This window comes from Pseudorca crassidens, chromosome 1 (genome assembly GCF_039906515.1).
Source record: "Pseudorca crassidens isolate mPseCra1 chromosome 1, mPseCra1.hap1, whole genome shotgun sequence".
In the NCBI taxonomy this organism is placed as follows: domain Eukaryota; kingdom Metazoa; phylum Chordata; class Mammalia; order Artiodactyla; family Delphinidae; genus Pseudorca; species Pseudorca crassidens.
This window is the reverse complement of record NC_090296.1, coordinates 161,876,104-162,164,461: the sequence shown is the minus strand read 5'-3', so window position 1 is coordinate 162,164,461 and position 288,358 is coordinate 161,876,104. Positions and strand designations below refer to the sequence as shown.

Sequence of the window (288,358 nt, the reverse complement as noted above, 5' to 3'; positions counted from 1 at the left end):
AGAAGTGTATGGTGTTTCCTGAAATATCTAAAAAACAAAGCAACAGAGCCTAGGGCACTTCCACTTATGGTCCTATAGCTTAGGGAAATTAAAATCAAAAAGACACAGCCACCCCAAAGTTTGGGCCGGCTCTGTTTACAAGAACCTCGTTTACGGTACAAGTTCAATATCACAGAAAGCGAAAAATGGATAAAGAAGTTGTGGTACTTACATACAATGCAATATCACTCAGCAATGAAATCTATGCCATCAGGCCCATAGTAGCATAATGAGTGGATTCAGGTATGATGATTCTAAGTGAAATAAGTCACACAGAAAAAGAAACATCATAAGATATCACTACTACACGGAATGTAAACTTGGCTACACAGGAACTGAATTACAAAACAGAACAGGGTCTCAAATGTAGAAAACCAACTTATGCTTGCTTAAGGGGAAAGGTGAGTTGGGGTGCTGCATAAAACCAGAGATTGAAATTAGCACAGATACCGTTCCATAAGCCAAATATGTAATAGACAAGAGCTACTCCTTGATCAACGAAGTGGACTCAACACCCCATATTAAACGCCTAAGAATATACCTGACTAGTAAGAATCTTAAAACCTATGGATTTATATGTCTCCGAAAGAGAATCAAGCATGTGTACAGCGGCGTATACGCAGCAGTGATAGGATTGGTGAGGTTCGGTGAACAAATGCAGACCCTTTGAAGTCATATTGCATGGTACCCATTCCATGGGTCTCAACTCTCCAGGTTTAAGGGATTCTTCCTTCAGCTAAAACATGCATGTGGAACCCAGAGTATGATCCACCGTGTGATCGGGAAACGTGTTCAAATGTGTCTCAGTTTTCCTCCCCTGGTCCTCGGGTGCAACATTCCAGACGCTTTCCTAACACTCTCCCCACTTGGAGAGTCAGTGCCTTTAACCTCCTTTTTGGGCCAATTTGCAATTTCTGCGGAAAATGAACAGGAATAGGGAGAACCAATGAGAGACTAGCTGGAGGTGTCTGGACGGGCAAATTTAACTCTCATTTCCCACCAGGAAGAGGAATTAACCAAAGGCTCAGCGTGCCATGCCGGTACAACACTAGGGCCTGAAGCAATGGTGCGGTGTTGCGGCCAGCTCACAAGAAAGCGAGTTGAAGATAGGAGCTCAGGAACACTGTAATTCACAAACCTGCAGAGTTATAAATGACAGCTATCGTCCAAAAATATATTGAAGTAAGGCTGCCAAGAGGACTTGAAAGCGGGGCAGAATTGCAGGAAACCGATTTCAGGAGGTAGACTGGAATTGCATGAAAAGTATAGGAAAAGAGGCAGAACGTCCACAATGATGCACTTGGCCAAAAAGGGCGTATGGGTTTTTTCCTAAATATGTTCAGGAAAAAACGTATACGCCCTTTTTGGCCAACCAAGCAAGTTTGCAAAGGAAATCTGCACTACAATGAAGTCTCACTGCCCCCCGGTCAAAAGAGACATCTGAAAAAAGTATAAAATCCAGAAAGGCAGGACAGGCCATGGAGAACTGGAAGCCTTGTTATGCTGATGTGTGGGATGTAAATTGCCAACAGCCACTCTGGAGAAGTGTATGGTGTTTCCTGAAACATCTAAAAAACAAAGAAACAGAGCCTATGGCTCTTCCACTTATGGTCTTATAGCTTTGGGAAATTAAAATCAAAAAGACACAGCCACCCCAAAGTTTGGGACGGCTCTGTTTACAAGAACCTCGTTTACGATACAAGTTCAATATCACAGAAAGTGAAAAATGGATAAAGAAGTTGTGGTCCTTACATACAATGCAATATCACTCAGCAATGAAATCTATGTCATCAAGCCCATGGCATCATAATGAGTAGATTCAGGTCCGATGATTCTAAGTGAAATAAGTCACACAGAAAAAGAAACATCATAAGTTATCACTACTAAACGTAATGTAAACTTGGCTACACAGGAACTGAATTACAAAACGGAACAGGGTCTCAAATGTAGAAAACCAACTTATGCTTGCTTAAGGGGAAAGGTGAGTTGGGGTGCTGCATAAAACCAGAGATTGAATTTAGCACAGATACCATTCCATAAGCCAAATATGTAATAGACAAGAGCTACTCCTTGCTCAACGAGGTGGACTCAACACCCGATATTAAACGCCTAAGAATATACCTGACTAGTAAGAATCTTAAAACCTATGGATTTATATGTCTCCAAAAGAGAATCAAGAGTGTGTACAGTGGCATAAACGCAGCAGTGATAGGATTGGTGAGGTTCGGTGAGCAAATGCAGACCCTTTGAAGTCATATTGCATGGTACCCATTCCATGGGTCTCAACTCTCCAGGTTTAAGGGATTCTTCCTTCAGCTAAAACATGCATGTGGAACCCAGAGTATGATCCACCGTGTGATCAGGAAAAGTGTTTAAATGTGTCTCAGGTTTCATCCCCTGGTACTCGGGTGCAACATTCCAGACGCTTTACTAACACTCTCCCCACTTGGAGAGTCAGTGCCTTTAACCTCCTGTTTGGCCCAGTTTGCAATTTCTGCGGAAAATTAACAGGAATAGGGAGAACAAATGAGAGACTATCTGGAGGTGTCTGGACGGGCAAATTTAACTCTCATTTCCCACCAGGAAGAGGAATTAACCAAAGGCTCAGCGTGCCATGCCGGAACCACACTAGGGCCTGAAGCAATCCTGTGGTGTTGCGGCCAGCTCACAAGAAAGCGAGTTGAAGAAAGGAGCTCAGGGGCACTGTAATTCACAAACCTGCAGAGTTATAAATGACAGCTATCGTCCAAAAATATATTGAAGTAAGGCTGCCAAGAAGACTTGAAAGCGGGGCAGAATTGCAGGAAACCGATTTCAGGAGGTAGACTGGAATTGCATGTAAAGCATAGGAAAAGAGGCAGAACGTCCACAATGATGCACTTGGCCAAAAAGGGCGTATGCGTTTTTTCCTGAATATATTCAGGAAAAAACGCATACGCCCTTTTTGGCCAACCAAGCAAGCTTGCAAAGGAAATCTGCACTACAATGAAGTCTCACTGCCCCCCGGTCAAAAGGGCCATCTGAAAAAAGTATAAAATCCAGAAAGGCAGGACAGGCCATGGAGAACTGGGAGCCTTGTTATGCTGATGGGCGGGATGTAAATTGCCAACAGCCACTCTGGAGAAGTGTATGGTGTTTCCTGAAACATCTAAAAAACAAAGCAACAGAGCCTAGGGCACTTCCACTTATGGTCCTATAGCTTAGGGAAATTAAAATCAAAAAGACACAGCCACCCCAAAGTTTGGGACGGCTCTGTTTACAAGAACCTCGTTTACGGTACAAGTTCAATATCACAGAAAGTGAAAAATGGATAAAGATGTTGTGCTACTTACGTGCAATGCAATATCACTCAGCAATGAAATCTATGTCATCAGGAACATAGTACCATAATGAGTGGATTCAGGTACGATGATTCTAAGTGAAATAAGTCACACAGAAAAAGAAACATCATAAGATATCACTGCTAAATGGAATTTAAACTTGGCTACACAGGAACTGAATTACAAAACAGAACAGGGTCTCAAATGTAGAAAACCAACTTATGCTTGCTTAAGGGGAAAGGTGAGTTGGGGTGCTGCATAAAACCAGAGATAGAAATTAGCACAGATACCGTTCCATAAGCCAAATATGTAATAGACAAGAGCTACTCCTTGCTCAACGAAGTGGACTCTACACCCCATATTAAACGCCTAAGAATATACCTGACTAGTAAGAATCTTAAAACCTATGGATTTATATGTCTCCGAAAGAGAATCAATCGTGTGTACAGCGGCGTAAACAGAGCAGTGATAGGATTGGTGAGGTTCGGTGAACAAATGCAGACCCTTTGAAGTCATATTGCATGGTACCAATTCTATGGGTCTCAACTCTCCAGGTTTAAGGAATTCTTCCTTCAGCTAAAACATGCATGTGGAACCCACAGTATGATCCACCATGTGATCAGGAAATGTGTTCAAATGTATCAGTTTTCGTCCCCTGGTACTCGGGTGCAACATTCCAGACGCTTTACTAACACCCTCCCCACTTGGAGAGTCAGTGCCTTTAACCTCCTGTTTGGCCCAGTTTGCAATTTCTGCGGAAAATGAACAGGAATAGGGAGAACCAATGAGAGACTAGCTGGAGGTGTCTGGACGGGCAAATTTAACTCTCATTTCCCACCAGGAAGAGGAATTAACCAAAGGCTCAGCGTGCCATGCCGGAACCACACTAGGGCCTGAAGCAATCCTGCAGTGTTGCGGCCAGCTCACAAGAAAGCGAGTTGAAGAAAGGAGCTCAGGGGCACTGTAATTCACAAACCTGCAGAGTTAAAATGACAGCTATCGTCCAAAAATATATTGAAGTAAGGTTGCCAAGAGGACTTGAAAGCGGGGCAGAATTGCAGGAAACCGATTTCAGGAGGTAGACTGGAATTGCATGTAAAGCATAGGAAAAGAGGCAGAACGTCCACAATGATGCACTTGGCCAAAAAGGGCGTATGCGTTTTTTCCTGAGTATACTCAGGAAAAAACGCATACGCTCTTTTTGGCCAACCAAGCAAGCTTGCAAAGGAAATCTGCACTACAATGAAGTCTCACTGCCCCCCGGTCAAAAGGGCCATCTGAAAAAAGTGTAAAATCCAGAAAGGCAGGACAGGCCATGGAGAACTGGGAGCCTTGTTATGCTGATGGGCGGGATGTAAATTGCCAACAGCCACTCTGGAGAAGTGTATGGTGTTTCCTGAAACATCTAAAAAACAAAGCAACAGAGCCTAGGGCACTTCCACTTATGGTCCTATAGCTTAGGGAAATTAAATTCAAAAAGACACAGCCACCCCAAAGTTTGGGACGGCTCTGTTTACAAGAACCTCATTTATGGTACAAGTTCAATATCACAGAAAGCGAAAAATGGATAAAGAAGTTGTGGTATTTACATACAATGCAATATCACTCAGCAATGAAATCTATGTCATCAGTCCCATAGCAGCATAATGAGTAGATTCAGGTACGATGATTATAAGTGAAATAAGTCACACAGAAAAAGAAACATCATAAGATATCACTACTACACGGAATGTAAACTTGGCTACACAGGAACTGAATTACAAAACCGAACAGGGTCTCCCATGTAGAAAACCAACTTATGCTTGCTTAAGGGGAAAGGTGAGTTGGGGTGCTGCATAAAACCAGAGATTGAAATTAGCACAGATACCGTTCCATAAGCCAAATATGTAATAGACAAGAGATACTCCTTGCTCAACCAAGTGGAATCAACACCCCATATTAAACGCCTAAGAATATTCCTGCCTAGTAAAAATCTTAAAACCTATGGATTTCTATGTCTCCAAAAGAGAATCAAGCGTGTGTACAGCGGCATAAACGCAGCAGTGATAGGATTGGTGAGGTTCGGTGAGCAAATGCCGACCCTTTGAAGTCATATTGCATGGTACCCATTCCATGGGTCTCAACTCTCCAGGTTTAAGGGATTCTTCCTTCAGGTAAAACATGCATGTGGAACCCAGAGTATGATCCACCATGTGATCGGGAAACGTGTTCAAATGTGTCTCAGGTTTCGTCCCCTGGTACTCGGGTGCAACATTCCAGACGCTTTACTAACACTCTCCCCACTTGGAGAGTCAGTGCCTTTAACCTCCTTTTTGGGCCAGTTTGCAATTTCTGCGGAAAATGAACAGGAATAGGGAGAACCAATGAGAGACTAGCTGGAGGTGTCTGGACGGGCAAATTTAACTCTCATTTCCCACCAGGAAGAGGAATTAATCAAAGTCTCAGCGTGCCATGCCGGAACCACACTAGGGCCTGAAGCAAGGCTGCGGTGTTGTGGCCAGCCCACAAGAAAGCGATTTGAAGAAAGGAGCTCAGGGGAACTGTAATTCACAAACCTGCAGAGTTATAAATGACAGCTATCGTCCAAAAATATATTGAAGTAAGGCTGCCAAGAGGAATTGAAAGCGGGGCAGAATTGCAGGAAACCGATTTCAGGAGGTAGACTGGAATTGCATGTAAAGCATAGGAAAAGAGGCAGAACGTCCACAATGATGCACTTGGCCAAAAAGGGCGTATGCGTTTTTTCCTGAATATATTCAGGAAAAAACGCATACGCCCTTTTTGGCCAACCAAGCAAGCTTGCAAAGGAAATCTGCACTACAATGAAGTCTCACTGCCCCCCGGTCAAAAGGGCCATCTGAAAAAAGTGTAAAATCCAGAAAGGCAGGACAGGCCATGGAGAACTGGGAACCTTGTTATGCTGATGTGCGGGATGTAAATTGCCAACAGCCACTCTGGAGAAGTGTATGGTGTTTCCTGAAACATCTAAAAAGCAAAGCAACAGAGCCTAGGGCACTTCCACTTATGGTCTTATAGCTTAGGGAATTTAAAATCAAAAAGACACAGCCACCCCAAAGTTTGGGATGGCTCTGTTTACAAGAACCTCGTTTACGGTATAAGTTCAATATCACAGAAAGTGAAAAATGGATAAAGAAGTTGTGGTACTTACGTACAATGCAATATCACTCAGCAATGAAATCTATGTCATCAGGCCCATAGCAGCATAATGAGTGGATTCAGGTACGATGATTCTAAGTGAAATAAGTCACACAGAAAAAGAAACATCATAAGATATCACTACTACACGGAATGTAAACTTGGCTACACAGGAACTGAATTACAAAACAGAACAGGGTCTCAAATGTAGAAAACCAACTTATGCTTGCTTAAGGGGAAAGGTGAGTTGGGGTGCTGCATAAAACCAGAGATTGAAATTAGCACAGATATCGTTCCATAAGCCAAATATGTAATAGACAAGAGCTACTCCTTGCTCAACGAAGTGGACTCTACACCCCATATTAAACGCCTAAGAATATACCTGACTAGTAAGAATCTTAAAACCTATGGATTTATATGTCTGCGAAAGAGAATCAAGCGTGTGTACAGTGGCAAAAACGCAGCAGTGATAGGATTGGTGAGGTTTGGTGAGCAAATGCAGAACCTTTGAATTCATATTGCATGGTACCCATTCCATGGGTCTCAACTCTCCAGGTTTAAGGGATTCTTCCTTCAGCTAAAACATGCATGTGGAACCCAGAGTATGATCCACCGTGTGATCGGGAAACGTGTTCAAATGTGTCTCAGGTTTCGTCCACTGGTACTCGGGTGCAACATTCCAGACTCTTTACTAACATTCTCCTCACTTGGAGAGTCAGTGCCTTTAACCTCCTTTTTGGGCCAGTTTGCAATTTCTGCGGAAAATGAACAGGAATAGGGAGAACCAATGAGAGACTAGCTGGAGGTGTCTGGACGGGCAAATTTAACTCTCATTTCCCACCAGGAAGAGGAATTAAACAAATTCTCAGCGTGCCATGCCGGAACAACACTAGGGCCTGAAGCAAGGCTGCGGTGTTGTGGCCACCCCACAAGAAAGCGAGTTGAAGAAAGGAGCTCAGGGGCACTGTAATTCACAAACCTGCAGGGTTATAAATGACAGCTATCGTCCAAATATATATTGAAGTAAGGCTGCCAAGAGGAATTGAAAGTGGGGCAGAATTGCAGGAAACCGATTTCAGGAGGTAGACTGGAATTGCATGTAAAGCATAGGAAAAGAGGCAGAACGTCCACAATGATGCACTTGGCCAAAAAGGGCGTATGCGTTTTTTCCTGAATATATTCAGGAAAAAACGCATACGCACTTTTTGGCCAACCAAGCAAGCTTGCAAAGGAAATCTGCACTACAATGAAGTCTCACTGCCCCCCGGTCAAAAGGGCCATCTGAAAAAAGTGTAAAATCCAGAAAGGCAGGACAGGCCATGGAGACGTGGGAGCCTTGTTATGCTGATGGGCGGGATATAAATTGCCAACAGCCACTCTGGAGAAGTGTATGGTGTTTCCTGAAACATCTAAAAAACAAAGCAACAGAGCCTAGGGCACTTCCACTTATGGTCCTATAGCTTAGGGAAATTAAAATCAAAAAGACACAGCCACCCCAATGTTTGGGACGGCTCTGATTACAAGAACCTCATTTACAGTACAAATTCAATATCACAGAAAGTGAAAAATGGATAAAGAAGTTGTGGTACTTACGTACAATGCAATATCACTCAGCAATGAAATCTATGTCATCAGGCCCGTAGCAGCATAATGAGTGGATTCAGGTACGATGATTCTAAGTGAAATAAGTCACACAGAAAAAGAAACATCATAAGCTGTCACTACTAGACGGAATGTAAACTTGGCTACACAGGAACAGAATTACAAAACAGAACAGGGTCTCAAATGTAGAAAACCAACTTATGCTTGCTTAAGGGGAAAGGTGAGTTGGGGTGCTGCATAAAACCAGAGATTGAAATTAGCACAGATACCGTTCCATAAGCAAAATATGTAATAGACAAGAGCTACTCCTTGCTCAACGAAGTGGACTCTACACCCCATATTAAACGCCTAAAAATATACCTGACGAGTAAGTATCTCAAAACCTATGGATTTATATGTCTCCGAAAGAGAATCAAGCGTGTGTACAGCGGCATAAACGCAGCAGTGATAGGATTGGTGAGGTTCGGTGAGCAAATGCAGACCCTTTGAAGTCATATTGCATGGTACCCATTCCATGGGTCTCAACTCTCCAGGTTTAAGGGATTCTTCCTTCAGCTAAAACATGCATGTGGAACCCAGAGTATGATCCACCGTGTGATTGGGAAACGTGTTCAAATGTGTCAGTTTTCGTCCCCTGGTACTCGGGTGCAACATTCCAGATGCTTTACTAACACTCTCCCCACTTGGAGAGTCAGTGCCTTTAACCTCCTGTTTGGCCCAGTTTGCTATTTCTGCGGAAAATGAACAGGAATAGGGAGAACCAATGAGAGACTAGCTGGAGGTGTCTGGACAGGTAAATTTAACTCTCATTTCCCACCAGGAAGAGGAATTAACCAAAGGCTCAGCGTGCCACGCCAGAACCACACTAGGGCCTGAAGCAATGCTGCGGTGTTGCGGCCAGCTCACAAGAAAGCGAGTTGAAGAAAGGAGCTCAGGGGCACTGTAATTCACAAACCTGCAGGGTTATAAATGACAGCTATCGTCCAAAAATTTATTGAAGTAAGGCTGCCAAGAGCATTCGAACGCGGGGCAGAATTGCAGGAATCCGATTTCAGGAGGTAGACTGGAATTGCATGTAAAGCATTGGAAAAGAGACAGAACGTCCACAATGATGCACTTGGCCAAAAAGTGCGTATGCGTTTTTTCCTGAATATATTCAGGAAAAAACGTATACGCCCTCTTTGGCCAACCAAGCAAGCTTGCAAAGGAAATCTGCACTACAATGAAGTCTCACTGCCCCTCAGTCAAAAGGGACATCTGAAAAAAGTGTAAAATCGAGAAAGGCAGGACAGGCCATGGAGAACTGGGAGCCTTGGTATGCTGATGGGCGGGATGTAAATTGCCAACAGCCACTCTGGAGAAGTGTATGGTGTTTCCTGAAACATCTAAAAAACAAAGCAACAGAGCCTAGGGCACTTCCACTTATGGTCCTATAGCTTAGGGAAATTAAAATCAAAAAGACACAGCCACCCCAAAATTTGGGACGGCTCTGTTTACAAGAACCTCATTTACGGTACAAGTTCAATATCACAGAAAGCGAAAAATGGATAAAGAAGTTGTGGTACTTACGTACAATGCAATATCACTCAGCAATGATATCTATGTCATCAGGCCCGTAACAGCATAATGAGTGGATTCACGTACGATGATTCTAAGTGAAATAAGTCACACAGAAAAAGAAACATCATAAGATATCACTAATACACGGAATGTAAACTTGGCTACACAGGAACTGAATTACAAAACAGAACAGGGTCTCAAATGTAGAAAACCAACTTATGCTTGCTTAAGGGGAAAGGTGAGTTGGGGTGCTGCATAAAACCAGAGATTGAAATTAGCACAGATACCGTTCCATAAGCCAAATATGTAATAGACAAGAGCTACTCCTTGCTCAACGAACTGGTCTCTACACCACGTATTAAACGCCTAAGTATATAGCTGACTAGTAAGTATCTCAAAACCTATGGATTTCTATGTCTCCGAAAGAGAATCAAGCGTGTGTACAGCGGCATAAATGCAGCAGTGATAGGATTGGTGAGGTTCGGTGAGCAAATGCAGACCCTTTGAAGTCATATTGCATGGTACCCATTCCATGGGTCTCAACTCTCCAGGTTTAAGGGATTCTTCCTTCAGCTAAGACATGCATGTGGAACCCTGAGTATGATCTACCGTGTGATCGGGAAACGTGTTCAATTGTGTCAGTTTTCGTACCCTGGTACTCGGGTGCAGCATTCCAGACGCTTTACAAACACTCTCCCCACTTGGAGAGTCAGTGCCTTTAAGCTCCTGTTTGGCCCAGTTTGCAATTTCTGCGGAAAATGAACAGGAATAGGGAGAACCAATGAGAGACTAGCTGGAGGTGTCTGGACGGGCAAATTTAACTCTCATTTCCCACCAGGAAGAGGAATTAACCAAAGGCTCAGCGTGCCATGCCGGAACAACATTAGGGTCTGAAGCAATCCTGCGGTGTTGCAGCCAGCTCACAAGAAAGCGAGTTGAAGAAAGGAGCTCAGGGGCACTGTAATTCACAAACCGGCAGAGTTATAAAACACAGCTACCGTCCAAAAATATATTGAAGTAAGGCTGCCAAGAGGACTTGAAAGCGGGGCAGAATTGCAGGAAACCGATTTCAGGAGGTAGACTGGAATTGCATGTAAAGCATAGGAAAAGAGGCAGAACGTCCACAATGATGGACTTGGCCAAAAAGGGCGTATGCGTTTTTTCCTGAATATATTCAGGAAAAAACGCATACGCCCTTTTTGGCCAACCAAGCAAGCTTGCAAAGGAAATCTGCACTACAATGAAGTCTCACTGCCCCCCGGTCAAAAGGGCCATCTGAAAAAAGTGTAAAATCCAGAAAGGCAGGACAGGCCATGGAGAACTGGGAGCCTTGTTATGCTGATGGGCGGGATGTAAATTGCCAACAGCCACTCTGGAGAAGTGTATGGTGTTTCCTGAAACATCTAAAAAACAAAGCAACAGAGCCTAGGGCACTTCCACTTATGGTCCTATAGCTTAGGGAAATTAAAATCAAAAAGACACAGCCACCCCAAAGTTTGGGACGGCTCTGTTTACAAGAACCTCGTTTACGGTACAAGTTCAATATCACAGAAAGCGAAAAATGGATAAAGAAGTTGTGGTACTTACGTACAATGCAATATCACTCAGCAATGATATCTATGTCATCAGGCCCGTAACAGCATAATGAGTGGATTCAGGTACGATGATTCTAAGTGAAATAAGTCACACAGAAAAAGAAACATCATAAGATATCACTACAACACGGAATGTAAACTTGGCTACACAGGAACTGAATTACAAAACAGAACAGGGTCTCAAATGTAGAAAACCAACTTATGATTGCTTAAGGGGAAAGGTGAGTTGGGGTGCTGCATAAAACCAGAGATTGAAATTAGCACAGATACCGTTCCATAAGCCAAATATGTAATAGACAAGAGCTACTCCTTGCTCAACGAAGAGGACACAACACCCCATATTAAACGTCTAACTATATACCTGACTAGTAAGAATCTTAAAACCTATGGATTTATATGTCTCCGAAAGAGAATCAAGCATGCGTACAGCAGCATAAGGGCAGCAGTGATAGGATTGGTGAGGTTCAGTGAGCAAATGCAGACCCTTTGAAGTCATATTGCATGGTACCCATTCCATGGGTCTCAACTCTCCAGGTTTAAGGGATTCTTCCTTCAGCTAAAACATGCATGTGGAACCCAGAGTATGATCCACCGTGTGATCGGGAAACGTGTTCTAATGTGTCTCAGGTTTCGTCCCCTGGTACTCGGGTGCAACATTCCAGACGCTTTACTAACACTCTCCGCACTTGGAGAGTCAGTGCCTTTAACCTCCTGTTTGGCCCAGTTTGCAAATTCTGTGGAAAATGAACAGGAATAGGGAGAACCAATGAGAGACTAGCTGTAGGTGTCTGGACGTGCAAATTTAACTCTCATTTCCCACCAGGAAGAGGAATTAACCAAAGTCTCAGCGTGCCATGCCGGAACCACACTAGGGCCTGAAGCAATGCTGCGGTGTTGCGGCCAGCTCACAAGAAAGCGAGTTGAAGAAAGGAGCTCAGGGGCACTGTAATTCACATACCTGCAGATTTAAAATGACAGCTATCGTCCAAAAATATATTGAAGTAAGTCTGCCAAGAGGACTTGAAAGCGGGGCAGAATTGCAGGAAACCGATTTCAGGAGGTAGACTGGAATTGCATGTAAAGCATAGGAAAAGAGGCAGAACGTCCACAATGATGCACTTGGCGAAAAAGTGCGTATGCGTTTTTTCCTGAATATATTCAGGAAAAAACGCATACGCCCTTTTTGGCCAACCAAGCAAGCTTGCAAAAGAAATCTGCACTACAATGAAGTCTCACTGCCCCCCGTTCAAAAGGGCCATCTGAAAAAAGTGTAAAATCCAGAAAGGCAGGACAGGCCATGGAGAACTGGGAGCCTTGTTATGATGATGGGCGGGATGTAAATTGCCAAGAGCCACTCTGGAGAAGTGTATGGTGTTTCCTGAAACATCTAAAAAACAAAGCAACAGAGCCTAGGGCACTTCCACTTATGGTCCTATAGCTTAGGGAAATTAAAATCAAAAAGACACAGCCACCCCAAAGTTTGGGACGGCTCTGTTTACAAGAACCTCGTTTACGGTACAAGTTCAGTATAACAGAAAGTGAAAAATGGATAAAGAAGTTGTGGTACTTACGTACAATGCAATATCACTCAGCAATGAAATCTATGTCATCAGGCCCATAGCAGCATGATGAGTGGATTCAGGTACGATGATTCTAAGTGAAATAAGTCACACAGAAAAAGAAACATCATAAGATATCACTACTACACGGAATGTAAACTTGGCTACACAGGAACTGAATTACAAAACCGAACAGGGTCTCAAATGTAGAAAACCAACTTACGCTTGCTTAAGGGGAAAGGTGAGTTGGGGTGCTGCATAAAACCAGAGATTGAAATTAGCACAGATACCGTTCCATAAGCCAAATATGTAATAGACAAGAGCTACTCCTTGCTCAACGAAGTGGACTCAACACCCCATATTAAACGCCTAAGAATATACCTGACTAGTAAGAATCTTAAAACCTATGGATTCATATGTCTCCGAAAGAGAATCAAGCGTGTGTACAGCGGCATAAACGCAGCAGTGATAGGATTGGTGAGGTTCGGTGAGCAAATGCAGACCCTTTGAAGTCATATTTCATGGTACCCATTCCATGGGTCTCAACTCTCCAGGTTTAAGGGATTCTTCCTTCAGCTAAAACATGCATGTGGAACCCAGAGTATGATCCACCGTGTGATCGGGAAACGTGTTCAAATGTGTCTCAGTTTTCGTCCCCTGGTACTCGGGTGCAACATTCCAGACGCTTTACTAACACTCTCCCCACTTGGAGAGTCAGTGCCTTTAACCTCCTGTTTGGCCCAGTTTGCAATTTCTGCGGAAAATGAACAGGAATAGGGAGAACCAATGAGAGACTAGCTGGAGGTGTCTGGACGGGCAAATTTAACTCTCATTTCCCACCAGGAAGAGGAATTAACCAAAGGCTCAGCGTACCACGCCAGAACCACACTAGGGCCTGAAGCAATGCTGCGGTGTTGCGGCCAGCTCACAAGAAAGCGAGTTGAAGAAAGGAGCTCAGGGGCACTGTAATTCACAACCCTGCAGGGTTATCAATGACAGCTATCGTCCAAAAATTTATTGAAGTAAGGCTGCCAAGAGGACTTGAAAGCGGGGCAGAATTGCAGGAAACCGATTTCAGGAGGTAGACTGGAATTGCATGTAAAGCATAGGAAAAGAGGCAGAACGTCCACAATGATGCACTTGGCCAAAAAGGGCGTATGCGTTTTTTCCTGAATATATTCAGGAAAAAACGCATACGCCCTTTTTGGCCAACCAAGCAAGCTTGCAAAGGAAATCTGCACTACAATGAAGTCTCACTGCCCCCCGGTCAAAAGGGCCATCGGAAAAAAGTGTAAAATCCAGAAAGGCAGGACAGGCCATGGAGAACTGGGAACCTTGTTATGCTGATGTGCGGGATGTAAATTGCCAACAGCCACTCTGGAGAAGTGTATGGTGTTTCCTGAAACATCTAAGAAGCAAAGCAATAGAGCCTAGGGCACTTCCACTTACGGTCCTATAGCTTAGGGAAATTAAAATAAAAAAGACACAGCCACCCCAAAGATTGGGACGGCTCTGTTTACAAGAACCTTGTTTACGGTACAAGTTCAATATCACAGAAAGTGAAAAATGGATAAAGAAGTTGTGGTACTTACGTACAATGCAATATCACTCAGCAATGAAATCTATGTCATCAGGCCCGTAGCAGCAATAATGAGTGGATTCAGGTACGATGATTCTAAGTGAAATAAGTCACACAGAAAAAGAAACATCATAAGCTATCACTACTACACGGAATGTAAACTTGGCTACACAGGAACAGAATTACAAAACAGAACAGGGTCTCAAATGTAGAAAACCAACTTATGCTTGCTTAAGGGGAAAGGTGAGTTGGGGTGCTGCATAAAACCAGAGATTGAAATTAGCACAGATACCGTTCCATAAGCCAAATATGTAATAGACAAAGCTACTCCTTGCTCAATGAAGTGGACTCTACACACCATATTAAACGCCTAACAATATAGCTGACTAGTAATTATCTCAAAACCTATGGATTTATTTGTCTCCGAAAGAGAATCAAGCGTGTGTACAGCGGCATAAACGTAGCAGTGATAGGATTGGTGAGGTTCGGTGAGCAAATGCAGACCCTTTGAAGTCATATTGCATGGTACCCATTCCATGGGTCTCAACTCTCCAGGTTTAAGGGATTCTTCCTTCAGCTAAAACATGCATGTGGAACCCAGAGTATGATCCACCGTGTGATCGGGAAACGTGTTCAAATGTGTCAGTTTTCGTCCCCTGGTACTCGGGTGCAACATTCCAGACGCTTTATTAACACTCTCCCCACTTGGAGAGTCAGTGCCTTTAAACTCCTGTTTGGCCCAGTTTGCAATTTCTTCAAAAAATAAACAGGAATAGGGAGAACCAATGAGAGAGTACATGGAGGTGTCTGGACGTGCAAATTTAACTCTCATTTCCCACCAGGAAGAGGAATTAACCAAAGTCTCAGCGTGCCATGCCGGAACCACACTAGGGCCTGAAGCAATGCTGCGGTGTTGCGGCCAGCTCACAAGAAAGCGAGTTGAAGAAAGGAGCTCAGGGGCACTGTAATTCACAAACCTGCAGAGTTAAAATGACAGCTATCGTCCAATAATATATTGAAGTAAGTCTGCCAAGAGAACTTGAAAGCGGGCCAGAATTGCAGGAAACCGATTTCAGGAGGTAGACTGGAATTGCATAAAGCATAGGAAAAGAGGCAGAACGTCCACAATGATGCACTTGGCCAAAAAGGGCGTATGCGTTTTTTCCTGAATATATTCAGGAAAAAACGCATACGCCCTTTTTGGCCAACCAAGCAAGCTTGCAAAGGAAATCTGCACTACAATGAAGTCTCACTGCCCCAGTTCAAAAGGGCCATCTGAAAAAAGTGTAAAATCCAGAAAGGCAGGACATGCCATGGAGAACTGGGAGCATTTTTATGCTGATGGGCGGGATGTAAATTGCCAAGAGCCACTCTGGAGAAGTGTATGGTGTTTCCTGAAACATCTAAAAAACAAAGCAACAGAGCCTAGGGCACTTCCACTTATGGTCCTATAGCTTAGGGAAATTAAAATCAAAAAGACACAGCCACCCCAAAGTTTGGGACGGCTCTGTTTACAAGAACCTCGTTTACGGTACAAGTTCAATATCACAGAAAGCGAAAAATGGATAAAGAAGTTGTGGTACTTACATACAATGCAATATCACTCAGCAATGAAATCTATGCCATCAGGCCCATAGCAGCATAATGAGTGGATTCAGGTACGATGATTCTAAGTGAAATAAGTCACACAGAAAAAGAAACATCATAAGATATCACTACTACACGGAATGTAAACTTGGCTACACAGGAACTGAATTACAAAACAGAACAGGGTCTCAAATGTAGAAAACCAACTTATGCTTGCTTAAGGGGAAAGGTGAGTTGGGGTGCTGCATAAAACCAGAGATTGAAATTAGCACAGATACCGTTCCATAAGCCAAATATGTAATAGACAAGAGCTACTCCTTGCTCAACCAAGTGGAATCAACACCCCATATTAAACGCCTAAGAATATACCTGACTAGTAAGAATCTTAAAACCTATGGATTTCTATGTCTCCGAAAGAGAATCAAGCGTGTGTACAGCGGCATAAACGCAGCAGTGATAGGATTGGTGAGGTTCGGTGAGCAAATGCAGACCCTTTGAAGTCATATTGCATGGTACCCATTCCATGGGTCTCAACTCTCCAGGTTTAAGGGATTCTTCCTTCAGCTAAAACATGCATGTGGAACCCACAGTATGATCCACCGTGTGATCGAGAAACGTGTTCAAATGTGTCTCAGTTTTCGTCCCCTGGTACTCGGGTGCAACATTCCAGACGCTTTACTAACACTCTCCCCACTTGGAGAGTCAGTGCCTTTAACCTCCTGTTTGGCCCAGTTTGCAATTTCTGTGGAAAATGAACAGGAATAGGGAGAACCAATGAGAGACTAGCTGGAGGTGTCTGGACGTGCAAATTTAACTCTCATTTCCCACCAGGAAGAGGAATTAACCAAAGTCTCAGCGTGCCATGCCGGAACCACACTAGGGCCTGAAGCAATGCTGCGGTGTTGCGGCCAGCTCACAAGAAAGCGAGTTGAAGAAAGGAGCTCAGGGGCACTGTAATTCACAAACCTGCAGAGTTAAAATGACAGCTATCGTCCAAAAATATATTGAAGTAAGTCTGCCAAGAGAACTTGAAAGCGGGGCAGAATTGCAGGAAACCGATTTCAGGAGGTAGACTGGAATTGCATAAAGCATAGGAAAAGAGGCAGAACGTCCACAATGATGCACTTGGCCAAAAAGGGCGTATGCGTTTTTTCCTGAATATATTCAGGAAAAAACGCATACGCCCTTTTTGGCCAACCAAGCAAGCTTGCAAAGGAAATCTGCACTACAATGAAGTCTCACTGCCCCCAGTTCAAAAGGGCCATCTGAAAAAAGTGTAAAATCCATAAAGGCAGGACATGCCATGGAGAACTGGGAGCATTTTTATGCTGATGGGCGGGATGTAAATTGCCAAGAGCCACTCTGGAGAAGTGTATGGTGTTTCCTGAAACATCTAAAAAACAAAGCAACAGAGCCTAGGGCACTTCCACTTATGGTCCTATAGCTTAGGGAAATTAAAATCAAAAAGACACAGCCACCCCAAAGTTTGGGACGGCTCTGTTTACAAGAACCTCGTTTACGGTACAAGTTCAATATCACAGAAAGCGAAAAATGGATAAAGAAGTTGTGGTACTTACGTACAATGCAATATCACTCAGCAATGAAATCTATGCCATCAGGCCCATAGCAGCATAATGAGTGGATTCAGGTACGATGATTCTAAGTGAAATAAGTCACACAGAAAAAGTAACATCATAAGATATCACTACTACACGGAATGTAAACTTGGCTACACAGGAACTGAATTACAAAACAGAACAGGGTCTCAAATGTAGAAAACCAACTTATGCTTGCTTAAGGGGAAAGGTGAGTTGGGGTGCTGCATAAAACCAGAGATTGAAATTAGCACAGATACCGTTCCATAAGCCAAATATGTAATAGACAAGAGCTACTCCTTGCTCAACCAAGTGGAATCAACACCCCATATTAAACGCCTAAGAATATACCTGACTAGTAAGAATCTTAAAACCTATGGATTTCTATGTCTCCGAAAGAGAATCAAGCGTGTGTACAGCGGCATAAACGCAGCAGTGATAGGATTGGTGAGGTTCGGTGAGCAAATGCAGACCCTTTGAAGTCATATTGCATGGTACCCATTCCATGGGTCTCAACTCTCCAGGTTTAAGGGATTCTTCCTTCAGCTAAAACATGCATGTGGAACCCAGAGTATGATCCACCGTGTGATCGGGAAACGTGTTCAAATGTGTCTCAGTTTTCGTCCCCTGGTACTCGGGTGCAACATTCCAGACGCTTTACTAACACTCTCCCAACTTGGAGAGTCAGTGCCTTTAACCTCCTGTTTGGCCCAGTTTGCAATTTCTGCGGAAAATGAACAGGAATAGGGAGAACCAATGAGAGACTAGCTGGAGGTGTCTGGACGGGCAAATTTAACTCTCATTTCCCACCAGGAAGAGGAATTAACCAAAGGCTCAGCGTGCCATGCCGGAACCACACTAGGGCCTGAAGCAAGGGTGCGGTGTTGCGGCCAGCTCACAAGAAAGCGAGTTGAAGAAAGTAGCTCAGGGGCACTGTAATTCACAAACCTGCAGAGTTATAAATGACAGCTATCGTCCAAAAGTATATTGAAGTAAGGCTGCCAAGAGGACTTGAAAGTGGGGCAGAATTGCAGGAAACCGATTTCAGGAGGTAGACTGGAATTGCATGTAAAGCATAGGAAAAGAGGCAGAACGTCCACAATGATGCACTTGGCCAAAAAGTGCGTATGCGTTTTTTCCTGAATATATTCAGGAAAAAACGCATACGCACTTTTTGGACAACCAAGCAAGCTTGCAAAGGAAATCTGCACTACAATGAAGTCTCACTGTCCCCCGGTCAAAATGGCCATCTGAAAAAAGTGTAAAATCCAGAAAGGCAGGACAGGCCATGGAGACGTGGGAGCATTGTTATGCTGATGGGCGGGATGTAAATTGCCAACAGCCACTCTGCAGAAGTGTATGGTGTTTCCTGAAACATCTAAAAAACAAAGCAACAGAGCCTAGGGCACTTCCACGTATGGTCCTATAGCTTAGGGAAATTAAAATCAAAAAGACACAGCCACCCCAACGTTTGGGACGGCTCTATTTACAAGAACCTCATTTACGGTACAAGTTCAATATCACAGAAAGTGAAAAATGGATAAAGAAGTTGTGGTACTTACGTACAATGCAATATCACTCAGCAATGAAATCTATGTCATCAGGCCCATAGCAGCATAATGAGTGGATTCAGGTACGATGATTCTAAGTGAAATAAGTCACACAGAAAAAGAAACATCATAAGATATCGTTAATACACGGAATGTAAACTTGGCTACACAGGAACTGAATTACAAAACAGAACAGGGTCTCAAATGTAGAAAACCAACTTATGCTTGCTTAAGGGGAAAGGTGAGTTGGGGTGCTGCATAAAACCAGAGATTGAAATGAGCACAGATACCATTCCATAAGCCAAATATGTAATAGACAAGAGCTACTCTTTGCTCAACGAAGAGGACTCAACACCCCATATTAAACGTCTAAGAATATACCTGACTAGTAAGAATCTTAAAACCTATGGATTCATATGTCTCCGAAAGAGAATCAAGCGTGTGTACAGCGGCATAAAAGCAGCAGTGATAGGATTGGTGAGGTTCGATGAGCAAATGCAGACCCTTTGAAGTTATATTGCATGGTACCCATTCCATGGGTCTCAACTCTCCAGGTTTAAGGGATTCTTCCTTCAGCTAAAACATGCATGCGGAACCCAGAGTATGATCCACCGTGTGATCGGGAAACGTGTTCAAATATGTCTCAGGTTTCGTTCCTTGATACTCGGGTGCAACATTCCAGACGCTTCACTAACACTCTCCCCACTTGGAGAGTCAGTGCCTTTAACCTCCTGTTTGGCCCAGTTTGCAATTTCTGCGGAAAATGAACAGGAATAGGGAGAACCAATGAGAGACTAGCTGGAGGTGTCTGGACGGGCAAATTTAACTCTCATTTCCCACCAGGAAGAGGAATTAACCAAAGGCTCAGCGTGCCATGCCGAAACCACACTAGGGCCTGAAGCAATGCTGCGGTGTTGCGGCCAGCTCACAAGAAAGCGAGTTGAAGAAAGGAGCTCAGAGGCACTGTAATTCACAAACCTGCAGAGTTATAAATGACAGCTATCGTCCAAAAATATATTGAAGTAAGGCTGCCAAGAGGACTTGAAAGCGGGGCAGAATTGCAGGAATCCGATTTCAGGAGGTAGACTGGAATTGCATGTAAAGCATAGGAAAAGAGGCAGAACGTCCACAATGATGCACTTGGCCAAAAAGGGCGTATGCGTTTTTTCCTGAATATATTCAGGAAAAAACGCATACGCCCTTTTTGGCCAACCAAGCAAGCTTGCAAAGGAAATCTGCACTACAATGAAGTCTCACTGCCCCCCGGTCAAAAGGGCCATCTGAAAAAAGTGTAAAATCCAGAAAAGCAGGACAGGCCATGGAGACTTGGGAGCCTTGTTATGCTGATGGGTGGGATGTAAATTGCCAACAGCCACTCTGGAGAAGTGTATGGTGTTTCCTGAAACATCTAAAAAACAAAGCAACAGAGCCTAGGGCACTTCCACTTATGGTCCTATAGCTTAGGGAAATTAAAATCAAAAAGACACAGTCACCCCAAAGATTGGGACGGCTCTGTTTACAAGAACCTCGTTTACGGTACAAGTTCAATATCACAGAAAGCGAAAAATGGATAAAGAAGTTGTGGTACTTACGTACAATGCAATATCACTCAGCAATGAAATCTATGTCATCAGGCCCGTAGCACCATAATGAGTGGTTCAGGTACGATGTTTCTAAGTGAGATAAGTCACACAGAAAAAGAAACATCATAAGATATCACTAATACACAGAATGTAAACTTGGCTACACAGGAACTGAATTACAAAACAGAACAAGGTCTCAAATGTAGAAAACCAACTTATGCTTGCTTAAGGGGAAAGGTGAGTTGGGGTGCTGCATAAAACCAGAGATTGAAATTAGCACAAATACCGTTCCATAAGCCAAATATGTAATAGACAAGAGCTACTCCTTGCTCAACGAAGAGGACTCAACACCCCATATTAAACGTCTAAGAATATACCTGAGTAGTAAGAATCTTAAAACCTATGGATTTATATGTCTCCGAAAGAGAATCAAGCGTGTGTACAGTGGCATAAGCGCAGCAGTGATAGGATTGGTGAGGTTCGGTGAGCCAATGCAGAACCTTTGAAGTCATATTGCATGGTACCCATTCCATGGGTCTCAACTCTCCAGGTTTAAGGGATTCTTCCTTCAGCTAAAACATGCATGTGGAACCCAGAGTATGATCCACCATGTGATCGGGAAACGTGTTCAAATGTGTCTCAGGTTTCGTCCCTTGGTACTCGGGTGCAACATTCCAGACGCTTTACTAACACTCTCCCCACTTGGAGAGTCAGTTCCTTTAACCTCCTGTTTGGCCCAGTTTGCAATTTTTGCGGAAGATGAACAGGAATAGGGAGAACCAATGAGAGACTAGCTGGAGGTGTCTGGACGTGCAAATTTAACTCTCATTTCCCACCACGAAGAGGAATTAACCAAAGGCTCAGCGTGCCATTCCGGAACCACACTAGGGCCTGAAGCAATGGTGCGGTGTTGCGGCCAGCTCACAAGAAAGCGAGTTGAAGAAAGGAGCTCGGGGCACTGTAATTCACAAACCTGCAGAGTTATAAATGACAGCTATCTTCCAATAATATATTGAAGTAAGTCTGCCAAGAGGACTTGAATGTGGGGCAGAATTGCAGGAAACCGATTTCAGGAGGTAGACTGGAATTGCATGTAAAGCATAGGAAAAGAAGCAGAACGTCCACAATGATGCACTTGTCCAAAAAGTGCGTATGCGTTTTTTGCTGAATATATTCAGGAGAAAACGCATACGCACTTTTTGGCCAACCAAGCAAGCTTGCAAAAGAAATCTGCACTACAATGAAGTCTCACTGACCCCCGGTCAATAGGGCCATCTGAAAGAATTATAAAATCCAGAAAGGCAGGAAAGGCCATGGAGAACTGGGAGCCTTGTTATGCTGATGGACGGGATGTAAATTGCCAACAGCCACTCTGGAGAAGTGTATGGTGTTTCCTGAAACATCTAAAAAACAAACCAACACAGCCTAGGGTAATTCCACTTATGTTCCTATAGCTTAGGGAAATTAAAATCAAAAAGACACAGCCACCCCAAAGTTTGGGACGGCTCTGTTTACAAGAACCTCATTTACGGTACAAGTTCAATATCACAGAAAGTGAAGAATGGATAAAGAAGTTGTGGTACTTACGTACAATGCAATATCACTCAGCAATGAAATCTATGTCATCAGGCCCATAGCAGCATAATGAGTGGATTCAGGTACGATGATTCTATGTGAAATAAGTCAAACAGAAAAAGAAACATGATAAGTTATCACTACTACACGGAATGTAAACTTGGCTACACAGGAAGAGAATTACAAAACAGAACAGGTTCTCAAATGTAGAAAACCAACTTATGCTTGCTTAAGGGGAAAGTTGAGTTGGGGTGCTGCTTAAAACCAGAGATTGAAATTAGCACAGATACCGTTCCATAAGCCAAATATGTAATAGACAAGAGCTACTCCTTGCTCAACGAAGTGGACTCAACACGCCATATTAAACGCCTAAGAATATACCTGACTAGTAAGAATCTTAAAACCTATGGATTTATATGTCTCCGAAAGAGAATCAAGCATGTGTACAGCGGCATAAACACAGCAGTGATAGGATTGGTGAGGTTCGGTGAGCAAATGCAGACCCTTTGAAGTCATATTGCATGGTACCCATTCCATGGGTCTCAACTCTCCAGGTTTAAGGGATTCTTCCTTCAGCTAAAACATGCATGTGGAACCCAGAGTATTATCCACCGTGTGATCGGGAATCGTGTTCAAATGTGTCAGTTTTCGTCCCCTGGTACTCGGGTGCAACATTCCAGACGCTTTACTAACACTCTCCCCACTTGGAGAGTCAGTGCCTTTAACCTCCTGTTTGGCCCAGTTTGCAATTTCCGCGGAAAATGAACAGGAATAGGGAGAACCAATGAGAGACTAGCTGGAGGTGTCTGGACGTGCAAATTTAACTCTCATTTCCCACCAGGAAGAGGAATTAACCAAAGGCTCAGCGTGCCATTCCGGAACCACACTAGGGCCTGAAGCAATGCTGCGGTGTTGCGGCCAGCTCACAAGAAAGCGAGTTGAAGAAAGGAGCTCAGGGGCACTGTAATTCACAAACCTGCAGAGTTATAAATGACAGCTATCGTCCAATAATATATTGAAGTAAGTCTGCCTAGAGGACTTGAATGTGGGGCAGAATTGCAGGAAACCGATTTCAGGAGGTAGACTGGAATTGCATGTAAAGCATAGGAAAAGAGGCAGAACGTCCACAATGATGCACTTGGCCAAAAAGGGCGTATGCGTTTTTTCCTGAGTATATTCAGGAAAAAACGCATACGCCCTTTTTGGCCAACCAAGCAAGCTTGCAAAGGAAATCTGCACTACAATGAAGTCTGACTTCGCCCCGGTCAAAAGGGCCATCTGAAAAAAGTGTAAAATCCAGAAAGGCAGGACAGGCCATGGAGAACTGGGAGCCTTGTTATGCTGATGGGCGGGATGTAAATTGCCAACAGCCACTCTGGAGAAGTGTATGGTGTTTCCTGAGACATCTAAAAAACAAAGCAACAGAGCCTAGGGCACTTCCACTTATGGTCCTATAGCTTAGGGAAATTAAAATCAAAAAGACACAGCCACCCCAAAGTTTGGGACGGCACTGTTTACAAGAACCTCGTTTACGGTACAAGTTCAATATCACAGAAAGCGAAATATGGATAAAGATGTTGTGGTACTTACATACAATGCAATATCACTCAGCAATGAAATCTATGTCATCAGGCCCATAGCAGCATAATGAGTGGATTCAGGTACGATGATTCTAAGTGAAATAAGTCACACAGAAAAAGAAACATCATAAGTTATCACTACTGCACGGAATGTAAACTTGGCTACACAGGAACTGAATTACAAAACAGAACAGGGTCTCAAATGTAGAAAACCAACTTATGCTTGCTTAAGGGGAAAGGTGAGTTGGGGTGCTGCATAAAACCAGAGATTGAAATTAGCACAGATACCATTTCATAAGCCAAATATGTAATAGACAAGAGCTGCTCGTTGCTCAACGAAGTGGACTCTACACCCCATATTAAACGCCTAAGAATATAGCTGACTAGTAAGTATCTTAAAACCTATGGATTTCTATGTCTCCGAAAGAGAATCAAGCGTGTGTACAGCAGCATAAATGCAGCAGTGATAGGATTGGTGAGGTTCGGTGAACAAATGCAGACCCTTTGAAGTCATATTGCATGGTACCCATCCATGGGTCTCAACTCTCCAGGTTTAAGGGATTCTTCCTTCAGCTAAAACATGCATGTGGAACCCAGAGTATGATTAACCGTGTGATCGGGAAACGTGTTCAAATGTGTCTCAGTTTTCGTCCCCTGGTACTCGGGTGCAACATTCCAGATGCTTTACTAACACTCTCCCCACTTGGAGAGTCAGTGCCTTTAACCTCCTGTTTGGCCCAGTTTGCAATTTCTGCGGAAAATGAACAGGAATAGGGAGAATCAATGAGAGACTAGCTGGAGGTGTCTGGACGGGCAAATTTAACTCTCATTTCCCACCAGGATGAGGAATTAAACAAAGGCTCAGCGTGCCATGCCGGAACCACACTAGGGCCTGAAGCAATGCTGCTGTGTTGCGGCCAGATCACAAGAAAGCGAGTTGAAGAAAGGAGCTCAGGGGCACTGTAATTCACAAACCTGCAGAGTTATAAATGACAGCTATCGTCCAAAAATATATTGAAGTAAGGCTGCCAAGAGGACTTGAAAGTGGGGCAGAACTGCAGGAAACCGATTTCAGGAGGTAGACTGGAATTGCATGTAAAGCATAGGAAAAGAGGCAGAACGTCCACAATGATGCACTTGGCCAAAAAGGGCGTATACGTTTTTTCCTGAATATATTCAGGAAAAAACGCATACGCCCTTTTTGGCCAACCAAGCAAGTTTGCAAAGGAAATCTGCACTACAATGAAGTCTGACTTCGCCCCGGTCAAAAGGGCCATCTGAAAAAAGTGTAAAATCCAGAAAGGCAGGACAGGCCATGGAGAACTGGGAGCCTTGTTATGCTGATGGGCGGGATGTAAATTGCCAACAGCCACTCTGGAGAAGTGTATGGTGTTTCCTGAGACATCTAAAAAACAAAGCAACAGAGCCTAGGGCACTTCCACTTATGGTCCTATAGCTTAGGGAAATTAAAATCAAAAAGACACAGCCACCCCAAAGTTTGGGACGGCACTGTTTACAAGAACCTCGTTTACGGTACAAGTTCAATATCACAGAAAGCGAAATATGGATAAAGATGTTGTGGTACTTACATACAATGCAATATCACTCAGCAATGAAATCTATGTCATCAGGCCCATAGCAGCATAATGAGTGGATTCAGGTACGATGATTCTATGTGAAATAAGTCAAACAGGAAAAGAAACATGATAAGTTATCACTACTACACGGAATGTAAACTTGGCTACACAGGAAGAGAATTACAAAACAGAACAGGGTCTCAAATGTAGAAAACCAACTTATGCTTGCTTAAGGGGAAAGTTGAGTTGGGGTGCTGCTTAAAACCAGAGATTGAAATTAGCACAGATACCGTTCCATAAGCCAAATATGTAATAGACAAGAGCTACTCCTTGCTCAACGAAGTGGACTCAACACGCCATATTAAACGCCTAAGAATATACCTGACTAGTAAGAATCTTAAAACCTATGGATTTATATGTCTCCGAAAGAGAATCAAGCATGTGTACAGCGGCATAAACACAGCAGTGATAGGATTGGTGAGGTTCGGTGAGCAAATGCAGACCCTTTGAAGTCATATTGCATGGTACCCATTCCATGGGTCTCAACTCTCCAGGTTTAAGGGATTCTTCCTTCAGCTAAAACATGCATGTGGAACCCAGAGTATTATCCACCGTGTGATCGGGAATCGTGTTCAAATGTGTCAGTTTTCGTCCCCTGGTACTCGGGTGCAACATTCCAGACGCTTTACTAACACTCTCCCCACTTGGAGAGTCAGTGCCTTTAACCTCCTGTTTGGCCCAGTTTGCAATTTCCGCGGAAAATGAACAGGAATAGGGAGAACCAATGAGAGACTAGCTGGAGGTGTCTGGACGTGCAAATTTAACTCTCATTTCCCACCAGGAAGAGGAATTAACCAAAGGCTCAGCGTGCCATTCCGGAACCACACTAGGGCCTGAAGCAATGCTGCGGTGTTGCGGCCAGCTCACAAGAAAGCGAGTTGAAGAAAGGAGCTCAGGGGCACTGTAATTCACAAACCTGCAGAGTTATAAATGACAGCTATCGTCCAATAATATATTGAAGTAAGTCTGCCTAGAGGACTTGAATGTGGGGCAGAATTGCAGGAAACCGATTTCAGGAGGTAGACTGGAATTGCATGTAAAGCATAGGAAAAGAGGCAGAACGTCCACAATGATGCACTTGGCCAAAAAGGGCGTATGCGTTTTTTCCTGAGTATATTCAGGAAAAAACGCATACGCCCTTTTTGGCCAACCAAGCAAGCTTGCAAAGGAAATCTGCACTACAATGAAGTCTGACTTCGCCCCGGTCAAAAGGGCCATCTGAAAAAAGTGTAAAATCCAGAAAGGCAGGACAGGCCATGGAGAACTGGGAGCCTTGTTATGCTGATGGGCGGGATGTAAATTGCCAACAGCCACTCTGGAGAAGTGTATGGTGTTTCCTGAGACATCTAAAAAACAAAGCAACAGAGCCTAGGGCACTTCCACTTATGGTCCTATAGCTTAGGGAAATTAAAATCAAAAAGACACAGCCACCCCAAAGTTTGGGACGGCACTGTTTACAAGAACCTCGTTTACGGTACAAGTTCAATATCACAGAAAGCGAAATATGGATAAAGATGTTGTGGTACTTACATACAATGCAATATCACTCAGCAATGAAATCTATGTCATCAGGCCCATAGCAGCATAATGAGTGGATTAAGGTACGATGATGCTAAGTGAAATAAGTCACACAGAAAAAGAAACATCATAAGTTATCACTACTGCACGGAATGTAAACTTGGCTACACAGGAACTGAATTACAAAACAGAACAGGGTCTCAAATGTAGAAAACCAACTTATGCTTGCTTAAGGGGAAAGGTGAGTTGGGGTGCTGCATAAAACCAGAGATTGAAATTAGCACAGATACCGTTTCATAAGCCAAATATGTAATAGACAAGAGCTGCTCGTTGCTCAACGAAGTGGACTCTACACCCCATATTAAACGCCTAAGAATATAGCTGACTAGTAAGTATCTTAAAACCTATGGATTTCTATGTCTCCGAAAGAGAATCAAGCGTGTGTACAGCAGCATAAATGCAGCAGTGATAGGATTGGTGAGGTTCGGTGAACAAATGCAGACCCTTTGAAGTCATATTGCATGGTACCCATTCCATGGGTCTCAACTCTCCAGGTTTAAGGGATTCTTCCTTCAGCTAAAACATGCATGTGGAACCCAGAATATGATTAACCGTGTGATCGGGAAACGTGTTCAAATGTGTCTCAGTTTTCGTCCCCTGGTACTCGGGTGCAACATTCCAGATGCTTTACTAACACTCTCCCCACTTGGAGAGTCAGTGCCTTTAACCTCCTGTTTGGCCCAGTTTGCAATTTCTGCGGAAAATGAACAGGAATAGGGAGAATCAATGAGAGACTAGCTGGAGGTGTCTGGACGGGCAAATTTAACTCTCATTTCCCACCAGGATGAGGAATTAAACAAAGGCTCAGCGTGCCATGCCGGAACCACACTAGGGCCTGAAGCAATGCTGCTGTGTTGCGGCCAGATCACAAGAAAGCGAGTTGAAGAAAGGAGCTCAGGGGCACTGTAATTCACAAACCTGCAGAGTTATAAATGACAGCTATCGTCCAAAAATATATTGAAGTAAGGCTGCCAAGAGGACTTGAAAGTGGGGCAGAATTGCAGGAAACCGATGTCAGGAGGTAGACTGGAATTGCATGTAAAGCATAGGAAAAGAGGCAGAACGTCCACAATGATGCACTTGGCCAAAAAGGGCGTATACGTTTTTTCCTGAATATATTCAGGAAAAAACGCATACGCCCTTTTTGGCCAACCAAGCAAGTTTGCAAAGGAAATCTGCACTACAATGAAGTCTCACTGCCCACCAGTCAAAAGGGCCATCTGAAAAAAGTGTAAAATCCAGAAAGGCAGGACAGGCCATGGAGAACTGGGAGCCTTGTTATGCTGATGGGCGGGATGTAAATTGCCAACAGCCACTCTGGAGAAGTGTATGGTGTTTCCTGAAACATCTAAAAAACAAAGCAACAGACCCTAGGGCACTTCCTCTTATGGTCCTATAGCTTAGGGAAATTAAAATCAAAAAGACACAGCCACCGCAAAGTTTGGGATGGCTCTGTTTACAAGAACCTCGTTTACGGTACAAGTTCAATATCACAGAAAGTGAAAAATGGATAAAGAAGTTGTGGTACTTACGTACAATGCAATATCACTCAGCAATGAAATCTATGTCATCAGGCCCATAGTAGCATAATGAGTGGATTAAGGTACGATGATGCTAAGTGAAATAAGTCACACAGAAAAAGAAACATCATAAGTTATCACTACTACACGGAATGTAAACTTGGCTACACAGGAACTGAATTACAAAACAGAACAGGGTCTCAAATGTAGAAAACCAACTTATGCTTGCTTAAGGGGAAAGGTGAGTTGGGGTGCTGCATAAAACCAGAGATTGAAATTAGCACAGATACCGTTCCATAAGCCAAATATGTAATAGACAAGAGCTACTCCTTGCTCAACGAAGTGGACTCTACACGCCATATTAAACGCCTAAGAATATAGCTGACTAGTAAGTATCTTAAAACCTATGGATTTCTATGTCTCCGAAAGAGAATCAAGCGTGTGTACAGCAGCAGTGATAGGATTGTTGAGGTTCGTTGAACAAATGCAGACCCTTTGAAGTCATATTGCATGGTACCCATTCCATGGGTCTCAACTCTCCAGGTTTAAGGGATTCTTCCTTCAGCTAAAACATGCATGTGGAACCCAGAGTATGATTAACCGTGTGATCGGGAAACGTGTTCAAATGTGTCTCAGTTTTCGTCCCCTGGTACTCGGGTGCAACATTCCAGATGCTTTACTAACACTCTCCCCACTTGGAGAGTCAGTGCCTTTAACCTCCTGTTTGGCCCAGTTTGCAATTTCTGCGGAAAATGAACAGGAATAGGGAGAACCAATGAGAGACTAGCTGGAGGTGTCTGGACGGGCAAATTTAACTCTCATTTCCCACCAGGATGAGGAATTAAACAAAGTCTCAGCGTACCATGCCGGAACCACACTAGGGCCTGAAGCAATGCTGCTGTGTTGCGGCCAGCTCACAAGAAAGCGAGTTGAAGAAAGGAGCTCAGGGGCACTGTAATTCACAAACCTGCAGAGTTATAAATGACAGCTATCGTCCAAAAATATATTGAAGTAAGGCTGCCAAGAGGACTTGAAAGTGGGGCAGAATTGCAGGAAACCGATTTCAGGAGGTAGACTGGAATTGCATGTAAAGCATAGGAAAGAGGCAGAACGTCCACAATGATGCACTTGGCCAAAAAGGGCGTATGCGTTTTTTCCTGAGTATATTCAGGAAAAAACGCATACGCCCTTTTTGGCCAACCAAGCAAGCTTGCAAAGGAAATCTGCACTACAATGAAGTCTCACTGCCCCCCGGTCAAAAGGGCCATCTGAAAAACGTATAAAATCCAGAAAGTCAGGACAGACCATGGAGAAATGGGAGCCTTTTCATGCTGGTGGGCGGGATGTAAATTGCCAACAGCCACTCTGGAGAAGTGTATGGTGTTTCCTGAAACATCTAAACAACAAAGCAACAGAGCCTAGGGCACTTCCACTTATGGTCCTATAGCTTAGGGAAATTAAAATCAAAATGACACAGCCACCCCAAAGTTTGGGACGGCTCTGTTTACAAGAACCTCGTTTACGGTACAAGTTCAATATCACAGAAAGTGAAAAACAGATAAAGAAGTTGTGGTACTTACGTACAATGCAATATCACTCAGCAATGAAATCTATGTCATCAGGCCCATAGCAGCATAATGAGTGGATTCAGGTATGATGATCCTAAGTGAAATAAATCACACAGAAAAAGAAACATCATAAGTTATCACTACTACACGGAATGTAAACTTGGCTACACAGGAACTGAATTACAAAACAGAACAGGGTCTCAAATGTAGAAAACCAACTTATGCTTGCTTAAGGGGAAAGGTGAGTTGGGGTGCTGCATAAAACCAGAGATTGAAATTAGCACAGATACCGTTTCATAAGCCAAATATGTAATAGACAAGAGCTACTCCTTGCTCAACGAAGTGGACTCTACACCCCATATTAAACGCCTAAGAATATAGCTGACTAGTAAGTATCTTAAAACCTATGGATTTCTATGTCTCTGAAAGAGAATCAAGCGTGTGTACAGCAGCATAAATACAGCAGTGATAGGATTGTTGAGGTTCGGTGAACAAATGCAGACCCTTTGAAGTCATATTGCATGGTACCCATTCCATGGGTCTCAACTCTCCAGGTTTAAGGGATTCTTCCTTCAGCTAAAACATGCAAGTGGAACCCAGAGTATGATTAACCGTGTGATCGGGAAACGTGTTCAAATGTGTCTCAGTTTTCGTCCTCTGGTACTCGGGTGCAACATTCCAGATGCTTTACTAACACTCTCCCCACTTGGAGAGTCAGTGCCTTTAACCTCCTGTTTGGCCCAGTTTGCAATTTCTGCGGAAAATGAACAGGAATAGGGAGAAACAATGAGAGACTAGCTGGAGGTGTCTGGACGGGCAAATTTAACTCTCATTTCCCACCAGGAAGAGGAATTAACCAAAGGCTCAGCGTGCCATGCCGGTACCACACTAGGGCCTGAAGCAATGCTGCGGTGTTGCGGCCAGCTCACAAGAAAGCGAGTTGAAGAAAGGAGCTCAGGGGCACTGTAATTCACAAACCTGCAGAGTTATAAATGACAGCTATCGTCCAAAAATATATTGAAGTAAGGCTGCCAAGAGGACTTGAAGGCGGGGCAGAATTGCAGGAAACCGATTTCAGGAGGTAGACTGGAATTGCATGTAAAGCATAGGAAAAGAGGCAGAACGTCCACAATGATGCACTTGGCCAAAAAGGGCGTATGCGTTTTTTCCTGAATATATTCAGGAAAAAACGCATACGCCCTTTTTGGCCAACCAAGCAAGCTTGCAAAGGAAATCTGCACTACAATGAAGTCTCACTGCCCCCCGGTCAAAAGGGCCATCTGAAAAAAGTGTAAAATCCAGAAAGGCAGGACAGGCCATGGAGAACTGGGAGCCTTGTTATGCTGATGGGCAGGATGTAAATTGCCCACAGCCACTCTGGAGAAGTGTATGGTGTTTCCTGAAACATCTAAAAAACAAAGCAACAGAGCCTAGGGCACTTCCACTTATGCTCCTATAGCTTAGGGAAATTAAAATCAAAAAGACACAGCCACCCCAAAGATTGGGACGGCTCTGTTTACAAGAACCTCGTTTACGGTACAAGTTCAATATCACAGAAAGTGAAGAATGGATAAAGAAGTTGTGGTACTTACGTACAATGCAATATCACTCAGCAATGAAATCTATGTCATCAGGCCCATAGCAGCATAATGAGTGGATTCAGGTACGATGATTCTATGTGAAATAAGTCAAACAGAAAAAGAAACATGATAAGTTATCACTACTACACGTAATGTAAACTTGGCTACACAGGAAGAGAATTACAAAACAGAACAGGGTCTCAAATGTAGAAAACCAACTTATGCTTGCTTAAGGGGAAAGTTGAGTTGGGGTGCTACATAAAACCAGAGATTGAAATTAGCACAGATACCGTTCCATAAGCCAAATATGTAATAGACAAGAGCTACTCCTTGCTCAACCAAGTGGACTATACACCCCATATTAAACGCCTAAGAATATACCTGCCTAGTAAGAATCCTAAAACCTATGGATTTCTATGTCTCCGAAAGAGAATCAAGCGTCTGTACAGCAGCATAAGCACAGCAGTGATAGGATTGGTGAGGTTCGGTGAGCAAATGCAGACCCTTTAAAGTCATATTGCATGGTACCCATTCCATGGGTCTCAACTCTCCAGGTTTAAGGGATTCTTCCTTCAGCTAAAACATGCATGTGGAACCCAGAAGATGATCCACCGTGTGATCGGGATACGTGTTGAAATGTGTCTCAGGTTTCATCCCCTGGTACTCGGGTGCAACATTCCAGACGCTTTACTAACACTCTTCCCACTTGGAGAGTCAGTGCCTTTAACCTCCTGCTTGGCCCAGTTTGCAATTTCTGTGGAAAATGAACAGGAATAGGGAGAACCAATGAGAGACTAGCTGGAGGTGTCTGGACGGGCAAATTTAACTCTCATTTCCCACCAGGAAGAGGAATTAACCAAAGGCTCAGCGTGCCATGCCGGAACCACACTAGGGCCTGAAGCAATGCTGCGGTGTTGCAGCCAGCTCACAAGAAAGTGAGTTGAAGAAAGGAGCTCAGGGGCACTGTAATTCACAAACCTGCAGAGTTATAAATGACAGCTATCGTCCAAAAATATATTGAAGTAAGGCTGCCAAGAGGACTTGAAAGCGGGGCAGAATTGCAGGAAACCGATTTCAGGAGGTAGACTGGAATTGCATGTAAAGCATAGGAAAAGAGGCAGAACGTCCACAATGATGCACTTGGCCAAAAAGGGCGTATGCGTTTTTTCCTGAATATATTCAGGAAAAAACGCATACGCCCTTTTTGGCCAACCAAGCAAGCTTGCAAAGGAAATCTGCACTACAATGAAGTCTCACTGCCCCCCGGTCAAAAGGGCCATCTGAAAAAAGTGTAAAATCCAGAAAGGCAGGACAGGCCATGGAGAACTGGGAGCCTTGTTATGCTGATGGGCAGGATGTAAATTGCCCACAGCCACTCTGGAGAAGTGTATGGTGTTTCCTGAAACATCTAAAAAACAAAGCAACAGAGCCTAGGGCACTTCCACTTATGGTCCTATAGCTTAGGGAAATTAAAATCAAAAAGACACAGCCACCCCAAAGTTTGGGACGGCTCTGTTTACAAGAACCTCGTTTACAGTACAAATTCAATATCACAGAAAGTGAAAAATGGATAAAGAAGTTGTGCTACTTACGTACAATGCAATATCACTCAGCAATGAAATCTATGTCATCAGGCCCATAGCAGCATAATGAGTGGATTCAGGTACGATGATTCTATGTGAAATAAGTCAAACAGAAAAAGAAACATGATAAGTTATCACTACTACACGGAATGTAAACTTGGCTACACAGGAAGAGAATTACAAAACAGAACAGGTTCTCAAATGTAGAAAACCAACTTATGCTTGCTTAAGGGGAAAGTTGAGTTGGGGTGCTGCTTAAAACCAGAGATTGAAATTACCACAGATACCGTTCCATAAGCCAAATATGTAATAGACAAGAGCTACTCCTTGCTCAACGAAGTGGACTCAACGCCCCATATTAAACGCCTAAGAATATACCTGACTAGTAAGAATCTTAAAACCTATGGATTTCTATGTCTCCAAAAGAGAATCAAACGTGTGTACAGCGGCATAAACGCAGCAGTGATAGGATTGGTGAAGTTCAGTGAGCAAATGCAGACCCTTTGAAGTTATATTGCATGGTACCCATTCCATGGGTCTCAACTCTCCAGGTTTAAGGGATTCTTCCTTCAGCTAAAACATGCATGTGGAACCCAGAGTATGATCCACCGTGTGATAGGGAAACGTGTTCATATGTGTCTCAGTTTTCGAACCCTGGAACTCGGGTGCAACATTCCAGACGCTTTACTAACACTCTCCCCACTTGGAGAGTCAGTGCCTTTAACCTCCTGTTTGGCCCAGTTTGCAATTTTTGTGGAAAATGAACAGGAATAGGGAGAACCAATGAGAGACTAGCTGGAGGTGTCTGGACGGGCAAATTTAACTCTCATTTCACACCAGGAAAAGGAATTAACCAAAGGCTCAGCGTGCCATGCCGGAACCACACTAGTGCCTGAAACAAGGCTGTGGTGTTGCGGCCAGCTCACAAGAAAGCGAGTTGAAGAAAGGATCTCAGGGGCACTGCAATTCACAAACCTGCAGAGTTATAAATGACAGCTATCGTCCAAAAATATATTGAAGTAAGGCTGCCAAGAGGACTTGAAAGCGGGGCAGAATTGCAGGAAACCGGTTTCAGGAGGTAGACTGGAATTGCATGTAAAGCATAGGAAAAGAAGCAGAACGTCCACAATGATGCACTTGTCCAAAAAGTGCGTATGCGTTTTTTGCTGAATATATTCAGGAGAAAACGCATACGCACTTTTTGGCCAACCAAGCAAGCTTGCAAAAGAAATCTGCACTACAATGAAGTCTCACTGACCCCCGGTCAATAGGGCCATCTGAAAGAATTATAAAATCCAGAAAGGCAGGAAAGGCCATGGAGAACTGGGAGCCTTGTTATGCTGATGGACGGGATGTAAATTGCCAACAGCCACTCTGGAGAAGTGTATGGTGTTTCCTGAAACATCTAAAAAACAAACCAACACAGCCTAGGGTAATTCCACTTATGCTCCTATAGCTTAGGGAAATTAAAATCAAAAAGACACAGCCACCCCAAAGTTTGGGACGGCTCTGTTTACAAGAACCTCATTTACGGTACAAGTTCAATATCACAGAAAGTGAAGAATGGATAAAGAAGTTGTGGTACTTACGTACAATGCAATATCACTCAGCAATGAAATCTATGTCATCAGGCCCATAGCAGCATAATGAGTGGATTCAGGTACGATGATTCTATGTGAAATAAGTCAAACAGAAAAAGAAACATAATAAGTTATCACTACTACACGTAATGTAAACTTGGCTACACAGGAAGAGAATTACAAAGCAGAACAGGTTCTCAAATGTAGAAAACCAACTTATGCTTGCTTAAGGGGAAAGTTGAGTTGGGGTGCTGCTTAAAACCAGAGATTGAAATTAGCACAGATACCGTTCCATAAGCCAAATATGTAATAGACAAGAGCTACTCCTTGCTCAACGAAGTGGACTCAACACGCCATATTAAACGCCTAAGAATATACCTGACTAGTAAGAATCTTAAAACCTATGGATTGATATGTCTCCGAAAGAGAATCAAGCATGTGTACAGCGGCATAAACACAGCAGTGATAGGATTGGTGAGGTTCGGTGAGCAAATGCAGACCCTTTGAAGTCATATTGCATGGTACCCATTCCATGGGTCTCAACTCTCCAGGTTTAAGGGATTCTTCCTTCAGCTAAAACATGCATGTGGAACCCAGAGTATTATCCACCGTGTGATCGGGAATCGTGTTCAAATGTGTCAGTTTTCGTCCCCTGGTACTCGGGTGCAACATTCCAGACACTTTACTAACACTCTCCCCACTTGGAGAGTCAGTGCCTTTAACCTCCTGTTTGGCCCAGTTTGCAATTTCCGCGGAAAATGAACAGGAATAGGGAGAACCAATGAGAGACTAGCTGGAGGTGTCTGGACGTGCAAATTTAACTCTCATTTCCCACCAGGAAGAGGAATTAACCAAAGGCTCAGCGTGCCATTCCGGAACCACACTAGGGCCTGAAGCAATGCTGCGGTGTTGCGGCCAGCTCACAAGAAAGCGAGTTGAAGAAAGGAGCTCAGGGACACTGTAATTCACAAACCTGCAGAGTTATAAATGACAGCTATCGTCCAATAATATATTGAAGTAAGTCTGCCTAGAGGACTTGAATGTGGGGCAGAATTGCAGGAAACCGATTTCAGGAGGTAGACTGGAATTGCATGTAAAGCATAGGAAAAGAGGCAGAACGTCCACAATGATGCACTTGGCCAAAAAGGGCGTATGCGTTTTTTCCTGAGTATATTCAGGAAAAAACGCATACGCCCTTTTTGGCCAACCAAGCAAGCTTGCAAAGGAAATCTGCACTACAATGAAGTCTGACTTCGCCCCGGTCAAAAGGGCCATCTGAAAAAAGTGTAAAATCCAGAAAGGCAGGACAGGCCATGGAGAACTGGGAGCCTTGTTATGCTGATGGGCGGGATGTAAATTGCCAACAGCCACTCTGGAGAAGTGTATGGTGTTTCCTGAAACATCTAAAAAACAAAGCAACAGAGCCTAGGGCACTTCCACTTATGGTCCTATAGCTTAGGGAAATTAAAATCAAAAAGACACAGCCACCCCAAAGTTTGGGACGGCACTGTTTACAAGAACCTCGTTTACGGTACAAGTTCAATATCACAGAAAGCGAAATATGGATAAAGATGTTGTGGTACTTACATACAATGCAATATCACTCAGCAATGAAATCTATGTCATCAGGCCCATAGCAGCATAATGAGTGGATTAAGGTACGATGTTGCTAAGTGAAATAAGTCACACAGAAAAAGAAACATCATAAGTTATCACTACTGCACGGAATGTAAACTTGGCTACACAGGAACTGAATTACAAAACAGAACAGGGTCTCAAATGTAGAAAACCAACTTATGCTTGCTTAAGGGGAAAGGTGAGTTGGGGTGCTGCATAAAACCAGAGATTGAAATTAGCACAGATACCATTTCATAAGCCAAATATGTAATAGACAAGAGCTGCTCGTTGCTCAACGAAGTGGACTCTACACCCCATATTAAACGCCTAAGAATATAGCTGACTAGTAAGTATCTTAAAACCTATGGATTTCTATGTCTCCGAAAGAGAATCAAGCGTGTGTACAGCAGCATAAATGCAGCAGTGATAGGATTGGTGAGGTTCGGTGAACAAATGCAGACCCTTTGAAGTCATATTGCATGGTACCCATTCCATGGGTCTCAACTCTCCAGGTTTAAGGGATTCTTCCTTCAGCTAAAACATGCATGTGGAACCCAGAGTATGATTAACCGTGTGATCGGGAAACGTGTTCAAATGTGTCTCAGTTTTCGTCCCCTGGTACTCGGGTGCAACATTCCAGATGCTTTACTAACACTCTCCCCACTTGGAGAGTCAGTGCCTTTAACCTCCTGTTTGGCCCAGTTTGCAATTTCTGCGGAAAATGAACAGGAATAGGGAGAATCAATGAGAGACTAGCTGGAGGTGTCTGGACGGGCAAATTTAACTCTCATTTCCCACCAGGATGAGGAATTAAACAAAGGCTCAGCGTGCCATGCCGGAACCACACTAGGGCCTGAAGCAATGCTGCTGTGTTGCAGCCAGATCACAAGAAAGCGAGTTGAAGAAAGGAGCTCAGGGGCACTCTAATTCACTACCTGCAGAGTTATAAATGACAGCTATCGTCCAAAAATATATTGAAGTAAGGCTGCCAAGAGGACTTGAAAGTGGGGCAGAATTCCAGGAAACCGATTTCAGGAGGTAGACTGGAATTGCATATAAAGCATAGGAAAAGAGGCAGAACGTCCACAATGATGCACTTGGCCAAAAAGGGCGTATACGTTTTTTCCTGAATATATTCAGGAAAAAACGCATACGCCCTTTTTGGCCAACCAAGCAAGTTTGCAAAGGAAATCTGCACTACAATGAAGTCTCACTGCCCACCAGTCAAAAGGGCCATCTGAAAAAAGTGTAAAATCCAGAAAGGCAGGACAGGCCATGGAGAACTGGGAGCCTTGTTATGCTGATGGGCGGGATGTAAATTGCCAACAGCCACTCTGGAGAAGTGTATGGTGTTTCCTGAAACATCTAAAAAACAAAGCAACAGACCCTAGGGCACTTCCTCTTATGGTCCTATAGCTTAGGGAAATTAAAATCAAAAAGACACAGCCACCGCAAAGTTTGGGATGGCTCTGTTTACAAGAACCTCATTTACGGTACAAGTTCAATATCACAGAAAGTGAAAAATGGATAAAGAAGTTGTGGTACTTACGTACAATGCAATATCACTCAGCAATGAAATCTATGTCATCAGGCCCATAGTAGCATAATGAGTGGATTAAGGTACGATGATGCTAAGTGAAATAAGTCACACAGAAAAAGAAACATCATAAGTTATCACTACTACACGGAATGTAAACTTGGCTACACAGGAACTGAATTACAAAACAGAACAGGGTCTCAAATGTAGAAAACCAACTTATGCTTGCTTAAGGGGAAAGGTGAGTTGGGGTGCTGCATAAAACCAGAGATTGAAATTAGCACAGATACCGTTCCATAAGCCAAATATGTAATAGACAAGAGCTACTCCTTGCTCAACCAAGTGGACTCTACACCCCATATTAAACGCCTAAGAATATAGCTGACTAGTAAGTATCTTAAAACCTATGGATTTCTATGTCTCCGAAAGAGAATCAAGCGTGTGTACAGCAGCATAAATGCAGCAGTGATAGGATTGTTGAGGTTCGTTGAACAAATGCAGACCCTTTGAAGTCATATTGCATGGTACCCATTCCATGGGTCTCAACTCTCCAGGTTTAAGGGATTCTTCCTTCAGCTAAAACATGCATGTGGAACCCAGAGTATGATTAACCGTGTGATCGGGAAACGTGTTCAAATGTGTCTCAGTTTTCGTCCCCTGGTACTCGGGTGCAACATTCCAGATGCTTTACTAACACTCTCCCCACTTGGAGAGTCAGTGCCTTTAACCTCCTGTTTGGCCCAGTTTGCAATTTCTGCGGAAAATGAACAGGAATAGGGAGAACCAATGAGAGACTAGCTGGAGGTGTCTGGACGGGCAAATTTAACTCTCATTTCCCACCAGGATGAGGAATTAAACAAAGTCTCAGCGTACCATGCCGGAACCACACTAGGGCCTGAAGCAATGCTGCTGTGTTGCGGCCAGCTCACAAGAAAGCGAGTTGAAGAAAGGAGCTCAGGGGCACTGTAATTCACAAACCTGCAAAGTTATAAATGACAGCTATCGTCCAAAAATATATTGAAGTAAGGCTGCCAAGAGGACTTGAAAGTGGGGCAGAATTGCAGGAAACCGATTTCAGGAGGTAGACTGGAATTGCATGTAAAGCATAGGAAAGAGGCAGAACGTCCACAATGATGCACTTGGCCAAAAAGGGCGTATGCGTTTATTCCTGAGTATATTCAGGAAAAAACGCATACGCCCTTTTTGGCCAACCAAGCAAGCTTGCAAAGGAAATCTGCACTACAATGAAGTCTCACTGCCCCCCGGTCAAAAGGGCCATCTGAAAAACGTATAAAATCCAGAAAGGCAGGACAGACCATGGAGAACTGGGAGCCTTTTCATGCTGGTGGGCGGGATGTAAATTGCCAACAGCCACTCTGGAGAAGTGTATGGTGTTTCCTGAAACATCTAAACAACAAAGCAACAGAGCCTAGGGCACTTCCACTTATGGTCCTATAGCTTAGGGAAATTAAAATCAAAAAGACACAGCCACCCCAAAGTTTGGGACGGCTCTGTTTACAAGAACCTCGTTTACGGTACAAGTTCAATATCACAGAAAGTGAAAAACAGATAAAGAAGTTGTGGTACTTACGTACAATGCAATATCACTCAGCAATGAAATCTATGTCATCAGGCCCATAGCAGCATAATGAGTGGATTCAGGTACGATGATTCTAAGTGAAATAAATCACACAGAAAAAGAAACATCATAAGTTATCACTACTACACGGAATGTAAACTTGGCTACACAGGAACTGAATTACAAAACAGAACAGGGTCTCAAATGTAGAAAACCAACTTATGCTTGCTTAAGGGGAAAGGTGAGTTGGGGTGCTGTATAAAACCAGAGATTGAAATTAGCACAGATACCGTTCCATAAGCCAAATATGTAATAGACAAGAGCTACTCCTTGCTCAACGAAGTGGACTCAACGCCCCATATTAAACGCCTAAGAATATACCTGACTAGTAAGAATCTTAAAACCTATGGATTTCTATGTCTCCGAAAGAGAATCAAACGTGTGTACAGCGGCATAAACGCAGCAGTGATAGGATTGGTGAGGTTCGGTGAACAAATGCAGACCCTTTGAAGTCATATTGCATGGTACCCATTCCATGGGTCTCAACTCTCCAGGTTTAAGGGATTCTTCCTTCAGCTAAAACATGCATGTGGAACCCAGAGTATGATCCACCGTGTGATAGGGAAACGTGTTCATATGTGTCTCAGTTTTCGAACCCTGGAACTCGGGTGCAACATTCCAGACGCTTTACTAACACTCTCCCCACTTGGAGAGTCAGTGCCTTTAACCTCCTGTTTGGCCCAGTTTGCAATTTTTGCGAAAAATGAACAGGAATAGGGAGAACCAATGAGAGACTAGCTGGAGGTGTCTGGACGGGCAAATTTAACTCTCATTTCACACCAGGAAAAGGAATTAACCAAAGGCTCAGCGTGCCATGCCGGAACCACACTAGTGCCTGAAACAAGGCTGCGGTGTTGCGGCCAGCTCACAAGAAAGCGAGTTGAAGAAAGGATCTCAGGGGCACTGCAATTCACAAACCTGCAGAGTTATAAATGACAGCTATCGTCCAAAAATATATTGAAGTAAGGCTGCCAAGAGGGCTTGAAAGCGGGGCAGAATTGCAGGAAACCGGTTTCAGGAGGTAGACTGGAATTGCATGTAAAGCATAGGAAAAGAAGCAGAACGTCCACAATGATGCACTTGGCCAAAAAGTGCATATGCGTTTTTTCCTGAATATATTCAGGAGAAAACGCATACGCACTTTTTGGCCAACCAAGCAAGCTTGCAAAAGAAATCTGCACTACAATGAAGTCTCACTGACCCCCGGTCAATAGGGCCATCTGAAAAAATTATAAAATCCAGAAAGGCAGGAAAGGCCATGGAGAACTGGGAGCCTTGTTATGCTGATGGACGGGATGTAAATTGCCAACAGCCACTCTGGAGAAGTGTATGGTGTTTCCTGAAACATCTAAAAAACAAAGCAACAGAGCCTAGGGCACTTCCACTTATGCTCCTATAGCTTAGGGAAATTAAAATCAAAAAGACACAGCCACCCCAAAGTTTGGGACGGCTCTGTTTACAAGAACCTCGTTTACTGTCCAAGTTCAATATCACAGAAAGTGAAGAATGGATAAAGAAGTTGTGGTACTTACGTACAATGCAATATCACTCAGCAATGAAATCTATGTCATCAGGCCCATAGCAGCATATTGAGTGGATTCAGGTATGATGATTCTATGTGAAATAAGTCAAACAGAAAAAGAAACATGATAAGTTATCACTACTACACGTAATGTAAACTTGGCTACACAGGAAGAGAATTACAAAACAGAACAGGTTCTCAAATGTAGAAAACCAACTAATGCTTGCTTAAGGGGAAAGTTGAGTTGGGGTGCTGCTTAAAACCAGAGATTGAAATTAGCACAGATACCGTTCCTTAAGCCAAATATGTAATAGACAAGAGATACTCCTTGCTCAACGAAGTGGACTCAACACGCCATATTAAACGCCTAAGAATATACCTGACTTGTAAGAATCTTAAAACCTATGGATTTATATGTCTCCGAAAGAGAATCAAGCATGTGTACAGCGGCATAAACGCAGCAGTGATAGGATTGGTGAGGTTCGGTGAGCAAATGCAGACCCTTTGAAGTCATATTGCATGGTACCCATTCCATGGGTCTCAACTCTCCAGGTTTAAGGGATTCTTCCTTCAGCTAAAACATGCATGTGGAACCCAGAGTATTATCCACCGTGTGATCGGGAATCGTGTTCAAATGTGTCAGTTTTCGTCCCCTGGTACTCGGGTGCAACATTCCAGACGCTTTACTAACACTCTCCCCACTAGGAGAGTCAGTGCCTTTAACCTCCTGTTTGGCCCAGTTTGCAATTTCTGCGGAAAATGAACAGGAATAGGGAGAAACAATGAGAGACTAGCTGGAGGTGTCTGGACGTGCAAATTTAACTCTCATTTCCCACCAGGAAGAGGAATTAACCAAAGGCTCAGCGTGCCATTCCGGAACCACACTAGGGCCTGAAGCAATGCTGCGGTGTTGCGGCCAGCTCACAAGAAAGCGAGTTGAAGAAAGGAGCTCAGGGGCACTGTAATTCACAAACCTGCAGAGTTATAAATGACAGCTATCGTCCAATAATATATTGAAGTAAGTCTGCCAAGAGGACTTGAATGTGGGGCAGAATTGCAGGAAACCGATTTCAGGAGGTAGACTGGAATTGCATGTAAAGCATAGGAAAAGAGGCAGAACGTCCACAATGATGCACTTGGCCAAAAAGGGCGTATGCGTTTTTTCCTGAATATATTCAGGAAAAAACGCATACGCCCTTTTTGGCCAACCAAGCAAGCTTGCAAAGGAAATCTGCACTACAATGAAGTCTGACTTCGCCCCGGTCAAAAGGGCCATCTGAAAAAAGTGTAAAATCCAGAAAGGCAGGACAGGCCATGGAGAACTGGGAGCCTTGTTATGCTGATGGGCGGGATGTAAATTGCCAACAGCCACTCTGGAGAAGTGTATGGTGTTTCCTGAAACATCTAAAAAACAAAGCAACAGAGCCTAGGGCACTTCCACTTATGGTCCTATAGATTAGGGAAATTAAAATCAAAAAGACACAGCCACCCCAAAGTTTGGGACGGCACTGTTTACAAGAACCTCGTTTACGGTACAAGTTCAATATCACAGAAAGCGAAATATGGATAAAGATGTTGTGGTACTTACATACAATGCAATATCACTCAGCAATGAAATCTATGTCATCAGGCCCATAGCAGCATAATGAGTGGATTAAGGTACGATGATGCTAAGTGAAATAAGTCACACAGAAAAAGAAACATCATAAGTTATCACTACTACACGGAATGTAAACTTGGTTACACAGGAACTGAATTACAAAACAGAACAGGGTCTCAAATGTAGAAAACCAACTTATGCTTGCTTAAGGGGAAAGGTGAGTTGGGGTGCTGCATAAAACCAGAGATTGAAATTAGCACAGATACCGTTTCATAAGCCAAATATGTAATAGACAAGAGCTACTCCTTGCTCAACGAAGTGAACTCTACACCCCATATTAAACGCCTAAGAATATAGCTGACTAGTAAGTATCTTAAAACCTATGGATTTCTATGTCTCCGAAAGAGAATCAAGCGTGTGTACAGCAGCATAAATGCAGCAGTGATAGGATTGTTGAGGTTCGTTGAACAAATGCAGACCCTTTGAAGTGATATTGCATGCTAGCCATTCCATGGGTCTCAACTCTCCAGGTTTAAGGGATTCTTCCTTCAGCTAAAACATGCAAGTGGAACCCAGAGTATGATTAACCGTGTGATCGGGAAACGTGTTCAAATGTGTCTCAGTTTTCGTCCTCTGGTACTCGGGTGCAACATTCCAGATGCTTTACTAACACTCTCCCCACTTGGAGAGTCAGTGCCTTTAACCTCCTGTTTGGCCCAGTTTGCAATTTCTGCGGAAAATGAACAGGAATAGGGAGAAACAATGAGAGACTAGCTGGAGGTGTCTGGACGGGCAAATTTAACTCTCATTTCCCACCAGGAAGAGGAATTAACCAAAGGCTCAGCGTGCCATGCCGGAACCACACTAGGGCCTGAAGCAATCCTGCGGTGTTGCGGCCAGCTCACAAGAAAGCGAGTTGAAGAAAGGAGCTCAGGGGCACTGTAATTCACAAACCTGCAGAGTTATAAATGACAGCTATCGTCCAAAAATATATTGAAGTAAGGCTGCCAAGAGGACTTGAAAGCGGGGCAGAATTGCAGGAAACCGATTTCAGGAGGTAGACTGGAATTGCATGTAAAGCATAGGAAAAGAGGCAGAACGTCCACAATGATGCACTTGGCCAAAAAGGGCGTATGCGTTTTTTCCTGAATATATTCAGGAAAAAACGCATACGCACTTTTTGGCCAACCAAACAAGCTTGCAAAGGAAATCTGCACTACAATGAAGTCTCACTGCCCCCCGGTCAAAAGGGCCATCTGAAAAAAGTGTAAAATCCAGAAAGGCAGGACAGGCCATGGAGAACTGGGAGCCTTGTTATGCTGATGGGCAGGATGTAAATTGCCCACAGCCACTCTGGAGAAGTGTATGGTGTTTCCTGAAACATCTAAAAAACAAAGCAACAGAGCCTAGGGCACTTCCACTTATGGTCCTATAGCTTAGGGAAATTAAAATCAAAAAGACACAGCCACCCCAAAGTTTGGGACGGCACTGTTTACAAGAACCTCGTTTACGGTACAAGTTCAATATCACAGAAAGCGAAATATGGATAAAGATGTTGTGGTACTTACATACAATGCAATATCACTCAGCAATGAAATCTATGTCATCAGGCCCATAGCAGCATAATGAGTGGATTCAGGTACGATGATTCTAAGTGAAATAAGTCACACAGAAAAAGAAACATCATAAGTTATCACTACTACACGGAATGTAAACGTAGCTACCCAGGAACTGAATTACAAAACAGAACAGGGTCTCAAATGTAGAAAACCAACTTATGCTTGCTTAAGGGGAAAGGTGAGTTGGGGTGCTGCATAAAACCAGAGATTGAAATTAGCACAGATACCGTTCCATAAGCCAAATATGTAATAGACAAGAGCTACTCCTTGCTCAACCAAGTGGACTATACACCCCATATTAAACGCCTAAGAATATACCTGCCTAGTAAGAATCCTAAAACCTATGGATTTCTATGTCTCCGAAAGAGAATCAAGCGTCTGTACAGCAGCATAAGCACAGCAGTGATAGGATTGGTGAGGTTCGGTGAGCAAATGCAGACCCTTTGAAGTCATATTGCATGGTACCCATTCCATGGGTCTCAACTCTCCAGGTTTAAGGGATTCTTCCTTCAGCTAAAACATGCATGTGGAACCCAGAAGATGATCCACCGTGTGATCGGGAAACGTGTTGAAATGTGTCTCAGGTTTCATCCCCTGGTACTAGGGTGCAACATTCCAGACGCTTTACTAACACTCTCCCCACTTGGAGAGTCAGTGCCTTTAACCTCCTGCTTGGCCCAGTTTGCAATTTCTGTTGAAAATGAACAGGAATAGGGAGAACCAATGAGAGACTAGCTGGAGGTGTCTGGACGGGCAAATTTAACTCTCATTTCCCACCAGGAAGAGGAATTAACCAAAGGCTCAGCGTGCCATGCCGGAACCACACTAGGGCCTGAAGCAATGCTGCGGTGTTGCAGCCAGCTCACAAGAAAGTGAGTTGAAGAAAGGAGCTCAGGGGCACTGTAATTCACAAACCTGCAGAGTTATAAATGACAGCTATCGTCCAAAAATCTATTGAAGTAAGGCTGCCAAGAGGACTTGAAAGCGGGGCAGAATTGCAGGAAACCGATTTCAGGAGGTAGACTGGAATTGCATGTAAAGCATAGGAAAAGAGGCAGAACGTCCACAATGATGCACTTGGCCAAAAAGGGCGTATGCGTTTTTTCTGGAATATATTCAGGAGAAAACGCATACGCCCTTTTTGGCCAACCAAGCAAGCTTGCAAAAGAAATCTGCACTACAATGACGTCTCACTGACCCCCGGTCAGTAGGGCCATCTGAAAAAATTATAAAATCCAGAAAGGCAGGAAAGGCCATGGAGAACTGGGAGCCTTGTTATGCTGATGGACGGGATGTAAGTTGCCAACAGCCACTCTGGAGAAGTGTATGGTGTTTCCTGAAACATCTAAAAAACAAACCAACAGAGCCTAGGGCACTTCCACTTATGGTCCTATAGCTTAGGGAAATTAAAATCAAAAAGACACAGCCACCCCAAAGTTTGGGACGGCTCTGTTTACAAGAACCTCATTTACTGTACAAGTTCAATATCACAGAAAGTGAAGAATGGATAAAGAAGTTGTGGTACTTACGTACAATGCAATATCACTCAGCAATGAAATCTATGTCATCAGGCCCATAGCAGCATGATGAGTGGATTCAGGTACGATGATTCTATGTGAAATAAGTCACACAGAAAAAGAAACATCATAAGTTATCACTACTACACGGAATGTAAACTTGGCTACACAGGAACAGAATTACAAAACAGAACAGGGTCTCAAATGTAGAAAACCAACTTATGCTTGCTTAAGGGGAAAGGTGAGTTGGGGTGCTGCATAAAACCAGAGATTGAAATTAGCACAGGTACCGTTCCATAAGCCAAATATGTAATAGACAAGAGCTACTCCTTGCTCAACGAAGTGGACTCAACGCCCCATATTAAACGCCTAATTATATACCTGACTAGTAAGAATCTTAAAACCTATGGATTTCTATGTCTCCGAAAGAGAATCAAGCGTGTGTACAGCGGCATAAACGCAGCAGTGATAGGATTGGTGAGGTTCAGTGAGCAAATTCAGACCCTTTGAAGTTATATTGCATGGTACCCATTCCATGGGTCTCAACTCTCCAGGTTTAAGGGATTCTTCCTTCAGCTAAAACATGCATGTGGAACCCAGAGTATGATCCACCATGTGATCGGGAAACGTGTTCAAATGTGTCAGTTTTCGTCCCCTGGTACTCGGGTGCAACATTCCAGACGCTTTACTAACACTCTCCCCACTTGGAGAGTCATTGCCTTTAACCTCCTGTTTGGCCCAGTTTGCAATTTCTGCGGAAAATGAACAGGAATAGGGAGAACCAATGAGAGACTAGCTGGAGGTGTCTGGACGGGCAAATTTAACTCTCATTTCCCACCAGGAAGAGGAATTAACCAAAGGATCAGAGTGTCATGCCGGAACCACACTAGGGCCTGATGCAGTCCTGTGGTGTTGCGGCCACCTCACAAGAAAGCGAGTTGAAGAAAGGAGCTCAGGGGCACTGTAATTCACAAACATGCAGAGTTAAAAATGACAGCTATCGTCCAAAAATATATTGAAGTAAGGCTGCCAAGAGGATTTGAAAGCGGGGCAGAATTGCAGGAAACCGATTTCAGGACGTAGACTGGAATTGCATGTAAAGCATAAGAAAAGAGACAGAACGTCCACAATGATGCACTTGGCCAAAAAGGGCGTATGCATTTTTTCCTGAATATATTCAGGAAAAAATGCATACGCACTTTTTGGCCAACCAAGCAAGCTTGCAAAGGAAATCTGCACTACAATGAAGTCTCACTGCCCCCCGGTCAAAAGGGCCATCTGAAAAAAGTATAAAATCCAAAAAGGCAGAACAGGCCATGGAGAACTGGGAGCCTTGTTATGCTGATGGGCGGGATGTAAATTGCCAACAGCCACTCTGGAGAAGTGTGTGGTGTTTCCTGAAACATCTAAAAAACAAAGCAACAGAGCCTAGGGCACTTCCACTTATTGTCCTATAGCTTAGGGAAATTAAAATCAAAAGGACACAGCCACCCCAAAGATTGGGACGGCTCTGTTTACAAGAACCTCGTTTACGGTACAAGTTCAATATCACAGAAAGCGAAAAATGGATAAAGTAGTTGTGGTAGTTACAAACAATGCAATATCACTCAGCAATGAAATCTATGTCATCAAGCCCATAGCAGCATAATGAGTGGATTCAAGTACGATGATTCTAAGTGAGATAAGTCACACAGAAAAAGAAACATCATAAGATATCACTAATACATGGAATGTAAACTTGGCTACACAGGAACTGAATTACAAAACAGAACAGGGTCTCAAATGTAGAAAACCAACTTATGCTTGCTTAAGGGGAAAGGTGAGTTGGGGTGCTGCATAAAACCAGAGATTGAAATTAGCGCAGATACCATTCCATAAGCCAAATATGTAATAGACAAGAGCTACTCTTTGCTCAACGAAGAGGACTCAACACCCCATATTAAACGTCTAAGAATATACCTGACTAGTAAGAATCTTAAAACCTATGGATTCATATGTCTCCGAAAGAGAATCAAGCGTGTGTACAGCGGCATAAAAGCAGCAGTGATAGGATTGGTGAGGTTCGATGAGCAAATGCAGACCCTTTGAAGTTATATTGCATGGTACCCATTCCATGGGTCTCAACTCTCCAGGTTTAAGGGATTCTTCCTTCAGCTAAAACATGCATGTGGAACCCAGAGTATGATCCACCGTTTGATCGGGAAACGTGTTCAAATGTGTCTCAGTTTTTGTCCCCTGTTACTTGGGTGCAACATACCAGACGCTTTACTAAAACTCTCCCCACTTGGAGAGTCAGTGCCTTTAACCTCCTGTTTGGCCCAGTTTGCAATTTCTGTGGAAAATGAACAGGAATAGGGAGAACCAATGAGAGACTAGCTGGAGGTGTCTGGACGGGCAAATTTAACTCTCATTTCCCACCAGGAAGAGGAATTAACCAAAGGCTCAGCGTGCCATGCCAGAACCACACTAGGGCCTGAAGCAATCCTGCGGTGTTGCGGCCAGCTCACAAGAAAGCGAGTTGAAGAAAGGAGCTCAGGGGCACTGTAATTCACAAACCTGCAGAGTTATAAATGACAGCTATCGTCCAAAAATATATTGAAGTAAGGCTGCCAAGAGGACTCGAAAGCGGGGCAGAATGGCAGGAATCCGATTTCAGGAGGTAGACTGGAATTGCATGTAAAGCATAGGAAAAGAGACAGAACGTCCACAATGATGCACTTGGCCAAAAAGGGCGTATGCGTTTTTTCCTGAATATATTCAGGAAAAAACGCATACGCCCTTTTTGGCCAACCAAGCAAGCTTGCAAAGGAAATCTGCACTACAATGAAGTCTCACTGCCCCCCAGTCAAAAGGGCCATCTGAAAAAAGTGTAAAATCCAGAAAGGCAGGACAGGCCATGGAGAACTGGGAGCCTTGTTATGCTGATGGGCGGGATGTAAATTGCCAACAGCCACTCTGGAGAAGTGTATGGTGTTTCCTGAAACATCTAAAAAACAAAGCAACAGAGCCTAGGGCACTTCCACTTATGGTCCTATAGCTTAGGGAAATTAAAATCAAAAAGACACAGCCACCCCAAAGTTTGGGACGGCTCTGTTTACAAGAACCTCGTTTACGGTACAAGTTCAATATCACAGAAAGCGAAAAATGGATAAAGAAGTTGTGGAACTTACATAGAATGCAATATCACTCAGCAATGAAATCTATGTCATCAGGCCCGTAGCAGCATAATGAGTGGATGCAGGTACAATGATTCTAAGTGAGATAAGTCACACAGAAAAAGAAACATCATAAGATATCTCTAATACACGGAATGTAAACTTGGCTACACAGGAACTGAATTACAAAACAGAACAGTGTCTCAAATGTAGAAAACCAACTTATGCTTGCTTAAGGGGAAAGGTGAGTTGGGGTGCTGCATAAAACCAGAGATTGAAATTAGCACAGATACCGTTCCATAAGCCAAATATGTAATAGACAAGAGCTACTCCTTGCTCAACGAAGAGGACTCAACACCCCATATTAAACGTCTAAGAATATACCTGACTAGTAAGAATCTTAAAACCTATGGATTTATATGTCTCCGAAAGAGAATCAAGCGTGTGTACAGTGGCATAAGCGCAGCAGTGATAGGATTGGTGAGGTTCGGTGAGCCAATGCAGACCCTTTGAAGTCATATTGCATGGTACCCATTCCATGGGTCTCAACTCTCCAGGTTTAAGGGATTCTTCCTTCAGCTAAAACATGCATGCGGAACCCAGAGTATGATCCACCGTGTGATCGGGAAACGTGTTCAAATATGTCTCAGGTTTTGTTCCTTGATACTAGGGTGCAACATTCCAGACGCTTCACTAACACTCTCCCCACTTGGAGAGTCAGTGCCTTTAACCTCCTGTTTGGCCCAGTTTGCAATTTCTGCGGAAAATGAACAGGAATAGGGAGAACCAATGAGAGACTAGCTGGAGGTGTCTGGACGGGCAAATTTAACTCTCATTTCCCACCAGGAAGGGGAATTAACCAAAGGCTCAGCGTGCCATGCCGGAACCACACTAGGGCCCGAAGCAATGCTGCGGTGTTGCGGCCAGCTCACAAGAAAGCGAGTTGAAGAAAGGAGCTCAGAGGCACTGTAATTCACAAACCTGCAGAGTTATAAATGACAGCTATCGTCCAAAAATATATTGAAGTAAGGCTGCCAAGAGGACTTGAAAGCGGGGCAGAATTGCAGGAAACCGATTTCAGGAGGTAGACTGGAATTGCATGTAAAGCATAGGAAAAGAGGCAGAACGTCCACAATGATGCACTTGGCCAAAAAGGGCGTATGCGTTTTTTCCTGAATATATTCAGGAAAAAACGCATACGCACTTTTTGGCCAACCAAGCAAGCTTGCAAAGGAAATCTGCACTACAATGAAGTCTCACTGCCCCCCGGTCAAAAGGGCCATCTGAAAAAAGTGTAAAATCCAGAAAGGCAGGACAGGCCATGGAGAACTGGGAGCCTTGTTATGCTGATGGGCGGGATGTAAATTGCCAACAGCCACTCTGGAGAAGTGTATGGTGTTTCCTGAAACATCTAAAAAACAAAGCAACAGAGCCTAGGGCACTTCCACTTATGGTCCTATAGCTTAGGGAAATTAAAATCAAAAAGACACAGCCACCCCAAATTTTGGGACGGCTCTGTTTACAAGAACCTCGTTTACGGTACAAGTTCAATATCACAGAAAGCAAAAAATGGATAAAGAAGTTGTGATACTTACGTACAATGCAATATCACTCAGCAATGAAATCTATGTCATCAGGCCCGTAGCACCATAATGAGTGGTTCAGGTACGATGATTCTAAGTGAGATAAGTCACACAGAAAAAGAAACATCATAAGATATCACTAATACACGGAATGTAAACTTGGCTACACAGGAACTGAATTACAAAACAGAACAAGGTCTCAAATGTAGAAAACCAACTTATGCTTGCTTAAGGGGAAAGGTGAGTTGGGGTGCTGCATAAAACCAGAGATTGAAATTAGCACAAATACCGTTCCATAAGCCAAATATGTAATAGACAAGAGCTACTCCTTGCTCAACGAAGAGGACTCAACACCCCATATTAAACGTCTAAGAATATACCTGAGTAGTAAGAATCTTAAAACCTATGGATTTCTATGTCTCCGAAAGAGAATCAAGCGTGTGTACAGTGGCATAAATGCAGCAGTGATAGGATTGGTGAGGTTCGGTGAACAAATGCAGACCGTTTGAAGTCATATTGCATGGTACCCATTCCATGGGTCTCAACTCTCCAGGTTTAAGGGATTCTTCCTTCAGCTAAAACATGCATGTGGACCCCAGAGTATGATCCACCGTGTGATCGGGAAACGTGTTCAAATGCGTTTCAGTTTACGTCCCCTGGTACTCGGGTGCAACATTCCAGACGCTTTACTAACACTCTCCCCACTTGGAGAGTCAGTGCCTTTAACCTCCTGTTTGGCCCAGTTTGCCATTTCTGCGGAAAATGAACAGGAATAGGGAGAACCAATGAGAGACTAGATGGAAGTGCCTGTACGGGCAAATTTAACTCTCATTTCTCACCAGGAAGAGGAATTAACCAAAGGCTCAGCGTGCCATGCCGGAACCACACTAGGGCCTGAAACGATGCTGCGGTGTTGCGGCCAGCTCACAAGAAAGCGAGTTGAAGAAAGGAGCTCAGGGGCACTGTAATTCACAAACCTGCAGAGTTATAAATGACAGCTATCGTCCAAAAATATATTGAAGTAAGGCTGCCAAGAGGACTTGAAAGCGGGGCAGAATTGCAGGAAACCGATTTCAGGAGGTAGACTGGAATTGCATGTAAAGCATAGGAAAAGAGGCAGAACGTCCACAATGATGCACTTGGACAAAAATGGCGTATGAGTTTTTTCCTGACTATATTCAGGAAAAAACGCATACGCCCTTTTTGGCCAACCAAGCAAGCTTGCAAAGGAAATCTGCACTACAATGAAGTCTCACTGCCTCCCAGTCAAAAGGGCCACCTGAAAAAAGTATAAAATCCAGAAAGGCAGGACAGGCCATGGAGAACTGGGAGCCTTGTTATGCTGATGGGCGGGATGTAAATTGCCAACAGCCACTCTGGAGAAGTGTATGGTGTTTCCTGAAACATCTACAAAACAAAGCAACAGAGACTAGGGCACTTCCACTTATGGTTGTATAGTTTAGGGAAATTAAAATCTAAAAGACACAGCCACCCCAAAGTTTGGGACGGCTCTGTTTACAAGAACCTCGTTTACGGTACAAGTTCAATATCACAGAAAGCGAAAAATGGATAAAGAATTTGTGGTACTTACGTACAATGCAATATCACTCAGCAATGAAATCTATGTCATTAGGCCCGTAGCAGCATAATGAGTGGATTCAGGTACGATGATTCTAAGTGAAATAAGTCACACAGAAAAAGAAACATCATAAGATATGACTACTACACGGAATGTAAACTTGGCTACACAGGAACTGAATTACAAAACAGAACAGGGTCTCAAATGTAGAAAACCAACTTATGCTTGCTTAAGGGGAAAGGTGAGTTGGGGTGCTGCATAAAACCAGAGATTGAAATTAGCACAGATACCATTCCATAAGCCAAATATGTAATAGACAAGAGCTACTACTTGCTCAACGAAGTGGACTCTACACCCCATATTAAACGCTTAAGAATATACCTGACTAGTAAGAATCTTAAAACCTATGGATTTATATGTCTCCAAAAGAGAATCAAGCGTGTGTACAGCGGCATAAACGCAGCAGTGATAGGATTGGTGAGGTTTGGTGAGCAAATGCAGACCCTTTGAGGTCATATTGCATGGTACCCATTCCATGGGTCTCAACTCTCCAGGTTTAAGGGATTCTTCCTTCAGCTAAAGCATGCATGTGGAACCCAGAGTATGATCCACCGTGTGATCGGGAAACGTGTTCAAATGTTTCTCAGTTTTCGTCCCCTGGTACTCGGGTGCAACATTCCAGTCGCTTTACTAACACTCTCCCCACTTGGAGAGTCAGTGCCTTTAACCTCCTGTTTGGCCCAGTTTGCCATTTCTGTGGAAAATGAACAGGAATAGGGAGAACCAATGAGAGACTAGCTGGAGGTGTCTGGACGGGCAAATTTAACTCTCATTTCCCACCAGGAAGAGGAATTAACCAAAGTCTCAGCGTGCCATGCCGGAACCACACTAGGGCCTGAAGCAATGCTGCGGTGTTGCGGCCAGCTCACAAGAAAGCGAGTTGAAGAAAGGAGCTCAGGGGCACTGTAATTCACAAACCTGCAGAGTTATAAATGACAGCTATCGTCCAAAAATATATTGAAGTAAGGCTGCCAAGAGGACTTGAAAGCGGGGCAGAATTGCAGGAAACCGATTTCAGGAGGTAGACTGGAATTGCATGTAAAGCATAGGAAAAGAGGCAGAACGTCCACAATGATGCACTTGGTCAAAAAGGGCGTATGCGTTTTTTCCTGAATATATTCAGGAAAAAACGCATACGCCCTTTTTGGCAAACCAAGCAAGCTTGCAAAGGAAATCTGCACTACAATGAAGTCTCACTGCCCCCCGGTCAAAAGGGCCATCTGAAAAATGTGTAAAATCCAGAAAGGCAGGACAGGCCATGGAGAACTGGGAGCCTTGTTATGCTGATGGGCGGGATGTAAATTGCCAACAGCCACTCTGGAGAAGTGTATGGTGTTTCCTGAAACATCTGAAAAACAAAGCAACAGAGCCTAGGGCACTTCTACTTATGGTCCTATAGCTTAGGGAAATAAAAATCAAAAAGACACAGCCACCCCAAAATTTGGGACGGCTCTGTTTACAAGAACCTCGTTTACGGTACAAGTTCAATATCACAGAAAGCGAAAAATGGATAAAGAAATTGTGGTACTTACGTACAATGCAATATCACTCAGCAATGAAATCTATGTCATCAGGCCCACAGCAGCATAATGAGTGGATTCAGGTACGATGATTCTAAGTGAAATAAGTCACACAGAAAAAGAAACATCATAAGATATCACTACTACACGGAATGTAAACTTGGCTACCCAGGAACTGAAATACAAAACAGAACAGGGTCTCAAATGTAGAAAACCAACTTATGCTTGCTCAAGGGGAAAGGTGAGTTGGGGTGTTGCATAAAACCAGAGATTGAAATTAGCACAGATACCGTTCCATAAGCCAAATATGTAATAGACAAGAGCTACTCCTTGCTCAACCAAGTGGAATCAACACCCCATATTAAACGCCTAAGAATATAGCTGACTAGTAAGAATCTTAAAACCTGTGGATTTATATGTCTCCGAAAGAGAATCAAGCGTGTGTACAGTGGCATAAGCGCAGCAGTGATAGGATTGGTGAGGTTCGGTGAACAAATGCAGACCCTTTGTAGTCATATTGCATGGTACCCATTCCATGGGTCTCAACTCTCCAGGTTTAAGGGATTCTTCCTTCAGCTAAAACAAAAATGTGGAACCCACAATATGTTCCACCGTGTGATGGGGAATCGTGTTCAAATGTGTCTCAGTTTTCGTCCCCTGGTACTCGGGTGCAACATTCCAGACGCTTTACTAACACTCTCCCCACTTGGAGAGTCAGTGCCTTTAACCTCCTGTTTGGCCCAGTTTGCCATTTCTGTGGAAAATGAACAGGAATAGGGAGAACCAATGAGAGACTAGCTGGAGGTGTCTGGACGGGCAAATTTAACTCTCATTTCCCACCAGGAAGAGGAATTAACCAAAGTCTCAGCGTGCCATGCCGGAACCACACTAGGGCCTGAAGCAATGCTGCGGTGTTGCGGCCAGCTCACAAGAAAGCGAGTTGAAGAAAGGAGCTCAGGGGCACTGTAATTCACAAACCTGCAGAGTTATAAATGACAGCTATCGTCCAAAAATATATTGAAGTAAGGCTGCCAAGAGGACTTGAAAGCGGGGCAGAATTGCAGGAAACCGATTTCAGGAGGTAGACTGGAATTGCATGTAAAGCATAGGAAAAGAGGCAGAACGTCCACAATGATGCACTTGGACAAAAAGGTCGTATGCGTTTTTTCCGGAATATATCCAGGAAAAAACGCATACGCCCTTTTTGGCCAACCAAGCAAGCTTGCAAAGGAAATCTGCACTACAATGAAGTCTCACTGCCCCGCGGTCAAAAGGGCCATCTGAAAAATGTGTAAAATCCAGAAAGGCAGGACAGGCCATGGAGAACTGGGAGCCTTGTTATGCTGATGGGCAGGATGTAAATTGCCCACAGCCACTCTGGAGATGTGTATGGTGTTTCCTGAAACATCTAAAAAACAAAGCAACAGAGCCTAGGGCACTTCCACTTATGGTCCTATAGCTTAGGGAAATTAAAATCAAAAAGACACAGCCACCCCAAAGTTTGGGACGGCTCTGTTTACAAGAACCTCGTTTACGGTACAAGTTCAATAACACAGAAAGTGAAAAATGGATAAAGAAATTGTGGTACTTACGTACAATGCAATATCACTCAGCAATGAAATCTATGTCATCAGGCCCACAGCAGCATAATGAGTGGATTCAGGTACGATGATTCTAAGTGAAATAAGTCACACAGAAAAAGAAACATCATAAGATATCACTACTACAAGGAATGTAAACTTGCCTACACAGAAACTGAATTACAAAACAGAACAGGGTCTCAAATGTAGAAAACCAACTTATGCTTGCTTAAGGGGAAAGGTGAGTTGGGGTGCTGCATAAAACCAGAGATTTAAATTAGCACAGATACCGTTCCATAAGCCAAATATGTAATAGACAAGAGCTACTCCTTGCTCAACGAAGTGGACTCTACATCTCATATTAAACGCCTAAGAATACACCTGACTAGTAAGAATCTTAAATCCTATGGATTTATATGTCTCCAAAAGAGAATCAAGCGTGTGTACAGCGGCATAAACGCAGCAGTGATAGGATTGGTGAGGTTCGGTGAGCAAATGCAGACCCTTTGAAGTCATATTGCATGGTACCCATTCCATGGGTCTCAACTCTCCAGGTTTAAGGGATTCTTCCTTCAGCTAAAGCATGCATGTGGAACCCAGAGTATGATCCACCGTGTGATCGGGAAACGTGTTCAAATGTTTCTCAGTTTTCGTCCCCTGGTACTCGGGTGCAACATTCCAGTCGCTTTATTAACACTCTCCCCACTTGGAGAGTCAGTGCCTTTAACCTCCTGTTTGGCCCAGTTTGCCATTTCTGTGGAAAATGAACAGGAATAGGGAGAACCAATGAGAGACTAGCTGGAGGTGTCTGTACTGGCAAATTTAACTCTCATTTCCCACCAGGAAGAGGAATTAACCAAAGTCTCAGCGTGCCATGCCGGAACCACACTAGGGCCTGAAGCAATGCTGCGGTGTTGCGGCCAGCTCACAAGAAAGCGAGTTGAAGAAAGGAGCTCAGGGGCACTGTAATTCACAAACCTGCAGAGTTATAAATGACAGCTATCGTCCAAAAATATATTGAAGTAAGGCTGCCAAGAGGACTTGAAAGCGGGGCAGAATTGCAGGAAACCGATTTCAGGAGGTAGACTGGAATTGCATGTAAAGCATAGGAAAAGAGGCAGAACGTCCACAATGATGCACTTGGTCAAAAAGGGCGTATGCGTTTTTTCCTGAATATATTCAGGAAAAAACGCATACGCCCTTTTTGGCAAACCAAGCAAGCTTGCAAAGGAAATCTGCACTACAATGAAGTCTCACTGCCCCCCGGTCAAAAGGGCCATCTGAAAAATGTGTAAAATCCAGAAAGGCAGGACAGGCCATGGAGAACTGGGAGCCTTGTTATGCTGATGGGCGGGATGTAAATTGCCAACAGCCACTCTGGAGAAGTGTATGGTGTTTCCTGAAACATCTGAAAAACAAAGCAACAGAGCCTAGGGCACTTCTACTTATGGTCCTATAGCTTAGGGAAATAAAAATCAAAAAGACACAGCCACCCCAAAATTTGGGACGGCTCTGTTTACAAGAACCTCGTTTACGGTACAAGTTCAATATCACAGAAAGCGAAAAATGGATAAAGAAATTGTGGTACTTACGTACAATGCAATATCACTCAGCAATGAAATCTATGTCATCAGGCCCACAGCAGCATAATGAGTGGATTCAGGTACGATGATTCTAAGTGAAATAAGTCACACAGAAAAAGAAACATCATAAGATATCACTACTACACGGAATGTAAACTTGGCTACCCAGGAACTGAAATACAAAACAGAACAGGGTCTCAAATGTAGAAAACCAACTTATGCTTGCTCAAGGGGAAAGGTGAGTTGGGGTGTTGCATAAAACCAGAGATTGAAATTAGCACAGATACCGTTCCATAAGCCAAATATGTAATAGACAAGAGCTACTCCTTGCTCAACCAAGTGGAATCAACACTCCATATTAAACGCCTAAGAATATAGCTGACTAGTAAGAATCTTAAAACCTGTGGATTTATATGTCTCCGAAAGAGAATCAAGCGTGTGTACAGTGGCATAAGCGCAGCAGTGATAGGATTGGTGAGGTTCGGTGAACAAATGCAGACCCTTTGTAGTCATATTGCATGGTACCCATTCCATGGGTCTCAACTCTCCAGGTTTAAGGGATTCTTCCTTCAGCTAAAACAAAAATGTGGAACCCACAATATGTTCCACCGTGTGATGGGGAATCGTGTTCAAATGTGTCTCAGTTTTCGTCCCCTGGTACTCGGGTGCAACATTCCAGACGCTTTACTAACACTCTCCCCACTTGGAGAGTCAGTGCCTTTAACCTCCTGTTTGGCCCAGTTTGCCATTTCTGTGGAAAATGAACAGGAATAGGGAGAACCAATGAGAGACTAGCTGGAGGTGTCTGGACGGGCAAATTTAACTCTCATTTCCCACCAGGAAGAGGAATTAACCAAAGTCTCAGCGTGCCATGCCGGAACCACACTAGGGCCTGAAGCAATGCTGCGGTGTTGCGGCCAGCTCACAAGAAAGCGAGTTGAAGAAAGGAGCTCAGGGGCACTGTAATTCACAAACCTGCAGAGTTATAAATGACAGCTATCGTCCAAAAATATATTGAAGTAAGGCTGCCAAGAGGACTTGAAAGCGGGGCAGAATTGCAGGAAACCGATTTCAGGAGGTAGACTGGAATTGCATGTAAAGCATAGGAAAAGAGGCAGAACGTCCACAATGATGCACTTGGACAAAAAGGTCGTATGCGTTTTTTCCGGAATATATCCAGGAAAAAACGCATACGCCCTTTTTGGCCAACCAGGCAAGCTTGCAAAGGAAATCTGCACTACAATGAAGTCTCACTGCCCCGCGGTCAAAAGGGCCATCTGAAAAATGTGTAAAATCCAGAAAGGCAGGACAGGCCATGGAGAACTGGGAGCCTTGTTATGCTGATGGGCAGGATGTAAATTGCCCACAGCCACTCTGGAGATGTGTATGGTGTTTCCTGAAACATCTAAAAAACAAAGCAACAGAGCCTAGGGCACTTCCACTTATGGTCCTATAGCTTAGGGAAATTAAAATCAAAAAGACACAGCCACCCCAAAGTTTGGGACGGCTCTGTTTACAAGAACCTCGTTTACGGTACAAGTTCAATAACACAGAAAGTGAAAAATGGATAAAGAAATTGTGGTACTTACGTACAATGCAATATCACTCAGCAATGAAATCTATGTCATCAGGCCCACAGCAGCATAATGAGTGGATTCAGGTACGATGATTCTAAGTGAAATAAGTCACACAGAAAAAGAAACATCATAAGATATCACTACTACAAGGAATGTAAACTTGCCTACACAGAAACTGAATTACAAAACAGAACAGGGTCTCAAATGTAGAAAACCAACTTATGCTTGCTTAAGGGGAAAGGTGAGTTGGGGTGCTGCATAAAACCAGAGATTGAAATTAGCACAGATACCGTTCCATAAGCCAAATATGTAATAGACAAGAGCTACTCCTTGCTCAACGAAGTGGACTCTACATCTCATATTAAACGCCTAAGAATACACCTGACTAGTAAGAATCTTAAATCCTATGGATTTATATGTCTCCAAAAGAGAATCAAGCGTGTGTACAGCGGCATAAACGCAGCAGTGATAGGATTGGTGAGGTTCGGTGAGCAAATGCAGACCCTTTGAAGTCATATTGCATGGTACCCATTCCATGGGTCTCAACTCTCCAGGTTTAAGGGATTCTTCCTTCAGCTAAAACAAAAATGTGGAACCCACAATATGTTCCACCGTGTGATGGGGAATCGTGTTCAAATGTGTCTCAGTTTTCGTCCCCTGGTACTCGGGTGCAACATTCCAGAGGCTTTACTAACACTCTCCCCACTTGGAGAGTCAGTGCCTTTAACCTCCTGTTTGGCCCAGTTTGCAATTTCTGTGGAAAATGAACAGGAATAGGGAGAACCAATGAGAGACTAGCTGGAGGTGTCTGGACGGGCAAATTTAACTCTCATTTCCCACCAGGAAGAGGAATTAACCAAAGTCTCAGCGTGCCATGCCGGAACCACACTAGGGCCTGAAGCAATGCTGCGGTGTTGCGGCCAGCTCACAAGAAAGCGAGTTGAAGAAAGGAGCTCAGGGGCACTGTAATTCACAAACCTGCAGAGTTATAAATGACAGCTATCGTCCAATAATATATTGAAGTAAGGCTGCCAAGAGGACTTGAAAGCGGGGCAGAATGGCAGGAAACCGATTTCAGGAGGTAGACTGGAATTGCATGTAAAGCATAGGAAAAGAGGCAGAACGTCCACAATGATGCACTTGGACAAAAAGGTCGTATGCGTTTTTTCCGGAATATATCCAGGAAAAAACGCATACGCCCTTTTTGGCCAACCAAGCAAGCTTGCAAAGGAAATCTGCACTACAATGAAGTCTCACTGCCCCGCGGTCAAAAGGGCCATCTGAAAAAAGTGTAAAATCCAGAAAGGCAGGACAGGCCATGGAGAACTGGGAGCCTTGTTATGCTGATGGGCAGGATGTAAATTGCCCACAGCCACTCTGGAGATGTGTATGGTGTTTCCTGAAACATCTAAAAAACAAAGCAACAGAGCCTAGGGCACTTCCACTTATGGTCCTATAGCTTAGGGAAATTAAAATCAAAAAGACACAGCCACCCCAAAGTTTGGTACGGCTCTGTTTACAAGAACCTCATTTACGGTACAAGTTCAATATCACAGAAAGTGTAAAATGGATAAAGAAGTTGTGGTACTTACGTACAATGCAATATCACTCAGCAATGAAATCTATGTCATCAGGCCCACAGCAGCATAATGAGTGGATTCAGGTACGATGATTCTAAGTGAAATAAGTCACACAGAAAGAGAAACATCATAAGATATCACTACTACACGGAATGTAAACTTGGCTACACAGGAACTGAATTACAAAACAGAACAGGGTCTCAAATGTAGAAAACCAACTTATGCTTGCTTAAGGGGAAAGGTGAGTTGGGGTTCTGCATGAAACCAGAGATTGAAATTAGCACAGATACCGTTCCATAAGCCAAATATGTAATAGACAAGAGCTACTCCTTGCTCAACGAAGTGGACTCAACACGCCATATTAAACGCCTAAGAATATACCTGACTAGTAAGAATTTTAAAACCTATGGATTTCTATGTCTCCGAAAGAGAATCAAGCATGTGTACAGCGGCATAAACGCAGCAGTGATAGGATTGGTGAGGTTCGGTGAGCAAATGCAGACCCTTTGAAGTCATATTGCATGGTACCCATTCCATGGGCCTCAACTCTCCAGGTTTAAGGGATTCTTCCTTCAGCTAAAACATGCATGTGGAACCCAGAGTATGATCCACCGTGTGATCGGGCAACGTGTTCAAATGTGTCAGTTTTCGTCCCCTGGTACTCGGGTGCAACATTCCGGACGCTTTACTAACACTCTCCCCACTTGGAGAGTCAGTGCATTTAACCTCCTGTTTGGCCCAGTTTGCAATTTCTGCGGAAAATGAACAGGAATAGTGAGAACCAATGAGAGACTAGATGGAGGTGTCTGGACGGGCAAATTTAACTCTCATTTCCCACCAGGAAGAGGAATTAACCAAAGGCTCAGCGTGCCATGCCGGAACCACACTAGGGCCTGAAACGATGCAGCGGTGTTGCGGCCAGCTCACAAGAAAGCGAGTTGAAGAAAGGAGCTCAGGGGCACTGTAATTCACAAACCTGCAGAGTTATAAATGACAGCTATCGTCCAAAAATATATTGAAGTAAGGCTGCCAAGAGGACTTGAAAGTGGGGCAGAATTCCAGGAAACCGATTTCAGGAGGTAGACTGGAATTGCATGTAAAGCATAGGAAAAGAGGCAGAACGTCCACAATGATGCACTTGGCCAAAAAGGGCGTATACGTTTTTTCCTGAATATATTCAGGAAAAAACGCATACGCCCTTTTTGGCCAACCAAGCAAGCTTGCAAAGGAAATCTGCACTACAATGAAGTCTCACTGCCCCCCAGTCAAAAGGGCCATCTGAGAAAAGTGTAAAATCCAGAAAGGCAGGACAGGCCATGGAGAACTGGGAGCCTTGTTATGCTGTTGGGCGAGATGTAAATTGCCAACAGCCACTCTGGAGAAGTGTATGGTGTTTCCTGAAACATCTAAAAAACAAAGCAACAGAGCCTAGGGCACTTCCACTTATGGTCCTATAGCTTAGGGAAATTAAAATCAAAAAGACACAGCCACCCCAAAGTTTGGGACGGCTCTGTTTACAAGAACCTCGTTTACAGTACAAGTTCAATATCACTGAAAGTGTAAAATGGATAAAGAAGTTGTGGTAGTTACATACAATGCAATATCACTCAGCAATGAAATCTATGTCATCAGGCCCATAGCAGCATAATGAGTGGATTCAGGTACGATGATTCTAAGTGAAATAAGTCACACAGAAAAAGAAACATCGTAAGATATCACTACTACACGGAATGTAAACTTGGCTACACAGGAACTGAATTACAAAACAGAAGAGGGTCTCAAATGTAGAAAACCAACTTATGCTTGCTTAAGGGGAAAGGTGAGTTGGGGTGCTGCATAAAGCCAGAGATTGAAATTAGCACAGATACCGTTCCATAAGCCAAATATGTAATAGACAAGAGCTGCTCGTTGCTCAACGAAGTGGACTCTACACCCCATATTAAACGCCTAAGAATATACCTGACTAGTAAGAATCTTAAAACCTATGGATTTCTATGTCTCCAAAAGAGAATCAAGCGTGTGTACAGCGGCATAAACGCAGCAGTGATAGGATTGGTGAGGTTCGGTGAACAAATACAGACCCTTTGAGGTCATATTGCATGGTACCCATTCCATGGGTCTCAACTCTCCAGGTTTAAGGGATTCTTCCTTCAGCTAAAACATGCATGTGGAACCCAGAGTATGATCCACCGTGTGATCAGGAAACGTGTTCAAATGGGTCAGTTTTCATCCCCTGGTACTCGGGTGCAACATTCCAGTCGCTTTACTAACACTCTCGCCACTTGGGGAGTCAGTGCCTTTAACCTCCTGTTTGGCCCAGTTTGCAATTTCTGCGGAAAATGAACAGGAATAGGGAGAACCAATGAGAGACTAGCTGGAGGTGTCTGGACGGGCAAATTTAACTCTCATTTCCCACCAGGAAGAGGAATTAACCAAAGGCTCAGCGTGCCATGCCGGAACCACACTAGGGCCTGAAGCAATGCTGCGGTGTTGCGGCCAGCTCACAAGAAAGCGAGTTGAAGAAAGGAGCTCAGGGGCACTGTAATTCACAAACCTGCAGAGTTATAAATGACAATTATCGTCCAAAAATATATTGAAGTAAGGCTGCCAAGAGGACTTGAAAGCGGGGCAGAATTGCAGGAAACCGGTTTCAGGAGGTAGACTGGATTTGCATGTAAAGCATAGGAAAAGAGGCAGAACGTCCACAATGATGCACTTGGCCAAAAAGGGCGTATGTATTTTTTCCTGAATATATTCAGGAGAAAACGCATACGCCCTTTTTGGCCAACCAAGCAAGTTTGCAAAGGAAATCTGCACTACAATGAAGTCTCACTGCCCACAAGTCAAAAGGGCCATCTGAAAAAAGTGTAAAATCCAGAAAGGCAGGACAGGCCATGGAGAACTGGGAGCCTTGTTATGCTGATGGGTGGGATGTAAATTGCCAACAGCCACTCTGGAGAAGTGTATGGTGTTTCCTGAAACATCTAAAAAACAAAGCAACAGACCCTAGGGCACTTCCACTTATGGTCCTATAGCTTAGGGAAATTAAAATCAAAAAGACACAGCCACCCCAAAGTTTGGGACGGCACTGTTTACAAGAACCTCGTTTACGGTACAAGTTCAATATCACAGAAAGCGAAATATGGATAAAGATGTTGTGGTACTTACATACAATGCAATATCACTCAGCAATGAAATCTATGTCATCAGGCCCATAGCAGCATAATGAGTGGATTGAGGTACGATGATGCTAAGTGAAATAAGTCACACAGAAAAAGAAACATCATAAGTTATCACTACTACACGGAATGTAAACTTGGCTACACAGGAACTGAATTACAAAACAGAACAGGGTCTCAAATGTAGAAAACCAACTTATGCTTGCTTAAGGGGAAAGGTGAGTTGGGGTGCTGCATAAAACCAGAGATTGAAATTAGCACAGATACCGTTCCATAAGCCAAATATGTAATAGACAAGAGCTACTCCTTGCTCAACGAAGTGGACTCTACACCCCATATTAAACGCCTAAGAATATAGCTGACTAGTAAGTATCTTAAAACCTATGGATTTCTATGTCTCCGAAAGAGAATCAAGCGTGTGTACAGCAGCATAAATGCAGCAGTGATAGGATTGTTGAGGTTCGGTGAACAAATGCAGACCCTTTGAAGTCATATTGCATGGTACCCATTCCATGGGTCTCAACTCTCCAGGTTTAAGGGATTCTTCCTTCAGCTAAAACATGCATGTGGAACCCAGAGTATGATTAACCGTGTGATCGGGAAACGTGTTCAAATGTGTCTCAGTTTTCGTCCCCTGGTACTCGGGTGCAACATTCCAGATGCTTTACTAACACTCTCCCCACTTGGAGAGTCAGTGCCTTTAACCTCCTGTTTGGCCCAGTTTGCAATTTCTGCGGAAAATGAACAGGAATAGGGAGAACCAATGAGAGACTAGCTGGAGGTGTCTGGACGGGCAAATTTAACTCTCATTTCCCACCAGGATGAGGAATTAAACAAAGGCTCAGCGTGCCATGCCGGAACCACACTAGGGCCTGAAGCAATGCTGCTGTGTTGCGGCCAGCTCACAAGAAAGCGAGTTGAAGAAAGGAGCTCAGGGGCACTGTAATTCACAAACCTGCAGAGTTATAAATGACAGCTATCGTCCAAAAATATATTGAAGTAAGGCTGCCAAGAGGACTTGAAAGTGGGGCAGAATTCCAGGAAACCGATTTCAGGAGGTAGACTGGAATTGCATGTAAAGCATAGGAAAGAGGCAGAACGTCCACAATGATGCACTTGGCGAAAAAGGGCGTATGCGTTTTTTCCTGAGTATATTCAGGAAAAAACGCATACGCCCTTTTTGGCCAACCAAGCAAGCTTGCAAAGGAAATCTGCACTACAATGAAGTCTCACTGCCCCCCGGTCAAAAGGGCCATCTGAAAAACGTATAAAATCCAGAAAGGCAGGACACACCATGGAGAACTGGGAGCCTTTTCATGCTGGTGGGCGGGATGTAAATTGCCAACAGCCACTCTGGAGAAGTGTATGGTGTTTCCTGAAACATCTAAACAACAAAGCAACAGAGCCTAGGGCACTTCCACTTATGGTCCTATAGCTTAGGGAAATTAAAATCAAAAAGACACAGCCACCCCAAAGTTTGGGACGGCTCTGTTTACAAGAACCTCGTTTACGGTACAAGTTCAATATCACAGAAAGTGAAAAACAGATAAAGAAGTTGTGGTACTTACGTACAATGCAATATCACTCAGCAATGAAATCTATGTCATCAGGCCCATAGCAGCATAATGAGTGGATTCAGGTACGATGATTCTAAGTGAAATAAATCACACAGAAAAAGAAACATCATAAGTTATCACTACTACACGGAATGTAAACTTGGCTACACAGAAACTGAATTACAAAACAGAAGAGGGACTCAAATGTAGAAAACCAACTTATGCTTGCTTAAGGGGAAAGGTGAGTTGGGGTGCTGCATAAAACCAGAGATTGAAATTAGCACAGATACCGTTCCATAAGCCAAATATGTAATAGACAAGAGCTACTCCTTGCTCAACGAAGTGGACTCAACGCCCCATATTAAACGCCTAAGAATATACCTGACTAGTAAGAATCTTAAAACCTATGGATTTCTATGTCTCCGAAAGAGAATCAAACGTGTGTACAGCGGCATAAACGCAGCAGTGATAGGATTGGTGAGGTTCAGTGAGCAAATGCAGACCCTTTGAAGTCATATTGCATGGTACCCATTCCATGGGTCTCAACTCTCCAGGTTTAAGGGATTCTTCCTTCAGCTAAAACATGCATGTGGAACCCAGAGTATGATCCACCGTGTGATAGGGAAACGTGTTCATATGTGTCTCAGTTTTCGAACCCTGGAACTCGGGTGCAACATTCCAGATGCTTTACTAACACTCTCCCCACTTGGAGAGTCAGTGCCTTTAAACTCCTGTTTGGCCCAGTTTGCAATTTTTGCGGAAAATGAACAGGAATAGGGAGAACCAATGAGAGACTAGCTGGAGGTGTCTGGACGGGCAAATTTAACTCTCATTTCACACCAGGAAAAGGAATTAACCAAAGGCTCAGCGTGCCATGCCGGAACCACACTAGTGCCTGAAACAAGGCTGTGGTGTTGCGGCCAGCTCACAAGAAAGCGAGTTGAAGAAAGGATCTCAGGGGCACTGCAATTCACAAACCTGCAGAGTTATAAATGACAGCTATCGTCCAAAAATATATTGAAGTAAGGCTGCCAAGAAGACTTGAAAGCGGGGCAGAATTGCAGGAAACCGGTTTCAGGAGGTAGACTGGAATTGCATGTAAAGCATAGGAAAAGAAGCAGAACGTCCACAATGATGCACTTGGCCAAAAAGTGCGTATGCGTTTTTTCCTGAATATATTCAGGAGAAAACGCATACGCACTTTTTGGCCAACCAAGCAAGCTTGCAAAAGAAATCTGCACTACAATGAAGTCTCACTGACCCCCGGTCAATAGGGCCATCTGAAAGAATTATAAAATCCAGAAAGGCAGGAAAGGCCATGGAGAACTGGGAGCCTTGTTATGCTGATGGACGGGATGTAAATTGCCAACAGCCACTCTGGAGAAGTGTATGGTGTTTCCTGAAACATCTAAAAAACAAACCAACACAGCCTAGGGTAATTCCACTTATGCTCCTATAGCTTAGGGAAATTAAAATCAAAAAGACACAGCCACCCCAAAGTTTGGGACGGCTCTGTTTACAAGAACCTCATTTACGGTACAAGTTCAATATCACAGAAAGTGAAGAATGGATAAAGAAGTTGTGGTACTTACGTACAATGCAATATCACTCAGCAATGAAATCTATGTCATCAGGCCCATAGCAGCATAATGAGTGGATTCAGGTACGATGATTCTATGTGAAATAAGTCAAACAGAAAAAGAAACATGATAAGTTATCACTACTACACGGAATGTAAACTTGGCTACACAGGAAGAGAATTACAAAACAGAACAGGTTCTCAAATGTAGAAAACCAACTTATGCTTGCTTAAGGGGAAAGTTGAGTTGGGGTGCTGCTTAAAACCAGAGATTGAAATTAGCACAGATACCGTTCCATAAGCCAAATATGTAATAGACAAGAGCTACTCCTTGCTCAACGAAGTGGACTCAACACGCCATATTAAACGCCTAAGAATATACCTGACTAGTAAGAATCTTAAAACCTATGGATTTATATGTCTCCGAAAGAGAATCAAGCATGTGTACAGCGGCATAAACACAGCAGTGATAGGATTGGTGAGGTTCGGTGAGCAAATGCAGACCCTTTGAAGTCATATTGCATGGTACCCATTCCATGGGTCTCAACTCTCCAGGTTTAAGGGATTCTTCCTTCAGCTAAAACATGCATGTGGAACCCAGAGTATTATCCACCGTGTGATCGGGAATCATGTTCAAATGTGTCAGTTTTCGTCCCCTGGTACTCGGGTGCAACATTCCAGACGCTTTACTAACACTCTCCCCACTTGGAGAGTCAGTGCCTTTAACCTCCTGTTTGGCCCAGTTTTCAATTTCTGCGGAAAATGAACAGGAATAGGGAGAACCAATGAGAGACTAGCTGGAGGTGTCAGGACGTGCAAATTTAACTCTCATTTCCCACCAGGAAGAGGAATTAACCAAAGGCTCAGCGTGCCATTCCGGAACCACACTAGGGCCTGAAGCAATGCTGCGGTGTTGCGGCCAGCTCACAAGAAAGCGAGTTGAAGAAAGGAGCTCAGGGGCACTGTAATTCACAAACCTGCAGAGTTATAAATGACAGCTATCGTCCAATAATATATTGAAGTAAGTCTGCCAAGAGGACTTGAATGTGGGGCAGAATTGCAGGAAACCGATTTCAGGAGGTAGACTGGAATTGCATGTAAAGCATAGGAAAAGAGGCAGAACGTCCACAATGATGCACTTGGCCAAAAAGGGCGTATGCGTTTTTTCCTGAATATATTCAGGAAAAAACGCATACGCCCTTTTTGGCCAACCAAGCAAGCTTGCAAAGGAAATCTGCACTACAATGAAGTCTGACTTCGCTCCCGTCAAAAGGGCCATCTGAAAAAAGTGTAAAATCCAGAAAGGCAGGACAGGCCATGGAGAACTGGGAGCCTTGTTATGCTGATGGGTGGGATGTAAATTGCCAACAGCCACTCTGGAGAAGTGTATGGTGTTTCCTGAAACATCTAAACAACAAAGCAACAGAGCCTAGGGCACTTCCACTTATGGTCCTATAGCTTAGGGAAATTAAAATCAAAAAGACACAGCCACCCCAAAGTTTGGGACGGCACTGTTTACAAGAACCTCGTTTACGGTACAAGTTCAATATCACAGAAAGCGAAATATGGATAAAGATGTTGTGGTACTTACATACAATGCAATATCACTCAGCAATGAAATCTATGTCATCAGGCCCATAGCAGCATAATGAGTGGATTGAGGTACGATGATGCTAAGTGAAATAAGTCACACAGAAAAAGAAACATCATAAGTTATCACTACTACACGGAATGTAAACTTGGCTACACAGGAACTGAATTACAAAACAGAACAGGGTCTCAAATGTAGAAAACCAACTTATACTTGCTTAAGGGGAAAGGTGAGTTGGGGTGCTGCATAAAACCAGAGATTGAAATTAGCACAGATACCGTTCCATAAGCCAAATATGTAATAGACAAGAGCTACTCCTTGCTCAACGAAGTGGACTCTACACCCCATATTAAACGCCTAAGAATATAGCTGACTAGTAAGTATCTTAAAACCTATGGATTTCTATGTCTCCGAAAGAGAATCAAGCGTGTGTACAGCAGCATAAATGCAGCAGTGATAGGATTGTTGAGGTTCGGTGAACAAATGCAGACCCTTTGAAGTCATATTGCATGGTACCCATTCCATGGGTCTCAACTCTCCAGGTTTAAGGGATTCTTCCTTCAGCTAAAACATGCATGTGGAACCCAGAGTATGATTAACCGTGTGATCGGGAAACGTGTTCAAATGTGTCTCAGTTTTCGTCCCCTGGTACTCGGGTGCAACATTCCAGATGCTTTACTAACACTCTCCCCACTTGGAGAGTCAGTGCCTTTAACCTCCTGTTTGGCCCAGTTTGCAATTTCTGCGGAAAATGAACAGGAATAGGGAGAACCAATGAGAGACTAGCTGGAGGTGTCTGGACGGGCAAATTTAACTCTCATTTCCCACCAGGATGAGGAATTAAACAAAGGCTCAGCGGGCCATGCCGGAACCACACTAGGGCCTGAAGCAATGCTGCTGTGTTGCGGCCAGCTCACAAGAAAGCGAGTTGAAGAAAGGAGCTCAGGGGCACTGTAATTCACAAACCTGCAGAGTTATAAATGACAGCTATCGTCCAAAAATATATTGAAGTAAGGCTGCCAAGAGGACTTGAAAGCGGGGCAGAATTGCAGGAAACCGGTTTCAGGAGGTAGACTGGAATTGCATGTAAAGCATAGGAAAAGAAGCAGAACGTCCACAATGATGCACTTGGCCAAAAAGTGCGTATGCGTTTTTTCCTCAATATATTCAGGAGAAAACGCATACGCACTTTTTGGCCAACCAAGCAAGCTTGCAAAGGAAATCTGCACTACAATGAAGTCTCACTGCCCCCCGGTCAAAAGGGCCATCTGAAAAACGTATAAACTCCAGAAAGGCAGGACAGACTATGGAGAACTGGGAGCCTTTTCATGCTGGTGGGCGGGATGTAAATTGCCAACAGCCACTCTGGAGAAGTGTATGGTGTTTCCTGAAACATCTAAACAACAAAGCAACAGAGCCTAGGGCACTTCCACTTATGGTCCTATAGCTTAGGGAAATTAAAATCAAAAAGACACAGCCACCCCAAAGTTTGGGCCGGCTCTGTTTACAAGAATCTCGTTTACGGTACAAGTTCAATATCACAGAAAGTGAAAAACAGATAAAGAAGTTGTGGTACTTACGTACAATGCAATATCACTCAGCAATGAAATCTATGTCATCAGGCCCATAGCAGCATAATGAGTGGATTCAGGTACGATGATTCTAAGTGAAATAAATCAGACAGAAAAAGAAACATCATAAGTTATCACTACTACACGGAATGTAAACTTGGCTATACAGGAACTGAATTACAAAACAGAAGAGGGTCTCAAATGTAGAAAACCAACTTATGCTTGCTTAAGAGGAAAGGTGAGTTGGGGTGCTCATAAAACCAGAGATTGAAATTAGCACAGATACCGTTCCATAAGCCAAATATGTAATAGACAAGAGCTACTCCTTGCTCAACGAAGTGGACTCAACGCCCCATATTAAACGCCTAAGAATATACCTGATTAGGAAGAATCTTAAAACCTATGGATTTCTATGTCTCCGAAAGAGAATCAAACGTGTGTACAGCGGCATAAACGCAGCAGTGATAGGATTGGTGAGGTTCAGTGAGCAAATGCAGACCCTTTAAAGTCATATTGCATGGTACCCATTCCATGGGTCTCAACTGTCCAGGTTTAAGGGATTCTTCCTTCAGCTAAAACATGCATGTGGAACCCAGAGTATGATCCACCGTGTGATAGGGAAACGTGTTCATATGTGTCTCAGTTTTCGAACCCTGGAACTCGGGTGCAACATTCCAGACGCTTTACTAACACTCTCCCCACTTGGAGAGTCAGTGCCTTTAACCTCCTGTTTGGCCCAGTTTGCAATTTTTGCGGAAAATAAACAGGAATATGGAGAACCAATGAGAGACTAGCTGGAGGTGTCTGGACGGGCAAATTTAACTCTCATTTCACACCAGGAAGAGGAATTAACCAAAGGCTCAGCGTGCCATGCCGGAACCACACTAGTGCCTGAAACAAGGCTGCGGTGTTGCGGCCAGCTCACAAGAAAGCGAGTTGAAGAAAGGATCTCAGGGGCACTGCAATTCACATACCTGCAGAGTTATAAATGACAGCTATCGTCCAAAAATATATTGAAGTAAGGCTGCCAAGAGGACTTGAAAGCGGGGCAGAATTGCAGGAAACCGGTTTCAGGAGGTAGACTGGAATTGCATGTAAAGCATAGGAAAAGAAGCAGAACGTCCACAATGATGCACTTGGCCAAAAAGTGCGTATGCGTTTTCTCCTGAATATATTCAGGAGAAAACGCATACGCCCTTTTTGGCCAACCAAGCAAGCTTGCAAAAGAAATCTGCACTACAATGAAGTCTCACTGACCCCCGGTCAATAGGGCCATCTGAAAGAATTATAAAATCCAGAAAGGCAGGAAAGGCCATGGAGAACTGGGAGCCTTGTTATGCTGATGGACGGGATGTAAATTGCCAACAGCCACTCTGGAGAAGTGTATGGTGTTTCCTGAAACATCTAAAAAACAAACCAACACAGCCTAGGGTAATTCCACTTATGCTCCTATAGATTAGGGAAATTAAAATCAAAAAGACACAGCCACCCCAAAGTTTGGGACGGCTCTGTTTACAAGAACCTCATTTACAGTACAAGTTCAATATCACAGAAAGTGAAGAATGGATAAAGAAGTTGTGGTACTTACGTACAATGCAATATCACTCAGCAATGAAATCTATGTCATCAGGCCCATAGCAGCATAATGAGTGGATTCAGGTACGATGATTCTATGTGAAATAAGTCAAACAGAAAAAGTAACATGATAAGTTATCACTATTACACGGAATGTAAACTTGGCTACACAGGAAGAGAATTACAAAACAGAACAGGTTCTCAAATGTAGAAAACCAACTTATGCTTGCTTAAGGGGAAAGTTGAGTTGGGGTGCTGCTTAAAACCAGAGATTGAAATTAGCACAGATACCGTTCCATAAGCCAAATATGTAATAGACAAGAGCTACTCCTTGCTCAACGAAGTGGACTCAACACCCCATATTAAACGCCTAAGAATATACCTGACTAGTAAGAATCTTAAAACCTATGGATTTATATGTCTCCGAAAGAGAATCAAGCATGTGTACAGCGGCATAAACACAGCAGTGATAGGATTGGTGAGGTTCGGTGAGCAAATGCAGACCCTTTGAAGTCATATTGCATGGTACCCATTCCATGGGTCTCAACTCTCCAGGTTTAAGGGATTCTTCCTTCAGCTAAAACATGCATGTGGAACCCAGAGTATTATCCACCGTGTGATCGGGAATCATGTTCAAATGTGTCAGTTTTCGTCCCCTGGTACTCGGGTGCAACATTCCAGACGCTTTACTAACACTCTCCCCACTTGGAGAGTCAGTGCCTTTAACCTCCTGTTTGGCCCAGTTTTCAATTTCTGCGGAAAATGAACAGGAATAGGGAGAACCAATGAGAGACTAGCTGGAGGTGTCAGGACGTGCAAATTTAACTCTCATTTCCCACCAGGAAGAGGAATTAACCAAAGGCTCAGCGTGCCATTCCGGAACCACACTAGGGCCTGAAGCAATGCTGCGGTGTTGCGGCCAGCTCACAAGAAAGCGAGTTGAAGAAAGGAGCTCAGGGGCACTGTAATTCACAAACCTGCAGAGTTATAAATGACAGCTATCGTCCAATAATATATTGAAGTAAGTCTGCCAAGAGGACTTGAATGTGGGGCAGAATTGCAGGAAACCGATTTCAGGAGGTAGACTGGAATTGCATGTAAAGCATAGGAAAAGAGGCAGAACGTCCACAATGATGCACTTGGCCAAAAAGGGCGTATGCGTTTTTTCCTGAATATATTCAGGAAAAAACGCATACGCCCTTTTTGGCCAACCAAGCAAGCTTGCAAAGGAAATCTGCACTACAATGAAGTCTGACTTCGCTCCGGTCAAAAGGGCCATCTGAAAAAAGTGTAAAATCCAGAAAGGCAGGACAGGCCATGGAGAACTGGGAGCCTTGTTATGCTGATGGGTGGGATGTAAATTGCCAACAGCCACTCTGGAGAAGTTTATGGTGTTTCCTGAAACATCTAAACAACAAAGCAACAGAGCCTAGGGCACTTCCACTTATGGTCCTATAGCTTAGGGAAATTAAAATCAAAAAGACACAGCCACCCCAAAGTTTGGGACGGCACTGTTTACAAGAACCTCGTTTACGGTACAAGTTCAATATCACAGAAAGCGAAATATGGATAAAGATGTTGTGGTACTTACATACAATGCAATATCACTCAGCAATGGAATCTATGTCATCAGGCCCATAGCAGCATAATGAGTGGATTGAGGTACGATGATGCTAAGTGAAATAAGTCACACAGAAAAAGAAACATCATAAGTTATCACTACTACACGGAATGTAAACTTGGCTACACAGGAACTGAATTACAAAACAGAACAGGGTCTCAAATGTAGAAAACCAACTTATGCTTGCTTAAGGGGAAAGGTGAGTTGGGGTGCTGCATAAAACCAGAGATTGAAATTAGCACAGATACCGTTCCATAAGCCAAATATGTAATAGACAAGAGCTACTCCTTGCTCAACGAAGTGGACTCTAAACCCCATATTAAACGCCTAAGAATATAGCTGACTAGTAAGTATCTTAAAACCTATGGATTTATATGTCTCCGAAAGAGAATCAAACGTGTGTACAGCGGCATAAACGCAGCAGTGATAGGATTTTTGAGGTTCGGTGAACAAATGCAGACCCTTTGAAGTCATATTGCATGGTACCCATTCCATGGGTCTCAACTCTCCAGGTTTAAGGGATTCTTCCTTCAGCTAAAACATGCATGTGGAACCCAGAGTATGATCCACCATGTGATTTTGAAACGTGTTTAAATGTGTCTCAGATTTCGTCCCCTGGTACTCGGGTGCAACATTCCAGACGCTTTACTAACACTCTCCCCACTTGGAGAGTCAGTGCCTTTAACTTCCTGTTTGGCCCAGTTTGCAATTTCGGCGGAAAATGTACAGGAATAGGGAGAACCAATGAGAGACTAGCTGGAGGTGTCTGGACGGGCAAATTTAACTCTCATTTCCCACCAGGATGAGGAATTAACGAAAGGCTCAGCGTGCCATGCCGGAACCACACTAGGGCCTGAAGCAATGCTGCGGTGTTGCGGCCAGCTCACAAGAAAGCGAGTTGAAGAAAGGAGCTCAGGGGCACTGTAATTCACAAACCTGCAGAGGTATAAATGACAGCTATTGTCCAAAAATATATTGAGGTAAGGCTGCCAAGAGGACTTGAAAGTGGGGCAGAATTGCAGGAAACCGATTTCAGGAGGTAGACTGGAATTGCATGTAAAGTATAGGAAAGAGGCAGAACGTCCACAATGATGCACTTGGCCAAAAAGGGCGTATGCGTTTTTTCCTGAGTATATTCAGGAAAAAACGCATACGCCCTTTTTGGCCAACCAAGCAAGCTTGCAAAGGAAATCTGCACTACAATGAAGTCTCACTGCCCCCCGGTCAAAAGGGCCATCTGAAAAAAGTATAAAATCCAGAAAGGCAGGACAGACCATGGAGAACTGGGAGCCTTTTCATGCTGATGGGCGGGATGTAAATTGCCAACAGCCACTCTGGAGAAGTGTATGGTGTTTCCTGAAACATCTAAAAAACAAAGCAACAGAGCCTAGGGCACTTCCACTTATGGTCCTATAGCTTAGGGAAATTAAAATCAAAAAGACACAGCCACCCCAAAGTTTGGGACGGCACTGTTTACAAGAACCTCGTTTACGGTACAAGTTCAATATCACAGAAAGCGAAATATGGATAAAGATGTTGTGGTACTTACATACAATGCAATATCACTCAGCAATGGAATCTATGTCATCAGGCCCATAGCAGCATAATGAGTGGATTGAGGTACGATGATGCTAAGTGAAATAAGTCACACAGAAAAAGAAACATCCTAAGTTATCACTACTACACGGAATGTAAACTTGGCTACACAGGAACTGAATTACAAAACAGAACAGGGTCTCAAATGTAGAAAACCAACTTATGCTTGCTTAAGGGGAAAGGTGAGTTGGGGTGCTGCATAAAACCAGAGATTGAAATTAGCACAGATACCGTTCCATAAGCCAAATATGTAATAGACAAGAGCTACTCCTTGCTCAACGAAGTGGACTCTAAACCCCATATTAAACGCCTAAGAATATAGCTGACTAGTAAGTATCTTAAAACCTATGGATTTATATGTCTCCGAAAGAGAATCAAACGTGTGTACAGCGGCATAAACGCAGCAGTGATAGGATTTTTGAGGTTCGGTGAACAAATGCAGACCCTTTGAAGTCATATTGCATGGTACCCATTCCATGGGTCTCAACTCTCCAGGTTTAAGGGATTCTTCCTTCAGCTAAAACATGCATGTGGAACCCAGAGTATGATCCACCATGTGATTTTGAAACGTGTTTAAATGTGTCTCAGATTTCGTCCCCTGGTACTCGGGTGCAACATTCCAGACGCTTTACTAACACTCTCCCCACTTGGAGAGTCAGTGCCTTTAACTTCCTGTTTGGCCCAGTTTGCAATTTCGGCGGAAAATGTACAGGAATAGGGAGAACCAATGAGAGACTAGCTGGAGGTGTCTGGACGGGCAAATTTAACTCTCATTTCCCACCAGGATGAGGAATTAACGAAAGGCTCAGCGTGCCATGCCGGAACCACACTAGGGCCTGAAGCAATGCTGCGGTGTTGCGGCCAGCTCACAAGAAAGCGAGTTGAAGAAAGGAGCTCAGGGGCACTGTAATTCACAAACCTGCAGAGGTATAAATGACAGCTATTGTCCAAAAATATATTGAGGTAAGGCTGCCAAGAGGACTTGAAAGTGGGGCAGAATTGCAGGAAACCGATTTCAGGAGGTAGACTGGAATTGCATGTAAAGTATAGGAAAGAGGCAGAACGTCCACAATGATGCACTTGGCCAAAAAGGGCGTATGCGTTTTTTCCTGAGTATATTCAGGAAAAAACGCATACGCCCTTTTTGGCCAACCAAGCAAGCTTGCAAAGGAAATCTGCACTACAATGAAGTCTCACTGCCCCCCGGTCAAAAGGGCCATCTGAAAAAAGTATAAAATCCAGAAAGGCAGGACAGACCATGGAGAACTGGGAGCCTTTTCATGCTGATGGGCGGGATGTAAATTGCCAACAGCCACTCTGGAGAAGTGTATGGTGTTTCCTGAAACATCTAAAAAACAAAGCAACAGAGCCTAGGGCACTTCCACTTATGGTCCTATAGCTTAGGGAAATTAAAATCAAAAAGACACAGCCACCCCAAAGTTTGGGACGGCACTGTTTACAAGAACCTCGTTTACGGTACAAGTTCAATATCACAGAAAGCGAAATATGGATAAAGATGTTGTGGTACTTACATACAATGCAATATCACTCAGCAATGGAATCTATGTCATCAGGCCCATAGCAGCATAATGAGTGGATTGAGGTACGATGATGCTAAGTGAAATAAGTCACACAGAAAAAGAAACATCCTAAGTTATCACTACTACACGGAATGTAAACTTGGCTACACAGGAACTGAATTACAAAACAGAACAGGGTCTCAAATGTAGAAAACCAACTTATGCTTGCTTAAGGGGAAAGGTGAGTTGGGGTGCTGCATAAAACCAGAGATTGAAATTAGCACAGATACCGTTCCATAAGCCAAATATGTAATAGACAAGAGCTACTCCTTGCTCAACGAAGTGGACTCTACACCCCATATTAAACGCCTAAGAATATAGCTGACTAGTAAGTATCTTAAAACCTATGGATTTCTATGTCTCCGAAAGAGAATCAAGCGTGTGTACAGCAGCATAAATGCAGCAGTGATAGGATTGTTGAGGTTCGGTGAACAAATGCAGACCCTTTGAAGTCATATTGCATGGTACCCATTCCATGGGTCTCAACTCTCCAGGTTTAAGGGATTCTTCCTTCAGCTAAAACATGCATGTGGAACCCAGAGTATGATCAACCGTGTGATCGGGAAACGTGTTCAAATGTGTCTCAGTTTTCGTCCCCTGGTACTCGGGTGCAACATTCCAGATGCTTTACTAACACTCTCCCCACTTGGAGAGTCAGTGCCTTTAACCTCCTGTTTGGCCCAGTTTGCAATTTCTGCGGAAAATGAACAGGAATAGGGAGAACCAATGAGAGACTAGCTGGAGGTGTCTGGACGGGCAAATTTAACTCTCATTTCCCACCAGGATGAGGAATTAAACAAAGGCTCAGCGTGCCATGCCGGAACCACACTAGTGCCTGAAACAAGGCTGCGGTGTTGCGGCCAGCTCACAAGAAAGCGAGTTGAAGAAAGGATCTCAGGGGCACTGCAATTCACATACCTGCAGAGTTATAAATGACAGCTATCGTCCAAAAATATATTGAAGTAAGGCTGCCAAGAGGACTTGAAAGCGGGGCAGAATTGCAGGAAACCGGTTTCAGGAGGTAGACTGGAATTGCATGTAAAGCATAGGAAAAGAAGCAGAACGTCCACAATGATGCACTTGGCCAAAAAGTGCGTATGCGTTTTTTCCTGAATATATTCAGGAGAAAACGCATACGCCCTTTTTGGCCAACCAAGCAAGCTTGCAAAAGAAATCTGCACTACAATGAAGTCTCACTGACCCCCGGTCAATAGGGCCATCTGAAAGAATTATAAAATCCAGAAAGGCAGGAAAGGCCATGGAGAACTGGGAGCCTTGTTATGCTGATGGACGGGATGTAAATTGCCAACAGCCACTCTGGAGAAGTGTATGGTGTTTCCTGAAACATCTAAAAAACAAACCAACACAGCCTAGGGTAATTCCACTTATGCTCCTATAGATTAGGGAAATTAAAATCAAAAAGACACAGCCACCCCAAAGTTTGGGACGGCTCTGTTTACAAGAACCTTATTTACGGTACAAGTTCAATATCACAGAAAGTGAAGAATGGATAAAGAAGTTGTGGTACTTACGTACAATGCAATATCACTCAGCAATGAAATCTATGTCATCAGGCCCATAGCAGCATAATGAGTGGATTCAGGTACGATGATTCTATGTGAAATAAGTCAAACAGAAAAAGTAACATGATAAGTTATCACTACTACACGGAATGTAAACTTGGCTACACAGGAACAGAATTACAAAACAGAACAGGTTCTCAAATGTAGAAAACCAACTTATGCTTGCTTAAGGGGAAAGTTGAGTTGGGGTGCTGCTTAAAACCAGAGATTGAAATTAGCACAGATACCGTTCCATAAGCCAAATATGTAATAGACAAGAGCTACTCCTTGCTCAACGAAGTGGACTCAACACGCCATATTAAACGCCTAAGAATATACCTGACTAGTAAGAATCTTAAAACCTATGGATTTATATGTCTCCGAAAGAGAATCAAGCATGTGTACAGCGGCATAAACGCAGCAGTGATAGGATTGGTGAGGTTCGGTGAGCAAATGCAGACCCTTTGAAGTCATATTGCATGGTACCCATTCCATGGGTCTCAACTCTCCAGGTTTAAGGGATTCTTCCTTCAGCTAAAACATGCATGTGGAACCCAGAGTATTATCCACCGTGTGATCGGGAATCGTGTTCAAATGTGTCAGTTTTCGTCCCCTGGTACTCGGGTGCAACATTCCAGACGCTTTACTAACACTCTCCCCACTTGGAGAGTCAGTGCCTTTAACCTCCTGTTTGGCCCAGTTTGCAATTTCCGCGGAAAATGAACAGGAATAAGGAGAACCAATGAGAGACTAGCTGGAGGTGTCTGGACGTGCAAATTTAACTCTCATTTCCCACCAGGAAGAGGAATTAACCAAAGGCTCAGTGTGCCATGCCGGAACCACACTAGGGCCTGAAGCAATGCTGCGGTGTTGCGGCCAGCTCACAAGAAAGTGAGTTGAAGAAAGGAGCTCAGGGGCACTGTAATTCACAAACCTGCAGAGTTATAAATGACAGCTATCATCCAATAATATATTGAAGTAAGTCTGCCAAGAGGACTTGAATGTGGGGCAGAATTGCAGGAAACCGATTTCAGGAGGTAGACTGGAATTGCATGTAAAGCATAGGAAAAGAGGCAGAACGTCCACAATGATGCACTTGGCCAAAAAGGGTGTATGCGTTTTTTCTGGAATATATCCAGAAAAAAACGCATACGCCCTTTTTGGCCAACCAAGCAAGCTTGCAAAGGAAATCTGCACTACAATGAAGGCTCACTGCCCCCCGGTCAAAAGGGCCATCTGAAAAAAGTGTAAAATCCAGAAAGGCAGGACAGGCCATGGAGAACTGGGAGCCTTGTTATGCTGATGGGCAGGATGTAAATTGCCCACAGCCACTCTGGAGAAGTGTATGGTGTTTCCTGAAACATCTAAAAAACAAAGCAACAGAGCCTAGGGCACTTCCACTTATGGTCCTATAGCTTAGGGAAATTAAATTCAAAAAGACACAGCCACCCCAAAGTTTGGGACGGCTCTGTTTACAAGAACCTCGTTTACAGTACAAATTCAATATCACAGAAAGTGAAAAATGGATAAAGAAGTTGTGGTACTTACGTACAATGCAATATCACTCAGCAATGAAATCTCTGTCATCAGGCCCATAGCAGCATAATGAGTGGATTCAGGTACGATGATTCTAAGTGAAATAAATCACACAGAAAAAGAAACATCATAAGTTATCACTACTACACGGAATGTAAACTGGGCTACACAGGAACTGAATTACAAAACAGAAGAGGGTCTCAAATGTAGAAAACCAACTTATGCTTGCTTAAGAGGAAAGGTGAGTTGGGGTGCAGCATAAAACCAGAGATTGAAATTAGCACAGATACCGTTCCATAAGCCAAATATGTAATAGACAAGAGCTACTCCTTGCTCAACGAAGTGGACTCTACACCACATATTAAACGCCTAAGAATATACCTGACTAGTAAGAATCTTAAAACCTATGGATTTCTATGTCTCCGAAAGAGAATCAAACGTGTGTACAGTGGCATAAACGCAGCAGTGATAGGATTGGTGAGATTCAGTGAGCAAATCCAGACCCTTTGAAGTCATATTGCATGGTACACATTCCATGGGTCTCAACTCTCCAGGTTTAAGGGATTCTTCCTTCAGCTAAAACATGCATGTGGAACCCAGAGTATTATCCACCGTGTGATCAGGAATCGTGTTCAAATGTGTCAGTTTTCGTCCCCTGGTACTCGGGTGCAACATTCCAGATGCTTTACTAACACTCTCCCCACTTGGAGAGTCAGTGCCTTTAACCTCCTGTTTGGCCCAGTTTGCAATTTCTGCGGAAAATGAACAGGAATAGGGAGAACCAATGAGAGACTAGATGGAGGTGTCTGGACGGGCAAATTTAACTCTCATTTCCCACCAGGAAGAGGAATTAACCAAAGGCTCAGCATGCCATGCCGGAACCACACTAGGGCCTGAAGCAATCCTGCGGTGTTGCGACCAGCTCACAAGAAAGCGAGTTGAAGAAAGGATCTCAGGGGCACTGTAATTCACAAACCTGCAGAGTTATAAATGACAGCTATCGTCCAAAAATATATTGAAGTAAGGCTGCCAAGAGGACTTGAAAGCGGGGCAGAATTGCAGGAAACCGGTTTCAGGAGGTAGACTGGAATTGCATGTAAAGCATAGGAAAAGAGGCAGAACGTCCACAATGATGCACTTGGCCAAAAAGTGCGTATGCGTTTTATCCTGAATATATTCAGGAGAAAACGCATACGCCCTTTTTGGCCAACCAAGCAAGCTTGCAAAAGAAATCTGCACTACAATGACGTCTCACTGACCCCCGGTCAATAGGGCCATCTGAAAAAATTATAAAATCCAGAAAGGCAGGAAAGGCCATGGAGAACTGGGAGCCTTGTTATGCTGATGGACGGGATGTAAATTGCCAACAGCCACTCTGGAGAAGTGTATGGTGTTTCCTGAAACATCTAAAAAACAAACCAACAGAGCCCAGGGCACTTCCACTTATGGTCCTATAGCTTAGGGAAATTAAAATCAAAAAGACACAGCCACCCCAAAGTTTGGGACGGCTCTGTTTACAAGAACCTCGTTTACGGTACAAGTTCAATATCACAGAAAGTGAAGAATGGATAAAGAAGTTGTGGTACTTACGTACAATGCAATATCACTCAGCAATGAAATCTATGTCATCAGGCCCATAGCAGCATGATGAGTGGATTCAGGTACGATGATTCTATGTGAAATAAGTCACACAGAAAAAGAAACATCATAAGTTATCACTACTACACGGAATGTAAACTTGGCTACACAGGAACAGAATTACAAAACAGAACAGGGTCTCAAATGTAGAAAACCAACTTATGCTTGCTTAAGGGGAAAGGTGAGTTGGGATGCTGCATAAAACCAGAGATTGAAATTAGCACAGATACCGTTCCATAAGCCAAATATGTAATAGACAAGAGCTACTCCTTGCTCAACGAAGTGGACTCTAAACCCCATATTAAACGCCTAAGAATATAGCTGACTAGTAAGTATCTTAAAACCTATGGATTTATATGTCTCCGAAAGAGAATCAAGCGTGTGTACAGCGGCATAAACGCAGCAGTGATAGGATTTTTGAGGTTCGGTGAACAAATGCAGACCCTTTGAAGTCATATTGCATGGTACCCATTCCATGGGTCTCAACTCTCCAGGTTTAAGGGATTCTTCCTTCAGCTAAAACATGCATGTGGAACCCAGAGTATGATCCACCATGTGATTTTGAAACGTGTTTAAATGTGTCTCAGATTTCGTCCCCTGGTACTCGGGTGCAACATTCCAGACGCTTTACTAACACTCTCCCCACTTGGAGAGTCAGTGCCTTTAACTTCCTGTTTGGCCCAGTTTGCAATTTCGGCGGAAAATGTACAGGAATAGGGAGAACCAATGAGAGACTAGCTGGAGGTGTCTGGACGGGCAAATTTAACTCTCATTTCCCACCAGGATGAGGAATTAACGAAAGGCTCAGCGTGCCATGCCGGAACCACACTAGGGCCTGAAGCAATGCTGCGGTGTTGCGGCCAGCTCACAAGAAAGCGAGTTGAAGAAAGGAGCTCAGGGGCACTGTAATTCACAAACCTGCAGAGTTATAAATGACAGCTATTGTCCAAAAATATATTGAGGTAAGGCTGCCAAGAGGACTTGAAAGTGGGGCAGAATTGCAGGAAACCGATTTCAGGAGGTAGACTGGAATTGCATGTAAAGTATAGGAAAGAGGCAGAACGTCCACAATGATGCACTTGGCCAAAAAGGGCGTATGCGTTTTTTCCTGAGTATATTCAGGAAAAAACGCATACGCCCTTTTTGGCCAACCAAGCAAGCTTGCAAAGGAAATCTGCACTACAATGAAGTCTCACTGCCCCCCGGTCAAAAGGGCCATCTGAAAAAAGTATAAAATCCAGAAAGGCAGGACAGACCATGGAGAACTGGGAGCCTTTTCATGCTGATGGGCGGGATGTAAATTGCCAACAGCCACTCTGGAGAAGTGTATGGTGTTTCCTGAAACATCTAAAAAACAAAGCAACAGAGCCTAGGGCACTTTCACTTATGGTCCTATAGCTTAGGGAAATTAAAATCAAAAAGACACAGCCACCCCAAAGTTTGGGGCGGCTCTGTTTACAAGAACCTCGTTTACAGTACAAGTTCAATATCACAGAAAGCGAAAAATGGATAAAGAAGTTGTGGTTCTTACGTACAATGCAATATCACTCAGCAATGAAATCTATGTCATCAGGCCCGTAGCAGCATAATGAGTGGATTCAGGTACGATGATTCTAAGTGAAATAAGTCACACAGAAAAAGAAACATCATAAGATATCACTACTACACGGAATGTAAACTTGGCTACACAGGAACTGAATTACAAAACAGAACAGGGTCTCAAATGTAGAAAACCAACTTATGCTTGCTTAAGGGGAAAGGTGAGTTGGGGTGCTGCATAAAACCAGAGATTGAAATTAGCACAGATACCGTTCCATAAGCCAAATATGTAATAGACAAGAGCTACTCCTTGCTCAACGAAGTGGACTCTACACCCCATATTAAACGCCTAAGAATATAGCTGACTAGTAAGTATCTTAAAACCTATGGATTTATATGTCTCCGAAAGAGAATCAAGCGTGTGTACAGCGGCATAAACGCAGCAGTGATAGGATTGGTGAGGTTCGGTGAGCAAATGCAGACCCTTTGAAGTCATATTGCATGGTACCCATTCCATGGGTCTCAACTCTCCAGGTTTAAGGGATTCTTCCTTCAGCTAAAACATGCATGTGGAACCCAGAGTATGATCCACCGTGTGATCGGGCAACGTGTTCAAATGTGTCAGTTTTTGTGCCCTGGTACTCGGGTGCAACATTCCAGACGCTTTACTAACACTCTCCCCACTTGGAGAGTCAGTGCCTTTAACCTCCTGTTTGGCCCAGTTTGCAATTTCTGCGGAAAATGAACAGGAATAGGGAGAACCAATGAGAGACTAGCTGGAGGTGTCTGGACGGGCAAATTTAACTCTCATTTCCCACCAGGAAGAGGAATTAACCAAAGGCTCAGCGTGCCATGCCAGAACCACACTAGGGCCTGAAGCAAGGCTGCGGTGTTGCGGCCAGCTCACAAGAAAGCGAGTTGAAGAAAGGATCTCAGGGGCACTGTAATTCACAAACCTGCAGAGTTATAAATGACAGCTATCGTCCAAAAATATATTGAAATAAGGCTGCCAAGAGGACTTGAAAGCGGGGCAGAATTGCAGGAACCCAATTTCAGGAGGTAGACTGGAATTGCATGTAAAGCATAGGAAAAGAGGCAGAACGTCCACAATGATGCACTTGGCCAAAAAGGGCGTATGCTTTTTTTCCTGAATATATTCAGGAAAAAACGCATACGCCCTTTTTGGCCAACCAAGCAAGCTTGCAAAGGAAATCTGCACTACAATGAAGTCTCACTGCCCCCCCGGTCAAAAGGGCCATCTGAAAAAAGTATAAAATCCAGAAAGGCAGGACAGTCCATGGAGAACTGGGAGCCTTGTCATGCTGATGGGCGGGATGTAAATTGCCAACAGCCACTCTGGAGAAGTGTATGGTGTTTCCTGAAACATCTAAAAAACAAAGCAACAGAGCCTAGGGCACTTCCACTTATGGTCCTATAGCTTAGGGAAATTAAAATCAAAAAGACACAGCCACCCCAAAGTTTGGGACCGCTCTGTTTACAAGAACCTCGTTTACAGTACAAGTTCAATATCACAGAAAGTGAAAAATAGATAAAGAAGTTGTGGTACTTACGTACAATGCAATATCACTCAGCAATGAAATCTATGTCATCAGGCCCATAGCAGCATAATGAGTGGATTCAGGTACGATGATTCTAAGTGAAATAAGTCACACAGAAAAAGAAACATCATAAGTTGTCACTGCTACACGGAATGTAAACTTGGCTACACAGGAACTGAATTACAAAACAGAACAGGGTCTCAAATGTAGAAAACCAACTTATGCTTGCTTAAGGGGAAAGGTGAGTTGGGGTGCTGCATAAAACCAGAGATTGAAATTAGCACAGATACCGTTCCATAAGCCAAATATGTAATAGACAAGAGCTACTCCTTGCTAAACCAAGTGGACTCAACACCCCATATTAATCGCCTAAGAATATACCTGCCTAGTAAGAATCTTAAAACCTATGGATTTATATGTCTCCGAAAGAGAATCAAGCATGTGTACAGCGGCATAAACGCAGCAGTGATAGGATTGGTGAGGTTCGGTGAGCAAATGCAGACCCTTTGAAGTCATATTGCATGGTACCCATTCCATGGGTCTCAACTCTCCAGGTTTAAGGGATTCTTCCTTCAGCTAAAACATGCATGTGGAACCCAGAGTATGAACCACCGTGTGATCGGGAAACGTGTTCAAATGTGTCTCAGGTTTCATCCCGTGGTACTCGGGTGCAACATTCCAGACGCTTTACTAACACTCTCCCCACTTGGAGAGTCAGTGCCTTTAACCTCCTGTTTGGCCCAGTTTGCAATTTCTGCGGAAAAGGAACAGGAATAGGGAGAACCAATGAGAGACTAGCTGGAGGTGTCTGGACGGGCAAATTTAACTCTCATTTCCCACCAGGAAGAGGAATTAACCAAAGGCTCTGCGTGCCATGCCGGAACCACACTAGGGCCTGAAGCAATGCTGCGGTGTTGCGGCCAGCTCACAAGAAAGCGAGTTGAAGAAAGGAGCTCAGGGGCACTGTAATACACAAACCTGCAGAGTAATAAATGACAGCTATCGTCCAAAAATATATTGAAGTAAGGCTGCCAAGAGGACTTGAAATTGGGGCAGAATTGCAGGAAACCGATTTCAGGAGGTAGACTGGAATTGCATGTAAAGCATAGGAAAAGAGGCAGAACGTCCACAATGATGCACTTGGCCAAAAAGGGCGTATGCGTTTTTTCCTGAGTATATTCAGGAAAAAACGCATATGCCCTTTTTGGCCAACCAAGCAAGCTTGCAAAGGAAATCTACACAACAATGAAGGCTCACTGCCCCCCGGTCAAAAGGGCTATCTAAAAAATGTGTAAAATCCAGAAAGGCAGGACAGGCCATGGAGAACTGGGAGCCTTGTTATGCTGGTGGGCGGGATGTAAATTGCCAACAGCCACTCTGGAGAAGTGTATGGTGTTTCCTGAAACATCTAAAAAACAAAGCAAAAGAGCCTAAGGCACTTCCACTTATGGTCCTATAGCTTAGGGAAATTAAAATCAAAAAGACACAGCCACCCCAAAGTTTGGGACGGCTCTGTTTACAAGAACCTCATTTACGGTACAAGTTCAATATCACAGAAAGTGAAAAATGGATAAAGAAGTTGTGGTACTTACGTACAATGCAATATCACTCAGCAATGAAATCTATGTCATCAGGCCCATGGCAGCATAATGAGTGGATTCAGGTACGATGATTCTAAGTGAAATAAGTCACACAGAAAAAGAAACATCATAAGTTATCACTACTACACGGAATGTAAACTTGGCTACACAGGAACTGAATTACAAAACAGAACAGGGTCTCAAATGTAGAAAACCAACTTATGCTTGCTTAAGGGGAAAGGTGAGTTGGGGTGCTGCATAAAACCAGAGATTGAATTTAGCACAGATACCATTCCATAAGCCAAATATGTAATAGACAAGAGCTACTCCTTACTCAACGAAGTGGACTCAACACCCGATATTAAACGTCTAAGAATATACCTCACTAGTAAGAATCTTAAAACCTATGGATTTATATGTCTCCAAAAGAGAAACAAGAGTGTGTACAGTGGCATAAACGCAGCAGTGATAGGATTGGTGAGGTTCGGTGAGCAAATGCAGACCCTTTGAAGTCATATTGCATGGTACCCATTCCATGGGTCTCAACTCTCCAGGTTTAAGGGATTCTTCCTTCAGCTAAAACATGCATGTGGAACCCAGAGTATGATCCACCGTGTGATCAGGAAACGTGTTCAAATGTGTCTCAGGTTTCGTCCCCTGGTACTCGGGTGCAACATTCCAGACGCTTTACTAACACTCTCCCCACTTGGAGAGTCAGTGCCTTTAACCTCCTGTTTGGCCCAGTTTTCAATTTCTGCGGAAAGTGAACAGGAATAGTGAGAACCAATGAGAGACTAGCTGGAGGTGTCTGGACGGGCAAATTTATCTCTCATTTCCCACCAGGAAGAGGAATTAACCAAAGGCTCAGCCTGCCATGCTGGAACCACACTAGGGCCTGAAGCAATGCTGCGGTGTTGCGGCCAGCTCACAAGAAAGCGAGTTGAAGAAAGGAGCTCAGGGGCACTGTAATTCACAAACCTGCAGAGTTATAAATGACAGCTATCGTCCAAAAATCTATTGAAGTAAGGCTGCCAAGAGGACTTGAAAGCGGGACAGAATTGCAGGAAACCGATTTCAGGAGGTAGACTGGAATTGCATGTAAAGCATAGGAAAAGAGGCAGAACGTCCACAATGATGCACTTGGCTAAAAAGGGCGTATGCATTTTTTCCTGAATATATTCAGGAAAAAACGCATACGCCCTTTTGGGCCAACCAAGCAAGCTTGCAAAGGAAATCTGCACTACAATGAAGTCTCACTGCCCCCAGGTCAATAGGGCCATCTGAAAAAAGTGTAAAATCCAGAAAGGCAGGACAGGCCATGGAGAATTGGGAGCCTTGTTATGCTGATGGGCGGGATGTAAATTGCCAACAGCCACTCTGGAGAAGTGTATGGTGTTTCCTGAAACATCTAAAAAACAAAGCAACAGAGCCTAGGGCACTTCCACTTACAGTTCTATAGCTTAGGGAAATTAAAATCAAAAAGACACAGCCACCCCAAAGTTTGGGACGGCTCTGTTTACAAGAACCTCGTTTACAGTACAAGTTCAATATCACAGAAAGTGAAAAATGGATAAAGAAGTTGTGGTACTTACGTACAATGCAATATCACTCAGCAATGAAATGTATATCATCAGGACCGTAGCAGCATAATGAGTGGATTCAGGTACGATGATTCTAAGTGAAATAAGTCACACAGAAAAAGAAACATCATAAGATATCACTACTACACGGAATGTAAACTTGGCTACACAGGAACTGAATTACAAAACAGAACAGGGTCTCAAATGTAGAAAACCAACTTATGCTTGCTTAAGGGGAAAGGTGAGTTGGGGTGCTGCATAAAACCAGAGATTGAAATTAGCACAGATACCGTTCCATAAGCCAAATATGTAATAGACAAGAGCTACTCCTTGCTCAACGAAGTGGACTCTACACTCCATTTTAAACGCCTAAGAATATACCTGACTAGTAAGAATCTTAAAACCTATGGATTTCTATGTCTCCAAAAGAGAATCAAGCGTGTGTACAGTGGCATAAACGCAGCAGTGATAGGATTGGTGAGGTTCGGTGAGCAAATGCAGACCCTTTGAGGTCATATTGCATGGTACCCATTCCATGGGTCTCAACTCTCCAGGTTTAAGGGATTCTTCCTTCAGCTAAAACATGCATGTGGAACCCAGAGTATGATCCACCGTGTGATCGGGAAACGTGTTCAAATGTGTCTCAGTTTTCGTCCCCTGGTACTCGGGTGCAACATTCCAGAGGCTTTACTAACACTCTCCCCACTTGGAGAGTCAGTGGCTTTAACCTCCTGTTTGGCCAAGTTTGCAATTTCTGCGGAAAATGAACAGGAATAGGGAGAACCAATGAGTGACTAGCTGGAGGTGTCTGGACGGGCAAATTTAACTCTCATTTCCCACCAGGAAGAGGAATTAACCAAAGGCTCAGCGTGCCATGCCGGAACCACACTAGGGCCTGAAGCAATGCTGCGGTGTTGCGGCCAGCTCACAAGAAAGCGAGTTGAAGAAAGGAGCTCAGGGGCACTCTAATTCACAAACCTGCAGAGTTATAAATGACAGGTATCGTCCAAAAATATATTGAAGTAAGTCTGCCAAGAGGACTTGAAAGCGGGGCAGAATTGCAGGAAACCAATTTCAGGAGGTAGACTGGGATTGCATGCAAAGCATAGGAAAAGAGGCAGAACGTCCACAATGATGCACTTGGCCAAAAAGGGCGTATGCGTTTTTTCCTGAATATATTCAGGAAAAAACGCACACGCACTTTTGGGCCAACCAAGCAAGCTTGCAAATGAAATCAGCACTACAATGAAGTCTCACTGCCCCCCGGTCAATAGGGCCATCTGAAAAAAGTGTAAAATCCAGAAAGGCAGGACAGGCCATGGAGAATTGGGAGCCTTGTTATGCTGATGTGCGGGATGTAAATTGCCAACAGCCACTCTGGAGAAGTGTATGGTGTTTCCTGAAACATCTAAAAAACAAAGCAACAGAGCCTAGGGCACTTCCACTTATGATCCTATAGCTTAGGGAAATTAAAATCAAAAAGACACAGCCACCCCAAAATTTCGGACGGCTCTGTTTACAAGAACCTCGTTTACGGTACAAGTTCAATATCACAGAAAGCGAAAAATAGATAAAGAAGTTGTGGTACTTACGTACAATGCAATATCACTCAGCAATGAAATCTATGTCATCAGGCCCATAGCAGCATAATGAGTGGATTCAGGTATGATGATTCTAAGTAAGATAAGTCACACAGAAAAAGAAACATCATAAGATATCCCTAATACACGGAAGGTAAACTTGGCTACAGAGGAATTGAATTACAAAACAGAACAGCGTCTCACATGTAGAAAACCAACATATGCTTGCTTAAGGGGAAAGGTGAGTTGGGGTGCTGCATAAAACCAGAGATTGAAATTAGCACAGATACCGTTCCATAAGCCAAATATGTAATAGACAAGAGCTACTCCTTGCTCAACGAAGTGGACTCTACACACCATATTAAACGCCTAATAATATACCTGACTAGTAAGAATCTTAAAACCTATGGATTTCTATGTCTCCGAAAGAGAATCAAGCATGTGTACAGCGGCATAAACGCAGCAGTGATAGGATTGGTGAGGTTCGGTGAGCAAATGCAGACCCCTTGAGGTCATATTGCATGGTACCCATTCCATGGGTCTCAACTCTCCAGGTTTAAGGGATTCTTCCTTCAGCTAAAACATGCATGTGGAACCCAGAGTATGATCCACCATGTGATCGGGAAACGTGTTGAAATGTGTCTCATTTTTCATCCCCTGGTACTCGGGTGCAACATTCCAGTCACTTTACTAAAACTCTCCCCACTTGGAGAGTCAGTGCCTTTAACCTCCTGTTTGGCCCAGTTTGCCATTTCTGCGGAAAATGAACAGGAATAGGGAGAACCAATGAGAGACTAGCTAGAGGTGCCTGTTCGGGCAAATTTAACTCTCATTTCCCAACAGGAATAGGAATTAACCAAAGGCTCAGCGTGCCATGCCGGAACCACACTAGCGCCTGAAGCAATGCTGCGGTGTTGCGGCCAGCTCACAAGAAAGCGAGTTGAAGAAAGGAGCTCAGAGGCACTGTAATTCACAAAACTGCAGAGTTATAAATGACAGCTATCGTCCAAAAATATATTGAAGTAAGGCTGCCAAGAGGACTTGAAAGCGGGGCAGAATTGCAGGAAACCGATTTCAGGAGGTAGAATGGAATTGCATGTAAAGCATAGGAAAAGAGGCAGAACGTCCACAATGATGCACTTGGCCAAAAAGGGCGTATGCGTTTTTTCCTGAATATATTCAGGAAAAAACGCATACGCACTTTTGGGCCAACCAAGCAAGCTTGCAAAGGAAATCTGCACTACAATGAAGTCTCACTGCCCCCTGGTCAATAGGTCCATCTGAAAAAAGTGTAAAATCCAGAAAGGCAGGACAGGCCATGGAGAATTGGGAGCCTTGTTATGCTGATGGGCGGGATGTAAATTGCCAACAGCCACTCTGGAGAAGTGTATGGTGTTTCCTGAAACATCTAAAAAACAAAGCAACAGAGCCTAGGGCACTTCCACTTACAGTTCTATAGCTTAGGGAAATTAAAATCAAAAAGACACAGCCACCCCAAAGTTTGGGACGGCTCTGTTTACAAGAACCTCGTTTACAGTACAAGTTCAACATCACAGAAAGTGAAAAATGGATAAAGAAGTTGTGGTACTTACGTACAATGCAATATCACTCAGCAATGAAATCTATATCATCAGGACCGTAGCAGCATAATGAGTGGATTCAGGTACGATGATTCTAAGTGAAATAAGTCACACAGAAAAAGAAACATCATAAGATATCACTACTACACGGAATGTAAACTTGGCTACACAGGAACTGAATTACAAAACAGAACAGGGTCTCAAATGTAGAAAACCAACTTATGCTTGCTTAAGGGGAAAGGTGAGTTGGGGTGCTGTATAAAACCAGAGATTGAAATTAGCACAGATACCGTTCCATAAGCCAAATATGTAATAGACAAGAGCTACTCCTTGCTCAACGAAGTGGACTCTACACTCCATTTTAAACGCCTAAGAATATACCTGACTAGTAAGAATCTTAAAACCTATGGATTTCTATGTCTCCAAAAGAGAATCAAGCGTGTGTACAGTGGCATAAACGCAGCAGTGATAGAACTGGTGAGGTTCGATGAGCAAATGCAGACCCTTTGAAGTCATATTGCATGGTACCCATTCCATGGGTCTCAACTCTCCAGGTTTAAGGGATTCTTCCTTCAGCTAAAACATGCATGTGGATCCCAGAGTATGATCCACCGTGTGATCGGGAAACGTTTTCAAATGTGTCTCAGTTTTTGTCTCCTGGTACTCGGGAGCAACATTCCAGTCGCTTGACTAACACTCTCCCCACTTGGAGAGTCAGTGCCTTTAACCTCCTGTTTGGCCCAGTTTGCAATTTCTGTGGAAGATGAACAGGAATAGGGAGAACCAATGAGAGACTAGCTGGAGGTGTCTGGACGGGCAAATTTAACTCTCATTTCCCACCAGGAAGAGGAATTAACCAAAGGCTCAGCGTGCCATGCCAGAACGACACTAGGGCCTGAAGCAATGCTGCGGTGTTGCGGCCAGCTCACAAGAAAGCGAGTTGAAGAAAGGAGCTCAGAGGCACTGTAATTCACAAACCTGCAGAGTTATAAATGACAGCTATCGTCCAAAAATATATTGAAGTAAGGCGGCCAAGAGGACTTGAAAGCAGGGCAGAATTGCAGGAAACCGACTTCAGGAGGTAGACTGGAATTGCATGTAAAGCATAGGAAAAGAGGCAGAACGTCCACAATGATGCACTTGGCCAAAAAGGGCATATGCGTTTTTTCCTGAATATATTCAGGAAAAAACGCATACGCACTTTTTGGCCAACCAAGCAAGCTTGCAATGGAAATCTGCATTACAATGAAGTCTCACTGCCCCCCAGTCAAAAGGGCCATCTGAAAAAAGTGTAAAATCCAGAAAGGCAGGACAGGCCATGGAGAATTGGAGCCTTGTTATGCTGATGGGCGGGATGTAAATTGCCAACAGCCACTCTGGAGAAGTGTATGGTGTTTCCTGAAACATCTAAAAAACAAAGCAACAGAGCCTAGGGCACTTCCACTTACGGTTCTATAGCTTAGGGAAATTAAAATCAAAAAGACACAGCCACCCCAAAGTTTGGGACGGCTCTGTTTACAAGAACCTCGTTTACAGTACAAGTTCAATATCACAGAAAGTGAAAAATGGATAAAGAAGTTGTGGTACTTACGTACAATGCAATATCACTCAGCAATGAAATGTATATCATCAGGCCCATAGCAGCATAATGAGTGGATTCAGGTACGATGATTCTAAGTGAAATAAGTCACACAGAAAAAGAAACATCATAAGATATCACTACTACACGGAATGTAAACTTTCCTACACAGGAACTGAATTACAAAACAGAACAGGGTCTCAAATGTAGAAAACCAACTTATGCTTGCTTAAGGGGAAAGTTGAGTTGGGGTGCTGCATAAAACCAGAGATTGAAATTAGCACAGATACCGTTCCATAAGCCAAATATGTAATAGACAAGAGCTACTCCTTGCTCAACGAAGTGGACTCTACACCCCATATTAAACGCCTAAGAATATACCTGACTAGTAAGAATCTTAAAACCTATGGATTTCTATGTCTCCGAAAGAGAATCAAGCGTGTGTACAGCGGCATAAACGCAGCAGTGATAGGATTGGTGAGGTTCGGTGAGCAAATGCAGACCCTTTGAGGTCATATTGCATGGTACCCATTCCATGGGTCTCAACTCTCCAGGTTTAAGGGATTCTTCCTTCAGCTAAAACATGCATGTGGAACCCAGAGTATGATCCACCGTGTGATTGGGAAACGTGTTCAAATGTGTCTCAGGTTTCGTCCCCTGGTACTCGGGTGCAACATTCCAGACGCTTTACTAGCACTCTCCCCAACTGGAGAGTCAGTGCCTTTAACCTCCTGTTTGGCCCAGTTTGCAATTTCTGTGGAAGATGAACAGGAATAGGGAGAACCAATGAGAGACTAGCTGGAGGTGTCTGGACGGGCAAATTTAACTCTCATTTCCCACCAGGAAGAGGAATTAACCAAAGGCTCAGCGTGCCATGCCGGAACCACACTACGGCCTGAAGCAATCCTGCGGTGTTGCGGCCAGCTCACAAGAAAGCGAGTTGAAGAAAGGAGCTCAGGGACACTGTAATTCACAAACCTGCAGAGTTAAAAATGACAGCTATCGTCCAAAAATATATTGAAGTAAGGCTGCCAAGAGGACTTGAAAGCGGGGCAGAATTGCAGGAAACCGGTTTCAGGAGGTAGACTGGAATTGCATGTAAAGCATAGGAAAAGAGGCAGAACGTCCACAATGATGCACTTGGCCAAAAAGGGCGTATGCGTTTTTTCCTGAATATATTCAGGAAAAAACGCATACGCCCTTTTTGGCCAACCAAGCAAGCTTGCAAAGGAAATCTGCACTACAATGAAGTCTCACTGCCCCCCGGTCAAAAGGGCCATCTGAAAAAACTGTAAAATCCAGAAAGGCAGGACAGGCCATGGAGAACTGGGAGCCTTGTTATGCTGATGGGCGGGATGTAAATTGCCAACAGCCACTCTGGAGAAGTGTATGGTGTTTCCTGAAACATCTACAAAACAAAGCAACAGAGCCTAGGGCACTTCCACTTATGGTCCTATAGCTTAGGGAAATTAAAATCAAAAAGACACAGCCACCCCAAAGTTTGGGACGGCTCTATTTACAAGAACCTCGTTTACGGTACAAGTTCAATAACACAGAAAGTGAAAAATGGATAAAGAATTTGTGGTACTTACGTACAATGCAATATCACTCAGCAATGAAATCTATATCATCAGGCCCGTAGCAGCATAATGAGTGGATTCAGGTACGATGATTCTAAGTGAAATAAGTCACACAGAAAAAGAAACATCATAAGATATCACTACTACACAGAATGTAAACTTGGCTACACAGAAACTGAATTACAAAACAGAACAGGGTCTCAAATGTAGAAAACCAACTTATGCTTGCTTAAGGGGAAAGGTGAGTTGGGGTGCTGCATAAAACCAGAGATTGAAATTAGCACAGATACCGTTCCATAAGCCAAATATGTAATAGACAAGAGCTACTCCTTGCTCAATGAAGTGGACTCTTCACCCCATATTAAGCGCCTAAGAATATACCTGACAAGTAAGAATCTTAAAACCTATGGATTTATATGTCTCCGAAAGAGAATCAAGCGTGTGTACAGCGGCATAAATGCAGCAGTGATAGGATTGGTGAGGTTCGGTGAGCAAATGCAGACCCTTTGAGGTCATATTGCATGGTACCCATTCCATGGGTCTCAACTCTCCAGGTTTAAGGGATTCTTCCTTCAGCTAAAACATGCATGTGGAACCCAGAGTATGATCCACCGTGTGATCGGGAAACGTGTTCAAATGTGTCTCAGTTTTCGTCCCCTGGTACTCGGGTGCAACATTCCAGAGGCTTTACTAACACTCTCCCCACTTGGAGAGTCAGTGGCTTTAACCTCCTGTTTGGCCAAGTTTGCAATTTCTGCGGAAAATGAACAGGAATAGGGAGAACCAATGAGTGACTAGCTGGAGGTGTCTGGACGGGCAAATTTAACTCTCATTTCCCACCAGGAAGAGGAATTAACCAAAGGCTCAGTGTGCCATGCCGGAACCACACTAGGGCCTGAAGCAATGCTGCGGTGTTGCGGCCAGCTCACAAGAAAGCGAGTTGAAGAAAGGAGCTCAGGGGCACTCTAATTCACAAACCTGCAGAGTTATAAATGACAGCTATTGTCCAAAAATATATTGAAGTAAGTCTGCCAAGAGGACTTGAAAGCGGGGCAGAATTGCAGGAAACCAATTTCAGGAGGTAGACTGGAATTGCATGTAAAGCATAGGAAAAGAGGCAGAACGTCCACAATGATGCACTTGGCCAAAAAGGGCGTATGCGTTTTTTCCTGAATATATTCAGGAAAAAACGCATACGCCCTTTTTGGCCAACAAAGCAAGCTTGCAAATGAAATCTGCACTACAATGAAGTCTCACTGCCACCCGGTCAATAGGGCCATCTGAAAAAAGTGTAAAATCCAGAAAGGCAGGACAGGCCATGGAGAATTGGGAGCCTTGTTATGCTGATGGGCGGGATGTAAATTGCCAACAGCCACTCTGGAGAAGTGTATGGTGTTTCCTGAAACATCTAAAAAACAAAGCAACAGAGCCTAGGGCACTTCCACTTATGATCCTATAGCTTAGGGAAATTAAAATCAAAAAGACCCAGACACCCCAAAATTTCGGACGGCTCTGTTTACAAGAACCTCGTTTACGGTACAAGTTCAATATCACAGAAAGCGAAAAATGGATAAAGAAGTTGTGGTACTTACGTACAATGCAATATCACTCAGCAATGAAATCTATGTCATCAGGCCCATAGCAGCATGATGAGTGGATTCAGGTATGATGATTCTAAGTAAGATAAGTCACACAGAAAAAGAAACATCATAAGATATCCCTAATACACGGAATGTAAACTTGGCTACAGAGGAATTGAATTACAAAACAGAACAGCGTCTCACATGTAGAAAACCAACATATGCTTACTTAAGGGGAAAGGTGAGTTGGGGTGCTGCATAAAACCAGAGATTGAAATTAGCACAGATACCGTTCCATAAGCCAAATATGTAATAGACAAGAGCTACTCCTTGCTCAACGAAGTGGACTCTACACCCCATATTAAACGCCTAATAATATACCTGACTAGTAAGAATCTTAAAACCTATGGATTTCTATGTCTCCGAAAGAGAATCAAGCATGTGTACAGCGGCATAAACGCAGCAGTGATAGGATTGGTGAGGTTCGGTGAGCAAATGCAGACCCCTTGAGGTCATATTGCATGGTACCCATTCCATGGGTCTCAACTCTCCAGGTTTAAGGGATTCTTCCTTCAGCTAAAACATGCATGTGGAACCCAGAGTATGATCCACCATGTGATCGGGAAACGTGTTGAAATGTGTCTCATTTTTCATCCCCTGGTACTCGGGTGCAACATTCCAGTCACTTTACTAAAACTCTCCCCAATTGGAGAGTCAGTGCCTTTAACCTCCTGTTTGGCCCAGTTTGCCATTTCTGCGGAAAATGAACAGGAATAGGGAGAACAAATGAGAGACTAGCTAAAGGTGCCTGTACGGGGAAATTTAACTCTCATTTCCCAACAGGAATAGGAATTAACCAAAGGCTCAGCGTGCCATGCCGGAACCACACTAGTGCCTGAAGCAATGCTGCGGTGTTGCGGCCAGCTCACAAGAAAGCGAGTTGAAGAAAGGAGCTCAGAGGCACTGTAATTCACAAAACTGCAGAGTTATAAATGACAGCTATCGTCCAAAAATATATTGAAGTAAGGCTGCCAAGAGGACTTGAAAGCGGGGCAGAATTGCAGGAAACCGATTTCAGGAGGTAGACTGGAATTGCATGTAAAGCATAGGAAAAGAGGCAGAACGTCCACAATGATGCACTTGGCCAAAAAGGGCGTATGCGTTTTTTCCTGAATATATTCAGGAAAAAACGCATACGCCCTTTTTGGCCAACCAAGCAAGCTTGCAAAAGAAATCTGCACTACAATGAAGTCTCACTGCCCCCCAGTCAAAAGGGCCATCTGAAAAAAGTATAAAATCCAGAAAGGCAGGACAGGCCATGGAGAATTGGGAGCCTTGTTATGCTGATGGGCGGGATGTAAATTGCCAACAGCCACTCTGGAGAAGTGTATGGTGTTTCCTGAAACATCTAAAAAACAAAGCAACAGAGCCTAGGGCACTTCCACTTACAGTTCTATAGCTTAGGGAAATTAAAATCAAAAAGACACAGCCACCCCAAAGTTTGGGACGGCTCTGTTTACAAGAACCTCGTTTACACTACAAGTTCAATATCACAGAAAGTGAAAAATGGATAAAGAAGTTGTGGTACTTACGTACAATGCAATATCACTCAGCAATGAAATCTATATCATCAGGACCGTAGCAGCATAATGAGTGGATTCAGGTACGATGATTCTAAGTGAAATAAGTCACACAGAAAAAGAAACATCATAAGATATCACTACTACACGGAATGTAAACTTGGCTACACAGGAACTGAATTACAAAACAGAACAGGGTCTCAAATGTAGAAAACCAACTTATGCTTGCTTAAGGGGAAAGGTGAGTTGGGGTGCTGCATAAAACCAGAGATTGAAATTAGCACAGATACCGTTCCATAAGCCAAATATGTAATAGACAAGAGCTACTCCTTGCTCAACGAAGTGGACTCTACACCCCATATTAAACGCCTAATAATATACCTGACTAGTAAGAATCTTAAAACCTATGGATTTCTATGTCTCCAAAAGAGAATCAAGCGTGTGTACAGTGGCATAAACGCAGCAGTGATAGGACTGGTGAGGTTCGATGAGCAAATGCAGACCCTTTGAAGTCATATTGCATGGTACCCATTCCATGGGTCTCAACTCTCCAGGTTTAAGGGATTCTTCCTTCAGCTAAAACATGCATGTGGATCCCAGAGTATGATCCACCGTGTGATCGGGAAACGTTTTCAAATGTGTCTCAGTTTTTGTCTCCTGGTACTCGGGAGCAACATTCCAGTCGCTTCACTAACACTCTCCCCACTTGGAGAGTCAGTGCCTTTAACCTCCTGTTTGGCCCAGTTTGCAATTTCTGTGGAAGATGAACAGGAATAGGGAGAACCAATGAGAGACTAGCTGGAGGTGTCTGGACGGGCAAATTTAACTCTCATTTCCCACCAGGAAGAGGAATTAACCAAAGGCTCAGCGTGCCATGCCAGAACGACACTAGGGCCTGAAGCAATGCTGCGGTGTTGCGGCCAGCTCACAAGAAAGCGAGTTGAAGAAAGGAGCTCAGAGGCACTGTAATTCACAAACCTGCAGAGTTATAAATGACAGGTATCGTCCAAAAATATATTGAAGTAAGGCGGCCAAGAGGACTTGAAAGCGGGGCAGAATTGCAGGAAACCGACTTCAGGAGGTAGACTGGAATTGCATGTAAAGCATAGGAAAAGAGGCAGAACGTCCACAATGATACACTTGGCCAAAAAGGGCATATGCGTTTTTTCCTGAATATATTCAGGAAAAAACGCATACGCACTTTTTGGCCAACCAAGCAAGCTTGCAATGGAAATCTGCATTACAATGAAGTCTCACTGCCCCCCAGTCAAAAGGGCCATCTGAAAAAAGTGTAAAATCCAGAAAGGCAGGACAGACCATGGAGAATTGGAGCCTTGTTATGCTGATGGGCGGGATGTAAATTGCCAACAGCCACTCTGGAGAAGTGTATGGTGTTTCCTGAAACATCTAAAAAACAAAGCAACAGAGCCTAGGGCACTTCCACTTACGGTTCTATAGCTTAGGGAAATTAAAATCAAAAAGACACAACCACCCCAAAGTTTGGGACGGCTCTGTTTACAAGAACCTCGTTTACAGTACAAGTTCAATATCACAGAAAGTGAAAAATGGATAAAGAAGTTGTGGTACTTACGTACAATGCAATATCACTCAGCAATGAAATGTATATCATCAGGCCCATAGCAGCATAATGAGTGGATTCAGGTACGACGATTCTAAGTGAAATAAGTCACACAGAAAAAGAAACATCATAAGATATCACTACTACACGGAATGTAAACTTTCCTACACAGGAACTGAATTACAAAACAGAACAGGGTCTCAAATGTAGAAAACCAACTTATGCTTGCTTAAGGGGAAAGGTGAGTTGGGGTGCTGCATAAAACCAGAGATTGAAATTAGCACAGATACCGTTCCATAAGCCAAATATGTAATAGAAAAGAGCTACTCCTTGCTCAATGAAGTGGACTCTTCACCCCATATTAAACGCCTAAGAATATACCTGACAAGTAAGAATCTTAAAACCTATGGATTTATATGTCTCCGAAAGAGAATCAAGCGTGTGTACAGCGGCATAAATGCAGCAGTGATAGGATTGGTGAGGATCGGTGAGCAAATGCAGACCCTTTGAAGTCATATTGCATGGTACCCATTCCATGGGTCTCAACTCTCCAGGTTTAAGGGATTCTTCCTTCAGCTAAAACATGCATGTGGAACCCAGAGTATGATCCACCGTGTGATTGGGAAACGTGTTCAAAGGTGTCTCAGTGTTCGTCCCCTGGTACTCGGGTGCAACATTCCAGACGCTTTACTAACACTCTCCCCACTTGGAGAGTCAGTGCCTTTAACCTCCTGTTTGGCCCAGTTTGCAATTTCTGCGGAAAATGAACAGGAATAGGGAGAACCAATGAGAGACTAGCTGGAGGTGTCTGGACGGGCAAATTTAACTCTCATTTCCCACCAGGAAGAGGAATTAACCAAAGGCTCAGCGTGCCATGCCGGAACCACACTAGGGCCTGAAGCAATCCTGCGGTGTTGCGGCCAGCTCACAAGAAAGCGAGTTGAAGAAAGGAGCTCAGGGGCACTGTCATTCACAAACCTGCAGAGTTATAAATGACAGCTATCATCCAAAAATATATTGAAGTAAGGCTGCCAAGAGGACTTGAAAGCGGGGCAGAATTGCAGGAATCCGATTTCAGGAGGTAGACTGGAATTGCATGTAAAGCATAGGAAAAGAGGCAGAACGTCCACAATGATGCACTTGGCCAAAAAGGGCGTATGCGTTTTTTCCTGAATATATTCAGGAAAAAACACATACGCCCTTTTTGGCCAACCAAGCAAGCTTGCAAAGGAAATCTGCACTACAATGAAGGCTCACTGCCCCCCGGTCAAAAGGGCCATCTGAAAAAAGTGTAAAATCCAGAAAGGCAGGACAGGCCATGGAGAACTGGGAGCATTGTTATGCTGATGGGCGGGATGTAAATTGCCAACAGCCACTCTGGAGAAGTGTATGGTGTTTCCTGAAACATCTACAAAACAAAGCAACAGAGCCTAGGGCACTTCCACTTATGGTCCTATAGCTTAGGGAAATTAAAATCAAAAAGACATAGGCACCCCAAAGTTTGGGACGGCTGTGTTTACAAGAACCTCGTTTACAGTACAAGTTCAATATCACAGAAAGCGAAAAATGGATAAAGATGTTGTGGTACTTACGTACAATGCAATATCACTCAGCAATGAAATCTATGTCATCAGGCCCGTAGCAGCATAATGAGTTGATTCAGGTACGATGATTCTAAGTGAAATAAGTCACACAGAAAAAGAAACATCATAAGATATCACTACTATACGGAATGTAAACTTGGCTACACAGGAACTGAATTACAAAACAGAACAGGGTCTCAAATGTAGAAAACCAACATATGCTTGCTCAAGGGGAAAGGTGAGTTGGGGTGCTGCATAAAACCAGAGATTGAAATTAGCACAGATAACGTTCCATAAGCCAAATATGTAATAGACAAGAGCTACTCCTTGCTCAACGAAGTGGACTCTACACCCCATATTAAACGCCTAAGAATATACCTGACTAGTAAGAATCTTTAAACCTATGGATTTCTATGTCTCCGAAAGAGAATCAAGCATGTGTACAGTGGCATAAACGCAGCAGTGATAGGATTGGTGAGGTTCGGTGAGCAAATGCAGACCCCTTGAGGTCATATTGCATGGTACCCATTCCATGGGTCTCAACTCTCCAGGTTTAAGGGATTCTTCCTTCAGCTAAAACATGCATGTGGAACCCAGAGTATGATCCACCATGTGATCGGGAAACGTGTTCAAATGTGTCTCAGTTTTCATCCCCTGGTACTCGGGTGCAAAATTCCAGTCACTTTACTAAAACTCTCCCCACTTGGAGAGTCAGTGCCTTTAACCTCCTGTTTGGCCCAGTTTGCCATTTCTGCGGAAAATGAACAGGAATAGGGAGAACCAATGAGAGACTAGCTGGAGGTGCCTGTACGGGCAAATTTAACTCTCATTTCCCACCAGGAATAGGAATTAACCAAAGGCTCAGCGTGCCATGCCGGAACCACACTAGGGCCTGAAGCAATGCTGCGGTGTTGCAGCCAGCTCACAAGAAAGCGAGTTGAAGAAAGGAGCTCAGAGGCACTATAATTCACAAACCTGCAGAGTTATAAATGACAGCTATCGTCCAAAAATATATTGAAGTAAGGCTGCCAAGAGGACTTGAAAGCGGGGCAGAATTGCAGGAAACCGATTTCAGGAGGTAGACTGGAATTGCATGTAAAGCATAGGAAAAGAGGCAGAACGTCCACAATGATGCACTTGGCCAAAAAGGGCATATGCGTTTTTTCCTGAATATATTCAGGAAAAAACGCATACGCCCTTTTTGGCCAACCAAGCAAGCTTGCAAAGGAAATCTGCATTACAATGAAGTCCCACTGCCCCCCGGTCAAAAGGGCCATCTGAAAAAAGTGTAAAATCCAGAAAGGCAGGACAGGCCATGGAGAATTGGGAGCCTTGTTATGCTGATGGGCGGGATGTAAATTGCCAACAGCCACTCTGGAGAAGTGTATGGTGTTTCCTGAAACATCTAAAAAACAAAGCAACAGAGCCTAGGGCACTTCCACTTACAGTTCTATAGCTTAGGGAAATTAAAATAAAAAAGACACAGCCACCCCAAAGTTTGGGACGGCTCTGTTTACAAGAACCTCGTTTACAGTACAAGTTCAATATCAGAGAAAGTGAAAAATGGATAAAGAAGTTGTGGTACTTACGTACAATGCAATATCACTCAGCAATGAAATCTATGTCATCAGGCCCATAGCAGCATAATGAGTGGATTCAGGTACGATGATTCTAAGTGAAATAAGTCACACAGAAAAAGAAACATCATAAGATATCACTACTACACGGAATGTAAACTTGGCTACACAGGAACTGAATTACAAAACAGAACAGGGTCTCAAATGTAGAAAACCAACTTATGCTTGCTTAAGGGGAAAGGTGAGTTGGGGTGCTGTATAAAAGCAGAGATTGAAATTAGCACAGATACCATTCCATAAGCCAAACATGTAATAGACAAGAGCTACTCCTTGCTCAACGAAGTGGACTCTACATCTCATATTAAACACCTAAGAATATACCTGACTAGTAAGAATCTTAAAACCTATGGATTTATATGTCTCCGAAAGAGAATCAAGCGTGTGTACAGCGGCATAAATGCAGCACTGATAGGATTGGTGAGGATCGGTGAGCAAATGCAGACCCTTTGAAGTCATATTGCATGGTACCCATTCCATGGGTCTCAACTCTCCAGGTTTAAGGGATTCTTCCTTCAGCTAAAACATGCATGTGGAACCCAGAGTATGATCCACCATGTGATCGGGAAACGTGTTCAAATGCGTCTCAGTTTTCGTCCCCTGGTACTCGGGTGCAACATTCCAGTCGCTTTACTAACACTCTCCCCACTTGGAGAGTCAGTGCCTTTAACCTCCTGTTTGGCCCAGTTTGCCATTTCTGCAGAAAATGAACAGGAATAAGGAGAACCAATGAGAGACTAGCTGGAGGTGTCTGGACGGGGAAATTTAACTCTCATTTCCCACCAGGAAGAGGAATTAACCAAAGGCTCAGCGTGCCATGCCGGAACCACACTAGGGCCTGAAGCAATCCTGCGGTGTTGCGGCCAGCTCACAAGAAAGCGAGTTGAAGAAAGGAGCTCAGGGGCACTTTAATTCACAAACCTGCAGAGTTATAAATGACAGCTATCGTCCAAAAATATATTGAAGTAAGGCTGCCAAGAGGACTTGAAAGCGGGGCAGAATTGCAGGAAATCGATTTCAGGAGGTAGACTGGAATTGCATGTAGAGCATAGGAAAAGAGGCAGAACGTCCACAATGATGCACTTGGCCAAAAGGGGCGTATGCGTTTTCTCCTGAATATGTTCAGGAAGAAACGTATATGCACTTTTTGGCCAACCAAGCAAGCTTGCAAAGGAAATCTGCACTACAATGAAGTCTCACTGCCCCCCGGTCAAAAGGGCCATCTGAAAAAAGTGTAAAATCCAGAAAGGCAGGACAGGCCATGGAGAACTGGGAGCCTTGTTATGCTGATGGGCGAGATGTAAATTGCCAACAGCCACTCTGGAGAAGTGTATGGTGTTTCCTGAAACATCTAAAAAACAAAGCAACAGAGCCTAGGGCACTTCCACTTATGGTCCTATAGCTTAGGGAAATTAAAATCAAAAAGACACAGCCACCCCAAAGTTTGGGACGGCTCTGTTTACAAGAACCTCGTTTACAGTACAAGTTCAATATCACAGAAAGTGAAAAATGGATAAAGAAGTTGTGGTACTTACGTACAATGCAATATCACTCAGCAATGAAATCTATGTCATCAGGCCCATAGCAGCATAATGAGTGGATTCAGGTAAGATGATTCTAAGTGAAATAAGTCACACAGAAAAAGAAACATCATAAGATATCACTACTACACGGAATGTAAACTTGGCTACACAGGAACTGAATTACAAAACAGAGCAGGGTCTCAAATGTAGAAAACCAACTTATGCTTGCTTAAGGGGAAAGGTGAGTTGGGGTGCTGCATAAAACCAGAGATTGAAATTAGCACAGATACCATTCCATAAGCCAAACATGTAATAGACAACAGCTACTCCTTGCTCAACGAAGTGGACTCTACATCCCATATTAAACGCCTAAGAATACACCTGACTAGTAAGAATCTTAAAACCTATGGATTTATATGTCTCTGAAAGAGAATCAAGCGTGTGTACAGCGGCATAAATGCAGCAGTGATAGGATTGGTGAGGTTCGGTGAGCAAATGCAGACCCTTTGAAGTCATATTGCATGGTACCCATTCCATGGGTCTCAACTCTCCAGGTTTAAGGGATTCTTCCTTCACCTAAATCATGCATGTGGAACCCAGAGTATGATCCACCGTGTGATCGGGAAACGTGTTCAAATGTGTCTCAGTTTTCGTCCCCTGGTACTCGGGTGCAACATTCCAGACGCTTTACTAAAACTCTCCCCACTTGGAGAGTCAGTGCCTTTAAACTCCTGTTTGGCCCGGTTTGCAATTTCTGCGGAAAAGGAACAGGAATAGGGAGAACCAATGAGAGACTAGCTGGAGGTGTCTGGACGGGCAAATTTAACTCTCATTTCCCACCAGGAAGAGGAATTAACCAAAGGCTCATCGTGCCATGCCAGAACGACACTAGGGCCTGAAGCAATGCTGCGGTGTTGCGGCCAGCTCACAAGAAAGCGAGTTGAAGAAAGGAGCTCAGAGGCACTGTAATTCACAAACCTGCAGAGTTATAAATGACAGGTATCGTCCAAAAATATATTGAAGTAAGGCGGCCAAGAGGACTTGAAAGCGGGGCAGAATTGCAGGAAACCGACTTCAGGAGGTAGACTGGAATTGCATGTAAAGCATAGGAAAAGAGGCAGAACGTCCACAATGATACACTTGGCCAAAAAGGGCATATGCGTTTTTTCCTAAATATATTCAGGAAAAAACGCATACGCACTTTTTGGCCAACCAAGCAAGCTTGCAATGGAAATCTGCATTACAATGAAGTCTCACTGCCCCCCAGTCAAAAGGGCCATCTGAAAAAAGTGTAAAATCCAGAAAGGCAGGACAGACCATGGAGAATTGGAGCCTTGTTATGCTGATGGGCGGGATGTAAATTGCCAACAGCCACTCTGGAGAAGTGTATGGTGTTTCCTGAAACATCTAAAAAACAAAGCAACAGAGCCTAGGGCACTTCCACTTACGGTTCTATAGCTTAGGGAAATTAAAATCAAAAAGACACAACCACCCCAAAGTTTGGGACGGCTCTGTTTACAAGAACCTCGTTTACAGTACAAGTTCAATATCACAGAAAGTGAAAAATGGATAAAGAAGTTGTGGTACTTACGTACAATGCAATATCACTCAGCAATGAAATGTATATCATCAGGCCCATAGCAGCATAATGAGTGGATTCAGGTACGATGATTCTAAGTGAAATAAGTCACACAGAAAAAGAAACATCATAAGATATCACTACTACACGGAATGTAAACTTTCCTACACAGGAACTGAATTACAAAACAGAACAGGGTCTCAAATGTAGAAAACCAACTTATGCTTGCTTAAGGGGAAAGGTGAGTTGGGGTGCTGCATAAAACCAGAGATTGAAATTAGCACAGATACCGTTCCATAAGCCAAATATGTAATAGAAAAGAGCTACTCCTTGCTCAATGAAGTGGACTCTTCACCCCATATTAAACGCCTAAGAATATACCTGACAAGTAAGAATCTTAAAACCTATGGATTTATATGTCTCCGAAAGAGAATCAAGCGTGTGTACAGCGGCATAAATGCAGCAGTGATAGGATTGGTGAGGATCGGTGAGCAAATGCAGACCCTTTGAAGTCATATTGCATGGTACCCATTCCATGGGTCTCAACTCTCCAGGTTTAAGGGATTCTTCCTTCAGCTAAAACATGCATGTGGAACCCAGAGTATGATCCACCGTGTGATTGGGAAACGTGTTCAAAGGTGTCTCAGTGTTCGTCCCCTGGTACTCGGGTGCAACATTCCAGACGCTTTACTAACACTCTCCCCACTTGGAGAGTCAGTGCCTTTAACCTCCTGTTTGGCCCAGTTTGCAATTTCTGCGGAAAATGAACAGGAATAGGGAGAACCAATGAGAGACTAGCTGGAGGTGTCTGGACGGGCAAATTTAACTCTCATTTCCCACCAGGAAGAGGAATTAACCAAAGGCTCAGCGTGCCATGCCGGAACCACACTAGGGCCTGAAGCAATCCTGCGGTGTTGCGGCCAGCTCACAAGAAAGCGAGTTGAAGAAAGGAGCTCAGGGGCACTGTCATTCACAAACCTGCAGAGTTATAAATGACAGCTATCATCCAAAAATATATTGAAGTAAGGCTGCCAAGAGGACTTGAAAGCGGGGCAGAATTGCAGGAATCCGATTTCAGGAGGTAGACTGGAATTGCATGTAAAGCATAGGAAAAGAGGCAGAACGTCCACAATGATGCACTTGGCCAAAAAGGGCGTATGCGTTTTTTCCTGAATATATTCAGGAAAAAACGCATACGCACTTTTGGGCCAACCAAGCAAGCTTGCAAAGGAAATCTGCACTACAATGAAGTCTCACTGCCCCCTGGTCAATAGGTCCATCTGAAAAAAGTGTAAAATCCAGAAAGGCAGGACAGGCCATGGAGAATTGGGAGCCTTGTTATGCTGATGGGCGGGATGTAAATTGCCAACAGCCACTCTGGAGAAGTGTATGGTGTTTCCTGAAACATCTAAAAAACAAAGCAACAGAGCCTAGGGCACTTCCACTTACAGTTCTATAGCTTAGGGAAATTAAAATCAAAAAGACACAGCCACCCCAAAGTTTGGGACGGCTCTGTTTACAAGAACCTCGTTTACAGTACAAGTTCAACATCACAGAAAGTGAAAAATGGATAAAGAAGTTGTGGTACTTACGTACAATGCAATATCACTCAGCAATGAAATCTATATCATCAGGACCGTAGCAGCATAATGAGTGGATTCAGGTACGATGATTCTAAGTGAAATAAGTCACACAGAAAAAGAAACATCATAAGATATCACTACTACACGGAATGTAAACTTGGCTACACAGGAACTGAATTACAAAACAGAACAGGGTCTCAAATGTAGAAAACCAACTTATGCTTGCTTAAGGGGAAAGGTGAGTTGGGGTGCTGTATAAAACCAGAGATTGAAATTAGCACAGATACCGTTCCATAAGCCAAATATGTAATAGACAAGAGCTACTCCTTGCTCAACGAAGTGGACTCTACACTCCATTTTAAACGCCTAAGAATATACCTGACTAGTAAGAATCTTAAAACCTATGGATTTCTATGTCTCCAAAAGAGAATCAAGCGTGTGTACAGTGGCATAAACGCAGCAGTGATAGAACTGGTGAGGTTCGATGAGCAAATGCAGACCCTTTGAAGTCATATTGCATGGTACCCATTCCATGGGTCTCAACTCTCCAGGTTTAAGGGATTCTTCCTTCAGCTAAAACATGCATGTGGATCCCAGAGTATGATCCACCGTGTGATCGGGAAACGTTTTCAAATGTGTCTCAGTTTTTGTCTCCTGGTACTCGGGAGCAACATTCCAGTCGCTTGACTAACACTCTCCCCACTTGGAGAGTCAGTGCCTTTAACCTCCTGTTTGGCCCAGTTTGCAATTTCTGTGGAAGATGAACAGGAATAGGGAGAACCAATGAGAGACTAGCTGGAGGTGTCTGGACGGGCAAATTTAACTCTCATTTCCCACCAGGAAGAGGAATTAACCAAAGGCTCAGCGTGCCATGCCAGAACGACACTAGGGCCTGAAGCAATGCTGCGGTGTTGCGGCCAGCTCACAAGAAAGCGAGTTGAAGAAAGGAGCTCAGAGGCACTGTAATTCACAAACCTGCAGAGTTATAAATGACAGCTATCGTCCAAAAATATATTGAAGTAAGGCGGCCAAGAGGACTTGAAAGCAGGGCAGAATTGCAGGAAACCGACTTCAGGAGGTAGACTGGAATTGCATGTAAAGCATAGGAAAAGAGGCAGAACGTCCACAATGATGCACTTGGCCAAAAAGGGCATATGCGTTTTTTCCTGAATATATTCAGGAAAAAACGCATACGCACTTTTTGGCCAACCAAGCAAGCTTGCAATGGAAATCTGCATTACAATGAAGTCTCACTGCCCCCCAGTCAAAAGGGCCATCTGAAAAAAGTGTAAAATCCAGAAAGGCAGGACAGGCCATGGAGAATTGGAGCCTTGTTATGCTGATGGGCGGGATGTAAATTGCCAACAGCCACTCTGGAGAAGTGTATGGTGTTTCCTGAAACATCTAAAAAACAAAGCAACAGAGCCTAGGGCACTTCCACTTACGGTTCTATAGCTTAGGGAAATTAAAATCAAAAAGACACAGCCACCCCAAAGTTTGGGACGGCTCTGTTTACAAGAACCTCGTTTACAGTACAAGTTCAATATCACAGAAAGTGAAAAATGGATAAAGAAGTTGTGGTACTTACGTACAATGCAATATCACTCAGCAATGAAATGTATATCATCAGGCCCATAGCAGCATAATGAGTGGATTCAGGTACGATGATTCTAAGTGAAATAAGTCACACAGAAAAAGAAACATCATAAGATATCACTACTACACGGAATGTAAACTTTCCTACACAGGAACTGAATTACAAAACAGAACAGGGTCTCAAATGTAGAAAACCAACTTATGCTTGCTTAAGGGGAAAGTTGAGTTGGGGTGCTGCATAAAACCAGAGATTGAAATTAGCACAGATACCGTTCCATAAGCCAAATATGTAATAGACAAGAGCTACTCCTTGCTCAACGAAGTGGACTCTACACCCCATATTAAACGCCTAAGAATATACCTGACTAGTAAGAATCTTAAAACCTATGGATTTCTATGTCTCCGAAAGAGAATCAAGCGTGTGTACAGCGGCATAAACGCAGCAGTGATAGGATTGGTGAGGTTCGGTGAGCAAATGCAGACCCTTTGAGGTCATATTGCATGGTACCCATTCCATGGGTCTCAACTCTCCAGGTTTAAGGGATTCTTCCTTCAGCTAAAACATGCATGTGGAACCCAGAGTATGATCCACCGTGTGATTGGGAAACGTGTTCAAATGTGTCTCAGGTTTCGTCCCCTGGTACTCGGGTGCAACATTCCAGACGCTTTACTAGCACTCTCCCCAACTGGAGAGTCAGTGCCTTTAACCTCCTGTTTGGCCCAGTTTGCAATTTCTGTGGAAGATGAACAGGAATAGGGAGAACCAATGAGAGACTAGCTGGAGGTGTCTGGACGGGCAAATTTAACTCTCATTTCCCACCAGGAAGAGGAATTAACCAAAGGCTCAGCGTGCCATGCCGGAACCACACTACGGCCTGAAGCAATCCTGCGGTGTTGCGGCCAGCTCACAAGAAAGCGAGTTGAAGAAAGGAGCTCAGGGACACTGTAATTCACAAACCTGCAGAGTTAAAAATGACAGCTATCGTCCAAAAATATATTGAAGTAAGGCTGCCAAGAGGACTTGAAAGCGGGGCAGAATTGCAGGAAACCGGTTTCAGGAGGTAGACTGGAATTGCATGTAAAGCATAGGAAAAGAGGCAGAACGTCCACAATGATGCACTTGGCCAAAAAGGGCGTATGCGTTTTTTCCTGAATATATTCAGGAAAAAACGCATACGCCCTTTTTGGCCAACCAAGCAAGCTTGCAAAGGAAATCTGCACTACAATGAAGTCTCACTGCCCCCCGGTCAAAAGGGCCATCTGAAAAAACTGTAAAATCCAGAAAGGCAGGACAGGCCATGGAGAACTGGGAGCCTTGTTATGCTGATGGGCGGGATGTAAATTGCCAACAGCCACTCTGGAGAAGTGTATGGTGTTTCCTGAAACATCTACAAAACAAAGCAACAGAGCCTAGGGCACTTCCACTTATGGTCCTATAGCTTAGGGAAATTAAAATCAAAAAGACACAGCCACCCCAAAGTTTGGGACGGCTCTATTTACAAGAACCTCGTTTACGGTACAAGTTCAATAACACAGAAAGTGAAAAATGGATAAAGAATTTGTGGTACTTACGTACAATGCAATATCACTCAGCAATGAAATCTATATCATCAGGCCCGTAGCAGCATAATGAGTGGATTCAGGTACGATGATTCTAAGTGAAATAAGTCACACAGAAAAAGAAACATCATAAGATATCACTACTACACAGAATGTAAACTTGGCTACACAGAAACTGAATTACAAAACAGAACAGGGTCTCAAATGTAGAAAACCAACTTATGCTTGCTTAAGGGGAAAGGTGAGTTGGGGTGCTGCATAAAACCAGAGATTGAAATTAGCACAGATACCGTTCCATAAGCCAAATATGTAATAGACAAGAGCTACTCCTTGCTCAATGAAGTGGACTCTTCACCCCATATTAAGCGCCTAAGAATATACCTGACAAGTAAGAATCTTAAAACCTATGGATTTATATGTCTCCGAAAGAGAATCAAGCGTGTGTACAGCGGCATAAATGCAGCAGTGATAGGATTGGTGAGGTTCGGTGAGCAAATGCAGACCCTTTGAGGTCATATTGCATGGTACCCATTCCATGGGTCTCAACTCTCCAGGTTTAAGGGATTCTTCCTTCAGCTAAAACATGCATGTGGAACCCAGAGTATGATCCACCGTGTGATCGGGAAACGTGTTCAAATGTGTCTCAGTTTTCGTCCCCTGGTACTCGGGTGCAACATTCCAGAGGCTTTACTAACACTCTCCCCACTTGGAGAGTCAGTGGCTTTAACCTCCTGTTTGGCCAAGTTTGCAATTTCTGCGGAAAATGAACAGGAATAGGGAGAACCAATGAGTGACTAGCTGGAGGTGTCTGGACGGGCAAATTTAACTCTCATTTCCCACCAGGAAGAGGAATTAACCAAAGGCTCAGTGTGCCATGCCGGAACCACACTAGGGCCTGAAGCAATGCTGCGGTGTTGCGGCCAGCTCACAAGAAAGCGAGTTGAAGAAAGGAGCTCAGGGGCACTCTAATTCACAAACCTGCAGAGTTATAAATGACAGCTATTGTCCAAAAATATATTGAAGTAAGTCTGCCAAGAGGACTTGAAAGCGGGGCAGAATTGCAGGAAACCAATTTCAGGAGGTAGACTGGAATTGCATGTAAAGCATAGGAAAAGAGGCAGAACGTCCACAATGATGCACTTGGCCAAAAAGGGCGTATGCGTTTTTTCCTGAATATATTCAGGAAAAAACGCATACGCCCTTTTTGGCCAACAAAGCAAGCTTGCAAATGAAATCTGCACTACAATGAAGTCTCACTGCCACCCGGTCAATAGGGCCATCTGAAAAAAGTGTAAAATCCAGAAAGGCAGGACAGGCCATGGAGAATTGGGAGCCTTGTTATGCTGATGGGCGGGATGTAAATTGCCAACAGCCACTCTGGAGAAGTGTATGGTGTTTCCTGAAACATCTAAAAAACAAAGCAACAGAGCCTAGGGCACTTCCACTTATGATCCTATAGCTTAGGGAAATTAAAATCAAAAAGACCCAGACACCCCAAAATTTCGGACGGCTCTGTTTACAAGAACCTCGTTTACGGTACAAGTTCAATATCACAGAAAGCGAAAAATGGATAAAGAAGTTGTGGTACTTACGTACAATGCAATATCACTCAGCAATGAAATCTATGTCATCAGGCCCATAGCAGCATGATGAGTGGATTCAGGTATGATGATTCTAAGTAAGATAAGTCACACAGAAAAAGAAACATCATAAGATATCCCTAATACACGGAATGTAAACTTGGCTACAGAGGAATTGAATTACAAAACAGAACAGCGTCTCACATGTAGAAAACCAACATATGCTTACTTAAGGGGAAAGGTGAGTTGGGGTGCTGCATAAAACCAGAGATTGAAATTAGCACAGATACCGTTCCATAAGCCAAATATGTAATAGACAAGAGCTACTCCTTGCTCAACGAAGTGGACTCTACACCCCATATTAAACGCCTAATAATATACCTGACTAGTAAGAATCTTAAAACCTATGGATTTCTATGTCTCCGAAAGAGAATCAAGCATGTGTACAGCGGCATAAACGCAGCAGTGATAGGATTGGTGAGGTTCGGTGAGCAAATGCAGACCCCTTGAGGTCATATTGCATGGTACCCATTCCATGGGTCTCAACTCTCCAGGTTTAAGGGATTCTTCCTTCAGCTAAAACATGCATGTGGAACCCAGAGTATGATCCACCATGTGATCGGGAAACGTGTTGAAATGTGTCTCATTTTTCATCCCCTGGTACTCGGGTGCAACATTCCAGTCACTTTACTAAAACTCTCCCCAATTGGAGAGTCAGTGCCTTTAACCTCCTGTTTGGCCCAGTTTGCCATTTCTGCGGAAAATGAACAGGAATAGGGAGAACAAATGAGAGACTAGCTAAAGGTGCCTGTACGGGGAAATTTAACTCTCATTTCCCAACAGGAATAGGAATTAACCAAAGGCTCAGCGTGCCATGCCGGAACCACACTAGTGCCTGAAGCAATGCTGCGGTGTTGCGGCCAGCTCACAAGAAAGCGAGTTGAAGAAAGGAGCTCAGAGGCACTGTAATTCACAAAACTGCAGAGTTATAAATGACAGCTATCGTCCAAAAATATATTGAAGTAAGGCTGCCAAGAGGACTTGAAAGCGGGGCAGAATTGCAGGAAACCGATTTCAGGAGGTAGACTGGAATTGCATGTAAAGCATAGGAAAAGAGGCAGAACGTCCACAATGATGCACTTGGCCAAAAAGGGCGTATGCGTTTTTTCCTGAATATATTCAGGAAAAAACGCATACGCCCTTTTTGGCCAACCAAGCAAGCTTGCAAAAGAAATCTGCACTACAATGAAGTCTCACTGCCCCCCAGTCAAAAGGGCCATCTGAAAAAAGTATAAAATCCAGAAAGGCAGGACAGGCCATGGAGAATTGGGAGCCTTGTTATGCTGATGGGCGGGATGTAAATTGCCAACAGCCACTCTGGAGAAGTGTATGGTGTTTCCTGAAACATCTAAAAAACAAAGCAACAGAGCCTAGGGCACTTCCACTTACAGTTCTATAGCTTAGGGAAATTAAAATCAAAAAGACACAGCCACCCCAAAGTTTGGGACGGCTCTGTTTACAAGAACCTCGTTTACACTACAAGTTCAATATCACAGAAAGTGAAAAATGGATAAAGAAGTTGTGGTACTTACGTACAATGCAATATCACTCAGCAATGAAATCTATATCATCAGGACCGTAGCAGCATAATGAGTGGATTCAGGTACGATGATTCTAAGTGAAATAAGTCACACAGAAAAAGAAACATCATAAGATATCACTACTACACGGAATGTAAACTTGGCTACACAGGAACTGAATTACAAAACAGAACAGGGTCTCAAATGTAGAAAACCAACTTATGCTTGCTTAAGGGGAAAGGTGAGTTGGGGTGCTGCATAAAACCAGAGATTGAAATTAGCACAGATACCGTTCCATAAGCCAAATATGTAATAGACAAGAGCTACTCCTTGCTCAACGAAGTGGACTCTACACCCCATATTAAACGCCTAATAATATACCTGACTAGTAAGAATCTTAAAACCTATGGATTTCTATGTCTCCAAAAGAGAATCAAGCGTGTGTACAGTGGCATAAACGCAGCAGTGATAGGACTGGTGAGGTTCGATGAACAAATGCAGACCCTTTGAAGTCATATTGCATGGTACCCATTCCATGGGTCTCAACTCTCCAGGTTTAAGGGATTCTTCCTTCAGCTAAAACATGCATGTGGATCCCAGAGTATGATCCACCGTGTGATCGGGAAACGTTTTCAAATGTGTCTCAGTTTTTGTCTCCTGGTACTCGGGAGCAACATTCCAGTCGCTTCACTAACACTCTCCCCACTTGGAGAGTCAGTGCCTTTAACCTCCTGTTTGGCCCAGTTTGCAATTTCTGTGGAAGATGAACAGGAATAGGGAGAACCAATGAGAGACTAGCTGGAGGTGTCTGGACGGGCAAATTTAACTCTCATTTCCCACCAGGAAGAGGAATTAACCAAAGGCTCAGCGTGCCATGCCAGAACGACACTAGGGCCTGAAGCAATGCTGCGGTGTTGCGGCCAGCTCACAAGAAAGCGAGTTGAAGAAAGGAGCTCAGAGGCACTGTAATTCACAAACCTGCAGAGTTATAAATGACAGGTATCGTCCAAAAATATATTGAAGTAAGGCGGCCAAGAGGACTTGAAAGCGGGGCAGAATTGCAGGAAACCGACTTCAGGAGGTAGACTGGAATTGCATGTAAAGCATAGGAAAAGAGGCAGAACGTCCACAATGATACACTTGGCCAAAAAGGGCATATGCGTTTTTTCCTGAATATATTCAGGAAAAAACGCATACGCACTTTTTGGCCAACCAAGCAAGCTTGCAATGGAAATCTGCATTACAATGAAGTCTCACTGCCCCCCAGTCAAAAGGGCCATCTGAAAAAAGTGTAAAATCCAGAAAGGCAGGACAGACCATGGAGAATTGGAGCCTTGTTATGCTGATGGGCGGGATGTAAATTGCCAACAGCCACTCTGGAGAAGTGTATGGTGTTTCCTGAAACATCTAAAAAACAAAGCAACAGAGCCTAGGGCACTTCCACTTACGGTTCTATAGCTTAGGGAAATTAAAATCAAAAAGACACAACCACCCCAAAGTTTGGGACGGCTCTGTTTACAAGAACCTCGTTTACAGTACAAGTTCAATATCACAGAAAGTGAAAAATGGATAAAGAAGTTGTGGTACTTACGTACAATGCAATATCACTCAGCAATGAAATGTATATCATCAGGCCCATAGCAGCATAATGAGTGGATTCAGGTACGACGATTCTAAGTGAAATAAGTCACACAGAAAAAGAAACATCATAAGATATCACTACTACACGGAATGTAAACTTTCCTACACAGGAACTGAATTACAAAACAGAACAGGGTCTCAAATGTAGAAAACCAACTTATGCTTGCTTAAGGGGAAAGGTGAGTTGGGGTGCTGCATAAAACCAGAGATTGAAATTAGCACAGATACCGTTCCATAAGCCAAATATGTAATAGAAAAGAGCTACTCCTTGCTCAATGAAGTGGACTCTTCACCCCATATTAAACGCCTAAGAATATACCTGACAAGTAAGAATCTTAAAACCTATGGATTTATATGTCTCCGAAAGAGAATCAAGCGTGTGTACAGCGGCATAAATGCAGCAGTGATAGGATTGGTGAGGATCGGTGAGCAAATGCAGACCCTTTGAAGTCATATTGCATGGTACCCATTCCATGGGTCTCAACTCTCCAGGTTTAAGGGATTCTTCCTTCAGCTAAAACATGCATGTGGAACCCAGAGTATGATCCACCGTGTGATTGGGAAACGTGTTCAAAGGTGTCTCAGTGTTCGTCCCCTGGTACTCGGGTGCAACATTCCAGACGCTTTACTAACACTCTCCCCACTTGGAGAGTCAGTGCCTTTAACCTCCTGTTTGGCCCAGTTTGCAATTTCTGCGGAAAATGAACAGGAATAGGGAGAACCAATGAGAGACTAGCTGGAGGTGTCTGGACGGGCAAATTTAACTCTCATTTCCCACCAGGAAGAGGAATTAACCAAAGGCTCAGCGTGCCATGCCGGAACCACACTAGGGCCTGAAGCAATCCTGCGGTGTTGCGGCCAGCTCACAAGAAAGCGAGTTGAAGAAAGGAGCTCAGGGGCACTGTCATTCACAAACCTGCAGAGTTATAAATGACAGCTATCATCCAAAAATATATTGAAGTAAGGCTGCCAAGAGGACTTGAAAGCGGGGCAGAATTGCAGGAATCCGATTTCAGGAGGTAGACTGGAATTGCATGTAAAGCATAGGAAAAGAGGCAGAACGTCCACAATGATGCACTTGGCCAAAAAGGGCGTATGCGTTTTTTCCTGAATATATTCAGGAAAAAACACATACGCCCTTTTTGGCCAACCAAGCAAGCTTGCAAAGGAAATCTGCACTACAATGAAGGCTCACTGCCCCCCGGTCAAAAGGGCCATCTGAAAAAAGTGTAAAATCCAGAAAGGCAGGACAGGCCATGGAGAACTGGGAGCATTGTTATGCTGATGGGCGGGATGTAAATTGCCAACAGCCACTCTGGAGAAGTGTATGGTGTTTCCTGAAACATCTACAAAACAAAGCAACAGAGCCTAGGGCACTTCCACTTATGGTCCTATAGCTTAGGGAAATTAAAATCAAAAAGACATAGGCACCCCAAAGTTTGGGACGGCTGTGTTTACAAGAACCTCGTTTACAGTACAAGTTCAATATCACAGAAAGCGAAAAATGGATAAAGATGTTGTGGTACTTACGTACAATGCAATATCACTCAGCAATGAAATCTATGTCATCAGGCCCGTAGCAGCATAATGAGTTGATTCAGGTACGATGATTCTAAGTGAAATAAGTCACACAGAAAAAGAAACATCATAAGATATCACTACTATACGGAATGTAAACTTGGCTACACAGGAACTGAATTACAAAACAGAACAGGGTCTCAAATGTAGAAAACCAACATATGCTTGCTCAAGGGGAAAGGTGAGTTGGGGTGCTGCATAAAACCAGAGATTGAAATTAGCACAGATAACGTTCCATAAGCCAAATATGTAATAGACAAGAGCTACTCCTTGCTCAACGAAGTGGACTCTACACCCCATATTAAACGCCTAAGAATATACCTGACTAGTAAGAATCTTTAAACCTATGGATTTCTATGTCTCCGAAAGAGAATCAAGCATGTGTACAGTGGCATAAACGCAGCAGTGATAGGATTGGTGAGGTTCGGTGAGCAAATGCAGACCCCTTGAGGTCATATTGCATGGTACCCATTCCATGGGTCTCAACTCTCCAGGTTTAAGGGATTCTTCCTTCAGCTAAAACATGCATGTGGAACCCAGAGTATGATCCACCATGTGATCGGGAAACGTGTTCAAATGTGTCTCAGTTTTCATCCCCTGGTACTCGGGTGCAAAATTCCAGTCACTTTACTAAAACTCTCCCCACTTGGAGAGTCAGTGCCTTTAACCTCCTGTTTGGCCCAGTTTGCCATTTCTGCGGAAAATGAACAGGAATAGGGAGAACCAATGAGAGACTAGCTGGAGGTGCCTGTACGGGCAAATTTAACTCTCATTTCCCACCAGGAATAGGAATTAACCAAAGGCTCAGCGTGCCATGCCGGAACCACACTAGGGCCTGAAGCAATGCTGCGGTGTTGCAGCCAGCTCACAAGAAAGCGAGTTGAAGAAAGGAGCTCAGAGGCACTATAATTCACAAACCTGCAGAGTTATAAATGACAGCTATCGTCCAAAAATATATTGAAGTAAGGCTGCCAAGAGGACTTGAAAGCGGGGCAGAATTGCAGGAAACCGATTTCAGGAGGTAGACTGGAATTGCATGTAAAGCATAGGAAAAGAGGCAGAACGTCCACAATGATGCACTTGGCCAAAAAGGGCATATGCGTTTTTTCCTGAATATATTCAGGAAAAAACGCATACGCCCTTTTTGGCCAACCAAGCAAGCTTGCAAAGGAAATCTGCATTACAATGAAGTCCCACTGCCCCCCGGTCAAAAGGGCCATCTGAAAAAAGTGTAAAATCCAGAAAGGCAGGACAGGCCATGGAGAATTGGGAGCCTTGTTATGCTGATGGGCGGGATGTAAATTGCCAACAGCCACTCTGGAGAAGTGTATGGTGTTTCCTGAAACATCTAAAAAACAAAGCAACAGAGCCTAGGGCACTTCCACTTACAGTTCTATAGCTTAGGGAAATTAAAATAAAAAAGACACAGCCACCCCAAAGTTTGGGACGGCTCTGTTTACAAGAACCTCGTTTACAGTACAAGTTCAATATCAGAGAAAGTGAAAAATGGATAAAGAAGTTGTGGTACTTACGTACAATGCAATATCACTCAGCAATGAAATCTATGTCATCAGGCCCATAGCAGCATAATGAGTGGATTCAGGTACGATGATTCTAAGTGAAATAAGTCACACAGAAAAAGAAACATCATAAGATATCACTACTACACGGAATGTAAACTTGGCTACACAGGAACTGAATTACAAAACAGAACAGGGTCTCAAATGTAGAAAACCAACTTATGCTTGCTTAAGGGGAAAGGTGAGTTGGGGTGCTGTATAAAAGCAGAGATTGAAATTAGCACAGATACCATTCCATAAGCCAAACATGTAATAGACAAGAGCTACTCCTTGCTCAACGAAGTGGACTCTACATCTCATATTAAACACCTAAGAATATACCTGACTAGTAAGAATCTTAAAACCTATGGATTTATATGTCTCCGAAAGAGAATCAAGCGTGTGTACAGCGGCATAAATGCAGCACTGATAGGATTGGTGAGGATCGGTGAGCAAATGCAGACCCTTTGAAGTCATATTGCATGGTACCCATTCCATGGGTCTCAACTCTCCAGGTTTAAGGGATTCTTCCTTCAGCTAAAACATGCATGTGGAACCCAGAGTATGATCCACCATGTGATCGGGAAACGTGTTCAAATGCGTCTCAGTTTTCGTCCCCTGGTACTCGGGTGCAACATTCCAGTCGCTTTACTAACACTCTCCCCACTTGGAGAGTCAGTGCCTTTAACCTCCTGTTTGGCCCAGTTTGCCATTTCTGCAGAAAATGAACAGGAATAAGGAGAACCAATGAGAGACTAGCTGGAGGTGTCTGGACGGGGAAATTTAACTCTCATTTCCCACCAGGAAGAGGAATTAACCAAAGGCTCAGCGTGCCATGCCGGAACCACACTAGGGCCTGAAGCAATCCTGCGGTGTTGCGGCCAGCTCACAAGAAAGCGAGTTGAAGAAAGGAGCTCAGGGGCACTTTAATTCACAAACCTGCAGAGTTATAAATGACAGCTATCGTCCAAAAATATATTGAAGTAAGGCTGCCAAGAGGACTTGAAAGCGGGGCAGAATTGCAGGAAATCGATTTCAGGAGGTAGACTGGAATTGCATGTAGAGCATAGGAAAAGAGGCAGAACGTCCACAATGATGCACTTGGCCAAAAGGGGCGTATGCGTTTTCTCCTGAATATGTTCAGGAAGAAACGTATATGCACTTTTTGGCCAACCAAGCAAGCTTGCAAAGGAAATCTGCACTACAATGAAGTCTCACTGCCCCCCGGTCAAAAGGGCCATCTGAAAAAAGTGTAAAATCCAGAAAGGCAGGACAGGCCATGGAGAACTGGGAGCCTTGTTATGCTGATGGGCGAGATGTAAATTGCCAACAGCCACTCTGGAGAAGTGTATGGTGTTTCCTGAAACATCTAAAAAACAAAGCAACAGAGCCTAGGGCACTTCCACTTATGGTCCTATAGCTTAGGGAAATTAAAATCAAAAAGACACAGCCACCCCAAAGTTTGGGACGGCTCTGTTTACAAGAACCTCGTTTACAGTACAAGTTCAATATCACAGAAAGTGAAAAATGGATAAAGAAGTTGTGGTACTTACGTACAATGCAATATCACTCAGCAATGAAATCTATGTCATCAGGCCCATAGCAGCATAATGAGTGGATTCAGGTAAGATGATTCTAAGTGAAATAAGTCACACAGAAAAAGAAACATCATAAGATATCACTACTACACGGAATGTAAACTTGGCTACACAGGAACTGAATTACAAAACAGAGCAGGGTCTCAAATGTAGAAAACCAACTTATGCTTGCTTAAGGGGAAAGGTGAGTTGGGGTGCTGCATAAAACCAGAGATTGAAATTAGCACAGATACCATTCCATAAGCCAAACATGTAATAGACAACAGCTACTCCTTGCTCAACGAAGTGGACTCTACATCCCATATTAAACGCCTAAGAATACACCTGACTAGTAAGAATCTTAAAACCTATGGATTTATATGTCTCTGAAAGAGAATCAAGCGTGTGTACAGCGGCATAAATGCAGCAGTGATAGGATTGGTGAGGTTCGGTGAGCAAATGCAGACCCTTTGAAGTCATATTGCATGGTACCCATTCCATGGGTCTCAACTCTCCAGGTTTAAGGGATTCTTCCTTCACCTAAATCATGCATGTGGAACCCAGAGTATGATCCACCGTGTGATCGGGAAACGTGTTCAAATGTGTCTCAGTTTTCGTCCCCTGGTACTCGGGTGCAACATTCCAGACGCTTTACTAAAACTCTCCCCACTTGGAGAGTCAGTGCCTTTAAACTCCTGTTTGGCCCGGTTTGCAATTTCTGCGGAAAAGGAACAGGAATAGGGAGAACCAATGAGAGACTAGCTGGAGGTGTCTGGACGGGCAAATTTAACTCTCATTTCCCACCAGGAAGAGGAATTAACCAAAGGCTCATCGTGCCATGCCAGAACGACACTAGGGCCTGAAGCAATGCTGCGGTGTTGCGGCCAGCTCACAAGAAAGCGAGTTGAAGAAAGGAGCTCAGAGGCACTGTAATTCACAAACCTGCAGAGTTATAAATGACAGGTATCGTCCAAAAATATATTGAAGTAAGGCGGCCAAGAGGACTTGAAAGCGGGGCAGAATTGCAGGAAACCGACTTCAGGAGGTAGACTGGAATTGCATGTAAAGCATAGGAAAAGAGGCAGAACGTCCACAATGATACACTTGGCCAAAAAGGGCATATGCGTTTTTTCCTAAATATATTCAGGAAAAAACGCATACGCACTTTTTGGCCAACCAAGCAAGCTTGCAATGGAAATCTGCATTACAATGAAGTCTCACTGCCCCCCAGTCAAAAGGGCCATCTGAAAAAAGTGTAAAATCCAGAAAGGCAGGACAGACCATGGAGAATTGGAGCCTTGTTATGCTGATGGGCGGGATGTAAATTGCCAACAGCCACTCTGGAGAAGTGTATGGTGTTTCCTGAAACATCTAAAAAACAAAGCAACAGAGCCTAGGGCACTTCCACTTACGGTTCTATAGCTTAGGGAAATTAAAATCAAAAAGACACAACCACCCCAAAGTTTGGGACGGCTCTGTTTACAAGAACCTCGTTTACAGTACAAGTTCAATATCACAGAAAGTGAAAAATGGATAAAGAAGTTGTGGTACTTACGTACAATGCAATATCACTCAGCAATGAAATGTATATCATCAGGCCCATAGCAGCATAATGAGTGGATTCAGGTACGATGATTCTAAGTGAAATAAGTCACACAGAAAAAGAAACATCATAAGATATCACTACTACACGGAATGTAAACTTTCCTACACAGGAACTGAATTACAAAACAGAACAGGGTCTCAAATGTAGAAAACCAACTTATGCTTGCTTAAGGGGAAAGGTGAGTTGGGGTGCTGCATAAAACCAGAGATTGAAATTAGCACAGATACCGTTCCATAAGCCAAATATGTAATAGAAAAGAGCTACTCCTTGCTCAATGAAGTGGACTCTTCACCCCATATTAAACGCCTAAGAATATACCTGACAAGTAAGAATCTTAAAACCTATGGATTTATATGTCTCCGAAAGAGAATCAAGCGTGTGTACAGCGGCATAAATGCAGCAGTGATAGGATTGGTGAGGATCGGTGAGCAAATGCAGACCCTTTGAAGTCATATTGCATGGTACCCATTCCATGGGTCTCAACTCTCCAGGTTTAAGGGATTCTTCCTTCAGCTAAAACATGCATGTGGAACCCAGAGTATGATCCACCGTGTGATTGGGAAACGTGTTCAAAGGTGTCTCAGTGTTCGTCCCCTGGTACTCGGGTGCAACATTCCAGACGCTTTACTAACACTCTCCCCACTTGGAGAGTCAGTGCCTTTAACCTCCTGTTTGGCCCAGTTTGCAATTTCTGCGGAAAATGAACAGGAATAGGGAGAACCAATGAGAGACTAGCTGGAGGTGTCTGGACGGGCAAATTTAACTCTCATTTCCCACCAGGAAGAGGAATTAACCAAAGGCTCAGCGTGCCATGCCGGAACCACACTAGGGCCTGAAGCAATCCTGCGGTGTTGCGGCCAGCTCACAAGAAAGCGAGTTGAAGAAAGGAGCTCAGGGGCACTGTCATTCACAAACCTGCAGAGTTATAAATGACAGCTATCATCCAAAAATATATTGAAGTAAGGCTGCCAAGAGGACTTGAAAGCGGGGCAGAATTGCAGGAATCCGATTTCAGGAGGTAGACTGGAATTGCATGTAAAGCATAGGAAAAGAGGCAGAACGTCCACAATGATGCACTTGGCCAAAAAGGGCGTATGCGTTTTTTCCTGAATATATTCAGGAAAAAACGCATACGCCCTTTTTGGCCAACCAAGCAAGCTTGCAAAGGAAATCTGCACTACAATGAAGGCTCACTGCCCCCCGGTCAAAAGGGCCATCTGAAAAAAGTGTAAAATCCCGAAAGGCAGGACAGGCCATGGAGAACTGGGAGCATTGTTATGCTGATGGGCGGGATGTAAATTGCCAACAGCCACTCTGGAGAAGTGTATGGTGTTTCCTGAAACATCTACAAAACAAAGCAACAGAGCCTAGGGCACTTCCACTTATGGTCCTATAGCTTAGGGAAATTAAAATCAAAAAGACATAGGCACCCCAAAGTTTGGGACGGCTGTGTTTACAAGAACCTCGTTTACAGTACAAGTTCAATATCACAGAAAGCGAAAAATGGATAAAGATGTTGTGGTACTTACGTACAATGCAATATCACTCAGCAATGAAATCTATGTCATCAGGCCCGTAGCAGCATAATGAGTTGATTCAGGTACGATGATTCTAAGTGAAATAAGTCACACAGAAAAAGAAACATCATAAGATATCACTACTATACGGAATGTAAACTTGGCTACACAGGAACTGAATTACAAAACAGAACAGGGTCTCAAATGTAGAAAACCAACATATGCTTGCTCAAGGGGAAAGGTGAGTTGGGGTGCTGCATAAAACCAGAGATTGAAATTAGCACAGATAACGTTCCATAAGCCAAATATGTAATAGACAAGAGCTACTCCTTGCTCAACGAAGTGGACTCTACACCCCATATTAAACGCCTAAGAATATACCTGACTAGTAAGAATCTTTAAACCTATGGATTTCTATGTCTCCGAAAGAGAATCAAGCATGTGTACAGTGGCATAAACGCAGCAGTGATAGGATTGGTGAGGTTCGGTGAGCAAATGCAGACCCCTTGAGGTCATATTGCATGGTACCCATTCCATGGGTCTCAACTCTCCAGGTTTAAGGGATTCTTCCTTCAGCTAAAACATGCATGTGGAACCCAGAGTATGATCCACCATGTGATCGGGAAACGTGTTCAAATGTGTCTCAGTTTTCATCCCCTGGTACTCGGGTGCAAAATTCCAGTCACTTTACTAAAACTCTCCCCACTTGGAGAGTCAGTGCCTTTAACCTCCTGTTTGGCCCAGTTTGCCATTTCTGCGGAAAATGAACAGGAATAGGGAGAACCAATGAGAGACTAGCTGCAGGTGTCTGGACGGGCAAATTTAACTCTCATTTCCCACCAGGAAGAGGAATTAACCCAAGGCTCAGCGTGCCACGCCAGAACCACACTAGGGCCTGAAGCAATCCTGCGGTGTTGCGGCCAGCTCACAAGAAAGCGAGTTGAAGAAAGGAGTTCAGGGGCACTGTAATTCACAAACCTGCAGAGTTATAAATGATAGCTATCGTCCAAAAATATATTGAAGTAAGGCTGCCAAGAGGACTTGAAAGCGGGGCAGAATTGCAGGAAACTGATTTCAGGACGTAGACTTGAATTGTATGTAAAGCATAGGAAAAGGGGCAGAACGTCCACAATGATGCACTTGGCCAAAAAGGGTGTATGCGTTTTTTCCTGAATATATTCAGGAAAAAACGCATACGCCCTTTTTGGCCAACCAAGCAAGCTTGCAAAGGAAATCTGCACTACAATGAAGTCTCACTGCCCCCCGGTCAAAAGGGCCATCTGAAATATGTATAAAATCCAGAAAGGCAGGACAGGCCATGGAGAACTGGGAGCCTTGTTATGCTGATGGGCGGGATGTAAATTGCCAACAGCCACTCTGGAGAAGTGTATGGTGTTTCCTGAAGCATCTAAGAAACAAAGCAACAGAGCCTAGGGCACTTCCACTTATGGTCCTATAGCTTAGGGAAATAAAAATCAAAAAGACACAGCCACCCCAAAGTTTGGGACGTCTCTGTTTACAAGAACCTCGTTTACGGTACAAGTTCAATATCACAGAAAGTGAAAAATGGATAAAGAATTTGTGGTACTTACGTACAATGCAATATCACTCAGCAATGAAATCTATATCAACAGGCCCGTAGCAGCATAATGAGTGGATTCAGGTACGATGATTCTAAGTGAAATAAGTCACACAGAAAAAGAAACATCATAAGATATCACTACTACACGGAATGTAAACTTGGCTACACAGGAACTGAATTACAAAACAGAACAGGGTCTCAAATGTAGAAAACCAACTTATGCTTGCTTAAGGGGAAAGGTGAGTTGGGGTGCTGCATAAAACCAGAGATTGAAATTAGCACAGATACCGTTCCATAAGCCAAATATGTAATAGACCAGAGCTACTCCTTGCTCAACGAAGTGGACACAACACCCCATATTAAACGCCAAAGAATATACCTGACTAGTAAGAATCTTAAAACCTATGGATTTATATGTCTCCGAAAGAGAATCAAGCGTGTGTACAGCGGCATAAACGCAGCAGTGATAGGATTGGTGAGGTTCGGTGAGCAAATGCAGACCCTTTGAGGTCATATTGCATGGTACCCATTCCATGGGTCTCAACTCTCCAGGTTTAAGGGATTCTTCCTTCAGCTAAAACATGCATGTGGAACCCAGAGTATGATCCACCATGTGATCGGGAAATGTGTTCAAATGTGTCTCAGTTTTCGTCCCCTGGTACTCGGGTGCAACATTCCAGTCGCTTTACTAACACTCTCCCCACTTGGAGAGTCAGTGCCTTTAACCTCCTGTTTGGCCCAGTTTGCCATTTCTGCGGAAAATGAATAGGAATAGGGAGAACCAATGAGAGACTAGCTGGAGGTGTCTGGACGGGCAAATTTAACTCTCATTTCCCACCAGGAAGAGGAATTAACCAAAGGCTCAGCGTGCCATGCCGGAACCACACTAGGGCCTGAAGCAATCCTGCGGTGTTGCGGCCAGCTCACAAGAAAGCGAGTTGAAGAAAGGAGCTCAGGGGCACTGTAATTCACAAACCTGCAGAGTTAAAAATGACAGCTATCGTCCAAAAATATATTGAAGTAAGGCTGCCAAGAGGACTTGAAAGCGGGACAGAATTGCAGGAAACCGGTTTCAGGAGGTAGACTGGAATTGCATGTAAAGCGTAGGAAAAGAGGCAGAACGTCCACAATGATGCACTTGGCCAAAAAGGGCGTATGCGTTTTTTCCTGAATATATTCAGGAAAAAACGCATACGCCCTTTTTGGCCAACCAAGCAAGCTTGCAAAGGAAATCTGCACTACAATGAAGTCTCACTGGCCCCCGGTCAAAAGGGCCATCGGAAAAAAGTGTAAAATCCAGAAAGGCAGGACAGGCCATGGAGAATTGGGAGCCTTGTTATGCTGATGGGCGGGATGTAAATTGCCAACAGCCACTCTGGAGAAGTGTATGGTGTTTCCTGAAACATCTAAAAAACAAAGCAACAGAGCCTAGGGCACTTCCACTTACGGTCCTATAGCTTAGGGAAATTAAAATCAAAAAGACACAGCCACCCCAAAGTTTGGGACGTCTCTGTTTACAAGAACCTCGTTTACGGTACAAGTTCAATATCACAGAAAGCGAAAAATGGATAAAGAATTTGTGGTACTTACGTACAATGCAATATCACTCAGCAATGAAATGTATATCATCAGACCCGTAGCAGCATAATGAGTGGATTCAGGTACGATGATTCTAAGTGAGATAAGTCACACAGAAAAAGAAACATCATAAGATATCACTACTACACGGAATGTAAACTTGGCTACACAGGAACTGAATTACAAAACAGAACAGGGTCTCAAATGTAGAAAACCAACTTATGCTTGCTTAAGGGGAAAGGTGAGTTGGGGTGCTGCATAAAACCAGAGATTGAAATTAGCACAGATACCGTTCCATAAGCCAAATATGTAATAGACAAGAGCTACTCCTTGCTCAACGAAGTGGACTCTACATCTCATATTAAACGCCTAAGAATACACCTGACTAGTAAGAATCTTAAATCCTATGGATTTATATGTCTCCAAAAGAGAATCAAGCGTGTGTACAGCGGCATAAACGCAGCAGTGATAGGATTGGTGAGGTTCGGTGAGCAAATGCAGACCCTTTGAAGTCATATTTCATGGTACCCATGCCATGGGTCTCAACTCTCCAGGTTTAAGGGATTCTTCCTTCACCTAAAACATGCATGTGGAACCCAGAGTATGATCCACCGTGTGATCGGGAAACGTGTTCAAATGTGTCTCAGTTTTCGTCCCCTGGTACTCGGGTGCAACATTCCAGACGCTTTACTAAAACTCTCCCCACTTGGAGAGTCAGTGCCTTTAACCTCCTGTTTGGCCCAGTTTGCAATTTCTGCGGAAAATGAACAGGAATAGGGAGAACCAATGAGAGACTAGCTGGAGGTGTCTGGACGGGCAAATTTAACTCTCATTTCCCACCAGGAAGAGGAATTAACCAAAGGCTCAGCGTGCCATGCCGGAACCACACTAGGGCCTGAAGCAATCCTGCGGTGTTGCGGCCAGCTCACAAGAAAGCGAGTTGAAGAAAGGAGCTCAGGGGCACTGTAATTCACAAACCTGCAGAGTTAAAAATGACAGCTATCGTCCAAAAATATATTGAAGTAAGGCTGCCAAGAGGACTTGAAAGCGGGGCAGAATTGCTGGAAACCGGTTTCAGGAGGTAGACTGGAATTGCATGTAAAGCATAGGAAAAGAGGCAGAACGTCCACAATGATGCACTTGGCCAAAAAGGGCGTATGCGTTTTTTCCTGAATATATTCAGGAAAAAACGCATACGCCCTTTTTGGCCAACCAAGCAAGCTTGCAAAGGAAATCTGCACTACAATGAAGTCTCACTGCCCCCCGGTCAAAAGGGCCATCGGAAAAAAGTGTAAAATCCAGAAAGGCAGGACAGGCCATGGAGAATTGGGAGCCTTGTTATGCTGATGGGCGGGATGTAAATTGCCAACAGCCACTCTGGAGAAGTGTATGGTGTTTCCTGAAACATCTAAAAAACAAAGCAACAGAGCCTAGGGCACTTCCACTTACGGTCCTATAGCTTAGGGAAATTAAAATCAAAAAGACACAGCCACCCCAAAGTTTGGGACGGCTCTGTTTACAAGAACCTCGTTTACGGTACAAGTTCAATATCACAGAAAGCGAAAAATGGATAAAGAATTTGTGGTACTTACGTACAATGCAATATCACTCAGCAATGAAATGTATATCATCAGACCCGTAGCAGCATAATGAGTGGATTCAGGTACGATGATTCTAAGTGAAATAAGTCACACAGAAAAAGAAACATCATAAGATATCACTACTACACGGAATGTAAACTTGGCTACACAGGAACTGAATTACAAAACAGAACAGGGTCTCAAATGTAGAAAACCAACTTATGCTTGCTTAAGGGGAAAGGTGAGTTGGGGTGCTGCATAAAACCAGAGATTGAAATTAGCACAGATACCATTCCATAAGCCAAATATGTAATAGACAAGAGCTACTCCTTGCTCAACGAAGTGGACTCTACACCCCATATTAAACGCCTAAGAATATACCTGACCAGTAAGAATCTTAAAACCTATAGATTTCTATGTCTCCAAAAGAGAATCAAGCGTGTGTACAGCGGCATAAACGCAGCAGTGATAGGATTGGTGAGGTTCGGTGAGCAAATGCAGACCCTTTGAGGTCATATTGCATGGTACCCATTCCATGGGTCTCAACTCTCCAGGTTTAAGGGATTCTTCCTTCAGCTAAAACATGCATGTGGAACCCAGAGTATGATCCACCATGTGATCGGGAAACGTGTTCAAATGTGTCTCAGCTTTCGTCCCCTGGTACTCGGGTGCAACATTCCAGTCGCTTTACTAACACTCTCCCCACTTGGAGAGTCAGTGCCTTTAACCTCCTGTTTGGCCCAGTTTGCCATTTCTGCGGAAAATGAACAGGAATAGGGAGAACCAATGAGAGACTAGCTGGAGGTGTCTGGACGGGCAAATTTAACTCTCATTTCCCACCAGGAAGAGGAATTAACCAAAGGCTCAACATGCCATGCCGGAAACACACTAGGGCCTGAAGCAATCCTGCGGTGTTGCGGCCAGCTCACAAGAAAGCGAGTTGAAGAAAGGAGCTCAGGGGCACTGTAATTCACAAACATGCAGAGTTATAAATGACAGCTATCGTCCAAAAATATATTGAAGTAAGGCTGCCAAGAGGACTTGAAAGCGGGGCAGAATTGCAGGAAACCGATTTCAGGAGGTAGACTGGAATTGCATGTAAAGCATAGGAAAAGAGGCAGAACGTCCACAATGATGCACTTGGCCAAAAAGGGCGTATGCGTTTTTTCCTGAATATATTCAGGAAAAAACGCATACGCCCTTTTTGGCCAACCAAGCAAGCTTGCAAAGGAAATCTGCACTACAATGAAGTCTCACTGCTCCCCGGTCAAAAGGGCCATCTGAAAAATGTATAAAATCCAGAAAGGCAGGACAGGCCATGGAGAACTGGGAGCCTTGTTATGCTGATGGGCGGGATGTAAATTGCCAACAGCCACTCTGGAGAAGTGTATGGTGTTTCCTGACACATCTACAAAACAAAGCAATAGAGCCTAGGGCACTTCCACTTATGGTCCTATAGCTTAGGGAAATTAGAATCAAAAAGGCACCGCCACCCCAAAGTTTGGGACGGCTCTGTTTACAAGAACCTCGTTTACAGTACGAGTTCAATATCACAGAAAGTGAAAAATGGATAAAGAAGTTGTGGTAGGTACATACAATGCAATATCACTCAGCGATGAAATCTATGTCATCAGGCCCGTAGCAGCATAATGAGTGGATTCAGGTACGATGATTCTAAGTGAAATAAGTCACACAGAAAAAGAAACATCATAAGATATCACTACTACACGGAATGTAAACTTGGCTACACAGGAACAGAATTACAAAACAGAACAGGGTCTCAAATGTAGAAAACCAACTTATGCTTGCTTAAGGGGAAAGGTGAGTTGGGGTGCTGCATAAAACCAGAGATTGAAATTAGCACAGATACCGTTCCATAAGCCAAATATGTAATAGACAAGAGCTACTCCTTGCTCAACGAAGTGGACTCTACACCCCATATTAAACGCCTAAGAATATACCTGACCAGTAAGAATCTTAAAACCTATGGATTTCTATGTCTCCGAAAGAGAATCAAGCGTGTGTACAGTGGCATAAACGCAGCAGTGATAGGATTGGTGAGGTTCGGTGAGCAAATGCAGACCCTTTGAGGTCATATTGCATGGTACCCATTCCATGGGTCTCAACTCTCCAGGTTTAAGGGATTCTTCCTTCACCTAAAACATGCATGTGGAACCCAGAGTATGATCCACCGTGTGATCGGGAAACGTGTTCAAATGTGTCTCAGTTTTCGTCCCCTGGTACTCGGGTGCAACATTCCAGACGCTTTACTAAAACTCTCCCCACTTGGAGAGTCAGTGCCTTTAAACTCCTGTTTGGCCCAGTTTGCAATTTCTGCGGAAAAGGAACAGGAATAGGGAGAACCAATGAGAGACTAGCTGGAGGTGTCTGGACGGGCAAATTTAACTCTCATTTCCCACCAGGAAGAGGAATTAACCAAAGGCTCAGTGTGCCATGCCGGAACCACACTAGGGCCTGAAGCAATCCTGCGGTGTTGCGGCCAGCTCACAAGAAAGCGAGTTGAAGAAAGGAGCTCAGGGGCACTGTAATTCACAAACCTGCAGAGTTATAAATGACAGCTATCGTCCAAAAATATATTGAAGTAAGGCTGCCAAGAGGACTTGAAAGCGGGGCAGAATTGCTGGAAACCGGTTTCAGGAGGTAGACTGGAATTGCATGTAAAGCATAGGAAAAGAGGCAGAACGTCCACAATGATGCACTTGGCCAAAAAGGGCGTATGCGTTTTTTCCTGAATATATTCAGGAAAAAACGCATACGCCCTTTTTGGCCAACCAAGCAAGCTTGCAAAGGAAATCTGCACTACAATGAAGTCTCACTGCCCCCCGGTCAAAAGGGCCATCGGAAAAAAGTGTAAAATCCAGAAAGGCAGGACAGGCCATGGAGAATTGGGAGCCTTGTTATGCTGATGGGCGGGATGTAAATTGCCAACAGCCACTCTGGAGAAGTGTATGGTGTTTCCTGAAACATCTAAAAAACAAAGCAACAGAGCCTAGGGCACTTCCACTTATGGTCCTATAGCTTAGGGAAATTAAAATCAAAAAGACACAGCCACCCCAAAGTTTGGGACGGCTCTGTTTACAAGAACCTCGTTTACGGTACAAGTTCAATATCACAGAAAGGGAAAATGGATAAAGAATTTGTGGTACTTACGTACAATGCAATATCACTCAGCAATGAAATGTATATCATCAGACCCGTAGCAGCATAATGAGTGGATTCAGGTACGATGATTCTAAGTGAAATAAGTCACACAGAAAAAGAAACATCATAAGATATCACTACTACACGGAATGTAAACTTGGCTACACAGGAACTGAATTACAAAACAGAACAGGGTCTCAAATGTAGAAAACCAACTTATGCTTGCTTAAGGGGAAAGGTGAGTTGGGGTGCTGCATAAAACCAGAGATTGAAATTAGCACAGATACCGTTCCATAAGCCAAATATGTAATAGACAAGAGCTACTCCTTGCTCAACGAACTGGACTCTACACCCCATATTAAACGCCTAAGAATATACCTGACCAGTAAGAATCTTAAAACCTATGGATTTCTATGTCTCCGAAAGAGAATCAAGCATGTGTACAGTGGCATAAACGCAGCAGTGATAGGATTGGTGAGGTTCGGTGAGCAAATGCAGACCCTTTGAGGTCATATTGCATGGTACCCATTCCATGGGTCTCAACTCTCCAGGTTTAAGGGATTCTTCCTTCAGCTAAAACATGCATGTGGAACCCAGAGTATGATCCACCATGTGATCGGGAAACGTGTTCAAATGTGTCTCAGCTTTCGTCCCCTGGTACTCGGGTGCAACATTCCAGTCGCTTTACTAACACTCTCCCCACTTGGAGAGTCAGTGCCTTTAACCTCCTGTTTGGCCCAGTTTGCCATTTCTGCGGAAAATGAACAGGAATAGGGAGAACCAATGAGAGACTAGCTGGAGGTGTCTGGACGGGCAAATTTAACTCTCATTTCCCACCAGGAAGAGGAATTAACCAAAGGCTCAACGTGCCATGCCGGAAACACACTGGGGCCTGAAGCAATCCTGCGGTGTTGCGGCCAGCTCACAAGAAAGCGAGTTGAAGAAAGGAGCTCAGGGGCACTGTAATTCACAAACCTGCAGAGTTATAAATGACAGCTATCGTCCAAAAATATATTGAAGTAAGGCTGCCAAGAGGACTTGAAAGCGGGGCAGAATTGCAGGAAACCGATTTCAGGAGGTAGACTGGAATTGCATGTAAAGCATAGGAAAAGAGGCAGAACGTCCACAATGATGCACTTGGCCAAAAAGGGCGTATGCGTTTTTTCCTGAATATATTCAGGAAAAAACGCATACGCCCTTTTTGGCCAACCAAGCAAGCTTGCAAAGGAAATCTGCACTACAATGAAGTCTCACTGCTCCCCGGTCAAAAGGGCCATCTGAAAAATGTATAAAATCCAGAAAGGCAGGACAGGCCATGGAGAACTGGGAGCCTTGTTATGCTGATGGGCGGGATGTAAATTGCCAACAGCCACTCTGGAGAAGTGTATGGTGTTTCCTGAAACATCTAAAAAACAAAGCAACAGAGCCTAGGGCACTTCCACTTATGGTGGTATAGCTTAGGGAAATTAAAATCAAAAAGACACAGCCACCCCAAAGTTTGGGACGGCTCTGTTTACAAGAACCTCGTTTACGGTACAAGTTCAATAACACAGAAAGTGAAAAATGGATAAAGAAGTTGTGGTACTTACGTACAATGCAATATCACTCAGCAATGAAATCTATGTCATCAGGCCCGTAGCAGCATAATGAGTGGATTCAGGTATGATGATTCTAAGTGAAATAAGTCACACAGAAAAAGAAACATCATAAGATATCACTACTACAAGGAATGTAAACTTGCCTACACAGAAACTGAATTACAAAACAGAACAGGGTCTCAAATGTAGAAAACCAACTTATGCTTGCTTAAGGGGAAAGGTGAGTTGGGGTGCTGCATAAAACCAGAGATTGAAATTAGCACAGATACCGTTCCATAAGCCAAATATGTAATAGACAAGAGCTACTCCTTGCTCAACGAAGTGGACTCTACATCTCATATTAAACGCCTAAGAATACACCTGACTAGTAAGAATCTTAAATCCTATGAATTTATATGTCTCCAAAAGAGAATCAAGCGTGTGTACAGCGGCATAAACGCAGCAGTGATAGGATTGGTGAGGTTCGGTGAGCAAATGCAGACCCTTTGAAGTCATATTTCATGGTACCCATTCTATGGGTCTCAACTCTCCAGATTTAAGGGATTCTTCCTTCACCTAAAACATGCATGTGGAACCCAGAGTATGATCCACCGTGTGATCGGGAAACGTGTTCAAATGTGTCTCAGTTTTCGTCCCCTGGTACTCGGGTGCAACATTCCAGACACTTTACTAAAACTCTCCCCACTTGGAGAGTCAGTGCCTTTAAACTCCTGTTTGGCCCAGTTTGCAATTTCTGCGGAAAAGGAACAGGAATAGGGAGAACCAATGAGAGACTAGCTGGAGGTGTCTGGACGGGCAAATTTAACTCTCATTTCCCACCAGGAAGAGGAATTAACCAAAGGCTCAGCGTGCCATGCCGGAACCACACTAGGGCCTGAAGCAAGGCTGCGGTGTTGCGGCCAGCTCACAAGAAAGCGAGTTGAAGAAAGGAGCTCAGGGGCACTGTAATTCACAAACCTGCAGAGTTATAAATGACAGCTATCGTCCAAAAATCTATTGAAGTAAGGCTGCCAAGAGGACTTGAAAGCGGGGCAGAATTGTAGGAAACCGATTTCAGGAGGTAGACTGGAATTACATGTAAAGCATAGGAAAAGAGGCAGAACGTCCACAATGATGCACTTGGCCAAAAAGGGCGTATGCGTTTTTTCCTGAATATATTCAGGAAAAAACGCATACGCACTTTTTGGCCAACCAAGCAAGCTTGCAAAGGAAATCTGCACTACAATGAAGTCTCACTGCCCCCCGGTCAAAAGGGCCATCGGAAAATAGTATAAAATCCAGAAAGGCAGGACAGGCCATGGAGAACTGGGAGCCTTGTTATGCTGATGGGCGAGATGTAAATTGCCAACAGCCACTCTGGAGAAGTGTATGGTGTTTCCTGACACATCTACAAAACAAAGCAATAGAGCCTAGGGCACTTCCACTTATGGTGGTATAGCTTAGGGAAATTAAAATCAAAAAGACACAGCCACCCCAAAGTTTGGGACGGCTCTGTTTACAAGAACCTCGTTTACGATACAAGTTCAATAACACAGAAAGTGAAAAATGGATAAAGAATTTGTGGTACTTACGTACAATGCAATATCACTCAGCAATGAAATCTGTATCATCAGGCCCGTAGCAGCATAATGAGTGGATTCAGGTACGATGATTCTAAGTGAAATAAGTCACACAGAAAAAGAAACATCATAAGATATCACTACTACAAGGAATGTAAACTTGCCTACACAGAAACTGAATTACAAAACAGAACAGGGTCTCAAATGTAGAAAACCAACTTATGCTTGCTTAAGGGGAAAGGTGAGTTGGGGTGCTGCATAAAACCAGAGATTGAAATTAGCACAGATACCGTTCCATAAGCCAAATATGTAATAGACAAGAGCTACTCCTTGCTCAACGAAGTGGACTCTACATCTCATATTAAACGCCTAAGAATACACCTGACTAGTAAGAATCTTAAATTCTATGGATTTATATGTCTCCAAAAGAGAATCAAGCGTGTGTACAGCGGCATAAACGCAGCAGTGATAGGATTGGTGAGGTTCGGTGAGCAAATGCAGACCCTTTGAAGTCATATTTCATGGTACCCATTCCATTGGTCTCAACTCTCCAGGTTTAAGGGATTCTTCCTTCACCTAAAACATGCATGTGGAACCCAGAGTATGATCCACCGTGTGATTGGGAAACGTGTTCAAATATGTCTCAGTTTTCGTCCCCTGGTACTCGGGTGCAACATTCCAGACGCTTTACTAAAACTCTCCCCACTTGGAGAGTCAGTGCCTTTAAACTCCTGTTTGGCCCAGTTTGCAATTTCTGCGGAAAAGGAACAGGAATAGGGAGAACCAATGAGAGACTAGCTGGAGGTGTCTGGACGGGCAAATTTAACTCTCATTTCCCACCAGGAAGAGGAATTAACCAAAGGCTCAGCGTGCCATGCCGGAACCACACTAGGGCCTGAAGCAATCCTGCGGTGTTGCGGCCAGCTCACAAGAAAGCGAGTTGAAGAAAGGAGCTCAGGGGCACCGTAATTCACAAACCTGCAGAGTTAAAAATGACAGCTATCGTCCAAAAATATATTGAAGTAAGGCTGCCAAGAGCTCTTGAAAGCGGGGCAGAATTGCAGGAAACCGGTTTCAGGAGGTAGACTGGAATTGCATGTAAAGCATAGGAAAAGAGGCAGAACGTCCACAATGATGCACTTGGCCAAAAAGGGCGTATGCGTTTTTTCCTGAATATATTCAGGAAAAAACGCATACGCCCTTTTTGGCCAACCAAGCAAGCTTGCAAAGGAAATCTGCACTACAATGAAGTCTCACTGCCCCCCGGTCAAAAGGGCCATCTGAAAAAAGTGTAAAATCCAGAAAGGCAGGACAGGCCATGGAGAATTGGGAGCCTTGTTATGCTGATGGGCGGGATGTAAATTGCCAACAGCCACTCTGGAGAAGTGTATGGTGTTTCCTGAAACATCTAAAAAACAAAGCAACAGAGCCTAGGGCACTTCCACTTACGGTCCTATAGCTTAGGGAAATTAAAATCAAAAAGACACAGCCACCCCAAAGTTTGGGACGGCTCTGTTTACAAGAACCTCGTTTACAGTACAAGTTCAATATCACAGAAAGTGAAAAATGGATAAAGAAGTTGTGGTACTTACGTACAATGCAATATCACTCAGCAATGAAATGTATGTCATCAGGCCCATAGCAGCATAATGAGTGGATTCAGGTACGATGATTCTAAGTGAAATAAGTCACACAGAAAAAGAAACATCATAAGATATCACTACTACACGGAATGTAAACTTGGCTACACAGGAACTGAATTACAAAACAGAACAGGGTCTCAAATGTAGAAAACCAACTTATACTTGCTTAAGGGGAAAGGTGAGTTGGGGTGCTGCATAAAACCAGAGATTGAAATTAGCACAGATACCGTTCCATAAGCCAAATATGTAATAAACAAGAGCTACTCCTTGCTCAACGAAGTGGACTCTACACCCCATATTAAACGCCTAAGAATATACCTGACTAGTAAGAATCTTAAAACCTATGGATTTATATGTCTCCGAAAGAGAATCAAGCGTGTGAACAGTGGCATAAATGCTGCAGTGATAGGATTGGTGAGGTTCGGTGAACACATGCAGACCCTATGAAATCATATTGCATGGTACCCATTCCATGGGTCTCAACTCTCCAGGTTTAAGGGATTCTTCCTTCAGCTAAAACATGCATGTGGAACCCAGAGTATGATCCACCGTGTGATTGGGAAACGTGTTCAAATGTGTCAGTTTTCGTCCCCTGGTATTCGGGTGCAACATTCCAGACGCTTTACTAACACTCTCCCCACTTGGAGATTCAGTGCCTTTAACCTCCTGTTTGGCCCAGTTTGCAATTTCTGCGGAAAATGAACAGGAATAGGGAGAACCAATGAGAGACTAGCTGGAGGTGTCTGGACGGGCAAATTTAACTCTCATTTCCCACCAGGAAGAGGAATTAACCAAAGGCTCAGCGTGCCATGCTGGAACCACACTAGGGCCTGAAGCAAGGCTGCGGTGTTGCGGCCAGCTCACAAGAAAGCGAGTTGAAGAAAGGAGCTCAGGGGCACTGTAATTCACAAACCTGCAGAGTTATAAATGACAGCTATCGTCCAAAAATCTATTGAAGTAAGGCTGCCAAGAGGACTTGAAAGCGGGGCAGAATTGTAGGAAACCGATTTCAGGAGGTAGACTGGAATTACATGTAAAGCATAGGAAAAGAGGCAGAACGTCCACAATGATGCACTTGGCCAAAAAGGGCGTATGCGTTTTTTCCTGAATATATTCAGGAAAAAACGCATACGCACTTTTTGGTCAACCAAGCAAGCTTGCAAAGGAAATCTGCACTACAATGAAGTCTCACTGCCCCCCGGTCAAAAGGGCCATCGGAAAATAGTGTAAAATCCAGAAAGGCAGGACAGGCCATGGAGAACTGGGAGCCTTGTTATGCTGATGGGCGAGATGTAAATTGCCAACAGCCACTCTGGAGAAGTGTATGATGTTTCCTGACACATCTACAAAACAAAGCAACAGAGCCTAGGGCACTTCCACTTATGGTCCTATATCTTAGGGAAATTAGAATCAAAAAGGCACCGCCACCCCAAAGTTTGGGACGGCTCTGTTTACAAGAACCTCGTTTACAGTACGAGTTCAATATCACAGAAAGTGAAAAATGGATAAAGAAGTTGTGGTAGGTACATACAATGCAATATCACTCAGCAATGAAATCTATGTCATCAGGCCCATAGCAGCATAATGAGTGGATTCAGGTACGATGATTCTAAGTGAAATAAGTCACACAGAAAAAGAAACATCATAAGATATCACTACTACACGGAATGTAAACTTGGCTACACAGGAACAGAATTACAAAACAGAACAGGGTCTCAAATGTAGAAAACCAACTTATGCTTGCTTAAGGGGAAAGGTGAGTTGGGGTGCTGCATAAAACCAGAGATTGAAATTAGCACAGATACCGTTCCATAAGCCAAACATGTAATAGACAAGAGCTACTCCTTGCTCAACGAAGAGGACTCAACACCCCATATTAAACGTCTAAGAATATACCTGACTAGTAAGAATCTTAAAACCTATGGATTTATATGTCTCCGAAAGAGAATCAAGCGTGTGTACAGTGGCATAAATGCTGCAGTGATAGGATTAGTGAGGTTCGGTGAACACATGCAGACCCTATGAAATCATACTGCATGGTACCCATTCCATGGGTCTCAACTCTCCAGGTTTAAGGGATTCTTCCTTCAGCTAAAACATGCATGTGGAACCCAGAGTATGATCCACCGTGTGATTGGGAAACGTGTTCAAATGTGTGAGTTTTCGTCCCCTGGTACTCGGGTGCAACATTCCAGACGCTTTACAAACACTCTCCCCACTTGGAGAGTCAGTGCCTTTAACCTCCTGTTTGGCCAAGTTTGCAATTTCTGCGGAAAATGAACAGGAATAGGGAGAACCAATGAGAGACTAGCTGGAGGTGTCTGGACGGGCAAATTTAACTCTCATTTCCCACCAGGAAGAGGAATTAACCAAAGGCTCAGCGTGCCATGCCGGAACCACACTAGGGCCTGAAGCAAGGCTGCGGTGTTGCGGCCAGCTCACAAGAAAGCGAGTTGAAGAAAGGAGCTCAGGGGCACTGTAATTCACAAACCTGCAGAGTTATAAATGACAGCTATCGTCCAAAAATCTATTGAAGTAAGGCTGCCAAGAGGACTTGAAAGTGGGGCAGAATTGTAGGAAACCGATTTCAGGAGGTAGACTGGAATTACATGTAAAGCATAGGAAAAGAGGCAGAACGTCCACAATGATGCACTTGGCCAAAAAGGGCATATGCGTTTTTTCCTCAGGAAAAAAAGCTTACGCCCTTTTTGGCCAACCAAGCAAGCTTGCAAAGGAAATCTGCACTACAATGAAGTCTCACTGCCCCCCGGTCAAAAGGGCCATCGGAAAAAAGTGTAAAATCCAGAAAGGCAGGACAGGCCATGGAGAACTGGGAGCCTTGTTATGCTGATGGGCGGGATGTAAATTGCCAACAGCCACTCTGGAGAAGTGTATGGTGTTTCCTGAAACATCTAAAAAAGAAAGCAACAGAGCCTAGGGCACTTCCACTTATGGTCCTATAGCTTAGGGAAATTAAAATCAAAAAGACACAGCCACCCCAAAGTTTGGGACGGCTCTGTTTACAAGAACCTCGTTTACGGTACAAGTTCAATATCACAGAAAGCGAAAATTGGATAAAGAAGTTGTGGTACTTACGTACAATGCAATATCACTCAGCAATGAAACCTATATCATCAGGCCCGTAGCAGCATAATGAGTGGATTCAGGTACGATAATTCTAAGTGAAATAAGTCACACAGAAAAAGAAACATCATAAGTTATCACTACTACACGGAATGTAAACATGGCTACACAGGAACTGAATTACAAAACAGAACAGGGTCTCAAATGTAGAAAACCAACTTATGCTTGCTTAAGGGGAAAGGTGAGTTGGGGTGCTGTATAAAACCAGAGATTGAAATTAGCACAGATACCATTCCATAAGCCAAACATGTAATAGACAAGAGCTACTCCTTGCTCAACGAAGTGGACTCTACATCCCATATTAAACGTCTAAGAATATACCTGACTAGTAAGAATCTTAAAACCTATGGATTTATATGTCTCCGAAAGAGAATCAAGCGTGTGTACAGTGACATAAGCGCAGCAGTGATAGGATTGGTGAGGTTCGGTGAGCCAATGCAGAACCTTTGAAGTCATATTGCATGGTACCCATTCCATGGGTCTCAACTCTCCAGGTTTAAGGGATTCTTCCTTCAGCTAAAACATGCATGTGGAACCCAGAGTATGATCTACCGTATGATCGGGAAACGTGTTCAAATGTGTCTCAGGTTTCGTCCCCTGGTACTCGGGTGCAACATTCCAGACGCTTTACAAACACTCTCCCCAATTGGAGAGTCAGTGCCTTTAAACTCCTGTTTGGCCCAGTTTGCCATTTCTGCGGAAAATGAACAGGAATAGGGAGAACCAATGAGAGACTAGCTGGAGGTGTCTGGACGGGCAAATTTAACTCTCATTTCCCACGAGGAAGAGGAATTAACCAAAGTCTCAGCGTGCCATGCCGGAACCACACTAGGGCCTGAAGCAATGCTGCGGTGTTGCGGCCAGCTCACAAGAAAGCGAGTTGAAGAAAGGGGCTCAGGGGCACTGTAATTCACAAACCTGCAGAGTTATAAATGACAGGTATCGTCCAAAAATATATTGAAGTAAGTCTGCCAAGAGGACTTGAATGCGGGGCAGAATTGCAGGAAACCGATTTCAGGAGGTAGACTGGAATTGCATGCAAAGCATAGGAAAAGAGGCAGAACGTCCACAATGATGCACTTGGCCAAAAAGGGCGTATGCGTTTTTTCCTGAATATATTCAGGAAAAAACGCATACGCCCTTTTTGGCCAACCAAGCAAGCTTGCAAAGGAAATCTGCACTACAATGAAGTCTCACTGCCCCCCGGTCAATAGGGCCATCTGAAAAAAGTGTAAAATCCAGAAAGGCAGGACAGGCCATGGAGAATTGGGAGCCTTGTTATGCTGATGGGCGGGATGTAAATTGCCAACAGCCACTCTGGAGAAGTGTATGGTGTTTCCTGAAACATCTAAAAAACAAAGCAACAGAGCCTAGGGCACTTCCACTTATGATCCTATAGCTTAGGGAAATTAAAATCAAAAAGACACAGCCACCCCAAAATTTCGGACGGCTCTGTTTACAAGAACCTCGTTTACGGTACAAGTTCAATATCACAGAAAGCAAAAAATGGATAAAGAAGTTGTGGTACTTACGTACAATGCAATATCACTCAGCAATGAAATCTATGTCATCAGGCACATAGCAGCATAATGAGTGGATTCAGGTATGATGATTCTAAGTAAGATAAGTCACACAGAAAAAGAAACATCATAAGATATCACTAATACACGGAATGTAAACTTGGCTACAGAGGAATTGAATTACAAAACAGAACAGCGTCTCACATGTAGAAAACCAACATATGCTTGCTTAAGGGGAAAGGTGAGTTGGGGTGCTGCATAAAACCAGAGATTGAAATTAGCACAGATACCGTTCCATAAGCCAAATATGTAATAGACAAGAGCTACTCCTTGCTCAACGAAGTGGACTCTACACCCCATATTAAACGCCTAATAATATACCTGACTAGTAAGAATCTTAAAACCTATGGATTTCTATGTCTCCGAAAGAGAATCAAGCATGTGTACAGCGGCATAAACGCAGCAGTGATAGGATTGGTGAGGTTCGGTGAGCAAATGCAGACCCCTTGAGGTCATATTGCATGGTACCCATTCCATGGGTCTCAACTCTCCAGGTTTAAGGGATTCTTCCTTCAGCTAAAACATGCATGTGGAACCCAGAGTATGATCCACCATGTGATCGGGAAACGTGTTGAAATGTCTCTCATTTTTCATCCCCTGGTACTCGGGTGCAACATTCCAGTCACTTTACTAAAACTCTCCCCACTTGGAGAGTCAGTGCCTTTAACCTCCTGTTTGGCCCAGTTTGCCATTTCTGCGGAAAATGAACAGGAATAGGGAGAACCAATGAGAGACTAGCTGGAGGTGCCTGTACGGGCAAATTTAACTCGCATTACCCACCAGGAAGAGGAATTAACCAAAGGCTCAGCGTGCCATGCCGGAACCACACTAGGACCTGAAGCAAGGCTGCGGTGTTGCGGCCAGCTCACAAGAAAGCGAGTTGAAGAAAGGAGCTCAGGGGCACTGTAATTCACAAACCTGCAGAGTTATAAATGACAGCTATCGTCCAAAAATATATTGAAGTAAGGCTGCCAAGAGGACTTGAAAGCGGGGCAGAATTGCAGGAAATCGATTTCAGGAGGTAGACTGGAATTGCATGTAGAGCATAGGAAAGAGACAGAACGTCCACAATGATGCACTTGGCCAAAAAGGGCGTATGCGTTTTTTCCTGAATATATTCAGGAAAAAACGCATACGCCCTTTTTGGCCAACCAAGCAAGCTTGCAAAGGAAATCTGCACTACAATGAAGTCTCACTGCCCCCCGGTCAAAAGGGCCATCTGAAAAAAGTATAAAATCCAGAAAGGCAGGACAGGCCATGGAGACTTGGGAGCCTTGTTATGCTGATGGGTGGGATGTAAATTGCCAACAGCCACTCTGGAGAAGTGTATGGTGTTTCCTGAAACATCTAAAAAACAAAGCAAAAGAGCCTAAGGCACTTCCACTTATGGTCCTATAGCTTAGGGAAATTAAAATCAAAAAGACACAGCCACCCCAAAGTTTGGGACGGCTCTGTTTACAAGAACCTCATTTACGGTACAAGTTCAATATCACAGAAAGTGAAAAATGGATAAAGAAGTTGTGGTACTTACGTACAATGCAATATCACTCAGCAATGAAATCTATGTCATCAGGCCCATGGCAGCATAATGAGTGGATTCAGGTACGATGATTCTAAGTGAAATAAGTCACACAGAAAAAGAAACATCATAAGTTATCACTACTACACGGAATGTAAACTTGGCTACACAGGAACTGAATTACAAAACAGAACAGGGTCTCAAATGTAGAAAACCAACTTATGCTTGCTTAAGGGGAAAGGTGAGTTGGGGTGCTGCATAAAACCAGAGATTGAATTTAGCACAGATACCATTCCATAAGCCAAATATGTAATAGACAAGAGCTACTCCTTACTCAACGAAGTGGACTCAACACCCGATATTAAACGTCTAAGAATATACCTCACTAGTAAGAATCTTAAAACCTATGGATTTATATGTCTCCAAAAGAGAAACAAGAGTGTGTACAGTGGCATAAACGCAGCAGTGATAGGATTGGTGAGGTTCGGTGAGCAAATGCAGACCCTTTGAAGTCATATTGCATGGTACCCATTCCATGGGTCTCAACTCTCCAGGTTTAAGGGATTCTTCCTTCAGCTAAAACATGCATGTGGAACCCAGAGTATGATCCACCGTGTGATCTGGAAACGTGTTCAAATGTGTCTCAGGTTTCGTCCCCTGGTACTCGGGTGCAACATTCCAGACGCTTTACTAACACTCTCCCCACTTGGAGAGTCAGTGCCTTTAACCTCCTGTTTGGCCCAGTTTTCAATTTCTGCGGAAAGTGAACAGGAATAGTGAGAACCAATGAGAGACTAGCTGGAGGTGTCTGGACGGGCAAATTTATCTCTCATTTCCCACCAGGAAGAGGAATTAACCAAAGGCTCAGCCTGCCATGCTGGAACCACACTAGGGCCTGAAGCAATGCTGCAGTGTTGCGGCCAGCTCACAAGAAAGCGAGTTGAAGAAAGGAGCTCAGGGGCACTGTAATTCACAAACCTGCAGAGTTATAAATGACAGCTATCGTCCAAAAATCTATTGAAGTAAGGCTGCCAAGAGGACTTGAAAGCGGGGCAGAATTGCAGGAAACCGATTTCAGGAGGTAGACTGGAATTGCATGTAAAGCATAGGAAAAGAGGAAGAACGTCCACAATGATGCACTTGGCCAAAAAGGGCGTATGCATTTTTTCCTGAATATATTCAGGAAAAAACGCATACGCCCTTTTGGGCCAACCAAGCAAGCTTGCAAAGGAAATCTGCACTACAATGAAGTCTCACTGCCCCCCGGTCAATAGGGCCATCTGAAAAAAGTGTAAAATCCAGAAAGGCAGGACAGGCCATGGAGAATTGGGAGCCTTGTTATGCTGATGGGCGGGATGTAAATTGCCAACAGCCACTCTGGAGAAGTGTATGGTGTTTCCTGAAACATCTAAAAAACAAAGCAACAGAGCCTAGGGCACTTCCACTTACAGTTCTATAGCTTACGGAAATTAAAATCAAAAAGACACAGCCACCCCAAAGTTTGGGACGGCTCTGTTTACAAGAACCTCGTTTACAGTACAAGTTCAATATCACAGAAAGTGAAAAATGGATAAAGAAGTTGTGGTACTTACGTACAATGCAATATCACTCAGCAATGAAATGTATATCATCAGGCCCGTAGCAGCATAATGAGTGGATTCAGGTACGATGATTCTAAGTGAAATAAGTCACACAGAAAAAGAAACATCATAAGATATCACTACTACACGGAATGTAAACTTGGCTACACAGGAACTGAATTACAAAACAGAACAGGGTCTCAAATGTAGAAAACCAACTTATGCTTGCTTAAGGGGAAAGGTGAGTTGGGGTGCTGCATAAAACCAGAGATTGAAATTAGCACAGATACCGTTCCATAAGCCAAATATGTAATAGACAAGAGCTACTCCTTGCTCAACGAAGTGGACTCTACACTCCATTTTAAACGCCTAAGAATATACCTGACTAGTAAGAATCTTAAAACCTATGGATTTCTATGTCTCCAAAAGAGAATCAAGCGTGTGTACAGTGGCATAAACGCAGCAGTGATAGGATTGGTGAGGTTCGGTGAGCAAATGCAGACCCTTTGAGGTCATATTGCATGGTACCCATTCCATGGGTCTCAACTCTCCAGGTTTAAGGGATTCTTCCTTCAGCTAAAACATGCATGTGGAACCCAGAGTATGATCCACCGTGTGATCGGGAAACGTGTTCAAATGTGTCTCAGTTTTCGTCCCCTGGTACTCGGGTGCAACATTCCAGAGGCTTTACTAACACTCTCCCCACTTGGAGAGTCAGTGGCTTTAACCTCCTGTTTGGCCAAGTTTGCAATTTCTGCGGAAAATGAACAGGAATAGGGAGAACCAATGAGTGACTAGCTGGAGGTGTCTGGACGGGCAAATTTAACTCTCATTTCCCACCAGGAAGAGGAATTAACCAAAGGCTCAGCGTGCCATGCTGGAACCACACTAGGGCCTGAAGCAATGCTGCGGTGTTGCGGCCAGCTCACAAGAAAGCGAGTTGAAGAAAGGAGCTCAGGGGCACTCTAATTCACAAACCTGCAGAGTTATAAATGACAGGTATCGTCCAAAAATATATTGAAGTAAGTCTGCCAAGAGGACTTGAAAGCGGGGCAGAATTGCAGGAAACCAATTTCAGGAGGTAGACTGGGATTGCATGCAAAGCATAGGAAAAGAGGCAGAACGTCCACAATGATGCACTTGGCCAAAAAGGGCGTATGCGTTTTTTCCTGAATATATTCAGGAAAAAACGCACACGCACTTTTGGGCCAACCAAGCAAGCTTGCAAATGAAATCAGCACTACAATGAAGTCTCACTGCCCCCCGGTCAATAGGGCCATCTGAAAAAAGTGTAAAATCCAGAAAGGCAGGACAGGCCATGGAGAATTGGGAGCCTTGTTATGCTGATGTGCGGGATGTAAATTGCCAACAGCCACTCTGGAGAAGTGTATGGTGTTTCCTGAAACATCTAAAAAACAAAGCAACAGAGCCTAGGGCACTTCCACTTATGATCCTATAGCTTAGGGAAATTAAGATCAAAAAGACACAGCGACCCCAAAATTTCGGACGGCTCTGTTTACAAGAACCTCGTTTACGGTACAAGTTCAATATCACAGAAAGCGAAAAATAGATAAAGAAGTTGTGGTACTTACGTACAATGCAATATCACTCAGCAATGAAATCTATGTCATCAGGCCCATAGCAGCATAATGAGTGGATTCAGGTATGATGATTCTAAGTAAGATAAGTCACACAGAAAAAGAAACATCATAAGATATCCCTAATACACGGAAGGTAAACTTGGCTACAGAGGAATTGAATTACAAAACAGAACAGCGTCTCACATGTAGAAAACCAACATATGCTTGCTTAAGGGGAAAGGTGAGTTGGGGTGCTGCATAAAACCAGAGATTGAAATTAGCACAGATACCGTTCCATAAGCCAAATATGTAATAGACAAGAGCTACTCCTTGCTCAACGAAGTGGACTCTACACACCATATTAAACGCCTAATAATATACCTGACTAGTAAGAATCTTAAAACCTATGGATTTCTATGTCTCCGAAAGAGAATCAAGCATGTGTACAGCGGCATAAACGCAGCAGTGATAGGATTGGTGAGGTTCGGTGAGCAAATGCAGACCCCTTGAGGTCATATTGCATGGTACCCATTCCATGGGTCTCAACTCTCCAGGTTTAAGGGATTCTTCCTTCAGCTAAAACATGCATGTGGAACCCAGAGTATGATCCACCATGTGATCGGGAAACGTGTTGAAATGTGTCTCATTTTTCATCCCCTGGTACTCGGGTGCAACATTCCAGTCACTTTACTAAAACTCTCCCTACTTGGAGAGTCAGTGCCTTTAACCTCCTGTTTGGACCAGTTTGCCATTTCTGCGGAAAATGAACAGGAATAGGGAGAACCAATGAGAGACTAGCTAGAGGTGCCTGTTCGGGCAAATTTAACTCTCATTTCCCAACAGGAATAGGAATTAACCAAAGGCTCAGCGTGCCATGCCGGAACCACACTAGCGCCTGAAGCAATGCTGCGGTGTTGCGGCCAGCTCACAAGAAAGCGAGTTGAAGAAAGGAGCTCAGAGGCACTGTAATTCACAAAACTGCAGAGTTATAAATGACAGCTATCGTCCAAAAATATATTGAAGTAAGGCTGCCAAGAGGACTTGAAAGCGGGGCAGAATTGCAGGAAACCGATTTCAGGAGGTAGAATGGAATTGCATGTAAAGCATAGGAAAAGAGGCAGAACGTCCACAATGATGCACTTGGCCAAAAAGGGCGTATGCGTTTTTTCCTGAATATATTCAGGAAAAAACGCATACGCACTTTTGGGCCAACCAAGCAAGCTTGCAAAGGAAATCTGCACTACAATGAAGTCTCACTGCCCCCCGGTCAATAGGTCCATCTGAAAAAAGTGTAAAATCCAGAAAGGCAGGACAGGCCATGGAGAATTGGGAGCCTTGTTATGCTGATGGGCGGGATGTAAATTGCCAACAGCCACTCTGGAGAAGTGTATGGTGTTTCCTGAAACATCTAAAAAACAAAGCAACAGAGCCTAGGGCACTTCCACTTACAGTTCTATAGCTTAGGGAAATTAAAATCAAAAAGACACAGCCACCCCAAAGTTTGGGACGGCTCTGTTTACAAGAACCTCGTTTACAGTACAAGTTCAATATCACAGAAAGTGAAAAATGGATAAAGAAGTTGTGGTACTTACGTACAATGCAATATCACTCAGCAATGAAATCTATATCATCAGGACCGTAGCAGCATAATGAGTGGATTCAGGTACGATGATTCTAAGTGAAATAAGTCACACAGAAAAAGAAACATCATAAGATATCACTACTACACGGAATGTAAACTTGGCTACACAGGAACTGAATTACAAAACAGAACAGGGTCTCAAATGTAGAAAACCAACTTATGCTTGCTTAAGGGGAAAGGTGAGTTGGGGTGCTGTATAAAACCAGAGATTGAAATTAGCACAGATACCGTTCCATAAGCCAAATATGTAATAGACAAGAGCTACTCCTTGCTCAACGAAGTGGACTCTACACTCCATTTTCAACGCCTAAGAATATACCTGACTAGTAAGAATCTTAAAACCTATGGATTTCTATGTCTCCAAAAGAGAATCAAGCGTGTGTACAGTGGCATAAACGCAGCAGTGATAGAACTGGTGAGGTTCGATGAGCAAATGCAGACCCTTTGAAGTCATATTGCATGGTACCCATTCCATGGGTCTCAACTCTCCAGGTTTAAGGGATTCTTCCTTCAGCTAAAACATGCATGTGGATCCCAGAGTATGATCCACCGTGTGATCGGGAAACGTTTTCAAATGTGTCTCAGTTTTTGTCTCCTGGTACTCGGGAGCAACATTCCAGTCGCTTGACTAACACTCTCCCCACTTGGAGAGTCAGTGCCTTTAACCTCCTGTTTGGCCCAGTTTGCAATTTCTGTGGAAGATGAACAGGAATAGGGAGAACCAATGAGAGACTAGCTGGAGGTGTCTGGACGGGCAAATTTAACTCTCATTTCCCACCAGGAAGAGGAATTAACCAAAGGCTCAGCGTGCCATGTCAGAACGACACTAGGGCCTGAAGCAATGCTGCGGTGTTGCGGCCAGCTCACAAGAAAGCGAGTTGAAGAAAGGAGCTCAGAGGCACTGTAATTCACAAACCTGCAGAGTTATAAATGACAGCTATCGTCCAAAAATATATTGAAGTAAGGCGGCCAAGAGGACTTGAAAGCGGGGCAGAATTGCAGGAAACCGACTTCAGGAGGTAGACTGGAATTGCATGTAAAGCATAGGAAAAGAGGCAGAACGTCCACAATGATGCACTTGGCCAAAAAGGGCATATGCGTTTTTTCCTGAATATATTCAGGAAAAAACGCATACGCACTTTTTGGCCAACCAAGCAAGCTTGCAATGGAAATCTGCATTACAATGAAGTCTCACTGCCCCCCAGTCAAAAGGGCCATCTGAAAAAAGTGTAAAATCCAGAAAGGCAGGACAGGCCATGGAGAATTGGAGCCTTGTTATGCTGATGGGCGGGATTTAAATTGCCAACAGCCACTCTGGAGAAGTGTATGGTGTTTCCTGAAACATCTAAAAAACAAAGCAACAGAGCCTAGGGCACTTCCACTTACGGTTCTATAGCTTAGGGAAATTAAAATCAAAAAGACACAGCCACCCCAAAGTTTGGGACGGCTCTGTTTACAAGAACCTCGTTTACAGTACAAGTTCAATATCACAGAAAGTGAAAAATGGATAAAGAAGTTGTGGTACTTACGTACAATGCAATATCACTCAGCAATGAAATGTATATCATCAGGCCCATAGCAGCATAATGAGTGGATTCAGGTACGATGATTCTAAGTGAAATAAGTCACACAGAAAAAGAAACATCATAAGATATCACTACTACACGGAATGTAAACTTTCCTACACAGGAACTGAATTACAAAACAGAACAGGGTCTCAAATGTAGAAAACCAACTTATGCTTGCTTAAGGGGAAAGTTGAGTTGGGGTGCTGCATAAAACCAGAGATTGAAATTAGCACAGATACCGTTCCATAAGCCAAATATGTAATAGACAAGAGCTACTCCTTGCTCAACGAAGTGGACTCTACACCCCATATTAAACGCCTAAGAATATACCTGACTAGTAAGAATCTTAAAACCTATGGATTTCTATGTCTCCGAAAGAGAATCAAGCGTGTGTACAGCGGCATAAACGCAGCAGTGATAGGATTGGTGAGGTTCGGTGAGCAAATGCAGACCCTTTGAGGTCATATTGCATGGTACCTATTCCATGGGTCTCAACTCTCCAGGTTTAAGGGATTCTTCCTTCAGCTAAAACATGCATGTGGAACCCAGAGTATGATCCACCGTGTGATTGGGAAACGTGTTCAAATGTGTCTCAGGTTTCGTCCCCTGGTACTCGGGTGCAACATTCCAGACGCTTTACTAGCACTCTCCCCAACTGGAGAGTCAGGGCCTTTAACCTCCTGTTTGGCCCAGTTTGCAATTTCTGTGGAAGATGAACAGGAATAGGGAGAACCAATGAGAGACTAGCTGGAGGTGTCTGGACGGGCAAATTTAACTCTCATTTCCCACCAGGAAGAGGAATTAACCAAAGGCTCAGCGTGCCATGCCGGAACCACACTAGGGCCTGAAGCAATCCTGTGGTGTTGCGGCCAGCTCACAAGAAAGCGAGTTGAAGAAAGGAGCTCAGGGACACTGTAATTCACAAACCTGCAGAGTTAAAAATGACAGCTATCGTCCAAAAATATATTGAAGTAAGGCTGCCAAGAGGACTTGAAAGCGGGGCAGAATTGCAGGAAACCGGTTTCAGGAGGTAGACTGGAATTGCATGTAAAGCATAGGAAAAGAGGCAGAACGTCCACAATGATGCACTTGGCCAAAAAGGGCGTATGCGTTTTTTCCTGAATATATTCAGGAAAAAACGCATACGCCCTTTTTGGCCAACCAAGCAAGCTTGCAAAGGAAATCTGCACTACAATGAAGTCTCACTGCCCCCCGGTCAAAAGGGCCATCTGAAAAAAGTGTAAAATCCAGAAAGGCAGGACAGGCCATGGAGAATTGGGAGCCTTGTTATGCTGATGGGCGGGATGTAAATTGCCAACAGCCACTCTGGAGAAGTGTATGGTGTTTCCTGAAACATCTAAAAAACAAAGCAACAGAGCCTAGGGCACTTCCACTTATGGTCCTATAGCTTAGGGAAATTAAAATAAAAAAGACACAGCCACCCCAAAGTTTGGGACGGCTCTATTTACAAGAACCTCGTTTACGGTACAAGTTCAATAACACAGAAAGTGAAAAATGGATAAAGAATTTGTGGTACTTACGTACAATGCAATATCACTCAGCAATGAAATCTATATCATCAGGCCCGTAGCAGCATAATGAGTGGATTCAGGTACGATGATTCTAAGTGAAATAAGTCACACAGAAAAAGAAACATCATAAGATATCACTACTACACAGAATGTAAACTTGGCTACACAGAAACTGAATTACAAAACAGAACAGGGTCTCAAATGTAGAAAACCAACTTATGCTTGCTTAAGGGGAAAGGTGAGTTGGGGTGCTGCATAAAACCAGAGATTGAAATTAGCACAGATACCGTTCCATAAGCCAAATATGTAATAGACAAGAGCTACTCCTTGCTCAATGAAGTGGACTCTTCACCCCATATTAAGCGCCTAAGAATATACCTGACAAGTAAGAATCTTAAAACCTATGGATTTATAAGTCTCCGAAAGAGAATCAAGCGTGTGTACAGCGGCATAAATGCAGCAGTGATAGGATTGGTGAGGTTCGGTGAGCAAATGCAGACCCTTTGAAGTCATATTGCATGGTACCCATTCCATGGGTCTCAACTCTCCAGGTTTAAGGGATTCTTCCTTCAGCTAAAACATGCATGTGGAACCCAGAGTATGATCCACCGTGTGATCGGGAAACGTGTTCAAATGTGTCTCAGTTTTCGTCCCCTGGTACTCGGGTGCAACATTCCAGAGGCTTTACTAACACTCTCCCCACTTGGAGAGTCAGTGGCTTTAACCTCCTGTTTGGCCAAGTTTGCAATTTCTGCGGAAAATGAACAGGAATAGGGAGAACCAATGAGTGACTAGCTGGAGGTGTCTGGACGGGCAAATTTAACTCTCATTTCCCACCAGGAAGAGGAATTAACCAAAGGCTCAGTGTGCCATGCCGGAACCACACTAGGGCCTGAAGCAATGCTGCGGTGTTGCGGCCAGCTCACAAGAAAGCGAGTTGAAGAAAGGAGCTCAGGGGCACTGTCATTCACAAACCTGCAGAGTTATAAATGACAGCTATCATCCAAAAATATATTGAAGTAAGGCTGCCAAGAGGACTTGAAAGCGGGGCAGAATTGCAGGAAACCGATTTCAGGAGGTAGACTGGAATTGCATGTAAAGCATAGGAAAAGAGGCAGAACGTCCACAATGATGCACTTGGCCAAAAAGGGCGTATGCGTTTTTTCCTGAATATATTCAGGAAAAAACGCATACGCCCTTTTTGGCCAACCAAGCAAGCTTGCAAAGGAAATCTGCACTACAATGAAGTCTCACTGCCCCCCGGTCAAAAGGGCCATCTGAAAAAAGTGTAAAATCCAGAAAGGCAGGACAGGCCATGGAGAACTGGGAGCATTGTTATGCTGATGGGCGGGATGTAAATTGCCAACAGCCACTCTGGAGAAGTGTATGGTGTTTCCTGAAACATCTACAAAACAAAGCAACAGAGCCTAGGGCACTTCCACTTATGGTCCTATAGCTTAGGGAAATTAAAATCAAAAAGACATAGGCACCCCAAAGTTTGGGACGGCTGTGTTTACAAGAACCTCGTTTACAGTACAAGTTCAATATCACAGAAAGCGAAAAATGGATAAAGAAGTTGTGGTACTTACGTACAATGCAATATCACTCAGCAATGAAATCTATGTCATCAGGCCCGTAGCAGCATAATGAGTGGATTCAGGTACGATGATTCTAAGTGAAATAAGTCACACAGAAAAAGAAACATCATAAGATATCACTACTATACGGAATGTAAACTTGGCTACACAGGAACTGAATTACAAAACAGAACAGGGTCTCAAATGTAGAAAACCAACTTATGCTTGCTCAAGGGGAAAGGTGAGTTGGGGTGCTGCATAAAACCAGAGATTGAAATTAGCACAGATACCGTTCCATAAGCCAAATATGTAATAGACAAGAGCTACTCCTTGCTCAACGAAGTGGACTCTACACCCCATATTAAACGCCTAAGAATATACCTGACTAGTAAGAATCTTTAAACCTATGGATTTCTATGTCTCCGAAAGATAATCAAGCATGTGTACAGTGGCATAAACGCAGCAGTGATAGGATTGGTGAGGTTCGGTGAGCAAATGCAGACCCCTTGAGGTCATATTGCATGGTACCCATTCCATGGGTCTCAACTCTCCAGGTTTAAGGGATTCTTCCTTCAGCTAAAACATGCATGTGGAACCCAGAGTATGATCCACCGTGTGATCGGGAAACGTGTTCAAATGTGTCTCAGTTTTCGTCCCCTGGTACTCGGATGCAACATACCAGACGCTTTACTAAAACTCTCCCCACTTGGAGAGTCAGTGCCTTTAACCTCCTGCTTGGCCCAGTTTGCAATTTCTGCGGAAGATGAACAGGAATAAGGAGAAGCAATGGGAGACTATCTGTAGGTTTCTGGACGGGCAAATTTAACTCTCATTTCCCACCAGGAAGACGAATGAATCAAAGGTTCTACGTGCCGTGCTGGAACTAGATTAGGACCTGAAGAGATCCTGCGGTTTTGTGGCAGGCTCACAAGAAAGCGAGTTGAAGAATGGAGCTCAGGGGCACTGTAATTCACAAACCTGCAGAGTTATAAATGACAGCTATCATCCAAAATTATACTGAAGTTAGGCTGTGAAGAGGACTTGAATGTGGGGTAGAATTGCTGGAAACCGATTTCAGAAGGTACACGGGATTCGCTCTCAAAACATAGGAAAAGAGACAGAACTTGGAAAATAATGCACTTGGCAAAAAAGGGCATATGTGTTTTATCCAGAGCTCTCATAACTGAGGGGAGGAGATTCCCAGCAGGCTCCAACTGCCACCTAGGGCTCACGTTGCCAAGGCAACGTGAGCAAGCCAGGCAGGAGTTACCTCACAGCAGAGGTCCCACCTCACAGAAGGGTGAGAAACCCAGCCAACATCAGACTCTCACCAGAGGGCCCACATCACCAAGGGGATGGGAACCAGGCAGGAGTGTCTTCACACCAGTGGGGCCACATCATTGAAAGGTGAGGTACTCAGCACATGTGTCCTCAAACCAGAGGACCCACATCACCAAGGGCCTCGGAGTGAGGCAGGCAGGAGTAGCCTCACAACACTGGGCCCATAGAATAAAAAAGTGAGGAATCCAGCAGTTGGAACCTCCCAGCAGGCGGCCCAGAGCACCGAGGCTATGGGATCCAGGCCACAGTGAACTCACAGAAGAGGGCCCATGTCATGAAACTGAGCAACCCAGCCATTGGGACCTCAGAGCAGGAGGCCCACATCCCCATGGGGATGGAAATCTGGTAGGAGTGTCCTCGCACCACTGAGAACATATCAGAAAATTTTGGCCGACCAGCCGTTAGGGCCTGACGCCAGAGGACCCTCATCACCAAGGGAAGGAGGCTCCCAGCAGGCTCCAACTGCCACCAGAGGGCTGACGTCACCAAGGCGATGTGTGCCAACCAGGCACGAATGATCTCACAGCAGAGGGCCCACCTCAGAGAAGTGTGACGAACCCAGTCAGGATCAGACTCACACCAGAGGGCCCACATCACCAAATGGATTGGAACCAGGCAGGAGTATCCTCACATGAGTAGGGCCACATCATCTAAAGGTGAGGAACCCAGAACATGTGGCTTCAAACCATAGGACACCCATCACCAAGGGGCTGGGAGTGAGGCAGGCAGGAGGAGCCTCACAACAGAGGGCCCAAAAATAAGAAAGGTGAGGAATCCAGCAGTTGGAACCTCCCAGCAGGCGGCCCAGAGCACAGAGGCTAGGGGATCCAGGTCGGAGTGAACTAACACCAGACAGCCCACATCATGAAACTGTGAGCAACCCAGACATTGGGACCTCAGAGCAGAAGGCCCACATCCCCATGGTGATGGGAACATGACAGGAGTGTCCTGGCATCACTGGGCTCACATCAGAAAACGTGGGGTACTCAGAAGTTAGGGCCTGACTCTAGAGGGCACTCATCACCGAGGGGAGGAGGCTCCCAGCAGGCTCCAGCTGCCACCAGAGGGCCAACGTCGCCAAGGCGATGTGTGCCAGCCCGGCAGGGGTGACCTCACAGCAGAGGGCCCACCTCACAGAAGGGTGAGGAACACAGCCAGGATCAGACTCTCACCAGAGGGCCCACATCACCAAGGGGATGGGAACCAGGCAGGAGTGTCCGCACACCAGTGAGACAACATCATCGAAAGGTGAGGATCCCAGCACATGTAGCCTCAAACCAGAGGAACCACATCACCAAGGGGTTCGGAATGAGGCTGGCAGGACCGGCCTCACAACACAGGGTCCATAGAATATAAAAGTTGAGGAATCCAGCAGTTGGAACCTCCCAGCAAGCAGCCCAGAGCACCGAGGCTATGGGATCCAGGCCGCAGTGAACTCACAGCAGAGGGCCCACATCATGAACCTGTGAGCAGCCCAGCCGTTGGGACCTCAGAACAGAAGGCCCACATCCCCATTGGGATGGGAACCTGGCAGGAGTGGCTTTGCACCACTTAGCACATATCAGAAAATGTTAGGAGCCCAGCAGTTAGGGCCTGACGCCAGGGGGCCCTCATAACTGAGGGGAGGAGACTCCCAGCAGGTTCCAACTGCCAACAGAGGGCCCACGTCTACAAGGTGGCATGTGCCAGCCAGGCAGTAGTGACCTCACAGCAGAGGGCCTATCTCACAGAAGGGTGAGGAACCGAGGCAGGATGAGACTCTCACCAGGGGGCCCACAACACCAAGGGGATGAGAACCAGTCAGGACTGTCCTCCCACCAGTGGGGCCACATCATCGAAAGGTGAGGAACCCAGCACATGCGGCCTCATATCAGAGGACATACATCACAAAGGGGATGGGAGTGAGGCAGGTAGGAGTAGCCTAAAAACAGAGGGCCCAAAGAATAAAAAAGGTGAGGAATCCAGCATTTGGAACCTCCCAGCAGGCGGCCGAGAGCACAGAAGCTATGGGATGCAGGCAGGAGTGAACTAACACCAGAGAGCCCACATCATGAAACTGTGAGCAACCCAGGCGTTGGGACCTCAGAGCAGAAAGCCCACATCCCCATGTGGATGGGAACATAACAGGAGTGTCCTGGCATCACTGGGCTCACATCAGAAAACGTGGGGAGCCCAGCAGTTAGGGCCTGATGCTAGAGGGCCATCATCACCGAGAGCAGGAGGTTCTCAGCAGGTTCCATGTGCCAACAGAGGGCCCACGTCGCCAAGGTGATTTGTGCAAGTCAGGCAAGATTGACCTCACAGCAGAGGGCCTACCTCACAGAAGAGTGAGGAACCCAGCCAGGATAAGACTGTCACCAGAAGACCCACATCACCAAGGGGATGGGAACCAGGCAGGAGTGTCCTCACACCAGTGGGGTCACATCATTGAAAGTTGCGGAACCCAGCACATGTGGCCTCAAACCAGAGGACCCACATCACGAAGGGGTTGCGAGTGAGGCAGGCAGGAGGAGCATCACAACACAGGACCCATAGAATACAAAAGTTGAGGAATCGAGCAGTTGGAACCTCCCAGCAGGCGGCCCAGAGCACAGAGGCTATGGGATCCAGGCCACAGTGAACTAACACCAGAGAGCCCACATCATGAAATTGTGATCAACCTAGCCGTTTTAACCTCAGAGCAGAAGGACCACATCTCTATGGAGATGGGAACCTAAGAGGAGTGCCCGAGCATCACTGGGCTCACTAAGAAAAGTTGGGGAGCCCAGCAGTTAGGGCCTGACGTCAGGGGGCCCTCATCACAGAGGTGAGGAGGCTCCCAGCAGGGTCCAAGTGCCACCAGAGGGCTCATGTCAACAAGGCGAGGTGAGCAAGCCATGCAAGAGTTACCTGATCGTAGAGGGCCCACCTCACAGATGGGTGAGGAACCCAGCCAGGATCAGACTCTCACCTGAGGGCCCACATCAGCAAGGGGATGGGAACAAGTCAGGACTGTCTTCCCTCCAGTGGGGCCACATCATCGAAAGGTGCGGAACCCAGCACATGTGACCTCAAATCAGAGGACACATATCACAAAGGGAATGGGAGTGAGGCAGGCAGGAATAGCCTAAAAACAGAGGGCCCAAAGAATAAGAAAGGTGAGGAATCCAGCAGTTGGAACCTCCCAGCAGGCGGCCAAGAACACAGAAGCTATGGGATGCAGGCAGGAGTGAACTAACAGCAGAGAGCCCACATCATGAAACTGTGAGCAACCCAGGCGTTGGGACCTCAGAGCAGAAGGCCCATATCCCAATGGGGATGTGAACCTGGCTGGAGTGTCCTCGCACCACTGGGCGCACATCACAAAATGTGGGGAGCCCAGCAGTTAGGGCCTGACGCAAGAGGGCCCTCATCACCGGGGGGAGGAGATTCCCAGCACGCTCCAACTGCCACCACACGGCTGACTTCAGCAAGGCAATGTGTGCCAGCCATGCAGGAGTGACCTATCAGCAGAGGGTCTCCCTCACAGAAGGGTGAGGAACACAGCCAGGAACAGACTCTCACCAGGGGGTCCACATAACCACGTGGATGAGAACCAGGCAGGAGTGTCCTCACACTAGTGGGGCCACATCATCGAAAGGTGAGGAACCCATAAAGGTGGCCACAAACCAGAGGACCCACATCACCAAGGGGTTGAGAGTGAGGTAGGTGTCTGGACGGGCATATTTAACACTCATTTCCCACCAGGAAGAGGAATTAACCAAAGGCTCAGCATGCCCTGCCAGAAGCAGATTAGGGCCTGAAGCAGTCTTGCGGGTTTGCGGCCAGCTCACAAGAAAGCGAGTTGAAGAAAGGAGCTCAGGGGCCCTGTAATTCACAAACCTGCAGAGTTATAAATGACAGATAACGTCCAAAAATATATTGAAGTAAGGCTGCGAAGAGGACTTGAAAGCGGGGCAGAATTTCAGGAAACCGATTTCAGGAGGTAGACTGGATTTGCATTTGAAGCATAGGAAAAGAGGCAGAACATCGACAATGCTGCACTTGGCAAAAAAGGGCGTATGAGTTTGTTCCTGAATATATTCAGGAAAAGACACATATGCCCTTTTTGGCAAACCAAGCAAGCTTGCAATGGAAATCCGAACTACTATGAAGTGTTACTTCCCCCCGGTCTAAAGGGCCATCTGAAAAAAGTGTAAAATGCAGAAAGGCAAGACAGGCCATGGGGATAAAGGAGCCTTGTTATGCTGATGGGCGGGATGTAAATTGCCAACAGCCACTCTGGAGAAGTGTATGGTGTTTCCTGATACATCTGAAAAACAAAGCAACAGAGTCTAGGGCATTTCCACTTATGGTCCTATAGCTTAGGGAAATTAAAATCAAAAAGACACAGCCACCCCAAAATTTGGGACGGCTCTGTTTACAGGAACCTCTTCTACGGTACAAGTTAAGTATCCCAGAGAGCAAATAATTGATAAAGAAGTTGTGGTACTTAACGTACAACAGAATACCACTCAGCAATGAAATCTGTGTCACCAGGCCTGTACCAGCATAATGAGTGGATTGGGGCACGATGATTCTAAGTGAAATAAGTCACACAGAAAAAGAAACATCATAAGATATCACTAATGCACGGAATGTAAACTTGGCGACACATGAACTGAATTACAAAACAGAACAGGGCCTCAAGTTTAGAAAACCAACTTATGCTTGCTTAAGGGGAAAGGTGATTTGGGGTGCTGCATAAAACCAGAGACTGAAATTAGCACAGATACCATTCCATAAGCCAAATATGTAATAGACAGGACCTACCCCTTGCTCAACGAAATGGACTCAACAATGAGGTATCACCTCACACCTGTTAGAATGGGCATCATCTGAAAATCTACAAACAACAAATGCTGGAAAGGGTGTGGGGAAAAGGAAGCCTCTTCCACTATTGTTGGGCATATAAATTGATACAGTCACTATGGAGAACAATATGGAGTTTCTTAAGAAACTAATAATAGAATTACCATATGATACAGCAATCCCAGTACTGGACATATACCCAGACAAAACCAGAAATCAAAAAGAGACATTCACCGCAATGTTCATTGCATCACTATTTACAATATCGAGGTAATGGAAGCAACCTAAATGCCCACAGACAGACGAATGCATAAAGATGTGGTACATATATAAAATGGAATATTACTAAGCCATGAAAGGAATGAAATTGGGTCATTTGTAGAGACGTCGATGGATCTAGAGACTGTCATACAGAGTGAAGTAAGTCAGAAAGAGAAAAACAAATCTTGTATATTCATGCATATATGTGGAACCTAGAAAAACTGTACAGATTAACCGTTTTGCAAGGCATAAATAGAGCAACAGATGTAGACAACAATCGTATGGACAACAAGGGGGGAAAGCTCTTGGGGGGGTGGTGGTGGGAGGAGTTGAGAGATTGGGATTGGCATGTAAACATTTATATGTATAAAATAGATAACCAATAAGAACCTGCTGTATAAAAATATAAAATAAAATTCAAAATTAAAAAGAAATAAAATTTAAAAAATAAAACAGAAAAAACAATTATTCCCTTCACATACATGTATTTATATGAATAAATTATTTCCATGCTTATATCTGTAAATACAAAAAAGAGGAATAAAATCTACCTTGAACCAAAAACGAAAAAGAGAAAAAAAAAACAGAACCCACCAGTTACTCAGAGGAAAACCGTAGCAGGGCACTTGCTCCAGTTGTAAATAATTCTGAAGTTGGTCAGTGGTGGGGAATCGTCTCCCATTCAGCCAGCAGCCCCCACACAACAAGCGTCCTCATTGCAAAGCTGGGGCACCGTGCCGAGGCATCTGTGAGTGAACGTGAGCTGAGCCCCAGGCCAGTTGCTGCTGAACTGTTCCCACCCTTCCCAGGTAAAACACCTGAATATATACAAGGACTTGAAAGCCTAGAGGAAGGGCCATGGAGCCACACGAGTGACAGCATGCCAGCTGACTTGGTGCCTGCAGGCCAGCCAGGATGGTCCTGGCCCTGGGTGCTCTTCTGGAAGATTTCCATTTCCCTGCCTGAGATACCCGTCCTGTCCCTGCCCCCACTGCTTTTTTCCTTCCTCACCTCTGCCCAGGGAGAAATTCCAGCAGCAGGTATGGGTGACACATCCTCTTCTTTAACAGGTGGCAGCCTGGCAACTGCTGCAGAAAGTCCAGCAGAGCCCCACTCACACTGGGCCACCCACAAAGCCGTGGCCTCTCACTCCTTCCCACCAGCCCAGCCCCGAGACTGCTGACAGGGCAGAGAAAATGGCGTCAGGCACAGCTGCAGGGGCTCTTGTTGCCTGGAGTGGTATTTATATTGATCTCAACCCAGGCACACCTGGGGAGGGCTGGCCGGCACGGTAAGGCTGCCCAGGTCAGCCAATCATCACCCCTCAGGGGCTCACAGTTGCAGAAAATGGAACTTGCTGAACCGGCCAGGTCCAAGGAACAGGTGTGGGCTCCTGAGAGTCAGGATAGACAAGGGGCTGCAGCTTTGCTTGTTTTCTAATCATTTTATCTGGCCCATGAGTGGGAGACAACTTCAAGAAAACCCTCTCCTAATGAGAGGAACCCAGGAGTCAGGGAGAGGAGGGGTGGGTGGTGGTTGGAGACAGAGACCTGGTGTCCCGGGTGCAGTGGAAGTCTCTGGAAGACCAGGTGGAGGGAGGCCACACAGAGTGATGCCCAGGGTCACAGACCTGTCGGAGCTGCTGTTTGTTAGTTCAAGTCCTGCTCTGAGGTGCTCTGTGTCAGCTCTGAGCAACAGGTGAGATGGGGGTGCTCTTCAATGAGGGCTATGTGCACGGTTCTTGTGTGCCCAGCCCTGCCACGGTACCTGCAAGGGTAGCTCTGTATCCTGGGAGAGGCCTGACAACGAGAGCCCCGTGGGCTGGGTTGGGGGTGGGGTACCTGCCCAGGAGAGCTCCATATCCTGGGATTGGCCTGACCACGAGAGCCCCATGGGCTGCTGGGGACCTGGTAAAGGATGTCAGGACAGTCAGTGAAGCCACCGAGGATATACCTCCAGTTGCTCCATTTCCTACACCCTGCTGGTCATTCTACCAACCACCAGGACATGGTATTCTGTATTAGTCTTCAATGATGCCTTCTTTTGTATTCCATTAGTCCCAGAGTCACAAGAAATTTTGGCTTGTGAGTGGCAGGACTCAACATACAACTAAAACAATACTTCCGGGCCGTCTTGCCCCAAGGGTTCAAAAATTCCCACACCATCTTTGGGGAAAGCTTAGCTAAAGACCGAAAAGTTCTACCTCTGGAAAAGGAAACCCTCCTTCAATATGCAGACGACATTCTGATCACCAGCCCTACTAAGGAGGCCTCTGAACTACCAAGCCAATAAAGGATAGAAGTTGTCCAAGAAAAAGCTCAAATATCACAGACTGCGGTGACCTGCCTGGGCTTCATTCTCACAGAAGGTCGGAGAAGCCCATCCCAGGAAAGGGAAGAAACCATTTGCAGCCTTACCCCTTTCTAAAACTAGAAGACAGCTTAGGGGTTCCTGGGGAGGCCAGGGTTTGCTGCTTCTGGATCCCTAACTACAGTCTACTAGCTGGGCCTCTATATGAAACACTGAAGGGAAAAGATGATGATCCTTTTGAACAGAATCCAGAAGTGGCCTTTCAAGAATGGAAAGAGCAGTCAATTCAGACCCTTGCCCTGGAACTCCCTAATTGAGCTAAACCCTTTGACCTTTCCATTCCCGGTGAAAGGTGAGTCGCCATTGGAGAATTAGTGCAAAAACTGGGACCACTTGAAATGGAACAACACAAGAATGCCATCCAGGTAGGATAAACTACAGTCACCAAGGGGCTTGGCCCACTGCCACATCTGGCCAAGATACTGGCGGTATCTAAAAACCTGGAAATCAGCAGCCCAAAAGGCCACCTCCCTCCTAAGGGAAAAGGACCCCACGTGGTGATCCTAATCACCAACCATGCCCTGAAGTTGCAGGGTTCGCTCCGTGGGCACACCGACCTCGAGTGAGGAGGCCCTCCAACTCCAACATCCAGAGAGGTAACCGGGGGCAACAGGGCACCATGACGACTCGTGTGAACATCACTTGACCTGGAGTTTCTCTCATAAAAACAACAATAGTGTGTCCCGAAGGAGTAGACTACTGCTTGCAGGACTTACTGCACCCGGAGGGGAGCTAATAATCTTGGCGGGGGAAACGTATATCACACTGTCACCATAGAAAAGCCTACAGACACCGTGATGATGGTGGCCAATAAGACCGGCTGGACTCCTGTTTACTTCAAAAGGCTGTTGACTCAGTGGCCATCATGGTCCTTGATCACCACTGACCCTGGACTGTCTGGGAGTTGAGCGGGCAGGGCTCTGACACCTGGTGCTGTTTTTACATTAATTCAGGGGCCTAATTGAAGAAAGAGCAGACTACTGGTCAGAGCATCTAGGCTGGCAGAAACGGTCAGCCTAAGGTGGCCGAACAAATGTGGGGCGGGGTGAAACCGGCCCCCACAGCGTCTCTGCACATCTCTTTCCTGGGCCCTTAAAGGTCATTAGAATCTATAACACTTCCAATGCTGGTGCTCAGGCGGACGAGCAGGGAGGCAGGGGTCCTGGGGCCAATCAACGTCACCTGGAGGCTGCTGGGGAGAAGTTCTGACCCTCGTCCCCTGGTATGAGGGCTCCCAACTCAGCACTCAGCAGTTACAGAAGAAGGGTCTGCACCCTCAGCACTCCAAGAATGAGGAACGGGACAAAAGGCAGAGGAGGGGTTTGTCCCCAGCAAAGCCCATTAAAAATCCCTGGGAGATAAAAATAGAATCTGGGCAATAAAGTCAAGTCTGACCTTTTTTATCCTTTGTGCTTTGTCTAATTTCACGTGCTCCTAGGGTCCCGCATGCAGAGGTTCCACACCCGGCACTTCAGACCAGATTTCCTAGTGCAGAATGGCTGGGTCGACACCTCAACTCCTGGGGCCCAGTGCAGACTCCGAGATATAGAGCCTGAGCTGCAGCCAACCCGGCCCTCGAGTGCTCCATCCCCTCCCTCCCACTGACTCTGACAGGATCTCTACACAGCAGCCCAGCCCACAGCCCACGGGGTAGTGCATGCTCTCACCTCTCCATTCTGTTTAAAATATAAAGTTTCCTTTGCTTGTGAACCAAACTCAGTCTCGATCTGTTGGCCGCAATGACACTGGGCAGGGGGACACTTGTTGGGGTCCACTCTGGAGGATCAGTAACAGAAATTGAGACTATTGTAACTTCAATGAACAGATGTGTGAGCCAAACTGTAGTTAACATAGAACAGTTTATAAGGCTCGGGTAAAATAAGATGTTTCTAACACTTCCATTTGATATTTCCATCACTTTATTATAAGCAAGTTCAGTGAAAAGGTTTGTCTTATTTGTCAGGTCAATATTAGAGAAATGAAGTGATTTCTTTCCAAGGATGTACATCTAATAATCTTGGTTAAAGCTTCAATCTTGTTTTAAATGCTTTTCCATTGAAAATGATACCTCTCTTTCAGCTCCCCCATTTCTGAGAAGTATAAAATCTTATAATTTATTATTACCAAAGGGGAAAGGTAGGAGGAGGGATAAATTAACAGTTTGGAATTAACACATACACACTGCTATGTATAAAATAGATCATCAACAAGGAACCACTGTATAGCACAGGGAACTACACTCAATATTTTGCAATAACCTATAAGGGGAAATAATCGGAAAAAGAATAGATATTTTTATTGACATCATCTATCAATGACAGTTAAAGTGTAACCTAAGGGAAGCCGGTGGTGAGTGCCTCTGACCCTGAAGACTTCAATCATCTAAAGTTTGGACTCTGCCTACTTCCCAAGGCCCTTAATGAACATATGTGTAGCCGTAGCTTAAAAAATCCCCCAGTTTGGGTTTCGGGGAGACACTGATTTTGAAAAAGCCCTGGTGTTCTCCTTACATGAATGGGACTCTTCCTACTGCTAAAACATGTCTGTCACACCCAGAGGATGGTATACCGTCTGATCGGGAAGAGTTTGGAAAAGGCATCTCATCTCCTCATCTCCTGGTGCTCGGGTTCACCCCTCCAGCGTCTTTACTAACAGTCTCCCCACTTGGAGATGTCAACACTGTCAACATCCTGTTGCGTACAGTTTAGAATTTGTCCAGAGGATGAAGCGGAAGGATGAGGAACAATGAGAGACAAGTCCTAGGTGTTCAGACAGGCACATGTCACTCTAATTTCCAATCAGGAAGACGAATTGACCAAAGGCTAGGGTTGCCCATGGAAACAGTATAGGGCTTGAGGAAATCCCACTGCTTTGTGGCCAGTTCCCATAAACACAAGTTGAACAATGGAACTCAGGGGCAGTAAAATTCACGAAACTGCAGAGTTGAAAATATCTATCACTGAAAAATGTCTTGAGGAAAGTCAGAGAAAAGGATTGGTAAGCAAGGGAGAATGGCAGGAAAGGGATTTGAGGAGGTAGAAAGGACTCGCCATTAAGCACAAGAAAAGGGGCTGAACATTGCCAACATTGCAGTTGGCCAAAAAGGCTGTATGCGTTTTTTTCTGTATATATTCAAGAAAAGGGCATACACTTTTTTAGCCAACCAAACAGGTGGGCACTGGAAATCAATACTACAAAAGATATCACTTCGCATCAGTCAGAAGAGCCATCCTCATAAAGTGTAAACACCAGAAATGCAGGACAGGGCAAGGAGAAGAGGGAGCCCTGTGAGGCTTATAGTGGAAATGTATATTGCCAATGGCCATTCTGGAGAAGTGTATTGTGTTTACTAAAGCATCTAAAAAATGAGCTACAGAGCATAGGGCACTTGCACTCATGGGCGTATGTCTTGGGAAAAACAAAAATCGAGAGGACACAGGCACCCCAATGTTTACTGCCTCTCTGTTTAAAAGATCCTCGACTAGGATATAACTTAAATGTCTCTGGAGGGAAAAAATGGATAGAGATGTGGTACTTATGTAGAGTGGAATATTACTCAGCCTGGAAATCAATGAAATATGGCCAGTTGTAACAACTCCGGAGGAGTTACGTATGATCATTCTAAGTGACATAACTCAAAAAGAAAAAGACACATATCATAAGATATCACTTAAAGGTGGAATCCAAAATGGCTACACATGAAATAAATTACAAAACAAAAACATAGTCAAATATGTAGACAACACGCGTAAGGCTGCTAAACGGGAAAGGTGGGGAGGGGTGAGGCATCATCCAGGAGGTTGAAATTAGCAAAGATACCATTCCAAATACCAAACTGATAATCAACAAGGCCTACACGGTAGCTAAAAGAACTGCACTCAGCACACTCAAGTCACTGGAAAAGAATATATATGACTGGTAAGAATCTGAAAAAGAATTTATTGATGTCTCTCTGTATGTGAATCAAGTGGATGTACAGCAGCAAGAAACAGAGCTTTGAAAATCAGCTGTAACCAATATAGTAATAAATTGAAAAAAATAAACGACAGAGAGACAGAGAAAACCTCTTACAACTTTTCCTCAGGGACGGTGATGCAACATGGATTGAACACATCTAGACCCACAGCAGGATGAGACATAAGGCTGGAAACTGTTCGTGCTAAGAGAAATGTGAGGTTGGGTGAGGAAATGCACACCCTTTAAAGTAATACTACCTGGTACCCATTCAATGGGTCCCAAATCTGCAGGTTCAAGGGATCTTCCTACAGCGAAAACATGCATGGAAAACCCAGAGGACTGTACACCATGTGATCGGGAGATGTGTCTAAAATGCACCTCATTTATCCTCTCCTGGTGCTCCTGTTCATCATTCCAGCCACGTTACTTAGAATCTCCCCACTTAGAGAATCAGCACATTTAAACTTCTGTTTCACACATTTTGCAAATTGTGAGGAGGATGAACGGGAAGAGGGGGAACCAATGAGAGAATAGTTGTAGGGGTTTGGACGGGCACATGTCACTCTAATTTCCCATTAAGAATAAGAATTAAAAAAAGGCTCAGCCCGCCTCGCCGGAGCCAAAATAGGGCCTGAAGCAATCCTGCGGCTTTGAGGCCAGCTCACAAAAGAGCAACTTAAAAAATGGAGCTCAGGGTCACTGCAATTCACAAACCTGCAGAGTTATAAATGAAAACTAACGTCCCAAAATATGTTGAGGTAAGGCAAAGAAGAGGATCTGAATGCAAGACAGAATTGCAAGAAACAGATTTCAAGAGATAGATTGGACTCGTCTTTAAAGCACATGAAAAGCGGCAGAATTTCGACAATGATGCAGTTGGCCCAAAAGGGAGTATGCGTTTTTTCCTGAATATATCCAGGAAAAAACGCATACGCACTTTATGGGCAACCAAGCAAGCAAGCAATGCAAATGTGCACAACAAAGAAGTCTCATTTCCCACCGGTCAAAAGGGCCATCCGAAAAAATTGTAAAAACCAGAAATGCAGGACAGGCCATGGAGAACAGGGAGCCTTTATACGCTGATGGACAGTGTGTGAACTGCCGAGAGCCACTCTGGAGAAGTGTATGGTGGTCCCTAAATCATCTAAAAAACAGAGCTACAGAGCATAGGGCACTTCCAATCACGGAAGTATATCTAGGGAAGTCTAAAAATCAACAAGACACAAGCACACCACAGTTTAGGGCTACTCTGTTTACAAGAACCTCAACTTCAGTACACCTTAAATATCCCAGGAAAGAGAACAATGGATAAAGAAAATGTGGTACTTATGTACAATGGAATATCTCTTCACCATGAAATCAATGTAATAAGGCTAGTAGAAGGATAAAGAGTGGATTTAGGTCCGATAATACTACTTGAAATAAGTCAAACAGAAAAAGAAACATATCATAAGATATCACTTATAGAGGGAGGATAAATATGGCTGCACAAAAAATGAATTACAAAACAGAACAGTGTCTCACATTTAGAAAACACACTTATGTCAGCTTAAGGGGAAAGGAGAGGTGGGCTGATGCATAAAACCAGAGTTTGAAATTAGCACAGCTACCGTTCAATAAACCAAATAGGTATTAGACAAGATCTACACCTTGCTCAATGAACTGGCCTCAACACACCCTATACACTGCAGAGAAATATATCTGAGTAATAAGAATCTTAAAACCCATGTATTGATATATCTCCATAAGGGAATCAAGTGTGTGCAGAGCGGCCAAACACAGCAGTGAAAATGAGCTAAACCCCATTATAGAAATAAATTTTAAAACCAAAACGCAGAAACAATGAAAGAGAGAAAAATTCTTACAAAATTCGCTCAGGGGCTGTGATGCAACCTGGAATGACCACATATAAACCCACAGCTGGATAACACATAAGGCTGGACACTTGGGGCTGAGAGGATTGGTGAGCTTTGGTGAGCAACTGCTGAAAGTTTAATGCAATACTTCATGCTACTCATTCCAAGGGTCCCAACACTCCAGGTTGAAGGGAATCTTCCTACAGCTAAACCATGCATGGGAAATCCAACAGATGGTATACCATATGATCGGGAAAGGTTTCTAAAACGCACCTCATTTTCCTCTCCTGGGGCTCCGGATCAACATTCCAGCCACTTTACTAACAAGATCTCCACATGGAGAGTCAATGCCTTTACGTTCCGGTATCGCACAGTCTGCAGTTAGTGCAGAGGATGAATGGGAATAGGGGGAACCAGTGAGAAAATAGCTGTAGCGATTTCAATGGGAACATGTCACTCTAATTCACATCAGGAAGAAGAATTAACCAAAGGCAGAGCAAGGCGCCCCAGAAGAAGAATAGAGCCTGAAGAAATCCTGTGGATATGAGACAAGATCACAAAAATAAGAGCTGAAAAATGCAGCTAAGGGCCACGGCAATTCAAAAACCTGCAGAGCTATAAAGGCCAACAATTTTCAAAAAGTATATTGAGGTAAGGCTATGAAGAGGCACTGACAGCAAGGCAGAATTGCAGGAAACCGATTTCAGGAGGTAGACTGGAATTGCATGCAAAGCATAGGAAAAGAGGCAGAACGTCCACAATGATGCACTTGGCCAAAAAGGGCGTATACGTTTTTTCCTGAATATATTCAGGAAAAAACGCATACGCCCTTTTTGGCCAACCAAGCAAGCTTGCAAAGGAAATCTGCACTACAATGAAGTCTCACTGCCCCCCGGTCAATAGGGCCATCTGAAAAAACTGTAAAATCCAGAAAGGCAGGACAGGCCATGGAGATGTGGGAGCCTTGTTATGCTGATGGGCAGGATGTAAATTGCCAACAGCCACTCTGGAGAAGTGTATGGTGTTTCCTGAAACATCTAAAAAACAAAGCAACAGAGCCTAGGGCACTTCCACTTATGGTCCTATAGCTTAGGGAAATTAAAATCAAAAAGACACAGCCACCCCAAACTTTGGGACGGCTCTGTTTACAAGAACCTCGTTTATGGTACAAGTTCAATATCACAGAAAGCGAAAAATGGATAAAGAATTTTTGTTACTTACGTACAATGCAATATCACTCAGCAATGAAATGTATATCATCAGGCCCGAAGCAGCATAATGAGTGGATTCAGGTACGATGATTCTAAGTGAAATAAGTCACACAGAAAAAGAAACATCATAAGATATCACTACTACACGGAATGTAAACTTGGCTACACAGGAACTGAATTACAAAACAGAACAGCGTCTCAAATGTAGAAAACCAACTTATGCTTGCTTAAGGGGAAAGGTGAGTTGGGGTGCTGCATAAAACCAGAGATTGAAATTAGCACAGATACCGTTCCATAAGCCAAATATGTAATAGACAAGAGCTACTCCTTGTTCAACGAAGAGGACTCAACACCCCATATTAAACGTCTAAGAATATACCTGACTAGTAAGAATCTTAAAACATATGGATTTATATGTCTCCGAAAGAGAATCAAGCGTGTGTACAGTGGCATAAGCGCAGCAGTGATAGGATTGGTGAGGATCGGTGAGCAAATGCAGAACCTTTGAAGTCATATTGCATGGTACCCATTCCATGGGTCTCAACTCCCCAGGTTTAAGGGATTCTTCCTTCAGCTAAAACATGCATGTGGAACCCAGAGTATGATCCACCGTGTGATCGGGAAACGTGTTCAAATGTGTCTCAGGTTTTGTCCCCTGGTACTCGGGTGCAACATTCCAGACGCTTTACTAACACTCTCCCCACTTGGAGAGTCAGTGCCTTTAACCTCCTGTTTGGCCCAGTTTGCAATTTCTGCGGAAAATGAACAGGAATAGGGAGAACCAATGAGAGACTATCTGGAGGTGTCTGGACGGGCAAATTTAACTCTCATTTCCCACAGGAAGAGGAATTAACCAAAGGCTCAGCGTGCCATGTCGGAACCACACTAGGGGCTGAAGCAATCCTGCGGTGTTGCGGCCAGCTCACAAGAAAGCGAGTTGAAGAAAGGAGCTCAGGGGCACTGTATTCACAAACCTGCAGAGTTAATAATGACAGCTATCGTCCAAAAATATATTGAAGTAAGGCTGCCAAGAGGACTTGAAAGCGGGGCAGAATTGCAGGAAACCGATTTCAGGAGGTAGACTGGAATTGCATGTAAAGCATAGGAAAAGAGACAAAACGTCCACAATGATGCACTTGGCCAAAAAGGGCGTATGCGTTTTTTACTGAATATATTCAGGAAAAAACGCATACGCCCTTTTGGGCCAACCAAGCAAGCTTGCAAAGGAAATCTGCACTACAATGAAGTCTCACTGCCCCCCAGTCAAAAGGGCCTTCTGAAAAAAGTATAAAATCCAGAAAGGCAGGACAGGCCATGGAGAACTGGGAGCCTTGTTATGCTGATGGGCGGGATGTAAATTGCCAACAGCCACTCTGGAGAAGTGTATGGTGTTTCCTGAAACATCTAAAAAGCAAAGCAACAGAGCCTACGGCAGTTCCACTTATGGTCCTATAGATTAGGGAAATTAAAATCAAAAAGACACAGCCAGCCCAAAGTATGGGACGGCTCTGTTTACAAGAACCTCGTTTACGGTACAAGTTCAATATCACAGAAAGCAAAAAATGGATAAAGAAGTTGTGGTACTTACGTACAAGGCAATATCACTCAGCAATGAAATCTATGTCATCAGGCCCATAGCAGCATAATGAGTGGATTCAGGTACGATGATTCTAAGTGAGATAAGTCACACAGAAAAAGAAACATCATAAGATATCACTACTACACGGAATGTAAACTTGGCTACACAGGAACTGAATTACAAAACAGATCAGGGTCTCAAATGTAGAAAACCAACTTATGCTTGCTTAAGGGGAAAGGTGAGTTGGGGTGCTGCATAAAACCAGAGATTGAAATTAGCACAGATACCGTTCCATAAGCCAAATATGTAATAGACAAGAGCTACTCCTTGCTCAACGAAGAGGACTCAACACCCCATATTAAAAGTCTAAGAATATACCTGACTAGTAAGAATCTTAAAACCTATGGATTTATATATCTCTGAAAGAGAATCAAGTGTGTGTACAGTGGCATAAACGCAGCAGTGATAGGATTGGTGAGGTTCGGTGAGCCAATGCAGAACCTTTGAAGTCATATTGCATGGTACCCATTCCATGGGTCTCAACTCTCCAGGTTTAAGGGATTCTTCCTTCAGCTAAAACATGCATGTGGAACCCAGAGTATGATCCACCGTGTGATCGGGAAACGTGTTCAAATGTGTCTCAGGTTTCGTCCCCTGGTACTCGGGTGCAAAATTCCAGTCGCTTTACTACACTCTCCCCACTTGGAGAGTCATTGTCTTTAAACTCCTGTTTGGCCCAGTTTGCAATTTCTGCGGAAAATGAACAGGAATAGGGAGAACCAATGAGAGACTAGCTGGAGGTGTCTGGACGGGCAAATTTAACTCTCATTTCCCACCAGGAAGAGGAATTAACCAAAGGCTCAGCGTGCCATGCCGGAACCACACTAGGGCCTGAAGCAAGGCTGCGGAGTTGCGGCCAGCTCACAAGAAAGCGAGTTGAAGAAAGGAGCTCAGGGGCACTGTAATTCACAAACCTGCAGAGTTATAAATGTCAGCTATCTTCCAAAAATATATTGAAGTAAGGCTGCCAAGAGGACTTGAAAGCGGGGCAGAATTGCAGGAAACTGATTTCAGGAGGTAGACTGGAATTGCATGTAAAGCATAGGAAAAGAGGAAGAACGTCCACAATGATGCACTTGGCCAAAAAGGGCGTATGCGCTTTTTCCTGAATATATTCAGGAAAAAACGCATACGCACTTTTTGGCCAACCAAGCAAGCTTGCAAAGGAAATCTGCACTACAATGAAGTCTCACTGCCCCCCGGTCAAAAGGGCCATCTGAAAAATGTGTAAAATCCAGAAAGGCAGGACAGGCCATGGAGAACTGGGAGCCTTGTTATGCTGATGGGCGAGATGTAAATTGCCAACAGCCACTCTGGAGAAGTGTATGGTGTTTCCTGAAACATCTAAAAAACAAAGCAACAGAGCCTCGGGCACTTCCACTTATGGTCGTATAGCTTAGGGAAATTAAAATCAAAAATACACAGCCACCCCAAAGTTTGGGACGGCTCTGTTTACAAGAACCTCGTTTACGGTATAAGTTCAATATCACAGAAAGCGAAAAATGGATAAAGAAGGTGTGGTACTTACGTACAATGCAATATCACTCAGCAATGAAATCTATGTCATCAGGCCCGTAGCAGCATAATGAGTGGATTCAGGTACGATGATTCTAAGTGAAATAAGTCACACAGAAAAAGAAACATCATAAGATATCACTACTACACGGAATGTAAACTTGGCTACACAGGAACTGAATTACAAAACAGAACAGGGTCTCAAATGTAGAAAACCAACTTATGCTTGCTTAAGGGGAAAGGTGAGTTGGGGTGCTGCATAAAACCAGAGATTGAAATTAGCACAGATACCGTTCCATAAGCCAAATATGTAATAGACAAGAGCTACTCCTTGCTCAACGAAGTGGACTCTACACCCCATATTAAACGCCTAAGAATATAGCTGACTAGTAAGTATCTTAAAACCTATGGATTTCTATGACTCCGAAAGAGAATCAAGCGTGTGTACAGTGGCATAAACGCAGCAGTGATAGGATTGGTGAGGTTCGGTGAGCAAATGCAGACCCTTTGAAGTCATATTGCATGGTACCCATTCCATGGGTCTCAACTCTCCAGGTTTAAGGGATTCTTCCTTCAGCTAAAACATGCATGTGGAACCCAGAGTATGATCCAACGTGTGATCGGGAAACGTGTTCAAATGTGTCTCAGGTTTCGTACCCTGGTACTCGGGTGCAACATTCCAGACGCTTTACTAACACTCTCCCCACTGGTAGAGTCAGTGCCTTTAACCTCCTGTTTGGCCCAGTTTGCAATTTCTGCGGAAAATGAACAGGAATAGGGAGAACCAATGAGAGACTAGCTGGAGGTGTCTGGACGGGCAAATTTAACTCTCATTTCCCACCAGGAAGAGGAATTAACCAAAGGCTCAGCGTGCCATGCCGGAACCACACTAGGGCCTGAAGCAATGCTGCGGTGTTGCGGCCAGCTCACCAGAAAGCGAGTTGAAGAAAGGAGCTCAGGGGCACTGTAATTCACAAACCTGCAGAGTTATAAATGACAGCTATCGTCCAAAAATATATTGAAGTAAGGCTGCCAAGAGGAATTGAAAGCGGGGCAGAATTGCAGGAAACTGATTTCAGGAGGTAGACTGGAATTGCATGTAAAGCATAGGAAAAGAGGCAGAACGTCCACAATGATGCACTTGGCCAAAAAGGTCATATGCGCTTTTTCCTGAATATATTCAGGAAAAAACGCATACGCCCTTTTTGGCCAACCAAGCAAGCTTGCAAAGGAAATCTGCACTACAATGAAGTCTCACTGCCCCCCGGTCAAAAGTGCCATGTGAAAAAATGTTAAATCCAGAAAGGCAGGACAGGCCATGGAGAATTGGGAGCCTTGTTATGCTGATGGGCGGGATGTAAATTGCCAACAGCCACTCTGGAGAAGTGTATGGTGTTTCCTGAAACATCTACAAAACAAAGCAACAGAGCCTCGGGCACTTCCACTTATGGTCGTATAGCTTAGGGAAATTAAAATCAAAAAGACACAGCCACCCCAAAGTTTGGGACGGCTCTGTTTACAAGAACCTCGTTTATGGTACAAGTTCAATATCACAGAAAGCGAAAAATGGATAAAGAATTTGTGGTACTTACGTACAATGCAATATCACTCAGCAATGAAATGTATATCATCAGGCCCGTAGCAGCATAATGAGTGCATTCAGGTACGATGATTCTAAGTGAAATAAGTCACACAGAAAAAGAAACATCATAAGATATCACTACTACACGGAATGTAATCTTGGCTACACAGGAACTGAATTACAAAACAGAACAGCGTCTCAAATGTAGAAAACCAACTTATGCTTGCTTAAGGGGAAAGGTGGGTTGGGGTGCTGCATAAAACCAGAGATTGAAATTAGCACAGATACCGTTCCATAAGCCAAATATGTAATAGACAAGAGCTACTCCTTGCTCAACGAAGTGGACTCTACACCCCATATTAAACGCCAAAGAATATACCTGACTAGTAAGAATCTTAAAACCTATGGATTTCTATGTCTCCGAAAGAGAATCAAGCGTGTGTACAGGGGCATAAACGCAGCAGTGATAGGATTGGTGAGGTTCGGTGAGCAAATGCAGACCCTTTGAAGTCATGTTGCATGGTACCCATTCCATGGGTCTCAACTCTCCAGGTTTAAGGGATTCTTCCTTCAGCTAAAACATGCATGTGGAACCCAGAGTATGATCCACCATGTGATCGGGAAACGTGTTCAAATGTGTCTCAGGTTTCGTCCCCTGGTACTCGGGTGAAACATTCCAGACGCTTTACTAACACTCTCCCCACTTGGAGAGTCAGTGCCTTTAACCTCCTGTTTGGCCCAGTTTGCAATTTCTGCAGAAAATGAACAGGAATAGGGAGAACCAATGAGAGACTATCTGGAGGTGTCTGGACCGGCAAATTTAACTCTCATTTCTAACCAGGAAGAGGAATTAACCAAAGGCTCAGCGTGCCATGCCGGAACCACACTAGGGCCTGAAGCAAGGCTGCGGTGTTGCGGCCTGCTCACAAGAAAGCGAGTTGAAGAAAGGAGCTCAGGGGCACTGTAATTCACAAACCTGCAGAGTTATAAATGACAGCTATCGTCCAAAAATATATTGAAGTAAGGCTGCCAAGAGGACTTGAAAGCGGGGCAGAATTGCAGGAAACCGGTTTCAGGAGGTAGACTGGAATTGCATGTAAAGCATAGGAAAAGAGGCAGAACGTCCACAATGATGCACTTGGCCAAAAAGGGCGTATGCGTTTTTTACTGAATATATTCAGGAAAAAACGCATACGCCCTTTTTGGCCAACCAAGCAAGCTTGCAAAGGAAATCTGCACTACAATGAAGTCTCACTGCTCCCCAGTCAAAAGGGCCATCTGAAAAAAGTATAAAATCCAGAAAGGCAGGACAGGCCATGGAGAACTGGGAGCCTTGTTATGCTGATGGGCGGGATGTAAATTGCCAACAGCCACTCTGGAGAAGTGTATGGTGTTTCCTGAAACATCTAAAAAACAAAGCAACAGAGCCTAGGGCACTTCCACTTATGGTCCTATAGCTTAGGGAAATTAAAATCAAAAAGACACAGCCACCCCAAATTTTGGGACGGCTCTGTTTACAAGATCCTCGTTTACGGTACAAGTTCAATAACACAGAAAGTGAGAAATGGATAAAGAATTTGTGGTACTTACGTACAAGGCAATATCACTCAGCAATGAAATCTATATCATCAGGCCCGTGGCAGCATAATGAGTGGATTCAGGTACGATGATTCTAAGTGAAATAAGTCACACAGAAAAAGAAACATCATAAGATATCACTACTACACGGAATGTAAACTTGGCTACACAGGAACTGAATTACAAAACAGAACAGGGTCTCAAATGTAGAAAACCAACTTATGCTTGCTTAAGGGGAAAGGTGAGTTGGGGTGCTGCATAAAACCAGAGATTGAAATTAGCACAGATACCGTTCCATAAGCCAAATATGTAATAGACAAGAGCTACTCCTTGCTCAACGAAGAGGACACAACACCCCATATTAAACGCCTAAGAATATACATGACTAGTAAGAATCTTAAAACCTATGGATTTATATGTCTCCGAAAGAGAATCAAGCATGTGTACAGTGGCATAAGCGCAGCAGTGATAGGATTGGTGAGGTTCGGTGAGCAAATGCAGACCCTTGGAGGTCATATTGCATGGTACCCATTCCATGGGTCTCAACTCTCCAGGTTTAAGGGATTCTTCCTTCAGCTAAAACATGCATGTGGAACCCAGAGTATGATCCACCGTGTGATCGGGAAACGTGTTCAAATGTGTCTCAGGTTTCGTCCGCTGGTACTCGGGTGCAACATTCCAGACGCTTTACTAACACTCTCCCCACTTAGACAGTCAGTGCCTTTAACCTCCTGTTTGGCCCAGTTTGCAATTTCTGCGGAAAATCAACAGGAATAGGGAGAACCAATGAGAGACTAGCTGGAGGTGTCTGGACGGGCAAATTTAACTCTCATTTCCCACCAGGAAGAGGAATTAACCAAAGGCTCAGCGTGCCATGCCGGAATCACACTAGGGCCTGAAGCAATGCTGCGGTGTTGCGGCCAGCTCACAAGAAAGCGAGTTGAAGAAAGGAGCTCAGGGGCACTGTAATTCACAAACCTGCAGAGTTATAAATGACAGCTATCGTCCAAAAATATATTGAAGTAAGGCTGCCAAGAGGAATTGAAAGCGGGGCAGAATTGCAGGAAACTGATTTCAGGAGGTAGACTGGAATTGCATGTAAAGCATAGGAAAAGAGGCAGAACATCCACAATGATGCACTTGGCCAAAAAGGGCGTATGCGCTTTTTCCTGAATATATTCAAGAAAAAACGCATACGCCCTTTTTGGCCAACCAAGCAAGCTTGCAAAGGAAATCTGCACTACAATGAAGTCTCACTCACCCCCAGTCAAAAGGGCCATCTGAAAAAAGTGTAAAATCCAGAAAGGCAGGACAGGCCATGGAGAACTGGGAGCCTTGTTATGCTGATGGGCGGGATGTAAATTGCCAACAGCCACTCTGGAGAAGTGTATGGTGTTTCCTGAAACATCTAAAAAACAAAGCAACAGAGCCTAGGGCACTTCCACTTATGGTCCTATAGCTTAGGGAAATTAAAATCAAAAAGACACAGCCACCCCAAAGTTTGGGACGGCTCTGTTTACAAGAACCTCGTTTACAGTAGAAATTCAATATCACAGAAAGCGAAAAATGGATAAAGAATTTGTGGTACTTACGTACAATGCAATATCACTCAGCAATGAAATCTATGTCATCAGGCCCGTAGCAGCATAATGAGTGGATACAGGTACGAAGATTGTAAGTGAAATAAGTCACACAGAAAAAGAAACATCATAAGATATCACTACTACACGGAATGTAAACTTTCCTACACAGGAACTGAATTACAAAACAGAACAGGGTCTCAAATGTAGAAAACCAACTTATGCTTGCTTAAGGGGAAAGGTGAGTTGGGGTGCTGCATAAAACCAGAGATTGAAATTAGCACAGATACCGTTCCATAAGCCAAATATGTAATAGACAAGAGCTACTCCTTGCTCAACCAAGTGGACTCTACACCCCATATTAAACGCCTAAGAATATAGCTGACTAGTAAGTATTTTAAAACCTATGGATTTCTATGACTCCGAAAGAGAATCAAGCGTGTGTACAGCGGCATAAACGCAGCAGTGATAGGATTGGTGAGGTTCGGTGAGCAAATGCAGACCCTTTGAAGTCATATTGCATGGTACCCATTCCATGGGTCTCAACTCTCCAGGTTTAAGGGATTCTTCCTTCAGCTAAAACATGCATGTGGAACCCAGAGTATGATCCACCGTGTGATCGGGAAACGTGTTCAAATGTGTCTCAGGTTTCGTACCCTGGTACTCGGGTGCAACATTCCAGACGCTTTACTAACACTCTCCCCACTTGGAGAGTCATTGCCTTTAACTTCCTGTTTGGCCCAGTTTGCAATTTCTGTGGAAAATGAACAGGAATAGGGAGAACCAATGAGAGACTAGCTGGAGGTGTCTGGACGGGCAAATTTAACTCTCATTTCCCACCAGGAAGAGGAATTAACCAAAGGCTCAGCGTGCCATGCCGGAATCACACTAGGGCCTGAAGCAATGCTGCGGTGTTGCGGCCAGCTCACAAGAAAGCGAGTTGAAGAAAGGAGCTCAGGGTCACTGTAATTCACAAACCTGCAGAGTTATAAATGACAGCTATCGTCCAAAAATATATTGAAGTAAGGCTGCCAAGAGGACTTGAAAGTGGGGCAGAATTGCAGGAAACCGATTTCAGGAGGTAGACTGGAATTGCATGTAAAGCATAGGAAAAGAGGCAGAACGTCCACAATGATGCACTTGGCCAAAAAGGGCGTATGCGTTTTTTCCTGAATATATTCAGGAAAAAACGCATACGCCCTTTTTGGCCAACCAAGCAAGCTTGCAAAGGAAATCTGCACTACAATGAAGTCTCACTGCCCCCCGGTCAAAAGGGCCATCTGAAAAAAGTGTAAAATCCAGAAAGGCAGGACAGGCCATGGAGAACTGGGAGCCTTGTTATGCTGATGGGCGGGATGTAAATTGCCAACAGCCACTCTGGAGAAGTGTATGGTGTTTCCTGAAACATCTAAAAAACAAAGCAACAGAGCCTAGGGCAATTCCACTTATGGTCCTATAGCTTAGGGAAATTAAAATAAAAAAGACACAGCCACCCCAAAGTTTGGGACAGCTGTGTTTACAAGAACCTCATTTACGGTACAAGTTCAATATCACAGAAAGCGAAAAATGGATAAAGAAGTTATGGTAATTACGTACAATGCAATATCACTCAGCAATGAAATCTATGTCATCAGGCCCGTAGCAGCATAATGAGTGGATTCAGGTACGATGATTCTAAGTGAAATAAGTCACACAGAAAAAGAAACATCATAAGATATCACTACTACACGGAATGTAAACTTGGCTACACAGGAACTGAATTACAAAACAGAACAGGGTCTCAAATGTAGAAAACCAACTTATGCTTGCTTAAGGGGAAAGGTGAGTTGGGGTGCTGCATAAAACCAGAGATTGAAATTAGCACAGATACCGTTCCATAAGCCAAATATGTAATAGACAAGAGTTACTCCTTGCTCAACGAAGTGGACTCTACACCACATATTAAACGCCTAAGAATATAGCTGACTAGTAAGTATCTTAAAACCTATGGATTTCTATGTCTCCGAAAGAGAATCAAGCGTGTGTACAGCGGCATAAACGCAGCAGTGATAGGATTGGTGAGGTTCGGTGAGCAAATGCAGACCCTTTGAAGTCATATTGCATGGTACCCATTCCATGGGTCTCAACTCTCCAGGTTTAAGGGATTCTTCCTTCAGCTAAAACATGCATGTGGAACCCAGAGTATGATCCACCGTGTGATCGGGAAACGTGTTCAAATGTGTCTCAGGTTTCGTTCCCTGGTACTCGTGTGCAACATTCCAGACGCTTTACTAACACTCTTCCCACTTGGAGAGTCAGTGCCTTTAACCTCCTGTTTGGCCCAGTTTGCAATTTCTGCGGAAAATGAACAGGAATAGGGAGAACCAATGAGAGACTAGCTGGAGATGTCTGGACGGGCAAATTTAACTCTCATTTCCCACCAGGAAGAGGAATTAACCAAAGGCTCAGCGTACCATGCCGGAACCACACTAGGGCCTGAAGCAATGCTGCGGTGTTGCGGCCAGCTCACAAGAAAGCGAGTTGAAGAAAGGAGCTCAGGGGCACTGTAATTCACAAACCTGCAGAGTTATAAATGACAGCTATCGTCCAAAAATATATTGAAGTAAGGCTGCCAAGAGGACTTGAAAGCGGGGCAGAATTGCAGGAAACTGATTTCAGGAGTTAGACTGGAATTGCATGTAAAGCATAGGAAAAGAGGCAGAACGTCCACAATGATGCACTTGGCCAAAAAGGGCGTATGCGCTTTTTCCTGAATATATTCAAGAAAAAAAGCATACGCCCTTTTTGGCCAACCAAACAAGCTTGCAAAGGAAATCTGCACTACAATGAAGTCTCACTCACCCCCAGTCAAAAGGGCCATCTGAAAAAAGTGTAAAATCCAGAAAGGCAGGACAGGCCATGGAGAACTGGGAGCCTTGTTATGCTGATGGGCGGGATGTAAATTGCCAACAGCCACTCTGGAGAAGTGTATGGTGTTTCCTGAAACATCTAAAAAACAAAGCAACAGAGCCTAGGGCACTTCCACTTATGGTCCTATAGCTTAGGGAAATTAAAATCAAAAAGACACAGCCACCCCAAAGTTTGGGACGGCTCTGTTTACAAGAACCTCGTTTACAGTAGAAATTCAATATCACAGAAAGCGAAAAATGGATAAAGAATTTGTGGTACTTACGTACAATGCAATATCACTCAGCAATGAAATCTATGTCATCAGGCCCGTAGCAGCATAATGAGTGGATACAGGTACGATGATTCTAAGTGAAATAAGTCACACAGAAAAAGAAACATCATAAGATATCACTACTACACGGAATGTAAACTTTCCTACACAGGAACTGAATTACAAAACAGAACAGGGTCTCAAATGTAGAAAACCAACTTATGCTTGCTTAAGGGGAAAGGTGAGTTGGGGTGCTGCATAAAACCAGAGATTGAAATTAGCACAGATACCGTTCCATAAGCCAAATATGTAATAGACAAGAGCTACTCCTTGCTCAACCAAGTGGACTCTACACCCCATATTAAACGCCTAAGAATATAGCTGACTAGTAAGTATTTTAAAACCTATGGATTTCTATGACTCCGAAAGAGAATCAAGCGTGTGTACAGCGGCATAAACACAGCAGTGATAGGATTGGTGAGGTTCGGTGAGCAAATGCAGACCCTTTGAAGTCATATTGCATGGTACCCATTCCATGGGTCTCAACTCTCCAGGTTTAAGGGATTCTTCCTTCAGCTAAAACATGCATGTGGAACCCAGAGTATGATCCACCGTGTGATCGGGAAACGTGTTCAAATGTGTCTCAGGTTTCGTACCCTGGTACTCGGGTGCAACATTCCAGACGCTTTACTAACACTCTCCCCACTTGGAGAGTCATTGCCTTTAAACTCCAGTTTGGCCCAGTTTGCAATTTCTGTGGAAAATGAACAGGAATAGGGAGAACCAATGAGAGACTAGCTGGAGGTGTCTGGACGGGCAAATTTAACTCTCATTTCCCACAAGGAAGAGGAATTAACCAAAGGCTCAGCGTGCCATGCCGGAACCACACTAGGGCCTAAAGCAATGCTGCGGTGTTGCGGCCAGCTCACAAGAAAGCGAGTTGAAGAAAGGAGCTCAGGGTCACTGTAATTCACAAACCTCCAGAGTTATAAATGACAGCTATCGTCCAAAAATATATTGAAGTAAGGCTGCCAAGAGGACTTGAAAGTGGGGCAGAATTGCAGGAAACCGATTTCAGGAGGTAGACTGGAATTGCATGTAAAGCATAGGAAAAGAGGCAGAACGTCCACAATGATGCACTTGGCCAAAAAGGGCGTATGCGTTTTTTCCTGAGTATATTCAGGAAAAAACGCATACGCCCTTTTTGGCCAACCAAGCAAGCTTGCAAAGGAAATCTGCACTACAATGAAGTCTCACTGCCCCCCGGTCAAAAGGGCCATCTGAAAAAAGTGTAAAATCCAGAAAGGCAGGACAGGCCATGGAGAACTGGGAGCCTTGTTATGCTGATGGGCGGGATGTAAATTGCCAACAGCCACTCTGGAGAAGTGTATGGTGTTTCCTGAAACATCTAAAAAACAAAGCAACAGAGCCTAGGGCAATTCCACTTATGGTCCTATAGATTAGGGAAATTAAAATAAAAAAGACACAGCCACCCCAAAGTTTGGGACAGCTGTGTTTACAAGAACCTCGTTTACGGTACAAGTTCAATATCACAGAAAGCGAAAAATGGATAAAGAAGTTATGGTAATTACGTACAATGCAATATCACTCAGCAATGAAATCTATGTCATCAGGCCCGTAGCAGCATAATGAGTGCATTCAGGTACGATGATTCTAAGTGAAATAAGTCACACAGAAAAGGAAACATCATAAGATATCACTACTACACAGAATGTAAACTTGGCTACACAGGAACTGAATTACAAAACAGAACAGGGTCTCAAATGTAGAAAACCAACTTATGCTTGCTTAAGGGGAAAGGTGAGTTGGGGTGCTGCATAAAACCAGAGATTGAAATTAGCACAGATACCGTTCCATAAGCCAAATATGTAATAGACAAGAGTTACTCCTTGCTCAATGAAGTGGACTCTACACCACATATTAACCGCCTAAGAATATAGCTGACTAGTAAGTATCTTAAAACCTATGGATTTCTATGTCTCCGAAAGAGAATCAAGCGTGTGTACAGTGGCATAAACGCAGCAGTGATAGGATTGGTGAGGTTTGGTGAGCAAATGCAGACCCTTTGAAGTCATATTGCATGGTACCCATTCCATGGGTCTCAACTCTCCAGGTTTAAGGGATTCTTCCTTCAGCTAAAACATGCATGTGGAACCCAGAGTATGATCCACCGTGTGATCGGGAAACGTGTTCAAATGTGTCTCAGGTTTCGTCCCCTGGTACTCGGGTGCAACATTCCAGACGCTTTACTAACACTCTTCCCACTTGGAGAGTCAGTGCCTTTAACCTCCTGTTTGGCCCAGTTTGCAATTTCTGCGGAAAATGAACAGGAATAGGGAGAACCAATGAGAGACTAGCTGGAGGTGTCTGGACAGGCAAATTTAACTCTCATTTCCCACCAGAAAGAGGAATTAACCAAAGGCTCAGCGTGCCATGCCGGAACCACACTAGGGCCTGAAGCAATGCTGCGGTGTTGGGGCCAGCTCACAAGAAAGCGAGTTGAAGAAAGGAGCTCAGGGGCACTGTAATTCACAAACCTGCAGAGTTATAAATGACAGCTATAGTCCAAAAATATATTGAAGTATGGCTGCCAAGAGGACTTGAAAGCGGGGCAGAATTGCAGGAAACCGATTTCAGGAGGTAGACTGGAATTGCATGTAAAGCATAGGAAAAGAGGCAGAACGTCCACAATGACGCACTTGGCCAAAAAGGGCGTATGCGTTTTTTCCTGAATATATTCAGGAAAAAACGCATACGCCCTTTTTGGCCAACCAAGCAAGCTTGCAAAGGAAATCTGCACTACAATGAAGTCTCACTGCCCCCCGGTCAAAAGGGCCATCTGAAAAAAGTGTAAAATCCAGAAAGGCAGGACAGGCCATGGAGAACTGGGAGCCTTGTTATGCTGATGGGCGGGATGTAAATTGCCAACAGCCACTCTGGAGAAGTGTATGGTGTTTCCTGAAACATCTAAAAACCAAAGCAACAGAGCCTAGGGCACTTCCACTTATGGTCCTTTAGCTTAGGGAAATTAAAATCAAAAATACACAGCCACCCGAAAGTTTCGGACGGCTCTGTTTACAAGAACCTCTTTTACGGTACAAGTTCAATATCACAGAAAGTGAAAAAAGGATAAAGAAGTTGTGGTACTTACGTACAATGCAATATCACTCAGCAATGAAATCTATGTCATCAGGCCCATAGCAGCATAATGAGTGGATTCAGGTACGATGATTCTAAGTGAAATAAGTCACACAGAAAAAGAAACATCATAAGATATCACTACTACACGGAATGTAAACTTGGCTACACAGGAACTGAATTACAAAACAGAACAGGGTCTCAAATGTAGAAAACCAACTTATGCTTGCTTAAGGGGAAAGGTGAGTTGGGGTGCTGCATAAAACCAGAGATTGAAATTAGCCAGATACCGTTCCATAAGCCAAATATGTAATAGACAAGAGCTACTCCTTGCTCAACGAAGTGGACTCAACGCTCAATATTAAACGCCTAAGAATATAACTGACTAGTAAGAATCTTAAAATCTATGGATTTATATGTCTCCAAAAGAGAATCAAGCATGTGTACAGCGGCATAAACGCAGCAGTGATAGGATTGGTGAGGTTCGGTGAGCAAATGCAGACCCTTTGAAGTCATATTGCATGGTACCCATTCCATGGGTCTCAACTCTCCAGGTTTAAGGGATTCTTCCTTCAGCTAAAACATGCATGTGGAACCCAGAGTATGATCCACCGTGTGATCGGGAAACGTGTTCAAATGTGTCTCAGTTTTCGTCCCCTGGTACTCGGGTGCAACATTCCAGATGCTTTACTAACACTCTCCCCACTTGGAGAGTCAGTGCCTTTAAGCTCCTCTTTGGCCCAGTTTGCAATTTCTTTGGAAAATGAACAGGAATAGGGAGAACCAATGAGAGACTAGATGGAGGTGTCTGGACGGGCAAATTTTACTCTCATTTCCCACCAGGAAGAGGAATTAACCAAAGGCTCAGCGTGCCATGCCGGAACCACACTAGGGCCTGTAGCAATCCTGCGGTGTTGCGGCCAGCTCACAAGAAAGCGAGTTGAAGAAAGGAGCTCAGGGGCACTGTAATTCACAAACCTGCAGAGTTATAAATGACAATTATCGTCCAAAAATATATTGAAGTAAGGCTGCCAAGAGGACTTGAAAGTGGGGCAGAATTGCAGGAAACCGATTTCAGGAGGTAGACTGGAATTGCATGTAAAGCATAGGAAAAGAGGCAGAACGTCCACAATGATGCACTTGGCCAAAAAGGGCGTATGCGTTTTTTCCTGAATATATTCAGGAAAAAACGCATACGCCCTTTTTGGCCAACCAAGCAAGCTTGCAAAGGAAATCTGCACTACAATGAAGTCTCACTGCCCCCCGGTCAAAAGGGCCATCTGAAAAAAGTGTAAAATCCAGAAAGGCAGGACAGGCCATGGAGAACTGGGAGCCTTGTTATGCTGATGGGCGGGATGTAAATTGCCAACAGCCACTCTGGAGAAGTGTATGGTGTTTCCTGAAACATAATAAAAACAAAGCAACAGAGCCTAGGGCGCTTCCACTTATGGTCCTATAGCTTAGGGAAATTAAAATCAAAAAGACACAGCCACCCCAAAATTTGGGACGGCTCTGTTTACAAGAACCTCATTTACAGTACAAATTCAATATCACAGAAAGTGAAAAATGGATAAAGAAGTTGTGGTACTTACGTACAATGCAATATCACTCAGCAATGAAATCTATGTCATCAGGCCCATAGCAGGATAATGAGTGGATTCAGGTACGATGATTCTAAGTGAGATAAGTCACACAGAAAAAGAAACATCATAAGATATCACTAATACACGGAATGTAAACTTGGCTACACAGGAACAGAATTACAAAACAGAACAGGGTCTCAAATGTAGAAAACCAACTTATGCTTGCTTAAGGGGAAAGGTGAGTTGGGGTGCTACATAAAACCAGAGATTGAAATTAGCACAGATACCGTTCCATAAGCCAAATATGTAATAGAGAAGAGCTACTCCTTGCTCAACGAAGAGGACACAACACCCCATATTAAACGCCTAAGAATATACCTGACTAGTAAGAATCTTAAAACCTATGGATTTATATGTCTCCGAAAGAGAATCAAGCGTGTGTACAGCGGCATAAGCGCAGCAGTGATAGGATTGGTGAGGTTCGGTGAGCCAATGCAGACCCTTTGAAGTCATATTGCATGGTACCCATTCCATGGGTCTCAACTCTCCAGGTTTAAAGGATTCTTCCTTCAGCTAAAACATGCATGTGGAACCCAGAGTATGATCCACCGTGTGATCGGGAAACGTGTTCAAATGTCTCACTTTTCGTCCCCTGGTACTCGGGTGCAACATTCCAGACGCTTTACTAACACTCTCCCCACTTGGAGAGTCAGTGCCCTTAACCTCCTGTTTGGCCCAGTTTGCAATTTCTGCGGAAAATGAACAGGAATAGGGAGAACCAATGAGAGACTAGCTGGAGGTGTCTGGACGGGCAAATTTAACTCTCATTTCCCACCAGGAAGAGGAATTAACCAAAGGCTCAGCGTGCCATGCCAGAACCACACTAGGGCCTGAAGCAATCCTGCGGTGTTGCGGCCAGCTCACAAGAAAGCGAGTTGAAGAAAGGAGCTCAGGGGCACTGTAATTCACAAACCTGCATTGTTAAAAATGACAGCTATCGTCCAAAAATATATTGAAGTAAGGCTGCCAAGAGGACTTGAAAGCGGGGCAGAATTGCAGGAAACCGGTTTCAGGAGGTAGACTGGAATTGCATGTAAAGCATAGGAAAAGAGGCAGAACGTCCACAATGATGCACTTGTCCAAAAAGGGCGTATGCATTTTTTACTGAATATATTCAGGACAAAACGCATACGCACTTTTTGGCCAACCAAGCAAGCTTGCAAAGGAAATCTGCAGTACAATGAAGTCTCACTGCCCCCCGGTCAAAAGGGCCATCTGAAAAATGTGTAAAATCCAGAAAGGCAGGACAGGCCATGGAGAACTGGGAGCCTTGTTATGCTGATGGGCGGGATGTAAATTGCCAACAGCCACTCTGGAGAAGTGTATGGTGTTTCCTGAAACATCTACAAAACAAAGCAACAGAGCCTAGGGCACTTCCACTTATGGTCCTATAGCTTAGGGAAATTAAAATCAAAAAGACACAGCCACCTCAAAGTTTGGGATGGCTCTGTTTCCAAGAACGTCATTTACAGTACAAATTCAATATCACAGAAAGTGAAAAATGGATAAAGAAGTTGTGGTACTTACGTACAAGGCAATATCACTCAGCAATGAAATCTATGTCATCAGGCCCGTAGCAGCATAATGAGTGGATTCAGGTACGATGATTCTAAGTGAAATAAGTCACACAGAAAAAGAAACATCATAAGTTATCACTACTACATGGAATGTAATCTTGGCTACACAGGAACTGAATTACAAAACAGAACAGGGTCTGAAATGTAGAAAACCAACTTATGCTTGCTTAAGGAGAAAGGTGAGTTGGGGTGCTGCATAAAACCAGAGATTGAAATTAGCACAGATACCGTTCCATAAGCCAAATATGTAATAGACAAGAACTACTCCTTTTTCAACGAAGAGGACACAACACCGCATATTAAACGCCTAAGAATATACCTGCCTAGTAAAAATCTTAAAACGTATGGATTTCTATGTCTCCGAAAGAGAATCAAGCGTGTGTACAGCGGCATAAATGCAGCAGTGATAGGATTGGTGAGGTTCGGTGAGCAAATGCAGACCCTTTGAAGTCATATTGCATGGTACCCATTCCATGGGTCTCAACTCTCCAGGTTTAAGGGATTCTTCCTTCAGCTAAAACATGCATGTGGAACCCAGAGTATGATCCACCGTGTGATCGGGAAACGTGTTCAAATGTGTCTCAGGTTTCGTCCCCTGGTACTCGGGTGCAACATTCCAGATGCTTTACTAACACTCTCCCCACTTGGAGAGTCAGTGCCTTTAACTTCCTGTTTGGCCCAGTTTGCAATTTCTGCGGAAAATGAACAGGAATAGGGAGAACCAATGAGAGACTAGCTGGAGGTGTCTGGACGGGCAAATTTAACTCTCATTTCCCACCAGGAAGAGGAATTAACCAAAGGCTCAGCGTGCCATGCCGGAACCACACTAGGGCTTGAAGCAATGCTGCGGTGTTGCGGCCAGCTCACAAGAAAGCGAGTTGAAGAAAGGAGCTCAGGGGCACTGTAATTCACAAACCTGCAGAGTTATAAATGACAGCTATCGTCCAAAAATATATTGAAGTAAGGCTGCCAAGAGGACTTGAAAGTGGGGCAGAATTGCAGGAAACCGATTTCAGGAGGTAGACTGGAATTGCATGTAAAGCATAGGAAAAGAGGCAGAACGTCCACAATGATGCACTTGGCCAAAAAGGGCGTATGTGTTTTTTCCTGAGTATATTCAGGAAAAAACGCATACGCCCTTTTTGGCCAACCAAGCAAGCTTGCAAAGGAAATCTGCACTACAATGAAGTCGCACTGCCCCCCGGTCAAAAGGGCCATCTGAAAAAAGTGTAAAATCCAGAAAGGCAGGACAGGCCATGGAGAACTGGGAGCCTTGTTATGCTGATGGGCGGGATGTAAATTGCCAACAGCCACTCTGGAGAAGTGTATGGTGTTTCCTGAAACATCTAAAAAACAAAGCAATGGAGCCTAGGGCACTTCCACTTATGGTCCTATAGCTTAGGGAAATTAAACTCAACAAGACACAGCCACCCCAAAGTTTGGGACGGCTCTGTTTACAAGAACCTCATTTACAGTACAAATTCAATATCACAGAAAGTGAAAAAAGGATAAAGAAGTTGTGGTACTTACGTACAAGGCAATATCACTCAGCAATGAAATCTATGTCATCAGGCCCGTAGCAGCATAATGAGTGGATTCAGGTACGATGATTCTAAGTGAAATAAGTCACACAGAAAAAGAAACATCATAAGTTATCACTACTACATGGAATGTAATCTTGGCTACCCAGGAACTGAATTACAAAACAGAACAGGGTCTGAAATGTAGAAAACCAACTTATGCTTGCTTAAGGAGAAAGGTGAGTTGGGGTGCTGCATAAAACCAGAGATTGAAATTAGCACAGATACCGTTCCATAAGCCAAATATGTAATAGACAAGAGTTACTCCTTGCTCAATGAAGTGGACTCTACACCACATATTAACCGCCTAAGAATATAGATGACTAGTAAGTATCTTAAAACCTATGGATTTCTATGTCTCCGAAAGAGAATCAAGCGTGTGTACAGCGGCATAAACGCAGCAGTGATAGGATTGGTGAGGTTCGGTGAGCAAATGCACAACCTTTGAAGTCATATTGCATGGTACCCATTCCATGGGTCTCAACTCTCCAGGTTTAAGGGATTCTTCCTTCAGCTAAAACATGCATGTGGAACCCAGAGTATGATCCACCGTGTGATCGGGAAACGTGTTCAAATGTGTCTCAGTCTTCGTCCCCTGGTACTCGGGTGAAACATTCCAGTCACTTTACTAAAACTCTCCCCACTTGGAGAGTCAGTGCCTTTAACCTCCTGTTTGGCCCAGTTTGCAACTTCTGCGGAAGATGAACAGGAATAGGGAGAACCAATGAGAGACTAGCTGGAGGTGTCTGGACGGGCAAATTTAACTCTCATTTCCCACCAGGAAGAGGAATTAACCAAAGGCTCAGCGTGCCATGCCGGAACCACACTAGGGCCTGAAGCAATGCTGCGGTGTTGCGGCCAGCTCACAAGAAAGCGAGTTGAAGAAAGGAGCTCAGGGGCACTGTAATTCACAAACCTGCAGAGTTATAAATGACAGCTATAGTCCAAAAATATATTGAAGTATGGCTGCCAAGAGGACTTGAAAGCGGGGCAGAATTGCAGGAAACCGATTTCAGGAGGTAGACTGGAATTGCATGTAAAGCATAGGAAAAGAGGCAGAACGTCCACAATGATGCACTTGGCCAAAAAGGGCGTATGCGTTTTTTCCTGAATATATTCAGGAAAAAACGCATACGCCCTTTTTGGCCAACCAAGCAAGCTTGCAAAGGAAATCTGCACTACAATGAAGTCTCACTGCCCCCCGGTCAAAAGGGCCATCTGAAAAAAGTGTAAAATCCAGAAAGGCAGGACAGGCCATGGAGAACTGGGAGCCTTGTTATGCTGATGGGTGGGATGTAAATTGCCAACAGCCACTCTGGAGAAGTGTATGGTGTTTCCTGAAACATCTAAAAACCAAAGCAACAGAGCCTAGGGCACTTCCACTTACGGTCCTATAGATTAGGGAAATTAAAATCAAAAAGACACAGCCACCCCAAAGTTTGGGACGGCTCTGTTTACAAGAACCTCGTTTACGGTACAAGTTCAATATCACAGAAAGCGAAAAATGGATAAAGAAGTTGTGGTACTTACGTACAATGCAATATCACTCAGCAATGAAATCTATGTCATCAGGCCCGTAGCAGCATAATGAGTGGATTCAGGTACGATGATTCTAAGTGAGATAAGTCACACAGAAAAAGAAACATCATAAGATATCACTAATACACGGAATGTAAAATTGGCTACACAGGAACTGAATTACAAAACAGAACAGGGTCTCAAATGTAGAAAAGCAACTTATGCTTGCTTAAGGGGAAAGGTGAGTTGGGGTGCTGCATAAAATCAGAGATTGAAATTAGCACAGATACCGTTCCATAAGCCAAATATGTAATAGACAAGAGCTACTCCTTGCTCAACGAAGAGGACTCAACACCCCATATTAAAGGTCTAGGAATATACCTGACTAGTAAGAATCTTAAAACCTATGGATTTATATGTCTCCGAAAGAGAATCAAGCGTGTCTACAGTGGGATAAATGCAGCAGTGATAGGATTGGTGAGGTTCGGTGAGCAAATGCAGACCCTTTGAAGTCATATTGCATGGTACCCATTCCATGGGTCTCAACTCTCCAGGTTTAAGGGATTCTTCCTTCAGCTAAAACATGCATCTGGAACCCAGAGTATGATCCACCATGTGATCGGGAAACGTGTTCAAATGTGTCTCAGTTTTCGTCCCCTGGTACTCGGGTGCAACATTCCAGTCGCTTTACTAACACTCTCCCCACTTGGAGAGTCAGTGCCTTTAACCTCCTGTTTGGCCCAGTTTGCCATTTCTGCGGAAAATGAACAGGAATAGGGAGAACCAATGAGAGACTACCTGGAGGTGCCTGTACGGGCAAATTTAACTCTCATTTCCCACCAGGAAGAGGAATTAACCAAAGGCTCAGCGTGCCATGCCGGAACCACACTAGGACCTGAAGCAATGCTGCGGTGTTGCGGCCAGCTCACAAGAAAGCGAGTTGAAGAAAGGAGTTCAGGGGCACTGTAATTCACAAACCTGCAGAGTTATAAATGACAGCTATCGTCCAAAAATATATTGAAGTAAGGCTGCCAAGAGGACTCGAAAGCGTGGCAGAATTGCAGGAAACCGATTTCAGGAGGTAGACTGGAATTGCATGTAAAGCATAGGAAAAGAGGCAGAACGTCCACAATGATGCACTTGGCCAAAAAGGGCGTATGCGTTTTTTCCTGAATATATTCAGGAAAAAACGCATACGCCCTTTTTGGCCAACCAAGCAAGCTTGCAAAGGAAATCTGCACTACAATGAAGTCTCACTGCCCCCCGGTCAAAAGGGCCATCTGAAAAAAATATAAAATCCAGCAAGGCAGGACAGGCCATGGAGAACTGGGAGCCTTGTTATGCTGATGGGCGGGATGTAAATTGCCAACAGCCACTCTGGAGAAGTGTATGGTGTTTCCTGAAACATCTACAAAACAAAGCAACAGAGCCTAGGGCACTTCCACTTATGGTCCTATAGCTTAGGGAAATTAAAATCAAAAAGACACAGCCACCCGAAAGTTTGGGACGGCTCTGTTTACAAGAACCTCGTTTACGGTACAAGTTCAATATCACACAAATCGAAAAATGGATAAAGAATTTGTGGTACTTACGTACAATGCAATATCACTCAGCAATGAAATGTATATCATCAGGCCCGTAGCAGCATAATGAGTGGATTCAGGTACGATGATTCTAAGTGAAATAAGTCACACAGAAAAAGAAACATCATAAGATATCACTACTACACGGAATGTAACCTTGGCTACACAGGAACTGAATTACAAAACAGAACAGGGTCTCAAATGTAGAAAACCAACTTATGCTTGCTTAAGGGGAAAGGTGAGTTGGGGTGCTGCATAAAACCAGAGATTGAAATTAGCACAGATACCATTCCATAAGCCAAATATGTAATAGACAAGAGCTACTCCTTGCTCAACGAAGTGGACTCTACATCTCATATTAAACGCCTCAGAATACACCTGACTAGTAAGAATCTTAAATCCTATGGATTTATATGTCTCCAAAAGAGAATCAAGCGTGTGTACAGCGGCATAAACGCAGCAGTGATAGGATTGGTGAGGTTCGGTGAGCAAATGCAGAACCTTTGAAGTCATATTGCATGGTACCCATTCCATGGGTCTCAACTCTCCAGGTTTACGGGATTCTTCCTTCAGCTAAAACATGCATGTGGAACCCAGAGTATGATCCACCGTGTGATCGGGAAACGTGTTCAAATGTGTCTCAGTTTTTGTCCCCTGGTATTCGGGTGCAACATTCCAGTCGCTTTAGTAACACTCTCCCCACTTGGAGAGTCAGTGCCTTTAACCTCCTGTTTGGCCCAGTTTGCCATTTCTGCGGAAAATGAACAGGAATAGGGAGAACCAATGAGAGACTAGCTGGAGGTGCCTGGACGGGCAAATTTAACTCTAATTTCCCACCAGGAAGAGGAATTAACCAAAGGCTCAGCGTGCCATGCCGGAACCACACTAGGGCCTGAAGCAATGCTGCGGTGTTGCGGACAGCTCACAAGAAAGCGAGTTGAAGAAAGGAGCTCAGGGGCACTGTAATTCACAAACCTGCAGAGTTATAAATGACAGCTATCGTCCAAAAATATATTGAAGTAAGGCTGCCAAGAGGACTTGAAAGCGGGGCAGAATTGCAGGAAACCGATTTCAGGAGGTAGACTGGAATTGCATGTAAAGCATAGGAAAAGAGGCAGAACGTCCACAATGATGCACTTGGCCAAAAAGTGCGTATGCGTTTTTTCCTGAATATATTCAGGAAAAAACGCATACGCCCTTTTGGGCCAACCAAGCAAGCTTGCAAAGGAAATCTGCACTACAATGAAGTCTCACTGCCACCCGGTCAAAAGGGCCATCTGAAAAAACTATAAAATCCAGAAAGGCAGGACAGGCCATGGAGAACTGGGAGCCTTGTTATGCTGATGGGCGGGATGTAAATTGCCAACAGCCACTCTGGAGAAGTGTATGGTGTTTCCTGAAACATCTAAAAAACAAAGCAACAGAGCCCAGGGCACTTCCACTTATGGTCCTATAGATTAGGGAAATTAAAATCAAAAAGACACAGCCACCCCAAAGTTTGGGACGGCTCTGTTTACAAGAACCTCGTTTACGGTACAAGTTCAATTTCACAGAAAGCGAAAAATGGATAAAGAAGTTGTGGTACTTACGTACAATGCAATATCACTCAGCAATGAAATCTATCTCATCAGGCCCGTAGCAATATAATGAGTGGATTCAGGTACGATGATTCTAAGTGAGATAAGTCACACAGAAAAAGAAACATCATAAGATATCACTAATACACAGAATGTAAACTTGGCTACACAGGAACTGAATTACAAAACAGAACAGGGTCTCAAATGTAGAAAAGCAACTTATGCTTGCTTAAGGGGAAAGGTGAGTTGGGGTGCTGCATAAAATCAGAGATTGAAATTAGCACAGATACCGTTCCATAAGCCAAATATGTAATAGACAAGAGCTACTCCTTGCTCAACGAAGAGGACTCAACACCCCATATTAAACGTCTAGGAATATACCTGACTAGTAAGAATCTTAAAACCTATGGATTTATATGTCTCCGAAAGAGAATCAAGCGTGTCTACAGCGGCATAAATGCAGCAGTGATAGGATTGGTGAGGTTCGGTGAGCAAATGCAGACCCTTTGAAGTCATATTGCATGGTACCCTTTCCATGGGTCTCAACTCTCCAGGTTTAAGGGATTCTTCCTTCAGCTAAAACATGCATGTGGAACCCAGAGTATGATCCACCATGTGATCGGGAAACGTGTTCAAATGTGTCTCAGTTTTCGTCCCCTGGTACTCGGGTGCAACATTCCAGTCGCTTTACTAACACTCTCCCCACTTGGAGAGTCAGTGCCTTTAACCTCCTGTTTGGCCCAGTTTGCCATTTATGCGGAAAATGAACAGGAATAGGGAGAACCAATGAGAGACTAGCTGGAAGTGCCTGTACGGGCAAATTTAACTCTCATTTCCCACCAGGAAGAGGAATTAACCAAAGGCTCAGCGTGCCATTGCGGAACCACAATAGGAACTGAAGCAATGCTGCGGTGTTGCGGCCAGCTCACAAGAAAGCGAGTTGAAGAAAGGAGCTCAGGGGCACTGTAATTCACAAACCTGCAGAGTTATAAATGACAGCTATCGTCCAAAAATCTATTGAAGTAAGGCTGCCAAGAGGACTTGAAAGCGGGGCAGAATTGTAGGAAACCGATTTCAGGAGGTAGACTGGAATTGCATATAAAGCATAGGAAAAGAGGCAGAACGTCCAAAATGATGCACTTGGCCAAAAAGGGCGTATGCGTTTTTTCCTGAATATATTCAGGAAAAAACGCATACGCCCTTTTGGGCCAAACAAGCAAGCTTGCAAAGGAAATCTGCACTACAATGAAGTCTCACTGCTCCCCGGTCAAAAGGGCCATCTGAAAAATGTATAAAATCCAGAAAGGCAGGACAGGCCATGGAGAACTGGGAGCCTTGTTATGCTGATGGGCGGGATGTAAATTGTCAACAGCCACTCTGGAAAAGTGTATGGTGTTTCCTGAAACATCTACAAAACAAAGCAACAGAGCCTAGGGCACTTCCACTTATGGTCCTATAGCTTAGGGAAATTAAAATCAAAAAGACACAGCCACCCCAAAGTTTGGGACGGCTCTGTTTACAAGAACCTCGTTTACGGTACAAGTTCAATATCACAGAAAGCGAAAAATGGATAAAGACTTTGAGGTACTTACGTACAATGCAATATCACTCAGCAATGAAATGTATATCATCAAGCCCATCGCAGCATAATGAGTGGATTCAGGTACGATGATTCTAAGTGAAATAAGTCACACAGAAAAAGAAACATCATAAGATATCACTACTACACGGAATGTAAACTTGGCTACACAGGAACAGAATTACAGAACAGAACAGGGTCTCAAATGTAGAAAACCAACTTATGCTTGCTTAAGGGGAAAGGTGAGTTGGGGTGCTGCATAAAACCAGAGATTGAAATTAGCACAGATACCGTTCCATAAGCCAAATATGTAATAGACAAGAGCTACTCCTTGCTCAACGAAGAGGACTCAACACCCCATATTAAACGTCTAAGAATATACCTGACTAGTAAGAATCTTAAAACCTATGGATTTATATGTCTCCGAAAGAGAACCAAGCGTGTGTACAGTGGCATAAGCGCAGCAGTGATAGGATTGGTGAGGATCGGTGAGCAAATGCAGACCCTTTGAAGTCATATTGCATGGTACCCATTCCATGGGTCTCAACTCTCCAGGTTTAAGGGATTCTTCCTTTAGCTAAAACATGCATGTGGAACCCAGAGTATGATCCACCGTGTGATCGGGAAATGTGTTCAAATGTGTCAGATTTCGTCCCCTGGTACCCGGGTGCAACATTCCAGACGCTTTACTAACACTCTCCCCACTTGGAGAGTCAGTGCCTTTAACTTCCTGTTTGGCCCAGTTTGCAATTTCTGCGGAAAATGAACAGGAATAGGGAGAACCAATGAGAGACTATCTGGAGGTGTCTGGACGGGCAAATTTAACTCTCATTTCCCACCAGGAAGAGGAATTAACCAAAGGCTCAGCGTGCCATGCCGGAACCACACTAGGGCCTGAAGCAATCCTGCGGTGTTGCGGCCAGCTCAGAAGAAAGCGAGTTGAAGAAAGGAGCTCACGGGCACTGTCATTCACAAACCTGCAGAGTTAAAAATTATAGCTATCGTCCAAAAATATATTGAAGTAAGGCTGCCAAGAGGACTTGAAAGCGGGGCAGAATTGCAGGAAACCGATTTCAGGAGGTAGACTGGAATTGCATGTAAAGCATAGGAAAAGAGGCAGAAAGTCCACAATGATGCACTTGGCCAAAAAGGGCGTATGCGTTTTTTCCTGAATATATTCAGGAAAAAACGCATACGCACTTTTTGGCCAACCAAGCAAGCTTGCAAAGGAAATCTGCACTACAATGAAGTCTCACTGCCCCCCGGTCAAAAGGGCCATCTGAAAAAAGTATAAAATCCAGACAGGCAGGACAGGCCATGGAGAACTGGGAGCCTTGTTATGCTGATGGGCGGGATGTAAATTGCCAACAGCCACTCTGGAGAAGTGTATGGTGTTTCCTGAAACATCTAAAAAACAAAGCAACAGAGCCTAGGGCACTTCCACTTACGGTTCTATAGCTTAGGGAAATTAAAATCAAAAAGACACAGCCACCCCAAAGTTTGGGACGGCTCTGTTTACAAGAACCTCGTTTACACTACAAGTTCAATATCACAGAAAGAAAAAAATGGATAAAGAAGTTGTGGTACTTAAGTACAATGCAATATCACTCAGCAATGAAATCTATGTCATCAGGCCCGTAGCAGCATAATGAGTGGATTCAGGTACGATGATTCTAAGTGAAATAAGTCACACAGAAAAAGAAACATCATAAGATATAACTACTACACGGAATGTAAACTTGGCTACACAGGAAATGAATTACAAAACAGAACATGGTCTCAAATGTAGAAAACCAACTTATGCTTGCTTAAGGGGAAAGGTGAGTTGGGGTGCTGCATAAAACCAGAGATTGAAATTAGCACAGATACCGTTCCATAAGCCAAATATGTAATAGACAAGAGCTACTCCTTGCTCAACGAAGTGGACTCTACACCCCATATTAAACGCCTAAGAATATACCTGACCAGTAAGAATCTTAAAACCTATAGATTTCTATGTCTCTGAAAGAGAATCAAGCGTGTGTACAGCGGCATAAACGCAGCAGTGATAGGATTGGTGAGGTTCAGTGAGCAAATGCAGACCCTTTGAAGTCATATTGCATGGTACCCATTCCATGGGTCTCAACTCTCCAGGTTTACGGGATTCTTCCTTCAGCTAAAACATGCATGTGGAACCCAGAGTATGATCCACCGTGTGATCGGGAAACGTGTTGAAATGTGTCTCAGGTTTCGTCCCCTGGTACTCGGGTGCAACATTCCAGACGCTTTACTAACACTCTCCCCACTTGGAGAGTCAGTGCCTTTAACCTCCTGTTTGGCCCAGTTTGCCATTTCTGCTGAAAATGAACAGGAATAGGGAGAACCAATGAGAGACTAGCTGGAGGTGCCTGGACGGGCAAATTTAACTCTCATTTCCCACCAGGAAGAGGAATTAACCAAAGGCTCAGCGTGCAATGCCAGAACCACACTAGGGCCTGAAGCAATGCTGCGGTGTTGCAGCCAGCTCACAAGAAAGCGAGTTGAAGAAAGGAGCTCAGAGGCACTGTAATTCACAAACCTGCAGAGTTATAAATGACAGCTATCGTCCAAAAATATATTGAAGTAAGGCTGCCAAGAGGACTTGAAAGCGGGGCAGAATTGCAGGAAACCGATTTCAGGAGGTAGACTGGAATTGCATGTAAAGCATAGGAAAAGAGGCAGAACGTCCACAATGATGCACTTGGCCAAAAAGGGCGTATGCGTTTTTTCCTGAATATATTCAGGAAAAAACGCATACGCCCTTTTTGGCCAACCAAGCAAGCTTGCAAAGGAAATCTGCATTACAATGAAGTCTCACTGCCCCCCAGTCAAAAGGGCCATCTTAAAAAAGTGTAAAATTCAGAAAGGCAGGACAGGCCATGGAGAATTGGGAGCCTTGTTATGCTGATGGGCGGGATGTAAATTGCCAACAGCCACTCTGGAGAAGTGTATGGTGTTTCCTGAAACATCTAAAAAACAAAGCAACAGAGCCTAGGGCACTTCCACTTACGGTTCTATAGCTTAGGGAAATTAAAATCAAAAAGACACAGCCACCCCAAAGTTTGGGACGGCTCTGTTTACAAGAACCTCGTTTACACTACAAGTTCAATATCACAGAAAGTAAAAAAAAGATAAAGAAGTTGTGGTACTTACGTACAATGCAATATCACTCAGCAATGAAATCTACATCATCAGGCCCGTAGCAGCATAATGAGTGGATTCAGGTACGATGATTCTAAGTGAAATAAGTCACACAGAAAAAGAAACATCATAAGATATCACTACTACACGGAATGTAAACTTGGCTACACAGGAACTGAATTACAAAACAGAACAGGGTCTCAAATGTAGAAAACCAACTTATGCTTGCTTAAGGGGAAAGGTGAGTTGGGGTGCTGCATAAAACCAGAGATTGAAATTAGCACAGATACCGTTCCATAAGCCAAATATGTAATAGACAAGAGTTACTCCTTGCTCAACGAAGTGGACTCTACACCCCATATTAAACGCCTAAGAATATACCTGACCAGTAAGAATCTTAAAACCTATAGATTTCTATGTCTCTGAAAGAGAATCAAGCGTGTGTACAGCGGCATAAACGCAGCAGTGATAGGATTGGTGAGGTTCGGTGAGCAAATGCAGACCCTTTGAGGTCATATTGCATGGTACCCATTCCATGGGTCTCAACTCTCCAGGTTTAAGGGATTCTTCCTTCAGCTAAAACATGCATGTGGAACCCAGAGTATGATCCACCATGTGATCGGGAAACGTGTTCAAATGTGTCTCAGTTTTCGTCCCCTGGTACTCGGGTGCAACATTCCAGTCGCTTTACTAACACTCTCCCCACTTGGAGAGTCAGTGCCTTTAACCTCCTGTTTGGCCCAGTTTGCCATTTCTGGGGAAAATGAACAGGAATAGGGAGAACCAATGAGAGACTAGCTGGAGGTGTCTGGACGGGCAAATTTAACTCTCATTTCCCACCAGGAAGAGGAATTAACCAAAGGCTCAGCGTGCCATGCCGGAACCACACTAGGGCCTGAAGCAATGCTGCGGTGTTGCGGCCAGCTCACAAGAAAGCGAGTTGAAGAAAGGAGCTCAGGGGCACTGTAATTCACAAACCTGCAGAGTTATAAATGACAGCTATCGTCCAAAAATATATTGAAGTAAGGCTGCCAAGAGGACTTGAAAGCGGGGCAGAATTGCAGGAAACCGATTTCAGGAGGTAGACTGGAATTGCATGTAAAGCATACGAAAAGAGGCAGAACGTCCACAATGATGCACTTGGCCAAAAAGGGCGTATGCGTTTTTTCTTGAATATATTCAGGAAAAAACGCATACGCCCTTTTTGGCCAACCAAGCAAGCTTGCAAAGGAAATCTGCACTACAATGAAGTCTCACTGCCCCCCTGTCAAAAGGGCCATGTGAAAAATGTATAAAATCCAGAAAGGCAGGACAGGCCATGGAGAACTGGGAGCCTTGTTATGCTGATGGGCGGGATGTAAATTGCCAACAGCCACTCTGGAGAAGTGTATGGTGTTTCCTGAAATATCTACAAAACAAAGCAACAGAGCCTAGGGCACTTCCACTTATGGTCCTATAGCTTAGGGAAATTAAAATCAAAAAGACACAGCCACCCCAAAGTTTGGGACCGCCCTGTTTACAAGAACCTCGTTTACGGTACAAGTTCAATATCACAGAAAGCGAAAAATGGATAAAGAATTTGTGGTACTTACGTACAATGCAATATCACTCAGCAATGAAATCTATATCATCAGGCCCGTAGCAGCATAATGAGTGGATACAGGTACGATGATTCTAAGTGAAATAAGTCACACAGAAAAAGAAACATCATAAGATATCACTACTACACGGAATGTAAACATGGCTACACAGGAACTGAATTACAAAACAGAACAGGGTCTCAAATGTAGAAAACCAACTTATGCTTGCTTAAGGGGAAAGGTGAGTTGGGGTGCTGTATAAAACCAGAGACTGAAATTAGCACAGATACCATTCCATAAGCCAAACATGTAATAGACAACAGCTACTCCTTGCTCAATGAAGTGGACTCAACACACCATATTAAACGTCTAAGAATATACCTGACTAGTAAGAATCTTAAAACCTATGGATTTATATGTCTCCGAAAGAGAATCAAGCGTGTGTACAGTGGCATAAGCGCAGCAGTGATAGGATTGGTGAGGTTCGGTGAGCCAATGCATAACCTTTGAAGTCATATTGCATGGTACCCATTCCATGGGTCTCAACTCTCCAGGTTTAAGGGATTCTTCCTTCAGCTAAAACATGCATGTGGAACACAGAGTATGATCCACCGTGTGATTGGGAAACGTGTTCAAATGTGTCTCAGGTTCCGTCCCCTGGTACTCGGGTGCAACATTCCAGACGCTTTACTAACACTCTCCCCACTTGGAGAGTCAGTGCCTTTAACCTCCTGTTTGGCCAAGTTTGCAATTTCTGCAGAAAATGAACAGGAATAGGGAGAACCAATGAGTGAATAGCTGGAGGTGTCTGGACGGGCAAATTTAACTCTCATTTCCCACAAGGAAGAGGAATTTACCAAAGGCTCAGCGTGCCATGCCGGAACCACACTAGGGCCTGAAGCAATGCTGCGGTGTTGCGGCCAGCTCACAAGAAAGCGAGTTGAAGAAAGGAGCTCAGGGGCACTGTAATTCACAAACATGCAGAGTTATAAATGACAGCTATCGTCCAAAAATATATTGAAATAAGGCTGCCAAGAGGACTCGAAAGTGGGGCAGAATTACAGGAATCCGATTTCAGGAGGTAGACTGGAATTGCATGTAAAGCATAGGAAAAGAGACAGAACGTCCACAATGATGCACTTGGCCAAAAAGGGCGTATGCGTTTTTTCCTGAATATATTCAGGAAAAAACGCATACGCCCTTTTTGGCCAACCAAGCAAGCTTGCAAAGGAAATCTGCACTACAATGAAGTCTCACTGCCCCCCAGTCAAAAGGGCCATCTGAAAAAAGTGTAAAATCCAGAAAGGCCGGACAGGCCATGGAAAACTGGGAGCCTGGTTATGCTGATGGGTGGGATGTAAATTGCCAACAGCCACTCTGGAGAAGTGTATGGTGTTTCCTGAAACATCTAAAAAACAAAGCAACAGAGCCTAGGGCACTTCCACTTATGGTCCTATAGCTTAGGGAAATTAAAATCAAAAAGTCACAGCCACCCCAAAGTTTGGGACGGCTCTGTTTATAAGAACCTCGTTTACGGTACAAGTTCAATATCACAGAAAGCGAAAATTGGATAAAGAAGTTGTGGTACTTACGTACAATGCAATATCACTCAGCAATGAAATGTATATCATCAGGTCCGTAGCAGCATAATGAGTGGATTCAGGTACGATGACTCTAAGTGAAATAAGTCACACAGAAAAAGAAACATCATAAGTTATCACTACTACACGGAATGTAAACATGGCTACACAGGAACTGAATTACAAAACAGAACAGGGTCTCAAATGTAGAAAACCAACTTATGCTTGCTTAAGGGGAAAGGTGAGTTGGGGTGCTGCATAAAACCAGAGATTGAAATTAGCACAGATACCGTTCCATAAGCCAAATATGTAATAGACAAGAGCTACTCCTTGCTCAACGAAGTGGACTCAACACCCCATATTAAACGCCTAAGAATATACCTGACTAGTAAGAATCTTAAAACCTATGGATTTATATGTCTCCGAAAGAGAATCAAGCGTGTGCACAGCGGCATAAACGCAGCAGTGATAGAATTGGTGAGGTTCGGTGAGCAAATGCAGACCCTTTGAAGTCATACTGCATGGTACCCATTCCATGGGTCTCAACTCTCCAGGTTTAAGGGATTCTTCCTTCAGCTAAAACATGCATGTGGAACCCAGAGTATGATCTACCGTATGATCAGGAAACGTGTTCAAATGTTTCTCAGGTTTCGTCCCCTGGTACTTGGGTGCAACATTCCAGACGCTTTACAAACACTCTCCCCAATTGGAGAGTCAGTGCCTTTAAACTCCTGTTTGGCCCAGTTTGCCATTTCTGCGGAAAATGAACAGGAATAGGGAGAACCAATGAGAGACTAGCTGGAGGTGTCTGGACGGGCAAATTTAACTCTCATTTCCCACCAGGAAGAGGAATTAACCAAAGGCTCAGCGTGCCATGCCGGAACCACACTAGGGCCTGAAGCAATCCTGCGGTGTTGCGGCCAGCTCACAAGAAAACGAGTTGAAGAAAGGAGCTCAGGGGCACTGTAATTCACAAACCTGCAGAGTTATAAATGACAGCTATCGTCCAAAAATATATTGAAGTAAGGCTGCCAAGAGGACTCGAAAGCGGGGTAGAATTGCAGGAATCCGATTTCAGGAGGTAGACTGGAATTGCATGTAAAGCATAGGAAAAGAGGCCGAACGTCCACAATGATGCACTTGGCCAAAAAGGGCGTATGGGTTTTTTCCTGAATATATTCAGGAAAAAACGCATACGCACTTTTTGGCCAACCAAGCAAGCTTGAAAAGGAAATCTGCACTACAATGAAGTCTCACTGCCCCCTGGTCAAAAGGGCCATCTGAAAAAAGTGTAAAATCCAGAAAGGCCGGACAGGCCATGGAGAACTGGGAGCCTTGTTATGCTGATGGGCGGGATGTAAATTGCCAACAGCCACTCTGGTGAAGTGTATGGTGTTTCCTGAAACATCTACAAAACCAAGCAACAGAGCCTAGGGCACTTCCACTTATGGTCCTATAGCTTAGGGAAATTAAAATCAAAAAGACACAGCCACCCAAAGTTTGGGACGGCTCTGTTTACAAGAAACTCGTTTATGGTACAAGTTCAATATCACAGAAAGCGAAAAATGGATAAAGAAATTGTGCTACTTACGTACAATGCAATATCACTCAGCAATGAAATCTATGTCATCAGGCCCATAGCAGCATAATGAGTGGATTCAGGTATGATGATTCTAAGTGAAATAAGTCACACAGAAAAAGAAACATCATAAGATATCACTACTACACGGAATGTAAACTTGGCTACACAGGAAATGAATTACAAAACAGAACAGGGTCTCAAATGTAGAAAACCAACTTATGCTTGCTTAAGGGGAAAGGTGAGTTGGGGTGCTGCATAAAACCAGAGATTGAAATTAACACAGATACCGTTCCATAAGCCAAATATGTAATAGACAAGAGTTACTCCTTGCTCAACGAAGTGGACTCTACACACCATATTAAACGCCTAAGAATATACCTGACTAGTAAGAATCTTAAAACCTATGGATTTATATGTCTCCAAAAGAGAAACAAGAGTGTGTACAGCGGCATAAACGCAGCAGTGATAGGATTGGTGAGGTTCGGTGAGCAAATGCAGAACCTTTGAAGTCATATTGCATGGTACCCATTCCATGGGTCTCAACTCTCCAGGTTTAAGGGATTCTTCCTTCAGCTAAAACATGCATGTGGAACCCAGCGTATGATCCACCGTGTGATCAGGAAACGTGTTCAAATGTGTCTCAGGTTTCGTCCCCTGGTACTCGGGTGCAACATTCCAGACGCTTTACTAACACTCTCCCCACTTGGAGAGTCAGTGCCTTTAACCTCCTGTTTGGCCCAGTTTTCAATTTCTCCGGAAAGTGAACAGGAATAGTGAGAAACAATGAGAGACTAGCTGGAGGTGTCTGGACGGGCAAATTTATCTCTCATTTCCCACCAGGAAGAGGAATTAACCAAAGGCTCAGCCTGCCATGCTGGAACCACACTAGGGCCTGAAGCAATGCTGCGGTGTTGCGGCCAGCTCACAAGAAAGCGAGTTGAAGAAAGGAGCTCAGGGGCACTGTAATTCACAAACCTGCAGAGTTATAAATGACAGCTATCGTCCAAAAATCTATTGAAGTAAGGCTGCCAAGAGGACTTGAAAGCGGGGCAGAATTGCAGGAAACCGATTTCAGGAGGTAGACTGGAATTGCATGTAAAGCATAGGAAAAGAGGCAGAACGTCCACAATGATGCACTTGGCCAAAAAGGGCATATGCGTTTTTTCCTCAGGAAAAAAAGCTTACGCCCTTTTTGGCCAACCAAGCAAGCTTGCAAAGGAAATGTGCACTACAATGATGTCTCACTGCCCCCCGGTCAAAAGGGCCATCTGAAAAAAGTGTAAAATCCAGAAAGGCAGGACAGGCCATGGAGAACTGGGAGCCTTGTTATGCTGATGGGCGGGATGTAAATTGCCAACAGCCACTCTGGAGAAGTGTATGGTGTTTCCTGAAACATCTAAAAAACAAAGCAACAGAGCCTAGGGCACTTCCACTTATGGTCCTATAGCTTAGGGAAATTAAAATCAAAAAGACACAGCCACCCCAAAGTTTGGGACGGCTCTGTTTACAAGAACCTCGTTTACAGTACAAGTTCAATATCACAGAAAGTGAAAAATGGATAAAGAAGTTGTGGTACTTACGTACAATGCAATATCACTCAGCAATGAAATCTATATCATCAGGCCCGTAGCAGCATAATGAGTGGATTCAGGTACGATGATTCTAAGTGAAATAAGTCACACAGAAAAAGAAATATCATAAGATATCACTACTACAAGGAATGTAAACTTGCCTACACAGAAACTGAATTACAAAACAGAACAGGGTCTCAAATGTAGAAAACCAACTTATGCTTGCTTAAGGGGAAAGGTGAGTTGGGGTGCTGCATAAAACCAGAGATTTAAATTAGCACAGATACCGTTCCATAAGCCAAATATGTAATAGATAAGAGCTACTCCTTGCTCAACGAAGTGGACTCTACATCACATATTAAACGCCTAAGAATATACCTGACTAGTAAGAATCTTAAAACCTATGGATTTCTATGTCTCCGAAAGAGAATCAAGCGTGTGTACAGTGGCATCAACGCAGCAGTGATAGGATTGGTGAGGTTCGGTGAACACATGCAGACCCTTTGAGGTCATATTGCATGGTACCCATTCCATGGGTCTCAACTGTCCAGGTTTAAGGGATTCTTCCTTCACCTAAAACATGCATGTGGAACCCAGAGTATGATCCACCGTGTGATCGGGAAACGTGTTCAAATGTGTCTCAGTTTTCATCCCCTGGTACTCGGGTGCAACATTCCAGACGCTTTACTAAAACTCTCCCCACTTGGAGAGTCAGTGCCTTTAACCTCCTGTTTGGCCCAGTTTGCAATTTCTGCGGAAAATGAACAGGAATAGGGAGAACCAATGAGAGACTAGCTGCAGGTGTCTGGACGGGCAAATTTAACTCTCATTTCCCACCAGGAAGAGGAATTAACCAAAGGCTCAGCGTGCCATGCCGGAACCACACTAGGGCCTGAAGCAATGCTGCGGGGTTGCGGCCAGCTCACAAGAAAGCGAGTTGAAGAAAGGAGCTCAGGGGCACTGTAATTCACAAACCTGCAGAGTTATAAATGACAGCTATCGTCCAAAAATATATTGAAGTAAGGCTGCCAAGAGGACACGAAAGTGGGGCAGAATTGCAGGAATCCGATTTCAGGAGGTAGACTGGAATTGCATGTAAAGCATAGGAAAAGAGACACAACGTCCACAATGATGCACTTGGCCAAAAAGGGCGTATGCGTTTTTTCCTGAATATATTCAGGAAAAAACGCATACGCCCTTTTTGGCCAACCAAGCAAGCTTGCAAAGGAAATCTGCACTACAATGAAGTCTCACTGCCCCCCGGTCAAAAGGGCCATCTGAAAAAAGTATAAAATCCAGAAAGGCAGGACAGGCCATGGAGAACTGGGAGCCTTGTTATGCTGATGGGCGGGATGTAAATTGCCAACAGCCACTCTGGAGAAGTGTATGGTGTTTCCTGAAACATCTAAAAAACAAAGCAACAGAGCCTAGGGCACTTCCACTTATGGTCCTATAGCTTAGGGAAATTAAAAATCAAAAAGACACAGCCACCTCAAAGTTTGGGACGGCTCTGTTTACAAGAACCTCGTTTACGGTACAAGTTCAGTACCACAGAAAGCGAAAAATGGATAAAGAAGTTGTGGTACTTACGTACAATGCAATATCACTCAGCAATGAAATCTATATCATCAGGCCCGTAGCAGCATAATGAGTGGATTCAGGTACGATGATTCTAAGTGAAATAAGTCACAGAGAAAATGAAACATCATAAGATATCACTACTACACGGAATGTAAACTTGGCTACACAGGAACTGAATTACAAAACAGAACAGGGTCTCAAATGTAGAAAACCAACTTATGCTTGCTTAAGGGGAAAGGTGAGTTGGGGTGCTGCATAAAACCAGAGATTGAATTTAGCACAGATACCATTCCATAAGCCAAATATGTAATAGACAAGAGCTACTCCTTACTCAACGAAGTGGACTCAACACCCGATATTAAACGTCTAAGAATATACCTCACTAGTAAGAATCTTAAAACCTATGGATTTGTATGTCTCCAAAAGAGAAACAAGAGTGTGTACAGCGGCATAAACGCAGCAGTGATAGGATTGGTGAGGTTCGGTGAGCAAATGCAGAACCTTTGAAGTCATATTGCATGGTACCCATTCCATGGGTCTCAACTCTCCAGGTTTAAGGGATTCTTCCTTCAGCTAAAACGTGCATGTGGAACCCAGCGTATGATCCACCGTGTGATCAGGAAACGTGTTCAAATGTGTCTCAGGTTTCGTCCCCTGGTACTCGGGTGCAACATTCCAGACGCTTTACTAACACTCTCCCCACTTGGAGAGTCAGTGCCTTTAACCTCCTGTTTGGCCCAGTTTTCAATTTCTCCGGAAAGTGAACAGGAATAGTGAGAAACAATGAGAGACTAGCTGGAGGTGTCTGGACGGGCAAATTTATCTCTCATTTCCCACCAGGAAGAGGAATTAACCAAAGGCTCAGCCTGCCATGCTGGAACCACACTAGGGCCTGAAGCAATGCTGCGGTGTTGCGGCCAGCTCACAAGAAAGCGAGTTGAAGAAAGGAGCTCAGGGGCACTGTAATTCACAAACCTGCAGAGTTGTAAATGACAGCTATCGTCCAAAAATCTATTGAAGTAAGGCTGCCAAGAGGACTTGAAAGCGGGGCAGAATTGCAGGAAACCGATTTCAGGAGGTAGACTGGAATTGCATGTAAAGCATAGGAAAAGAGGCAGAACGTCCACAATGATGCACTTGGCCAAAAAGGGCATATGCGTTTTTTCCTCAGGAAAAAAAGCTTACGCCCTTTTTGGCCAACCAAGCAAGCTTGCAAAGGAAATGTGCACTACAATGATGTCTCACTGCCCCCCGGTCAAAAGGGCCATCTGAAAAAAGTGTAAAATCCAGAAAGGCAGGACAGGCCATGGAGAACTGGGAGCCTTGTTATGCTGATGGGCGGGATGGAAATTGCCAACAGCCACTCTGGAGAAGTGTATGGTGTTTCCTGAAACATCTAAAAAACAAAGCAACAGAGCCTAGGGCACTTCCACTTATGGTCCTATAGCTTAGGGAAATTAAAATAAAAAAGACACAGCCACCCCAAAGTTTGGGACGGCTCTGTTTACAAGAACCTCGTTTACAGTACAAGTTCAATATCACAGAAAGTGAAAAATGGATAAAGAAGTTGTGGTACTTACGTACAATGCAATATCACTCAGCAATGAAATCTATATCATCAGGCCCGTAGCAGCATAATGAGTGGATTCAGGTACGATGATTCTAAGTGAGATAAGTCACACAGAAAAAGAAATATCATAAGATATCACTACTACAAGGAATGTAAACTTGCCTACACAGAAACTGAATTACAAAACAGAACAGGGTCTCAAATGTAGAAAACCAACTTATGCTTGCTTAAGGGGAAAGGTGAGTTGGGGTGCTGCATAAAACCAGAGATTTAAATTAGCACAGATACCGTTCCATAAGCCAAATATGTAATAGACAAGAGCTACTCCTTGCTCAACGAAGTGGACTCTACATCTCATATTAAACGCCTAAGAATACACCTGACTAGTAAGAATCTTAAATCCTATGGATTTATATGTCTCCAAAAGAGAATCAAGCGTGTGTACAGCGGCATAAACGCAGCAGTGATAAGATTGGTGAGGTTCGGTGAGCAAATGCAGACCCTTTGAAGTCATATTGCATGGTACCCATTCCATGGGTCTCAACTCTCCAGGTTTAAGGGATTCTTCCTTCAGCTAAAACATGCATGTGGAACCCAGAGTATGATCTACCGTATGATCGGGAAACGTGTTCAAATGTGTCTCAGGTTTCGTCCCCTGGTACTCGGGTGCAACATTCCAGACGCTTTACAAACACTCTCCCCAATTGGAGAGTCAGTGCCTTTAAACTCCTGTTTGGCCCAGTTTGCCATTTCTGCGGAAAATGAACAGGAATACGGAGAACCAATGAGAGACTAGCTGGAGGTGTCTGGACGGGCAAATTTAACTCTCATTTCCCACCAGGAAGAGGAATTAACCAAAGGCTCAGCGTGCCATGCCGGAACCACACTAGGGCCTGAAGCAATCCTGCGGTGTTGCGGCCAGCTCACAAGAAAACGAGTTGAAGAAAGGAGCTCAGGGGCACTGTAATTCACAAACCTGCAGAGTTATAAATGACAGCTATCGTCCAAAAATATATTGAAGTAAGGCTGCCAAGAGGACTCGAAAGCGGGGTAGAATTGCAGGAATCCGATTTCAGGAGGTAGACTGGAATTGCATGTAAAGCATAGGAAAAGAGGCCGAACGTCCACAATGATGCACTTGGCCAAAAAGGGCGTATGGGTTTTATCCTGAATATATTCAGGAAAAAACGCATACGCACTTTTTGGCCAACCAAGCAAGCTTGCAAAGGAAATCTGCACTACAATGAAGTCTCACTGCCCCCCAGTCAAAAGGGCCATCTGAAAAAAGTGTAAAATCCAGAAAGGCAGGACAGGCCATGGAGAACTGGGAGCCTTGTTATGCAGATGGGCGGGATGTTAATTGCCAACAGCCACTCTGGTGAAGTGTATGGTGTTTCCTGAAACATCTACAAAACAAAGCAACAGAGCCTAGGGCACTTCCACTTATGGTCCTATAGCTTAGGGAAATTAAAATCAAAAAGACACAGCCACCCAAAGTTTGGGACGGCTCTGTTTACAAGAACCTCATTTACGGTACAAGTTCAATATCACAGAAAGCGAAAAATGGATAAAGAATTTGTGGTACTTACGTACAATGCAATATCACTCAGCAATGAAATGTATGTCATCAGGCCCGTAGCAGCATAATGAGTGGATTCAGGTACGATGATTCTAAGTGAAATAAGTCACACAGAAAAAGAAACATCATAAGATATCACTACTACACGGAATGTAAACTTGGCTACACAGGAACTGAATTACAAAACAGAACAGGGTCTCAAATGTAGAAAACCAACTTATGCTTGCTTAAGGGGAAAGGTGAGTTGGGGTGCTGCATAAAACCAGAGATTGAAATTAGCACAGATACCGTTCCATAAGCCAAATATGTAATAGACAAGAGCTACTCCTTGCTCAACGAAGTGGACTCTACATCTCATATTAAACGCCTAAGAATACACCTGACTAGTAAGAATCTTAAATCCTATGGATTTATATGTCTCCAAAAGAGAATCAAGCGTGTGTACAGCGGCATAAACGCAGCAGTGATAGGATTGGTGAGGATCGGTGAGCAAATGCAGACCCTTTGAAGTCATATTGCATGGTACCCATGCCATGGGTCTCAACTCTCCAGGTTTAAGGGATTCTTCCTTCAGCTAAAACATGCATGTGGAACCCAGAGTATGATCCACCATGTGATCGAGAAACGTGTTCAAAGGTGTCTCAGTTTTCGTCCCCTGGTACTCGGGTGCAACATTCCAGTCGCTTTACTAACACTCTCCCCACTTGGAGAGTCAGTGCCTTTAAACGCCTGTTTGGCCCAGTTTGCCATTTCTGCGGAAAATGAACAGGAATAGGGAGAACCAATGAGAGACTAGCTGGAGGTGTCTGGACGGGCAAATTTAACTCTCATTTCCCACCAGGAAGAGGAATTAACCAAAGGCTCAGCGTGCCATGCCGGAACCACACTAGGGCCTGAAGCAATCCTGCGGTGTTGCGGCCAGGTCACAAGAAAACGAGTTGAAGAAAGGAGCTCAGGGGCACTGTAATTCACAAACCTGCAGAGTTATAAATGACAGCTATCGTCCAAAAATATATTGAAGTAAGGCTGCCAAGAGGACTTGAAAGCGGGGCAGAATTGCAGGAAACCGATTTCAGGAGGTAGACTGGAATTGCATGTAAAGCATAGGAAAAGAGGCAGAACGTCCACAATGATGCACTTGGCCAAAAAGGGCGTATGCGTTTTTTCCTGAATATATTCAGGAAAAAACGCATACGCCCTTTTTGGCCAACCAAGCAAGCTTGCAAAGGAAATCTGCACTACAATGAAGTCTCACTGCTCCCCGGTCAAAAGGGCCATCTGAAAAAAGTGTAAAATCCAAAAAGGCAGGACAGGCCATGGAGAATTGGGAACCTTGTTATGCTGATGGGCGGGATGTAAATTGCCAACAGCCACTCTGGAGAAGTGTATGGTGTTTCCTGAAACATCTACAAAACAAAGCAACAGAGCCTAGGGCACTTCCACTTACGGTCCTATAGCTTAGGGAAATTAAAATCAAAAAGACACAGCCACCCGAAAGTTTGGGACGGCTCTGTTTACAAGAACCTCGTTTACAGTACAAGTTCAATATCACAGAAAGTGAAAAATGGATAAAGAAGTTGTGGTACTTACGTACAATGCAATATCACTCAGCAATGAAATCTATGTCATCAGGCCCATAGCAGCATAATGAGTGGATTCAGGTACGATGATTCTAAGTGAGATAAGTCACACAGAAAAAGAAACATCATAAGATATCACTACTACACGGAATGTAAACTTGGCTACACAGGAACTGAATTACAAAACAGAACAGGGTCTCAAATGTAGAAAACCAACTTATGCTTGCTTAAGGGGAAAGGTGAGTTGGGGTGCTGCATAAAACCAGAGATTGAAATTAGTACAGATACCGTTCCATAAGCCAAATATGTAATAGACAAGAGCTACTCCTTGCTCAACGAAGTGGACTCTACACCCCATATTAAACGCCTAAGAATATACCTGACTAGTAAGAATCTTAAAACCTATGGATTTATACGTCTCCGAAAGAGAATCAAGCGTGTGTACAGTGGCATAAATGCTGCAGTGATAGGTTTGGTGAGGTTCGGTGAACAATGCAGACCCTATGAAATCATATTGCATGGTACCCATTCCATGGGTCTCAACTCTCCAGGTTTAAGGGATTCTTCCTTCAGCTAAAACATACATGTGGAACCCAGAGTATGATCCACCGTGTGATTGGGAAACGTGTTCAAATGTGTCAGTTTTCGTCCCCTGGTACTCGGGTGCAACATTCCAGACGCTTTACTAACACTCTCCCCACTTGGAGAGTCAGTGCCTTTAACCTCCTGTTTGGCCCAGTTTGCAATTTCTGCGGAAAATGAACAGGAATAGGGAGAACCAATGAGAGACTAGCTGGAGGTGTCTAGACGGGCAAATTTAACTCTCATTTCCCACCAGGAAGAGGAATTAACCAAAGGCTCAGCGTGCCATGCCGGAACCACACTAGGGCCTCAAGCAATCCTGCGGTGTTGCGGCCAGCTCACAAGAAAGCGAGTTGAAGAAAGGAGCTCAGGGGCACTGTAATTCACAAACCTGCAGAGTTATAAATGACAGCTATCGTCCAAAAATATACTGAAGTAAGGCTGCCAAGAGGACTTGAAAGCGGGGCAGAATTGTAGGAAACCGATTTCAGGAGGTAGACTGGAATTACATGTAAAAAATAGGAAAAGAGGCAGAACGTCCACAATGATGCACTTGGCCAAAAAGGGCGTATGCGTTTTTTCCTGAATATATTCAGGAAAAAACGCATACGCACTTTTTGGTCAACCAAGCAAGCTTGCAAAGGAAATCTGCACTACAATGAAGTCTCACTGCCCCCCGGTCAAAAGGGCCATCGGAAAATAGTGTAAAATCCAGAAAGGCAGGACAGGCCATGGAGAACTGGGAGCCTTATTATGCTGATGGGCGAGATGTAAATTGCCAACAGCCACTCTGGAGAAGTGTATGGTGTTTCCTGAAACATCTACAAAACAAAGCAACAGAGCCTAGGGCACTTCCACTTATGGTCCTATAGCTTAGGGAAATTAGAATCAAAAAGGCACAGCCACCCCAAAGTTTGGGACAGCTCTGTTTACAAGAACCTCGTTTACAGTACGAGTTCAATATCACAGAAAGTGAAAAATGGATAAAGAAGTTGTGGTAGGTACATACAATGCAATATCACTCAGCAATGAAATCTATGTCATCAGGCCCGTAGCAGCATAATGAGTGGATTCAGGTACGATGATTCTAAGTGAAATAAGTCACACAGAAAAAGAAACATCATAAGATATCACTACTACACGGAATGTAAACTTGGCTACACAGGAACAGAATTACAAAACAGAACAGGGTCTCAAATGTAGAAAACCAACTTATGCTTGCTTAAGGGGAAAGGTGAGTTGGGGTGCTGCATAAAACCAGAGATTGAAATTAGCACAGATACCGTTCCATAAGCCAAATATGTAATAGACAAGAGCTAGTCTTTGCTCAACGAAGAGGACTGAATACCCCATATTAAACGCCTAAGAATATACCTGACTAGTAAGAATCTTAAAATCTATGGATTTATATGTCTCCGAAAGAGAATCAAGCGTGTGTACAGTGGCAAAAGCGCAGCAGTGATAAGATTGGTGAGGTTCGGTGAGCCAATGCAGAACCTTTGAATTTATATTGCATGGTACCCATTCCATGGGTCTCAACTCTCCTGGTTTAAGGGATTCTTCCTTCAGCTAAAACATGCATGTGGAACCCAGAGTATGATCCACCGTGTGATTGGGAAACGTGTTCAAATGTGTCTCAGGTTTCGTCCCCTGGTACTCGGGTGCAACATTCCAGACGCTTTACTAACACTCTCCCCACTTGGAGAGTCAGTGCCTTTAACCTCCTGTTTGGCCCAGTTTGCCATTTCTGCGGAAAATGAACAGGAATAGGGAGAACCAATGAGAGACTAGCTGGAGGTGCGTGGACGGGCAAATTTAACTCTCATTTCCCACCAGGAAGAGGAATTAACCAAAGGCTCAGCGTGCCATGCCGGAACCACACTAGGGCCTGAAGCAATGCTGCGGTGTTGCGGCCAGCTCACAAGATAGCGAGTTGAAGAAAGGAGCTCAGAGGCACTGTAATTCACAAACCTGCAGAGTTATAAATGACAGCTATCGTCCAAAAATATATTGAAGTAAGGCTGCCAAGAGGACTTGAAAGCGGGGCAGAATTGCAGGAAACCGATTTCAGGAGGTAGACTGGAATTGCATGTAAAGCATAGGAAAAGAGGCAGAACTTCCACAATGATGCACTTGGCCAAAAAGGGCGTATGCGTTTTTTCCTGAATATATTCAGGAAAAAACGCATACGCCCTTTTTGGCCAACCAAGCAAGCTTGCAAAGGAAATCTGCATTACAATGAAGTCTCACTGCCCCCCAGTCAAAAGGGCCATCTGAAAAAAGTGTAAAATCCAGAAAGGCAGGACAGGCCATGGAGCATTGGGAGCCTTGTTATGCTGATGGGCGGGATGTAAATTGCCAACAGCCACTCTGGAGAAGTGTATGGTGTTTCCTGAAACATCTAAAAAACAAAGCAACAGAGCCTAGGGCACTTCCACTTACGGTTCTATAGCTTAGGGAAATTAAAATCAAAAAGACACAGCCACCCCAAAGTTTGGGACGGCTCTGTTTACAAGAACCTCGTTTACAGTACAAGTTCAATATCACAGAAAGTGAAAAAAGGATAAAGAAGTTGTGGTACTTACGTACAATGCAATATCACTCAGCAATGAAATCTATATCATCAGGCCCGTAGCAGCATAATGAGTGGATTCAGGTACGATGATTCTAAGTGAAATAAGTCACAGAGAAAATGAAACATCATAAGATATCACTACTACACGGAATGTAAACTTGGCTACACAGGAACTGAATTACAAAACAGAACAGGGTCTCAAATGTAGAAAACCAACTTATGCTTGCTTAAGGGGAAAGGTGAGTTGGGGTGCTGCATAAAACCAGAGATTTAATTTAGCACAGATACCATTCCATAAGCCAAATATGTAATAGACAAGAGCTACTCCTTACTCAACGAAGTGGACTCAACACCCGATATTAAACGTCTAAGAATATACCTCACTAGTAAGAATCTTAAAACCTATGGATTTATATGTCTCCAAAAGAGAAACAAGAGTGTGTACAGCGGCATAAACGCAGCAGTGATAGGATTGGTGAGGTTCGGTGAGCAAATGCAGACCCTTTGAAGTCATATTGCATGGTACCCATTCCATGGGTCTCAACTCTCCAGGTTTAAGGGATTCTTCCTTCAGCTAAAACATGCATGTGGAACCCAGAGTATGATCCACCGTGTGATCAGGAAACATGTTCTAATGTGTCTCAGGTTTCGTCCCCTGGTACTCGGGTGCAACATTCCAGACGCTTTACTAACACTCTCCCCACTTGGAGAGTCAGTGCCTTTAACCTCCTGTTTGGTCCAGTTTTCAATTTCTGCGGAAAGTGAACAGGAATAGTGAGAACCAATGAGAGACTAGCTGGAGGTGTCTGGACGGGCAAATTTATCTCTCATTTCCCACCAGGAAGAGGAATTAACCAAAGGCTCAGCCTGCCATGCTGGAACCACACTAGGGCCTGAAGCAATGCTGCGGTGTTGCGGCCAGCTCACAAGAAAGCGAGTTGAAGAAAGGAGCTCAGGGGCACTGTAATTCACAAACCTGCAGAGTTATAAATGACAGCTATCGTCCAAAAATCTATTGAAGTAAGGCTGCCAAGAGGACTTGAAAGCGGGGCAGAATTGCAGGAATCCGATTTCAGGAGGTAGACTGGAATTGCATGTAAAGCATAGGAAAAGAGGCAGAACGTCCACAATGATGCACTTGGCCAAAAAGGGCATATGCGTTTTTTCCTCAGGAAAAAAAGCTTACGCCCTTTTTGGCCAACCAAGCAAGCTTGCAAAGGAAATCTGCACTACAATGAAGTCTCACTGCCCCCCGGTCAAAAGGGCCATCTGAAAAAAGTGTAAAATCCAGAAAGGCAGGACAGGCCATGGAGAACTGGGAGCCTTGTTATGCTGATGGGCGGGATGTAAATTGCCAACAGCCACTCTGGAGAAGTGTATGGTGTTTCCTGAAACATCTAAAAAACAAAACAACAGAGCCTAGGGCACTTCCACTTATGGTCCTATAGCTTAGGGAAATTAAAATCAAAAAGACACAGCCACCCCAAAGTTTGGGACGGCTCTGTTTACAAGAACCTCTTTTACGGTACAAGTTCAATATCACAGAAAGTGAAAAATGGATAAAGAAGTTGTGGTACTTACGTACAATGCAATATCACTCAGCAATGAAATCTATGTCATCAGGCCCATAGCAGCATAATGAGTGGATTCAGGTACGATGATTCTAAGTGAAATAAGTCACACAGAAAAAGAAACATCATAAGATATCACTACTACACGGAATGTAAACTTGGCTACACAGGAACTGAATTACAAAACAGAACAGGGTCTCAAATGTAGAAAACCAACTTATGCTTGCTTAAGGGGAAAGGTGAGTTGGGGTGCTGCATAAAACCAGAGATTTAAATTAGCACAGATACCATTCCATAAGCCAAACATGTAATAGACAACAGCTACTCCTTGCTCAACGAAGTGGACTCTACATCCCATATTAAACGCCTAAGAATATACCTGACTAGTAAGAATCTTAAAACCTATGGATTTATATGTCTCCGAAAGAGAATCAAGCGTGTGTACAGCGGCATAAATGCAGCAGTGATAGGATTGGTGAGGTTCGGTGAGCAAATGCAGACCCTTTGAAGTCATATTGCATGGTACCCATTCCATGGGTCTCAACTCTCCAGGTTTAAGGGATTCTTCCTTCAGCTAAAACATGCATGTGGAACCCAGAGTATGATCCACCGTGTGATCGGGAAACGTGTTCAAATGCGTCTCAGTTTTCGTCCCCTGGTACTCGGGTGCAACATTCCAGACGCTTTACTAAAACTCTCCCCACTTGGAGAGTCAGTGCCTTTAACCTCCTGTTTGGCCCAGTTTGCAATTTCTGCGGAAAATGAACAGGAATAGGGAGAACCAATGAGAGACTAGCTGGAGGTGTCTGGACGGGCAAATTTAACTCTCATTTCCCACCAGGAAGAGGAAGTAACCAAAGTCTCAGCGTGCCATGCCGGAACCACACTAGGGCCTGAAGCAATGCTGCGGTGTTGTGGCCAGCTCACAAGAAAGCGAGTTGAAGAAAGGAGCTCAGGGGCACTGTAATTCACAAACCTGCAGAGTTATAAATGACAGCTATCGTCCAAAAATATATTGAAGTAAGGCTGCCAAGAGGACTCGAAAGCGGGGCAGAATTGCAGTTATGCGATTTCAGGAGGTAGACTGGAATTGCATGTAAAGCATAGGAAAAGAGACAGAACGTCCACAATGATGCACTTGGCCAAAAAGGGCGTATGCGTTTTTTCCTGAATATATTCAGGAAAAAACGCATACGCCCTTTTTGGCCAACCAAGCAAGCTTGCAAAGGAAATCTGCACTACAATGAAGTCTCACTGCCCCCCTGTCAAAAGGGCCATGTGAAAAATGTATAAAATCCAGAAAGGCAGGACAGGCCATGGAGAACTGGGAGCCTTGTTATGCTGATGGGCGGGATGTAAATTGCCAACAGCCACTCTGGAGAAGTGTATGGTGTTTCCTGAAACATCTAAAAAACAAAGCAACAGAGCCTAGGGCACTTCCACTTATGGTCCTAGAGCTTAGGGAAATTAAAATCAAAAAGACACAGCCACCCCAAAGTTTGGGACCGCTCTGTTTACAAGAACCTCGTTTACGGTACAAGTTCAATATCACAGAAAGCGAAAAATGGATAAAGAATTTGTGGTACTTACGTACAATGCAATATCACTCAGCAATGAAATGTATATCATCAGGCCCGTAGCAGCATAATGAGTGGATTCAGGTACGATGATTCTAAGTGAAATAAGTCACACAGAAAAAGAAACATCATAAGATATCACTACTACACGGAATGTAAACATGGCTACACAGGAACTGAATTACAAAACAGAACAGGGTCTCAAATGTAGAAAACCAACTTATGCTTGCTTAAGGGGAAAGGTGAGTTGGGGTGCTGTATAAAACCAGAGACTGAAATTAGCACAGATACCATTCCATAAGCCAAACATGTAATAGACAACAGCTACTCCTTGCTCAATGAAGTGGACTCAACACACCATATTAAATGTCTAAGAATATACCTGACTAGTAAGAATCTTAAAACCTATGGATTTATATGTCTCCGAAAGAGAATCAAGCGTGTGTACAGTGGCATAAGCGCAGCAGTGATAGGATTGGTGAGGTTCGGTGAGCCAATGCAGAACCTTTGAAGTCATATTGCATGGTACCCATTCCATGGGTCTCAACTCTCCAGGTTTAAGGGATTCTTCCTTCAGCTAAAACATGCATGTGGAACACAGAGTATGATCCACCGTGTGATCGGGAAACGTGTTCAAATGTGTCTCAGTTTTCGTCCCCTGGTACTCGGGTGCAGCATTCCAGACGCTTTACTAACACTCTCCCCACTTGGAGAGTCAGTGCCTTTAACCTCCTGTTTGGCCCAGTTTGCAATTTCTGTGGAAGATGAACAGGAATAGGGAGAACCAATGAGAGACTAGCTGGAGGTGTCTGGACGGGCAAATTTAACTCTCATTTCCCACCAGGAAGAGGAATTAACCAAAGGCTCAGCGTGCCATGCCGGAACCACTCTAGGGCCTGAAGCAATCCTGCAGTGTTGCGGCCAGCTCACAAGAAAGCGAGTTGAAGAAAGGAGCTCAGGGGCACTGTAATTCACAAACCTGCAGAGTTATAAATGACAGCTATCGTCCAAAAATCTATTGAAGTAAGGCTGCCAAGAGGACTTGAAAGCGGGGCAGAATTGCAGGAAACCGATTTCAGGAGGTAGACTGGAATTGCATGTAAAGCATAGGAAAAGAGGCAGAACGTCCACAATGATGCACTTGGCCAAAAAGGGTGTATGCGTTTTTTCCTGAATATATTCAGGAAAAAACGCATACGCCCTTTTTGGCCAACCAAGCAAGCTTGCAAAGGAAATCTGCATTACAATGAAGTCTCACTGCCCCCCAGTCAAAAGGGCCATCTGAAAAAAGTGTAAAATCCAGAAAGGCAGGACAGGCCATGGAGCATTGGGAGCCTTGTTATGCTGATGGGCGGGATGTAAATTGCCAACAGCCACTCTGGAGAAGTGTATGGTGTTTCCTGAAACATCTAAAAAACAAAGCAACAGAGCCTAGGGCACTTCCACTTACGGTTCTATAGCTTAGGGAAATTAAAATCAAAAAGACACAGCCACCCCAAAGTTTGGGACGGCTCTGTTTACAAGAACCTCGTTTACAGTACAAGTTCAATATCACAGAAAGTGAAAAAAGGATAAAGAAGTTGTGGTACTTACGTACAATGCAATATCACTCAGCAATGAAATCTATATCATCAGGCCCGTAGCAGCATAATGAGTGGATTCAGGTACGATGATTCTAAGTGAAATAAGTCACAGAGAAAATGAAACATCATAAGATATCACTACTACACGGAATGTAAACTTGGCTACACAGGAACTGAATTACAAAACAGAACAGGGTCTCAAATGTAGAAAACCAACTTATGCTTGCTTAAGGGGAAAGGTGAGTTGGGGTGCTGCATAAAACCAGAGATTTAATTTAGCACAGATACCATTCCATAAGCCAAATATGTAATAGACAAGAGCTACTCCTTACTCAACGAAGTGGACTCAACACCCGATATTAAACGTCTAAGAATATACCTCACTAGTAAGAATCTTAAAACCTATGGATTTATATGTCTCCAAAAGAGAAACAAGAGTGTGTACAGCGGCATAAACGCAGCAGTGATAGGATTGGTGAGGTTCGGTGAGCAAATGCAGACCCTTTGAAGTCATATTGCATGGTACCCATTCCATGGGTCTCAACTCTCCAGGTTTAAGGGATTCTTCCTTCAGCTAAAACATGCATGTGGAACCCAGAGTATGATCCACCGTGTGATCAGGAAACATGTTCTAATGTGTCTCAGGTTTCGTCCCCTGGTACTCGGGTGCAACATTCCAGACGCTTTACTAACACTCTCCCCACTTGGAGAGTCAGTGCCTTTAACCTCCTGTTTGGTCCAGTTTTCAATTTCTGCGGAAAGTGAACAGGAATAGTGAGAACCAATGAGAGACTAGCTGGAGGTGTCTGGACGGGCAAATTTATCTCTCATTTCCCACCAGGAAGAGGAATTAACCAAAGGCTCAGCCTGCCATGCTGGAACCACACTAGGGCCTGAAGCAATGCTGCGGTGTTGCGGCCAGCTCACAAGAAAGCGAGTTGAAGAAAGGAGCTCAGGGGCACTGTAATTCACAAACCTGCAGAGTTATAAATGACAGCTATCGTCCAAAAATCTATTGAAGTAAGGCTGCCAAGAGGACTTGAAAGCGGGGCAGAATTGCAGGAATCCGATTTCAGGAGGTAGACTGGAATTGCATGTAAAGCATAGGAAAAGAGGCAGAACGTCCACAATGATGCACTTGGCCAAAAAGGGCATATGCGTTTTTTCCTCAGGAAAAAAAGCTTACGCCCTTTTTGGCCAACCAAGCAAGCTTGCAAAGGAAATCTGCACTACAATGAAGTCTCACTGCCCCCCGGTCAAAAGGGCCATCGGAAAATAGTGTAAAATCCAGAAAGGCAGGACAGGCCATGGAGAACTGGGAGCCTTATTATGCTGATGGGCGAGATGTAAATTGCCAACAGCCACTCTGGAGAAGTGTATGGTGTTTCCTGAAACATCTACAAAACAAAGCAACAGAGCCTAGGGCACTTCCACTTATGGTCCTATAGCTTAGGGAAATTAGAATCAAAAAGGCACAGCCACCCCAAAGTTTGGGACAGCTCTGTTTACAAGAACCTCGTTTACAGTACAAATTCAATATCACAGAAAGTGAAAAATGGATAAAGAAGTTGTGGTAGGTACATACAATGCAATATCACTCAGCAATGAAATCTATGTCATCAGGCCCGTAGCAGCATAATGAGTGGATTCAGGTACGATGATTCTAAGTGAAATAAGTCACACAGAAAAAGAAACATCATAAGATATCACTACTACACGGAATGTAAACTTGGCTACACAGGAACAGAATTACAAAACAGAACAGGGTCTCAAATGTAGAAAACCAACTTATGCTTGCTTAAGGGGAAAGGTGAGTTGGGGTGCTGCATAAAACCAGAGATTGAAATTAGCACAGATACCGTTCCATAAGCCAAATATGTAATAGACAAGAGCTAGTCTTTGCTCAACGAAGAGGACTGAATACCCCATATTAAACGCCTAAGAATATACCTGACTAGTAAGAATCTTAAAATCTATGGATTTATATGTCTCCGAAAGAGAATCAAGCGTGTGTACAGCGGCATAAATGCAGCAGTGATAGGATTGGTGAGGTTCGTTGAGCAAATGCAGACCCTTTGAAGTCATATTGCATGGTACCCATTCCATGGGTCTCAACTCTCCAGGTTTAAGGGATTCTTCCTTCAGCTAAAACATGCATGTGGAACCCAGAGTATGATCCACCGTGTGATCGGGAAACGTGTTCAAATGCGTCTCAGTTTTCGTCCCCTGGTACTCGGGTGCAACATTCCAGACGCTTTACTAAAACTCTCTCCACTTGGAGAGTCAGTGCCTTTAACCTCCTGTTTGGCCCAGTTTGCAATTTCTGCGGAAAATGAACAGGAATAGGGAGAACCAATGAGAGACTAGCTGGAGGTGTCTGGACGGGCAAATTTAACTCTCATTTCCCACCAGGAAGAGGAATTAACCAAAGGCTCAACGTGCCATGCCGGAACCACACTAGGGCCTGAAGCAATGCTGCGGTGTTGTGGCCAGCTCACAAGAAAGCGAGTTGAAGAAAGGAGCTCAGGGGCACTGTAATTCACAAACCTGCAGAGTTATAAATGACAGCTATCGTCCAAAAATATATTGAAGTAAGGCTGCCAAGAGGACTCGAAAGCGGGGCAGAATTGCAGGTATGCGATTTCAGGAGGTAGACTGGAATTGCATGTAAAGCATAGGAAAAGAGACAGAACGTCCACAATGATGCACTTGGCCAAAAAGGGCGTATGCGTTTTTTCCTGAATATATTCAGGAAAAAACGCATACGCCCTTTTTGGCCAACCAAGCAAGCTTGCAAAGGAAATCTGCACTACAATGAAGTCTCACTGCCCCCCTGTCAAAAGGGCCATGTGAAAAATGTATAAAATCCAGAAAGGCAGGACAGGCCATGGAGAACTGGGAGCCTTGTTATGCTGATGGGCGGGATGTAAATTGCCAACAGCCACTCTGGAGAAGTGTATGGTGTTTCCTGAAACATCTAAAAAACAAAGCAACAGAGCCTAGAGCACTTCCACTTATGGTCCTATAGCTTAGGGAAATTAAAATCAAAAAGACACAGCCACCCCAAAGTTTGGGACCGCTCTGTTTACAAGAACCTCGTTTACGGTACAAGTTCAATATCACAGAAAGCGAAAAATGGATAAAGAATTTGTGGTACTTACGTACAATGCAATATCACTCAGCAATGAAATGTATATCATCAGGCCCGTAGCAGCATAATGAGTGGATTCAGGTACGATGATTCTAAGTGAAATAAGTCACACAGAAAAAGAAACATCATAAGATATCACTACTACACGGAATGTAAACATGGCTACACAGGAACTGAATTACAAAACAGAACAGGGTCTCAAATGTAGAAAACCAACTTATGCTTGCTTAAGGGGAAAGGTGAGTTGGGGTGCTGTATAAAACCAGAGACTGAAATTAGCACAGATACCATTCCATAAGCCAAACATGTAATAGACAACAGCTACTCCTTGCTCAATGAAGTGGACTCAACACACCATATTAAATGTCTAAGAATATACCTGACTAGTAAGAATCTTAAAACCTATGGATTTATATGTCTCCGAAAGAGAATCAAGCATGTGTACAGTGGCATAAGCGCAGCAGTGATAGGATTGGTGGGGTTCGGTGAGCCAATGCAGAACCTTTGAAGTCATATTGCATGGTACCCATTCCATGGGTCTCAACTCTCCAGGTTTAAGGGATTCTTCCTTCAGCTAAAACATGCATGTGGAACACAGAGTATGATCCACCGTGTGATCGGGAAACGTGTTCAAATGTGTCTCAGTTTTCGTCCCCTGGTACTCGGGTGCAGCATTCCAGACGCTTTACTAACACTCTCCCCACTTGGAGAGTCAGTGCCTTTAACCTCTTGTTTGGCCCAGTTTGCAATTTCTGTGGAAGATGAACAGGAATAGGGAGAACCAATGAGAGACTAGCTGGAGGTGTCTGGACGGGCAAATTTAACTCTCATTTCCCACCAGGAAGAGGAATTAACCAAAGGCTCAGCGTGCCATGCCGGAACCACTCTAGGGCCTGAAGCAATCCTGCAGTGTTGCGGCCAGCTCACAAGAAAGCGAGTTGAAGAAAGGAGCTCAGGGGCACTGTAATTCACAAACCTGCAGAGTTATAAATGACAGCTATCGTCCAAAAATCTATTGAAGTAAGGCTGCCAAGAGGACTTGAAAGCGGGGCAGAATTGCAGGAAACCGATTTCAGGAGGTAGACTGGAATTGCATGTAAAGCATAGGAAAAGAGGCAGAACGTCCACAATGATGCACTTGGCCAAAAAGGGCGTATGCGTTTTTTCCTGAATATATTCAGGAAAAAACGCATACGCCCTTTTTGGCCAACCAAGCAAGCTTGCAAAGGAAATCTGCACTACAATGAAGTCTCACTGTCCCCCGGTCAAAAGGGCCATCTGAAAAAAGTATAAAATCCAGAAAGGCAGGACAGGCCATGGAGAACTGGGAGCCTTGTTATGCTGATGGGCAGGATGTAAATTGCCAACAGCCACTCTGGAGAAGTGTATGGTGTTTCCTGAAACATCTAAAAAACAAAGCAACAGAGCCTAGGGCACTTCCACTTATGGTCCTATAGCTTAGGGAAATTAAAATCAAAAAGACACAGCCACCCCAAAGTTTGGGACGGCTCTGTTTACAAGAACCTCGTTTACGGTACAAGTTCAATAACACAGAAAGTGAAAAATGGATACAGAATTTGTGGTACTTACGTACAATGCAATATCACTCAGCAATGAAATCTATATCAACAGGCCCGTAGCAGCATAATGAGTGGATTCAGGTACGATGATTCTAAGTGAGATAAGTCACACAGAAAAAGAAACATCATAAGATATCACTACTACAAGGAATGTAAACTTGCCTACACAGAAACTGAATTACAAAACAGAACAGGGTCTCAAATGTAGAAAACCAACTTATGCTTGCTTAAGGGGAAAGGTGAGTTGGGGTGCTGCATAAAACCAGAGATTTAAATTAGCACAGATACCGTTCCATAAGCCAAATATGTAATAGACAACAGCTACTCCTTGCTCAACGAAGTGGACTCTACATCTCATATTAAACGCCTAAGAATACACCTGACTAATAAGAATCTTAAATCCTATGGATTTATGTGTCTCCAAAAGAGAATCAAGCGTGTGTACAGCGGCATAAACGCAGCAGTGATAGGATTGGTGAGGTTCGGTGAGCAAATGCAGACCCTTTGAAGTCATATTTCATGGTACCCATTCCATGGGTCTCAACTCTCCAGGTTTAAGGGATTCTTCCTTCACCTAAAACATGCATGTGGAACCCAGAGTATGATCTACCGTATGATCGGGAAACGTGTTCAAATGTGTCTCAGGTTTCGTCCCCTGGTACTCGGGTGCAACATTCCAGACGCTTTACAAACATTCTCCCCAATTGGAGAGTCAGTGCCTTTAACCTCCTGTTTGGCCCAGTTTGCCATTTCTGCGGAAAATGAACAGGAATAGGGAGAACCAATGAGAGACTAGCTGGAGGTGTCTGGACGGGCAAATTTAACTCTCATTTCCCACCAGGAAGAGGAATTAACCAAAGGCTCAGCGTGCCATGCCGGAACCACACTAGGGCCTGAAGCAATCCTGCGGTGTTGCGGCCAGCTCACAAGAAAACGAGTTGAAGAAAGGAGCTCAGGGGCACTGTAATTCACAAACCTGCAGAGTTATAAATGACAGCTATCGTCCAAAAATATATTGAAGTATGGCTGCCAAGAGGACTCGAAAGCGGGGTAGAATTGCAGGAATCCGATTTCAGAAGGTAGACTGGAATTGCATGTAAAGCATAGGAAAAGAGGCAGAACGTCCACAATGATGCACTTGGCCAAAAAGGGCGTATGGGTTTTTTCCTGAATATATTCAGGAAAAAAAGCTTACGCACTTTTTGGCCAACCAAGCAAGCTTGCAAAGGAAATCTGCACTACAATGAAGTCTCACTGCCCCCGGTCAAAAGGGCCATCGGAAAAAAGTGTAAAATCCAGAAAGGCAGGACAGGCCATGGAGAATTGGGAGCCTTGTTATGCTGATGGGCGGGATGTAAATTGCCAACAGCCACTCTGGAGAAGTGTATGGTGTTTCCTGAAACATCTAAAAAACAAAGCAACAGAGCCTAGGGCACTTCCACTTACGGTCCTATAGCTTAGGGAAATTAAAATCAAAATGACACAGCCACCCCAAAGTTTGGGACGGCTCTGTTTACAAGAACCTCGTTTACGGTACAAGTTCAATATCACAGAAAGCGAAAAATGGATAAAGAATTTGTGGTACTTATGTACAATGCAATATCACTCAGCAATGAAATGTATATCATCAGACCCGTAGCAGCATAATGAGTGGATTCAGGTACGATGATTCTAAGTGAAATAAGTCACACAGAAAAAGAAACATCATAAGATATCACTACTACACGGAATGTAAACTTGGCTACACAGGAACTGAATTACAAAACAGAACAGGGTCTCAAATGTAGAAAACCAACTTATGCTTGCTTAAGGGGAAAGGTGAGTTGGGGTGCTGCATAAAACCAGAGATTGAAATTAGCACAGATACCGTTCCATAAGCCAAATATGTAATAGACAAGAGCTACTCCTTGCTCAACGAAGTGGACTCTACACCCCATATTAAACGCCTAAGAATATACCTGACCAGTAAGAATCTTAAAACCTATAGATTTCTATGTCTCCGAAACAGAATCAAGCGTGTGTACAGCGGCATAAACGCAGCAGTGATAGGATTGGTGAGGTTCGGTGAGCAAATGCAGACCCTTTGAGGTCATATTGCATGGTACCCATTCCATGGGTCTCAACTCTCCAGGTTTAAGGGATTCTTCCTTCAGCTAAAACATGCATGTGGAACCCAGAGTATGATCCACCATGTGATCGGGAAACGTGTTCAAATGTGTCTCAGTTTTCGTCCCCTGGTACTCGGGTGCAACATTCCAGTCGCTTTACTAAAACTCTCCCCACTTGGAGAGTCATTGCCTTTAACCTCCTGCTTGGCCCAGTTTGCAATTTCTGCGGAAAATGAACAGGAATAGGGAGAACCAATGAGAGACTAGCTGGAGGTGTCTGGACGGGCAAATTTAACTCTCATTTCCCACCAGGAAGAGGAATTAACCAAAGGCTCAGCGTGCCATGCCGGAACCACACTAGGGCCTGAAGCAATCCTGCGGTGTTGCGGCCAGCTCACAAGAAAACGAGTTGAAGAAAGGAGCTCAGGGGCACTGTAATTCACAAACCTGCAGAGTTATAAATGACAGCTATTGTCCAAAAATATATTGAAGTAAGGCTGCCAAGAGTACTCGAAAGCGGGGCAGAATTGCAGGAATCCGATTTCAGGAGGTAGACTGGAATTGCATGTAAAGCATAGGAAAAGAGGCAGAACGTCCACAATGATGCACTTTGCCAAAAAGGGTGTATGCGTTTTTTCCTGAATATATTCAGGAAAAAACGCATACGCCCTTTTTGGCCAACCAAGCAAGCTTGCAAAGGAAATCTGCACTACAATGTAGTCTCACTGTCCCCCGGTCAAAAGGGCCATCTGAAAAAAGTATAAAATCCAGAAAGGCAGGACAGGCCATGGAGAACTGGGAGCCTTGTTATGCTGATGGGCGGGATGTAAATTGCCAACAGCCACTCTGGAGAAGTGTATGGTGTTTCCTGAAACATCTACAAAACAAAGCAACAGAGCCTAGGGCACTTCCACTTATGGTCCTATAGCTTAGGGAAATTAAAATCAAAAGGACACAGCCACCCCAAAGTTTGGGACGGCTCTGTTTACAAGAACCTCGTTTACGGTACAAGTTCAATAACACAGAAAGTGAAAAATGGATACAGAATTTGTGGTACTTACGTACAATGCAATATCACTGAGCAATGAAATCTATATCAACAGGCCCGTAGCAGCATAATGAGTGGATTCAGGTACGATGATTCTAAGTGAAATAAGTCACACAGAAAAAGAAACATCATAAGATATCACTACTACAAGGAATGTAAACTTGCCTACACAGAAACTGAATTACAAAACAGAACAGGGTCTCAAATGTAGAAAACCAACTTATGCTTGCTTAAGGGGAAAGGTGAGTTGGGGTGCTGCATAAAACCAGAGATTGAAATTAGCACAGATACCGTTCCATAAGCCAAATATGTAATAGACAAGAGTTACTCCTTGCTCAACGAAGTGGACTCTACATCTCATATTAAACGCCTAAGAATACACCTGACTAGTAAGAATCTTAAATCCTATGGATTTATATGTCTCCAAAAGAGAATCAAGCGTGTGTACAGCGGCATAAACGCAGCAGTGATAGGATTGGTGAGGTTCGGTGAGCAAATGCAGACCCTTTGAAGTCATATTGCATGGTACCCATTCCATGGGTCTCAACTCTCCAGGTTTAAGGGATTCTTCCTTCAGCTAAAACATGCATGTGGAACCCAGAGTATGATCCACCGTGTGATCGGGAAACGTGTTCAAATGTGTCTCAGTTTTCGTCCCCTGGTACTCGGATGCAACATACCAGACGCTTTACTAAAACTCTCCCCACTTGGAGAGTCAGTGCCTTTAACCTCCTGTTTGGCCCAGTTTGCAATTTCTGCGGAAAATGAACAGGAATAGGGAGAACCAATGAGAGACTAGCTGGAGGTGTCTGGACGGGCAAATTTAACTCTCATTTCCCACCAGGAAGAGGAATTAACCAAAGGCTCAGCGTGCCATGCCGGAACCACACTAGGGCCTGAAGCAATCCTGCGGTGTTGCGGCCAGCTCACAAGAAAACGAGTTGAAGAAAGGAGCTCAGGGGCACTGTAATTCACAAACCTGCAGAGTTATAAATGACAGCTATCGTCCAAAAATATATTGAAGTATGGCTGCCAAGAGGACTCGAAAGCGGGGTAGAATTGCAGGAATCCGATTTCAGGAGGTACACTGGAATTGCATGTAAAGCATAGGAAAAGAGGCAGAACGTCCACAATGATGCACTTTGCCAAAAAGGGCGTATGGGTTTTTTCCTGAATATATTCAGGAAAAAAAGCTTACGCCCTTTTTGGCCAACCAAGAAAGCTTGCAAAGGAAATCTGCACTACAATGAAGTCTCACTGCCCCCCGGTCAAAAGGGCCATCGGAAAAAAGTGTAAAATCCAGAAAGGCAGGACAGGCCATGGAGAATTGGGAGCCTTGTTATGCTGATGGGCGGGATGTAAATTGCCAGCAGCCACTCTGGAGAAGTGTATGGTGTTTCCTGAAACATCTAAAAAACAAAGCAACAGAGCCTAGGGCACTTCCACTTACGGTCCTATAGCTTAGGGAAATTAAAATCAAAAAGACACAGCCACCCCAAAGTTTGGGACGGCTCTGTTTACAAGAACCTCGTTTACGGTACAAGTTCAATAACACAGAAAGTGAAAAATGGATAAAGAATTTGTGGTACTTACGTACAATGCAATATCACTCAGCAATGAAATCTATATCATCAGGCCCGTAGCAGCATAATGAGTGGATTCAGGTACGATGATTCTAAGTGAAATAAGTCACACAGAAAAAGAAACATCATAAGATATCACTACTACAAGGAATGTAAACTTGCCTACACAGAAACTGAATTACAAAACAGAACAGGGTCTCAAATGTAGAAAACCAACTTATGCTTGCTTAAGGGGAAAGGTGAGTTGGGGTGCTGCATAAAACCATAGATTTAAATTAGCACAGATACCGTTCCATAAGCCAAATATGTAATAGACAAGAGCTACTCCTTGCTCAACGAAGTGGACTCTACATCTCATATTAAACGCCTAAGAATACACCTGACTAGTAAGAATCTTAAATCCTATGGATTTATATGTCTCCAAAAGAGAATCAAGCGTGTGTACAGCGGCATAAACGCAGCAGTGATAGGATTGGTGAGGTTCGGTGAGCAAATGCAGACCCTTTGAAGTCATATTTCATGGTACCCATTCCATGGGTTTCAACTCTCCAGGTTTAAGGGATTCTTCCTTCACCTAAAACATGCATGTGGAACCCAGAGTATGATCCACCGTGTGATCGGGAAACGTGTTCAAATGTGTCTCAGTTTTCGTCCCCTGGTACTCGGGTGCAACATTCCAGACGCTTTACTAAAACTCTCCCCACTTGGAGAGTCAGTGCCTTTAAACTCCTGTTTGGCCCAGTTTGCAATTTCTGCGGAAAAGGAACAGGAATAGGGAGAACCAATGAGAGACTAGCTGGAGGTGTCTGGACGGGCAAATTTAACTCTCATTTCCCACCAGGAAGAGGAATTAACCAAAGGCTCAGCGTGCCATGCCGGAACCACACTAGGGCCTGAAGCAATCCTGCGGTGTTGCGGCCAGCTCACAAGAAAGCGAGTTGAAGAAAGGAGCTCAGGGGCACTGTAATTCACAAACCTGCAGAGTTAAAAATGACAGCTATCGTCCAAAAATATATTGAAGTAAGGCTGCCAAGAGGACTTGAAAGCGGGGCAGAATTGCAGGAAACCGGTTTCAGGAGGTAGACTGGAATTGCATGTAAAGCATAGGAAAAGAGGCAGAACGTCCACAATGATGCACTTGGCCAAAAAGTGCGTATGCGTTTTTTCCTGAATATATTCAGGAAAAAACGCATACGCCCTTTTTGGCCAACCAAGCAAGCTTGCAAAGGAAATCTGCACTACAATGAAGTCTCACTGCCCCCCGGTCAAAAGGGCCGTCTGAAAAAAGTGTAAAATCCAGAAAGGCAGGACAGGCCATGGAGAACTGGGAGCCTTGTTATGCTGATGGGCGGGATGTAAATTGCCAACAGCCACTCTGGAGAAGTGTATGGTGTTTCCTGAAACATATAAAAAACAAAGCAACAGAGCCTAGGGCGCTTCCACTTATGGTCCTATAGCTTAGGGAAATTAAAATCAAAAAGACACAGCCACCCCAAAATTTGGGACGGCTCTGTTTACAAGAACCTCGTTTACAGTACAAATTCAATATCACAGAAAGTGAAAAATGGATAAAGAAGTTGTGGTACTTACGTACAATGCAATATCACTCAGCAATGAAATCTATGTCATCAGACCCATAGCAGCATAATGAGTGGATTCAGGTATGATGATTCTAAGTGAAATAAGTCACACAGAAAAAGAAACATCATAAGATATCACTAATACACGGAATGTAAACTTGGCTACACAGGAACAGAATTACAAAACAGAACAGGGTCTCAAATGTAGAAAACCAACTTATGCTTGCTTAAGGGGAAAGGTGAGTTGGGGTGCTACATAAAACCAGAGATTGAAATTAGCACAGATACCGTTCCATAATCCAAATATGTAATAGAGAAGAGCTACTCCTTGCTCAACGAAGAGGACACAACACACCATATTAAACGCCTAAGAATATACCTGACTAGTAAGAATCTTAAAACCTATGGATTTATATGTCTCCGAAAGAGAATCAAGCGTGTGTACAGCGGCATAAGCGCAGCAGTGATAGGATTGGTGAGGATCGGTGAGCCAATGCAGACCCTTTGAAGTCATATTGCATGGTACCCATTCCATGGGTCTCAACTCTCCAGGTTTAAAGGATTCTTCCTTCAGCTAAAACATGCATGTGGAACCCAGAGTATGATCCACCGTGTGATCGGGAAACGTGTTCAAATGTCTCACTTTTCGTCCCCTGGTACTCGGGTGCAACATTCCAGACGCTTTACTAACACTCTCCCCACTTGGAGAGTCAGTGCCCTTAACCTTCTGTTTGGCCCAGTTTGCAATTTCTGCGGAAAATGAACAGGAATAGGGAGAACCAATGAGAGACTAGCTGGAGGTGTCTGGACGGGCAAATTTAACTCTCATTTGCCACCAGGAAGAGGAATTAACCAAAGGCTCAGCGTGCCATGCCGGAACCACACTAGGGCCTGAAGCAATCCTGCGGTGTTGCGGCCAGCTCACAAGAAAGCGAGTTGAAGAAAGGAGCTCAGGGGCACTGTAATTCACAAACCTGCAGAGTTAAAAATGACAGCTATCGTCCAAAAATATATTGAAGTAAGGCTGCCAAGAGGACTTGAAAGCGGGGCAGAATTGCAGGAAACCGATTTCAGGAGGTAGACTGGAATTGCATGTAAAGCATAGGAAAAGAGACAGAACGTCCACAATGATGCACTTGTCCAAAAAGGGCGTATGCATTTTTTACTGAATATATTCAGGACAAAACGCATACGCACTTTTTGGCCAACCAAGCAAGCTTGCAAAGGAAATCTGCACTACAATGAAGTCTCACTGCCCCCCGGTCAAAAGGGCCATCTGAAAAATGTGTAAAATCCATAAAGGCAGGACAGGCCATGGAGAACTGGGAGCCTTGTTATGCTGATGGGCGGGATGTAAATTGCCAACAGCCACTCTGGAGAAGTGTATGGTGTTTCCTGAAACATCTACAAAACAAAGCAACAGAGCCTAGGGCACTTCCACTTATGGTCCTATAGCTTACGGAAATTAAAATCAAAAAGACACAGCCACCTCAAAGTTTGGGATGGCTCTGTTTCCAAGAACGTCATTTACAGTACAAATTCAATATCACAGAAAGTGAAAAATGGATAAAGAAGTTGTGGTACTTACGTACAAGGCCATATCACTCAGCAATGAAATCTATGTCATCAGGCCCCTAGCAGCATAATGAGTGGATTCAGGTACGATGATTCTAAGTGAAATAAGTCACACAGAAAAAGAAACATCGTAAGTTATCACTACTACATGGAATGTAATCTTGGCTACCCAGGAAATGAATTACAAAACAGAACAGGGTCTGAAATGTAGAAAACCAACTTATGCTTGCTTAAGGAGAAAGGTGAGTTGGGGTGCTGCATAAAACGAGAGATTGAAATTAGCACAGATACCGTTCCATAAGCCAAATATGTAATAGACAAGAGCTACTCCTTGCTCAACGAAGAGGACACAACACCGCATATTAAACGCCTAAGAATATACCTGCCTAGTAAAAATCTTAAAACGTATGGATTTCTATGTCTCCGAAAGAGAATCAAGCGTGTGTACAGCGGCATAAATGCAGCAGTGATAGGATTGGTGAGGTTCGGTGAGCAAATGCAGACCCTTTGAAGTCATATTGCATGGTACCCATTCCATGGGTCTCAACTCTCCAGGTTTAAGGGATTCTTCCTTCAGCTAAAACATGCATGTGGAACCCAGAGTATGATCCACCGTGTGATCGGGAAACGTGTTCAAATGTGTCTCAGGTTTCGTCCCCTGGTACTCGGGTGCAACATTCCAGACGCTTTACTAACACTCTCCCCACTTGGAGAGTCAGTGCCTTTAACTTCCTGTTTGGCCCAGTTGGCAATTTCTGCGGAAAATGAACAGGAATAGGGAGAACCAATGAGAGACTAGCTGGAGGTGTCTGGACGGGCAAATTTAACTCTCATTTCCCACCAGGAAGAGGAATTAACCAAAGGCTCAGCGTGCCATGCCGGAACCACACTAGGGCCTGAAGCAATGCTGCAGTGTTGCGGCCAGCTCACAAGAAAGCGAGTTGAAGAAAGGAGCTCAGGGGCACTGTAATTCACAAACCTGCAGAGTTATAAATGACAGCTATCGTCCAAAAATATATTGAAGTAAGGCTGCCAAGAGGACTTGAAAGTGGGGCAGAATTGCAGGAAACCGATTTCAGGAGGTAGACTGGAATTGCATGTAAAGCATAGGAAAAGAGGCAGAACGTCCACAATGATGCACTTGGCCAAAAAGGGCGTATGCGTTTTTTCCTGAGTATATTCAGGAAAAAACGCATACGCCCTTTTTGGCCAACCAAGCAAGCTTGCAAAGGAAATCTGCACTACAATGAAGTCTCACTGCCCCCCGGTCAAAAGGGCCATCTGAAAAAAGTGTAAAATCCAGAAAGGCAGGACAGGCCATGGAGAACTGGGAGCCTTGTTATGCTGATGGGCGGGATGTAAATTGCCAACAGCCACTCTGGAGAAGTGTATGGTGTTTCCTGAAACATCTAAAAAACAAAGCAACAGAGCCTAGGGCAATTCCACTTATGGTCCTATAGCTTAGGGAAATTAAAATAAAAAAGACACAGCCACCCCAAAGTTTGGGACAGCTCTGTTTACAAGAACCTCGTTTACGGTACAAGTTCAATATCACAGAAAGCGAAAAATGGATAAAGAAGTTATGGTACTTACGTACAATTCAATATCACTCAGCAATGAAATCTATGTCATCAGGCCCGTAGCAGCATAATGAGTGGATTTAGGTACGATGATTCTAAGTGAAATAAGTCACACAGAAAAATAAACATCATAAGATATCACTACTACACGGAATGTAAACTTGGCTACACAGGAACTGAATTACAAAACAGAACAGGGTCTCAAATGTAGAAAACCAACTTATGCTTGCTTAAGGGGAAAGGTGAGTTGGGGTGCTGCATAAAACCAGAGATTGAAATTAGCACAGATACCGTTCCATAAGCCAAATATGTAATAGACAAGAGTTACTCCTTGCTCAATGAAGTGGACTCTACACCACATATTAACCGCCTAAGAATATAGATGACTAGTAAGTATCTTAAAACCTATGGATTTCTATGTCTCCGAAAGAGAATCAAGCGTGTGTACAGCGGCATAAACGCAGCAGTGATAGGATTGGTGAGGTTCGGTGAGCAAATGCAGACCCTTTGAAGTCATATTGCATGGTACCCATTCCATGGGTCTCAACTCTCCAGGTTTAAGGGATTCTTCCTTCAGCTAAAACATGCATGTGGAACCCAGAGTATGATCCACCGTGTGATCGGGAAACGTGTTCAAATGTGTCTCAGGTTTCATCCCCTGGTACTCGTGTGCAACATTCCAGACGCTTTACTAACACTCTTCCCACTTGGAGAGTCAGTGCCTTTAACCTCCTGTTTGGCCCAGTTTGCAATTTCTGCGGAAAATGAACAGGAATAGGGCGAACCAATGAGAGACTAGCTGGAGGTGTCTGGACGGGCAAATTTAACTCTCATTTCCCACCAGGAAGAGGAATTAACCAAAGGCTCAACGTGCCATGCCGGAACCACACTAGGGCCTGAAGCAATGCTGCGGTGTTGCGGCCAGCTCACAAGAAAGCGAGTTGAAGAAAGGAGCTCAGGGGCACTGTAATTCACAAACCTGCAGAGTTATAAATGACAGCTATCGTCCAAAAATATATTGAAGTATGGCTGCCAAGAGGACTTGAAAGCGGGGCAGAATTGCAGGAAACCGATTTCAGGAGGTAGACTGGAATTGCATGTAAAGCATAGGGAAAGAGGCAGAACGTCCACAATGACGCACTTGGCCAAAAAGGGCGTATGCGTTTTTTCCTGAATATATTCAGGAAAAAACGCATACGCCCTTTTTGGCCAACCAAGCAAGCTTGCAAAGGAAATCTGCACTACAATGAAGTCTCACTGCCCCCCGGTCAAAAGTGCCATGTGAAAAAATCTTAAATCCAGAAAGGCAGGACAGGCCATGGAGACGTGGGAGCCTTGTTATTCTGATGGGCGGGATGTAAATTGCCAACAGCCACTCTGGAGAAGTGTATGGTGTTTCCTGAAATATCTAAAAAAGAAAGCAACAGAGCCTAGGGCACTTCCACTTATGGTCCTATAGCTTAGGGAAATTAAAATCAAAAAGACACAGCCACCCCAAAGTTTGGGACGGCTCTGTTTACAAGAACCTCGTTTACAGTAGAAATTCAATATCACAGAAAGTGAAAAATGGATAAAGAAGTTGTGGTACTTACGTACAATGCAATATCACTCAGCAATGAAATCTATGTCATCAGGCCCATAGCAGCATAATGAGTGGATTCAGGTACGATGATTCTAAGTGAAATAAGTCACTCAGGAAAAGAAACATCATAAGATATCACTACTACACGGAATGTAAACTTGGCTACACAGAAACTGAATTACAAAACAGAACAGGGTCTCAAATGTAGAAAACCAACTTATGCTTGCTTAAGGGGAAAGGTGAGTTGGGGTGCTGCATAAAACCAGAGATTGAAATTAGCACAGATACCGTTCCATAAGCCAAATACGTAATACACAAGAGCTACTCCTTGCTCAACGAAGTGGACTCTACACCCCATATTAAACGCCTAAGTATATAGCTGACTAGTAAGTATCTTAAAACCTATGGATTTCTATGTCTCCGAAAGAGAATCAAGCGTGTGTACAGCGGCATAAACGCAGCAGTGATAGGATTGGTGAGGTTCGGTGAGCAAATGCACAACCTTTGAAGTCATATTGCATGGTACCCATTCCATGGGTCTCAACTCTCCAGGTTTACGGGATTCTTCCTTCAGCTAAAACATGCATGTGGAACCCAGAGTATGATCCACCGTGTGATCGGGAAACGTGTTCAAATGTGTCTCAGTCTTCGTCCCCTGGTACTCGGGTGAAACATTCCAGTCACTTTACTAAAACTCTCCCCACTTGGAGAGTCAGTGCCTTTAACCTCCTGTTTGGCCCAGTTTGCAACTTCTGCGGAAGATGAACAGGAATAGGGAGAACCAATGAGAGACTAGCTGGAGGTGTCTGGACGGGCAAACTTAACTCTCATTTCCCACCAGGAAGAGGAATTAACCAAAGGCTCAGCGTGCCATGCCGGAACCACACTAGGGCCTGAAGCAATCCGGCGGTGTTGCGGCCAGCTCACAAGAAAGCGAGTTGAAGAAAGGAGCTCAGGGGCACTGTAATTCACAAACCTGCAGAGTTATAAATGACAGCTATAGTCCAAAAATATATTGAAGTATGGCTGCCAAGAGGACTTGAAAGTGGGGCAGAATTGCAGGAAACCGATTTCAGGAGGTAGACTGGAATTGCATGTAAAGCATAGGAAAAGAGGCAGAACGTCCACAATGACGCACTTGGCCAAAAAGGGCGTATGCGTTTTTTCCTGAATATATTCAGGAAAAAATGCATACGCCCTTTTGGGCCAACCAAGCAAGCTTGCAAAGGAAATCTGCACTACAATGAAGTCTCACTGCCCCCCGGTCAAAAGGGCCATCTGAAAAAAGTGTAAAATCCAGAAAGGCAGGACAGGCCATGGAGAACTGGGAGCCTTGTTATGCTGATGGGCGGGATGTAAATTGCCAACAGCCACTCTGGAGAAGTGTATGGTGTTTCCTGAAACATCTACAAAACAAAGCAGCAGAGCCTAGGGCACTTCCACTTATGGTCCTATAGCTTAGGGAAATTAAAATCAAAAAGACACAGCCACCCGAAAGTTTGGGACGGCTCTGTTTACAAGAACCTCGTTTACGGTACAAGTTCAATATCACAGAAAGCGAAAAATGGATAAAGAATTTGTGGTACTTACGTACAATGCAATATCACTCAGCAATGAAATGTATATCATCAGGCCCGTAGCAGCATAATGAGTGGATTCAGGTACGATGATTCTAAGTGAAATAAATCACACAGAAAAAGAAACATCATAAGATATCACTACTACACGGAATGTAAACTTGGCTACCCAGGAACTGAATTACAAAACAGAACAGGGTCTCAAATGTAGAAAACCAACTTATGCTTGCTTAAGGGGAAAGGTGAGTTGGGGTGCTGCATAAAACCAGAGATTGAAATTAGCACAGATACCGTTCCATAAGCCAAATATGTAATAGACAAGAGCTACTCCTTGCTCAACGAAGTGGACTCTACACCCCATATTAAAAGCCTAAGAATATACCTGACTAGTAAGAATCTTAACACCTATGGATTTCTATGTCTCCGAAAGAGAATCAAGCATGTGTACAGCGGCATAAATGCTGCAGTGATAGGATTGGTGAGGTTCGGTGAACACATGCAGACCCTATGAAGTCTTATTGCATGGTACCCATTCCATGGGTCTCAACTCTCCAGGTTTAAGGGATTCTTCCTTCAGCTAAAACATGCATGTGGAACCCAGAGTATGATCCACCGTGTGATCGGGAAACGTGTTCAAATGTGTCTCACTTTTCGTCCCCTGGTACTCGGGTGCAACATTCCAGACGCTTTACTAACACTCTCCCCACTTGGAGAGTCAGTGCCTTTAACCTCCTGTTTGGCCCAGTTTGCAATTTCTGCGGAAGATGAACAGGAATAGGGAGAACCAATGAGAGACTAGCTGGAGGTGTCTGGACGGGCAAATTTAACTCTCATTTCCCACCAGGAAGAGGAATTAACCAAAGGCTCAGCGTGCCATGCCGGAAACACACTAGGGCCTGAAGCAATCCTGCGGTGTTGCGGCCATCTCACAAGAAAGCGAGTTGAAGAAAGGAGCTCAGGGGCACTGTAATTCACAAACCTGCAGAGTTATAAATGACAGCTATCGTCCAAAAATATATTGAAGTAAGGCTGCCAAGAGGACTCGAAAGCGTGGCAGAATTGCAGGAAACCGATTTCAGGAGGTAGACTGGAATTGCATGTAAAGCATAGGAAAAGAGGCAGAACGTCCACAATGATGCACTTGGCCAAAAAGGGCGTATGCGTTTTTTCCTGAATATATTCAGGAAAAAACGCATACGCCCTTTTTGGCCAACCAAGCAAGCTTGCAAAGGAAATCTGCACTACAATGAAGTCTCACTGCCCCCCGGTCAAAAGGGCCATCTGAAAAAAGTATAAAATCCAGCAAGGCAGGACAGGCCATGGAGAACTGGGAGCCTTGTTATGCTGATGGGCGGGATGTAAATTGCCAACAGCCACTCTGGAGAAGTGTATGGTGTTTCCTGAAACATCTACAAAACAAAGCAACAGAGCCTAGGGCACTTCCTCTTATGGTCCTATAGCTTAGGGAAATTAAAATCAAAAAGACACAGCCACCCGAAAGTTTGGGACGGCTCTGTTTACAAGAACCTCGTTTACGGTACAAGTTCAATATCACAGAAAGCGAAAAATGGATAAAGAATTTGTGGTACTTACGTACAATGCAATATCACTCAGCAATGAAATGTATATCATCAGGCCCGTAGCAGCATAATGAGTGGATTCAGGTACGATGATTCTAAGTGAAATAAGTCACACAGAAAAAGAAACATCATAAGATATCACTACTACACGGAATGTAAACTTGGCTACCCAGGAACTGAAATACAAAACAGAACAGGGTCTCAAATGTAGAAAACCAACTTATGCTTGCTTAAGGGGAAAGGTGAGTTGGGGTGCTGCATAAAACCAGAGATTGAAATTAGCACAGATACCGTTCCATAAGCCAAATATGTAATAGACAAGAGCTACTCCTTGCTCAACGAAGTGGACTCTACACCCCATATTAAACGACTAAGAATATACCTGACTAGTAAGAATCTTAACACCTATGGATTTATATGTCTCCGAAAGAGAATCAAGCGTGTGTACAGCGACATAAACGCAGCAGTGATAGGATTGGTGAGGTTCGGTGAGCAAATGCAGACCCTTTGAGGTCATATTGCATGGTACCCATTCCATGGGTCTCAACTCTCCAGGTTTAAGAGATTCTTCCTTCAGCTAAAACATACATGTGGAACCCAGAGTATGATCCACGATGTGATCGGGAAACGTGTTCAAATGTGTCTCAGTTTTCGTCCCCTGGTACTCGGGTGCAACATTCCAGTCGCTTTACTAACACTCTCCCCACTTGGAGAGTCAGTGCCTTTAACCTCCTGTTTGGCCCAGTTTGCCATTTCTGCGGAAGATGAACAGGAATAGGGAGAACCAATGAGAGACTAGCTGGAGGTGTCTGGACGGGCAAATTTAACTCTAATTTCCCACCAGGAAGAGGAATTAACCAAAGGCTCAGCGTGCCATGCCGGAACCACACTAGGGCCTGAAGCAATGCTGCGGTGTTGCGGCCAGCTCACAAGAAAGCGAGTTGAAGAAAGGAGCTCAGGGGCACTGTAATTCACAAACCTGCAGAGTTATAAATGACAGCTATCGTCCAAAAATATATTGAAGTAAGGCTGCCAAGAGGACTTGAAAGCGGGGCAGAATTGCAGGAAACCGATTTCAGGAGGTAGACTGGAATTGCATGTAAAGCATAGGAAAAGAGGCAGAACGTCCACAATGATGCACTTGGCCAAAAAGGGCGTATGCGTTTTTTCCTGAATATATTCAGGAAAAAACGCATACGCCCTTTTTGGCCAACCAAGCAAGCTTGCAAAGGAAATCTGCACTACAATGAAGTCTCACTGCCCCCCGGTCAAAAGGGCCATCTGAAAAAAGTGTAAAATCCAGAAAGGCAGGACAGGCCATGGAGAACTGGGAGCCTTGTTATGCTGATGGGCGGGATGTAAATTGCCAACAGCCACTCTGGAGAAGTGTATGGTGTTTCCTGAAACATCTAAAAACCAAAGCAACAGAGCCTAGGGCACTTCCACTTACGGTCCTATAGATTAGGGAAATTAAAATCAAAAAGACACAGCCAACCCAAAGTTTGGGACGGCTCTGTTTACAAGAACCTCGTTTACGGTACAAGTTCAATATCACAGAAAGCGAAAAATGGATAAAGAAGTTGTGGTACTTACGTACAATGCAATATCACTCAGCAATGAAATCTATGTCATCAGGCCCGTAGCAGCATAATGAGTGGATTCAGGTACGATGATTCTAAGTGAGATAAGTCACACAGAAAAAGAAACATCATAAGATATCACTAATACACGGAATGTAAAATTGGCTACACAGGAACTGAATTACAAAACAGAACAGGGTCTCAAATGTAGAAAACCAACTTATGCTTGCTTAAGGGGAAAGGTGAGTTGGGGTGCTGCATAAAACCAGAGATTGAAATTAGCACAGATACCGTTCCATAAGCCAAATACGTAATACACAAGAGCTACTCCTTGCTCAACGAAGTGGACTCTACACCCCATATTAAACGCCTAAGTATATAGCTGACTAGTAAGTATCTTAAAACCTATGGATTTCTATGTCTCCGAAAGAGAATCAAGGGTGTGTACAGCGGCATAAACGCAGCAGTGATAGGATTGGTGAGGTTCGGTGAGCAAATGCACAACCTTTGAAGTCATATTGCATGGTACCCATTCCATGGGTCTCAACTCTCCAGGTTTAAGGGATTCTTCCTTCAGCTAAATCATGCATGTGGAACCCAGAGTATGATCCACCGTGTGATCGGGAAACGTGTTCAAATGTGTCTCAGTCTTCGTCCCCTGGTACTCGGGTGAAACATTCCAGTCACTTTACTAAAACTCTCCCCACTTGGAGAGTCAGTGCCTTTAACCTCCTGTTTGGCCCAGTTAGCAACTTCTGCGGAAGATGAACAGGAATAGGGAGAACCAATGAGAGACTAGCTGGAGGTGTCTGGACGGGCAAATTTAACTCTCATTTCCCACCAGGAAGAGGAATTAACCAAAGGCTCAGCGTGCCATGCCGGAACCACACTAGGGCCTGAAGCAATCCTGCGGTGTTGCGGCCAGCTCACAAGAAAGCGAGTTGAAGAAAGGAACTCAGGGGCACTGTAATTCACAAACCTGCAGAGTTATAAATGACAGCTATAGTCCAAAAATATATTGAAGTATGGCTGCCAAGAGGACTTGAAAGTGGGGCAGAATTGCAGGAAACCGATTTCAGGAGGTAGACTGGAATTGCATGTAAAGCATAGGAAAAGAGGCAGAACGTCCACAATGACGCACTTGGCCAAAAAGGGCGTATGCGTTTTTTCCTGAATATATTCAGGAAAAAACGCATACGCCCTTTTGGGCCAAACAAGCAAGCTTGCAAAGGAAATCTGCACTACAATGAAGTCTCACTGCCCCCCGGTCAAAAGGGCCATCTGAAAAAAGTGTAAAATCCAGAAAGGCAGGACAGGCCATGGAGAACTGGGAGCCTTGTTATGCTGATGGGCGGGATGTAAATTGCCAACAGCCACTCTGGAGAAGTGTATGGTGTTTCCTGAAACATCTACAAAACAAAGCAACAGAGCCTAGGGCACTTCCACTTATGGTCCTATAGCTTAGGGAAATTAAAATCAAAAAGACACAGCCACCCGAAAGTTTGGGACGGCTCTGTTTACAAGAACCTCGTTTACGGTACAAGTTCAATATCACAGAAAGCGAAAAATGGATAAAGAATTTGTGGTACTTACGTACAATGCAATATCACTCAGCAATGAAATGTATATCATCAGGCCCGTAGCAGCATAATGAGTGGATTCAGGTACGATGATTCTAAGTGAAATAAATCACACAGAAAAAGAAACATCATAAGATATCACTACTACACGGAATGTAAACTTGGCTACCCAGGAACTGAATTACAAAACAGAACAGGGTCTCAAATGTAGAAAACCAACTTATGCTTGCTTAAGGGGAAAGGTGAGTTGGGGTGCTGCATAAAACCAGAGATTGAAATTAGCACAGATACCGTTCCATAAGCCAAATATGTAATAGACAAGAGCTACTCCTTGCTCAATGAAGTGGACTCTACACCCCATATTAAAAGCCTAAGAATATACCTGACTAGTAAGAATCTTAACACCTATGGATTTCTATGTCTCCGAAAGAGAATCAAGCATGTGTACAGCGGCATAAATGCTGCAGTGATAGGATTGGTGAGGTTCGGTGAACACATGCAGACCCTATGAAGTCTTATTGCATGGTACCCATTCCATGGGTCTCAACTCTCCAGGTTTAAGGGATTCTTCCTTCAGCTAAAACATGCATGTGGAACCCAGAGTATGATCCACCGTGTGATCGGGAAACGTGTTCAAATGTGTCTCACTTTTCGTCCCCTGGTACTCGGGTGCAACATTCCAGACGCTTTACTAACACTCTCCCCACTTGGAGAGTCAGTGCCTTTAACCTCCTGTTTGGCCCAGTTTGCAATTTCTGCGGAAGATGAACAGGAATAGGGAGAACCAATGAGAGACTAGCTGGAGGTGTCTGGACGGGCAAATTTAACTCTCATTTCCCACCAGGAAGAGGAATTAACCAAAGGCTCAGCGTGCCATGCCGGAACCACACTAGGGCCTGAAGCAATCCTGCGGTGTTGCGGCCATCTCACAAGAAAGCGAGTTGAAGAAAGGAGCTCAGGGGCACTGTAATTCACAAACCGGCAGAGTTATAAATGACAGCTATCGTCCAAAACTATATTGAAGTAAGGCTGCCAAGAGGACTCGAAAGCGTGGCAGAATTGCAGGAAACCGATTTCAGGAGGTAGACTGGAATTGCATGTAAAGCATAGGAAAAGAGGCAGAACGTCCACAATGATGCACTTGGCCAAAAAGGGCGTATGCGTTTTTTCCTGAATATATTCAGGAAAAAACGCATACGCCCTTTTTGGCCAACCAAGCAAGCTTGCAAAGGAAATCTGCACTACAATGAAGTCTCACTGCCCCCCGGTCAAAAGGGCCATCTGAAAAAAGTATAAAATCCAGCAAGGCAGGACAGGCCATGGAGAACTGGGAGCCTTGTTATGCTGATGGGCGGGATGTAAATTGCCAACAGCCACTCTGGAGAAGTGTATGGTGTTTCCTGAAACATCTACAAAACAAAGCAACAGAGCCTAGGGCACTTCCTCTTATGGTCCTATAGCTTAGGGAAATTAAAATCAAAAAGACACAGCCACCCGAAAGTTTGGGACGGCTCTGTTTACAAGAACCTCGTTTACGGTACAAGTTCAATATCACAGAAAGCGAAAAATGGATAAAGAATTTGTGGTACTTACGTACAATGCAATATCACTCAGCAATGAAATGTATATCATCAGGCCCGTAGCAGCATAATGAGTGGATTCAGGTACGATGATTCTAAGTGAAATAAGTCACACAGAAAAAGAAACATCATAAGATATCACTACTACACGGAATGTAAACTTGGCTACCCAGGAACTGAAATACAAAACAGAACAGGGTCTCAAATGTAGAAAACCAACTTATGCTTGCTTAAGGGGAAAGGTGAGTTGGGGTGCTGCATAAAACCAGAGATTGAAATTAGCACAGATACCGTTCCATAAGCCAAATATGTAATAGACAAGAGCTACTCCTTGCTCAACGAAGTGGACTCTACACCCCATATTAAACGACTAAGAATATACCTGACTAGTAAGAATCTTAACACCTATGGATTTATATGTCTCCGAAAGAGAATCAAGCGTGTGTACAGCGACATAAACGCAGCAGTGATAGGATTGGTGAGGTTCGGTGAGCAAATGCAGACCCTTTGAGGTCATATTGCATGGTACCCATTCCATGGGTCTCAACTCTCCAGGTTTAAGAGATTCTTCCTTCAGCTAAAACATACATGTGGAACCCAGAGTATGATCCACCATGTGATCGGGAAACGTGTTCAAATGTGTCTCAGTTTTCGTCCCCTGGTACTCGGGTGCAACATTCCAGTCGCTTTACTAACACTCTCCCCACTTGGAGAGTCAGTGCCTTTAACCTCCTGTTTGGCCCAGTTTGCCATTTCTGCGGAAGATGAACAGGAATAGGGAGAACCAATGAGAGACTAGCTGGAGGTGTCTGGACGGGCAAATTTAACTCTAATTTCCCACCAGGAAGAGGAATTAACCAAAGGCTCAGCGTGCCATGCCGGAACCACACTAGGGCCTGAAGCAATGCTGCGGTGTTGCGGCCAGCTCACAAGAAAGCGAGTTGAAGAAAGGAGCTCAGGGGCACTGTAATTCACAAACCTGCAGAGTTATAAATGACAGCTATCATCCAAAAATATATTGAAGTAAGGCTGCCAAGAGGACTTGAAAGCGGGGCAGAATTGCAGGAAACCGATTTCAGGAGGTAGACTGGAATTGCATGTAAAGCATAGGAAAAGAGGCAGAACGTCCACAATGATGCACTTGGCCAAAAAGGGCGTATGCGTTTTTTCCTGAATATATTCAGGAAAAAACGCATACGCCCTTTTTGGCCAACCAAGCAAGCTTGCAAAGGAAATCTGCACTACAATGAAGTCTCACTGCCCCCCGGTCAAAAGGGCCATCTGAAAAAAGTGTAAAATCCAGAAAGGCAGGACAGGCCATGGAGAACTGGGAGCCTTGTTATGCTGATGGGCGGGATGTAAATTGCCAACAGCCACTCTGGAGAAGTGTATGGTGTTTCCTGAAACATCTAAAAACCAAAGCAACAGAGCCTAGGGCACTTCCACTTACGGTCCTATAGATTAGGGAAATTAAAATCAAAAAGACACAGCCACCCCAAAGTTTGGGACGGCTCTGTTTACAAGAACCTCGTTTACGGTACAAGTTCAATATCACAGAAAGCGAAAAATGGATAAAGAAGTTGTGGTACTTACGTACAATGCAATATCACTCAGCAATGAAATCTATGTCATCAGGCCCGTAGCAGCATAATGAGTGGATTCAGGTACGATGATTCTAAGTGAGATAAGTCACACAGAAAAAGAAACATCATAAGATATCACTAATACACGGAATGTAAAATTGGCTACACAGGAACTGAATTACAAAACAGAACAGGGTCTCAAATGTAGAAAACCAACTTATGCTTGCTTAAGGGGAAAGGTGAGTTGGGGTGCTGCATAAAATCAGAGATTGAAATTAGCACAGATACCGTTCCATAAGCCAAATATGTAATAGACAAGAGCTACTCCTTGCTCAACGAAGAGGACTCAACACCCCATATTAAAGGTCTAGGAATATACCTGACTAGTAAGAATCTTAAAACCTATGGATTTATATGTCTCCAAAAGAGAATCAAGCGTGTGTACAGCGGCATAAACGCAGCAGTGATAGGATTGGTGAGGTTCGGTGAGCAAATGCAGACCCTTTGAGGTCATATTGCATGGTACCCATTCCATGGGTCTCAACTCTCCAGGTTTAAGGGATTCTTCCTTCAGCTAAAACATGCATGTGGAACCCAGAGTATGATCCACCATGTGATCGGGAAACGTGTTCAAATGTGTCTCAGTTTTCGTCCCCTGGTACTCGGGTGCAACATTCCAGTCGCTTTACTAACACTCTCCCCACTTGGAGAGTCAGTGCCTTTAACCTCCTGTTTGGCCCAGTTTGCCATTTCTGCGGAAAATGAACAGGAATAGGGAGAACCAATGAGAGACTAGCTGGAAGTGCCTGTACGGGCAAATTTAACTCTCATTTCCCACCAGGAAGAGGAATTAACCAAAGGCTCAGCGTGCCATTGCGGAACCACACTAGGAACTGAAGCAATGCTGCGGTGTTGCGGCCAGCTCACAAGAAAGCGAGTTGAAGAAAGGAGCTCAGGGGCACTGTAATTCACAAACCTGCAGAGTTATAAATGACAGCTATCGTCCAAAAATGTATTGAAGTAAGGCTGCCAAGAGGACTTGAAAGCGGGGCAGAATTGTAGGAAACCGATTTCAGGAGGTAGACTGGAATTGCATATAAAGCATAGGAAAAGAGGCAGAACGTCCAAAATGATGCACTTGGCCAAAAAGGGCGTATGCGTTTTTTCCTGAATATATTCAGGAAAAAACGCATACGCCCTTTTGGGCCAAACAAGCAAGCTTGCAAAGGAAATCTGCACTACAATGAAGTCTCACTGCTCCCCGGTCAAAAGGGCCATCTGAAAAATGTATAAAATCCAGAAAGGCAGGACAGGCCATGGAGAACTGGGAGCCTTGTTATGCTGATGGGCGGGATGTAAATTGTCAACAGCCACTCTGGAGAACTGTATGGTGTTTCCTGAAACATCTACAAAACAAAGCAACAGAGCCTAGGGCACTTCCACTTATGGTCCTATAGCTTAGGGAAATTAAAATCAAAAAGACACAGCCACCCCAAAGTTTGGGACGGCTCTGTTTACAAGAACCTCGTTTACGGTACAAGTTCAATATCACAGAAAGCGAAAAATGGATAAAGACTTTGAGGTACTTACGTACAATGCAATATCACTCAGCAATGAAATGTATATCATCAAGCCCATCGCAGCATAATGAGTGGATTCAGGTACGATGATTCTAAGTGAAATAAGTCACACAGAAAAAGAAACATCATAAGATATCACTACTACACGGAATGTAACCTTGGCTACACAGGAACTGAATTACAAAACAGAACAGGTTCTCAAATGTAGAAAACCAACTTATGCTTGCTTAAGGGGAAAGGTGAGTTGGGGTGCTGCATAAAACCAGAGATTGAAATTAGCACAGATACCATTCCATAAGCCAAATATGTAATAGACAAGAGCTACTCCTTGCTCAACGAAGTGGACTCTACACCCCATATTAAACGCCTAAGAATATAACTGACTAGTAAGAATCTTAAAACCTATGGATTCATATGTCTCCGAAAGAGAATCAAGCGTGTGTACAGGGGCATAAACGCAGCAGTGATAGGATTGGTGAGGTTCGGTGAGCAAACGCAGACCCTTTGAAGTCATACTGCATGGTACCCATTTAATGGGTCTCAACTCTCCAGGTTTACGGGATTCTTCCTTCAGCTAAAACATGCATGTGGAACCCAGAGTATGATCCACCGTGTGATCGGGAAATGTGTTCAAATGTGTCAGATTTCGTCCCCTGGTACCCGGGTGCAACATTCCAGACGCTTTACTAACACTCTCCCCACTTGGAGAGTCAGTGCCTTTAACTTCCTGTTTGGCCCAGTTTGCAATTTCTGCGGAAAATGAACAGGAATAGGGAGAACCAATGAGAGACTATCTGGAGGTGTCTGGACGGGCAAATTTAACTCTCATTTCCCACCAGGAAGAGGAATTAACCAAAGGCTCAGCGTGCCATGCCGGAACCACACTAGGGCCTGAAGCAATCCTGCGGTGTTGCGGCCAGCTCAGAAGAAAGCGAGTTGAAGAAAGGAGCTCACGGGCACTGTCATTCACAAACCTGCAGAGTTAAAAATTACAGCTATCGTCCAAAAATATATTGAAGTAAGGCTGCCAAGAGGACTTGAAAGCGGGGCAGAATTGCAGGAAACCGATTTCAGGAGGTAGACTGGAATTGCATGTAAAGCATAGGAAAAGAGGCAGAACGTCCACAATGATGCACTTGGCCAAAAAGGGCGTATGCGTTTTTTCCTGAATATATTCAGGAAAAAACGCATACGCCCTTTTTGGCCAACCAAGCAAGCTTGCAAAGGAAATCTGCACTACAATGAAGTCTCACTGCCCCCCGGTCAAAAGGGCCATCTGAAAAAAGTATAAAATCCAGACAGGCAGGACAGGCCATGGAGAACTGGGAGCCTTGTTATGCTGATGGGCGGGATGTAAATTGCCAACAGCCACTCTGGAGAAGTGTATGGTGTTTCCTGAAACATCTAAAAAACAAAGCAACAGAGCCTAGGGCACTTCCACTTACGGTTCTATAGCTTAGGGAAATTAAAATCAAAAAGACACAGCCACCCCAAAGTTTGGGACGGCTCTGTTTACAAGAACCTCGTTTACACTACAAGTTCAATATCACAGAAAGAAAAAAATGGATAAAGAAGTTGTGGTACTTACGTACAATGCAATATCACTCAGCAATGAAATCTATGTCATCAGGCCCGTAGCAGCATAATGAGTGGATTCAGGTACGATGATTCTAAGTGAAATAAGTCACACAGAAAAAGAAACATCATAAGATATAACTACTACACGGAATGTAAAGTTGGCTACACAGGAAATGAATTACAAAACAGAACAGGGTCTCAAATGTAGAAAACCAACTTATGCTTGCTTAAGGGGAAAGGTGAGTTGGGGTGCTGCATAAAACCAGAGATTGAAATTAGCACAGATACCGTTCCATAAGCCAAATATGTAATAGACAAGAGCTACTCCTTGCTCAACGAAGTGGACTCTACACCCCATATTAAACGCCTAAGAATATACCTGACCAGTAAGAATCTTAAAACCTATAGATTTCTATGTCTCTGAAAGAGAATCAAGCGTGTGTACAGCGGCATAAATGCAGCAGTGATAGGATTGGTGAGGTTCAGTGAGCAAATGCAGACCCTTTGAAGTCATATTGCATGGTACCCATTCCATGGGTCTCAACTCTCCAGGTTTACGGGATTCTTCCTTCAGCTAAAACATGCATGTGGAACCCAGAGTATGATCCACCGTGTGATCGGGAAACGTGTTCAAATGTGTCTCAGGTTTCGTCCCCTGGTACTCGGGTGCAACATTCCAGACGCTTTACTAACACTCTCCCCACTTGGAGAGTCAGTGCCTTTAACCTCCTGTTTGGCCCAGTTTGCCATTTCTGCGGAAAATGAACAGGAATAGGGAGAACCAATGAGAGACTAGCTGGAGGTGTCTGGACGGGCAAATTTAACTCTCATTTCCCACCAGGAAGAGGAATTAACCAAAGGCTCAGCGTGCCATGCCAGAACCACACTAGGGCCTGAAGCAATGCTGCGGTGTTGCAGCCAGCTCACAAGAAAGCGAGTTGAAGAAAGGAGCTCAGAGGCACTGTAATTCACAAACCTGCAGAGTTATAAATGACAGCTATCGTCCAAAAATATATTGAAGTAAGGCTGCCAAGAGGACTTGAAAGCGGGGCAGAATTGCAGGAAACCGATTTCAAGAGGTAGACTGGAATTGCATGTAAAGCATAGGAAAAGAGGCAGAACGTCCACAATGATGCACTTGGCCAAAAAGGGCGTATGCGTTTTTTCCTGAATATATTCAGGAAAAAACGCATACGCCCTTTTTGGCCAACCAAGCAAGCTTGCAAAGGAAATCTGCATTACAATGAAGTCTCACTGCCCCCCAGTCAAAAGGGCCATCTGAAAAAAGTGTAAAATCCAGAAAGGCAGGACAGGCCATGGAGAATTGGGAGCCTTGTTATGCTGATGGGCGGGATGTAAATTGCCAACAGCCACTCTGGAGAAGTGTATGGTGTTTCCTGAAACATCTAAAAAACAAAGCAACAGAGCCTAGGGCACTTCCACTTACGGTTCTATAGCTTAGGGAAATTAAAATCAAAAAGACACAGCCACCCCAAAGTTTGGGACGACTCTGTTTACAAGAACCTCGTTTACACTACAAGTTCAATATCACAGAAAGTAAAAAATGGATAAAGAAGTTGTGGTACTTACGTACAATGCAATATCACTCAGCAATGAAATCTATATCATCAGGCCCGTAGCAGCATAATGAGTGGATTCAGGTACGATGATTCTAAGTGAAATAAGTCACACAGAAAAAGAAACATCATAAGATATCACTACTACACGGAATGTAAACTTGGCTACACAGGAACTGAATTACAAAACAGAACAGGGTCTCAAATGTAGAAAACCAACTTATGCTTGCTTAAGGGGAAAGGTGAGTTGGGGTGCTGCATAAAACCAGAGATTGAAATTAGCACAGATACCGTTCCATAAGCCAAATATGTAATAGACAAGAGTTACTCCTTGCTCAACGAAGTGGACTCTACACCCCATATTAAACGCCTAAGAATATACCTGACCAGTAAGAATCTTAAAACCTATAGATTTCTATGTCTCTGAAAGAGAATCAAGCGTGTGTACAGCGGCATAAACGCAGCAGTGATAGGATTGGTGAGGTTCGGTGAGCAAATGCAGACCCTTTGAGGTCATATTGCATGGTACCCATTCCATGGGTCTCAACTCTCCAGGTTTAAGGGATTCTTCCTTCAGCTAAAACATGCATGTGGAACCCAGAGTATGATCCACCATGTGATCGAGAAACGTGTTCAAATGTGTCTCAGTTTTCGTCCCCTGGTACTCGGGTGCAACATTCCAGTCGCTTTACTAACACTCTCCCCACTTGGAGAGTCAGTGCCTTTAACCTCCTGTTTGGCCCAGTTTGCCATTTCTGCGGAAAATGAACAGGAATAGGGAGAACCAATGAGAGACTAGCTGGAGGTGTCTGGACGGGCAAATTTAACTCTCATTTCCCACCAGGAAGAGGAATTAACCAAAGGCTCAGCGTGCCATGCCGGAACCACACTAGGGCCTGAAGCAATGCTGCGGTGTTGCGGCCAGCTCACAAGAAAGCGAGTTGAAGAAAGGAGCTCAGGGGCACTGTAATTCACAAACCTGCAGAGTTATAAATGACAGCTATCGTCCAAAAATATATTGAAGTAAGGCTGCCAAGAGGACTTGAAAGCGGGGCAGAATTGAAGGAAACCGATTTCAGGAGGTAGACTGGAATTGCATGTAAAGCATAGGAAAAGAGGCAGAACGTCCACAATGATGCACTTGGCCAAAAAGGGCCTATGCGTTTTTTCTTGAATATATTCAGGAAAAAACGCATACGCCCTTTTTGGCCAACCAAGCAAGCTTGCAAAGGAAATCTGCACTACAATGAAGTCTCACTGCCCCCCTCTCAAAAGGGCCATCGGAAAATAGTGTAAAATCCAGAAAGGCAGGACAGGCCATGGAGAACTGGGAGCCTTATTATGCTGATGGGCGGGATGTAAATTGCCAACAGCCACTCTGGAGAAGTGTATGGTGTTTCCTGATACATCTGAAAAACAAAGCAACAGAGTCTAGGGCATTTCCACTTATGGTCCTATAGCTTAGGGAAATTAAAATCAAAAAGACACAGCCACCCCAAAATTTGGGACGGCTCTGTTTACAGGAACCTCTTCTATGGTACAAGTTAAGTATCCCAGAGAGCAAATAATTGATAAAGAAGTTGCGGTACTTAACGTACAACAGAATACCACTCAGCAATGAAATCTGTGTCACCAGGCCTGTACCAGCATAATGAGTGGATTGAGGCACGATGATTCTAAGTGAAATAAGTCACACAGATAAAGAAACATCATAAGGTATCACTAATACATGGAATGTAAACTTGGCTACACATGAACTGAATTACAAAACAGAACAGGGTCTCAAGTTTAGAAAACCAACTTATGCTTGCTTAAGGGGAAAGGTGAGTTGGGGTGCTGCATAAAACCAAAGTTTGAAATTAGCACAGATACCGTTCCATAAGCCAAATATGTAATAGACAAGACCTACCCCTTGCTCAACGAAATGGACTCAACAATGAGGTATCACCTCACACCTGTTAGAATGGGCATCATCTGAAAATCTACAAACAACAATTGCTGGAAAGGGTGTGGGGAAAAGGAAACCTCTTCCACTATTGTTGGGAATATAAATTGATACAGTCACTATGGAGAACAATATGGAGTCTTAAGAAACTAATAATAGAATTACCATATGATACAGCAATCCCAGTACTGGACATATACCCAGACAAAACCAGAAATCAAAAAGAGACATTCACCGCAATGTTCATTGCATCACTATTTACAATATCGAGGTAATGGAAGCAACCTAAATGCCCACAGACAGACGAATGCATAAAGATGTGGTACATATATAAAATGGAATATTACTAAGCCATGAAAGGAATGAAATTGGGTCATTTGTAGAGACGTCGATGGATCTAGAGACTGTCATACAGAGTGAAGTAAGTCAGAAAGAGAAAAACAAATCTTGTATATTCATGCATATATGTGGAACCTAGAAAAACTGTACAGATTAACCGTTTTGCAAGGCATAAATAGAGCAACAGATGTAGACAACAATCGTATGGACAACAAGGGGGGAAAGCTCTTGGGGGGGTGGTGGTGGGAGGAGCTGAGAGATTGGGATTGGCATGTAAACATTTATATGTATAAAATAGATAACCAATAAGAACCTGCTGTATAAAAATATAAAATAAAATTCAAAATTAAAAAGAAATAAAATTTAAAAAATAAAACAGAAAAAACAATTATTCCCTTCACATACATGTATTTATATGAATAAATTATTTCCATGCTTATATCTGTAAATACAAAAAAGAGGAATAAAATCTACCTTGAACCAAAAACGAAAAAGAGAAAAAAAAAAACAGAACCCACCAGTTACTCAGAGGAAAACCGTATCAGGGCACTTGCTCCAGTTGTAAACAATTCTGAAGTTGGTCAGTGGTGGGGAATCGTCTCCCATTCAGCCAGCAGCCCCCACACAAGCGTACTCATTGCAAAGCTGGGGCACTGTGCCGAGGCATCTGTGAGTGAACGTGAGCTGAGCCCCAGGCCAGTTGCTGCTGAACTGTTCCCACCCTTCCCAGGTAAAACACCTGAATATATACAAGGACTTGAAAGCCTAGAGGAAGGGCCATGGAGCCACACGAGTGACAGCATGCCAGCTGACTTGGTGCCTGCAGGCCAGCCAGGATGGTCCTGGCCCTGGGTGCTCTTCTGGAAGATTTCCATTTCCCTGCCTGAGATACCCGTCCTGTCCCTGCCCCCACTGCTTTTTTCCTTCCTCACCTCTGCCCAGGGAGAAATTCCAGCAGCAGGTATGGGTGACACATCCTCTTCTTTAGCAGGTGGCAGCCTGGCAACTGCTGCAGAAAGTCCAGCAGAGCCCCACTCACACTGGGCCACCCACAAAGCCGTGGCCTCTCACTCCCTCCCACCAGCCCAGCCCCGAGACTGCTGACAGGGCAGAGAAAATGGCGTCAGGCACAGCTGCAGGGGCTCTTGCTGCCTGGAGTGGTATTTATATTGATCTCAACCCAGGCACACCTGGGGAGGGCTGGCCGGCATGGTAAGGCTGCCCAGGTCAGCCAATCATCACCCCTCAGGGGCTCACAGTTGCAGAAAATGGAACTTGCTGAACCGGCCAGGTCCAAGGAACAGGTGTGGGCTCCTGAGAGTCAGGATAGACAAGGGGCTGCAGCTTTGGCTTGTTTTCTAATCATTTTATCTGGCCCATGAGTGGGAGACAACTTCAAGAAAACCCTCTCCTAATGAGAGGAACCCAGGAGTCAGGGAGAGGAGGGGTGGGTGGTGGTTGGAGACAGAGGCTTGGTGCCCCGGGTGCAGTGGAAGTCTCTGGAAGACCAGGTGGAGGGAGGCCACACAGAGTGATGCCCAGGGTCACAGACCTGTCGGAGCTGCTGTTTGTTAGTTCAAGTCCTGCTCTGAGGTGCTCTGTGTCAGCTCTGAGCGACAGGTGAGATGGGGGTGCTCTTCAATGAGGGCTATGTGCACAGTTCCTGTGTGCCCAGCCCTGCCACGGTACCTGCAAGGGTAGCTCTGTATCCTGGGAGAGGCCTGACCATGAGAGCCCCGTGGGCTGGGTTGGGGGTGGGGTACCTGCCCAGGAGAGCTCCATATCCTGGGATTGGCCTGACCACGAGAGCCCCATGGGCTGCTGGGGACCTGGTAAAGGATGTCAGGACAGTCAGTGAAGCCACCGAGGATATACCTCCAGTTGCTCCATTTCCTACACCCTGCTGGTCATTCTACCAACCACCAGGACATGGTATTCTGTATTAGTCTTCAATGATGCCTTCTTTTGTATTCCATTAGTCCCAGAGTCACAAGAAATTTTGGCTTGTGAGTGGCAGGACTCAACATACAACTAAAACAATACTTCCGGGCCGTCTTGCCCCAAGGGTTCAAAAATTCCCACACCATCTTTGGGGAAAGCTTAGCTAAAGACCGAAAAGTTCTACCTCTAGAAAAGGAAACCCTCCTTCAATATGCAGACGACATTCTGATCGCCAGCCCTACTAAGGAGGCCTCTGAACTACCAAGCCAATAAAGGATAGAAGTTGTCCAAGAAAAAGCTCAAATATCACAGACTGCGGTGACCTGCCTGGGCTTCATTCTCACACAAGGTCGGAGAAGCCCATCCCAGGAAAGGGAAGAAACCATTTGCAGCCTTACCCCTTTCTAAAACTAGAAGACAGCTTAGGGGTTCCTGGGGAGGCCAGGGTTTGCTGCTTCTGGATCCCTAACTACAGTCTACTAGCTGGGCCTCTATATGAAACACTGAAAGGAAAAGATGATGATCCTTTTGAACAGAATCCAGAAGTGGCCTTTCAAGAATGGAAAGAGCAGTCAATTCAGACCCTTGCCCTGGAACTCCCTAATTGAGCTAAACCCTTTGACCTTTCCATTCCCGGTGAAAGGTGAGTCGCCATTGGAGAATTAGTGCAAAAACTGGGACCACTTGAAATGGAACAATGCAAGAATGCCATCCAGGTAGGATAAAATAGAGTCACCAAGGGGCTTGGCCCACTGCCACATCTGGCCAAGATACTGGCGGTATCTAAAAACCTGGAAATCAGCAGCCCAAAAGGCCACCTCCCTCCTAAGGGAAAAGGACCCCACGTGGTGATCCTAATCACCAACCATGCCCTGAAGTTGCAGGGTTCGCTCCGTGGGCACACCGACCTCGAGTGAGGAGGCCCTCCAACTCCAACATCCAGAGAGATAACCGGGGGCAACAGGGCACCATGACGACTCGTGTGAACATCACTTGACCTGGAGTTTCTCTCATAAAACAACAATAGTGTGTCCCGAATGAGTAGACTACTGCTTGCAGGACTTACTGCACCCGGAGGGGAGATAATAATCTTGGCGGGGGAAACGTATATCACACTGTCACCATAGAAAAGCCTACAGACACCGTGATGATGGTGGCCAATAAGACCGGCTGGACTCCTGTTTACTTCAAAAGGCTGTTGACTCAGTGGCCATCATGGTCCTTGATCACCACTGACCCTGGACTGTCTGGGAGTTGAGCGGGCAGGGCTCTGACACCTGGTGCTGTTTTTACGTTAATTCAGGGGCCTAATTGAAGAAAGAGCAGACTACTGGTCAGAGCATCTAGGCTGGCAGAAACGGTCAGCCTAAGGTGGCCAAACAAATGTGGGGTGGGGTGAAACCGGCCCCCACAGCGTCCCCACAGCACATCTCTTTCCTGAACCCTTAAAGGTCATTAGAATCTATAACACTTCCAATGCTGGTGCTCAGGCGGACGAGCAGGGAGGCAGGGGTCCTGGGGCCAATCAACGTCACCTGGAGGCTGCTGGGGAGAAGTTCTGACCCTCATCCCCTGGTATGAGGGCTCCCAACTCAGCACTCAGCAGTTACAGAAGAAGGGTCTGCACCCTCAGCACTCCAAGAATGAGGAATGGGACAAAAGGCAGAGGAGGGGTTTGTCCCCAGCAAAGCCCATTAAAAATCCCTGGGAGATAAAAATAGAATCTGGGCAATAAAGTCAAGTCTGACCTTTTTTATCCTTTGTGCTTTGTCTAATTTCACGTGCTCCTAGGGTCCCGCATGCAGAGGTTCCACACCCGGCACTTCAGACCAGATTTCCTAGTGCAGAATGGCTGGGTCGACACCTCAGCTCCTGGGGCCCAGTGCAGACTCCGAGATATAGAGCCTGAGCTGCAGCCAACCCGGCCCTCGAGTGCTCCGCCCCCTCCCTCCCACTGACTCTGACAGGATCTCTACACAGCAGCCCAGCCCACAGCCCACGGGGTAGTGCATGCTCTCACCTCTCCATTCTCTGATCAAAATATAAAGTTTCCTTTGCTTGTGAACCAAACTCAGTCTCGATCTGTTGGCCCCAATGACACTGGGCAGGGGGACACTTGTTGGGGTCCACTCTGGAGGATCAGTAACAGAAATTGAGACTATTGTAACTTCAATGAACAGATGTGTGAGCCAAACTGTAGTTAACATAGAACAGTTTATAAGGCTCGGGTAAAATAAGATGTTTCTAACACTTCCATTTGATATTTCCATCACTTTATCATAAGCAAGTTCAGTGAAAAGGTTTGTCTTATTTGTCAGGTCAATATTAGAGAAATGAAGTGATTTCTTTCCAAGGATGTACATCTAATAATCTTGGTTAAAGCTTCAATCTTGTTTTAAATGCTTTTCCATTGAAAATGATACCTCTCTTTCAGCTCCCCCATTTCTGAGAAGTATAAAATCTTATAATTTATTATTACCAAAGGGGAAAGGTGGGAGGAGGGATAAATTAACAGTTTGGAATTAACACATACACACTGCTATGTATAAAATAGATCATCAACAAGGAACCACTGTATAGCACAGGGAACTACACTCAATATTTTGCAATAACCTATAAGGGGAAATAATCGGAAAAAGAATAGATATTTTTATTGACATCATCTATCAATGACAGTTAAAGTGTAACCTAAGGGAAGCCAGTGGTGAGTGCTTCTGACCCTGAAGACTTCAATCATCTAAAGTTTGGACTCTGCCTACTTCCCAAGGCCCTTAATGAACATATGTGTAGCCGTAGCTTAAAAAATTCCCCAGTTTGGGTTTCGGGGAGACACTGATTTTGAAAAAGCCCTGGTGTTCTCCTTACATGAATGGGACTCTTCCTACTGCTAAAACATGTCTGTCACACACAGAGGATGGTATACCGTCTGATCGGGAAGAGTTTGGAAAAGGCATCTCATCTCCTCATCTCCTGGTGCTCGGGTTCACCCCTCCAGCGTCTTTACTAACAGTCTCCCCACTTGGAGATGTCAGCACTGTCAACATCCTGTTGCATACAGTTTGGAATTTGTCCAGAGGATGAAGCGGAAGGATGAGGAACAATGAGAGACAAGTCCTAGGTGTTCAGACAGGCACATGTCACTCTAATTTCCAATCAGGAAGACGAATTGACCAAAGGCTAGGGTTGCCCATGGAAACAGTATAGGGCTTGAGGAAATCCCACTGCTTTGTGGCCAGTTCCCATAAACACAAGTTGAACAATGGAACTCAGGGGCAGTAAAATTCACAAAACTGCAGAGTTGAAAATATCTATCACTGAAAAATGTCTTGAGGAAAGTCAGAGAAAAGGATTGGTAAGCAAGGGAGAATGGCAGGAAAGGGATTTGAGGAGGTAGAAAGGACTCACCATTAAGCACAAGAAAAGGGGCTGAACATTGCCAACATTGCAGTTGGCCAAAAAGGCTGTATGCGTTTTTTTCTGTATATATTCAAGAAAAGGGCATACACTTTTTTAGCCAACCAAACAGGTGGGCACTGGAAATCAATACTACAAAAGATATCACTTCGCATCAGTCAGAAGAGCCATCCTCATAAAGTGTAAACACCAGAAATGCAGGACAGGACAAGGAGAAGAGGGAGCCCTGTGAGGCTTATAGTGGAAATGTATATTGCCAATGGCCATTCTGGAGAAGTGTATTATGTTTACTAAAGCATCTAAAAAATGAGCTACAGAGCATAGGGCACTTGCACTCATGGGCGTATGTCTTGGGAAAAACAAAAATCGAGAGGACACAGGCACCCCAATGTTTACTGCCTCTCTGTTTAAAAGATCCTCGACTAGGATATAACTTAAATGTCTCTGGAGGGAAGAAATGGATAGAGATGTGGTACTTATGTAGAGTGGAATATTACTCAGCCTGGAAGTCAATGAAATATGGCCAGTTGTAACAACTCCGGAGGAGTTACGTATGATCATTCTAAGTGACATAACTCAAAAAGAAAAAGACACATATCATAAGATATCACTTAAAGGTGGAATCCAAAATGGCTACACATGAAATAAATTACAAAACAAAAACATAGTCAAATATGTAGAAAACACGCGTAAGGCTGCTAAACGGGAAAGGTGGGGAGGGGTGAGGCATCATCCAGGAGGTTGAAATTAGCAAAGATACCATTCCAAATACCAAACTGATAATCAACAAGGCCTACACGGTAGCTAAAAGAACTGCACTCAGCACACTCAAGTCACTGGAAAAGAATATATATGACTGGTAAGAATCTGAAAAAGAATTTATTGATGTCTCTCTGTATGTGAATCAAGTGGATGTACAGCAGCAAGAAACAGAGCTTTGAAAATCAGCTGTAACCAATATAGTAATAAATTGAAAAAAATAAACGACAGAGAGACAGAGAAAACCTCTTACAACTTTTCCTCAGGGACGGTGATGCAACATGGATTGAACACATCTAGACCCACAGCAGGATGAGACATAAGGCTGGAAACTGTTTGCGCTAAGAGAAATATGAGGTTGGGTGAGGAAATGCACACCCTTTAAAGTAATACTACCTGGTACCCATTCAATGGGTCCCAAATCTGCAGGTTCAAGGGATCTTCCTACAGCGAAAACATGCATGGAAAACCCAGAGGACTGTACACCATGTGATCGGGAGATGTGTCTAAAATGCACCTCATTTATCCTCTCCTGGTGCTCCTGTTCATCATTCCAGCCACGTTACTTAGAATCTCCCCACTTAGAGAATCAGCACATTTAAACTTCTGTTTCACACATTTTGCAAATTGTGAGGAGGATGAACGGGAAGAGGGGGAACCAATGAGAGAATAGTTGTAGGGGTTTGGACGGGCACATGTCACTCTAATTTCCCATTAAGAATAAGAATTAAAAAAAGGCTCAGCCCGCCTCGCCGGAGCCAAAATAGGGCCTGAAGCAATCCTGCGGCTTTGAGGCCAGCTCACAAAAGAGCAACTTAAAAAATGGAGCTCAGGGTCACTGCAATTCACAAACCTGCAGAGTTATAAATGAAAACTAACGTCCCAAAATATGTTGAGGTAAGGCAAAGAAGAGGATCTGAATGCAAGACAGAATTGCAAGAAACAGATTTCAAGAGATAGATTGGACTCGTCTTTAAAGCACATGAAAAGCGGCAGAATTTCGACAATGATGCAGTTGGCCCATAAGGGAGTATGCGTTTTTTCCTGAATATATCCAGGAAAAAACGCATACGCACTTTATGGGCAACCAAGCAAGCAAGCAATGCAAATGTGCACAACAAAGAAGTCTCATTTCCCACCGGTCAAAAGGGCCATCCGAAAAAATTGTAAAAACCAGAAATGCAGGACAGGCCATGGAGAACAGGGAGCCTTTATACGCTGATGGACAGTGTGTGAACTGCCGAGAGCCACTCTGGAGAAGTGTATGGTGGTTCCTAAATCATCTAAAAAACAGAGCTACAGAGCATAGGGCACTTCCAATCACGGAAGTATATCTAGGGAAGTCTAAAAATCAACAAGACACAAGCACACCACAGTTTAGGGCTACTCTGTTTACAAGAACCTCAACTTCAGTACACCTTAAATATCCCAGGAAAGAGAACAATGGATAAAGAAAATGTGGTACTTATGTACAATGGAATATCTCTTCACCATGAAATCAATGTAATAAGGCTAGTAGAAGGATAAAGAGTGGATTTAGGTCCGATAATACTACTTGAAATAAGTCAAACAGAAAAAGAAACATATCATAAGATATCACTTATAGAGGGAGGATAAATATGGCTGCACAAAAAATGAATTACAAAACAGAACAGTGTCTCACATTTAGAAAACACACTTATGTCAGCTTAAGGGGAAAGGAGAGGTGGGGTGATGCATAAAACCAGAGTTTGAAATTAGCACAGCTACCGTTCAATAAACCAAATAGGTATTAGACAAGATCTACACCTTGCTCAATGAACTGGCCTCAACACACCCTATACACCGCAGAGAAATATATCTGAGTAATAAGAATCTTAAAACCCATGTATTGATATATCTCCATAAGGGAATCAAGTGTGTGCAGAGCGGCCAAACACAGCAGTGAAAATGAGCTAAACCCCATTATAGAAATAAATTTTAAAACCAAAACGCAGAAACAATGAAAGAGAGAAAAATTCTTACAAAATTCGCTCAGGGGCTGTGATGCAACCTGGAATGACCACATATAAACCCACAGCTGGATAAGACATAAGGCTGGACACTTGGGGCTGAGAGGATTGGTGAGCTTTGGTGAGCAACTGCTGAAAGTTTAATGCAATACTTCATGCTACTCATTCCAAGGGTCCCAACACTCCAGGTTGAAGGGAATCTTCCTACAGCTAAACCATGCATGGGAAATCCAGCGGATGGTATACCATATGATCGGGAAAGGTTTCTAAAACGCACCTCATTTTCCTCTCCTGGGGCTCCGGATCAACATTCCAGCCACTTTACTAACAACATCTCCACATGGAGAGTCAATGCCTTTACGTTCCGGTATCGCACAGTCTGCAGTTAGTGCGGAGGATGAATGGGAATAGGGGGAACCAGTGAGAAAATAGCTGTAGCGGTTTCAATGGGAACATGTCACTCTAATTCACATCAGGAAGAAGAATTAACCAAAGGCAGAGCAAGGCGCCCCAGAAGAAGAATAGGGCCTGAAGAAATCCTGTGGATATGAGGCAAGATCACAAAAATAAGAGCTGAAAAATGCAGCTAAGGGCCACGGCAATTCAAAAACCTGCAGAGTTAAAAAGGCCAACAATTTTCAAAAAGTATATTGAGGTAAGGCTATGAAGAGGCACTGACAGCAAGGCAGAATTGCAGGAAACCGATTTCAGGAGGTAGACTGGAATTGCATTGAAAACATATGAAAACACTCAGAACGTCGACAATGATGCACTTGGCCAAAAAGGGCGTATGCGTTTTTTCCTGAATATATTCAGGAAAAAACGCATACGCCCTTTTTGGCCAACCAAGCAAGCTTGCAAAGGAAATCTGCACTACAATGAAGTCTCACTTCCTCCCGGTCAAAAGGAGCATCTGAAAAAAGTGTAAAATCCAGAAAGGCAGGACAGGCCATGGAGAACTGGGAGCCTTGTTATGCTGATGGGCGGGATGTAAATTGCCAACAGCCACTCTGGAGAAGTGTATGGTGTTTCCTGAAACATCTAAAAAACAAAGCAACAGAGCCTAGGGCACTTCCACTTATGGTCCTATAGCTTAGGGAAATTAAAATCAAAAAGACACAGCCACCCCAAAGTTTGGGACGGCTCTGTTTACAAGAACCTCGTTTATGGTACAAGTTCAATATTGCAGAAAGCGAAAAATGGATAAAGAAGTTGTGGTACTTATGTACAATGCAATATCACTCAGCAATGAAATCTATGTCATCAGGCCCGCAGCAGCATAATGAGTAGATTCAGGTACCATGATTCTAAGTGAAAAAAATCACACAGAAAAAGAAACATCATAAGATATCACTACTACACGGAATGTAAACTTAGCTACAAAGGAACTGAATTACAAAACAGAACAGGGTCTCAAATGTAGAAAACCAACTTATGCTTGCTTAAGGGGAAAGGTGAGTTGGGGTGCTGCATAAAACCAGAGATTGAAATTAGCACAGATACCGTTCCATAAGCCAAATATGTAATAGACAAGAGCTACTCCTTGCTCAACGAAGTGGACTCTACACCCCATATTAAACGACTAAGAATATACCTGACTAGTAAGAATCTTAAAACCTATGGATTTCTATGTCTCCGAAAGAGAATCAAGCGTGTGTACAGCGGCATAAACGTAGCAGTGATAGGATTGGTGAGGTTCGGTGAGCAAATGCAGACCCTTTGAAGTCATATTGCATGGTACCCATTCCATGGGTCTCAACTCTCCAGGTTTAAGGGATTCTTCCTTCAGCTAAAACATGCATGTGGAACCCAGAGTATGATCCACCATGTGATCGGGAAACGTGTTCAAATGTGTCTCAGGTTTCGTCCCCTGGTACTCGGGTGCAACATTCCAGACGCTTTACTAACACTCTCCCCACTTGGAGAGTCAGTGCCTTTAACCTCCTGTTTGGCCCAGTTTGCCATTTCTGCGGAAAATGAACAGGAATAGGGAGAACCAATGAGAGACTAGCTGGAGGTGTCTGGACGGGCAAATTTAACTCTCATTTCCCACCAGGAAGAGGAATTAACCAAAGGCTCAGCGTGCCATGCCGGAACCACACTAGGGCCTGAAGCAATGCTGCAGTGTTGCGGCCAGCTCACCAGAAAGCGAGTTGAAGAAAGGAGCTCAGGGGCACTGTAATTCACAAACCTGCAGAGTTATAAATGACAGCTATCGTCCAAAAATATATTGAAGTAAGGCTGCCAAGAGGACTCGAAAGCGGGGCAGAATTGCAGGAATCCGATTTCAGGAGGTAGACTGGAATTGCATGTAAAGCATAGGAAAAGAGACAGAACGTCCACAATGATGCACTTGGCCAAAAAGGGCGTATGCATTTTTTCCTGAATATATTCAGGAAAAAACGCATACGCCCTTTTTGGCCAACCAAGCAAGCTTGCAAAGGAAATCTGCATTACAATGAAGACTCACTGCCCCCCAGTCGAAAGGGCCATCTGAAAAATGTGTAAAATCCAGAAAGGCAGGACAGGCCATGGAGAACTGGGAGCCTTGTTATGCTGATGGGCGGGATGTAAATTGCCAACAGCCACTCTGGAGAAGTGTATGGTGTTTCCTGAAACATCTAAGAAACAAAGCAACAGAGCCTAGGGCACTTCCACTTATGGTCCTATAGCTTAGGGAAATAAAAATCAAAAAGACACAGCCACCCCAAAGTTTGGGACGTCTCTGTTTACAAGAACCTCGTTTACGGTACAAGTTCAATATCACAGAAAGCGAAAAACGGATAAAGAAATTGTGCTACTGACGTACAATGCAATATCACTCAGCAATGAAATCTATGTCATCAGGCCCATAGCAGCATAATGAGTGGATTCAGGTACGATGATTCTAAGTGAGATAAGTCACACAGAAAAAGAAACATCATAAGATATCACTACTACACGGAATGTAAACTTGGCTACACAGGAAATGAATTACAAAACAGAACAGGGTCTCAAATGTAGAAAACCAACTTATGCTTGCTTAAGGGGAAAGGTGAGTTGGGGTGCTGCATAAAACCAGAGATTGAAATTAACACAGATACCGTTCCATAAGCCAAATATGTAATAGACAAGAGCTACTCCTTGCTCAACGAAGTGGACTCTACACACCATATTAAACGCCTAAGAATATACCTGACTAGTAAGAATCTTAAAACCTATGGATTTCTATGTCTCCGAAAGAGAATCAAGCGTGTGTACAGTGGCATAAACGCAGCAGTGATAGGATTGGTGAGGTTCGGTGAACACATGCAGACCCTTTGAGGTCATATTGCATGGTACCCATTCCATGGGTCTCAACTCTCCAGGTTTAAGGGATTCTTCCTTCAGCTAAAACATGCATGTGGAACCCAGAGTATGATCCACCGTGTGATCGGGAAACGTGTTCAAATGTGTCTCAGTTTTCGTCCCCTGGTACTCGGGTGCAACATTCCAGTCGCTTTACTAACACTCTCCCCACTTGGAGAGTCAGTGCCTTTAACCTCCTGTTTGGCCCAGTTTGCCATTTCTGCGGAAAATGAACAGGAATAGGGAGAACCAATGAGAGACTAGCTGGAGGTGCCTGTACGGGCAAATTTAACTCTCATTTCCCACCAGGAAGAGGAATTAACCAAAGGCTCAGCATGCCATGCCGGAACCACACTAGGGCCTGAAGCAATGCTGCGGTGGTGCGGCCAGCTCACAAGAAAGCGAGTTGAAGAAAGCAGCTCAGGGGCACTGTAATTCACAAACCTGCAGAGTTATAAATGACAGCTATCGTCCAAAAATATATTGAAGTAAGGCTGCCAAGAGGACTTGAAAGCGGGGCATAATTGCAGGAAACCGATTTCAGGAGGTAGACTGGAATTGCATGTAAAGCATAGGAAAAGAGGCAGAACGTCCACAATGATGCACTTGGCCAAAAAGGGCGTATGCGTTTTTTCCTGAATATATTCAGGAAAAAACGCATACGCCCTTTTGGGCCAACCAAGCAAGCTTGCAAAGGAAATCTGCACTACAATGAAGTCTCACTGCCCCCCGGTTAAAAGGGCCATCTGAAAAAAGTATAAAATCCAGAAAGGCAGGACAGGCCATGGAGAACTGGGAGCCTTGTTATGCTGATGGGCGGGATGTAAATTGCCAACAGCCACTCTGGAGAAGTGTATGGTGTTTCCTGAAACATCTACAAAACAAAGCAACAGAGCCTAGGGCACTTCCACTTATGGTGGTATAGCTTAGGGAAATTAAAATTAAAAAGACACAGCCACCCCAAAGTTTGGGACGGCTCTGTTTACAAGATCCTCGTTTACAGTACAAGTTCAATATCACAGAAAGTGAAAAATGGATAAAGAAGTTGTGGTACTTACGTACAATGCAATATCACTCAGCAATGAAATGTATGTCATCAGGCCCATAGCAGCATAATGAGTGGATTCAGGTACGATGATTCTAAGTGAGATAAGTCACACAGAAAAAGAAACATCATAAGATATCACTACTACACGGAATGTAAACTTGGCTACACAGGAACTGAATTACAAAACAGAACAGGGTCTCAAATGTAGAAAACCAACTTATGCTTGCTTAAGGGGAAAGGTGAGTTGGGGTGCTGCATAAAACCAGAGATTGAAATTAGCACAGATACCATTCCATAAGCCAAACATGTAATATACAACAGCTACTCCATGCTCAACGAAGTGGACTCTACATCCCATATTAAACGCCTAAGAATATACCTGACTAGTAAGAATCTTAAAACCTATGGATTTCTATGTCTCCGAAAGAGAATCAAGCGTGTGTACAGCGGCATAAATGCAGCAGTGATAGGATTGGTGAGGTTCGGTGAGCAAATGCAGACCCTTTGAAGTCATATTGCATGGTACCCATTCCATGGGTCTCAACTCTCCAGGTTTAAGGGATTCTTCCTTCAGCTAAAACATGCATGTGGAACCCAGAGTATGATCCACCGTGTGATCGGGAAACGTGTTCAAATGTGTCTCAGTTTTCGTCCCCTGGTACTCGGGTGCAACATTCCAGACGCTTTACTAAAACTCTCCCCACTTGGAGAGTCAGTGCCTTTAACCTCCTGTTTGGCCCAGTTTGCAATTTCTGCGGAAAATGAACAGGAATAGGGAGAACCAATGAGAGACTAGCTGCAGGTGTCTGGACGGGCAAATTTAACTCTCATTTCCCACCAGGAAGAGGAATTAACCAAAGGCTCAGCGTGCCATGCCGGAACCACACTAGGGCCTGAAGCAATGCTGCGGGGTTGCGGCCAGCTCACAAGAAAGCGAGTTGAAGAAAGGAGCTCAGGGGCACTGTAATTCACAAACCTGCAGAGATATAAATGACAGCTATCGTCCAAAAATATATTGAAGTAAGGCTGCCAAGAGGACTCGAAAGCGGGGCAGAATTGCAGGAATCCGATTTCAGGAGGTAGACTGGAATTGCATGTAAAGCATAGGAAAAGAGACAGAACGTCCACAATGATGCACTTGGCCAAAAAGTGCGTATGCGTTTTTTCCTGAATATATTCAGGAAAAAACGCATACGCCCTTTTTGGCCAACCAAGCAAGCTTGCAAAGGAAATCTGCACTACAATGAAGTCTCACTGCCCCCCTGTCAAAAGGGCCATGTGAAAAATGTATAAAATCCAGAAAGGCAGGACAGGCCATGGAGAACTGGGAGCCTTGTTATGCTGATGGGCGGGATGTAAATTGCCAACAGCCACTCTGGAGAAGTGTATGGTGTTTCCTGAAATATCTACAAAACAAAGCAACAGAGCCTAGGGCACTTCCACTTATGGTCCTATAGCTTAGGGAAATTAAAATCAAAAAGACACAGCCACCCCAAAGTTTGGGACCGCTCTGTTTACAAGAACCTCGTTTACGGTACAAGTTCAATATCACAGAATGCGAAAAATGGATAAAGAATTTGTGGTACTTACGTACAATGCAATATCACTCAGCAATGAAATCTACATCATCAGGCCCGTAGCAGCATAATGAGTGGATACAGGTACGATGATTCTAAGTGAAATAAGTCACACAGAAAAAGAAACATCATAAGATATCACTACTACACGGAATGTAAACATGGCTACACAGGAACTGAATTACAAAACAGAACAGGGTCTCAAATGTAGAAAACCAACTTATGCTTGCTTAAGGGGAAAGGTGAGTTGGGGTGCTGTATAAAACCAGAGACTGAAATTAGCACAGATACCATTCCATAAGCCAAACATGTAATAGACAACAGCTACTCCTTGCTCAATGAAGTGGACTCAACACACCATATTAAACGTCTAAGAATATACCTGACTAGTAAGAATCTTAAAACCTATGGATTTATATGTCTCCGAAAGAGAATCAAGCGTGTGTACAGTGGCATAAGCGCAGCAGTGATAGGATTGGTGAGGTTCGGTGAGCCAATGCAGAACCTTTGAAGTCATATTGCATGGTACCCATTCCATGGGTCTCAACTCTCCAGGTTTAAGGGATTCTTCCTTCAGCTAAAACATGCATGTGGAACACAGAGTATGATCCACCGTGTGATCGGGAAACGTGTTCAAATGTGTCTCAGGTTCCGCCCCCTGGTACTCGGGTGCAACATTCCAGACGCTTTACTAACACTCTCCCCACTTGGAGAGTCAGTGCCTTTAACCTCCTGTTTGGCCAAGTTTGCAATTTCTGCAGAAAATGAACAGGAATAGGGAGAACCAATGAGTGAATAGCTGGAGGTGTCTGGACGGGCAAATTTAACTCTCATTTCCCACCAGGAAGAGGAATTTACCAAAGGCTCAGCGTGCCATGCCGGAACCACACTAGGGCCTGAAGCAATGCTGCGGTGTTGCGGCCAGCTCACAAGAAAGCGAGTTGAAGAAAGGAGCTCAGGGGCACTGTAATTCACAAACATGCAGAGTTATAAATGACAGCTATCGTCCAAAAATATATTGAAATAAGGCTACCAAGAGGACTCGAAAGCGGGGCAGAATTACAGGAATCCGATTTCAGGAGGTAGACTGGAATTGCATGTAAAGCATAGGAAAAGAGACAGAACGTCCACAATGATGCACTTGGCCAAAAAGGGCGTATGCGTTTTTTCCTGAATATATTCAGGAAAAAACGCATACGTCCTTTTTGGCCAACCAAGCAAGCTTGCAAAGGAAATCTGCACTACAATGAAGTCTCACTGCCCCCCAGTCAAAAGGGCCATCTGAAAAAAGTGTAAAATCCAGAAAGGCCGGACAGGCCATGGAAAACTGGGAGCCTGGTTATGCTGATGGGTGGGATGTAAATTGCCAACAGCCACTCTGGAGAAGTGTATGGTGTTTCCTGAAACATCTAAAAAACAAAGCAACAGAGCCTAGGGCACTTCCACTTATGGTCCTATAGCTTAGGGAAATTAAAATCAAAAAGACACAGCCACCCCAAAGTTTGGGACGGCTCTGTTTATAAGAACCTCGTTTACGGTACAAGTTCAATATCACAGAAAGCGAAAATTGGATAAAGAAGTTGTGGTACTTACGTACAATGCAATATCACTCAGCAATGAAATGTATATCATCAGGTCCGTAGCAGCATAATGAGTGGATTCAGGTACGATGACTCTAAGTGAAATAAGTCACACAGAAAAAGAAACATCATAAGTTATCACTACTACACGGAATGTAAACATGGCTACACAGGATCTGAATTACAAAACAGAACAGGGTCTCAAATGTAGAAAACCAACTTATGCTTGCTTAAGGGGAAAGGTGAGTTGGGGTGCTGCATAAAACCAGAGATTGAAATTAGCACAGATACCGTTCCATAAGCCAAATATGTAATAGACAAGAGCTACTCCTTGCTCAACGAAGTGGACTCAACACCCCATATTAAACGCCTAAGAATATACCTGACTAGTAAGAATCTTAAAACCTATGGATTTATATGTCTCCGAAAGAGAATCAAGCGTGTGCACAGCGGCATAAAAGCAGCAGTGATAGGATTGGTGAGGTTCGGTGAGCAAATGCAGACCCTTTGAAGTCATATTTCATGGTACCCATTCCATGGGTCTCAACTCTCCAGGTTTAAGGGATTCTTCCTTCACCTAAAACATGCATGTGGAACCCAGAGTATGATCCACCGTGTGATCGGGAAACGTGTTCAAATGTGTCTCAGTTTTCGTCCCCTGGTACTCGGGTGCAACATTCCAGACGCTTTACTAAAACTCTCCCCACTTGGAGAGTCAGTGCCTTTAAACTCCTGTTTGGCCCAGTTTGCAATTTCTGCGGAAAAGGAACAGGAATAGGGAGAACCAATGAGAGACTAGCTGGAGGTGTCTGGACGGGCAAATTTAACTCTCATTTCCCACCAGGAAGAGGAATTAACCAAAGGCTCAGCGTGCCATGCCGGAACCACACTAGGGCCTGAAGCAATCCTGCGGTGTTGCGGCCAGCTCACAAGAAAGCGAGTTGAAGAAAGGAGCTCAGGGGCACTGTAATTCACAAACCTGCAGAGTTAAAAATGACAGCTATCGTCCAAAAATATATTGAAGTAAGGCTGCCAAGAGGACTCGAAAGCGGGGCAGAATTGCAGGAATCCGATTTCAGGAGGTAGACTGGAATTGCATGTAAAGCATAGGAAAAGAGACAGAACGTCCACAATGATGCACTTGGCCAAAAAGGGCGTATGCGTTTTTTCCTGAATATATTCAGGAAAAAACGCATACGCCCTTTTTGGCCAACCAAGCAAGCTTGCAAAGGAAATCTGCACTACAATGAAGTCTCACTGCCCCCCTCTCAAAAGGGCCATGTGCAAAATGTATAAAATCCAGAAAGGCAGGACAGGCCATGGAGAACTGGGAACCTTGTTATGCTGATGGGCGGGATGTAAATTGCCAACAGCCACTCTGGAGAAGTGTATGGTGTTTCCTGAAACATCTACAAAACAAAGCAACAGAGCCTAGGGCACTTCCACTTATGGTCCTATAGCTTAGGGAAATTAAAATCAAAAAGACACAGCCACCGCAAAGTTTGGGACCGCTCTGTTTACAAGAACCTCGTTTACGGTACAAGTTCAATATCACAGAAAGCGAAAAATGGATAAAGAATTTGTGGTACTTACGTACAATGCAATATCACTCAGCAATGAAATCTATATCATCAGGCCCGTAGCAGCATAATGAGTGGATTCAGGTACGATGATTCTAAGTGAAATAAGTCACACAGAAAAAGAAACATCATAAGATATCACTACTACACGGAATGTAAACTTGCCTACACAGAAACTGAATTACAAAACAGAACAGGGTCTCAAATGTAGAAAACCAACTTATGCTTGCTTAAGGGGAAAGGTGAGTTGGGGTGCTGCATAAAACCAGAGATTTAAATTAGCACAGATACCGTTCCATAAGCCAAATATGTAATAGACAAGAGCTACTCCTTGCTCAACGAAGTGGACTCTACATGTCATATTAAACGCCTAAGAATACACCTGACTAGTAAGAATCTTAAATCCTATGGATTTATATGTCTCCAAAAGAGAATCAAGCGTGTGTACAGCGGCATAAACGCAGCAGTGATAGGATTGGTGAGGTTCGGTGAGCAAATGCAGACCCTTTGAAGTCATATTTCATGGTACCCATTCCATGGGTCTCAACTCTCCAGGTTTAAGGGATTCTTCCTTCACCTAAAACATGCATGTGGAACCCAGAGTATGATCCACCGTGTGATCGGGAAACGTGTTCAAATGTGTCTCAGTTTTCGTCCCCTGGTACTCGGGTGCAACATTCCAGACGCTTTACTAAAACTCTCCCCACTTGGAGAGTCAGTGCCTTTAAACTCCTGTTTGGCCCAGTTTGCAATTTCTGCGGAAAAGGAACAGGAATAGGGAGAACCAATGAGAGACTAGCTGGAGGTGTCTGGACGGGCAAATTTAACTCTCATTTCCCACCAGGAAGAGGAATTAACCAAAGGCTCAGCGTGCCATGCCGGAACCACACTAGGGCCTGAAGCAATCCTGCGGTGTTGCGGCCAGCTCACAAGAAAGCGAGTTGAAGAAAGGAGCTCAGGGGCACTGTAATTCACAAACCTGCAGAGTTAAAAATGACAGCTATCGTCCAAAAATATATTGAAGTAAGGCTGCCAAGAGGACTTGAAAGCGGGGCAGAATTGCAGGAAACCGGTTTCAGGAGGTAGACTGGAATTGCATGTAAAGCATAGGAAAAGAGGCAGAACGTCCACAATGATGCACTTGGCCAAAAAGGGCGTATGCGTTTTTTCCTGAATATATTCAGGAAAAAACGCATACGCCCTTTTTGGCCAACCAAGCAAGCTTGCAAAGGAAATCTGCATTACAATGAAGTCTCACTGCCCCCCAGTCAAAAGGGCCATCTGAAAAAAGTGTAAAATCCAGAAAGGCAGGACAGGCCATGGAGAATTGGGAGCCTTGTTATGCTGATGGGCGGGATGTAAATTGCCAACAGCCACTCTGGAGAAGTGTATGGTGTTTCCTGAAACATCTAAAAAACAAAGCAACAGAGCCTAGGGCACTTCCACTTACGGTCCTATAGCTTAGGGAAATTAAAATCAAAAAGACACAGCCACCCGAAAGTTTGGGACGGCTCTGTTTACAAGAACCTCGTTTACAGTACAAGTTCAATATCACAGAAAGTGAAAAATGGATAAAGAAGTTGTGGTACTTACGTACAATGCAATATCACTCAGCAATGAAATCTATGTCATCAGGCCCATAGCAGCATAATGAGTGGATTCAGGTACGATGATTCTAAGTGAGATAAGTCACACAGAAAAAGAAACATCATAAGATATCACTACTACACGGAATGTAAACTTGGCTACACAGGAACTGAATTACAAAACAGAACAGGGTCTCAAATGTAGAAAACCAACTTATGCTTGCTTAAGGGGAAAGGTGAGTTGGGGTGCTGCATAAAACCAGAGATTGAAATTAGCACAGATACCGTTCCATAAGCCAAATATGTAATAGACAAGAGCTACTCCTTGCTCAACGAAGTGAACTCTACACCCCATATTAAACGCCTAAGAATATACCTGACTAGTAAGAATCTTAAAACCTATGGATTTATATGTCTCCGAAAGAGAATCAAGCGTGTGTACAGTGGCATAAATGCTGCAGTGATAGGTTTGGTGAGGTTCGGTGAACAATGCAGACCCTATGAAATCATATTGCATGGTACCCATTCCATGGGTCTCAACTCTCCAGGTTTAAGGGATTCTTCCTTCAGCTAAAACATGCATGTGGAACCCAGAGTATGATCCACCGTGTGATTGGGAAACGTGTTCAAATGTGTCAGTTTTCGTCCCCTGGTACTCGTGTGCAACATTCCAGACGCTTTACTAACACTCTCCCCACTTGGAGAGTCAGTGCCTTTAACCTCCTTTTTGGCCCAGTTTGCAATTTCTGCGGAAAATGAACAGGAATAGGGAGAACCAATGAGAGACTAGCTGGAGGTGTCTGGACGGGCAAATTTAACTCTCATTTCCCACCAGGAAGAGGAATTAACCAAAGGCTCAGCGTGCCATGCCGGAACCACACTAGGGCCTGAAGCAATCCTGCGGTGTTGCGGCCAGCTCACAAGAAATTGAGTTGAAGAACGGAGCTCAGGGGCACTGTAATTCACAAACCTGCAGAGTTATAAATGACAGCTATCGTCCAAAAATATACTGAAGTAAGGCTGCCAAGAGGACTTGAAAGCGGGGCAGAATTGTAGGAAACCGATTTCAGGAGGTAGACTGGAATTACATGTAAAAAATAGGAAAAGAGGCAGAACGTCCACAATGATGCACTTGGCCAAAAAGGGCGTATGCGTTTTTTCCTGAATATATTCAGGAAAAAACGCATACGCACTTTTTGGTCAACCAAGCAAGCTTGCAAAGGAAATCTGCACTACAATGAAGTCTCACTGCCCCCCGGTCAAAAGGGCCATCGGAAAATAGTGTAAAATCCAGAAAGGCAGGACAGGCCATGGAGAACTGGGAGCCTTATTATGCTGATGGGCGAGATGTAAATTGCCAACAGCCACTCTGGAGAAGTGTATGGTGTTTCCTGAAACATCTACAAAACAAAGCAACAGAGCCTAGGGCACTTCCACTTATGGTCCTATAGCTTAGGGAAATTAGAATCAAAAAGGCACAGCCACCCCAAAGTTTGGGACAGCTCTGTTTACAAGAACCTCGTTTACAGTACGAGTTCAATATCACAGAAAGTGAAAAATGGATAAAGAAGTTGTGGTAGGTACATACAATGCAATATCACTCAGCAATGAAATCTATGTCATCAGGCCCGTAGCAGCATAATGAGTGGATTCAGGTACGATGATTCTAAGTGAAATAAGTCACACAGAAAAAGAAACATCATAAGATATCACTACTACACGGAATGTAAACTTGGCTACACAGGAACAGAATTACAAAACAGAACAGGGTCTCAAATGTAGAAAACCAACTTATGCTTGCTTAAGGGGAAAGGTGAGTTGGGGTGCTGCATAAAACCAGAGATTGAAATTAGCACAGATACCGTTCCATAAGCCAAATATGTAATAGACAAGAGCTATTCTTTGCTCAACGAAGAGGACTGAATACCCCATATTAAACGTCTAAGAATATACCTGACTAGTAAGAATCTTAAAATCTATGGATTTATATGTCTCCAAAAGAGAATCAAGCGTGTGTACAGTGGCAAAAGCGCAGCAGTGATAAGATTGGTGAGGTTCGGTGAGCCAATGCAGAACCTTTGAATTTATATTGCATGGTACCCATTCCATGGGTCTCAACTCTCCAGGTTTAAGGGATTCTTCCTTCAGCTAAAACATGCATGTGGAACCCAGAGTATGATCCACCGTGTGATTGGGAAACGTGTTCAAATGTGTCTCAGGTTTCGTCCCCTGGTACTCGGGTGCAACATTCCAGACGCTTTACTAACACTCTCCCCACTTGGAGAGTCAGTGCCTTTAACCTCCTGTTTGGCCCAGTTTGCCATTTCTGCGGAAAATGAACAGGAATAGGGAGAACCAATGAGAGACTAGCTGGAGGTGCCTGGACGGGCAAATTTAACTCTCATTTCCCACCAGGAAGAGGAATTAACCAAAGGCTCAGCGTGCCATGCCGGAACCACACTAGGGCCTGAAGCAATGCTGCGGTGTTGCAGCCAGCTCACAAGAAAGCGAGTTGAAGAAAGGAGCTCAGAGGCACTGTAATTCACAAACCTGCAGAGTTATAAATGACAGCTATCGTCCAAAAATATATTGAAGTAAGGCTGCCAAGAGGACTTGAAAGCGGGGCAGAATTGCAGGAAACCGATTTCAGGAGGTAGACTGGAATTGCATGTAAAGCATAGGAAAAGAGGCAGAACGTCCACAATGATGCACTTGGCCAAAAAGGGCGTATGCGTTTTTTCCTGAATATATTCAGGAAAAAACGCATACGCCCTTTTTGGCCAACCAAGCAAGCTTGCAAATGAAATCTGCATTACAATGAAGTCTCACTGCCCCCCAGTCAAAAGGGCCATCTGAAAAAAGTGTAAAATCCAGAAAGGCAGGACAGGCCATGGAGCATTGGGAGCCTTGTTATGCTGATGGGCGGGATGTAAATTGCCAACAGCCACTCTGGAGAAGTGTATGGTGTTTCCTGAAACATCTAAAAAACAAAGCAACAGAGCCTAGGGCACTTCCACTTACGGTTCTATAGCTTAGGGAAATTAAAATCAAAAAGACACAGCCACCCCAAAGTTTGGGACGGCTCTGTTTACAAGAACCTCGTTTACAGTACAAGTTCAATATCACAGAAAGTGAAAAATGGATAAAGAAGTTGTGGTACTTACGTACAATGCAATATCACTCAGCAATGAAATGTATATCATCAGGCCCGTAGCAGCATAATGAGTGGATTCAGGTACGATGATTCTAAGTGAAATAAGTCACACAGAAAAAGAAACATCATAAGATATCACTACTACACGGAATGTAAACTTGGCTACACAGGAACTGAATTACAAAACAGAACAGGGTCTCAAATGTAGAAAACCAACTTATGCTTGCTTAAGGGGAAAGGTGAGTTGGGGTGCTGCATAAAACCAGAGATTGAAATTAGCACAGATACCGTTCCATAAGCCAAATATGTAATAGACAAGAGCTACTCCTTGCTCAACGAAGTGGACTCTACACCCCATATTAAACGCCTAAGAATATACCTGACCAGTAAGAATCTTAAAACCTATAGATTTCTATGTCTCCGAAAGAGAATCAAGCGTGTGTACAGCGGCATAAACGCAGCAGTGATAGGATGGGTGAGGTTCGGTGAGCAAATGCAGACCCTTTGAGGTCATATTGCATGGTACCCATTCCATGGGTCTCAACTCTCCAGGTTTAAGGGATTCTTCCTTCAGCTAAAACATGCATGTGGAACCCAGAGTATGATCCACCATGTGATCGGGAAACGTGTTCAAATGCGTCTCAGTTTTCGTCCCCTGGTACTCGGGTGCAACATTCCAGTCGCTTTACTAACACTCTCCCCACTTGGAGAGTCAGTGCCTTTAACCTCCTGTTTGGCCCAGTTTGCCATTTCTGCGGAAAATGAACAGGAATAAGGAGAACCAATGAGAGACTAGCTGGAGGTGTCTGGACGGGCAAATTTAACTCTCATTTCCCACCAGGAAGAGGAATTAACCAAAGGCTCAGTGTGCCATGCCGGAACCACACTAGGGCCTGAAGCAATCCTGCGGTGTTGCGGCCAGCTCACAAGAAAGCGAGTTGAAGAAAGGAGCTCAGGGGCACTGTAATTCACAAACCTGCAGAGTTATAAATGACAGCTATCGTCCAAAAATATATTGAAATAAGGCTGCCAAGAGGACTTGAAAGCGGGGCAGAATTGCAGGAAACCAATTTCAGGAGGTAGACTGGAATTGCATGTAAAGCATAGGAAAAGAGGCAGAACGTCCACAATGATGCACTTGGCCAAAAAGGGCGTATGCGTTTTTTCCTGAATATATTCAAGAAAAAACGCATACGCCCTTTATGGCCAACCAAGCAAGCTTGCAAAGGAAATCTGCACTACAATGAAGTCTCACTGCTCCCCAGTCAAAAGGGCCATCTGAAAAATGTATAAAATCCAGAAAGGCAGGACAGGCCATGGAGAACTGGGAGCCTTGTTATGCTGATGGGCGGGATGTAAATTGCCAACAGCCACTCTGGAGAAGTGTATGGTGTTTCCTGAAACATCTAAAAAACAAAGCAACAGAGCCTAGGGCACTTCCACTTATGGTCCTATAGCTTAGGGAAATTAAAATCAAAAAGACACAGCCACCCCAAAGTTTGGGACGGCTCTGTTTACAAGAACCTCGTTTACGGTACAAGTTCAATAACACAGAAAGTGAAAAATGGATAAAGAAGTTGTGGTACTTACGTAAAATGCAATATCACTCAGCAATGAAATGTATATCATCAGGCCCGTAGCAGCATAATGAGTGGATTCAGGTACGATGATTCTAAGTGAAATAAGTCACACAGAAAAAGAAACATCATAAGATATCACTACTACACGGAATGTAAACTTGGCTACACAGGAACTGAATTACAAAACAGAACAGGGTCTCAAAAGTAGAAAACCAACTTATGCTTGCTTAAGGGGAAAGGTGAGTTGGGGTGCTGCATAAAACCAGAGATTGAAATTAGCACAGATACCGTTCCATAAGCCAAATATGTAATAGACAAGAGCTACTCCTTGCTCAACGAAGTGGACTCTACATCTCATATTAAACGCCTAAGAATACACCTGACTAGTAAGAATCTTAAATCCTATGGATTTATATGTCTCCAAAAGAGAATCAAGCGTGTGTACAGCGGCATAAACGCAGCAGTGATAGGATTGGTGAGGTTCGGTGAGCAAATGCAGACCCTTTGAAGTCATATTTCATGGTACCCATTCCATGGGTCTCAACTCTCCTGGTTTAAGGGATTCTTCCTTCACCTAAAACATGCATGTGGAACCTACAGTATGTTCCACCGTGTGATCGGGAAACGTGTTCAAATGTGTCTCAGTTTTCGTCCCCTGGTACTCGGGTGCAACATTCCAGACGCTTTACTAAAACTCTCCCCACTTGGAGAGTCAGTGCCTTTAAACTCCTGTTTGGCCCGGTTTGCAATTTCTGCGGAAAAGGAACAGGAATAGGGAGAACCAATGAGAGACTAGCTGGAGGTGTCTGGACGGGCAAATTTAACTCTCATTTCCCACCAGGAAGAGGAATTAAACAAAGGCTCAGCGTGCCATGCCGGAGGAACACTAGGGCCTGAAGCAAGGCTGCGGTGTTGCGGCCAGCTCACAAGAAAGCGAGTTGAAGAAAGGAGCTCAGGGGCACTGTAATTCACAAACCTGCAGAGTTAAAAATGACAGCTATCGTCCAAAAATATATTGAAGTAAGGCTGCCAAGAGGACTTGAAAGTGGGGCAGAATTGCAGGAAACAGGTTTCAGGAGGTAGACTGGAATTGCATGTAAAGCATAGGAAAAGAGGCAGAACGTCCACAATGATGCACTTGGCCAAAAAGGGCATATGCGTTTTTTCCTGAATATATTCAGGAAAAAACGCATATGCCCTTTTTGGCCAACCAAGCAAGCTTGCAAAGGAAATCTGCACTACAATGAAGTCTCACTGCCGCCCGGTCAAAAGGGCCATCGGAAAAAAGTGTAAAATCCAGAAAGGCAGGACAGGCCATGGAGAATTGGGAGCCTTGTTATGCTGATGGGTGGGATGTAAATTGCCAACAGCCACTCTGGAGAAGTGTATGGTGTTTCCTGAAACATCTAAAAAACAAAGCAACAGAGCCTAGGGCACTTCCACTTATGGTCCTATAGCTTAGGGAAATTAAAATCAAAAAGACACAGCCACACCAAAGTTTGGGACGGGTCTTTTTACAAGAACCTCGTTTACGGTACAAGTTCAATATCACAGAAAGTGAAAAATGGATAAAGAAGTTGTGCTACTTATGTGCAGTGCAATATCACTCAGCAATGAAATCTATGTCATCAGGACCATAGTAGCATAATGAGTGGATTCAGGTACGATGATTCTAAGTGAAATAAGTCACACAGAAAAAGAAACATCATAAGATATCACTACTACACGGAATGTAAACTTGGCTACACAGGAACTGAATTACAAAACAGAACAGAGTCTCAAATGTAGAAAACCAACTTATGCTTGCTTAAGGGGAAAGCTGAGTTGGGGTGCTGCATAAAACCAGAGATTGAAATTAGCACAGATACCGTTCCATAAGCCAAATATGTAATAGACAAGAGCTACTCCTTGCTCAACGAAGTGGACTCAACACCCCATATTAAACGCCTAAGAATATATCTGACTAGTAAGAATCTTAAAACCTATGGATATTTATTTCTCCGAAAGAGAATCAAGCATGTGTACAGTGGCATAAACGCAGCAGTGATAGGATGGGTGAGGTTCGGTGAGCAAATGCAGACCCTTTGAAGTCATATTGCATGGTACCCATTCCATGGGTCTCAACTCTCCAGGTTCAAGGGATTCTTCCTTCAGCTAAAACATGCATGTGGAACCCAGAGTATGATCCACCGTGTGATCGGGTAACATGTTCAAATGTGTCTCAGTTTTCCTCCCCTGGTCCTCGAGTGCAACATTCCAGATGTTTTACTAACACTCTCCCCACTTGGAGAGTCAGTGCCTTTAACCTACTGTTTGGCCCAGGTTACAATTTCTGCGGAAAATGAACCGGAATAGGGAGAACCAATGAGAGAATAGCTGGAGGTGTCTGGACGGGCAAATTTAACTCTCATTTCCCACCAGGAAGAGGAATTAACCAAAGGCTCAGCGTGCCATGCCGGAAACACACTAGGGCCTGAAGCAATGCTGCGGTGTTGCGGCCAGCTCACAAGAAAGCGAGTTGAAGAAAGGAGCTCAGGGGCACTTTAATTCACAAACCTGCAGAGTTATAAATGACAGCTATCGTCCAAAAATATATTGAAGTAAGGCTGCCAAGAGGACTTGAAAGCGGGGCAGAATTGCAGGAAATCGATTTCAGGAGGTAGACTGGAATTGCATGTAGAGCATAGGAAAAGAGGCAGAACGTCCACAATGATGCACTTGGCCAAAAAGGGCGTATGCGTTTTTTCCTGAATATGTTCAGGAAGAAACGTATACGCCCTTTTTGGCCAACCAAGCAAGCTTGCAAAGGAAATCTGCACTACAATGAAGTCTCACTGCCCCCCGGTCAAAAGGGCTATCTGAAAAAAGTGTAAAATCCAGAAAGGCAGGACAGGCCATGGAGAACTGGGAGCCTTGTTATGCTGATGGGCGGGATGTAAATTGCCAACAGCCACTCTGGAGAAGTGTATGGTGTTTCCTGAAACATCTAAAAAACAAAACAACAGAGCCTAGGGCACTTCCACTTATGGTCCTATAGCTTAGGGAAATTAAAATCAAAAAGACACAGCCACCCCAAAGTTTGGGACGGCTCTGTTTACAAGAACCTCGTTTACAGTACAAGTTCAATATCACAGAAAGTGAAAAATGGATAAAGAAGTTGTGGTACTTACGTACAATGCAATATCACTCAGCAATGAAATCTATGTCATCAGGCCCATAGCAGCATAATGAGTGGATTCAGGTACGATGATTCTAAGTGAGATAAGTCACACAGAAAAAGAAACATCATAAGATATCACTACTACACGGAATGTAAACTTGGCTACACAGGAACTGAATTACAAAACAGAACAGGGTCTCAAATGTAGAAAACCAACTTATGCTTGCTTAAGGGGAAAGGTGAGTTGGGGTGCTGTATAAAACCAGAGATTGAAATTAGCACAGATACCATTCCATAAGTCAAACATGTAATAGACAACAGCTACTCCTTGCTCAACGAATTGGACTCTACATCCCATATTAAACGCCTAAGAATATACCTGACTAGTAAGAATCTTAAAACCTATGGATTTATATGTCTCCGAAAGAGAATCAAGCGTGTGTACAGCGGCATAAATGCAGCAGTGATAGGATTGGTGAGGTTCGGCGAGCAAATGCAGACCCTTTGAAGTCATATTGCATGGTACCCATTCCATGGGTCTCAACTCTCCAGGTTTAAGGGATTCTTCCTTCAGCTAAAACATGCATGTGGAACCCAGAGTATGATCCACCGTGTGATCGGGAAACGTGTTCAAATGCGTCTCAGTTTTCGTCCCCTGGTACTCGGGTGCAACATTCCAGACGCTTTACTAAAACTATCCCCACTTGGAGAGTCAGTGCCTTTAACCTCCTGTTTGGCCCAGTTTGCAATTTCTGCGGAAAATGAACAGGAATAGGGAGAACCAATGAGAGACTAGCTGGAGGTGTCTGGACGGGCAAATTTAACTCTCATTTCCCACCAGGAAGAGGAAGTAACCAAAGGCTCAGCGTGCCATGCCGGAACCACACTAGGGCCTGAAGCAATGCTGCGGTGTTGTGGCCAGCTCACAAGAAAGCGAGTTGAAGAAAGGAGCTCAGGGGCACTGTAATTCACAAACCTGCAGAGTTATAAATGACAGCTATCTTCCAAAAATATATTGAAGTAAGGCTGCCAAGAGGACTCGAAAGCGGGGCAGAATTGCAGGTATCCGATTTCAGGAGGTAGACTGGAATTGCATGTAAAGCATAGGAAAAGAGACAGAACGTCCACAATGATGCACTTGGCCAAAAAGGGCGTATGCGTTTTTTCCTGAATATATTCAGGAAAAAGCTTGCCAACCAAGCAAGCTTGCAAAGGAAATCTGCACTACAATAAAGTCTCACTGCCCCCCTGTCAAAAGGGCCATGTGAAAAATGTATAAAATCCAGAAAGGCAGGACAGGCCATGGAGAACTGGGAGCCTTGTTATTCTGATGGGCAGGATGTAAATTGCCAACAGCCACTCTGGAGAAGTGTATGGTGTTTCCTGAAACATCTAAAAAACAAAGCAACAGAGCCTAGGGCACTTCCACTTATGGTCCTATAGCTTAGGGAAATTAAAATCAAAAAGACACAGCCACCCCAAAGTTTGGGACCGCTCTGTTTACAAGAACCTCGTTTACGGTACAAGTTCAATATCACAGAAAGCGAAAAATGGATAAAGAATTTGTGGTACTTACGTACAATGCAATATCACTCAGCAATGAAATGTATATCATCAGGCCCGTAGAAGCATAATGAGTGGATTCAGGTACGATGATTCTAAGTGAAATAAGTCACACAGAAAAAGAAACATCATAAGATATCACTACTACACGGAATGTAAACATGGCTACACAGGAACTGAATTACAAAACAGAACAGGGTCTCAAATGTAGAAAACCAACTTATGCTTGCTTAAGGGGAAAGGTGAGTTGGGGTGCTGTATAAAACCAGAGACTGAAATTAGCACAGATACCATTCCATAAGCCAAACATGTAATAGACAACAGCTACTCCTTGCTCAATGAAGTGGACTCAACACACCATATTAAACGTCTAAGAATATACCTGACTAGTAAGAATCTTAAAACCTATGGATTTATATGTCTCCGAAAGAGAATCAAGCGTGTGTACAGTGCCATAAGCGCAGCAGTGATAGGATTGGTGAGGTTCGGTGAGCCAATGCAGAACCTTTGAAGTCATATTGCATGGTACCCATTCCATGGGTCTCAACTCTCCAGGTTTAAGGGATTCTTCCTTCAGCTAAAACATGCATGTGGAACACAGAGTATGATCCACCGTGTGATCGGGAAACGTGTTCAAATGTGTCTCAGGTTCCGTCCCCTGGTACTCGGGTGCAACATTCCAGACGCTTTACTAACACTCTCCCCACTTGGAGAGTCAGTGCCTTTAACCTCCTGTTTGGCCAAGTTTGCAATTTCTGCAGAAAATGAACAGGAATAGGGAGAACCAATGAGAGACTAGCTGGAGGTGTCTGGACGGGCAAATTTAACTCTCATTTCCCACCAGGAAGAGGAATTAACCCAAGGCTCAGCGTGCCACGCCAGAACCACACTAGGGCCTGAAGCAATCCTGCGGTGTTGCGGCCAGCTCACAAGAAAGCGAGTTGAAGAAAGGAGTTCAGGGGCACTGTAATTCACAAACCTGCAGAGTTATAAATGATAGCTATCGTCCAAAAATATATTGAAGTAAGGCTGCCAAGAGGACTTGAAAGCGGGGCAGAATTGCAGGAAACTGATTTCAGGACGTAGACTGGAATTGTATGTAAAGCATAGGAAAAGGGGCAGAACGTCCACAATGATACACTTGGCCAAAAAGGGCATATGCGTTTTTTCCTGAATATATTCAGGAAAAAACGCATACGCCCTTTTTGGCCAACCAAGCAAGCTTGAAAAGGAAATCTGCACTACAATGAAGTCTCACTGCTCCCCGGTCAAAAGGGCCACCTGAAAAATGTATAAAATCCAGAAAGGCAGGACAGGCCATGGAGAACTGGGAGCCTTGTTATGCTGATGGGCGGGATGTAAATATCCAACAGCCACTCTGGAGAAGTATAAGGTGTTTCCTGAAACATCTAAAAAACAAAGCAACAGAGCCTAGGGCACTTCCACTTATGGTCCTATAGCTTAGGGAAATTAAAATCAAAAAGACACAGCCACCCCAAAGTTTGGGACAGCTCTGTTTACAAGAACTTCATTTACGGTACAAGTTCAATAACACAGAAAGTGAAAAATGGATAAAGAATTTGTGGTACTTACGTACAATGCAATATCACTCAGCAATGAAATCTATATCATCAGGCCCGTAGCAGCATAATGAGTGGATTCAGGTACGATGATTCTAAGTGAAATAAGTCACACAGAAAAAGAAACATCATAAGATATCACTACTACACGGAATGTAAACTTGGCTACACAGGAACTGAATTACAAAACAGAGCAGGGTCTCAAATGTAGAAAACCAACTTATGCTTGCTTAAGGGGAAAGGTGAGTTGGGGTGCTGCATAAAACCAGAGATTGAAATTAGCACGGATACCGTTCCATAAGCCAAATATGTAATAGACAAGAGCTACTCCTTGCTCAACGAAGTGGACTCTACATCTCATATTAAACGCCTAAGAATACACCTGACTAGTAAGAATCTTAAATCCTATGGATTTATATGTCTCCAAAAGAGAATCAAGCGTGTGTACAGTGGCATAAACGCAGCAGTGATAGGATTGGTGAGGTTCGGTGAGCAAATGCAGACCCTTTGAAGTCATATTTCATGGTACCCATTCCATGGGTCTCAACTCTCCAGGTTTAAGGGATTCTTCCTTCACCTAAAACATGCATGTGGAACCCAGAGTATGATCCACCGTGTGATCGGGAAACGTGTTCAAATGTGTCTCAGTTTTCGTCCCCTGGTACTCGGGTGCAACATTCCAGACGCTTTACTAAAACTCTCCCCACTTGGAGAGTCAGTGCCTTTAAACTCCTGTTTGGCCCGGTTTGCAATTTCTGCGGAAAAGGAACAGGAATAGGGAGAACCAATGAGAGACTAGCTGGAGGTGTCTGGACGGGCAAATTTAACTCTCATTTCCCACCAGGAAGAGGAATTAACCAAAGGCTCAGCGTGCCATGCCAGAACCACACTAGGGCCTGAAGCAAGGCTGCGGTGTTGCGGCCAGCTCACAAGAAAGTGAGTTGAAGAAAGGAGCTCAGGGGCACTGTAATTCACAAACCTGCAGAGTTATAAATGACAGCTATCGTCCAAAAATATATTGAAGTAAGGCTGCCAAGAGGACTTGAAAGCGGGCCAGAATTGTAGGAAACCGATTTCAGGAGGTAGACTGGAATTACATGTAAAGCATAGGAAAAGAGGCAGAACGTCCACAATGATGCACTTGGCCAAAAAGGGCGTATGCGTTTTTTCCTGAATATATTCAGGAAAAAACGCATACGCACTTTTTGGTCAACCAAGCAAGCTTGCAAAGGAAATCTGCACTACAATGAAGTCTCACTGCCCCCCGGTCAAAAGGGCCATCGGAAAATAGTGTAAAATCCAGAAAGGCAGGACAGGCCATGGAGAACTGGGAGCCTTATTATGCTGATGGGCGAGATGTAAATTGCCAACAGCCACTCTGGAGAAGTGTATGGTGTTTCCTGAAACATCTACAAAACAAAGCAACAGAGCCTAAGGCACTTCCACTTATGGTCCTATAGCTTAGGGAAATTAGAATCAAAAAGGCACAGCCACCCCAAAGTTTGGGACAGCTCTGTTTACAAGAACCTCGTTTACAGTACGAGTTCAATATCACAGAAAGTGAAAAATGGATAAAGAAGTTGTGGTAGGTACATACAATGCAATATCACTCAGCAATGAAATCTATGTCATCAGGCCCGTAGCAGCATAATGAGTGGATGCAGGTACGATGATTCTAAGTGAAATAAGTCACACAGAAAAAGAAACATCATAAGATATCACTACTACACGGAATGTAAACTTGGCTACACAGGAACAGAATTACAAAACAGAACAGGGTCTCAAATGTAGAAAACCAACTTATGCTTGCTTAAGGGGAAAGGTGAGTTGGGGTGCTGCATAAAACCAGAGATTGAAATTAGCACAGATACCGTTCCATAAGCCAAATATGTAATAGACAAGAGCTAGTCTTTGCTCAACGAAGAGGACTGAATACCCCATATTAAACGTCTAAGAATATACCTGACTAGTAAGAATCTTAAAATCTATGGATTTATATGTCTCCAAAAGAGAATCAAGCGTGTGTACAGTGGCAAAAGCGCAGCAGTGATAAGATTGGTGAGGTTCGGTGAGCCAATGCAGAACCTTTGAATTTATATTGCATGGTACCCATTCCATGGGTCTCAACTCTCCTGGTTTAAGGGATTCTTCCTTCAGCTAAAACATGCATGTGAAACCCAGAGTATGATCCACCGTGTGATTGGGAAACGTGTTCAAATGTGTCTCAGGTTTCATCCCCTGGTACTCGGGTGCAACATTCCAGACGCTTTACTAACACTCTCCCCACTTGGAGAGTCAGTGCCTTTAACCTCCTGTTTGGCCCAGTTTGCCATTTCTGCGGAAAATGAACAGGAATAGGGAGAACCAATGAGAGACTAGCTGGAGGTGCCTGGACGGGCAAATTTAACTCTCATTTCCCACCAGGAAGAGGAATTAACCAAAGGCTCAGCGTGCCATGCCGGAACCACACTAGGGCCTGAAGCAATGCTGCGGTGTTGCAGCCAGCTCACAAGAAAGCGAGTTGAAGAAAGGAGCTCAGAGGCACTGTAATTCACAAACCTGCAGAGTTATAAATGACAGCTATCGTCCAAAAATATATTGAAGTAAGGCTGCCAAGAGGACTTGAAAGCGGGGCAGAATTGCAGGAAACCGATTTCAGGAGGTAGACTGGAATTGCATGTAAAGCATAGGAAAAGAGGCAGAACGTCCACAATGATGCACTTGGCCAAAAAGGGCGTATGCGTTTTTTCCTGAATATATTCAGGAAAAAACGCATACGCCCTTTTTGGCCAACCAAGCAAGCTTGCAAATGAAATCTGCATTACAATGAAGTCTCACTGCCCCCCAGTCAAAAGGGCCATCTGAAAAAAGTGTAAAATCCAGAAAGGCAGGACAGGCCATGGAGCATTGGGAGCCTTGTTATGCTGATGGGCGGGATGTAAATTGCCAACAGCCACTCTGGAGAAGTGTATGGTGTTTCCTGAAACATCTAAAAAACAAAGCAACAGAGCCTAGGGCACTTCCACTTACGGTTCTATAGCTTAGGGAAATTAAAATCAAAAAGACACAGCCACCCCAAAGTTTGGGACGGCTCTGTTTACAAGAACCTCGTTTACAGTACAAGTTCAATATCACAGAAAGTGAAAAATGGATAAAGAAGTTGTGGTACTTACGTACAATGCAATATCACTCAGCAATGAAATGTATATCATCAGGCCCGTAGCAGCATAATGAGTGGATTCAGGTACGATGATTCTAAGTGAAATAAGTCACACAGAAAAAGAAACATCATAAGATATCACTACTACACGGAATGTAAACTTGGCTACACAGGAACTGAATTACAAAACAGAACAGGGTCTCAAATGTAGAAAACCAACTTATGCTTGCTTAAGGGGAAAGGTGAGTTGGGGTGCTGCATAAAACCAGAGATTGAAATTAGCACAGATACCGTTCCATAAGCCAAATATGTAATAGACAAGAGCTACTCCTTGCTCAACGAAGTGGACTCTACACCCCATATTAAACGCCTAAGAATATACCTGACCAGTAAGAATCTTAAAACCTATAGATTTCTATGTCTCCGAAAGAGAATCAAGCGTGTGTACAGCGGCATAAACGCAGCAGTGATAGGATGGGTGAGGTTCGGTGAGCAAATGCAGACCCTTTGAGGTCATATTGCATGGTACCCATTCCATGGGTCTCAACTCTCCAGGTTTAAGGGATTCTTCCTTCAGCTAAAACATGCATGTGGAACCCAGAGTATGATCCACCATGTGATCGGGAAACGTGTTCAAATGCGTCTCAGTTTTCGTCCCCTGGTACTCGGGTGCAACATTCCAGTCGCTTTACTAACACTCTCCCCACTTGGAGAGTCAGTGCCTTTAACCTCCTGTTTGGCCCAGTTTGCCATTTCTGCGGAAAATGAACAGGAATAAGGAGAACCAATGAGAGACTAGCTGGAGGTGTCTGGACGGGCAAATTTAACTCTCATTTCCCACCAGGAAGAGGAATTAACCAAAGGCTCAGTGTGCCATGCCGGAACCACACTAGGGCCTGAAGCAATCCTGCGGTGTTGCGGCCAGCTCACAAGAAAGCGAGTTGAAGAAAGGAGCTCAGGGGCACTGTAATTCACAAACCTGCAGAGTTATAAATGACAGCTATCGTCCAAAAATATATTGAAATAAGGCTGCCAAGAGGACTTGAAAGCGGGGCAGAATTGCAGGAAACCAATTTCAGGAGGTAGACTGGAATTGCATGTAAAGCATAGGAAAAGAGGCAGAACGTCCACAATGATGCACTTGGCCAAAAAGGGCGTATGCGTTTTTTCCTGAATATATTCAGGAAAAAACGCATACGCATTTTTGGCCAGCCAAGCAAGCTTGCAAAGGAAATCTGCACTACAATGAAGTCTCACTGCCCCCCGGTCAAAAGGGCCATCGGAAAAAAGTGTAAAATCCAGAAAGGCAGGACAGGCCATGGAGAATTGGGAGCCTTGTTATGCTGATGGGCGGGATGTAAATTGCCAACAGCCACTCTGGAGAAGTGTATGGTGTTTCCTGAAACATCTAAAAAACAAAGCAACAGAGCCTAGGGCACTTCCACTTACGGTCCTATAGCTTAGGGAAATTAAAATCAAAAAGACACAGCCACCCCAAAGTTTGGGACCGCTCTGTTTACAAGAACCTTGTTTACGGTACAAGTTCAATATCACAGAAAGCGAAAAATGGATAAAGAATTTGTGGTACTTACGTACAATGCAATATCACTCAGCAATGAAATGTATATCATCAGGCCCGTAGCAGCATAATGAGTGGATTCAGGTACGATGATTCTAAGTGAAATAAGTCACACAGAAAAAGAAACATCATAAGATATCACTACTACACGGAATGTAAACATGGCTACACAGGAACTGAATTACAAAACAGAACAGGGTCTCAAATGTAGAAAACCAACTTATGCTTGCTTAAGGGGAAAGGTGAGTTGGGGTGCTGTATAAAACCACAGACTGAAATTAGCACAGATACCATTCCATAAGCCAAACATGTAATAGACAACAGCTACACCTTGCTCAATGAAGTGGACTCAACACACCATATTAAACGTCTAAGAATATACCTGACTAGTAAGAATCTTAAAACCTATGGATTTATATGTCTCCGAAAGAGAAACAAGCGTGTGTACAGTGGCATAAGCGCAGCAGTGATAGGATTGGTGAGGTTCGGTGAGCCAATGCAGAACCTTTGAAGTCATATTGCATGGTACCCATTCCATGGGTCTCAACTCTCCAGGTTTAAGGGATTCTTCCTTCAGCTAAAACATGCATGTGGAACACAGAGTATGATCCACCGTGTGATCGGGAAACGTGTTCAAATGTGTCTCAGGTTCCGTCCCCTGGTACTCGGGTGCAACATTCCAGACGCTTTACTAACACTCTCCCCACTTGGAGAGTCAGTGCCTTTAACCTCCTGTTTGGCCAAGTTTGCAATTTCTGCAGAAAATGAACAGGAATAGGGAGAACCAATGAGAGACTAGCTGGAGGTGTCTGGACGGGCAAATTTAACTCTCATTTCCCACCAGGAAGAGGAATTAACCAAAGGCTCAGCGTGCCACGCCAGAACCACACTAGGGCCTGAAGCAATCCTGCGGTGTTGCGGCCAGCTCACAAGAAAGCGAGTTGAAGAAAGGAGTTCAGGGGCACTGTAATTCACAAACCTGCAGAGTTATAAATGACAGCTATCGTCCAAAAATATATTGAAGTAAGGCTGCCAAGAGGACTTGAAAGCGGGGCAGAATTGCAGGAAACTGATTTCAGGACGTAGACTGGAATTGTATGTAAAGCATAGGAAAAGGGGCAGAACGTCCACAATGATGCACTTGGCCAAAAAGGGTGTATGCGTTTTTTCCTGAATATATTCAGGAAAAAACGCATACGCACATTTTGGCCAACCAAGCAAGCTTGCAAAGGAAATCTGCACTACAATGAAGTCTCACTGCCCCCCGGTCAAAAGGGCCATCTGAAAAAAGTGTAAAATCCAGAAAGGCAGGACAGGCCATGGTGTACTGGGAGCCTTGTTATGCTGATGGGCGGGATGTAAATATCCAACAGCCACTCTGGAGAAGTATAAGGTGTTTCCTGAAACATCTAAAAAACAAAGCAACAGAGCCTAGGGCACTTCCACTTATGGTCCTATAGCTTAGGGAAATTAAAATCAAAAAGACACAGCCACCCCAAAGTTTGGGACAGCTCTGTTTACAAGAACCTCATTTACAGTACAAGTTCAATATCACAGAAAGCAAAAAATGGATAAAGAAGTTGTGGTACTTACGTACAATGCAATATCACTCAGCAATGAAATCTATGTCATCAGGCCCGTAGCAACATAATGAGTGGATTCAGGTACGATGATTCTAAGTAAGATAAGTCACACAGAAAAATAAACATCATAAGATATCACTACTACACGGAATGTAAACTTGGCTACACAGGAACTGAATTACAAAACAGAACAGGGTCTCAAATGTAGAAAACCAACTTATGCTTGCTTAAGGGGAAAGGTGAGTTGGGGTGCTGCATAAAACCAGAGATTGAAATTAGCACAGATACCGTTCCATAAGCCAAATATGTAATAGACCAGAGCTACTCCTTGCTCAACGAAGTGGACACAACACCCCATATTAAACGCCAAAGAATATACCTGACTAGTAAGAATCTTAAAACCTATGGATTTATATGTCTCCGAAAGAGAATCAAGCGTGTGTACAGCGGCATAAGCGCAGCAGTGATAGGATTGGTGATGTTCGGTGAGCAAATGCACACCCTTTGAAGTCATATTCCATGGTACCCATTCCATGGGTCTCAACTCTCCAGGTTTAAAGGATTCTTCCTTCAGCTAAAACATGCATGTGAAACCCAGAGTATGATCCACCATGTGATCGGGAAACGTGTTCAAATGTGTCTCAGTTTTCGTCCCCTGGTACTCGGGTGCAGCATTCCAGACGCTTTACTAACACTCTCTCCACTTGGAGAGTCAGTGCCTTTAACCTCCTGTTTGGCCCAGTTTGCAATTTCTGTGGAAGATGAACAGGAATAGGGAGAACCAATGAGAGACTAGCTGGAGGTGTCTGGACGGGCAAATTTAACTCTCATTTCCCACCAGGAAGAGGAATTAACCAAAGTCTCAGCGTGCCATGCCGGAACCACACTAGGGCCTGAAGCAATCCTGCAGTGTTGCGGCCAGCTCACAAGAAAGCGAGTTGAAGAAAGGAGCTCAGGGGCACTGTAATTCACAAACCTGCAGAGTTATAAATGACAGCTATCGTCCAAAAATATATTGAAGTAAGGCTGCCAAGAGGACTTGAAAGCGGGGCAGAATTGCAGGAAACCAATTTCAGGAGGTATACTGGAATTGCATGCAAAGCATAGGAAAAGAGGCAGAACGTCCACAATGATGCACTTGGCCAAAAAGGGCGTATGCGTTTTTTCCTGAATATATTCAGGAAACAAAGCTTACGCCCTTTTTGGCCAACCAAGCAAGCTTGCAAAGGAAATCTGCACTACAATGAAGTCTCACTTCCCCCCGGTCAAAAGGGCCATCTGAAAAAAGTGTAAAATCCAGAAAGGAAGGACAGGCCATGGAGAACTGGGAGCCTTGTTATGCTGATGGGCGGGATGTAAATTGCCAACAGCCACTCTGGAGAAGTGTATGGTGTTTCCTGAAACATCTAAAAAACAAAGCAACAGAGCCTAGGGCACTTCCACTTATGGTCCTATAGTTTAGGGAAATTAAAATCAAAAAGACACAGCCACCCCAAAGTTTGGGATGGCTCTGTTTACAAGAACCTCGTTTACAGTACAAGTTCAATATCACAGAAAGTGAAAAATGGATAAAGAAGTTGTGGTACTTACGTACAATGCAATATCACTCAGCAATGAAATCTATGTCATCAGGCCCATAGCAGCATAATGAGTAGATTCAGGTACGATGATTCTAAGTGAAATAAGTCACACAGAAAAAGAAACATCATAAGATATCACTACTACACGGAATGTAAACTTGGCTACACAGGAACTGAATTACAAAACAGAACAGGGTCTCAAATGTAGAAAACCAACTTATGCTTGCTTAAGGGGAAAGGTGAGTTGGGGTGCTGCATAAAACCAGAGATTGAAATTAGCACAGATAATGTTCCATAAGCCAAATATGAAATAGACAAGAGCTACTCCTTGCTCAACGAAGTGAACTCTACACCACATATTAAACGCCTAAGAATATACCTGACTAGTAAGAATCTCAAAACCTATGGATTTATATGTCTCCAAAAGAGAATCAAGCGTGTGTACAGCAGCATAAACGCAGCAGTGATAGGATTGGTGAGGTTCGGTGAGCAAATGCAGACCCTTTGAGGTCATATTGCATGGTACCCATTCCATGGGTCTCAACTCTCCAGATTTAAGGGATTCTTCCTTCAGCTAAAACATGCATGTGGAACCCAGAGTATGATCCACCATGTGATCGGGAAATGTGTTCAAATGTGTCTCAGTTTTCGTCCCCTGGTACTCGGGTGCAACATTCCAGTCGCTTTACTAACACTCTCCCCACTTGGAGAGTCAGTGCCTTTAACCTCCTGTTTGGCCCAGTTTGCCATTTCTGCGGAAAATGAACAGGAATAGGGAGAACCAATGAGAGACTAGCTGGAGGTGTCTGGACGGGCAAATTTAACTCTCATTTCCCACCAGAAAGAGGAATTAACCAAAGGCTCAGCGTGCCATGCCGGAACCACACTAGGGCCTGAAGCAATCCTGCGGTCTTGCGGCCAGCTCACAAGAAAGCGAGTTGAAGAAAGGAGCTCAGGGGCACTGTAATTCACAAACCTGCAGAGTTAAAAATGACAGCTATCGTCCAAAAATATATTGAAGTAAGGCTGCCAAGAGGACTTGAAAGCGGGGCAGAATTGCAGGAAACCGGTTTCAGGAGGTAGACTGGAATTGCATGTAAAGCATAGGAAAAGAGGCAGAACGTCCACAATGATGCACTTGGCCAAAAAGGGCGTATGCGTTTTTTCCTGAATATATTCAGGAAAAAACGCATACGCCCTTTTTGGCCAACCAAGCAAGCTTGCAAAGGAAATCTGCACTACAATGAAGTCTCACTGCCCCCCGGTCAAAAGGGCCATCGGAAAAAAGTGTAAAATCCAGAAAGGCAGGACAGGCCATGGAGAATTGGGAGCCTTGTTATGCTGATGGGCGGGATGTAAATTGCCAACAGCCACTCTGGAGAAGTGTATGGTGTTTCCTGAAACATCTAAAAAACAAAGCAACAGAGCCTAGGGCACTTCCACTTACGGTCCTATAGCTTAGGGAAATTAAAATCAAAAAGACACAGCCACCCCAAAGTTTGGGACGGCTCTGTTTACAAGAACCTCGTTTACGGTACAAGTTCAATATCACAGAAAGCGAAAAATGGATAAAGAATTTGTGGTACTTACGTACAATGCAATATCACTCAGCAATGAAATGTATATCATCAGACCCGTAGCAGCATAATGAGTGGATTCAGGTACGATGATTCTAAGTGAAATAAGTCACACAGAAAAAGAAACATCATAAGATATCACTACTACACGGAATGTAAACTTGGCTACACAGGAACTGAATTACAAAACAGAACAGGGTCTCAAATGTAGAAAACCAACTTATGCTTGCTTAAGGGGAAAGGTGAGTTGGGGTGCTGCATAAAACCAGAGATTTAAATTAGCACAGATACCGTTCCATAAGCCAAATATGTAATAGACAAGAGCTACTCCTTGCTCAACGAAGTGGACTCTACACCCCATATTAAACGCCTAAGAATATACCTGACCAGTAAGAATCTTAAAACCTATAGATTTCTATGTCTCCAAAAGAGAATCAAGCGTGTGTACAGCGGCATAAACGCAGCAGTGATAGGATTGGTGAGGTTCGGTGAGCAAATGCAGACCCTTTGAGGTCATATTGCATGGTACCCATTCCATGGGTCTCAACTCTCCAGGTTTAAGGGATTCTTCCTTCAGCTAAAACATGCATGTGGAACCCAGAGTATGATCCACCATGTGATCGGGAAACGTGTTCAAATGTGTCTCAGCTTTCGTCCCCTGGTACTCGGGTGCAACATTCCAGTCGCTTTACTAACACTCTCCCCACTTGGAGAGTCAGTGCCTTTAACCTCCTGTTTGGCCCAGTTTGCCATTTCTGCGGAAAATGAACAGGAATAGGGAGAACCAATGAGAGACTAGCTGGAGGTGTCTGGACGGGCAAATTTAACTCTCATTTCCCACCAGGAAGAGGAATTAACCAAAGGCTCAACGTGCCATGCCGGAAACACACTAGGGCCTGAAGCAATCCTGCGGTGTTGCGGCCAGCTCACAAGAAAGCGAGTTGAAGAAAGGAGCTCAGGGGCACTATAATTCACAAACCTGCAGAGTTATAAATGACAGCTATCGTCCAAAAATATATTGAAGTAAGGCTGCCAAGAGGACTTGAAAGCGGGGCAGAATTGCAGGAAACCGATTTCAGGAGGTAGACTGGAATTGCATGTAAAGCATAGGAAAAGAGGCAGAACGTCCACAATGATGCACTTGGCCAAAAAGGGCGTATGCGTTTTTTTCTGAATATATTCAGGAAAAAACGCATACGCCCTTTTTGGCCAACCAAGCAAGCTTGCAAAGGAAATCTGCACTACAATGAAGTCTCACTGCCCCCCGGTCAAAAGGGCCATCTGAAAAATGTATAAAATCCAGAAAGGCAGGACAGGCCATGGAGAACTGGGAGCCTTGTTATGCTGATGGGCGGGATGTAAATTGCCAACAGCCACTCTGGAGAAGTGTATGGTGTTTCCTGAAACATCTAAAAAACAAAGCAACAGAGCCTAGGGCACTTCCACTTATGGTCCTATAGCTTAGGGAAATTAAAATCAAAAAGACACAGCCACCCCAAAGTTTGGGACGGCTCTGTTTACAAGAACCTCGTTTACGGTACAAGTTCAATAACACAGAAAGTGAAAAATGGATAAAGAATTTGTGGTACTTACGTACAATGCAATATCACTCAGCAATGAAATCTGTATCATCAGGCCCGTAGCAGCATAATGAGTGGATTCAGGTACGATGATTCTAAGTGAAATAAGTCACACAGAAAAAGAAACATCATAAGATATCACTACTACAAGGAATGTAAACTTGCCTACACAGAAACTGAATTACAAAACAGA

At 44.0% G+C, this 288,358-nt stretch overlaps 1 long non-coding RNA gene across 3 annotated transcripts; it reads right to left on the bottom strand.

Moving 5' to 3' along the window:
* Window positions 1–80,758: 80,758 nt before the first annotated feature.
* Window positions 80,759–270,880, bottom strand: LOC137203743 (uncharacterized). 3 transcript variants are annotated; one of them, XR_010933291.1, is made up of 5 exons: window positions 270,814–270,880; window positions 192,898–192,983; window positions 110,741–110,826; window positions 94,944–95,029; window positions 80,759–80,812 (listed from the first exon to the last, which is right to left on the bottom strand). It is a non-coding gene; the product is annotated as an uncharacterized lncRNA (long non-coding RNA). The 3 variants fall into 3 exon arrangements; XR_010933295.1 differs by lacking the exon at window positions 80,759–80,812 and adding an exon at window positions 88,624–88,710 and having other exon boundaries at window positions 94,948–95,029; XR_010933284.1 differs by lacking the exons at window positions 80,759–80,812; window positions 94,944–95,029; window positions 110,741–110,826 and adding an exon at window positions 143,901–143,989.
* Between the last annotated feature and the right edge of the window lie 17,478 nt (window positions 270,881–288,358).